We start from the raw sequence: 281632 nt of genomic DNA on the forward strand, positions 1-281632 counted from the left end.
ATGCAAAGCAGGGGGCGGGGCTCGAGCCGCGCGGCGCCAGCGGAGGGCGGGGCCTGCCCATCAGAGGAGGAGCTCGGCATGCAGATGAGGGGGCGGGGCCGCCGCGTTATGTAGATGAGGGGGCGGGGCCGCGCCGGGCGTGTGTCGGCGCCTGCCGCCAGCTGCAGCCAGCGGTGCCGAGCGGCGCCAGCCCCGGCCCCAGCTGCAGCGCCCGGGCCGGGCCGGACCCGGCCGAGCCGGACCCGGCCGAGCCGAGCCGGCCTCCCGCAGCCCCCGGCCCGCCGCCCGCAGCCCTCAGCCCGTTCCCAGCATGGCCGAGCCGCCGGCGGCGCCGGGCCCCGAGGGCGAGGAGGGCCCGGTGCGCTTCGCCCGCAAGGGCGCCCTGCGGCAGAAGAACGTGCACGAGGTGAAGAACCACAAGTTCACGGCGCGGTTCTTCAAGCAGCCCACCTTCTGCAGCCACTGCACCGACTTCATCTGGTGAGCGCCCGCACCGCGCCCCCCTCCCCGCCTCCATCCCCCTGGTCCCCCCCCGGGACCCTTCGACCGCCCCGGGCCGCTCCCGTCCCCCCGGTGCGCCCCCTCCCCAGCCGGGACCGGGACGCCCCCTCGCAGCCCCCCGAGCCCTGCTCGCGCCCCGTCCCCGCGCCGCTTCCCTCGGCCGGCCCCGGACACCCCCTGCCGGCGCCGTTCCCCTCCCGTCCTCCCCGGGGTCCCCTCGGCCCGGCCGCCCGAGGGGTGGTCGCGGTGCGGAGCCGGTGCCGGGGGTGTTCACCCGCCTCTCTCCCCGCAGGGGCTTCGGGAAGCAGGGCTTCCAGTGTCAAGGTGAGTGTCGCGCACCGGCGGGGACGCGGGGCAGGGGCCGGGGTATCGCTGGGGGGGCTGCCGGGGGCGCCGGGCAGGGCCGTGCGGGCAGCGCCGTGCCCGGGGTGCGGAAGCAGCTTCGTCATTTTCTTACCCCCCCCGAGCGAGCGCTTGCTGCTCTAACGCTGCTTGCCGGTCAGGTTTTGTTACCGGAGACAAGTGCCCAAGGCTTCAGAGGAGCTCACCCCAAAAAAAGGCGGAGGGAAGTTTGTTGTTCTTAATGCACCTAACGTGAAAATGTGTTATAGTGGCAAGCGGGCTGCGTGCCGGCTCGGTGGCAGTCCGCTGCCGTAGCTACGCAGTCGGGAAGAACTTGAATGGCTTAGTTGTGTTGCTGGGGAAAAAAATGAGGCTTTATAACGAAATATGTTGCAATGGCTTCTAGGTTACTACAACCAGAGTTCTTTGTTCTGACAGCGCCGGGATTCTGGAAGGGCTCTTTAGGGGTTTATGGTGAGCCCTCGTGAAATTAAGATGAATTAACCTGGTTTTATTGGTTTGGTTGCTTGGTGCTCCTCTAGCTAGCCTGGCTGGGGGCATCATGCATGCTCGCAGACAGTGTAGTGAATCCTGGCTGTGATGGTGCCAGTCACACTTGTGTGAGGTTAAAGTCAGGGCTTGTGATTCAATCAGGGTTGATGCTTGCAGTTGCTGGCACTGAAATTTTGCTCTAGTGAGTATTTAGAGCAAAGCTTTATTTTGCCGGGTGGCTGAATCCCAAGATAAGGTATTTTGCATGAGAATATAACCACTGTACAACTCAAGCTGTTATTGTGGCACTGTCTTGGCATACTTCACTTGTATCTGGACCAGAAAACAGCACCCCTGATGATGATGTGGCACAGGATTGAAACTCAGGGTGTGAGGTGCCACAGGGGATCCAAGCCTCGGATGCTAACTCTGTCTGTACTGCACCTGGGAGTTGGGGTGGCTGCAGGTGGCAAGGTTTTGTCTTGGGTGCTCTGGGGAGCACCTCTGCAGATGATCTTACAAGCTCTAGGCCAAACTAAATGGTGCTGCTGCTCATCCACAGCACCTGCTTAAGGGTGTAACCTTAAAGTACCAAGTGTCCCCCTGCCACCTGTCTCAAGCCCCCTCCAAATGCCTGGGCTGGTGCTGACAAGCAGAGGAAATCAGGTGTGGAGGCTAAAACATGTCCTGGTGGTGATCTTCACGGTCATGCTTTCCACTGGTACCTGAGGTTTCATACATGGGCAGTTGTGTTACTCGGAGGAGTTTAGTGTAGCCTGTACCTCATTGTGGGGCTTCTGAGGCTTACCCAGCCATTAATTCTCTGACTCTCCTTGTGGTGCATGCGGCACCACGGCAGGCGTATTGGTACAAACACAGCATCTCTGAAATTTGAAGTTCCGTAGAGAAGGCTGGAGGGGGGGTCATCTACTGGTGGGGCAGGAGTTTTTCTTTCTTCCTCTGTAATTTCTAGTGCTTTGCTCGGTTCTACCTATAGTATTCAATATCAGATAATTTGAGCCTTTTCAAGTCTCTCTTCCAGCCATTGAGAACTATTGTCCAAACCTGTAATTGTGCACTTGCTCCAAGGTTTAACCTTAAATGTTTTAACTAATATTAAATCAGTCTCCAGTGTGAGGTCGGTAAATGGGACCCATAACGGTAGTCTCAGATGTGCTAATGCACAGCAATTGGCCAGGAATTGACCCTGCCCCCCAGATATTAAACAGAGCAATCCTCCCTGTGGTTTCTTGAAGCAGGAGGCTTTACAAGCTGCAGTAACACCAGTAGGATTCCCATTAGTGTGCTGTGCTCAATGACATTTCCAAAGGTGTGTGACTGGTCTATAACATATCTTTCTGCCTTAAGAAACCACTTTCCAGGTTATTCTGGTGTTACAGACATGAAAACTACATTTCTGTATTACACTAAATTTTGCAGGCTGTGGCATGTAAAACAGACCAATTCTTTATTTCAAACACCTTCCAAAAATCAATGCTCTCTCAACTTCCATGTCTGCCCCCTCTGCGGGGTTCTGAGATCCTGTGGCACAAGTGCTGTGATCAGTGCAAGCTGTAGCTCAGCCTGTGGGTGTGATCCTCATTACAGCGAAAGCATCTTGCAGCTGGTGCCGTGCGACGGAGGCACGCGGTGTCCCCGAGTACAGCGCTTCCAGGTCGGGAAGGCGAGCTCGAACCCTGTGCTGCTGTCACGCACCATCTGCATGGGCACTGTGGCTGCCCTAGGGGGGAGATGGCTGCTCACAGCGGCAGGGCGCCAGGCCCAGCACGGGGCCTCGCTCCATCCCCTGAAGTCACCGGGCTGCTCACTGGGGATCCATTGCGGCGGCTGCTCAGGCTGTGTGTGACTCCCCCTTCAGTGGGCTGCTGGGGTTGTGCCCTGTCGGTGTCCTGCAGCCGTTGCTGAATTTGGTAGATGAATCAAATCTGCACAGAAGAAAAACCTCAGGACCAGCTTTTGCTTAAGGGTTCTCTTTCTTCAGCTGCATGAGGCTTACCGTAAGCTTTGATTCTAGGTTTTTAGCTCTCTTATAGAATACAGCTTTGATTCAACTCAAACAACTTCCCCAACTATTTTATCCTATTGCTCAGTGATTATGGGTGGAAATGTAGCTAGAGCACATGGCTGTCTTGTTTCTGGGCTGTTTCCTATTGCCATGCTTGCTTAAGTAGGTTTTCACCTGTGCCCTGATTTCTTTCTAGGGCATTTGCAATAATTAGATTAATTAGCTCATTACTTGTGACTTTTGGCAGGAAGTTTGCAGAAACTGACTCTTTGTAGCTTGAAATACTAATGGATACCACAAATGCCACTTAATTGCTTGCTAATCTCCTTATCCTTGCGTGCAATCTCCTTCTTATCCTTGCATACATCTTAAAACTCCTGGGGCTAATGTCTTTCCTCAGCCCAGCAGCAGGTCTGTGTGCCGGCTGCCTGGAGGTGTGGGGCTGCTCCCTGTGGTCAGGGCTCGGTGCCAGGGCACTGGCAGTGCTGGAAGGCACGGGTCTCAGTGCTGTGCTGTGGATGTGCCTGGGGCTGCCTGTAACAGCCTCTTGCTGGGGGGAAAGCTCGGTGTGCTGGCCTCGTGTCAGCAGGAGATGCAGATGGGGCTTCTAGCTATGCCATAAGGATCTGTCAGAGCTGCAAGGTACGCCGGCTTTCGTGTGACCTCGGCAATGACAAAGAGAAAAGGGTGCGTGTTCTCCCCTCCACCTCCTTCCTGGATTATGAAATCCATCTGTCCGATACCATTACCAGGAAACGTATGAAGAGGGCAGAGAAGCGTCTTATCTGCAGGCTGTCTGGGTGAAAGAATGGTGTGTGGCTAAGTTACGACTGATGACTTTGCTGTCTCTGTTCCCCTAACTTTAGAAGGGTTTTGAGGATGCCAAAGGAAAGGGAACTCATTTGAAAGCTGTAGAAAATGCTGTTCTTGGTCTTGTTCTCAGAATGTGCTGATTTAGTGAACTGCAAGCTTTCTCTTCATCTTTTTTGCTAATGTTCCCTATTTGCCATCCTTGGGGTATATTTCTCTGTTGTCCAAACAGCTCTTGGTCTCTCTGTGGATCAGGGTGCTGGCTGTGTTGGAGGCACTGTGAGGAGGGCACCTGCCCTGGTAACTGCATTTGTTCAACCTGCAGTCACCATCACAGCTGTTGGGCTGTGCTTTCACCTTGGGAACTTGGGAAGAAGTGTTTGTGTAGAGGTGAAGAGCCATGTAATGTGATTCTCACTTACAAGCAAAAAATAACCTGCATCTGTTACTGCTTTCATGTGTACAGAGTAAGTAGAAAAGATCTTGGAAAGAAGAATCTTGGTTCCTTAAGAGGAGAAAGGGGGAAAAAAAAAAGGCAGCATCGTTTGGTAATGGATGCTTGGATCTCATGCAGAAACTTTTCTGGGTAAAATGTTTACTTCTTATCCCTAGCTATGGCTCGGTAAGCAAAGATACTCTTCAAATTTGTTCTCTTTCCAAACTTAATGCCAAATATACTTCCACATACGTTTTCAATTCAACACTTGATGCAAAAACAAAGTAGCTGGAGAAAGTCAGTGCTTACCTTTTAAGCGAGTATTTCTCTCTTGCTATCTGCCTTCAAAACCCACCCTTCCTTCCCCCACCTCTGTGCTGCCCTCCAGACGGAAGTGAAACCCATCAGCTCTAGCCTCTTGAGCTGCAGCTCGTGGTGGTGGTTGTCGCCATTAGCTCCATGCAGGCATTCAGTGTGCACTTTTATTGACTGTATTAAGCAAGTGAGAAACAAAAGCAAAACAAACTCCAATCATTCAGAGTTGCCTCAAAACCAGTAATTTCGTGTCAACATATTATGCACAGTGGAGAAATGTTAGTGTTCAAATAGACTAATTAAAAATGTTACTGCAATTACTTTTGCAACACAAATGATGCTAATTATATAATGCTGCAGAAATTGGAAACATAATTTTGGAGGATTTTCGTGTGCCTTGCAGTGGTAATACAATTCTCAGTGCTGTAGCAATGAAGTCTATGGGCACAGGGAGCCCCGCTCTTGGGCTGCTGGGGCAGTGCATTGGAGCAGGTAGAAATAGAAAGGGGAAGTCAGTCTGGTCCCCTGCTCGCTGCGCCAGATGGTCTGTGGTTCTGCAGAATTGTGAATAAAAACAGAGCCGACAGGGAAAATGGGAAGATGTGCCCCTGGACATTTTGGCTGAATGGTCAGGTCTCCCTTAAAGATGAGCGTTAAAGCCTGTGGCCTGATCTGGTTTCCCTACTCCTGCTCTTTCCTGGACTAGGTGCTTGCAATTCTGAAGAGCACCTGAGGAAGGAGATATGTTTTGGAAGGAAATCTGGACTTGCAGAAGTCTCTTGCAGTGTCGGGTCCATGGCTATCAGGTTCAGCAGGGATCACTTGATATGTTAAGCCCTGTCAGTGTCTCCTTACAGTGCAGAAGGTTCGTTTTAGTTTCTCAGTGGAAGTGGTTTCTCTTTGCCCTCCCCCTTCGTAATTAGCATGGTAGATTTTTTTCTTATCTCCTGAGATAACTGTCATCCTAAAATGATCTTCAAACTTTGATAACGAAGCGGGCTGTTTCCTTCCTAGGGTATCTGCCACTGACCAGTGTCAGAAACAGGCTGGGCTGGGGGGGTCTCAGCTGGCTCCTGGGCTGCTGTGGGTTTGCAGTGAGCTGCTTTGTCACTTGGGGCTCCAGCGCAGAGGTTAAGCCGCCCTGGTACATGAGCCTCCATGATGATGATTCTCCGGCCGTTGAGCCTTCCAGGGGAGTTTAATGCCTGGGCGGTCCCTAAGGAGACTTTTCAGCAGATGGCACAGGCTTTTCCGTATATCTGCTAGCTCGTTTGCATGCGATCCTACCAATTCCCTGGGCTCCTGGGGTGTGTGTAGGGCATCCCCACACAGCAGTGAGGGTGCTCTGCCCTCCCTGGTTCCCTGCTCCAGGCTCTGCTGCTGGCCTGGGATGCCCGGTGGGGTGTGCAGTGTATCTGGCTCCTGCTCGCCTCTGCAGACTGACCTGCGGGTGGGAGGCACTGGGGCCACAAACCGGCAAGACCGCCCATGTTTAATTTCTGGTGTGGGATGGGATGGGTTGAATCTCCTTCCAAAGTTCGGTATAGATTCTGTTAATGCAGGGGTTTATCCAGACACTCGAGCTAGAAGAGCTCCGCTAGCCCTTCTGCTGTGTTACTGCTCTCCCAGCCAGCAAGCACAGCTCCTCAGCCCTCTGAATGCATTTGAGAAGACCAAAATCTAAGAAATCTTGATACACTCATCAATGCTATCCAGTCCCCCTTTGGATTTATCAGCAAATAAGTCGCATGATCACCGTGACTAAGAAATTAACTTCTAACTGTGCCCGTTATTTAGTTCAGGGCAGAAATGCTTGGAATACATAATTAAGAAGTGCACAATCAGAAGGGAAATGTTAAAGTGCTGTCTCCTGTTCTGCCTCGAACGTGTGTGGTAATGAGGAGGGATGCTTGTAATGGTGGGTGGGATGGGATTTTGCCCAAGAGAAATGTTTGGGTGGATTATTCCTGCAGAAACCAGCTGTGCAGAGGATTAGTGCTGTACATTAACATAAACAGAGCGCTGGACCTGCCAGAGTCCAGCTGTGGGTTGCCTTCTTATGCATGTGGTGCAAGGCTCCAAGATGAAGGACAACACGGAACAGCAGTGGAGGGTGTTTGCAGTGCTGTGCGATTAATTCCTCTAGAATGGCTTCATGAATCATTATTCCAGAAGTCCAGAAATTAGAGCCATTTAGAAAAGGTGAGTAACAAGCTCCCTGTAGGAGAGGAGTAACCGTAGGTTTTCTGGGCAGCGTGCTCCTTGTTTTCGTCAAGGCTTGCCATGTAAGGCAGATTGCTAAGAACAAACCTTCTGGAAAAGGCACAGAAACACAACTGTATAAGCAGGGCTCCTTGCACAGCGATCCTGGGCGCAACCTTGGGTATGCTGTCTGACAGGCATCAGCATGTCATCTGCGATGGCCAGGCAGAGGAAGGAGGGAGGCGAGAGCATGGACAGACGACCCCCCTAGCTTTCTAAGCTTTGCTGTAGAAAGCAAAGCGAGGCAGGTGACTTGTTCATCCAGGACCCCCCCCCGAGGCAAAGCAAACGAGAGGTGAGATTACTAGTAGAGAGGTAAAATGGATGGGCAAATGCTCTAGTCCTCTGGACAAAAGTCTCCCCGAAGCATTTCAGTCCCATCAGACCTTACATGAAGGGCTGCTCCCTGGTACAGGACTGCTGCTGATGAGCTCACCAGGAGCGACCTGGCCCTGCTCAGTGCTGGCTGCCCCAGCCTGCCAGGGAAGCCAACTTTTCCACAAAAGCTGCAGGAGAAGTGGGGGAGATGAGAGGAAAGCTCCAGCCGTGTGGCGCTCAGTAGCAGCCAAGCGCTTTGCATTAGGCAGCAGTGGTTCCTGCAAGTCGCGGCTCTGGCTGTGACTTCCCAGCGAGGCAGTGTTCCTGGCCGCCGAGCTGTTTGGTGAGCCTCACACCGGTGCTGTGCGAGGGCAGAGGCAGCCCAGCACCGGGTGGGCTCTGCCAGGGCCAGAGGGATGATTCCTGTGGGCATGGTGCTGTGCTGACCGCACGGAGCTGGGCTGGGGGCGAGCTCCCTGCGCTGAGCCGAGCACTCCTCCCACGTGTCTGCCTGTGCTCAGGGACCAGGACTCGCTCTGACCAGCCGGAGGGAGGACCCTGTGCAAGCAGCTCCCCTGGTTAGGGGTCACTTGTTTGGCTTCTCCGTCCGACCCATCCTGGTGGCGGTCACAGTGCTGCTGCACAGCCGCGAGCTGCTGTCGCACAACAGCTGCTGCCCTGTGAGAGATGCTTCTGCAGGTTTGCAGCCTGCAGAGCCGAGGAGGAGGGAGAGCAGAAGCCTTCCCTCTCCATGAGCAGCAGGTGGTGGGCACGCAGCCCGGGGTGTGCGGGGCTCTCCATGGCTTGTGGCCGCTTGGTGTTAGCGCTGCCATGCCCTCTTCTGATTACCTCGACGCAGGCTGTGAGTGATTTATCGCTCCTGTTCTTAGATCAGCCTGTGTTGGAGAAGTAAAATAAACTCAAACATTCTCTGCATGAGGGGGCTACCTGAATCCTGTATAACCAAACAAACCAACAACTTGCAAGCAGCTGTCCTTTTTTTTTTTTCCTTTGGAGTATTACTTCACTGTTTATTGATACAAGAGAAAGCAAGACCAGCACATACGGGATCACACTTCATACAGTAGCTCAGCTCTCACCATTGCTTCCGATAGCTGATTCTGTTTCCCTCTAAAGGGAAATGCATTTCATGAAATCGTGACAGATGTATTCCTGCAGGTTCAGCTGAACGCTGCCAGCGTGCTTCAGCTCAGTATTTGCTGGCAGCGGTGGGCACTGTCTGCTGGCCACGTGCTGATCTGCAGTGCATAAATCGCCTTGGGACTGTTCCCCTGCAGCCGCCTCATCCACAATGCAATGTTCATTGTGAACTGCAATAGGACTGGTCCTCCTCTTCCTGGGAAGAGGTTCCTGGAAGCCCGTTAATTCCTCTTCTTGCTTACCAAGTGCCTCTTTTTCTGGAAGTCACCCAAGGCTGGACAGATGCAGGGACAGCACTAGCTACTCTCCTGTCAGGTGCTGATAAATGCTGTTAATGAAGACTTGAGTCTTCCCCTTGCTGCTGCTCGGGCATGCTTGAGCTGCCCACGTGGTGTATCTATCTGCTGGCATGTGCCAGCTGAGGGAAGGATGCGTGCCTGGCGTGTGCCCTCAGAAGCCCGGTGCTGTCTGGGCAGTGCTTCGTGGCATGTAGCTAACCTGAGGCAGAGCTGTGTGCTTTTGAGAGGTTTGGGCTGACTTCCTCAGCTGGTCATAGCTGTCCTGCTCTTCCCATCGTGTGGGGGAAAAATAGTTCTAGCATGGTACTTGAGTCAGCAAGTGTTTGGTGAACTGCTGTAGCCTTGTTAGCCTCCTGCGTTCCGAGTTTAACTTCGGTAGCACAGGAGGACGAGTGCCACCGTGGCCAAGTCTTCCTGCTGCAGCTGAGGCGTGGTGCCTGCTGTACATCTAGTGCACTCCAGTTGCATCTCCTCCATTAATTCACTTCCATATTTGGTCTTGCTTTTGTGCCAGGTTTATACATCTTGTTTAGATGTGCCAAGCAGAATATGCTCGCAGCTGATCCTAGCTGTGCAGGCAATGCTTGCCAAAAGACCCAGTAGTAGTACTAGGTTACAGTATCTGCAAGCTCCTGGGCTCGCTGACCTGAGGTGCGTTGCAGTACAACCCATTAAATTGGCTCTCTTGCATCCAGCTGAATCTGGTCTTCCGGAGAATCAGTCTACTTGCAAACTTTCCTCTTTGTGTAGAAGTGCTAACTCCTCTGAGCAAGAAAATCTTTCTTGTTCCAAGCAGGTGATTCTGGGGGGCTGGTTGGGGAAATAGAGGCAAAATTAGTGGCTCTGCAAGAGTTCTCTTTGAGCAGCTGGGCTTGAGCAGGGCTCGTGGTCGCTGGTGCAAGTTCATGGCCGATGTGTGCAGAGGGCAGGTGGGTTAGGCAAGCACGTGTGCTCTCCTTAGAGCAATGGAAACTGCCGGCTGCTCGGGATGGCTCTGCCTCACTCTGTTGGGTGGGAATCGCATTTCAGAGCTTCAGTCATCCTTAGCTCTGATCTGGTCTTCCTACATTTGATATTTAGTCAGCAACAGTGAAGCTAAAAAAGACTGTAATGCCTCAATCGCAGCCTTCAGGCGCTCCTTGTCTCCTGCTTGGTGACGCCGGCCGGTTCCTCCCGTCACCTGTTGCCACGTGGAGTGATGCGCCAGTAACAGCTTCACCTTTAGAGAGAACAGCTAAATACCTCCGTTCTGACGGTCTGAACAGCAAGCACATTTAATAGTTGACACTCCTAGTGCATGAACAAATGCATTTTCATGATTTCCAATTATAGCAGAAGAATGAGAAAGTGCGGTTGTGAAGAGGAGGGAAAGTCATCCTGGCTCTTGTGAATGGCTTAATGCAACTCTGCTCAGTGACATCGCTGTGAAGTCAGGAGTCAGTACGAAGGCTGTTCTATAATATCAGTGAGAAGCTGGAGTGAGGGGGAAGTGGCCCACGAATTTAATTTGCATCACTGAGTGGATTAGCTCCTGACGCAGTGCAAAGTCATTATTTACCACCAGATCTGCTGCCTTTATCAGTGCAATGATTTGGGGAGAGGCTGATTCAGAGATCATTACATTTTGGTGTTTCACTTGGCGGGGACTGTTAACACTTGCCTTGTAAGCAAAATGATGGCGCTTGTCAAGATTGTTAATATTGTGCCTACCCAAAGAGGCTGAGTAATTTGTTTTTAGGTTTTCTTTCTTTCCATTTTTTACAGTCCATGCTTTGCCTTAGTTCAGGAATACTTGGAAGTACTCCATAGCTTGCCAGTACCCTAGGGTAGCCAAGAAGAGAAGGCTGAAGGTTGCCTAGGTGGTAGGAGCGGTGCAGCCCCTGTCCCCGCTCCAGTGGGTGCCTCTCCCACCAAGCAGCACGCACTGGGGTCGCGGTGGTGCCGGCGAGCTTTGGGAGCGTGGCGTGGTCTCAGCTGCTCTCGTCTCCACCATGATGCTGGAGCTCAGGCGCCTTCAGGCACAGTCGGCACGTTGTCACCTCCCTGTACTGATGGAAGATTCATGCGCAGCTTGAAATAACTCTCCGGGCTGTTATTTATAGGCTGGTGTCGGGCTCTGGAATCTGCTTTTGCTGTGGAGCGACCTCTGCTATGTTGTCATGTGGAGGTTACATCTGCTGGAGGCTTGGTGTTTGCTTCAGCCTTTGTGTGGGCCTCTTCAGGAGAGCAGTCATTAAAGTAGGGGTTATCAACTTCTCCAGGCTCATTTAGTATCTGGAGAGTTCATGGAATAACTGGCTTTTGGGGGCTGGTTGGAGATCAGGGCCCTCTCATGCAGCAGCTGGAATTGCAAGTGGAGAGAGCTGCTGAGAGCCCAGCACTGCCCAGAGGGGACGTCTGTGCACAGGGGGAGTTGGGGCTGGAGCAGGAGACCTCTGCTCCCTATTTCCCTCATCTGCCATGGGAGATTGCTGCTTTTCTGTTTGCAGCCCTAGGAATGGTTGTAAAACCAAACTAATTCACATTTGTGTGATCATGCAGCTAAGGACTGTCTCAAATAGCTCAGTCCATTAACTTCCAAATTTATCTTACTCATTCGTCTTTGATGGAGAGGTGCCTCAGGGCCAAAGTCTTCTGGAAATGAGGCTTGTAGGTCTGTAGCAGTAGCGAGTTATTCTCCAGAGTGAAACGAAGTGACCTTCATGGCAGCTGAGAAGCTGATTTCAGAGATTGCTTCTGGGGCTTTCCCTGCCTCAGACATCAGCATCTGCACTCCCATGGCCTGGCAGCTCGTCCTGCAAGCCGTCCCCTTCAGAGCCTGGCACATGTTTGTCCCAGAAGCCTTCTACTGTGGTGTCACCTCCTTGATGCCATCTCCTCCCAGTGGGAGGGAGGCAGCCCTGTCCCTCACCACAGCTGTGGTGTTCTGCGGGGTGGCTGTGTGGTGGAAGCAGAACTTTTGTGCAGAAGCAGAGGAGGTCTTACTTCACCCTCAAGTTTTCTCTCTCATCCTTGGACCTCTTCAGGCACCTGGACCCTCTCTGTGCCACTGTGCATGGGGTGGGCTGAAGGATGCTCCTTGCCCCGGGGAGCATATGTCTTGAGGGCCGACCCCAGTGGCTGCAGCTGTGGGGCCAGCAGGGGAAGGGGAAGCAGGAAGGGCTCCCGGCATGGCTTCCTCTGCCCGTGGAGGAAGGAAGGGGCTCCCCGGCCACATGGCACACAGGCAGCCCGCAGGCGTGCGGCGGGTGGCTGGGCTAGGCTGGGCACTGAAGCCCCTGGCTGGGGAGGGAGCAGGGGTTTGGGCAGGGTGGGCTCTGGGGAGGCCATTCCCAAGGGCACCCTGCAGGGCTCACAGTTGAGATGTGCATTCGCTGCTGGGACATGTGGCAAGGTGTGAGCCCTGCTGGCAGTGGGATGTGAGCTCTGCTCCAGGGTGGGGTGTCCCCTCTGTCCTCAGCATCCATGGGGGGGCTGCAGAAGGCGGGAGGCTAGTGAGAGAGGTGTCCTTGAATCTGCCCCTGTGCCACGTAGCCAAGGGCAGGGTGAGATGTGCCAGGACATCGGCCCGTGTTACTCCTTGGCGGGCAGGGTGTGGGCAGATGCGCAGATGTGGCAGTGGTCAGAGCAGAGCTGACCTGGTGTCTCCTGGGGCTTCCGAGGTGGAAAAAGTCTCACTTATTGGGTCACTTAGAGACTCTGGATCTGTGCTTTTGGCAGGAGGAAAGGCTTTAATTAGCTGCTGCTCAGTAGGGCTGCTATTAGATCTTCTGAGCAAGATGCTGCTGGACTGGAAAAATGTAACAATAGCTCATTTGCTTAGGAAACCATTATGGTGATTTGCATTTCTGTTGAGTACTAAACCCTTGTAGAGAATTTCTTCTAAAGTAACTTCAAACTGTACAGCTTAAGTTTCTTCCTTCCCCAAAACTCTATGAATACCTATTTTAATGCCAACCAATTTAGAGTTTGAATTCATTTGTTTTGGTGTTCTTATCCTGATGTAAGAGAAGAAAATACTTGTCTGGGCTGTGGACAAATGCTGTCATCAAAAGCTGCATGAAGAATGGCTTGCTTGTCTCAACCTTGGAGCAGAATTAAATTCTCCTTCATCGTATACGTAAAACCATTTTTTTCTTTAACAGCAGTCCCTCTGTTGACCCAAATACTCAGGAGATGCGTACAGGCATAGGAAGCTTTGCAGCATGTTTTCTGAATCTCATCTCTGCTGCCGATTGAAAATAAAGTGCTTTGAAATGCATTCTGTGAACTTTGTGTTTCTGCCTGTGTCGTCAGCTAGCCCAAGGTGACGCTGAGCGTCGCCAGCACAAGAAAACGAGCTCGTGGCCTCGAGCTGGCAGTGAGAGGCTCCAGGCTCCCCGCACCCATCTGGCCAGTGGGCAAGGGCAGACAGCTGCCTGTGGTGGGTCAGGGCATGGGAGGTGACAGCCCTGTCCTGAGGGTTTGCAGGGGGCAGAGGTGGCCCTGTCCCAGGAGCAGGGGGCTCGTGGGCTGTCCTGGGCCACTCTGCTCTGCTGGGCTCTGGAGAGCACAGGGCTGGCTTTCCTCAGTGGCACCTCCTCAGCTTGCTCTGGAGCCTTTCTGCATGGGTCTTTCTAATTGATAACATTGCTTTTTTATCCTTTAAAAAAATAAAATAAAAATTGTTTTGCTGAGGCTTTTCTGCAAGTGGTTGCTGTTCCTGTCCTAAATACATGTTAGAAATCTCCAGCTGTTTTGGCCTCAGCATGGCTCACTTCAGAAGAGAAAAGTCCTTTGCCCTCAGTTGGGCTAGAGTTTGGCCCAAACAACAAGTGACTGGGCAAGGGGCTCGTCTTGTTGATCTGGTTTAGCCATTTCCTCAGGCAGGTGTGAGAGCTGCTTCCTGTGTGGGCAGGAAAAATGGGATAATAGCGCTGTGCCAATGTGCTGACGCTACCTCCCTGACACTGGCGGGGAAGGCGTCTGGCACGGGGGGGGGGCAGCGGGATGTTCCCCCTGCCTGCCTGCAGGAGCTGCACGCAGCATCCCTGGGCAGCGCTGCTGACAGCTCAGCAACGTGGCAGAGCCTCCTGCAGAACCCGCTCCTCTCTTCTAGGCATTGGAAATCTTGAAGAAACTTAATTTCTCTAGTGTTACTATTATCTGAATCCAAGAGGATGAAAATAAATGACTGTTGCGAAGGGTAGACTGACTCACTTTCTAGTTCTCCTGTAAATTTCCATTTAAGTTTCAGTTTAAGCTCAGGTATGAGGGGAGTGAAAGCTAGTAATTTGTGACAAAAACTTCTATTTTAGATCACTGTAGAAGAACTCCCTTTCTAATTGCAGAAATTATAAGGCTGTGATTCTTGTAAAGGAATACTGAATCCAGTAGTTACCTCTGAATTGCCTTTCAGATGCTTCTCTGTAAAGCCAGCAAAACAAGCCTTATGCACAGTAACTTGTGCTTTGGTACCTTGGTGCTGCTTGTGCCGGGGCTGTGCAGGGCAGCCCTGGTAAGTGGCACAAGCCAGGAGCGCTGCCCACTGCCCCATCACCGCCTGTTTGCTTTGGGACCTGCTGTTGCTGTCTGTGTGATGGCCTCGAGCTCTTGTTCTGGAAACCACTCGGTCCCTGCCCACCTCTCTTGTGCTGGCTGTGATTTGTGGGCTTTGTCTTGCCTCATTTGTACCCCCTTCAGGTTGCGGGGTTCCAGCCTGCTTCATAATTCCCCATGTTAGTGATTTGGTAATTCCAATCACTTTTCCCTTTTCCTGGCCCCTGGCCATGGGAGTTCAAAGGGTGTACCCTCTTCCCAAGGGGGTGGAAGTGCATCCCTCCATCCCCCCGTATCTGTGGGTGCAGCCCCATGTGGGGGCTGTCTGGCAGCAGCATCCTAGCTGCAGGCACACTGCTTTATCTTATTCCTGAATCTGCTGCCTCGGCTGCTGTGCGCTCCAGCCTGCAGCTCTGCTGCAAGTTCCTCCCTTATCGCAGGCTGCTTGGCTATAATTTCTATTCCACCATGTCAGAGTGAAACAAAAATACTTCTTTAAAAAGCAAGAGGAAAATCATGTGAGTACCCAGTGTTATGTCAGTATTTAGAGAGGGTTCAAAATGACATGGCCGATCTGGTAACTTCCCAAGGGGGAAGCAGAGGCTGCAGGCACAAGGGTGTTCTGCCTTCCTCCCTGTGTGTGGGGATGCTTGGACGAGTGCTGCGGGGCGCTGGCTGTGGCTAGCCCTTGCTCAGAGCAGGACTGCAGGTGTAAGCCTGCGCTGGGCCTCCCCGCGGCTGTGAGAGCTGTGGCTGTCCCCAAACACTGCTCCTCTGCCCTGCACCTGCATGCACAAATGGGAAAGCTGCTCGGAGCTTTGGGGATGCAGCATGCTTGGAGGTTTTGGCATGCCCAGCACTGCCTGTCCCTATTCAGCCAGCCTCTGCACCTGCTTCCGCTGTAGACAAGTACTTGTGTGGTGCCAGTGCCCTTTCTCTTGCGCTTCTCCCTCTTGGCATGGGCGATGCCTGTAACCAGCTGCAGCGTGCTTCAGACCAAGAAGTGCCTTCTCCCTCCGTCGCTGAAGGCAGGCTCCCCGGGATGCTCCATTCCACGCTCCTCAGCAGCACGAAGAAGTATTTCTCACCCTTCTTTAAAACAACTAATTCCCCAGATATATTTTGGGGATATATGCTCTTAGGCAGCATTTTTCTTTCCATCCTCCCGCAGTCACTTGCATGCAGTAGCTGCAGCCCTGTGGAGCTGGCTGGGAAGTGCTCTGTTGTTCGGTGGGGCTGTGGGATGGAAGCACAACCATCCCCTCCGTGTCCTTCTGTGCCCTAAATTAGAGCTGCAAGATGCTGCAGTGGGTCCATATGGAGACTTCTAAAATAATAGCTGTCAGCTCTCCGCTGAGTTGTATGGGGTGCTAAAGCTTTTGGCTTTAGGAATGACAGCAAATGAAAAATGCCGATCGGCTCTAGCCAGACCCACTGCCCATGTGTCTTTATCCCACGGAACATGTGTGTACTTTGAGATGATTGCTCTCGGGATCACGGTCTCCTAGCTGTTATCCTATGACTTCTGAGGAGCTGCTGTTACCCATCCATTTATTACAAGGCCTAAGCTGGCCTTTCAGAAGAGCTTTCAGAAGAGCTAGGGTCAAATGGTTTCTTTTAACGCTGATTGTTCACAAAACTTCCAGGGCAAGTAAATGGCCCTGCAAAGCAGAGTTCATGAGTGTGTGCCTGAGTGCTGGGGCAGTTGCTGCATAATTGCCTGGGTTTTGTAGTTAAGGAGGTGTCGGGAACCCTGCTGCTTGTATTTAAATTCATCTTCCTTGCCTGTTGGTTTTGATGCGCTTTTCCCCTAACAAGCGGGGGCCGATGGATGCCTCATAAAGAGCTCATCTTTCCATCGCTGCGGAGACCATTGGGCTCCTAATTACTCTGCAGTGGCCTTCTAGAGGTTGCTGCCTGTCAGGACAGCTGTTCCCATTTGATTGGGTTATTGCGCATTCAGGTCTTGTCCTGTTTAGGTTTTATTTGCTGTCCAGGCCCTTCTGTACGGGAACTGCCAAGCCATTACATGGAAGTGAGTGGTTTAATTGAGGAGGCTCATGGCTCGGCATTTCTGATGCCGTTGGTGGGAGCAGGAGCTGCGGGTGTCCTCCAGCAGAGCCAGCGGGGAGCAGCGCTGGTACCACGCGTGCTGCTAAACCAGGGAGAGATGCCTGTGCCCAACCAGGGGTTGTAATAAACTCATGCTGAAATAGCAGGGGAAGTGATGGTCTGCGAGCACTGCTTTCCCCTTGCCTGTTAATGGAGCTGGTATTCTTCACTTGGGGTGCAGCCGGTGGCCCCCTCTCCACAGCGGTGTGGAGAAGCAGCTTGCAGCAAGAGCTGCTGGGGCTGCACGTCATGGGGATGGCTGTGTCAGGCAGCAGCAGTGGGCTGCTGAAATCCACGTGTTTGCTTTGAATTCAGTTCTGCTGGGGCTTGACTGGAACCTTTGGCTTCTGTGGAGCAGAATCGGGGCTTTGCTGCCACTGCTGCTTGGTGCCATGCACCTACAGCGCTGCTCCCCTGACACCCCTCTTCCAAGGTGCAGATCTCAGCTGTGCTGTCAAATAACATCCCATAATTGCCTTATTGCTGGCTTTGGAGGGAGCAAGAAGGACGTGTTAATTACCCTGCTTTGTGTGGAAGAGCTGAGGGAGAAGTGCGGGATGCCGCTTGTTTCTCCTGTGACATCTCTGGCTCCTGCGCTGCGATAATGCACGCCTGTCCTGGTGCTGCTGTGGGCACATGGGCCCCACTTGTCACCAGTGTTCCTCTGCCTTTGGGTGGGATGGGGGGCTTTCTGTCTTCACCCTGGCAGCACCGATGTTCAGCATGTTCCCCTCGCACCAGCTAATGGGGTTGCTCTTTGAAGTGTCCCCTGGCCACAGTGGCTGGGGCTCGGCCGTGTCGCTGTTGTACCCCACAGTATTGCTGTGTTCTGAGTCCGATCCAGAACCTGAGTTTTCACTTTCGCTCTGTGCCCTTTAGGCTGTAGAGCAGACTTCAAAACAAGCCAGAAGCTTAAATGAGGATCTAACCACACACACTGCAGATGTTTGTGTGTAGGGTGTAGTCACAAACTTTTTTTTAAACTTGTTGGCATGTATGTGACTGGTGCAGGGGTACACCCTGGGTGGCCAGCTGGGGCATGGAGCGCCTCTCCTGCCTTTCAAGGGGAGCTGGTGCTCAGCCTGGGGGTGTCACCGTACCTGGATGAAACCTTTCCATGTAGTTCAGCTTATTTCCTTGGACTATGGTGTTGTGCTGCAGGGCTGTGTGTTCGTCAGCCTGCTCCAAAGCAGTGTAATAGCATACCTGCTGCATGCGGTGCTCTGTTGGTCCTTCACAACCCAGGAGCATACATGTTACTTCAGGCTCAGAGCTGACCTCTGTTTTTGTAAAAGCTCAAAGACTGGTGTAGCTGTGCGTGGCCTCCTGGCTGAAGTAACACAGCACGCAGATTGCAAAACCCGAGGTAACGGCACCCAGCGTGTGGGATCACAAAGCTGGTCTGTCTTCTTGACATCCTGATGAGAGCAACGAAACCCATCCACGTGAAACACAGCGCTCCTTCAAGGCAGCTCAACGCGAGTGGGTGCCTGGCACAGCCCACGTGGGCAGGAGTCCCTGGCCAGGGCTGTGCTGAGCTCCGCTTGCCTGCGTTAGTTGGCTGGAAAAAGTCAACGGAAGGCACCGACAGCCTGGCTTCAAGGCTTCCAGCTCCTCGCTTCTTCACAGATTCTCCTGAGGGCAGCCGAATTCATCAGCCGCCAGGCGTTGGTGCGAGTGCTGCCTGCTCCTTCCTGGCTGCCGGCTTCTCAAATGGGGCTGGGGCAAATGCATCTTGCGTGAAGTCTCTGGCTGGCTACAGCCACGTTTGTTTTGCAGCTTTTCCTATCACTTCTGTTGTTACTGCAGTCAATATCCATCTATCTCTGTGCTTCTGGCCTGCTGTGTAGTGATTTCTCTTTCTGTGAAGACTTGTGAGTGAGCTGGATTGAGGAAGGGGTGGATCCCTTGCAGAATCTGCACTGCTTCAGCTGCAAGAAGAAATATTTTGAGGTTTGACACAACTTTAGCAGCTTCTCTGCAGGGAAAGCCGGGGTGATAGAAGTGGTAGCAGGTCAGGTTGTCTATTTTTAGAAGTCCCGTTTAATTGTCTGATGTTATTCTTGCAGCACTTGTAGCTGGATGGTTAGTTATTTACAGCCAAAGTTTATTAGTGTGACCCAGCTCCTATTGCATGCTTGTATTTATTAAACAACAGATCTCACATAGAGTCCTGGATCTTCGTGCTGTATCTTGGTTGGGAGAGAGATGAATGTTGTGAGAAAGCACCCCCACATCTGTGAATTTTAATGGCAAAGAAACGTTACAGTTCTTGTAAGTCAGTCGTCTGCTCCTCTTCCCCCATTACCGTGTGCGGGTGAGTTCAGCGAGCATCTCCGGCCTGGGGAGGCTGTGCTGAAGGCTTCTTGCAGACGGTGTCTGCTGGCAAGCTCTGCCACCGTCCCTGAGCTGCTGCAGCTCCATTGCACTTGCTGGATTTGGTTTCATGCTCTCATATTTCATCTCAGTTGCGTAAAGGAAGCGTTCTCTGCAGTAGAGAGGTCTTTAACTAAATACTTCTTATTCACGTAAGTTAGTGATAAAAAACTGTCGCTTTTGCCTGTTCCCGTGCTCCATAACGGGTATATTTGGTGTGTAAGGAGCCTTGATTTGAGTCACCAGACAGCTGCCTGTGTGGACAGAAGGTGCCATCTGCACGCAGCCTGTGATGTTTGGGGTGTGGGGGTCTCCCAAGGCTTTGGGGTTGTGCCTCTGCGGGGAGAGGACTTGAGGCAGCCTCGTTCCCATGAGCATCTACAGCAGCATGCTCTGCTCCTACCAGCTCCTGAGATCTGATCCTCTGGGCACCACTTTGCAAGCAGACGTCCCAGCATTTAATGGCACAGCACTTCCCTGCACCCCAGCAGCACTGTGTGGTGGCAGAGGAGCATTCAGGTCCTCCCCAGTCCCCAGGAGTTGCAGCAGGCCTGGGGAAGGCGTTGCTGCTGGGCTTTGGGAATGCTGTAGCTCAGTTCCCTGTTCTGCCGCAATCTGCCTGTGTAACCTTGGGGTCCCTTAGCCTCAGTGAGCAAATTATACTCCGGCCTCTTAAAAAGAGAGTGGGAGGATAAATACAGTAAAGGTAGCAAGGTGTTTGCCTGACCTACTCCACCGTGTTCATCGTGCACAGACCGGGGATGGAAGTACAGCTTATTTGTGCTGTGGCTCTGGCTTGCTGCATCGAAGTCACCGGCTTGTTCAGTCTCATACAAATGCTGCTCTTTGCCCTCTGCTCCTTCAGGTGTTGGTAATGGCTTCAAGTGTTCCCACAACTGAAGCACGACTTCTGCAGTCACCGAGGATGAAGTAAAACTCTCAAAAGTCAACACCTGATGTCTGTTGAGGAGCGCGGTGCCCTGACACCGAAGCCCTGGCTGTTGTGTTGCCGTGTGGCTGGTTCTTAGAACAAGCTGCTGCAGAAGACAGGAGCCAGCGTACCGGCGTTACTTGCTGCGTCCCGCTGATGCAATTGGCTTTGTTTAGGGTCTGGAATATTTTGGAGCATGCTGGTTTGAGTGAATAGTTTTAATTAGTTACATTCTTAGGCTGTGGTTTACTGTGCTGACTCACTTCCAGCTCTCTGATAACTTGAACACATGACTTCATATCAAGGCAGAAGAACAGAAAATAAAATGAGGGAAGATGGCAGCGCACAGCCTGGGTGCAGTGTATTCCTGTAGCCTCTGGGTTCAGCTTTGCAGTAATGGCTTTAGGGAAGCCAGAGCCAGGCTGGGCCTGGGGCAGCGGGTAGGTGGGACCGGACTGGAAGCAAAGGGAACTCAAGGACAGCAGGCTTCTGCTCCCAGGTTTGCAAAATGGTAGAGAAAAAGGCTCCAGTGTCCATCTAGTGCAGAACTGTGGTGTCCATTTGCTGTTTTCCCCATTTCCTCAGGCAAACACAGCTCAGTGGCTCGGCCACACCAGCACTTTGGAAGCTTAGCTCTCCTCTGAGCATGTACGTGTGCTGCTCGGGCAGCTCAGCTCGGCGCCGTCCTCCCCGCTCATGGGAGAGCAGGAAGCTGCAGTGCGGTGCCAGCCGTGAAGTCCCCTTGTGAGCTCTGAGGTTTGATCTGTGGTATTGCTTCCCCAAAGCTATTTCTGGAGCCCGGAGGTTCTTGTTAACAACTGTGAACTTCAGTCGTGCTTGGTGCCTGGCACAGCGTGAGCATCGATGCTGGGTGTGACTGCGCATCCTTCTCAGGGTCCTGCTTGTCCCTGTGCTGAGGAGGTTTTGGGGTAGGGGCTGTGATGGAGGCTGCAGGAGAGGTGTTGAGCTGCTGCAGACAGGCAGCGTGCGAGAGCCTGGACACCCTGGGCTCCCTGCTCCTGGAAATTCTGCAGTAAAAGGGAAGTCTGGCATATGCTTAGTCTTTGGTGGTTTTGTCGAAGGCTTTGTCCCTAGTTTTTCCCTTGCAAAGCAGCCCGGATTCTTCTCTTGGCAGAGGACCTGGTGTCATGCTCAGCCTCTCCTTGCTGCCACGTGGGGATTCTGGCTCTAGTTGCATTTTCAGTGCTGGAGCATCGCTCTTCTGGGCTCCACCTGGCTGGCAGCATAGGTTTGGCCTCCCTTCCATCCTGCACTGGGACGTCAGGGCCGAAGCAGACGTACCCTGTTGCAATAAAGCTCGCTACAAGAGCGGCTCAGGATTTGTAAGCCGGCTGCTGCTTGGGCAGCGCGGGGCTCCCTGTGTTCCCTGGGCAGCATTCCCCTCCTGCTGCCTCCTCGCCCGCCGTCCGGCACGTTGCATGCGCTCTGTGGAAGCAAGACTCTGCTTGCAGCACTGGCCCCCAGTTTGCAGCCAGGGCTGGCGAGCTGGTGGCTCTGCATTGTGTCTCCATCGGCAGCATCGGGTTGCCAGTCGTGTGTCCCTGGCCACCGGCGGGGCCAGCAGCCCCCTGCAGCCCTGGCCAGGGGCTGCGGGGTGGCTGCGAGCGGCTGCTGGCGCGGAGGAAGGTGCTCGTGAGTGGGAAGGCTGGAGGGGGAGAAGCTCGCTGCTGTTCCTCCTAATTGCTCTCCCACTTCTGTACCCGCGCTCGCGACGAGCTGTCTTGAGTTGTGTCCCTGGGGACGCTGCCTGCCTGTCAGTACCCGGGACGCTCCCCTAATCGGGCAACTTCAATCCCATCCTTCGCTCTGCTTCGACTCGGTCCGTCTTCCCTTTGACGTGAGTGATCCATCCTCCTCTTGCCACAGCACAGGGCGCACCCCTGGGCCAGCGTGGGGGAGCTGCGGGGACTGTTCCCCCCAGCACGGATACCAGTGAAGGAGCAGGATGCTGCTCCCTGGGCATCAGGGCCCGCCGCCTGCTGGGAGCCGTTTCTATAAGCTGACCGTAGTCCTGAGCTTGCTCTCTGTCCCTTCCTTAGCCACGGCCAGGTTTGCTGAACTGCTCCATTCAAGGCCTCAGTCCTGCTTGTCCTGTTGGTGCTGAGCAAACGCTGCAGATGCAGCCTTGAGGTGCTGAGGAACTGGTGCCCCTGACCACAGCCTGCACACAGAGGGAGGCTGGAGCTCCCATCTGCTGTCCGAGCCAGTTTTGATCTTTGCTGCCTTCCGTTTTCTTCACTTGTGCCCTTTTTTCTCATCTGCCCTGAGTTCGTTGCTGCTCCCCCAAGGTTGCACCATTCAAATGACAATCTGACGCAGCAGTGAAGCCTCAAATGCTGGGGATGAATTGTAGCTGTCTGCACCCGGTGGGAGAGGTTAGATTTCTGGAGCTTCTGTGCATCAGCTGAGCAACGGTTCCTGATGAACCTTTTTTAGGCAAGGAAGGTCAAAATGCTGTCATTGAGGGGAAGTTTCTGCTGCAGCCTGCAGAAAGATGGCAGCTTTCACTCCTGCTTGCTCTTTCAAGTATTTTTTTTTCTCGCTTAAAGAAATCCTTGCTCCAGACTTGCTACTAGAAACTGGTAATAAAACTTGCAGAAGGTTTTTCTTGTAGATGTGGTGAGGGTGTGCAGGAAGAGCTTCCTTGATCTGTGTGGGTGGTTTTACTTGGTCTGGGGTTGTATAAAGCCTCTTGGGCTGTAGTCCTGCAGGCTTTGAGATGGAAACCCTGATTTCACCGAGACGATGGTGTGAGGCTGCCATGTAACACAGCTGAGTAGTAGCAGCCAAACCAGGCTGCACTTTGCGCGTACTGAGGTGTTGGTGGGCCTCAGGTGGGTGTGATGCAGTGAGGCTTTCCGTGGGGCACATCTCCTGAAACATGCGAGGGCTCCCGCAGGATGAGCATTTCTGTTGAGGGAGACAAAGGCTCTGCCAATGCTAATGTGACGCAGTTATATGCAGAAGCTGGGTCAGTCCTTCCAAAATCAGCATTTACTGACCAGTTTGTAGCCCCTAAAACCCGTCACATTCCCTGCGCAGCATGCTGGGCTGCTTGGAGCTCCCTTGCTGGTGTGAACCAGGAATCCCGACATGCTGGAGCTGATCCTCCAAGCGGGGTTTTGGTGGTTTTTCTGGCAGCTGCAGCTGGATGGTGAGGGGTTGTCTCCAGAGATGTCCTGTCTTCGCTGTGGCTGCACCTGCCCCTGGTAGCACCGCAGGACCACGCGCTCGTCTTCTTGCCAGCACATGTGCCAAAAAAGAGACTTCTGTGGCAGACTTCTGAGTTTTATCCAATAAACTTGGTCTAAGCTTGTGCAGAAAGCCTCCAGAGAACACGGGTGCTGTGGGAGGCAAAGCTTCCGAGTCCTTTGAGATCAGTTCATCCGTGACGTGTGACTCTTTCCGCGTGGGTGCTGGGTCCCGCAGATTCCCGTGGGGTGCGTGGCACATCAGTGTGGGCGCCGGCTCGATGCGGCCGAGGGGCAGCGTGGGCCCTGTTGAAAGAGCAAGTGGGACAGCATATTTGTTGTTCCCAGGCTTGTTCTGTGCTAATGCCGGGTCACTCTCAGGGTTGAGCCAGCTGAAAAACAAATATCCAAGTCTAACAGGAGTGAAACCAAAGGGCTGCATTGCATTATCATGCATAGCATTATCATGATTACTTTGGGATAAAAAGGAGCTTTCCTCTCTGTAGTGACCCAGCTGTAGTCACCCAGCAGTTTTGACCTGAGGGTTGACTTCAGGCTGATCCTGCAGAAGGTTAAGGTTGTGTTTTTCCTGGTCTTTATATCAGTAGAAATACTGATGCCTGAATACTGCATCACTGGCTGGTCAGGAATTCACAGGAGGGCTGCTGATGATTCCCAAGGGAAACGTTCACGCACTGGTAACTTTTGCTTCTCGTATGCCCATCTGAAAGCTTTTTCCCTAGAGAAAATTACCAGATCAGTGGTGTTTAAACACTTGCTCTTTGCAGATGGCACTGGTCCCTCTGTTTATTCCCTGCTATCAGAACAAAGCTTCAAAAACCAGTTTGTTTCTGCAGCGGCACCCCTGGAGCTCCTGCCAGATCAGACTGCTTTCTCTTGGAAACTTCCCTTAATTCCTGGCCTCCCCGGGGCGCGGTGCCGGCTCCCCTCGCAGCCTGGCTGTGCGCTCCTCCAGCGTGCAAGGTGTGGGGCAGTCTGCCCGTGCTTCTCCTTGTCGTGTCCTCCAGGTGATGGATATCAGCAGAAGTCTGTATGCGAAATACCTCTACACCCATGGCATCTGAGAGCCATCCTCAAACTCTGCCGTTGCTACGGGAACGGGTTTTCTCGTGTTTGAATGTGGATTTAATTCTTTCTTCTCCTCCCTGCTCCCTACTAGTTAAGACACTCAGATGGATTTTAAGTTGCAAATATAATAGTCTTTCAGATTGTGCAGGGAGTTCAAGAATATCTTTTGCTAATGAAAGAGCTGCCTGAACTCTCAAGGGATTGAATGAGATTTTTTTTCTCAATACCTACTATGAAAAGCCAAGTTTACCAGCGCTGTGTGCCTCAGGGCTGCTCCCTGTGCCACCTGCATGGATAATTAAGACCTTTCAGGTTGCCATAGAGAGTGGTTTTGCTTCCAATATTGTATGAATTGATGTTTGGGATGTTTTTCTTTAAAACCACAGGAGCTGGGAATGTTGTCTTTATAGCACGCACAGGTGGCAGATACAGAAGTGGAGGATTTTCTGAGCGCTGTGCTTTCACAAGCCCTGTAATTTGCAGGAGGGCTCACCTTAGCTGTATGGGCTGGCACACGAGTGGCTGAAGGCCCGGGGGGGCAGTGGCAGCGGTGCCCCCCCTGCGGCCCTGCGATGGGGTGCATGCTGCGGTGCCCCCAGTGCTGGGGGTGCGTCAGGCACGGCAAGACACAGCATCTCCTAAAAAAGTGAAATGATTCACTGTTAGGTCTAAGGCTGAATGAAAATGGAGATGATGATCAAAACTGTAGCTATTGCTTTTCATTTAGGGTTTTAACAAAAATTGTCCAGAATGTTCCTTTCCCCCAAGAGTGTCTGTCAGCAGCCTGTTCGAGGTGTAATGGGATTTTATGTATGCCAAATCCGGATCTTATAATGGAGCAAGCAGCTTCAGAGGAATTGTTCCTCAGTCATGTCAGCCAAACTGAGAATAATTTGGCTTCTTCTTGAACTTAGCACACTTGAGTGGGTATTACAACTTCAGAAGAATAATATTGAAAGAGGAAATCATCTTCAGTGCTGAGAACTTGTTCTGCTCCTGGGAGTTTGCTCTCTCTTGCTTTCTAAAACGTGGTGTTGATGGTGGTGGCTTGTTCAGGTGGCGATGAAACCCACACATGCGTTCGAATTGGAGCCCTCCACGGAGCCATGCTTCACCTGGTGGCCAGGCCTCTTGCCCTGGCAGGGTTGGGAGCTCAGCAGCACTGGAAAGACAAGCAGCACGAAGCTTTTCTGTTGAGTTATAACTTCAGAGAAAAGAGCTTCTCTGAAGTGTCAGGCCCTGTGTGCTGAGGTTTTTCTGGTGGCATTTCTCAGGGTACAGACTGGGCCAACAGCAACTGCAGCACGATGTTGTGGAAGCCAAGGGGCTGGCTGTGCCCGTGCAAACACTGACCTTGGGGAAGAGAGGAGGCTCCAGTGGCATTGGGACATTGCTTTCATCATCTCCTCCTTCCTTTTGGGTACGAGCAGGTGGCTGTGTAAGCCTGTAGCTCCCCAAAGCTGTAGCCTGTCTGATGGGGGATCAGCAGCAACGAAACGTTTACCAGGTCACTTCAGGCTCCTTTCCATGAGTTGGTGCAGGTGGAGGAGCCCTCCAGCAGGGATGCCATGTGGGCCGTGCCAGCAGGGTTGCCACGTGGGCCATGCCAGCAGCACTGCCTGCAGGGTCTGGGGTCTGCACGGGAGCGTCCTGCCCCGCAGGAGCTCACTGCAGAGCGTGCTGGGCTCCTGGGGTGCATTTTGGGGAGAAGTGCAGAGCTGGGAGCAAGCCAGTGCTCGTGGGAATAGAGCGCTGGTGGCTCAGTGAGGATGTCTCCAAAGCCTGTGGCTTCTCCTCGCCCACAGTTCGTGAAGGTGGAGATCCCACAGGGTAAAGCAGGAGGGGGCTCAGGCACCCGAGGAGCCCTTGGTTCTCCCACCCGCCTGCCCGTGTGCTCCCAGAGCTCTGGAGATGCAGAGGGAGAAATAATCCCATTAGTAATGAATATGCTGTGTTCAGCCTTTGTCATCCAAAATAATGTTGTAATGAAATAGAATTATAATGTAATTATTATTAATGTCGCCAAAGTTGGAATCGGGCTGACGCAGGCAGGGAAGTGTCATGTTGGGCTGCTGCTGAGCAGCACTGCCCCGGTGGTGATGCAAGAGGAGGAAGATCCTGGAACATCTGAAGAGGAATGGTGATGTAACGCAGAAAAATATGCAATGAAGAAGGGGATTTAGCAATCTAAGTATACTCTGCTAGAGAACTGCATTTATAGTGAATTAGAATCCTGGCAGGGTGTAGAACAGACGCATTTTTTGGGAAACACCTTTTAGTGGGTGTGTGTTTCATGCTCCTGGAGTCTGAAGGGCAGAGAAGTGCTTCCCTGGGGGCGGCTGGCAAATGAGTTTGCTGTCCTAGTCTGAACCTGTTTCCTTTTCTGTAGCTTCAGTCTGCATCAGTTCCAAGATAAATAGCCTGTGTGGTGTGCAGCATTTCACTGAGGGACCGCGTTTATTCTAGCTTGGAAAGCTGTGTGCGGGGGTCTCAGTTACGGATCGGGCAGGATCTGCAGTGTTCGGAGCTGGGAGCAGCCGGGATGCCGGGAGATGCAGGAGGGGGACGGGTGCAGCCTCGGGGAGGAGAGGCTGCAGTATCCCATGTTGAAGGGCAGCCACGATGAGCTCCCCCTCACTGTGCTGAGCCTGGGCTGCACAGGTGAAGGGAGCTGAGCTCTCGTGCTGTGCTCTGGCCAAGCTTTGGGGGGCTTCATTTTAATAGCTGGCAGATCTGGAGAGAGGAACCAGGAGCCTTCACAGCCTGGGATGAATGAGTGTCGCATCTGGCAGCCCTGGCAGCCCCCTCTGGGTGCTGGGATGTCAGGCACGTGGGTGGGGGCTGTGGCAGGGTTGGGGCAGGCTCCCAGGGAGCTCCGCAGCAAGGAGCGGGCTCTTCAGCTGAGCCTCTGCAATGTGTTGTTACTGTTTATACAAAAATAACAAATCTTTCCAAATATTTATTACTATATCATGTGCTGAGGAACGGGTGCTGTGCATTCTGAAATGGAAAGCCGCCCCCAGGCAGCTGCCAATCTCCGCTGAGGCTAAGCCCGAGATGCGGGAGCAGGGCAGGAGCCAGCAGTTGGGGCAGCCGTGTGCGGTGCTGGGGGTGGCGGGGGGGCACGGGGCTCCCCCTGCCCAGCAGGCGGCGTGCAGGGCTGAGGACCCTCAGGAAGGCCCAGCACAGCTCGGCGCTGTGAGGGGCGGCTGGGGGGGTCTGCATGGAGGTGGGATGGCTTTGGGTCCGCCTGCTGCAGCTCCTGCTCTGGTGAGCTGACCTGGCTTTGTGGTGTGGAAGCATGTCAGAGATGAGGGTGAGCAGCTCTTCAGCTGAAGGCCAGGTTTTCGCTCATAAAGCAAGCCTGAGGGTCACGCTGGGTGCTGTGAGCTCCTGTGGGGTGCTGGCAGGTGCTGCTAGGTGTCCCCCAAGCCCAGCCAACAGCTTCCCGTGGCTCAGCACAGAAGTTTTTCTTTACCCTGCATAGCAAAGGGAAAATGGGAAGAGACCTGTGTGAAAGAGGGAGACCTGCCGTGGGTGTAAAAACAAAGTGAAGCTTGGTATTTCTGAAATCTGCCCTATTTCATTTATATGAAGTACCATGTAGCAGCTGGAAGAAATTTCAGGCAAGTTTAAATATTTTTATGGTTCCCTTTAGGTTCTTATGTATGGCTTTCTTTTTCCTTTCATTGCTTTATTTTAATAAAATAAAGTGAATGCAAAACCACCTTTGGGCTAGCTGGGGATGGCCCGCATTTCCTGTGCTGAGGATGGTGCAGGTGCTACGGCAGTGCAAACATTTATATAAATCTGCTTCCCTTGGTGACAGCAGCTGCCCCGTAAATCACCTGGGCTTGTAGCAGGCCAGCCGTGGCCGTCTGCGTGGTGGTGCTGCCCCAGCGCAGGCTTTGTGCGGGGGTTAGAGTGGCCGCTGTGCTGAGGGATAGGCTAAATGGCTTATCCAAATTCCATTAAAAATGCAAATGGATTCTTTCACTGGGACAGAGTTGCATTAAAAAGTAGGCCATATCGTAAACATTAATAAAGTCATATTGGCCAGCAGGGACGTGGATGTGGAAAGTGAGCCAAAAAGGCTCTTTGCAGAGCTCCGTGTAAATAAAATGACTCTTCTCTTTTCTCTTCTCTTCCCCTCCGAATGCTGGCAGCCTAGATAACGTTCTAATTGAACACAGTGACATGAGTGCCATGTAATCATACAGGACTGTTGCCCAAGAAGAGCGAATCCAATTCATAGTTTGATGGTTTTGTTTGTGAAGCAGAAGCTGAACATACTGGTCATTTGGAGCTAAAGCAAAATTCAACTAAACAGTAGTTTAATTTAAACAAAACAAAGCCCTAAGGTCTGGCTTCCCTCCCCCATCCCAATGTGTTTTGAGATGTGTCCCTTAGCGGGATACTGCAGGCAAGGTCTGATTCCTGCTGCTCCCCTGACCTTGGTCAGGTGTTCATGTGCCTCTGCGCTGCCGGCTTTCCCCAGCCCTTGGGTCTAGCAGGGTTCTGCCTGGATTTTACCCAGAGCTGAGTTCTGGAGCTCCCCCATGCAGGAGGGAGCTGCCCCAGCAGCAAGGTGACCCCCCCCGCCCCGCTCTGCGCTGCGCACCGCCTGTCTTGCAGCATCAATAAAAACCTTGTTCTGAGCGGCTTTCGCTGGAGGGACAGCAGCGAGCAGACGCAGTAAACCTACATGTTGGAAATGTTATTTTAATATCTTAGTTGTGTAGCATCAAAAGGAGTGCCAAGTACACTAGAGATCTTGCCAGCTGCAGCCCTTTGAATGTCTTAAAGGCAGTAATGTTGCTGTATAATAACATATAGTGCTCCAAACTGTCATGAGATAATGGCCTGTTTTCAAGGGAAGAAAAACAACAAAAAACTGTAATCTACATCCTTTCCTGCAGCAGTGTCGTTGTGGCGTGGGGGCTGGAGTGTGGTAGCACTCATCTCATGAGGGTCAGCTCTGAGGGATTTTGCTGCTTGCAAGCCTCCCTCCTGCCAAGTGAACATTCACATCCCGGCTGCAGCCGAGCCGGGGGCAGCGGGGCGAGAGCAAGCCGGGCTGCTGGGTGCCTGCCCTGGCCTGGGCGCAGCGCTGGGTGCCCCGGTGGGAGCCACAGGGCGAGCACAGGGGGACACGGAGGGACCAGGAGGAGCCCGTGGCCTTGGTGGTGTGGATGGGTCGGGCTGAGCATACCTAGGGCGAGAGACATTGGTCCTGGCCACAGCACAGAGCTGCTGTGCTGCCCTGCTCGGTTCACCAAAGCTGCCTTTTTTTCCATTTATTTTTTTCCTGCAGAGGAAGTGGCTGGATTTCTTATCAGCACGTCCCCATCTGCAGTGCTCTCAGCAGGAAACCTGCGAGACCTCCCGAAATTCCCCTGTGGAGTTTGGGACTGAGCAGACACAGAACAAGGCAGAGCAGCTATGGATGCTCCAGGCATCGCTGCTGGGCGCTGCAGGGCTCCCCTGTGGGCCTCGCTGCAGGTGCTGGGGCAGAGTTGAGGCTTGGCAGGAGCGAGCATGCGCTGGCTGTTGACGCAAAATTGGGATTTTGCGGCACTGTGCCCAGATCTATGCCAGAGCTGGGCAAGTCATTGTGCTCTGTGGTGGTCTCTGAACTGCCATCGGGTCCTTGTAAGCCTCAGACTTGCCTGGGGGAGGCTGCCTGGTGCTGGGGGAGCCCAGCCTGTGCCCATGGGCTACCCAGGGTCCCACTGCTCTGAGTTCAGGGTCACCATGTGGGGGGCGTCTTTCTGCTGCTGGGCCTGTCCAGGCTGTCCTTGACCCCCAGCATGGGAGGCCAATGTTTGATAAATGGCTTTTTGCCAGGATTGGAAAATTTGCAAATCATTAAGGTTTTTTTTGCCTGCCCTCCTCACCATCTTTCCTCTTGCTGCCTGGTGGGAGGAAAGGGTTTAATGTCAGCAGCGTGCTGTGAGAATTTCCAAGGAAATCAGCTGTCCAAGTACAAAACGTGTGGGAGTTTCTTCATTTAACAATGTGAAATTGGGCTAGAATGGTGCGAGGAGAAGGGCAGCAGGCCCCAGGGATGGGGAGAGCCATGCGGAGAGGCTGGGACTTCAGGAGGGTTTGGGATTGTCTCATTCTCATTTTTATGAGTGAATTAGGGAAATGTGGTTTGGGCAAGTGCTTCTGGTGGGATTTGCTGTGATGAAGGGGGGGGTGGGTGGGGGACTGGAAGCTCACCTAGCGGAGAGGCCTCGGGGAGGCTGCTCATGGCTTGGAGCCCTCCCCTTGCTCCTTGGCCCTGGCAGCGTGGCGCGTGCCCAGGCACTGGGCCCTTTGCACTGGGATTAACAGACATCTCACGTGGGCAATGGGTTTCCGAAGCAGCAAATTGCCTCTGCAGACAGCCTGAATGCAGCTCCACGTGCTGGGGCCGCAGCCCTGCCCCACGGCTCCTGCCGTTTGGTGTGGGTGTTCTGGTGCTGCCGTGGAGCCTGGGAGCCTTCAGCACCCCATGCCCTGGGCGGCTTCATGTGAGCATCCAGCTTGTGTTAGGTGAAACTGGAGGCACTCAAGGGATGGGGTGTGCCGGTCCCTGGGGCACTGGTACCTGGAGAAACGTGGGCAGCAGCTCCTGGCCTGCCAGCCCCAAGCCCCCCGTGGCAGGCAGGGCTGTTTTCTGTGCCCCCCTGCTGGGGCATGAGGGAGGGATTGAAAACTGCCTTGGAGACTTCAGCTCATCACATTAGCAGTGTCTGCTGGGGAACACAAGTGATGTGTGAAGGCAAGCGGCGGTGAACTGAAGCTGTAGAGCCTGGCTTTCTCTTCCCTTTGGTGTCCCCTTACAGCACGCTGTGTGGCTTTGCTTGCTGCTGCAGGTGCCCTCAGCAGGGCGAGGGCTGGCTGGCCGGTGACTGCGGCCACCCCTGCTGCGCTGCGCTGCTCCGCGCCCTCCTTCGCAGCCAGAAACCTTGGTGCTGGCACGTTGCAGAGGCACGCCTCGGCTGGGTTCTGGGTGGCAGTGTGCACTCTTGCAGCAGCCTGGTGCATCTGCAGAGAAATGCTTCGAGCGGGCCCCCCGCTGTTAGCACAGGGAGAACCACGTTAATGCTGAGCCCCCTCCTGAGAGGCACAGCCGGGAGCGAGCACTGGGGCAGGCAAACAGCCGGCTGCTGCTGTCCCCATGGAGCAAACGGCTCCTGGGGTTGCTGGCTCTTGTGGATGGGCATTTGTTCTTGTGGCTGCGTGCCATAGTTATAGGAATTGCTTCTCTAACGGTTTTGGAAAGCCGCTTGGTGGGAGCTGCTGGCAGAGCTGTGCCCTGCCGCACGAGGATGCCCTGTGCCTGCCTGCAGCTTGTTGGGGCATTTGGCGCTGCAGATGCACAGGGAAGTGGTGACCTTTTTAAAGCAGGGAGATGGTGTGGTGAGAAACCAGTAATGCTTCACTTTTCCCTTTATAAAAGGACTTTTTGGCGAACTTTTTGTCAGCCAGCAACAGACTTGCCATGGCTGCTGATCCCCATGCAGCCCCTGTGAGCCCACTCCCTGCTTGCCCAGGGGGCTTGTGGTGGAGTGGGGAGGTGCCGAGCATGGTGGGAGGACTGTGGAGCGCGGGGGGAAGCACAAGTCAGCAGCAGCCCCTGCAGATGGGAGCTGCTGCTTCCATATTGCGGCTGGCAGCTCTGTGGGACTGTCCTGGCCCTGCCGCCCTCCTGGCCACCAGCAGCGGAGGTTTGGGGCCCCGCTCCCTGGTGGGAGAGCACGCTGTTATCGGGGCAGGGGAGTCACAAACTAGAGGAAGCACCTGCTCTGCTTCAGAGCTGCTGAAGATGAACCTGCTTTCTGCCGGAGCATTGCGGGAGGAAGTGGTTGAAATAACAAGATAAAGTCCAGCGTGCCGCTCCGCGGGGCTGGGGAGGGGGCAGCAGCATGGTCCCGCACCCTCCTGGGGGCTGCAGGAGCAGGCACAGGCGGCCAGGCCGGGCAGCATCGTCCTGCCACAGGCCGGCTGCGGCCAGCACCACGTGCAGGGGTGATGGTAGAGGCTTTTGCCATCCTACCTCGTGGGAACAGGCATGCAGCAGGTGGAGCTTCATCTCCTGCCATCTGGCGAGCCCTGCGCTGTCTCCTGGGCTTGGAAGCTCCAAAATGTGCTGGCAATGGGGGTCGTTAGTCTGGCTGAGGTGGTGGGGAGAGATGCATGCAGGGTAGGTAGGAGTGGAAGTGCTGGAGGCAGCATTTGGGTTCAGCACACGCAGCAATCGTCTTCCGACCTCCTCATGCCCTGGTCTGGCCCCCTCTGGCTGCAGGCACGTGAAGGGTGCCCAGCGGTGTGCTGCTGGCCTGCAGGGCTGGGCAGGCACTTGTGGCATGGGTCTACAGGAGGGAGAGGGCAGAGATTAAGTGAAAAGTGTCTTGAAACTGTCTTGAATGCTCCCGTTAGCTTCTTGATAGGCTGCAAGCATGGGAGGTATGTTAATGTCGGGAGTCATTTGTGCCTGCATTTAATGGTGCTGTCAGGGCAAATTAGTGCCTTGGGTTCTTGTCTTCTGAGCCAGGCGGATGCTGGTGAGCGTTGGGTTATTTGGAGAAACGCTTTGCTGGTGGTGAACCAGCAGGGAGCTGAGGTCAGAGCTGAGAAACGCACAGAGTTTTGTTGTAGGAAGCCTAGGACTGTGGCGCAATCACACGACACGATTGCAGCATAAATCCTACGTAGGAAGCTTCATGTTAAGAGGACCCTGGCTAACTGCTGCGTTCAGTTGTACTTAAAGCGAGCTGTTACCATATCTGGGTGTTTAAGAAACCATTCAAACATCACTTTGTATGTAGAGAACAAAAACTCCCAAGATGCCGCGTGCTCAAAATAAGCCAGAGGCAGCAGCAGGGAAGTCGTTAGTCTTTATATCGGCCGAAAAAATATTTTACTGTTGTATTCAGGATGTTTTTTTCCCTGCACTTCCTGAAAAGCAAAGGGACTATGCAGCAACTCTGACACTTCAGAGCAAGTCACAGGGGTCATGCTGGTGCCTCACCAGGTTATCAAAGCTGCTCAGGAGAGCCTGGAAAGCTTCTCTAGGAAGGACTTCTCAGGCCTGCAGGAGATGCAGCGTCTGGAGGACACGGCACGATTGCCTTGAGAGATGCCCGGGGAAAACTTGTCCTAACGGGTCAAGGTTGGGCTTTGCCTGGGCTCTGGCAGTTGAAGCAGGAACTCGCTGGCACGGCAGTACCGTTACGTTGTGATCGTAGTATGTTAAGGGCTGTGCAGATGTAAAACAGAGCCCGTGCAGTGCAACTTGCTCCTGCAACGCAGCGTGGGACAGCAGGGCCGGGGTCTGACCGAGGCACAGCTGCATGGGGGGTGGCTCTGACCGCTGGAGCTAAAAGTGCTGCCTACCGTGTAAACACGTGGGGTCTAGGTGCTACATGGTGTGTGTTGTTAAATAGAGAAACTATGCTAAAGTGAGGTGAGAAATAACACACACCTGTGCTGTTCTATTGGTTTAGGTAAGTTTACTTTAGTTTCCACACATTTGGATTAGTCTGAATTATAAAAATATATATATATATTTATATATAGTCTGAGAACAAGATTAGACCTCTCTGTCTTTTGAGCAGTCTATAAACACCTTCCAAGCTTTGCTGTACAGTAGCTCTGTGTTTATGATCCAGTGTTGGTTGAAGACCTTAAATCCTTTACATTTGTAGGGCCAATTGTAAACTCCAGCCCTTGGACCCCCTGGTTGCAAGTTACTGGAGGTAACCCAAGAGTTCCTCGAGGGTAACCAGGAGTAAAGCAAGGATGCTTCTGGCCAGGGGTGCTTGGGAAACTTCTCGTCCATGTATGAGCTTAGCTCTGTACCCTAAATAGAATATCTAAAGGAAATGACTGCTTTATCTTGCAACATGTGTTCAGCATAAATGCCTCTTGCTTTAGTGTTCAGAAACAAAAAGTAGCTCAGCCTCTCTTGATCTCCAGTGCCATGGAAAATGAATTTTAGTATTGGAACTGTGAAGCCTGTTGACCAGCATCTATGGGCATGATGAAATTTTCTCTCTACTTGGCTTCCATCTGTAGGTTTCAAATGTACTCCAGGTTCAGGAAAGATGCAATCTGTGTGGAACCTGCCTGCACCCCAAGATGCCGTGGTGCTTTGTAGTCAGTGCGATGGGGACATGCTGGGAGGGGATGGTTACAGGTCAGCTACTTAAATTTCTTCAGTGTAGGCACGTGGCTGACCCCTGATCCCATCATCCTGAGATACACAAAGTACGCACAATCCACAATTTGTATAGGAAACTGATTTAATGTTGGTCATTTGTAGAAAAGGCTCCTTAATCCACTCGCTTTGGTTAGATGTCCTTGTTACAAGCTGGAGTCACCCGCATGGTTGTTCTGTGGGTTCTGGTGCACCACTGAGGCTTACACGACACCAACTGTCTAGGCTGATAAGCCCATAATATTCCCGAAACAGATCTGCGCAGATACGTGCACAGATACGTCTGTGCCTCCGTGGGACTTTGAGTAGCAGCTGCCCCTGCAGATCCTCCTCAGGTTCATGAAGGGAGCTTGCAGAAACCAGCCCACATCTCTCTCCCGGAGCTGTGGGAGTCTCTTCATCCTCTATTTACAGTCTGACACCCTGTTACTCGTAACAGGCTAATCCTGGGTCTGCAGAGTTTGAAAGACATCTTTTTGAGAAACTGTCATTAATTTTAAATCCCATCTGTGAAAGCATCACTGGAGGTTACCCTGGTTATGTCAGGCAAGCCTGACGAATCTGCTGCTGGAGTGAGCGTTTTGAAACGCTGGCAGGGCTGGGAGACAAAATCACGTTGCGGTCAGATGCGGGGATTTTAAACAGCCACCAAATTAACCTGGAGCAGCTGGATGGTGCAAACACAGTAAAGCTTGCAGCGGGTATGGGGGTTAGCGTGGCTTTTCCTTGTAGCTGCAGAGGCAGGGGCAGCACTGGCTGCTGGCAAGATGAGCGCTCCCAGGGCCCAGCGCCTGGCAGAGGGGAGCCACGTGTGGGGGTGCCTGGCACAGGAGAACCAAACATGGGGGTGCCTGGCTGGAAGCTGAGCTGCCCCTGGCCAGGATGGAGCGGGCAGCTGGGGCTGCTCCCACCTCTGGTCCTCGAACCACCAAGAAGTCCAGAACCAGCCCGGTGCCTCTGAAGCCTCCCTGCCTGCCTGAAGGTGAAGGCAGTGTTATCTGGGTGTTGCTCCTTAGTAATAGCCCTGATCTCCAGCTTTGGATGCGAGACAATGTTCAGAGTATCTGATTTTAACGGGGGGGATGAGAGGAAGAAAAAGGGGAGTGAAGTTCCCCTCTCTGCTTTGGCGATAAGTGACAAAATTCAGCTTTAACTGAGTTACATTATTAGCACTTTGGGGACTGGGTTTTTATCTTCCTTGAACAGCATTAATATGCTCTTACGGGAAAAAAAAAGTCTTCAAAGCAAGCTAGCAGCCATCTTCCAGGGCTCTGAGATGCAAATACAATAATTGGGATGATGGTGGGTTACCTGCGTCTGGGTTTGCCCTCTTAATGTCTGACTTGCTCTCTGGGTAGGATTGATCCTGCAGGGATACCTTTCCATATTTCTACCTCCTCTCAAGAGGCTGACCCGGAGTTTCAATTACAATATTAAATTACCAGGTCACCAGAGTTAAAGTAGGCTGCCAAGTTTTTAACGATCTTCTCTTGTCGTGTGCGTTTTTTTCCAAGCCTCCTTTCCATCTATGCACTTTTAATTGAGACCATCTGTAATTTAACACATCACAGCAGCGAGCCCAAGAAGCGAGTGAGCGGCAAGTTGTGTAACTGGTGCACTTGAGTCAGGATTTTAAGAGGACTCGGTGTTAATTCTCTGGGGACTGCTGCAGCTTTCCACTGCCTTCCAGCGCCTTTGTAAGAAATCCAGAACTAATTTCTAAGACTGTTTAATCTGGTCCCTCAGGGCCTTGATTAATCATACAGTACTTATTTTTCATCTCTCGCTGGTGGAGATGCTGAAGGTGCAGCTGGGGGCTGGGACAGGTCCTGGAGCTGTGGCACGGGTGTTTGTGGGCAGAGCTGGCCTCGTGGCCCCCTGGAATGCCCAGGGGACCTTGACCTGGTTCCCTGGCAAAGGGACCTGGCTCTGAGTGGGGCTGCGGTGTGTTGCTGGATGTCTCCTCGATGTTCCCTGGTGCTGGATTAAGGAAAATAGCCATTGTCTGTCAGTTCCTCATGGAGAAGCCTCTCATCTGCTAAACTCTATCCAGCCCCTGGGTGCTTTTCTGCTGCCTGTGACCCAGACCTCAGGCAGCAGCGGAGCCATTCCTGTCCCTGATGGCTCTGCAGCCCTGCCCCGTGCTCGTGGGCCGAGGCTGTGCCCGACCCCTGCATGCCCTGCCAGGAGGCTCGCAGTCTGGGCTCCAAAGAATCAGGTTGGGGGATGTTAACACCGAAAGAAACAAATTCGAGCTTGAAAAATTACCTGTTAGTGTTGCTGCAACATGTCACCTGGCTATAATTAAAGATTAGAGAATAGCACGTTTCCCTCTGGTTCATTCAGGGCAGCTGTCAGGGCCTGCGTGTGGGCAGCTCCGCTGCGGGTTTGGTTCCCCTTGTTCTGTGCGTGGGTCTCTGAAACAGCACCTGGCACGGTGAGCGGAGAGGGGGAGAGCAGTGCCTGCGAGACGTGCCAGGAAACGTACGGGCAGCATCGTCCTCGCTGCTCCGAACTCCTCGCCTGGCTCTGGGACAGGGGTGCACGGCCCCACCACGCCGTACCCGTGGGCACTGCGCTGTGCGAGGAGCCCACCCCAGCTGGAGCTGGCTGCCAAGCAGCCCCCCCACCCCTCCCTGGCAGCCAGAGCCTGGCTTGGGGTGTTTCTGTCGAATTTGGTGGGAGAAGGAAGATCTCTCCCCGATCTGAGCTCTACTGCAGTCATCGTCCCCTTCCCCGCCCACACCTATTATATTGCCGTGGATGATTGATGCTCCTCATCCCGCCTGGCTTCATTACATTCATTGTCATGCAGAGTGTGTTGTCAATTCATTACTGGTATTTCATATAAAAGCTGCAGACTTTTTTTGAATGTTTTGTTCGTACGTACTCAAATCCTTCTAATAGTGCATGGCTGGGCTCAAAATATTTAACCCCTTTAAAAAAAGATGAATATTAAAGATGCCTATTTTGGAAAGGAGCAGTGCAATGGCCTTCCTCCGCCTGCTCTGCAGCACGGCTGCTGTGGGTGCTTGTGCACGCTGAGCCCTACGGGTGCTGGACTCGCTCTGTTTTGCTGATGAGCCATTACCCCTGGGAGCAAGAAGTGCCCCCTGTACCCCCAGCTGCAGCACCTGAATGCTGCTGCTCGCTGCTGGGCACTGACTTTTTCACCTGGGGGGGGTCCATGCTCTCCTGCACTCCCTTGAGGGCTCCTCGGGTTCTGCTGTGGCTGTCACAGGAATGTGCATGGCTGGGGGCTTGGGGCTGAGGTCAGAGGCTTCATGTCCTTCGGGGAAGGGCGCGCTCTGAACACTGCCTCCCCTGTGGCGCCTCTCCTCCTGGTGCCCTCCTGAGGGCCTTGGGTGGGTGCCGCCAGTTCGGCTCGTGGCCCAACTTGTGTTGGGAAGTGCCGCGTTCGGCCAGCCCTCGTGTGTCAGAAACACCTGAAGAAACTGGAGGAGCCCAAAGAGTGAGCGAATTCACAGCCAGCTCCCAAGGGAAGATGAAGCAATGAACGCCTGCACAGCGGAGGGCTGGGGGCAGCTGCTCCGTGGAGCCCGGGGCGAGCCAGGGGCTCGTGGCCAGCCCCTGCGCTGCCAGCAGCTGCTGTGCGTGCCGTGCTGGCCAGGCGCTCGTACAGGCTAAATTATTCAGTCTGCAAGTGAATCTCTGTTACAGCTTGGTACGTGAGAAATGCTGATGAAGTATTTAAATTCTGAGCCATTTTTCTCTGAGTTGGGCCGAGGCTCTCTGATGTAAAATTAATGTCGTTGTGTCTCTGGAAGTGTCTCTCAGCCCTGGCCTTGTGGTGCTGCTGGCTGGCCTGAGGGAGGTGGGTGCTGGGGCTGGGCTCTTCCTGAAGCTCCTGGACCCTCCCCGGCCCAGCCTGGCCCAAGCGAGTGCTGCCCACCTTCCCCTGCCAAGCAGCAAGTGGCAGAAGTGATGTGGTCCCTGCTCCCCTACCTGCCGGAGCAAAACAAAGCTGTGCCAATTGCTTTTATAATGGCTGGAAGATTGTGTGGCTTAAAAAAAATAAAATAAAGTATCATATTGCTTTTACTTCAGAAATACCAGGAAATGCAGTTTTATCTTCCTGGCACTGAATGACAGGTTTCACAGCACTAATTTGAAAGGCTGGGCCTCTTCAAATCTGTAGTGAAGGTTTCTTTGTGCCATTAGTGCAGAATTAACTGGTCTGAATAAGAATTGCTTTCTTGGACTGAAAATTATTGTAGCTGTTCAGGCAATCACAGTCTTCCAGGGAAATAAAGCCGGTGAGACCTCTCAGAAGAGAAGCCTGCTGTCTTGCTCTTTTCTTCACCTATTCCTTAAGAAAAAAACAACCCCTTCTTTTCTGTAAGAAACTGAAACCACACAAATGCCTTTTGCCACTCCTAATCTCCTTCACCCCCTTCATCTTTTGCTTGCAGTTGGCGGCATCTCCTCCCTTCTCCCCCTGCCTTCTGCCCACCCATCAGCTCCCCCCTTCATGCCAAATGGCACAAATGAGCAACAGCCCTCGTGTCTGTCAGGGGACTGGAGTTGTTCATCGTGCCTTGGGACTGCTTTGCCATGGTGAAGGCAGACATAAGCCTAGTGAGTGAGGGCCCTCTTCTCTTTGCACTGAATTCACTGCAATTCATGGCCCTTCCTTCCAGGGGCAGGGTGGGAGCGTACTGCAGGGAGGGTTTGACTTGTGAAGTGCCTCCTGCAAACCAGGGGAGTATTGGAGCAAAGAAACAAAAATGCACCATGGGTTTAGCTGCAAAACCAAGTAATTGGAAAGTGACAGTAATTGCTCAAAATACGAAACGCTCGGGCACAGCCACCAGCTTGGCATCCTTGCCCTGCAGCTTGCATGGATTTCACCGTGGGCCTGAGGGGTGGCTGCAAACCAGCACGATGTGAGCGAAGGAACGAGCAGCTGGGGCAGCCTCCCCCCGGCCGGGCATGGCTCTGACCCCGGGCGGTGTCCCCAGTCCCAGGGAGCTGCTCCGGCAGCGCCTGCTCCGACCCCTCGGAGCCCAAACCGGCCACTGCGGTGCTGCTCCAGCGGGCGCCCCAGAGCCCAGCCTCTCGCAGTCGTGTCCTGGCAGTGCTTTGTAGAAAGGAGCCGTACTCCAAAAACCCCAGGGCACGTCCGTTTTTACTGGGTAAAACGGAAAAACTGCTGAAGTCTGATGGGGAATTAAAGATATTTGTTGCATTGTAAGGACTCCGGGAAGCTTTAACCAAAGCTGGGGATTAAATCCAAATAGCACAAATTTTAGCTCAGCTTCTCTTTATGTGCTGTAAGTGATTAAAAGCTGTAAAGCGCTGTCAGAAATTTAGGACTTCCCCTCCTGGAAACCTTCTTTCCCTCTATTTTACAATTATCATGCTTCGCTGACTGTTTGATATACCAAGTCTTAGTTTTTAACGTGGCAACGGCAAATGGAGGGCTGCTGCTGGCTACGGTGCGTTTCCATGCATCATGGAGGCAAAGCCGGGCTAATGCGTCTGACCTCGTGGTTTGCCCAGCGTAGGTGGATAAAGGCAAAGCTCCTTTAAAAATATCTTTTTTGTTATTTTGTTTTCTCCAGTTCGGATGATCAGAATTCCAGCCCATTTCCTGGATCTCCTGTTATTTATTTTAATGGAAACATTATCCAAATGAGAGTTTCCATGGGGTTGCAGGGGAGCAGCTACGCACTGAGATACGCTCAAAATAATCTTTGAGTTTCATGATATTAGAACCATCTGCTAAATTATGGATGTCAGCTCTCTGGGGAGGTTTTTAACTCCTCACTGAGCTTGATTTTTAGATGAATCTTGGTTGATCTTTATTCTCTCTCTGTTAACTCTCCATCTGTCTGCCTTATTTGACATACTGTATCTGATATGGTTCTTGATGCCTTCAGAACTTTCCTCTGCCCAACAGAGGATGACAAAGGGCTTTTCTTTGGTGGGAATGTATATTCTGGGGAAAATGTACTCGGAGGGGAGCAAACATTGGAGGTGACTTCCCTGAATTATGCATTTCGTGAAGGGCTTGGGGAAAATTGATTAGCCCCTTCTCCACAACGTCAGAACAAGGAGTTCATACAATGAAATTAGAGCATCAAATGGAGATCAAATAAAAGGCAGTGGTGCTTTATGTGGCATCCAGTTGCTAGGCAGGGTTCATTCTTGCAGGAAGTCATTTGTCACAGTGTCTGGGTTTTTGAGGAGGGCTGGATACCTTCCTGCCAGCTAACTGCATTTTGTATGGGAGATGAGGCTAATCAAATCTCATGTGGCAGGCTCCAAGCTGATAGCGTGCAGGGGTCAGGAAATGATTTATCATCGCGAGCCAGCCACGCTTGGCGTGCCAGGTGCGCCGCAGGTTTGTGTGCTCTCCTGGCATGCAGCAGCCCTCGGCTGCGGGCTGGTGCCAAGACCCCTTGCAGACGGCCGGGGGCCTGCGGCGGAGCTGCAGCTGCCGGGAGGCAGCTCTGGGGCTCTCCTGGCTTTCCTGAGCCGAGCGGAGATGGGACGCGCCTCCGCTGCTGCCCCTCCAGCCACGGTCACCCAGCTCCTGCAGCATGCCCGGGGGTGGTGCAGGGCAGCCTTCCCACGGAGCGCACTTCCAGCACCCCAAAAAGCTGATCCAGAGCCCGGCCAGAGAAGGCTGGAGAAACAGGGCCCCGAAGTAGCTCTCCAAAGGTTGTAAAGGGGCTGAGGATGGAAGCCTGAAGTCTCTTGGATATGCCAATACCTTCAGAAACAGAAGCACTTTGCCAGAAACTGAAAAAAAGCTCCTCATCGTGGTCCTGTCAGCATCCCTCCCCAGGGACAGCTCTCTCGCTGTGACAGCCGTGGTGGTGGGCAGGCGGTTCCAGCACTTGGACATGTCCCAGACCCGCTGCCGCTGCCTCGGACCCACACCTGGGCTGGGAGCAGCACAGTGTTGGGGACCCAGCTCCGGAGCCTGGGCCTGCTGCTGCCGTGCTGCCTGCTTGGACGGGCTCAGCCAGCTCCAGCACTGGGAGTTGCAACTAAAACACGAACCCGGAGACTGCTCCAGGCTTTGGTATTCCTGGGAACACGCATCCGGGCTGGCTCCCCTCGGTAGCCTGAGTGCCAGTATAAGGAGCTTAGTGCTCTGATGAAGGGCTTGTCCTGGGCAGGAGGCGTTGGACTGGGAAGGGTTTTGTATTCTAAGAGCAAATCTTTCAGCATTGTTGTGTCTTTGGGCAAGCTGCCCAACTGTCTGCTTTTGGAAACTCATGTGAGTGGAGACGGAGCATGTGAGGTGAGGTATCTTGCATATGGTGGGGAAATTCTTTGCATTTGTTTACATTTGGTAAACAGAAGAAAATACTCTGAATGAGAAAGAAGGTGTGCGTGCAGGCGACGCAGGGCAAACAAGCCCTCTGTTCGCTGTAAATAAATCTGGCAAGCCAGAGGCGGGGATACCTGCCTTGCTCGTTAAAGGGGTGGAATTAGCAGTTGCCAGGGCTGCGTCTGGTCTGCCCTGGCTGCGGGGGCCGTGGTGGTGATGGTGACCGCGGGTGGGCTCTGGCCTCGTGCGCTGGGGCTGCTCCCCACACCGGGGGACCAGCGGGGACCTCAGCAAGGAAATGCTGCGTGGTGGCTCCATGCCTGGTTCCTCGCTAACATGGGGGGTGCCTGTGAGTGATTTCATGTGCCAGAGTGTTCCCCGCGTGCCTCCTGTTGGGGCTGGTTTTTCCCCGCAGCTCTCCCACACGTCAAGGTTACTGTACCTTAACGCAGGACTGTCTGCTCCTGGAGCTGCTGCGAGGCTGTGGAAGCATCAGCTCTCCTCTAATTGTGCTTCATTTAGTGTCAAGGTCTGTCAGCTCTTTTTTTTTTTTTTTTTTAATTTTTTTTTCACTTTCACTGGAGGTTTCCTTTTTAGCTCTGTCCCGCCGACCACTGCTGCAATCCAGGTGCAGAGGTGAGACCTGGCAGTACAGCAGAGGCAGTGCTGAAGTCAGCTCCAAGATTAGCGTTCATTTTGTAGCTCAGCTTGGTCACCAGCCTTGTGTCTGTGATACTGAAAGTCCTCAGCAATTAGGGGGCTTCCACCCGGCAGCTCGTGGCAATATTTCTGCATAGTGCAATCAAATGCTGGGTTTGTCCCTCCTGCTATCGCTGAGGACTTACCAGGGGGCTTCTGTCTGCTGCAATAATTTGCAGCATTGTTGCAAAACACGCAAACCTACAACTGCTCCCAACCGCACGCTGTTGTATAAAGCTTTAATTTGCTGGCCTGTCTCCCTGTGTTCAGCCTCCCGGTTTGGCTGGCTGTCAGCATCCTGGAGCTGATGGATGTTCTGCCTCCTGCCGAGCTGTGCTAGCAGCCCTCTCTTCCCCCAGGAGGTCCCTTCCCATGCTGGAAGTGGAGCTGGACATGTGCTGTGCAATGCTCGTGCTCTTGGAACGCTTCTTAATTCGTTTTTGCTGGCTCTCGGTTTCTGCGATCAGTTTAGGAAACAGCTTTATAGTTTTCTTGGGGATTTTTGAGCAGTGGTTTAGGCAAAGAAGCTTATAAGTATCTTTGTTTTGGTTTTGTTCTTTTCGGTGCCCACCCTCCCTCAACACCATTAGTATTTTCTCTCTTTCCGTCCTTCAAAATAAGGCTCTTTCCAAGGGTCTGGAAATATCCTAATGATTTTGTGAGTTCTTAGCTCTGGAAACCAACCTTCTTGGAAACCTTTCTTCTTCAGCCAAATGCACGGCTCGGCTGCGAGCTGCCTTGTCCTGCAGCTGTCTGCTGGTGCTCCTGAGCCCCGGCGCGCAGCTCTGGTGGAGCTGCAGCCAGCTTGCTCGGGCTCCTGCAGCCCCTGCCTGAGCGGTGCCGCAGGTTTCTGCTTGCTAGCGCCAGAGCTGCTTCAGGTAGAAATTCTTTTCCCAAGCCGTATCCAGGATCACAAGGAAAGGAGAAATTTGATCTTGCTGTGATGCGTTGGTGCAAGTTGCCCCAGATCTGAGAAACTGTGCTGCAGCTGCCGTTAAAAGTGTGCGTTCCAGCAGGTCCTGTAAGCCTGCGGAGAGTATCAGAGCTGGAGGACTCTGCCTCTCGTCGTTTGTAGGGTTTCTAGTTCTTCACTTCCCCCACGACAGTGATGTTTCGCCAGTTGCCTGTAATAGAGATAGCACTGAAGAAGAATTTAGGGCCAGTAAGCAGTCTTGCATTATGCAACAACAAATGGTAAAGGTTAATGTTTCATTTTGTTGGATATAAATGACTCAGGACGTTTGTAGCTCACCAGTGGGATTTGATAACTTTATTATCATATAATAAGATTTACAAATTAACTGTCTAATTAGCAACCTGGGAAAGCTGCTGCTCGTACTGTAGTTTCTACGCTGACAAAGATGCAAAAACTCTGATGTGATGAAACCAAGCACGGCGTGGGAGTGCCCGCCCCAGCGGTGCTCCGTGGGGCTGCCGGTCCTGCTGCCGCGCTTGTGGAGCCTCCGCTCGCAGGGGGGGAAGCTCCCGCTCTCTTTATGCTATCACGCACGAGTCACGGGAGGAAAGATCTATCAAATCTTCTTGTGTCTGCCAGGTGGGATGCATGCTCATGAGTTGAGGCAGGATTACCTGCATAAGCTCCTGTACCTGATTAATTCTCTTGGATGGTTTTCTGCAGAGACTTATATTCACCTAAGCATGCATAAAATGTTTGTGTGGATTTTTTCAAGGCTTGCAGAGCTTCGTTTGAGGCGTTGGGTGCGAAGCCCACACCACTGCAGTCAGCAGAGAGCCACTTGCTTTGGATGCGTAGGCAAGCGTTGCACTTCATCATCTTCAAATGGATTTTCCTTGCGATCTATATTAATATTGATTGCTGAAGAGCCTGCTACTCTTGCTAAATATTCGGTCGCCACAAAGGTGGCCTGCAGTGACTTTGAATATCATTTACTTAATTGAACTGTAGTATGGAATGTTTTGAGGAGGCTGCAATCATTTTTCCACTTGGAGAGAAAATACTGCATTTTTAATACATTCTTTAGGTCCCTGCTCAAAGGGCAGGAGGTGTTAACTGGGTGTGTATATTTAATGCCTTCTTTAATAATTAAACTCTTCAATAAAACCTTGAAAAAATAAGGGGAGGTTGTAATAAGAATCTGGCATGCTTTTGAGCTTCTCAGGTGTTGGCTTTCTAGTCTCTTACCGCTAGAAATGGGTATTTCCCCTCTTCTGCTCACGCACGTGGAAAGGTGAAATGAGCGTGTTCTGTTTTCACGGTTTCTGTCAAGGCAGAAGTGAATAGCTAGCGCAGGGCTTGTGTGTGCTTCACTCTCACTTCAGCCATCCTCTAGGCTGTCTGTAAGGATCAATCACTCACCGCGTTCTCCTTTCCCTTACTTCTTCGGTATTCCCTCCTTGTTTCCCCTTATCGCCTAACTTCTGCCTGACAAACGAAACATGTAATGAGCAGAGCGTGAGAAGCCACTGCAGATTCTTCATGCACAGCAGTACTTAAGGCTTGAATTTTTTAATGCTTTGTTTTTAAACCAACTGCAATCAAACCCCACAGTTCCACTGATGTGCTGTATCTCCTGACTGTGCGATGCAGGCTCCAGGGACTGATACATCTCTGTTAAGGTGCTGGCGTAGCAGGGCCCTGGTCTTGTCTGCCTGACGCAGGGGATCCGGGAGCGTTGCTTCGAAACCAAAGCACCACGGGTTTCTGCCAGAGCAAAAATAGAAAGGTCAGATTTCTGACTTTCCATAAACTGAAGTCAAAGTGACAGCCTGCCCTCTCCCTATTCAGGGGAGGTGTGTGTGAAAAGTAAAACAGAATATACACAGAAATAACTAATTTGGTGAAGCTCTCCTCTAGCCCACTCTTACAAGGGGCAGGAGCAAACCTTGCTTTAGTCCCCGTGTACCTCGTGTGCTCAGCGCTGCTGGTGGCAGCGTCTGGGGAGGGCACTTTCTTCAGCATGGTACTGAATTGCAGGAAATTTGTCACCGCGTGCAGCGCTGGTTTAGGTGGGGTGAGCTTTGTGCTCGGGGTGGTGCTCCTGTTATTCAGGAGGGCTTTCCACAGAGCTGCCGTGGGGTTAGCTCAGCAAACTGACCGTGCACCGCGTTACGTGGGGCAGTTGAGAAAAGGAAGGAGTGGTTAGCCGATGGAAGGAGTGTGGCAAGAAAACCTGTTGCAATGCCCAGCAGCTTGCTGTGGTGGAAGAGGCGCGAGGTTGCTTCTCCCGGGGGCCCTGGGGGCAGAGCGGGGCTGGCTGCGGGCAGGGCGCAGAGCACAGGGCAGGGCAGTGCTGCTGAGAGCCCCGAAGGCAGGGCCAGCACGCACACAACTGCTTCTTTCCTCTTCCAGCCACGGCCACCCCAAAAGGCAGGCAGGTTGTTTTCCCGAGGCAGGAACAAACATTGCTGTCCCTGAAGTGCAAAAGCTGCTTAGGTGCTGGGGAAGGTGGAGCTCCAAAGGACTTGCTTTTCTTTTTTTTACCTACTCTTGAGGGTCAGGTTTGCATTCACCAGCCTATTTTATATGGCACTGAGGAATGGCATTCGGCAGGCCAGCCTGGTAAGCTTGCTTCTTCAGCCCAACCAAATTACCCCATTTCTGCTGGGAACCTCCTGCAGCATCAGTGTGCAACTCCCGACAGTGCCCGCGCTCCGGCGTGTCGGGGAGGCTTATTGAGTTTATACACACACTTCAGGACAAATCTTTGCTAATAGAGTTCTAATTTCTTCCTTCCTGCTTCCCAGATGCTTCTGTCTGCGTATACAAATGACAGAAATGGTGAACAATGTTTTCAAGAAATGTTTATTTGTTAGACTCAGAAAAGCAAGTGAGAGGTCCTGTGAGGAAAGAGTTCCTGGCAGCTGCTGTGCCTCTCCAACCTTCTGTGTTTGTTCTTTTCATAATGAAAAATGTGAAAAGGAAAATGAATTTAAAACTGTATGTAGCAGGACACGATAAGGGGATTGTGAGTTTAATGGGAAACGTCACTTGGTTTCTCGTTCCTTAAGAACAATCCTATGCGGATGCAATTGAGACCTGTTTCGTTTAGGTGCGCCTCAATTTGCTTTTCGTGCTCAGTTTCTCAGAACCCCCTCAGCCAGCGCAGCTCGTCTGTTGTTGCTCTTGCTTTTGGCATAACTACAGCCCTTGGGAAAAGGATGTAGCAGCAAGAGAGCTCTAAGACACAGCTGAGCTCAGTGCCCAGGTTTCACTCACACAAAGCACAGACCGACACGGCTCGGCTCTGCTAGGAAAACCAGCAGTCCCCAGGGCTGGGACCGGCTCCTGCGAGCGGCGCTGCCCGCAGCGGTGGCTGGTGCGGGTGGCCTCTGGGTGCCTGTCGCTGCAAGTAAGGTGTGCACGTGGCGTGGGGAAAAATTAGCCTTTAAGTACAGAGCGTTGGCTGCACAGACTGCAAAACACTGCTGGCGGCTTCAGATTAGTGTGTGCTGTCAGGGTTTGCTGGTTTAAGGGATGTGGATTTAGCTCCGGATACTCATGCTTGAAAGTCTGGGTGATGGCACGTTGGGATTAATTTACTGCGCCGCACCCAGAAGATTGACTTTGTCATCTACGTGCGTGTGTGAGGAGGGAGAAGAGGGAGAAGTACGTGTCTTCTGGTCTGGCAAATGGAGGCTGTGGAGTTACTAAAGAAAAGCAGGGCTGTGGGAGGAAAATTGCCCACCTGTTCTCGTCGGTACAGGCTTCCATTTTTGGACACATGAACTTTTCAGCTCAGATATCCACGTATGCCAGTTACTCCCTCTTCTCATACATGGGGGTGACCTCAGCGTGCTTTCAGCAAGTGACAATGAGCTCAAAGTGAATGTAAGGGTTCCCAGCCCTTCTCTGATGTTTCTTCAACATTTTGCTTTTGCTTAGTTTTACTGAAATGCCTGGTCCAGTTGACAGTAGTCGATAAAGAAATCTGTAGCAGAATTTTAAATCTTAAAAAAAAAAAACAACTGCCTAGAGTCCTAGATGCCTCTTCTCGTAAATCAACCTAATTGCTTTTTATTTTTTCAGTTCTGGATTCATGTGGTGCAAAATCTCAACGCGCCTCTGATGCTGTCCCTGTCTTCTCTCTGCAGTTTGCTGCTTCGTCGTGCACAAGCGGTGCCATGAGTTCGTTACCTTCTCGTGCCCCGGCGCTGATAAGGGCCCTGCCTCTGATGTAAGTAACCAGCCCAGTGCCACGACTGGTGTTTGGGTTGCTTTGTTTCACAGCACTTTGCAGAAGGCATTCCTCCAGCTTTCGTGGCTGACGACACTTCTGTGACGCTATTTCACGTGCACCTCTAATTCATTGTTATCATGGCTGTGTGGGCTCCTGTATATTTCGAGACACTCAAAATATTTTCAGATCCCCCAATAACTTGCTCTCAGCAGCTCAGGGAGAATGTGCAGGAATCCAGAGACGTTTCAGTCTGGGACAACAGCCGATAGCCTTACCTCATCTCCCCTGAGTCACAGCCTCAGCTTTCCCATCGAGGGGCTGCCACGTGAACCATGTTTTATGTTTCGGGTTAATTAACATGCACAAAGCACTGACCACTAAAAAGATGTATTAATCTTCCCGTGGATGACTTTAGCCAATGTGCCCTGAGCTGAAGAATGCTCTCTCTTCTGGCAAGGTTTGGCTCAATGTGTTGATCAATTCCTTTTGTCATAAATGGTATACCTGGAAGAATTAGCTGTCATTTAAAAGGTGCTTACTGTGTTGGAGTTAAAAGATGCTTACTAGACTGGAGTTAGCCTCAGGATATATGCCTGTCCTTGTTCCTCCTCAGCTCATTACTTTTTTTGAAGGCATCACTGCCCCGCATCATTGTTTAGGTGTCGGTTCTGCACTGCCCTGTGTTTGCTCAGCATTACCGGTTCCCACGGCTCTCAGCTGCTCGCGTGCAGGTTCCCTGGTGCCAACCTGGGGCCCTTATCAGGAAGAGCAGACGTTGCTTTTTCAAGACTCTGTTTCGTATCATCTTGCAGGTTTAATTAAGCCGGTACATATGTTTGTTGGTCTGCTCAGGAAAAAACCTGAAGACACATGTCGTGCTTGCTTGTGATTTGCATGGTGGGTGTTGCCTCCTAGGCTCTGACTCCCTCAGACAGAAAACACAAAACTCACAAGGCAGCATCATCAAGGACAAAAAAAATAAATTACTGGATAATACCAGTTTAGATGTGACTTTCAGAAAGCAATAGTGATGTTCCTTTAAACAAAATACATAAAGCAAACACGACCGAAAATGCAGAACACTCCCCCTCGCCCCCTCCCAAGCCAGCTGACTTTATGTCCCCATCCTTATTTTCACAAGGGTGTAATTTTCTGGTGGATCCCAGTGCTTTTGGGGGCGAGTGACAGAGCTGGAGTAGCAAAGCAGAGCTCACTCAAACCTCTCTGCACGGCTCTGCCAGAGCGTTTCAGGTCTGTCTGGCAGTTTGTGTGTTTTACCGTGGAAACTGGCTAATTTGGGGAACTGCTAGGAGAAAAGAGATTGAATTGGGGAAACTACAGTGCACCAGAACTCTCACCCTTAAAAATAGAACCAGTGGGAGCAGGAAGTGCAGCACACAGCTGAAGGTGGGGGCTACACACACGTTGTCAGTCGCCTTGCCCGGAATGGGGCTGGTGCTGGGATCTGGGGATGTGCCACTCGCCCGGCTGGCGGAGAGGGGCAGACCTGGGCAGGGCGCAGGGCAAGTGCTGTGTGTCTGAGGGTGTTTGAAGCTGGGACATGTCCTGCCCGGCCCTGGACTTGAGGCTCCTCCCTGGCCCACAGGAGATGTCTGCAGGGGAGACAGAGACTGTTCGTGCTGGTGGGATAGAGTCTGGGGGGGCACGGAGAAGGCTGAGCGTCAGTCAAGGTGGTCTGGGATCCTTTACCAAAACTGCTTTACTTTTCCAGCCAAACCAGAACCCAGGCTTACTGTCTCCCCCTTCTGCCTGACTTCTCCTTCTGTATGAGTTTACTGGGTTTGGAGCAATCCTGGCTGGGCTTTGGTCCCGAAGAACCAGCAGGGTAGCTCCATCACGGAGCTGGCATCAGGGACCCTGGCAGCAGCGATGGGTGGGCTGGTGCCTGACGCCCCCAGGCCCCAGCACTGCTCTGGAAGCTGCTCGCTCTGCCTCCAGCAGAACAGTGACTTTATCTCAATGCCCAGCCTGGTCCACATGTACAGTCTTTCGGGTCAGGCTGCATTTTTGCATCACCACATGGGGGTCAGGAGCTGGACTGGAAGCACACCTCTGAATGCTTCGCAAGGGCTCACGTGTGTGTGCAGCTGGCTCCGTGGCAGCACAGAGCATGCAGCCAGCTGACAGTAAGGGAGTGTGTGCTTTCTTGCAATGCATCTTGCTTTAATCCCTCTTAAGGCTCATAGTCGAGTCCCAGCTTGAATTTCACAGATTTCTTGGGGCGTGTTTGCTCACAGCTCCTCAGCCTCAGGCTGCACAGCACAGTGCCCTCCAGTGTGCTGAAGCCTTCCTGACAGTGCTCCTCGCTTCCAGGGAGGATGCTTGGCAGAGCGGTGGTGTCAATGTGCTGTCAAAGGAGGAAGAGGCAAATGAAGCTCCTGGGTGTTCCCAGGGCTGAGGGCAGGGAAGCTGCTCTGCTTGGTGCCTCCCAGTTCTCCGGGCTGGAAGCTGGGTGCTGGGAGCACTGCTCTGAGGCTTCTTGGTTAAGGGCAGTCAGGAGCATGCTTCAAAGCATGCAGGGCATTAAGCCCGTGTGTAGCAAGCCCTTCTCTTACAACATCTCTTGGAGCGGCCGTTAGCTCGGCTCTCCTCATGCAGAAACTCTGCCAGAGGCTGCGCTGTCCTGCTGGGACGTGGTGCTCGCTGCTCTCCCGGGCTGCACGGTGGGACTCGTGCGCACTTCGATAAGCCCACTTTTATTTTCACTTCCCACCAGACAATTAGACAAGGTACTCTGTGTTGTTTTTTAAATCCCCCCCCCCCGGCACTTTGCATATGGCTATTGCTTTTCTCACGGAAGGCTTTCAGCTCCGCAGGGACTGCTGCTAATTGCAGCATATTGGTAGCTATTGAACCTTACAAATCAGTTAGTGGAGGGGAAAAGGAGATGCGGTAGAGATGCTAACCTAAGGGAGACTAGCGCGTCCCCAAATGCTCTGATCCTGAGGACTGCTGGTCCGTGGCACTTCTGTATGAGGAGGAGGGTCCGGAGTGGCTGCTGTGCCCCGTCTGACCATGTTGAGCTCGGGGCATGCCGCAGCATTATTCCTGGCCCCGGTGGCAGACGTGCCCCTGGCCCGAGCCGTGGCAGTGCTGTGATGGGCTTTGCAGCGTGCAATTTCTCTGCAGCACGCTGCAATTAAGCCCGTGGTGACGAAGAGGGGGCGAGGTCTTCCTTCCTTGCACAGGGAGGTCTCTGCTCACCCACCGGGCTTCCTGTGCTGCCGGGAGGCTGCCGAGGAGGCTGGGGGGGCGTGAGTGCAGCTGGCCCTGGGGGCTCTGAGTCACCCCTGGAGGCACCCGCTGCCTCTGGAGCCTGGGCTCTGATGCTTGTCATTGAAATAGCACTGAATTTATGTGGCTAAAAACCAGTGCAAATGGTCCCCCTCTGCTTCGCCTGCCCCAGGGTCTTGGTGTCGGGGCCAAGGGGCACTGGGAAGCTTTTCTGCTTGCTCCGACTGTGTGGGGTGGCCCAGCCCAGGGGTTCCCCAGGCACCTACCTGTCCTGGTGCTCTGTGCTCGGGTAGGGGGGCAGGAACATCCCCCGGCTGCTGGGAGAAGCATAGCCCAGCCGTCTGCCCTTGACACCCTGCTCCTTTTTACATTGTGGTCTTTATACTTTACCTTCTTAGAAGTCTGTTAATAAATGAGGGAAAACCTTTTCATCCTAGCACAGGAATGTGCTCTTCTGTATGCACACTCCTGTGCTAGAATTCAGCACGCAGGTCAGGCAGCAGAGCTGCTGCCACCAGTGGTCCCCCTGCTGCCGCCCTGTGCTTGCAGAGAAGAGCAGGGTGCCCAGGGCCGCTCGTGAGCAGCCAGCACAGTGGAGGCTTTGCAGTGCCCTTCACTGCTAAGTAGTGTCACGCTGTGAGATTCCTTGCAGCTGCCGGCTGAGCTCTAACGCGGGCACTTTCTCTCCTTTACTCTGTCATCTACAACTCATGAAGAAAATGGCAGCAAGACCCACTTGTACCCTGCAGACCTGGCTCAGGCTATGAGATGTATGTCATGTATCTAAAAATATATACATTTAGGTATATATTTAGATATTTGTGTGTGCAGAGATGAAATTTGAGGCTGCTGTAGCTGGAGGAGGAGATGCTGCTTGAGCAGAGCCTGGAGGCTCCCGCCCCGTCTGCCTGCAGCGGCAGGTGCTGGCTGCTCTGGGCAAGGAGTGGGGGGCTGCTGAGGCTGGGTGCTGAGCACGACGTGGGGTTGGCCGGGTGTCAGGACAGGACCCCAGCACCAGCTCTTTGTTCCCGCTGGCCTGGACATGCCTGGAGCACCAATGCAGAGCATGGTCCCGTGTTCTGGCTGGTGCCAGAGGGGGCCTGCTTGCTTTTCTCCTGCTAAGCATAAAGCTAAAGCCCATCTGGCTCTGGGTGCTGACTTGAGGTCTGTTTGCTTGAGTTCTGGGAGCTGCAAATAAGCGCCAGGCAGCACGAACGAGTGGCTGGGGTTGCTGGGGAGCCGCACGCTGCCCCCCAGGTGCTGGCCCCTTGCCCCTGCTGCAGCCCCGGCCCCGGGGCGCTGCGCAGGGCTCACAGGCGGCAGAGCTGAAAACTTCCTGATGTGGTGTGAAAGTGGCAGAAAGGTGCCAGCAAACGTGACTGCAGCAGAGGGAGACGGAACGAAGGATCCTGAAATGCTGAAACCACTTAACCTTGTTCAAGGAAAATGGGGTTTGGCAGTGGGAGAGCTGCGAGCCAGATGCCACCTCCTGAGCCGTGCACGGGAGCTGGGCAGCCTGCCCACCCAGGCACCGCTTCCTCGTCCTCGCTCATCATCTGGACAGCAGCTCACAGCAGGCAGCAAAGGCAGCAGGTGCCAGGGAGATGTTTTGCCCATTTCTGTGCGGTTTTGGCTGGGGGTTGATGTCATGCTTTCTCCCCACCAGCCCTGCCCAAGCTGGAGGGAACAAGCAGAAACGAGAAGCATCTGACAGCCTGGTCCCGGTCCCAGTGTGCAGCCCCCTTGGCCGGTTGATTACCAGCAGTTTGCCTCCACGTCCAACTGTGGGTTAACCGTGGGTAGCCTCTGCCTGGAAAGGGAAAGATCTAACTTAAATCTAAACTGTCACATTTTTAGAGGTGCCACTTGGCACCAGGACGTGCCTAAAGGCCCCGGATCAAATTATCTATAGCTTGCCGTTATTGCTTGGTAAGTGTTGCCACTGTGGCTCCTCAAGCGGACATGTAAAGGCTGCCCAGCTGGTGTTAGTTCATTTTAATACATTATTTCCAAAAATGGAGAGAGGAATGCAGATGCTCGAGGCTTAAAATAGGGAGCAAAAATGGCCCTTTTGTACCTGGATGTTATTTTGTGAAACTCTGGGAGATCTTCTGTTTTGTACGCCTGGATGGCTGTCAGGTGGGATTTAACGGGGGGATGCATGCAGGGCAAACTTTATTCCTTCTGCACTGGCAATCAGGCTTCTTGCAGCAATTTAATCCTTAAGAAGCTTTGAATCAGGAGACAGAAAACTGCTTTGGCAAATAACAATGCCTTGTCTACATTGGGAATCAACTGGGGACAGGGCTTCCTTCCGAACTAATGCGAAGCTTGAGTTTTCCTCTGCTCTGTTGTCGCTAATAACCATGGCATGAGTCTAGAGCGACCTGTAATTATGTCAAACACTGATAGAATCTAGGTTGTAACAATTTTAGCTATGTTTTTTTTGGTCTGTGGAGCAATCTGGTAACTGTCATTCCTTTCACAAATACTAATATCCAATTAAATCTTGCAGAAAGAATGAGTTTAATTTATCGCATTTGTTTAAACTTTACAGTATGTTCTTCATTACAATGGGCCACGTGTTTTTGCTGAGCTGGCAAGGGAAGAGATCATCTCCCTGAGATGGCATCCCAGTGCTCAGCATCCGCAGGGTCGGTGCGGAGCAGCAGCTGACACGGGCGGTGCTGTCGGGAGCTGCAGACATGGGATGCAGCAGTTTCAGCCAGGTCCCGGGCTGGTCTGGGGCTTGTAAGCCCAGCTGGCTGCTGGTTCTCATCCCCAGAGCTGCTGTATTCTGGTATGCTGGCCACAGAGCCAATGGAAAAATATATTTTAAAAATTTCTAGTTTTTCTGCTTGATCTCTGTATCTTTTAGTACTTCATAGTTACTTCAGGATCAATGAAAAAAAAAAAAACAACATTTTGCATCCTGTGAAGTACTTGTGGTACATGTGGATGCTTAATTCTAAGCAGCTGGGTGATATTAGTTACTTAAAACTATTGTCTGTTCAAAGCTAAGTATATGCTGAAGTGTTTTATGGGACGGTGGTTTGTGCATGTCTCAGGCATATGGCCCTGGGAGGAGGCTGACATTTTCCACTTTTCAGAGTGTAACAAGACTGCAGAGCGGTGAAATGTCAAAGTCTTTCTGTTATCGTTGACTACTTCTGCTTTGGAGCAGTTTTCTGTTTGATCTGGTTGTGTTTGAACCTCCTGGAGGAACGTGCATGTGTTTAACCTTGCAAAGCCTACAGAGTATGAGTCTTCCACCCAGGAGAGGAGGACTAATTATACAGAGATGATAGGGCTTTTAAGTTAAAAAAAAAAAAAAAAAAAAAGCTTCTCACAATGGAGACTGAAGCTCTAGATACAAATGCTGGTACTGAAGCTGCTGGGGCTGTTTTCATGCTAGATTGGTCCTAAGTCACGGCAGGATTTTTTTGCTTTTGATGTCTGGAGATGTTCCAGTGGGTCTGTGTTTGGCCATCAACATTGCTGAGGACAGTACGTTTGTTATGCAGCTGACTAGCTGAAGACAGTGGTGTTTTTGCCATTTACTTCACTAATTCAGTCCAAATGTGCCCTGTGTTGGGCTTTGGGGTGCTGCTGCTTACAGCCACACACGGTGCCCATGCTGCACTGTGCTCAAACTGCTGCCTGCCTTGCATTCCTGCCGAAGGTTTTAGCTTTGCCATAGTCTTCATGTTAATGTGGTTGAAACCCTTATTAACACAAACGTATTAAGCTGTGCTGTTCTTTATTACAAGCTCTGACACTCCTGTGTTCTCCTGTTTGCAGGAGGCAGAGTTAGCATGCCCATTCAAGCTGAAGTTTTCTGAAATATGGCAAGGTCTTCAGGAGCTGAAATCAGGCATGTATAATGTAATGCAGTTGGCAAACCTAATTATAGTCAGAGCTATTAGTAGAATGCATAATTATTTAAATTGTAGACAAAATAATCATGAAAATGACCTCCTTTGCATTATCCTGTTAAAGGTCATCTAATCAAGATGCATTAATAAATATCCGAGTTGCTCCAGGAAGATAACAGGCCACTGTAGCTTCGTTTTGATTTTGCTTTTAATTTTTTCCAGCACTTGCAGCTTTAGGATAGGATATCTGCGGTGCTGTTGGTGCGGTACCCATGCCCTGTCCACACTCTCTGCTTGCTGGAGGCAGAACCATTTCATCTTTGCCTTGGACTCCTCCTTTCGTGAAAAGATCCAGAATTGTGTGTGTGTGCTGAAAAACATATTGTCATTTACTTTTAGAAGAGAGAAGCTTCATGGGGAATGCTAGAGCTGTAGCCCTACTGGTGCTTCTAGAATCAGTGTCAGTGGGTGCTCCTTGTCCTGCATATGCCCATCCCTTTGTGCTTCCCATCACCAGCTGCCGCACCAACACTTGCAGCAGGGGCTGGGGATGTTCCTCAACTTGTCAAAGCTTGCGTTATTCTCTGGAGCATCTGGGTAAACGTGTGATGGCAACAATTAGCAGCGAGCTCTCAGCGGCAGCAGAAGCAGACGCCGCCTGTGCTGCCCAAGAACCAGCAGCTCCTTCAGGTTTCTGCTCTCCGGGCTGCGTCCAGGGGCGGGGGCTGCAGCCAGCCCCTCCGTGCAGGACGGCGGCGCCTCGCCGCAACTTGCTGCTCGCTTTCGTCGTGCTAATTAACTTCTCCAGCTCTCGGCGGGTGCCATCTGCCCCTCGTGCAAGGGCACATGCTGGCTCCTCCTGCAGGCGCTGCAGGCGCAGACGGCCGGTGACAGTTCCTGTGGGATGAAGATGTATCGGCGCTGCTCCCTCCCAGCACCTTCTGGTGCTTCCCTGGCTCCGCCAGAGCCGAGTTCGTTCGCCTGCCAGTTTGCACTTGTCTTCAGCCCTGCAATTTGAAAAGCTCTTCTCTTGTTTCCTCGGGGAGCTGTGTGTGTCTAGTTACGTCTGTTAAGATTGCAGCCTCCCGTTAAATGACTGGGTGGGAGACTGAGGTTGGGTCTGCGCCCAGCCTGCATCCCCAGAGACCTCCTGGCTTGGTGTGTGCAGAGCAAAACGATCTGGGGGGCAGAAGCGGGTGGTGCCACACGTGCCCACCTGAGCAGTATTGGTGAGGGGCATCCAGCAACAGCGTGTCCGGCGGGCTGGGGCAGTTTGGAGGCCTCCCAGTGCCCTCGGGCAGCCTCCAGGCTGCAGCCTGTGCAGACAGGGCTGGGGGAGCCTGCTCCATGCAGCTAGCTTAAACAGGAACAGTGGCTCTCACACCATGTGAACGATTAATAAACATTTTTAAATAATGTTGAGATGCTCGTGCTGCTTGGGGAAAAAAAGCAGAGTTTGTCTTTTTGCTGCTCAGTAAGCGGAGTGTATTTTATTCAGTGTTGGCAGCAGCAAGAGAAGAATAACTGTCATCTGTGTCCCTTTGTGGTTGTCTGACTAGCAGATGAGATCTTTTGTCAATAAAAATGTATTAAGTTGCTGGAAGCTGCCAAGGAAAGCTGCCAAAGGCAGGTTTTACCTGCGGCCGTGTGTTTGACACTGAAGCAGCGCCAGCTGCGATGCTCATGGCCGTGCCTGCACAGCCGAGCCCCCGGGCCCTCCAGTGCCGAGGCCTTGTCCGGCTGCGGTGCTGCGAAGGGTAGAAAAGCAAGAGACCTGGAGGCTGGGGCTGAGCGGCTGCAGGGCTGGGACACGGAGCCTGGGTGCAGGCAGGCGCAGAGCTGCGCTGTGCACAGCCCGTCCTCGCCAGAAGCGCCGGTCCCCATCGGGGTGGACGCAGTTGTCTTCAGTTTGTTGCCCCCCAGCTGTATCTGGGTTTCGCCAGCAAGAACGCGTGCAGGAGGAGGATGCTTCTGGAGCTTTCTCGTTAGTGTTCCCGATGCCTCACAGTTATACTCCCTGGAGGGAGTGCAGGCTTTGCATTCCAGTGTCACCTTCAGAGTCACTGTTAGGTCGCTCCTGTGCCTCTGCTGTGAGTTGCTCGTTATGTACCACGGGGGACTTTCCCTGGGGGAAATGTGGGAGCAAAGTGCAAGGTTTTTGATTTAATGTCCACGGGTTGGGATTCATTAGGTGCAGACAGCAAGCTGTCACCGTGTTGTATGAGCTCTGCTATTAAGCTGCCTAAATTGCTATGAAATTCACTTGAAAATAGTCTCTTCACATGAGCTGCGTTAATTCTTCAGAAGAGATAATTTACGGCTTTCTCTGCAATAAGATATGGAAAGCAGGGGCACATAATTTTGGAGCAAACCTCAGTGGCTGTTCTGTAGAGTCCAGCAAATTTTGTCAGTGCAAAGGATTAAAATAGCATCACCATCCTCAGCCTGGATGCCTGCATCCCAGAGGAGAGGAGATGGCTGCGCGCTGCTGAAGGACAAATGGTGTCGTGGTGTGGGAGAAAGCCACAGGAGCTGGGGCCTGGGATTTTTATTATTTATCTTTTTTATCATCATGAGGAAAGCAAAGAAACTGAAGTGCCCTTCATGTGTGACTTATTTTAAAGATGAACCCGAGTGAGCTGGGTATGTTTTTAAAATATTTTATGGCTCAGGCTTCTGGGCCTAAGGAAGGCTCTGGTCCCCCCCACCTCTCACCTTCCCCGTGTTGAAGGCAAAGGCATTTCCTGAGCTACGTCTCCTCTTAGCCAGGCAAAGCTGAATTTACTGCAGAAGTAAATAAAAGCCCAAACAGCACCCAGTGCACTGTTTGCAGTTCTGGGTATGACAACGGTGCTCTGCTCGCACCCTGTTCATGCCCTGGTGCTGGGCCTCTGCTGCGATGCTGTCCTGACAGAAAGAGCCACCGGTACCTGCCTGCCAGGAGCTGCGGGTGAATTGTCAACCTGGTCGCTGCTCCCAGCTGCCGGCTGCACGCCAGTGGAGAGCACCGGCTCCTGCAGCAGCCCCCGCGGGAAGGCACGTCTCGCACCGAGGCAGTCATCCAGCGGGCTCGGTGGTGGGTATGACCCTGATGAAAGGCAGAGGTGACGACTGAGATCTCTGCAAGTCAGAGATGCAGTTCTGCAGTAGCTCGTTGCACACCAGAAGCCTGCTGTCGAGCCGAGAAGCAGGAGCCTCTCTGATGGGTAGGGACCTGCCGGTACCGCTCAGAGCCAGCAGCTGCTCCTCTTGTTCCCTGGCGCACGTGCTGACCTGCTCATTTCAGCTCCCATCCTCGGGACATGCAGGCATCTCTCCACGCGGAGGATGACAGATCTGTGGCAGTGCTGATGAGAAAGGTCAGAGCTTCTCAGTGCAGTAAAACACTCTTAATGGCATTTTCTAATTCCGCTCCAAAGAAAGCTTTTTCTGTCCTGTTCTTTGGGGACCGTGCTGCTCTGGTAGGAGTGAAGGAGGAGCAGATTTTCTTTTCTTGGCAAACTTCGTTTTAACTGTTCTTGTTTTAAGTCTCTCAGCATCTGCATACGCAGTGATCTCGTCATCTCTGTCTCTGCGGTACAAAAATAGGCTCTTTGTGTAAAGACTTCAGCCTTGTTCGAAAATGATACCCAGAATTTCCAGGTTCTGGCACGTTCCAACGCACCACTGAGGGTGAGGCAGGTCCCTCCTGCTCCCTTGTGCTCAGGGAGCAGCTGTACCTTCCCCGAGCCCATTCCTCCGTCATCCTCGTGCCCTGCTGGGCTCCAGCCCTCGGCTGCCTCCAGCTGCCGGGTCTCTGCAAACCAGCCCCTCGGGGGTGGGCAGCAACGGGTAAAGCCCCAAACGCCCTAGTGATGGATCTGGCATCCTCCGAGCGGAGGATCTCTGCCCCGCAGCCTCGGGACGCTGGGGGCTGTTTGGAGATGCTGCGGCTGTTCCACAGCAGCACATCTTGCCGCTGAAGCACTGCTCGCTGCGTGCCTGGATTGTCTCTCTCTGACTTCTTTGAAACTCCCAGTTCCAGGGGGAATTTAAAATCGTTTGCATGAGGTGGAAACTGTCTCGCTTTGCATTAAGCTTGTGTTTTTTATGAATGACTAAAGCTTTCATTTGCCTAAACAGGAATATCTCTATAAAGAAGGGAGCACAGAAATTGGAGCGCTCGGGGGCGATTCCTCCCCGTGCCACGCGCTGGGGTTTGGCGGGCCCGTGGCTCGTGCTCGAGGTGCCCGGGTCCTGCTGGCATCGCCCCGGTGCCATGAGGGCAAGGGGGTGGTCGGCCAATGCCCCCCAGCTGGGGCTGCTTGGACCCAGGGGTAGCCCTAACATCAAGACTTAGGTTATCTGTGCTCACTTGCATCTCTGGGGAATGTAAAAGGCTCTTGAAGGTACACTGTTACTTACCAAACTGTCTTTTTGGTAGCTGGAGGTTGTCAGGAGACGGGTGAATTGTGAACCCTCTTCCTAGGCCTCCTGTCACACAGCTGACAGGTGAGCTGCTGGGAGGAGGCGTCTTGCATTCGGTATCAACAAGAGGTTTGCTTCAGGTAAAACGTGAGAGATTTCCAGCTTCAAGTGACATAAATTTGCTGCAGCTTGTACCTAATCCCTTGCACTTAACAGGTTGAATTAAATGAGGCTCAATTACTTGTCCGTCTTTCTGGTATCGCTCAAGTTATCTGTGACACTGAGAAAGAATAGAGAACATTAGTGGTTAATGCAGCTGAAAGCTTCAGTGCAAGAGTGGTAGGAAAATTAATTTAAGGGGAAGGTACTGTACTGGCAGCTATGTCATGCTAGGCTCTGACTCTGCTCTTTATTTATTTACTTAGCCTATAGTGTCCCGAAGAGGTGACTTTCCTTATGCCTGGGCACCTTTCCAGGCCATTAGAAAGCCAGTCAGCTCAAATGACTGAGCCAGGAGCTGTGCCTCATCCCTAACCTCTAAACAATTAACCTGAGATGAAATTAAGCCAGCCGGCACTTGCCGTGGTCTTGTCCTTGCTTCAGCTCTGCTCGCGGCATCTGAGGACAGAGGTTTTTGAACGTGACCCCCCTCAGGTTAGGGGGGTCTTGCTGAGAGCCTCTTGGCTGCCGGGCCCCCCTGCTGGCAGAGCAGCAGGAGGCCGGGGGGGCCTTGGGGCCGGACCCCCGCCAAGGCACCAGGGTCACCGCGGGAGCTGGTGCTGGCAGGGCGAGGACGTGCTGCTCGCAGAGCCCAGAAAAGGGCATCCTGGTGCTGAGGGCTTCCTGAAAGCAGGGCCCTGCTTGCAAGGCTGCACAAGACTGCAAAGTGACTGCAATAAACCAGGCGCTCCTGGCTTGGCATGCAGCGCTGCAGGAGCATCGGCAGTTGGCTTTAAGAAAGCTCCAGACATTAGAAGTGTTCCTTATGCTGCTCGATTCCCTCAAAGCGTGCTGGGGAGGGGTGGGTACCAGGGCACAAAGGAGTTTACTGGCTAGTCTTAGTATTGGTGGACATCACGGGTGTTTTTTCTTGCTTTACCCCGCTGGGTTGACATGCATCTTGAGCGGTGTCCAGGCCTTCTCTTGGTTCTCTACATACCAATTTCACCTGGTGTTTGCTGTGCTAAGACCAAGTTATTTAAAAACAATAAATCCCTAAACAAGCCAATGCCTTGCTTTTTCATTGTTATAGCAACACAGAGAGAGAGTAATAACGCTGGATCTTGGTGGCTGTTGGAAAAGGTCCACATCAATCGGTGGCTGCTGACTGAAGTCCATTAACGGCACCTCTGAAGCCAGCTGGCATGCAGAACACAGTGAACGGAGGTTCCCTGCCAGTATTTGATGCAAGTTTATAATCTTTTTCTTCTGTTTTCCTTCTAGGATCCCCGGAGCAAACACAAGTTTAAAATCCACACGTATTCCAGCCCCACCTTCTGTGACCACTGCGGGTCGTTGCTGTATGGGCTCATTCACCAGGGGATGAAATGTGACAGTAAGTGGTGTAACTGGCAGCTGTAGTTGCAGCAGAGGAGGCAGAGCCAGCAGCGGGGACCTCACCTGGCGGCGGGGTCTGGGGGTGCCGCTGGCACCCGGAGAGCAGGGGCAGGGGCACCCAGCCCGCTCCAGCACTCGGGTCTGCAGAAGCCTGACCTCAGGCACAGGAACAGCTGGGGAGTTACACGGAGAGAAGATGGGGGATGGAGGAAGAGGGGGGATAGGGAGAGAGATTAGTTACTTTCCAAGTCAATCTTGTACATTCCTATTTAAAATGACTGTGAATATACAGCGTCTGCTTACATGCTTACGCCGTCTGCAGGGAACGGCATACTCTGGTGCTCACCATGTGCTGGTTTTCTCATAAATATAGAAGCTTGCTGACTGTTATGGGAACAGTGTATTCATTATCACCTTAAAATGTTACCAAGTAGAACTGAGTTAGTTTAACATATATATATATATATACAGGTAAAGGCATGGGGGTATTTGATGCCTTTTATCAAGTCCTGGTGAATCCAGCTGAATTCCCAGCATTGCACCATGGGTGGCACGGAAGAGAAGTCTGATAAATCAGTAAAATTCTTGAGTAATTAGAGCAAGGGCTAAAAGCCCTGCAGTCTGTAGGCGAGATCCAGGGATGCTGGTGGGGCCCCATCTCTGTGCAGTGCTCTGCTGGAGTCCCAGGTCCCCGGCTGGGTTTGGAGGTCCATTTGCTGCGTGTTTGTCCCCGAGTCCCTCGCAAACATCCTCACTTAAAGGGAGAGGGGTTCTTCCCCCCAGCCCACCCCCAACTCCCCTGTGAGCTGTGGCAGGACAGCAGGAGGTGCTGAGCAAACCTTTCCTTCTCTCTGCAGCCTGCATGATGAACGTGCACAAGCGCTGCGTGATGAACGTCCCGAGCTTGTGTGGGACGGACCACACCGAGCGCCGGGGCCGGATATACATCAGGGCCGACATCGAGAAGGATGTTCTAACCGTTGTAGGTGGGTGTGTGGCACGGGGACGAGCCCTGCCCACGGGCTTTTCAGGTCCCGGGAGGGAGGGCTGGGAGCTCCTCCATTCCGCTCTGCCCCGTGGAAAAGCGCGGTGTTTGTTTTGTGCTGCCCGTGTGAGAGCCAACGTCCATTTCCGATTATCTGTCCATGCCTTTAACGGTCTCTGGGCCTCTCGGTGGGGATTTGGGATGGTGCTTTTGCCTGGCTAAAGCCCTGCAGCATGCGCTCAGGGCTCTGGAAGCCGCAGCATGCCCCCCATGCCCGAGGTGCTTGCTGTCCTCCTGGCTGCTGCTGGGCCAGAGGCTGCCCCGCGCCGTGCTCCTGGGGGACACAGCGGCCACACCCTCGCCGGTACCCGCTGCCATCACCCCGGCTGTGCCCAGTGAGCAGCTCGAGTGCCGCTGCTCTCTTGCAGGCTCTGCCCTCGGATGTGTGAGGCTGAAGCCACAGGCAGGTGACTGGGGACTGCAGGCAGGAGCGGGGTGCGCAGCAGTTCCCTTGGAGGTGCCTGAGAATGACTAGGCAGGGGCACAAGCAACCTCAGCCTTGCATAAGAAAATTATTTTTTCGCTTAAAGGAGAGCTTCACTGAAACGTGGGACTTTCTTTTACACCAATACTGCTCTCTAGGCACCTTGCTCCAGGGGACAAGGCAGGACTTGTACCCAGCCTCTCATGCGCCCAGGCTGAGTGGATGGGCATACAGAGCTGCCAGTCCCACGAGCACAGAAGGCTCCCAGACACCGAGGTGGTGTTCCCGTGGCTCGGGAGGCAGGGCAGAAACTCCCTCAGCCCTTTCTGTGCAGCTGGAATTTCTTTTCTTCAGCTGGGTTTGAAAGACTGTTTTATTTCTGGCCCTTTATGGAGGTGTTGGTGAAAACATGTCATCTGTTGGCTTTTCCAGAAAGGCAAGGAAAATGTACTGTGCTCCCCAGCTCTGCTGCATAGCTAATGAAGGAGTGGGAGCACTTTGAGAGTGGAGAGACTTTGTGCACTCACTGCAGAGTTTCCTCCTACCTGACCAGGCAGGTGAGGGCCTTGGGCTTTTCATTGCAGAATTCGGAGGGAGGTGGAAATGTCCACCCAGACCCAAGCAAACGTGGCACTGGCATTTGGGAGCCACGTGTGTGCAGACCGCAGCTGGGCACCACAGTTTGTGCTGCTGGCGCCTGCTTTGGCTCACATCCAGTAGGGCGACAGATTTCCGTTCCCCCAGTGGCTGTTTGCTTCAAGGAGGCAGAGCCTGCAGATAATTTCTGGGTTTGTGGCGGTGTGTTTTTGGCAGGGAGAGGCCAGAACCTGTAAAACTGGGGCATGGTTGCAGCACAGCTCCTCTGGTGATGCAGCCCAGCACGGGGCGCTGGGGAGATGGGGCTGAGCCAGCCGGGGGCTTTGCTGGAGCTGATTCCTGGTGGGCGATGCCCTTTACACATTTCCTGCAGAAATCCTGGTTCGGGGCAGGCAGGGAGCGACAGCACGGCACCACCAGCTGCGGTCCCGTGGCAGTGGCTGCTGGGGATGAAGTCTCGTCCCCGGGGCACCTCTGTCCCCCTGGGCCCCACACGGGCACATCCGCAGCTCACCAGCACCCGGCTGGCCGAGCCCGGAGGGCTGAACCCCGAACCAGACATGAGCAGCATCCTCTTTGAAGACAGTGCTTTACCGAAACAATAAAACTAAAGCCCCCCCTGCTGCCAGCCTCACAAATTTGTCTGCATTTCCAAACCCTGCACGCGGTCTCCCTGCTGCCAGCTCCTCTCTTCTCCTGGGCAATTTCTTTCTGCTGCTTCACGAGGCAGTGCTGGACGCCGTAACGTGCTGAGCTGTTGGGGTAGTGCAGGGCCGGGGTCTGTTTTTGAGGGGCTTTTGATGATGCCTAAGCACCAGTGTACCTGGCTGCATGGCAAAATGCAGATTCTGGTGCTGGGGCAAGATCTTTTCTCCATCCTGTCGGGTTTGCAGGGCCCTTGTCCAGAAATCTGTTAAGCTCTCCCATGGCCCAGAGCATCGCAACTGGTGTGAAAGGTCCCTCAGTGCTTGGCTGTGGTGGCAGCGAGCAGGCAGCGTGAGCTTAGCAGGAGCAAGTGCCTGCAGGTGGCAGCATGGGCATGGCATTGGAGCTGAGGAAGTAAATGCTTTTATTTTTTCATTGGTTTGAATTTGACAGGATTTGCGAAATGCTTTTTGGTAGCTTGTTTTTCTTTTCTCCCTCTTTCTCTGACTCTTTTTCTTCTAATGATAACCTTTTCCTCTCGATGGAAAATGCAGCTTTTTGGTTAAACAAAATGTGGTGTTTGATCTGAAATGACTTGTTTGGTCAGCTAGCAATATGCAGAACTGCATCTGCTCATACCCCCTTTTTGAAGACCATGGTTTGCCCCAGGCAGTGTTTCTCCCTCCCTCTGAGACCTCCTCTGCACGCTGGCAGCAGACAGGACGCTGCTGCTCTTATCAGCACAGTGGGTGCTCGTGATCCTAATCTCACAAAATGAAAATCAATAAGAAAGGAAACATGTTGAAACATAACGCGAACATGCTCTGTGAAACTCGCTGCCGCAAGGTGCAATTGTAACCACAAACCTCAACATGACATGGGAAAGGAGTGGATGTTTTGCAGGGACGCAAGTTCCAGGCTTGTACGTAGGCTGTGGTTTCGTCGAGCTGTGCTCTCATTTTGCTGCTTTATAGCACTCGACATGGTACAGTCCTGTCTACAGCATGGTCTGTAGATACTAAAATTGTAAAAAAAAAAAAAAATGCTAATACAAGAAAAATCCAAGCTCCAATATTCTTAGCTCTAAAGAACTGGGATGAACCTCAAAGCTATGGGGTGGATGACTGGAGAGAGCGGCTGTGTTGGTTCCCATGAGGCTTGGGTAGTGGCTGTTGGGCGAGACAGGAGATCAGAATGCAGCAGCTGAAACTGCACATTGCTCCAGGTCCACGAAACGTGCACAGAATGGTCCTGGCTGGTTCTCGATGGAGTTGACTTGTGCCAGCTGCAGTGATGTGATCAGGAGCAGCGCTGGCCCCGGCTGATGCCTGCTCTGAGGGCACGGGTGAGAGGCTGGTGGCAGGGACCCAGCCCCATGCTCCCAGGAACGGGTGCTGGGCTGGGGCTGCTTGGCTGGGCCCGGAGCTGCCCCTCCTTGGAACTCCAGGTTGTGGTGTTAATCGCTCCTTGGTGTTTGGGGAGCGGCCCCCTTACGGCTCCGGTCACACTGTGCATTGAGTGCAACTGTATAATGGTGCACCCAAGAGTGCAGCTTTGCTCACTGCAATCAAAGCCCTGTGAGTGCAATTGTCTGCTGCTGCAAGGGTGTTTCTGAAGCACCGGGATTTATTGGTGTTCCCAGTGTGTAAAAATGCATGGTGTTGTCTAATAACAAGGTACCTGGACAAATAAATGGCACCTTCCTAAGGCTGTGGCTCTGCGCCGTTGCCACAGGCTTGGTGCGTGTCTGCCCAGCTGGTGCTGGGACAGGTGTCTGGGGGCCTTGTTATTAGGGCACAAACCAACCTGCATCCCATCCAGCTACGCAGTTCTGTACATGCTCTTAGAGAGTGCTGTCTTCTCTCCTGAAGCACTGGGGGCTGTGGGAGCACCATCCACGTCCACAGGCGGTGACTGCAAGCCCAGGGGCATGCGTGGGGCCAAGAAGGAGCAGAGTGGGCCAGTGCCAACCCAGCTGGGTCACGCTGAGCATTGCTTTGGGCTGCGCACGGTGCAGGGGGTGCCAGGCCCAGCTGGCTCAGCTCGCTCGTTTGGCATGGTTGGTGCTCGGCACAGAGCAGCGTCAGTTGTGCAAGGCGTCCTACGTGGTGCCTTAGCAGGAGGCAGGCTTTGGCTCCAGGCCTAATTAGACAAGACGGATTTGAGCAGAAGGAGAAATGTGTTTGGACGTCCAGCACTCCTGTGCAGTTAGACGGGCTGGAGCTGAAACTTACCTTCAGCGCTGGCAGAACAGGACGCAGGGAGTGGATACATGAGGCTGGGACACCACAAGCAAGTGGCTAGAAATGGCTAATTGTGCTAGCAGGTCTGCTTGCTGGATGCATGATTTTTAGTGGCGACAAAGCCTCCTTGCAGCCAGTGCCCTGCCATGCAGCTGCAGGACTGGGCCCTGCTGAGCCGAGCACCCTCTGAAGCACCCAACCCGTGCCAGCCGCCGCGCGCACAGCCCTGTGCAGAGCTATAGTGGTGAGCTGCCGGAGATAAACCTCAGCACCTTGGCTTCCTGACATCAGCACCGCTGATTTGGTAATAGCCTTTGGAGGCTCTCGCCCTTTCAGAAGGGCAGTCACATGTTGGGTGGGATTTTCCAGCTGGAAGCTTGGGAGCGCGCAGGAGCAGACCGGTGGCTGCTGAGGAGCAGAGGGGGCCGGGAGGTGGCGAGGATGGCAGCAGCCGCCCTGCTGCACCCAGCCCCAGGAGGGCTCTGTTCGGTTGCTTCTCCTTTAATGGCAAAAAGATCTCTGTTTCTCTCACCCGCCACGTAAACCACAGCAAACTCACACTTATGGCTTTGTCATACTAAGTAGGTAGTGTGGGCCGGGTTATTTAGCTTGAGCTGCCTGATGAAATAAAAGTGATTTTTTGGGCCTGGTAAACAAAGTGTTTGGGTACCTAGAAGTCCTCCGAGACTTGTGAGACTGCCAAAACAAATTAAGTCCCTTCAAAAGCCACCTAAAAATGCTTCATTGACTTGGGCAGATTTTACCTCAGCCACTTCAGGACTCTGGTCTGTTATGCTCAGCAAGCCTACAAACACTTGCACTCAGGGGTTGCTGGGACTCCTTGTTTCACCTGGAATGCAAAGAGGATCCCCTGGGGCTGGTCACGGCTGCTCTGTGCCCACAGGTGGGGGCTGGCCAGCTCGGAGGGCAGCAGTGCAGCCGGGTTACGCCATTCTCTGACCCCACATGTGGCATGAACTCACAGCCAGGTCTGCAGGCAATGAGACTCGCGAGTGCAGCGCTGATCCCAGTGCACGGGATGCCGTGCGCACCCGCGGGCATGCGCGATCTGCTGCGATGCGGCGGCAGGACGCTGCCGGGTAGGAGCGATGTGCTGTGTGTCTGTGTCGTGCCTAATGTGGAAGGCAGAGTGATGGAGTGTGACAGGGCATAATTTGGCTAATGTTGGACAACAGCAAATGTATATTCACAGTCTGTGTTCTGTTCTGGGCTTTGATCAAGTATCTTATTAGCAGGAAAAGACTGCTGGATAAAGTGGGAAATTGTAGCAAATTAAAATGTCATCAAGGCGTTGCACATTTTTGCTTCCATAATAGAAAAGCTTCCCAATGCAGATGATTTTGAGTCTGTCGTATTAAGAGACATGAATATTTGAGTTTGGGAAACAGAGAAGCGAGAGCATATGAAGCTAAGTCATTGCTGGGCTCAGAGTCCATTAAATCTGGCGCTTCTCAGCTCAGACTTCTCAGAGGCGGTAAGGCAGTAAGGTGCACAGAGCTTTGTCATGGAAATTGTTTGATATTAGCAGCAGGAAGGACTCTGCTTGTACATCGCTCCTGCCGTGCCTGTCTCCAGTGGGAGATGGGGATTGTTCAGTGCTCTCTAACTGCGGCCGGGGTGCGTGCTAAGGCAGAGCACGTGCTGTCCTAGTGCAAGGGTTGGTGGTTGTGTGCCCTGCATGTGGGGCTGGGAGCACCACGTCCCCTTGCTATGGTTCATGGCCCCTGCCCCAGGAGGCCTCCTTTTCCTGCCCTTACTGGGGCTCCCAAGCTGCCCTAAGTTTTGCCAGTGCCCGCAAGGTTGGCGCAGGCTGCTTGGACTGAGCCTTGCTATTTACTGAGCTGATGAAGTAAAACACTTACCAAAACTGAAACCAATTATGCCATGATTAGATAAAAGAGCTGCAAATGCATTAATTAATAATCACCAGCCCAGGAAGATTCGGCCATAATGAGTCCTGTGCCTTTTCTATTGTATAAGCATGTGCAAATATATTCCTCTGCGGAGCATTAATTAAATGTTTTAATGCACGAGGGTGCTAATCTGAGCGCCAGGTGTGCACTGCAGTGTGGCTGCTCCCAGACGGGGATGGTGCCTGCTGCTGGAGGGAGGAAGGTGCAGTGCTGTAGGAAGTCTGCCCGAGAGCCTTCCCCTTCCCCAAAATCCTGTCCAGGAGGTGTGAGATGGGGACACCGCTGGCAGTTCTGTGCACGTTGCTGGCTGAGGCCACGGTGAGGTGGTGGGGCGGCCAAACTCTGACCTCCCCTTGCAACGAGAGGGCTTTCAGAAGTTTTTTTCCCTTGTGTGCGGTGGGAAGCAGAATGATCTGCACTAAAAGTGTTCCAATGGCCCTGCTTACTCACAGATGAAGGTAAAGGATTTGGCAGCCAGTATAAGTTGTCTTTAAGAGCTGGGTAGGAGTGGGTTTTGTTGTAGGCCTTTTTTTTTTTTTTTTTTCTCCTTCCACGTAGAAGTGAACCCCCATATGGCACTGCATATTTAGCAAAGAACTTTCTGGTCTTTCTTTACCCGGCATATTAATTTTGCCTTCCCATGGAAACCTGGTGCTATCGGCGGGCAGGCAGGTGGCTGGGCCAGCTGCAGCCCTTTGCTGCCCGCGGCTGGGGTGCCCCTGCCCGGTGATGCAAGCCCAGAGCCACCCTCCTGCACCTGCCACAACTCCAGCCAGCAGCTGAGCCCAGCACGAGGCGATGCGAGGACATCTCATCCCAGGGCAGCCGAGTGCTCCCCTGCCAGGACTTCCCCGTGCTGTGGTGCCCACCATGCAGGAGAGGCCACCCTCCGAGCAGCCTCGTGCGATGTGCACGGGGAATCGGTGAAAAATCAGGCTTGTCTGCCCATGCTGCACCCGTGCCGTTGGAGGCACAGCGATGTGTCACTGCGGGGCGAGCAGCGTGCGCACGGCGTCAGCGGGGCCGCAGCCCAGGCACACCCCCGCCGTCCCTGTCCCTGCGTGCCTGCACAGATGTGTGCGGAGGTGGCCGTGGGCGCCGCTGATGCTGCCGTGGGCAGGTGGGGGCACCATGGGCTGCCCCTGCACGCCCCTTCCCTTCCGCAGCCCGCGGTGCTTTCCCCAGGCAGGCGGTGCCTGCGCCCACATCCCCCCCAACGCTGGCGAGGCCCCGCGTGGGGCCGTGCACCTCCCGCGATGTTCGCCCGAGGCCGCGGCAGCTTCCTCTCAGCAGGTTTGGTACCCAGAGTGGTTTAAGAGCACCTGCTCGAAATGAGACCATAATTTTCTTACTCCTTGCTATTAATAATGATGTTACTACTTTTCAACGGTGCACAAAACTGTCAGAACGTAAGAGATGTCAAACTATTTTACATCAAATTTAACTGCCAGAGAAATGCCATAAACTGAGAGAAGCATATTTACTCTAACACAAGGTATCACTACAAGGCTTTTTAAACTATTTTTCTTTCACTTAATTGTTTTCTGCGTGAAAACAAACAAACAAACAAAAATCAGAAAGTTACTTAAGGTCAAGCAGAAGCATTATTTTTTTTAATGAAAAGATATTATTATTCCCATTAATGAAATTTCTAGGTCTGCATGCTGAGATAATAACATGAGGTAATCAAATCTCATGCTTCAGGGCATAAACTGATTGACTCTGAGGGTCAGGAATTATTTTTCCTGTTCTATAAAGAACTGAACAATGGCCTGATAAATTACACAGACTTATTCATTTGTCTCTAGAGTACGTTACCCTGGCCGTTTGGACGGTGAAAAATGAGTCGAAGTCAGAGCCTTTGCATGACTCAGTGTGGCACGGCGGCACGTCCCCGCGGCCGGGCGCTGGGTCCCGCAGGCAGCCGAGGTCCCAGCCCTGCGGCCGTTCCCCCGGCCAGCGAGGGCAGGGCACCGAGCGCTGCGAGCTGCAGGAGCTGCTCCTGTGCTTGTGTAGGAACGCTCGGGGGCTGCTTCCTGTACGGCCTCGTTGCTACTCGGGTAGTGGTTTGTCAGGCCCCGCTGTGGGACTTCTCTCCAATACATTTTCGCGTTTTATGATTCAAGAACAGGGCTGTAAAGATTGTTTGTTTGTTTGTTTCGTATCTAAAAGACACAGATAAAAGCTTATAATGGTGATGAGAAACTGTGTTCTTCTTCTCCGATAAGGGGTGAGGGAGAGGAAGGCACTCCGGCTGGATCAGTGCAGAGCACTGGCAGGGTCCTTGGAAATTAAACTCATTACTTAGAGATTTCACACAGCAGATTGCGAGCCTTTCTGCTTGGACGGTACAAAGCTTTCCACAGAAGATTTTGACTGAGAGTCCAAATTAAGCTGCAGAATAACTACTGTGTATCCTCTGAAGTGCAGAGCTGGTATTTATGTCCAAACTTTATAAAAAATGATTCATTTATCAAATGGCACATGAAAATAATTGTCAAGACATTACAGAAATGAAGTCATGCTGCTTGTGTCACAGCAAGGAGCTATAAATGGAGGGAGGCACGACTGCTCAGGCTGCTCTCACAGCCCCGTCTGCTGTGCGGGTGAGGCTGGGAAGAGCTGTTCCACCCGCGGTCGCCAGCCCGGCACTGCTGCGGGTTTCCATCTGTGCAGGGGCAGCCCGGGGCTTCTGCAAAGCTACCCATCGCCTGGGCTCCACAGAGCACCACAGCAGTACCTGGAGAGCCCCAGAGTGGTGGAGGTGGGAAGGGGCCTCCAGAGATCACCCAGTGCAGCCCCTGCCCAGCAGGGTCACCCAGAGCACGGAGCGCAGGATGGCATCCAGGGGGGGTACCGAGCGTCTCCTGAGAAGGAGACCGCACAGCCTCCCTGACAGCCTGTGCCAGAGCTGTCAGCCTCACAGTAAAGAAGTGTTTTCTCACGTTTGGCTGGAACTTCGTGTGCTTCAGTCTGTGCCCACCGCCTCCTGGCCTGTCTCTGGGCACCACTGAAGCTTGAAAAAGCTTGAGAAGATTGAAAGCCGTGCGGGTCCTATGTTCTGCTGCCCCAGGGATGCCCGGTATCTGCGTCTTGGTGCTCTCCAGGGCAGGAAGGGTGCATCCTCCTCTCTGGGCATCTCCAAACGGGCACTTCGAGGTTGTCCTGGTGCCCTCAATTCCTCAGGAAGACCCCTCAGCATCTGCCCTGTGGGTGACTTCTGATTTTGGAGCAGAGCCGAGTGCAGGTCTGTGGGTGCTGGCGGCACCGTGGGCGTTGGGTCCTCCTGGGGGAGCTGTGGCTGGGCACAGGAACCTCGTGTGGCACCGAGCTGGTGCCCCCATCCCTGACCTGACCGACTGCTGGCGAGCCTTAATCTCGCCCTGAGGGCATGGGGCCTGTCCTGGGCATGACAGCGTCCTCTGCGAGGTCTCTGGATGTTGTGTGTCAGGGTTTCCGAGGCTGCCAGTAATGCAGTCATTCCCTCCCCTTCTCTCGCAGGTGGTGGGGAGGCACTGGTTCCCGCACTGGTCACTGTGGGAGAAATATGCGGGGCTGGAGAATCGGTAGGGCTGTCCAGGCACCTTAATTGGGCTGCCCAGGCACCTTAATTGGGCAGCAGGCAATTCCCGGCAGGCTTGCCTCTCTCTGTCTTGCGAGCTGCTGTCAGGCTGTCTTGTTTGATAAATGAGCTAGTTTATACATGCAGATTTGATTTTTGGCTACAAGTTTTATTCCATGGAGCTGGAAATTGGGCATTGCTTCAGGAGGACAGCAGGAGATTGCAGATTTTGGAGCATTAATTCCTTTTTTAAAACTATCTGGCTCCCAACCTTGCATCAGAAACTCCTTGCTGGTGATTTGGGAGTGGAGCAATTGTTTCTACTCTCACTGACTCTCTGAAAGCATCTTCTAGTTCCTGCAGCACCTCACAGCAAGCTGAGTCCTCTCCTCTGGAATAGGGCACGGGGCAAATCCGTGCCCCGGTGGGACTTGCTGCATTGCTGCTGGGGGCAGCCGGGGGGGTTCAGGCATTTGGGCAGCTGGGCCTGCCTGCAAGCACCCAAAGGAGCTGTGCCTCCCTGCAGCGCAGGGTCAGGGAACTTCTGCTTCAGTTATTTCCAAGCAGCCTTTCCCCTTCCTAGGGCTGTGCTCCACCGTGTCCTAGAGGGCGTTTCAGCTCTGGTATCTCTGGCGGTATCTCTGGTCAGGCTGAGGGGGAGATAAGCTCCTTCTCCCAGAAGACAGGCCCTTTTTGATTCAGTCCACGGCAAGACACTTAGATCATCCCCGTCGTATTTCACTTGTCAGAGCCACAATCCAATTACAAGCCTCCTCAGTAGCCCGCAGATTTGCCTTCGCCCTCCTGTGCTCGCTGCCCTTTGGTCCCTCCTCATCGAGAGCGGCTGCAGGCAGCCCCGCTCCGTGCTCGGAGGAGCGGCCGTCACCTCCCTCGCTGCAGCCAGCGGCAGCCTGGGTGTGCGGGTCCTGCAGCGGGGGCCGAGCAAGGACCCTCCCTGGGGAGCCCACTTTGAAGACAAATTTCCCAACACAAGCGGCCTGGCTGTGTCCGCCTGGCGACTCCTCTCTCCCCCTTCCTGCTGCCGAGTCCCCGCTGCTGGCCGTGTGGCTGCTCTCCGCTCGCCTCCAAACACGGGCACCCCTTGCTGTGGCCTCGCTGCCTCTGCTCTTAGGAGGTCAGCGGAGAGCAGAGCCCACGCTCAGCTCAGCCTCTCCCCGAGCTCTTGTGCTCAGCTGGCACTGGGAGCACAGCAGGAGCCGTCCCGCTGCCCAGCCCTTCACCCGCACCCCCAGCCCCTTGCACTGGCTTTGGGGAAAGGCGGGTGATGCAGGCTGCTGGAGCGCAAGGAGGTGCCCGAGATGAGGACCTGCTGTGTGCACCAAGCCCTGCGAAGCCCCTGCGGGTGCTGGCTGGGCTTTGGGAAGGGGCTTTTTGGAAAGGCTGAGCCCTGGGGCGAGCTGGAGCTGCGAGGGCAGCAGCCGCATGCTGCCACTCCTGAGAGCGCAGGTTGGTGCTGCTCTGCTAGAGGAAAAGCAGCAGCTTTAAACTGCTGCAGGGAAAAGAAAGCAAACAACAAATCATCCTGTCAGAAAATGAAAACAGCCTGTTGAGTCGATCCTTCAGCCTCCGTTGTCCGTTCGAGCTCTATGCTTGGTGTTGCTAACTCTGCCGCTTCTTATGTAATGCCCGTGTCTGCTCACATTCAGCTTTCATTCTGTTTTTAATCGCTATTTTCATACTCGTCGTTGGCACACGGGGATGTTGTCTAGGTTTCTGGATATTTTTTACAGTTTGAGTATTGAATTTAATCCTTTTTCTCCTCCTCAGTAAGAGATGCTAAAAACCTAGTTCCTATGGATCCTAATGGCTTGTCAGATCCCTACGTGAAGCTTAAATTAATCCCTGACCCCAAAAATGAAAGCAAACAGAAGACCAAAACTATAAAGTGCTCCCTGAATCCTGAGTGGAATGAGACATTTAAATTGTAAGTACAAGAAAAATGTTTGAACTTTTAAACTAATTTTTCTCACCCCCTAAGAATTAATGTCATTGTATTTCCTCTGATTTAATTATTCAGAGAGGTTAAGCTGATTCAACTGAGAAATGATTCTTTTCAGTCCCGTAAACGTGGCTCAGAAATGCTCAAATTTCTGCTCTGTCTCCTGACCAAAGCCGAGTGTTTTGGGAAGGAGCTTCACGTTCTCCATTTGAAACAGATGCTGTCAGGAAATCAGTGTTAAAGAGCTGCCTTGTTGCTGAAGACCATCCCTTCATGTTGCACCCACATGCTGATGGCATGTGAAGGCCGTGGTGGCATAGCAGTGGCTTCCAAAAATCAAACATCCGTTTTCTTTCCTCTCTTCCAGCCAACTGAAAGAGGCAGACAAAGACAGAAGGTTGTCTGTGGAGATTTGGGACTGGGATCTGACCAGCAGAAATGATTTCATGGGCTCCTTGTCCTTCGGGATTTCCGAGCTGCAGAAGTCTGGTGTTGATGGATGGTAAGAATGCAATTGGTTTAAAAGCGCAGAGCTGTGGGCAAAATGGTCTTTTTGTACCCGATGGGAGAAGACACGGCAGCCCCTTGTTCTCTTGGCAGCCTCCTTCCCTTCAGGGACCTTCTTTTGTGGCTTCTTGTTGCCACAGGCACACTGGGATCGCTTCAGGGACGTGTCTGGTCAGCACACTGTTTGTGGCCACGAGGGCCGGCGCTCCCTCTGAGGTCTCAGTACAGAGGCTTCAGAAGGAGAATGTATCGGCTGCCAGGAGAACGAGCATTTTCCAGCAGCTTCGGGTTGGATTCCTGTAACTTCTGTCCTGGGCTGGCAGCACGGCCTCACCAGCCTGAGCCTCTGGAGGCGAGTAGGGCTAGGGCTAGGGCCAGGTCTTCGCGGTACCTGCCTGGCACAGCCGTCCCTGCAGCTCGGAGCAGCAGGAGCGATGAGGGGGGCGCTTCAATAAAAGGAGGAGCGCTGCCCAAAGTGTGTAATTACTGTCGCTCGTTACCATACGAAAGATGAACACTGTGGGTCTGCAAAATCACACTGAATGGGTCTGTTCATTTCTATTTTATCTTCCCCAGCAGGATACATGCCTTATTCCCTTGCTTTTTTTTCCCCCAGCCACTGATGCCTGAGAGCTTGTGTTACTTTTCCACGCTTACCATGTGAAGTGTAGTAATTGAAAATAGATATTGTATGTCTTTTGGAAACCAAAATCGGTGTGGCATTAATTTGCGTTAGGTGAGGCGAGAAGACACCCCGGAGGGTGTGCTGCCTCCTCCCGCGGGAGCGCGGGGCTGGGGCCCTGCTCAGGGGGAGCTGCGGACCTCAGACCCTCATGCCCCGCTTAGTGTAGAACAGACCATGATTGAGGCATAAATTCTCTTCTGGGGGAAAAAATTGTCACTTCCTCCTAAATTTGCAATCATCTGTGAAGCTGCGTGTGCCTCAGCTGGGGTTGGTGCACCGCCTGTTTCTAATGCAGTGCAAAGTGTGATGGTTTTCCCAGCCTTTTAAAAATCATGTAAGTGGAGATCTAAGTAATTTTCCTTGTCACAGTATTTGGCTGGAATAAACTCTAGAAGGAGCTCTGATGTATATTTCATATCTAAACTACTGCAGTTAATGGAGGAAACGAGCTCAGAGGGAAGAGTCTGTCCCTATATTATGCAAATAGCGCTTTGTTCATTCAGTGCAGACGCAGGCTCTATAGATAACACCCAGCTGATAACTGCTCCTCTCTGGCTGCCGGGAGAGGATGCGCTGATGGAGCCAAAGCTTTGCCTGCGGCTGTGTAAAACGCCTCAGATCTGAATGACATTTCCATGATTTCTGATAATTGCTGGTTAAACTCTTCCCCTTCCTGTGAGAGCCCCGGCTGTGCGCTCAGGGCTGTCGGTGCCCGCCTGGCTCCCGGTGGGGTGCGGGTTGTCTCCAGGGAGCCGGAGCTGAGCTCTGCCCTGGCCAGGGCAGTGGTAGGGGGGAGGAACCCATGCCCTGCCTTGCCTGCGGGTTTGGGGCAGGATGGTGCGTCCGAGGAGGCAGCGGTGCTCCGTGCTGCACGGCAGGGGTGTGCTGGCCGACCCCCAGCCCCCTGGGGGTCCCAACAACAGCCCTGTGCCCGGGTGCACATCTGGAAGCGTGCTGGATGGGAGGTCTGGGAGTGCGAGGTTTGGGGTCCTCCTCACCTCGGGGGTCACCTGGACACGGGCACAGGCGGGGAGAGCCGGTGCCCTGCCCTGACCGTCTCGCTGTCTCCCTCCAGGTTTAAGCTGCTGAGCCAGGAGGAGGGAGAGTACTTCAACGTGCCCGTGCCTCCCGAGGGAGAAGAAGGAAACGAGGAACTGAGGCAGAAATTTGAGGTGAATTGGCTTTTCTTGGGAACTCATTGGGGCCGCAGGGCAGGGTAGGGCTCAGCACCCCCCTCCTGCTTTGTGCTGGTGCCCGCGGCCAGTGCAGCACAGCCGTCTGCTCCGCACCGGGCCTGGGTGCTGTCCCCAGAAGGCACACTGTTGGTTACGTTAGCTAAAAAAAGTCCCTGAAGAGTTGAAGCTTTCCAGCAATGGCTTGGCTCCGTGAGGTAACAAACAGGGACCTTGCTGCTCCATTCGGGAATGGCAAAGTCCCGGTGCAGCCGCAGTGGTGCCTTTTGAACAGCAGGTCACAGGTCTCAGCTCACAGCTCCCAGTGTTCAGGTGGGTGAGACGTAAGTGGCTGACCGCCAACAGGACGTGTTAGCGGGTCAGGAGCTGTGCTGTGCTCTGGGCATGTGTGCCCCATGTGCGCTGAGCCCTGGCGAGTGCTTAGCTCTGCAGCACTCAAGCGTGTGGTAGCCGTGCATGTTTATATTTCTTTCCATCTGCACAGAGATGCCTGCAGCTGGTTTGGATCTCAACGAGGGGTTAACAACACTTGGTGTAATGGTCACGTTTTAATTCAGGTCTGAAGGCAGCCACCTGAAGACAGGGTGAGGGCAAGCTGGGAGAGATGAGCCAAAGGTGGTCATCTCTTAAAAATTGCTGAACAGCACATTAAAGCACAAGGGTTCAGACGAACCAGGGGCTGCAATGAAGTGTTCATTCACACACGACTTTCTGCTGGGATTGACAGGATGTTTTTTAATTGTAGCACGTTGATCAAGCCATCCTTCAGGAGTACTTCATTCTAATTTGAAAATGCAGTGACCTCCCTGTGCATGTCTCTGGCTTTGCGTGTGGTGGCAGCAGACAGTGGCTTAGCTGGGAAAGGGAACAGTTGTTTCTGGTGGATGAGGATATGAGAGATGAAAATAATTCTTTGGCACTTATGTCAGGCTGAAAATACAACAGAGAATATTGCACAATGCACAGTTTTGTGTAATGTTTGCTTTGTGCCTTGTGCACTGCTAAGACTGCTTGATCCCATGTCTGCTGTGTGCAGGTAGAAGTCTCAAATCCCACAATTTTTAAGAAGTCATTTCTTCGTACTGCGAGGAAAGCAGCACAACCAACATCGCCCTTTCATTTGCATTGTTTCAGACGATTACTTTCTATTAGGATTACAGAACTCACTGTTTGTGTTTGCCAAAATGAGTACAGCAGCTAGAAGAGGAGACACTTCGGTTAATGTATTGCCAACACTATTTTCCAATTAAAGAGGGATGAAGACCCTGGGTATGCCGGGGTGGCCTGATGTCACTGTGCTCCCGGTGTCAGCATGTGCAAACGTTGATACAGCAGCTGTGCCCTGGCTCTGAGGTGCAATAAAATAGCATTTTTTGGTCTGTTTTTTTTTTCTGTCGTGCTGCTGGTTATGAATTATTACCCCTAAGATAAATTAAGATACTGATATAATTGGATTTGCAGGTAATCTCAGAAAGAAACCCTTTCTTGCCCTGTTGTACATTCTGGTGTGGCAGCCTCTGTGCCCTGCCTGGTGTGCCGAGGCTGCGCAGGGTTTCTGAGAGCCAATGGCTCTGTCGGCTGGACACGGCAGCCGTGATCCCAGACAGGCTCTTTGCACCAAGCTGCTACCTGTCAGAACTGCTGATGGGGTTAGTGGAGGTGTAAGCCAGGAACAAGAAGCCAGTGATTTAGTTTTTGATAACGCAGGTAACCATCCTTCCCCTGGCGTGTAGCACTGCTCTCGCAGCCCAAATAACTCCCCAAAGATGCTTCAGGGAGTCTATTCACTACTCAGTAAGCCATAGAAGATTTTGCTGCAATGATTGATCCAGACAGCACTGAATTAATAGATTTTTGCCATTTTTTCAGTACAGCTAAAATCTTCCCAGAACCCTGAGGATGAATGTAGCACATCTGGAGCCTTGCCTGAAATGAGCCATACACAAAATAAAATATTTGCCCTTACTGATGTCGGTATGAACTCCCTAACTCTAGCATGGGACTGGAGAGTCGGTTCCTTTCTCTCAATGCCCTTTCTTTTTTTAAATCTCACTTACATATCTCATTTATATATAACTTGCCTGAATATCCAAGAAAATAAGACAGTTCTAATGCAACAGTTGACATACAACCATATGCCATGGTTGTCAGCTCGGCAGAGAATTAGCTACCCGCTTTTCTTACATTTCTTGATGTTCCAGTGGTGTTAAAACGGTATGTATGGTGGAAGTCACAGATGGCGAGCTGACTGCATATCAGAAAATGTACCGTCCAGAAGTGTCCCTTCGTGCTGCCAGGCTCTGTCTGTATCCCCACCCTACTGCATCTTCCCCTGCTTGCACCCTCCACTGTGACCAAGTCAGCGCTGGAGAGAAAGAAATCCCTGAGTAGCTTGGCCATGGCTCGTGCCAGCTGCCCCGAGAGGTGAGAAGAATGCAGTGGGGGCCTGCTTGTAGAGCAGCAGCCAGGGGCCGGCATGCCGTTCCAGAGGATAAGGGCTAAAAGGAATCCTTCGATCGATCTGTGTTAGCGCTGCTTGATCCTGTCTGTTCCTGGGCAGCACAAATCAATAGGACCAAGCTGAGGTGTGCGTGACAGGTTTATATTTTGAGTGGACTTGGCATTGCAGAATTGCCGGCCGAAAGGACGGAGGTGTCAGCCTGCACGGTGCCGCGGGCGTGCTGCCTGCCTGCCGAGCTGCCTCTGCGGGAGCAGTGCCCCGCTCTGGCAGCCTGCAGCGTGGCTCCTGGCCGAAGTCCTGCCTGTGCTCTTCCTGCAGCCTCGTGTCTGCAGCGGGCACGTCCTGGGCTCCAGCAGAAAGCCTCCTGAGACAGCAGCCCCGCGTGAAGCCTGGCAGCACACCCGCTGCCAATTCTGCTCGGTCTTTATCAGCCGGTTGCTGGGACAGCTTGATAGATGTGAACATCAGCTGCTATTGCATAAATTCAGATGTAGGGAATTAACTGTGACAAATGGAGTTGGATAACGAAGGTCAAGTGCTTTTTTAATTATTATTTTTTTGTGAGCAGTATTCGACATGCTTCAGTTGTAAACCTTAAAGAGGTCTCAAAATTGTGTCAGCATTAGGAGTGCATTAAAGAACAGGTTAAGGGACTTTTTTTACTCACTTAGAGGTGGACATTAAAGACACTCCATAGCAAAAACCAGACACCACTTCAGGGTGCTGATCTTGACCTCTCCCTGACTGTTATCTTGAGCTCTGTACTTGAAAGACCTTTTTCACTCCTGGCCTAGCTGCATGCTGAGCCTGTTTGATCAAGAAAGCCGTGTTGTATCTGTATCCTCACCTCCTGTGAACATACTACGATGTCGCAATTCAGGTCAAGCACAGGACTGAGTACGACTGCAGCAGCAGCTCTTCAGCCGCGGACTTGGTGGCAGCAGAGACCTGGAGTCGCTTCCACGCTCGGGTGCTCACCTGGGCACCCGCTGGTGCTGCTGGCAGTGCTGGGGCTACAGCTGGCGAATTTGCTGGAGTGAAGCAAATTAAAATCTTCCTCCTTACCCCCTCTTCATGCTCACCTTTCCCGCTTGGCTCGGGAGCAACAGCATCATCCTCCTTGGGTCCAGCTTCATTCAGATTCCCGTGACCAGTGCCGGTGCTGCGGTGTTGGAGCTGCAGGCATGCAGGAGATAAGTGTTTGTGTGAAACGCAGAGGTGTGCTTTTGGGTGTAATTTAATGGAAACACGATGATTGCCCTTGAATCTTGTTCAAGCTTGTTTTCGCAGAGGTTAATTTAGTGTCAAATTTGATCTGACAAGATTGTTTTTTAACTGTGATAGAGTAGTTAGGGAAGCTTTCACAGAACATGACTGTTTTGCCTGCTGATAAGTACACGTTTCTTTTACAGATAGCTTTGGAATACAATAGGGTAAGGATTGCTGAAGGCAAAGTCACACAACATGAGCTGGCTCTGCGACGACGCAAAGGCTGGTCTTGTTTAGTCGCACACATCTGAATCTATCTTCAGCCAAATTAAATGAGCAGCTTTCAGCCAGTGCCATGGCTGTACACTTAGAGGTTTCTCCTTCAAAAGCAGAGATGGATAAGGTGGGGAGTGTCCAAAGCTTTCTGCTCTTCTGATCAGAACTGTGATTATTGTTTTACTTGGGCAAGATTTCAGAGATCGCTGTGCCAAACGTCAGGTACAGCCATTTCTCCCTTGGCATGGCGCATGCCAGGAGCTCCAGGTGGTGGGGTGGGCAGCAGGACCCCCAGGGCAGTGCCGTGGGGCACACGAACTGACCTTGACTGAAATGCTCTAGCAGATAGCCCCTTGTGCTGGGGAGGTTGCAACAGCCTAAAGATTGCAGCTAGGGAGAAACTTTGTACTTTTAGAGGGTGGCATCCCTGCCCATGGCAGGGGCGTTGGAACTAGATGATCCTTAAGGTCCCTTCCAACCCCAGACATCCTATGATACATTCAGAGAGGTGACTTTGTTTCCTTTTCTATGTACAAACTCTTTTGTTGTTGTTGTCATTGTTGTTTTCCATCTGAAAGCAAGCATCCTGTGTGTGTTGCTTCGTTTGCAGCAGTAGCAGGTATCAGGCTGTTGAATGATTTCAGCCTCTTCCCTGGGGCACTTGTTCAGAGCTGCATTAGCAATTATGATGTTTGCAAATCCTTGAAACTGTACCTTTAGTTTTCAGTGCAGCAGTTTTTCAGATGTTTGTAGGTGCTGCAGGTGACCTTGAATGGGGAATTTTACAGCAAGGAGAACCTTGCAATAACCAATTAGCAGCTGCAAAGGCTTGGAGATTACTTGTGAGGCTCCTATCTGGAGGAGCTGCGAGCAGCAGTCAAATTGAACTGCTGGAATCGGGTTAATGGAATTTCATGCTAGACTGAGCTCAATGCAAGCCCTACACTGTGGCATATTTCTAAAAATTAAAACCGAATAAATTGTGAGATAGTTTTTACAAATTGTGGTTCAGCAAATTAGATAGCCCCTGGACCAATGAGGTGCCAAGCAACTGATGAGATTTTGTGTTCAAAAAATGTGGGGTTTTGTGAGGGCTTCTTAATAAGCAATTGTGATTGAACCAGCTTGTGTGATTGCTTGGGGATGCAGAAGTGCTTTCTATTCTGCTTTTTTTTCAAAATGAATTTGTAGCTTCCTACGTTCAGCCTGAACTGGCACAGGAGTGCAATTCTCTTTGATATCAGATAGTAACAAAGTTGGAGCTTGATAACAATTCCTGTATTTCACAACAATATATTTATATTTACCTGTCATTTTCTCATAAGGTGAGAGACAGAAGTCAGCTTTGTGAAGGCAAAGCTCATTTAAGGCTCTGTTTTATACTTGGATGGCCTTGAGCACGTTATGGGTTGGCATTTCTGAGGCAGTGCTCAAGGTTTAAGACACTGAACGCTCCTGGCTGCGGTGCAGTTTTCCCATCTGATGGCAGCGGTCTGTAAGGGTGCCCTCCAGAGCCGCCGCTTGCCAGCGTTCCAGGAGGTCGATGCTACCTGCACCTCGGGTGTGGTCCTGGGACCCCCGCTCTAGCTCTGCACCCACCCGCGGGTGTTGTGGAGGTCCCGTGGGTGGCCGTTCAACGTGGGAGAAGCTCCCCTGGCTGTGAGCAGAGGACGGACGGACGCATCCTGTAAGCTGCAGGAGGAGCTGGCAGCTGGAGTGCCTGGGGATGTGGCTCCTGGATTCTCACGGAGCTGAGCTGGGGATGAGCTGGGCTGAGCCACGTGCTGTGTCTGACCCGCACCCAGGGCGCTTAGGGAGGCTTCCATAGTTTGGTGTAGCTTTGAGCTAGCAAAGAGCTGATTAACGTGGGATTTCAGGAGCATTCTCTGTTTTCATCAAGACATTTCAGCACGTTGTTTTCAGTAATTTTTCTCTTTTCTCCATCTCTGTCCCTGCAGAGAGCCAAGATTGGCACAGGGTCCAAGGCTGCAGATGAGAAGACGACAAATGCCATTTCTAAGTTCGATAACAACGGGAGCAGAGATCGGATGAAACTTTCAGATTTCAATTTCCTGATGGTGCTGGGAAAAGGAAGCTTTGGAAAGGTGTGGTAGGACATATGCATTTGCACGTTCTGTATTTAAAATGTTTGTAACATTTCTGAGCAGTGGCCGTGTGGCTGCTCTAGCCCAGGAGTCCGGAGCCCTGCTCTGCCCTTGCTCTGCCTCGTGTCTGGTAATTGGGGTCCGGTTGTTGGCTGCCTTTGGGGCTCTGGTCCTGCTGCGTCACAGTGACAAAGACTTGAGGTGTCGGGTTAGACCAGCACCACAATGAGACGCTCCCTTTGGGAAGCAGGGTGTGTACTGTGTCTTTAAAGCTCTTTTATTTGGGCTTTTTTTTTTTCCCCTTTAATAATTACAAATATACATGAACATTTTAATTAACTTTCCAGGCTGGTTATGAGTGGTAACAGAATTTCATTCTTCTAGTAATTATGTGACTCGGAGCCTTCATTTTTCTTGGGGTGTTGCCAACTTTGTCATGATTTCCATTAGAAATTCCAGTCCCCGGACTGCTGCTGTGACTTCAAAGCCCAGGCCAGGAGAAAGGTGGCTGGCTGCGTGCACCAGCGCTGCGTTTACGGCTGTGACAGATGGCCTGACGCTGCTCTGATTAGCGAACTGCCTTAATTGCAGGGAACATTGCTCTGCCTCCAGGCAGATCTCTGGGGTGGAGGCAGGACAGAAACAAGAGGGGAGCGCTGCCGACACACCCGCAGCGTGCACAGGGGCAATCCTGCCTGTCCCGGCTGGCACCCCGTCCCTCCCAGCCTCCTGCCGCTGACACCTGAGCTCTGGGAGCTCCCAGCCTCTGCCCGGAGCTTGCTGCCTCCCTGGAGGGGCCCGTGGAGAGCTCAGAGAGGCACTGGCACAGCTTTAGCAGAAGGACGGGGGCAGCTCATGGTGGTGCCCAGCATTCAGAGCACCCCCGTTGCCCCTGCGGGCGATGCTGCTGTCGCCCTGTTTTACACGTCTGCTGCACGCTGGCGACGTGGGTGAGCAAGCAAGCACAGTGCTAGTGCCCATGCTGCTCCAGCCTTGTTCAGCGGTGCAGGTGATGGCGCTGGACCAGCTCAGTTGCTTGCAGGTCACAGCAGGCGCAGCACACAGCTCAGCTCTCCTCCCGCAGCTGCCGGGTGCTGGAGGCAGCCACGGAGGTACGCGGAGTGCGGGGGTGCCTGCCTCATCCCAGCGGAGCCAAAATCCCAGCTCTGAACACCACTTACTGCTTTTAGCCTGCCTCCCTCTCTCCCTCCCTCCCAACAAATAATCTCTTTTAAAGTCTGCTGCTTGGCATCTGGAAGCTGTAGTTGTTTTTTCCCCCTCTTCCTTCTTTTAATTTGAGAAACATTAGCAAACTCTTCAGTCGGCATCATGGCTTATATAAGGGAATGTGTGACAGAAACTGTTCCCTGGAACAGAATGTTATAAATATGCTAATTAGCGCTTATTAAAACAGCACATTGGTTTGTACGGGGAGATGCAGCCTCACCCTCACGTGTGCCTGCGCCTCGCCAGGAGCCTTGCCCCGCGTTTCCGCTCCCGCGGCCAGAGCGGGCACTGCAGCGTGCTCCGGCACCGCGATCTGCTGCGCTCTGCTGCCACCCAGCCTCTGCTGCGTGGGTCCCCACAGCCCCTGAGAGCTCCCCGAGTGTGACCAGCGGGGTGTCAGTGAGCCCGTCGCAGGCATCAGCTCGTTAACCTGGTGGCACCAGCAGCCCGGATTTGCTGCCGCGTTTTCCTTCCTCCTCTGCTGTGGCTGTGCAGGATGAGGAGTACCCATGTGTTGGCCTTGCTTTCTCTGCGTTCAGCATCAGAGTATCTCCAGTTATTATGCTGGAGCATTCCCAAACAAATACTGTATATTACAGGAATAAATCAAGTTAAATATTAGCTTTTTGTGCACCAAAAAGAAAAAAAAAAAAAAAAAAAAAAAAAAGCAGTTTAATTTCCAGAGAGTGAGCTGGCAGATGAAAGTCCCCACTGAGCCAAGCAGCAGGGTCTGGGGGATGGAGGTTCAGCTCTGGTTTTGCACTCTGGAAGACCAGAAAATCACGGGATTGAACACCTCACACGGGCATGCATAGTTACCATAGGGGTGCTCAGCAGCAGGATGCGGGGCAGCCCTTGGTGTCCCTGCCCCGGCTGCTCTGGGGCTGCCCCCAGCTGCCCCCTGCCCGGGCTGGGCTGGCTCTGCAGGCACCCCCGGAGCTGCAGGCGGTGGCAGTCCCCCCCCCGGCTTGGCAAGGGGACGGGAGATGTTCCCGACGGAGGAACACAGCGCTTGGCACAGCCCGCCCCGGGTTTGCTTTGCTGTAATATAAATAGAGAGAAGTTAAATTCTGGGGCTTGCTCATATTTTTGTAGCTAATCAATCTGTTATGTTATCAAACTGTCAGTCGTTTTGGGGGGGTTTAAGGTGTTTTTCTGAGTAGGGCTGATACTTTTGCCTCTGCTGTTATGGATTAGAGTGCAATGGGAGACAATTTGACATTTTTGTGTCCCATGAAAATCTTCATGCTGTAAAGTGCTCTCCTGCCCCATCCTGATGTAGAATGTGTCAGAGGACTGGTACCTGGTGCACACAGGCAGAGCAGCGGCCAGGGCCCAGTCTCTGGCTCGCAGAGAGGTGCTCCAGTCCTGGGCACCTGCTGCATGGTGCTTGCATGCCGCCTCCTCGCAAACACACGTGTCCTGCGCAGCATGGTTCAAGGCGTTAGCAAACTGCTCTGGGCGAATTCACTTGTCCTAATCTTTTTGTGTTTACAAAGCAAAGGGTACAAATCTTCCTCGCTGTCATTAGCAGACGTTGCTGAAGCCGGCTCATCGCTGGCTGTCCTTCCCCTGAGAATTCAGCTGTATCCATGCTGCAGTCACCATAGGAACCGCGATGCCAGCGAGCTGGAGCCAGCCCTGCCGGCGCACCGAGAGCCCAGAGCTCGGCGCGGAGCTCAGCCTTGTGCACCAGGACAGGCTGTGGGTGCCGAACCTGCACCGTGCCGGCACCATGCTGCGGAGCAGCTGCAGGCAGGGCCTGGGGTGCTTGCCCCAGCCCCGCAGGCTGCGAGCTGCCCCGCCTGCTGCTCGGGGAGCAGGCTGAGTCTGCTAAGGCTCACAGACTTCACGCTTGTCGGGCAGGGTGCAGGAGGTATTTTTGTGACGGGCTGTAAAGCAGAGCCTGCAATCCCATCTGCATATGCAAATTCAGAGTGATTACAACATCCTGAACAGCATTAGTCTCGATTTACACTTCTGTAGCTGCTCGCTCTGCCAGCCCAGACGTGAAAGAGCGATACAGTAACGCGGATTTCTGCATCCCCCTTGCACACACTCAGACGTGCACTCGCCCTTGCCCACCGAATGCCCCTCCGCGATGTGTGCAGTACTGCTGATTTGTAGGCAGCTGCAGAGAAGCCCTTTTGCATTTTACATGTCAGTAATGCAGGGCTGGTTGGCTCAGCTGTGGCTCAGGACTGCTATGTCATTGGAAAGCTACTGCATGAAACATTTACAGTCCGTGTAAGCCCTGGAGCAGTTTTTTGCATTAATTCAGTGCACCAGCAAACCTCTGCCTCTCACCCCGCTGCAGAGACCGAGCGCTCTGGGCACTGTCCCCTGGTCGGTGGGGACGACTCGGTGTCACCCCCCGCTCTGCCTGGGATTTTCTCCCCTACAGGCCTCCAGTCAGCAGAGTTCAGTCCCCACAGCACTATTTACTGCTACCAAACCCCATTCTTCAGCAGCCGATTTTATCTTTACATTTCATCTTTTTGTAGCTCCAGGGAAATTTCCTGGTGTGTTCATCTCCAAACACACTCCGTTACCAACAACAACGCTCTCTCCCCTGAGAGTCCCCAAGCAAAATATCTTGAAAAGCACCAGGATGCTTTCCAAGCTCTGCTCCACGCTGTGATTTCTCTGCTTCCCAAGTGGACTCCTCCTGCTGTTCCCCCCGGAGCAGTCCGTCCCTGGCAGTAACAGATGCTAGGTTCAGAGATTCCCTGTTTTATTTGCTTTTTCTCTGAAAGGGTTATGGGTAGCAAGGTACGTCCGCACACTGGTGACACTGCATGTGATCCACTGACTTCCACACAAGTCTTCATTTTCTCTTAACCTGTCCTTGGAGTGGCTGCTTCTCTTTTCCACCAACTTTGAACTGCCAGGGCCCAGGTGGGCTCTCCCAGCCTTTAAAAAATCAGCCCCGTATTTTAGCACCTGTGCACAGCAGCATTGCTCTAGTGCTTGTGCCCCGTGCTGCAGAATCTCAACTTTCTTTAAACATCAGCAAGTAAATAAATCCGTTACTGAAGTCGCTGCTCTGCTGTCAGTCTGCTTTTTAACACTGCCGATGGATGAGGACGGTGTGTGTTCGCTGCAATCCTGTGCCCCGCTGATGAAAATGTAAATGTCAGTGGCTTTTCCAAAGCACTTGGCGCTCAGAAGCCCTGATGCCTTCCTCGGCTAATCCTGACAAGCAGAGTGTCAAGGACAGCCAGCCTGTCACAGAGCCAGAGCGAAGCGCATGAAATGAGCCAAAGAGCCACATGCTTTTAAAAAGTACTCCCTAAATGTGACTGTTATTTTTGCTCTAACAAGTGGGCGGGCAGCAGAGACCTCAGCCTGGCAGCTTGTTGCTGCGGCCCCTGCCTTGCTGCCTGGCGGTGGCAGCCGCCGTCCTGTCCCCACGCCTGCTCTGCCCCAACAGGACCAGGGGGCCGGGGTGGCCACTGGCCCTGCCGCGGGGCAGCTCCGTGCCCGGCTCCTGCTGCCCTGTGGGGACAGCCAGGGGCCGTGGTAGGGGCAGCACAGTGCGGGTCGTCTCTCCTTAGCCCTGCCTGGGACCTGCCGGCGCTATCGCTGCAAACCCGCTCCAGAGAGGAATGCCTTTCAGTTCCTTGCAGTTCCACCCTTTTGATGTCGAGTTCTCGTAATTTATTTTCAAAACATCCTGACTGCTGTTCCTGATGTGACTGGAGGATTTCAACAGACTCTTCCAAATGTAGAGCAATTCATTTCCACTGAGCTCTCAAATCAAACGTGATGCGAGACTGAGGGAGAGGAGCTGGGATGCAGCGCGCTCCCGAGCCCCCTTTGCTTTGCTGGCAGCAGGAGGAGCAGCTTACGCTGACGGAGCGTGGTGGAACGGCTGGGGGGATCCTCGCTGGGGCGGGTGTGATTAATGAGAGAAATTTGCACCAGCAGAAGCAGTGCATCCCATTTATTGCAGTAAATAAATCTGCAAATGGGTGAAAATGGTTTAAAAAGTGAGGTTGAATGGTTTCTTCTGATGAGAGGAGGGGGATTTGGCTGGGCGATGGGCTGGCACGTAACAAGGTTTTGGGCTGGCATGTAATGAGGTTTTGCTTACTGTGCGCTTTGTGGAGGGTGTTTGCGAGGCAGAGAAAATCTTGCTGGTTTTTGTGTACTATTAGCTATGTACTAACTTTTCCACTGCAAGTATTTACCATTAAAAAAATGGTAAAATGGTGAATGGTCTGGAACTGCATCATGGGCAAAGCACCTCGGGCTGGGTTCACCAAGGGGACTGGGCCATAAGGATGTAAATGTGTTACCTGTTACAGCAAGAGCTCCCAAATACTTTTGAAAACATCACTGGTAGCTTTCAGTACCATTTGGCACCTGAATCTCTTCTGAAGGTTGTAATGAGAACTGCACAATACTAAGCGGACTATAGATGTGGCAGATGTGTGTTCACCGACATCCCACGTGTTCTCTCCCCGGCGCAGGTCATGCTGGCAGAGAGGAAGGGCACCGACGAGCTCTATGCCGTTAAGATCCTGAAGAAGGATGTTGTTATCCAGGACGATGATGTAGAGTGCACCATGGTCGAGAAAAGAGTGCTGGCTCTCTCCGGGAAGCCTCCGTTCCTGACCCAGCTTCACTCTTGCTTTCAGACGATGGTGAGTGCCGGCACCCTGCCCGGGGAACCTCAGCCGTGCTGCTCTGCGTGCCCAGGGCAGGTGGGGAACCCCTGCACCGGACACGTTGGGAGCCTGGCACTTTGCAAACCAGGTGTTGTTCTCTTGGCTTCGCTTATGAGCCAGTGGGCAGAACCCCTCTTCGAGACTCCCAGCATTGCCAGTGTCCCAGGGCTGATGCTTTCCTGGGCTACTGCTTGTTTATGCATTTTAGCTTTTCTAAAATGTGCCATTGCTTTCAGCAAACTTATAATTTGCTCGATTTGCTTGCAGAAATGCCTTTGTGAACAAAGTATTTGTGTGTGCACGTTAGGCTGGAGGCTGTAATGGAGAAGATCTGCGCCCTCGAGATTTTTTCATTAGGCAACTTTTGATTGCGTTGATGTGGTTTTGCAGCCCTTCAGAAGGCCCCCTGCCTGTGATTGGAGTTATGATTCAATAGCGAAGTGCTGTGCTTTATCTCTGAATTCATTCTTGTGATCAAAAATCAGAGTAGGCAGTGAAAACTAATACAAAACGCAGGAAATTCAGTTTGAAATGGGTGTGCTATTGAGTTTGTACAAATCAGAAAAGGGGATGGGGAGTGGGGAAGGGGGACTTTTAAAGCAATCTGTGGGCAGCCGTTGGGCAACCTGTAAATGAAAATGTCCAGGTATGTGTCAGCAGGAGCGAGGAGAGGTAATCAGTGCAGCCCTTTGGAATGACGACAATGCTATCCAGGAGGATTACATTTTAATATTATCCCAGAAATTCCATTTACCAAACACATTCAGTGTATTTAAAGAGCGTGGACCAGCTTTGCAGCACAGTAATCAAACTGTGGCAGGAGAACCTATTTCACACAGCATCTCTTTGGCATCTGAAGTGAGTCAGTGCGGGATTATTCCTGGCAGACCTATAGTAGCTTAATAGTAATCGTATTTGTAATGTAATCAAAATGTATAGCAGGGTGTATTATCAAATGCTGGCACAAAGCACTTTGATTTCTGGGAGCACAGTCCAGAGCGTCCTTCTCAGCCTGGGCTGTTAGCTCAGCTGACAGCTGGGGGAGAGAAAAGCCTGAAATCTGCGTTTTAAAGAAGTGAAGATAAGCGATGAGAGAACTGCGTGGGCCCGGAAGGAGAGGGAAGCTGTAGCCCCCTGGAGACCAGACTGGGGGGCCCTGGGGCTGTGCCCAAAAAGGTGCAGGGTCTGCACGTGGGCTGCTGGGAGGTGCTGATGTAGCTGGGTGTACCCGGCCCTCCCTTCCCTTCCCTTCCCTTCCCTTCCCTTCCCTTCCCTTCCCTTCCCTTCCCTTCCCTTCCCTTCCCTTCCCTTCCCTTCCCTTCCCTTCCCTTCCCTTCCCTTCCCTTCCCTTCCCTTCCCTTCCCTTCCCTTCCCTTCCCTTCCCTTCCCTTCCCTTCCCTTCCCTTCCCTTCCCTTCCCTTCCCTTCCCTTCCCTTCCCTTCCCCCTGGGGCTCAGCCCCAGCAGTGGCACTGGGAACAATAAATTCCGGCTGGACGGGGACTTGGTGGTTGTCCCGGCACCGACTCCTGTTCACAGTGCGGAGTCAGGCGGGAGGTGGACAAACCAAATGGTTGATCAGAAGGCGGCGTTGGAAAGAGCCCCCGGAGTCTTGTGCTGGCTGCTCCAGAAAGGGGCCCCGTGCCGCCAGCTCCGTGCAGGCGGTGTCTCAGTATCTGCACCTTGCTGCTGCTCGGTGAGCTCGGGAGCTCCAGACTTGGAGAGACCCTGTCCTTCCTCCCACGGCAGGAGCAGGACAGATCCGTCTGCGTCCCCCTGTTCCAGCCTGTGGGCTGGCCAGCCATCTGGCTGCTTTATTCGTGATTTTTTTTTTTTCCCCTGAGGCAGCATCATTCTCTTCTCCACCCAAATGAGGAAAGCTCGAATCCTGCTTTTAGAGCTCAGCTGGCTGTTTCAAGAGACCGTCTTTTTAATATTCTTCCTCCCTGAAGTTGATCGATATATTTAGGAAGCAGCTGCAAACAAGCACAGTGTCGCTTGGCCTTCCAGTTCCCGTCAGCAGACAGTGGTGTGACAGTGGCTGCTGAAGGTGACCTTTCCCCCATGCGTGGCTGCTGCGCCGCGAGGCTTGGCAGAGGCGGGCAGGTGCAGAGGGGTACGTGTGGCATTCCTGGTCCGCTGATGAGCTGAAACCCCTCTTCTTTCCCATCAGTGCCTCTGTGTCTCTGCTTTGTCTCTTTCAACCTCTGTGTCTCTTCTTTGGGGTGTCTGCAAGGAGGGCTCGGGGCCGGGGCAAGCCTCGCTGCCTAGGGCTGTCTGTGGGCTCCTGCACACTGGGGCCCCGTGGGCAGGTTTGTGAAGGTTGTAGGGAGCTGGTTGTTGTAGGAAGGGTGACTCAGGCCTGATGTGACAGCGCTTCGCTGTTCCCATCCGCAGCTGACGTGCGCCTGTGCTGGAGCACAGATGCCTGCTGGTAGTAGGGAAGATCCATTTGGGCGGCCGTCTGTGCCCCACTTCTGCAGGCACTCAGGCGGTCCGAAGACGTCGCTTTTCCCTCCCCCAGAAAAGCTCTGTGCTTGTGGCAGGGGGAAGCTGACATGTTTAGGTTGGTGGTTTTGGCGGTCCTGCATGATTTTCTTCGGAGACATTTCCCATTTGAAAAAAAGAGCTGTGAAACATCAGAGGGAAGTGGCATTTCAAGGGCATGGCTCCTCCAGGGTAGAAGTGTCCCTGGCATTGAGCTCCCGCCTGCCCAAGGCTCCCGTGCCTCCTGGGACTGGCAGGGCTCATGCTAGAGCTCTGCTCGGGATGCTGCATGGCCGGACACAGCTGCTTTTGGTTTATTAACCCACGGTTCTGAGCTTTGTGGGAATACTCGGGTCTTGTTTCTCATCTTGCTGATCTCCTTGGGCTTGGGGCAGGGCACAGTGCGAGCCCAGAGTGCCCCGGCACACGGGCTTGGCTTCCACTGGCACAGCATGCTGCAGAGAAAACCACGACTTTTAAGAGCTTACCTGGAACTTTCTCAGGTCTGTGCTTCTGTGGCTGCCCCAGTGTGGAAGCAGGGGAATGCTTTAATACCAGCTAGGTGCTGGCTCATCAAATGCCCTGCAAAATGGGCTCAATGAAGAATGAAAACTAATTCGTTAATGGCAATGAAAAACCTCTGTTGTGGGAATTCTTCCACTTGCTATCAGATCTATCTGCAGAAGTGTATGAGGTTCAAGTCCAGAGCACTGGAAAGGAATTACCACATCTGTCTCACGGGCTCTGTATGAACACAAACTCCACCTGCACCCCTTGGGGAGGGCAGTAATGGTAATTGTATTGCCATGAAAAATACAGACCGGAACTGTCAATTGCTTTGGCCATTATTTGTGACCTCTGCAAATTCCCTGCTCTAATAATTCTGCTGCTAATTGTTTTCTTTTTTTCTTTAGGATCGCTTGTATTTTGTGATGGAATACGTGAATGGTGGGGACTTAATGTACCAGATCCAGCAGGTTGGGAGGTTTAAAGAGCCACATGCTGTGTAAGTTCAACAGACCTAGTCTGATACCTTCAGGGTAGGTATTTGATGTATTTGTGTCAGTCTCTGGAAAAACAATCCAAGGCACAGGCTTTTGTGGTGCAAGTCCTGAGCAAAAAGAGAGGGGAAAGGAAGGACAGCAGGAGTGGGAAGATGCAAGACAATTCTTTGGTGCTAAGGATGCCAGTGCCTCCGGCTCCTCTTTGGGGTACATTGCACTTGTCAGTGGGTAGATAACTGGCCTCCATGCACGTACCAGACAGGGAGGTTTGGGGGAGGCGCAGGTGTAGGAGGCAGCTGAGGGCTCCTGCCCACAGCGCTGCCCCCACACCTCGGTTCTGCCCGCGCACGCCCCTGGGATGTACGAGGGACATTTGGGATTTGGCTGCTCTGCAGGGGTTGCCAACCAGGGTGCTCACTGGTGGCTTTTGTCTCCTGCTCCCTGTGATCTGGACAGAGCGGAATGTGTTTGTGAAACCCTTCATATGCTTAATTAACTTAAATAGTGAACGGAGCCCGGATGGGTTTGAACCAGCATCAGGCACACAGGGCACTCTGTAGCTCTGGCACAGCCCTCCGAGACCCAGAATATTCTTCAAAGAAAACAGTGGCAGTGCATGTTATCCCCTCTGCCTCACCAAGATGACAAATAACTTCTCAAGCTGCATTGCCAGCACACAGTAACAAACAGCCATAGATCCCAGCTCTCTCTTATAGAGAATTTGTGTAACGAGAAGTGACAGCCCCCTGCTAGCCCACAGCAACCTGATCACGTCTCTGCCCGATACGGAGCGGAGGGTAGGTTGTGTCCTTCTCGTGTGATGCTTGTCTGGTATTTTTATGTTGTGGCTGTCTTTATCCTTTGGTCATGTATGCCCAGTGTGTTTCTTCTAGGGCAATTGGATCTGAAAGGTTTTCATTTTGATTTATCTCCTTTAATTATCAGTCCTTCTTTTAAATCTTTCATTTCAGATTCTACGCTGCAGAAATAGCCATTGGCCTCTTCTTCCTGCAAAGCAAAGGCATCATTTATCGGTAGGTGAGCAAGTTCCTCCACCCTCTCTTCCCCAGAGAACTGCAGCCGGAGCAGGTTACAAGGACAGCAATGCAGGGGCTGGCCAAGCTGCTCCAGGGCCCTCTTGTGTGCCACTGCCACAGGCGGAGGTTGACGGCTGTGCACTGGGCGTGCATGCCCAAAACAGGGCTGGGAGCCTCGTGGTGACACTGTTTTTTCAGTGTGCTTGTCTTTGTCCTGGTTTTATAGGAAAGAGAGCTCATAAAAGCAGCTTTGATTCTTCTTTTGCCTCTGCTCCATGCGTTTCTCTCCATACAACGCATGCCACTGGCAGCAGGGACTGACTCTGAGCCACGTGTTTTGCTGCAGGGCACTGTTTTCCTATCATTAAATTAAAGTAAGTGCTTATGGAGGGGTTATTCTAAGAGCTCAGTGCAAGTCTGTCACTTATAGTCAGATACTAAAACTTCTTTTCCATTCGCAATATGATTTACAGCATCCAAGGTTAGCTGGATGACTGCTGAGTGCGGGGCCATGCTCCGAGGCTGCTGGTTAAGCACTGAAACTCGTGAGCCGCTGCCCTTCCCAGCTTGGGAGTATTCCCAGCGCCCAGGGTAGAGCAGAGCATCCTAATGAGTGTCAGACAGCATTAAGTGCTTGCAAAAAGGAAACGCCAGCTGCACTACTGAGTTGTGAGTTGCTGGAGTTCTGAAGATGAAAGAAGCGGAGCAAGCCTGATGTGAGGGATGATTTTTGCCATCAGCTGCTGCAGAGAGAGATTCTGGGTCTGCCAGTCCCCAGTGCCCCTTTCTTCCTCCAAGTCTGAACACAGACTCGTGTTCACTTGTCTTTGGCCGATCAGGGCTGGAAGCACTGACTAGAAAAAAACTATCTTAGAAAACAGCAAGAAGTTGTAAATTTTGCTGTTCCTTCTATTATGCTCTTACCTAACCAAGCAAAGTTGAAGCATGCCAAGCAGAAGTATTTAAAGTGTATTTTTGCCTGTCGAATGTTTTTGACTCCAAGAGCAGCCCGATATACTTTGTGTGCGAAGCACGTTACGACAGTGACACTGTTGTGCTGTAGCTTTGGTCCCAGCCCTCCATATGCTTTGGTCCGTGTTCACAAATTGTGCCCCAAATGCCGAGTGTTTGCCACAAAGCTGTCCTTCAGCTCTGAGGACCCATCCTGGTGAGGGCAGGCAGCGCTGGGAACTGGTCGGGGATCGTCTCGGCTGGAGGCACCTCCGGGTTGTGCTGGGGAGCAAAGCTCTGGTGGGAACGGCCACGGCCATCACAAACATGCTGTGGGCGAGGATCAGAGAGAAACAAGGCTGATTTGTATTTTCATGGGGGAGAAAAGCACAGGTGATACAGGGACTTTTGCTGAGTAGGTACCTTCTTATTTGTTGCTGGTGAGCTTTAAACACACTTTGATTTTCATAGGTGCGAAAGAAAGAGCCATTAAATCTGTCTCCCTGCCACACTGAGAGTATTTTCTGTCATACACTTAAAAGCGATTTGCCCAGCGTGGTGTTCCTGCGGGTTAAAAGTAAAATAAACACTTCATCCTGACATCGCCGACTTGTTTGTACACATTTCCCCACATGTTATCCTACAAAGAACCTATGTGAGACGAGGCCGCAGCTCGCTCCCAGGGGTCAGGAGGTTTGTTACTGCTGCATGGCCTCGCTCGTGGTCATCTGTGTAATTGCTTTACTTTGACTTTGTAGGGACCTGAAGCTGGACAACGTGATGCTGGACAGCGAAGGGCACATCAAGATCGCCGACTTCGGCATGTGCAAGGAGAACATTTGGGACGGGGTCACTACCAAGACCTTCTGCGGCACCCCTGACTACATCGCGCCCGAGGTAGGAGACCTGCAAGGCAGGAGGTGTTTGGGGACGGCGCTTCCAGGGGGGAGAACCTCCCTCCGAGGGAGAACCCGCTCAGCAGGAGCCACCGTGCTCCCGTGGGGTCCCAGCGGGGGCCGTGGGGAAGGTGCCGTGCCGGGGAGCCCACGTCCCTGCCGGCCCCGGGCTGGGAGAAAGGAATTACCTGTGGGTAACGGTTCCCTGGGAAGTGGAGATTTTTGGATCCCTCCAGCTTGCTGCCTGCAGGAAGGGCTGCGTGCCTGGGGAGGAAAAGTGCCCTGCCCATGCCTCGGGATCACTCCAATTGCTGTGTGTTTGGTTATCGCTGGCAAGATGAAGTCGCACACGGCACTTACGTGAAGTGCTGTATGGGTGCAATTTAATGTCAGATTTGTGAAATTCAGGTAGGTAATTATTCGCAGACGTCTGTTCCCTTGAAATAAAAATATCCCTCTGAAATCTCACTTTGCTGAATTTTCAATGATGAGATTAATATTTATTCATTTAAATATTTTAGTGAGATTCTCTTTGCTAGGACAGTTAGGTGCACTTGTATGCTAAGCTATGCTGTGTTTTGCTGCAGCCAGAGAGGCTTTTAATTACTAGTTCAAATGTGTATTGCGTATCCTCGTCCCACCAAGATTAATATTGGTGTCCTATTGCTACGCAGCTCTCTTGCTCTGTGTGATTAATACTCTTTCAAAGCAGGACAAATGACCGGTTCTCTTGGTATTTGGCTGAGCATTATCATTTACACTCTTATTTTCTTCTGCTTGCTCTTTTTTTTTTTTTCCAAAAGAAAAACAGGAAATGGGAAATCAGGATAAAAATCACTGGAGTGTCCAGGGATCCCATTAAAGCCTGCTACCAGTAGGTCTCAGAAGAGAAAACATACACGTCCCCTCCTTCACAACTCAAAGTGGGGCACTGAATTCCATCGTGGCCTGCTGCAGGGTGGCCAAGGCAGTGGCAGGGCCCGGCCCCATGTCCTGCAGGGCAGCGTGTCCTCCCCATGGGACCCCCGTTTTGACCTTTCCTGGCACGCGGCTGGCGAGGTCAAATTGCAGACAGGTTTTCTCGGAGGATTTCTTCCAGGCACTGCTGTCTTTTCGGGCCTTTCTGGTCTGCGCAGCTCATACCTATGTTTCCCCGAGCGCTCATAACCCATCCAACACTCACGTGGGAGGGACTCAAGGTGCTCTCGGTGGAGGGATGTCGGAGCTGATGCTCGAGGTCTGATCTCAGCAGGATGTGTGCGAGGCCGAGGCCGGCCTCCAGGCTGGGTGAGGTGCCCGGAGGCTGGGGAGGCTGCACGCGGAACCCCGAGGCTGCGGGGCTGGAGGACGGCCGTGCAGGGCTGGCAGACCTCTCACACGGGCGGCACACGATCGGCATTCGTGCCTGAGCGCGTGAGTCTTTGCAGAATAGAGTTCAGTAATTGAGAGGAATAAATTGGGTAATTGTTTTGCATTAAGTAGCAGATGGCGAAGCCCAAGGCCTGTCCAACCCCGAGCGCTGAAATGCCGCCCGTCAGCTGCACCGAGCAAACGAGCCAGAGCCTGGGATGGGAGCCCCTGGGCTCCGCACGCAGCCTGGGCCGAGCCCGCCCTGCTTGGGGGCAATCCCCGTGCCCTCCTGCAGGGCTGTTCCGTTACGGAAGTCACGGGATTTCAGATTTTACAAAGTAAATCATGGAAAACATAGGAATATTCATGTTTTCGTGCCTTATCCGAAATACATTTTGATATTAGAAATTAAAAACAAAACCTGAAATTACGTCAGCGTTGACTTCAACTGCAAAACAACCGCATTGCTCAGCTAAGGGTGGTGCTGTTAGGTTCTGTTAGTTTTTGCTGTTTGTTTGTGTGTGTGTGTGAGGGAGGTTCTGTAATAAATAAGAGAAAGCAAACTGGCAACCTGGAAGGCAGAGCGTTTTGACTACCCATATTCTGTAAGCATGTTTTGAAGGGCCTCAGACTGTACACAGAGGGCCAAACTCTGGGTTATTTCAAACCAACTGCACTGAAGTCAGCAGAAAAAAAAATATTGCATCAAGGTAACCACAAAGAGCTCCTGCTCCTGCCCCTGTTGAAGCGACATGCCTTGCTGTGAGTGCTCTGAAAGGGCACAGTACATGTGCTGGAGTTTTGCCTGAATCAGAAGGAATCTGTCCAAAATCAGAGTGAATATTCTGGTGTGGGTTTTTTTTTCCCAATATTTAGTGCACATCTGTAGAGTGATTTCTTTTAAACTTACTGGATCCTTGGCCTATTGTGTGTTCTGTTTATAATTGCAATTTCACACTATTTTGGAGAATCGAGTCTCAGTAAATAACCTTGTCCTTTTGACCCGGACTACAGCTTGAAATTAGTTTGCATTGTGCCAACAGGTGAGAAACGGACGTGTAATCCTGCTGTTTGTGTTGTTTTCAGATAATTGCTTATCAGCCCTATGGGAAGTCGGTGGACTGGTGGGCATTTGGAGTCCTGCTCTATGAAATGTTAGCTGGCCAGGTAATTGAATTTTAATTGATTCCTATGGGTTGGTGCTAAATTCCGTTGTGAGCATATGCCGACATGCAATTTGTTCTGGTGCTGGCAAGCAACGGGGGCCTCAGTTCCATGCAGGAGATGGAGCTGGGACTGGAGCCGTGGCGTGGTGGTGAGGGGCTGCGCTGCTGCCCCCAGGGGCAGACAGAGAGACACCGCTGAGCCTCTGCTTGCTTTGCTCTAGGCTCCCTTTGAGGGAGAAGACGAAGACGAGCTCTTCCAGTCCATCATGGAGCACAACGTGGCCTACCCCAAGTCCATGTCCAAGGAGGCGGTGGCGATCTGCAAAGGGGTAAGGGCTGGCCGCTGGTGGCCGCGAGCAGCGGGTGTGCTCCCGTCAGGCTGCGGGCTCCCGGAGCAAGTTCATTTGGGTTGTGGTGGATAAAGGCTGGCTAGGTCCTGATGTTGCGTTCGTGGTTGTTGCTTGGGGCTGAGCCTCATCTCAGCCAGACAGTGTTAAGCAGGGCTATAAATATGTTTTTGTGTAGGAATTTTAAAATGTTAGCTTTTAATAGTTAATATTTAAAACTTCTGAACATTCTATATCTCAAAATAGTGTTTCTATCTACAAATGACACATCTTGCATTTAATGCTCCCACTGCTGTCCCTTTCCAGTTTTGGATTCCGAGTTGGTGTTACAAACAGGATGTTTGCTTCTCTAATGGGGCAATGCTGCTGAAGGAGTTCCACGCTCAGACTGGGTCCCAGGGAAGCAAGGCTTCCCCGGCCACTTGGCAGTCACCTTCAGCAGAACACAGTAAAATTGACACCTCGATTTAGAAACCACACTAGTGACTAAAGGGGGAATTTCCACAAAATTTCCTCACCTTCCTTCATTCTCTTGTCGGTGTTTTGATTGTGGCATGAGGGGAAAGCCTGCTGGTTTTGTGGCTGTGCAGGAGGATGGGAAGATGCTGTGTAATGCTGAACGCCCTTATCCTTGCCGTGCCTGAGGGAATGATGCTTCTGAGCGAGCAGAGGCTGGAGCAGGGATAGATCTTTCTGCCTGCTTTGTTTTCTGTTGCATCAATCAAAATCTGAATGCTGTAAATAGATAAGAAAAGACCGTGATTGAAACGTCTGCTGGGTGTAGCTCTAATGGCTTTTCTCACTTCTGGAAATGTGAGGCTGAATAGGAAGAAATTTAGCCATGCGTAGAAAAGCTTGGTTCTTTATAAATACTTGTCCTTTGGCAATGCAGTGGTTCCCTCTGCACAAGTGCTGTTGCAGGGAAGTGTGCAAACACTCGTGATGTTCTTTGCCATCACCAAGCTGCTACACCAGAATTTTTTCTTAAAAATATGTGCAGTATTTAGGAACCATCAATAAGCTGGAAACAAAGTTTTTATGTTTTCCCCTCAAATACAGGGAAATACATTGGGGTTCCCCACAGAGCCATCGAGGCTGTGCTGTTTGGGTTGCTGTGTGGCAGGTATTCTGGGAGGGCACAAAACCAGCCTTGTGTCAGTCCGGAGGAAAGCAGTGGAGAAGCCCCCACGTTTGAATGTGAGGGACTTGGTACTTTACTGCCATCCTCTCCCAAAAGGATTGTAGAGGAATTTTGTTGCTCCTACACAGTTTCACTCTGGCATGTGGGTGCCAGTCATCACTTGCTGTGGATTCGGATATTGCGTTGTACAGCTCGGAGATGAAAAGCATTTGACGCTGAAAGCCTTGCATCGGCATGAGCCAAGTAACAAGTGTTCATCAGGGCGAGTTGGCTGGGAAGCAGGATGGAGAGTTAACCAGAACACAGCTCCTTGACACTACAGTCAGTGCCAATTAGTAGATCAAATGGAGCACTTTCCTTCTCTGCTGTCAGCTCAGATTTTGTTCTGAAGGCTGATGCAGGAGCTGTTGTTTCCGTGGTGCGGGTACTTAGTATTGCCGTCTGAACCCTGGCTTGGTTATGAGGACCCAGCTCCCCCATCACCCAGGCTCCTGTTTTGAGCTCGTGGAGCAACGAGCTTGTGCATGCACAAGAGTATTGGCACAAATAACCAGCCCTTTTCCTTCCCATATGGAGGGCTTTGACTGTGCCTGAGGAAAGCAGCCCTTTCCAGGTGAACAGATTGCCTGTGAGCATAAGCTCCCTCCTTAATCTCTGCCTAGTAGCAAAGGCATAAAATGGTATGTTTGCCTCCCCAAAGTTTACAGGTATTTAGAGCAGTGTTTCTGCTGGTGGGGCTGCCCCAGAAAGGCAGATAGTACCTGCTGAGCGCCCTGCTTCACCGCAGTGGCCTGCGGGTACAAAGAGGGTGGCTGAGAGGCTGCGGGCGCTCTGGGGCAGCCACTGTGCGTGCTGCGTTGGGATCAGCCGGAATGCCAGGAGCTGCTGGGGTGCTCTGCCGGGACGGGGTGCTGGCACCGGTCTGGCAGCAGCAGGGCTGTGACACCCCCCTTACTCTGCCCCTCGGTGCGAGGCGTGCACTGCCGAATGAAGCCCATGAACACGTAGCATCTACTGGCCTTCAAGAGACAAAAAATAAAGCTGCAGTGAGGGAAAGTGCTTGAGTCCAGGCTTGGACGTGCCTGTATTTAAGCCACCAACATCAGATATCAGATATAACATCACATTGCAGGTGATTTGCATCTTTCAGCATCCTTCCTCATTTACAGAAGTTTGAAGGGTTTTGGTGCATTAGTGTGGGGATTAAATCAACTTGTTCCTGTTTAATACAAACAAAGCTAAATGCTTATCCTATGTAAGCCAGGAGAATCAATCTGCATGTTTATGGGGTCCTATATATCAATAACAGATGGTGCCTTCATGCTCACATGAATAAAGGCACAATAGGAAAACAAGAAAATTTAATTTTTTGATGCATATATTGAAAATACTGAATACGTGTGTTGTAGTACAGCTCTGTTCAGCTTTACAGGCAGGTACATGAAGTAGAAAATCCTTTATGATTCATTAATCAGGCTGAGCTGTTCTGACTGTGGTGTGCATTGGTGTTGCAATGAGGAAACCGGGTTTAACACCAACACTTCAATTTAAGCACGGGGGGTGTGCGTGCAAAACAACTCCCAGCACAAAGCAGCAGGTAAGAAACAAGGTTCTGGCTGGGAGAAGCTAATTAGTAAATGAGCAGAGGCCGTGTTTACTGGTGCGTGAGGGCAGTGTCTGTAGAACAGAGGGGCGCTGAGGGGCACGGCGGCTGGCAGACGTGTTTCCTGGCGCAGGCAGGGGCCTGCTCTCCCCCTGGGTCACATCGGTCCGGCACCGGGGCCCGGCGGGTTTGGGTCCCCTCCGGGGACGGGAGCAGCCAGCGGGGAAAGGGCTGGTGCCCCCCAGCCTCCGGAGCATTTGCAGCGTCCCTGCGGTGCGTGCTGTGCAGATAGGTGACCTTACATCCCGGCACCTCGCCCTGGGTGAGGCTTTCACAGCTGAATCTTATGCATGGGCATCTGCGAGCTTTAATGTCTGCCGAGACGCAGATCCTGCAGACACAGACCTGCTTTCCCTCATTGCCTCAGATGATCTCCGGCAGTAGAAGTTAAAGAGGTGTGTGCATGTGTTCAGGATCGGCACGTAATAAGCAAGACCCAAGAACAGATTTCTTTCCATGTTTGCTGAATGCAAACTAAGCAATTTGCAGCGACAGCCAAATCACTAAATCAGTTTATTAGCACATTTCAGGCTCTTGAATTGTTGTCAGAGACTTGCTTTAGAAAAACCTTATTGAGACACAGGATGCTTTTTATTTTCCTGCTCTAGTACAGCTAAGCGGGATCTGATTGAATTGTCAGGATGCTGTCCAGAGCCTGGCAAGGGGATGAAAAGATCCTCTTGTTTCGCTGAGCCTGCGTCAGCCTGAAGTGGGTGTAGCGGGAGGCAGCGCTCCTGCCCTGCCGGGTCTCCTGCCCTGTGCCCCGTTCCCCTCTGCTGGCAGCGGCGGTGCCACCAGACCCAGCCCGACCTGACCCACCAGTCCGTGCTGCTCCGTCAGCAGCTTCTTTCACCTTGCCAGGCATCTTATGCTCAGGCATACTTTCTTAAAAGAGGCTGCATGCTGCAGTGTCAGAGGAGACCTCATTATCTACCTCCCAGAATAAAACACAAGTTTGAGAAGAATCCCACCGCTGTTTCTGCTGCTGTCCTGCAGCCCCCAGCCCCTCCACCCGTCCCCCTGTGCCCCCCATACCCGTCCCTGCAGCGGCTCCTTGCTGGGGCCCGGCCCTCCCGGCTGCTGCTGGTGCCAGACACATCCTTGCCCGAGCAGAGGCAGGGCTCGCCAGCTGGAGAACCACTTGTGCAGCTTGCGAAGCCTGGTGGCCCCTTGCTGGTTGCAGGTGGGCTTCTGGGGGTTGCTGGCTGGCTGGAGAAGGTCTCGCTCTGTCAGTATTTGAGCTGCAGGTTGCTGTGGCAGCTGGTTCGCCGTGGATGGAGCCCTATTTGCCAGCACAGTGTTTATCAGCCCTGCTCTCACTTGTCATTTGTTAGGGTTTTTTTTTTTTGCCTTTTTTTTTTTTTTTTTGCTTTTTAAGTTTCTGGGTGGTTTGGAGGGTTTTGTCTGTTTGTCTTGCAGGCTGCTCCTTGCTTTCAGGTCCCTGTGGAGCAGTGCTTTTAAAGACCAGCTTCCCTGGACTAGTTCATTTCGTGCAGCCATGAGTGCGGTGGCAGACTCGTGTCGAAGGGCGCGCAGCTCCCCGTGGCCATGGGCACGCCGGGCAGAGGCTGCTCGCTGCGGGGGCAGCTCCGTGCCCTGCCTGGCCCCACGCCGCCTGCGGCCCCTGCTGCTCAGGCTGCCGTGCTGGTTGGTGTCAGGGGACGTCTGGGTATAAAAACCTTTCCTGCTACTCGTCTGTGGGGTGCGGTGCCGGGCCAGCCTGGCTTCAGCCTCTGCACGGCCCAGGGTCATTGCAGACAGCCCTGCGTTTAATAAAGCAGTCCTTGTGTCGCAGGTGCACGGCTCATGTTCTCCGTGCTCATCAACTGTTCTAAATCTCTGGAATCTCCATCTTATCTCCAAACACAATGCCCCCCGGATATTAATGTTTGTACAGCCGCCCTTGATTCCCATGGCCCATTTCACTTCTCTTATTGAGTCAGTGAAGAGGAGAAGTTCAGATGATAAACAGCATTAATGGGTTGTGTGTGCTTTTTTCTGCGAGTTGACTCCTTCGTTAGAAATACGTCTCTTGTCTGTGTGGCTGCAGATCCAGAGAAGTGGGGGTACTGCTTCTAGGGCTAATGAAGCCTTTTGAGGGCAGATTGTTCATCTTAAATGGGCAGTGGCCTTTAAAATTAATTATGCAGCTGCTGAGAAGTTTGCCACCAAGCAAGCTGAGTGCTAAGCAGCTTGTTCGCACCCCACTGCCCCTGTTAGAGCCTGCTGGCAAGGCTGCAGTGGTGCTGGCAGGGCTTCTGGCAGCCAGGCGCTTCTGGTGAGCGGTTTCCTTCCACGAGGAAGAGGAACTGTGCTGCTCCCACCCTGCTCCTGTACCTGCGCTCTGCTGCGGCCTGCTGCCTTCAGCAGCTGCCAGCCAGCCCCGTCCCTGGAGCTGCTCCTGCTTCTCCCTCCATCCTCTGCCTCCAGCACCAAGCCCGCAGAGCATCTCGGGGCTCCCCGGGCAGGCTTTGCGCATCGCGGGCTGCCCTGTGCCTGCGCGCTGGGCATCACAGCGTCACGGGGACAGTGCCCTCTCCTGCTCCAGGCCCTGGAGATGCTTAGTGGAGCCGCGTGGCACTCCATGAATGACCGCTGGTGCTTTTTCTCTCCCGCAGCTGATGACCAAGCACCCTGCCAAGCGGCTGGGCTGTGGCCCAGAAGGGGAGCGGGACATCAAGGAGCACGCCTTCTTCCGCTACATCGACTGGGACAAGTTGGAGCGCAAAGAGATTCAGCCTCCCTTCAAGCCAAAGGCTGTAAGTGTGACTGTGTTAAGTGTGCTCCGCCTCTCCCCCTCTCCTGCACGCTCTTTCTCTCCTGCAGTCTCCCACTCACGCTGGTGGGTGCACATGCACACAAGCATATGTGCAGGCGCTGCTCATCTTACCCGCAGTGTGGAGGTATCACTTATTTATCCGTTCAGAAGATCACATATCTGTAGATTTGGCACATGGCAAACAACTGTTGTGAAAGAATCACTTGCTGTACCACCTGGATGCTTTGTCTCGCTCTGACTTACAGGGACAGCAACACCACACATTTCGCTCGCAGATTTAATCGCGTTGCAATGCTGTCACTTTGTTATCTCAGGGGTCAGTCTTTCTGTCTTCTTTTCTCCCTTTTTCTTAAGCTTTTCTTCCTTTTTCCCTTTCCTTTTCCCTTTTTCTTAAGAACAGGTTTTGCTCTCTCTCTTTTAAATCTAAACTTTATTTTAACATCTAGCTCAGCAGCATCGTCTGCCCCAGTTGGTAACGAAGCTGTGTTTCACTCAACACTTTCTCTCCAAGGTAAACTCGCGGAAGGCTGGAGCCTGACTTGGGTGTGAGCGCTAATGCGGAAATGCAGAGGAGTTCTGCAAGGAGAACGTGGCTGCTCCGTGTCGTGCCTGCCTCTCTCTAAGATGGGTTTCACTAGCGAGGGACGTGCTGTACGCGCTAGGGACTCGGGAGCTCTGACTCTCTCAAGCCCTGCAGCAGCATGGCACCACATATTTAAATGTCAGACAGATATTTTTGCAAACTTAACTCCTGCATAGTGATGCCTTTGCACAGACCTGGGGGGCTGCTGTCCTCAGAGGCTTTCACTGCAATGCCCACAGCATTAGTAAAGAGAAACACGCTCCTTCCTGCGTCAGGAACATGGGGATCCAGGCTGCAGGGCAGCTTGTGCTGGGTGCGGGCAGGAGTCTGAACCGCAGCCGGTTCTGCTTTCCAACAGGAGCGGCGTCTTCGAGCCACTAGCCTGTGTAGGGTAGGCATTACTGGGAAAGCATTGACTTTGATATCAAAGTGCAGTAGTACAGAAGTCTTTGAGGGCCATTTGCACACGCCCTGGTTTGTTTGCTTTGGATGGGATCTAGCCTTTTTTGCTGACGGTGCTCAGAGACCAGAGCAGAGTGGGTCTGAGCTCAGGTGGGGCAGCAGAGCGCTCCAGGGTGCAGGATCCCAGGCTCCCGAGGCTTTTCCTTACCCTGTAAGAGTCTGTTTCTCCTGAAGTCTGCGGCTGCTGTTGTTTCTCACCTCTGTGCTCGTTTGCTGATGGAACCGGCGCTGTGTCCCTCCCCTGCTGTCTGCCCTTTCCTCCTGCGCAGCGCACTGTTGCGCTGTTTGCCGTGTGTTGTGACATGGCGTTACCTCTCGTCTGTCTTGTTACAGCTGAAAACAATTCTGTCACAAATGCCTTCTCACTGTTCTTATGTTTTAAAATATGCAAATTTTATCTTGTTTTAAACGTCTCATTTCTTTAAAAATCCTTTTGATCACGGACTGTGGAACAGGCACCGGTAAGCTGTTGCCTGTCGCCTCTCACCTAACGGCTGCTGTTGGGGAAAATTCCGTGTTTGATAGGGCAGGAAGATTAGTAGAAAGGTAGGCACAGTTGATTTAGGATTTAGGTAGGATTAAGACAACTCAGGTACCTGCTGATAGCTGATATTTCAACAGCAATGCATCTGTGCAGAAAAAGCTGCTGCTTTCATGCCATCTGTGAGCACAGATCAGAGCAGCACAGCAATGAAAATCTGGGTTTGGGCAACTTCAGAATGTATTAGGGTGGGAAAGGCGTTGCTTGCTGCATCTGACCTTTAGCTATTTGTGCAGGGGCCTGAGCACCTGCTAGAGGGGGCGCTTTGTGCTTTTTACCTCTGCCTGAGTCCTTTTCCTTTTAAATCAGCTTTTATAAAGATAAGGTTACAGAGATTGCTGGCAAACCAAAGTTGGAAGATGCTGAATAACACGCAAATGCTGTGGGCTCAGTACCTGCCCACGAGCTGCAGGAAGCCCCCCGAGTGGCTCAAGGCGTGGACACCACCCCAGTTTCGCAGAGGTCACACAGAGATGTGCTAAGCACCATGCCAACAAATTTTGCTTAGCAAAAGGTATCGCAGCTTGGTGCTTGCTCATCGCTCAAGTAATAAAAGCCCCCCTTGCACACACGGCTCTGTGCTGCCCCTGCATCGCTCCCCAGGGGACAGCCCCGGGCTGCAGGCAGCTCGCCGCACAGCCCTCCCTGCTCAGCAGCACGTCGGCATCTTCTTTTATGCCATGTTTCTCTGTTTTTTTAGCAGTTCTGCGGGCAGTGAGCATGGGTGCAGGTGAGGGCTTGCCTCACCTCCCCAGTGCCCAGTCGCCAGGGAGGGTTTCACCGCACCTCTCGCAAAGCTGCAGCCAAGAGAAAAGCGGCCGCTCAGCCCTCCGCCTGACTTGGGCGTTGCGTACCCTGAGCTGAAAATAAATTCCCAAGAGCTCGTGCGTTGCTTTGTGCTTTGTGCTTGATTAACCTTTATCACAGAGACGGTAACGAGACAGATCAGGGTCTGGGTTGTCTTTGGCGTGCAGAAAGTCAGCGGTTTTGACATGGGGCTGTGCTTGGCTGCTCCTGGGTTTGGTTTGTGCATAACAATTCCTTTCAAGGATCTGCATTTACCCTGGGAAGTGTATTTACACTTGCCTGCTCTCTCCATCTCTTATTGAGATAATTATTGTTTTTGGTATCTAATTACTCCTTTACTTTACATAAAGCCTAGTGATTTGAAAAGTCTCCTCGTTTTGAAAGCATTGAAATCACATGGCAGAGCACAGGATTGCTCACAACAGGACAGTGGTTTAAAAATTCGCTTTTAATCTAATAATTTTTAATAGCATAAATGAATATTCCTCTAATTACTTTGAATTAAATGATAGTGAAATGCCATTTATAGACCAGGATTTGAAAACACTCCAGTTCTCCTGCCTGTGCATCTTAGTGGCTGCAGTTTCAGTCCCGGGGGAGGAGACCCACGGACACGGGCAGACGTGCTCGCCAGGTCATCTCCCCAGGGGCTGTGGCTGCAACCATGGTCTGGGCCAAAAAACTGGGAAAACGAGGGCGTGTTCAGCCTGCTGGGAATGCAGACTTCATCACAGCCCAAAAACAGCCATCCTTGGCTTTCTGTGATCTTTGATCGCGTCTCAGGGATCAATGGAAAATATTTTATGATGCCTTTTGTCTCTATTTGAAATCAAGCTAGAAGCTGATAAAATAAAAAGGCTATCTTCTAAACTGACAGTTTTATTTCTGCTGCTAGAAAAAAAGTCATTTTCTGGTGGCTATAAATATTAGGCAGGACACATTGGGGATTTATGTAAGATAAATTCCCACCCTCCCCCTTTCTCCATTCAGGATGGAGTGATGCCTGCACATTAATAAAGTACTAAAGGCAATTTTTCACAGCGTGGCTTTAGATAAATGTAAAAATTCATACAGCATGTCTCCCGTCCTTTAAAGAGGAACTTAATTTTAGAAGCTGTAAGGGATGGAGCTCCTGCGGGCGTCGGCCGCATGCAGCCCGGAGCAGTAGGACCCTTCTCCCTGCCCCTGCGCGCGGGCAGCCCTCGCCTCCGTACCAGGCGGCTGGCAGGGTGCTGCCACGGAGCTGCCTGGGGCGAGCAGGGTTTGTGTTCCACCAGGCACCTGGTGGCCTTGGTATGAGTGTGCTGAGCGGCACCTCTCCAAGCTAGTTTCAGCTGCTGTCACCGTAACAGGACAGCACAGATGCATGGTAACAGCCTTTAAAAGCTGTGTTTGGGGTTGGATGGAGCTTCTGTAAACCCGAAGACAATTTCCAACCTTAAAGTATTTATTTTATCCATGAGAAAGCACACCCTCCTCTTTGGGAGCTATTTGTTTTGTTGGCCAGGCAGTGTTATACATCAGAACAGAAGGTCTGCAGGAATAAAAACAATCTTCACAAATCTGGACACAAAACATTATGGATAGGTGCAAGTTCTAAAATTTTCCATCCACATATTCTTGCCTTATTGCATTATGGTGAGAATTATCATTTGCCAATATGCATATTAAAAGTATATTTGTACCTTCTATCCCAATAACTGGCAGCACTTTACAAGGATTAGTTTTTAAATCTTTCTGATGGAGTTGCTTTTGTTGATTTTTTTTAAGACAGGACATTTCTCCTTAGCGAAAAGAAGGCTAGTGCTGTCAGACATTTCACATGAGCTGCCTCGCATGTCTCCACCAAGATCTCGTGAAGCTAATAGGCAATGACAGCTATATTTTCAAAGCACTGTAAAGCTTTCAGTGTATATTGGATGTTGATAGAATCTGCAGGTGAGCTGCTTATTACCAGGTAAACCCTGCTATGTCGCGTGTTACCGCACTGATAACCTTAAGCACTGCAGACTTTCTCAGTAATCTCGCTCATAGTGTATTTTGTCTCAGTGCTGAGGGGGAAGACTGGTGACAATGTGGCCTTGCAAAGCCCATGTCTCTTTGTTTCATGATGTTAGCTTCCAGCCTTTGTGGAACTGGCAACTTCAATTTTGGGAATTTATTTTCTATTTTGATGTTAATATGATGGCTTTCAGGAAGGCGTTGGGCTGATGCTGACTTGTCAAACATCTAAAACATGCTTTTGCAAGAATCTAAAGCAGTGCTTGATTGCGTGGTCTGCAGTCTACCAGCTCTTCCCAAAGAAACTGGAGCTGTGATGGGCATTGCTCCAGTTCCTTACGGTGGGAATTACCAGCTTCTCAGCAGCCCACCCTGTGTTAGTTTCTGGATATCTGTGAACTTCGCTGCTGCCCTGCATTAGAGAGGGGTTGCTTTCGGCATTTGAACCACCCAGAAATGAGGTGCACTGCCTCAGCAATGCCCGGGAATGCTCCTGCAGACGAGGCTCTCGGGGCTGTCAGTGCGGCCACGCGCCTGCGTTACGGGGAGCTGCGACGTGGCCCTCGGACTGCCCCCAGCCTCGGCAGAGACAGGGGCTGGGATCGGACACGGGCTGCAGATGGGGACACTGGTATCGCTGGGAGGATAACCAGAGGTCAGTGCTGCCGCTTCACGGGCACATCCCTGTTAGTTTGTGTCCACCTGTTCCTCCTGGGGAGGAAATTCAGAGAGAACATGGGGAGAATTGCCTGGGGTAGGGTCTGTGCACCTAGTAGGGCTCGGTAAGGTAGGACAAGAGCAGCTAACCAGCCGGGCCTGCCAGTCCGCTCGCTTTGCTTGTGTCTTGTGACTTCATTATCCATCCCCTTACTGGCTTTCTGCTGTTGGTTTTTGTCCCGGGCTCTGTGTTTTCTGGTGCGTGGACTCTTACCCTGTCTTTGGAGAGGCCGTTTTCCACCAGGGTCTTTGTGCTTTCAATGAGGAGCTTCCACAAGGTGGCTCCTGGAGGGCATCATGTGGGCAGCATCGTCCTGCGTAACCGCAGCGCTCCGATGAAAGGCCTCTTCAGAGGCTGCATGAAAAGGCTGCTCAGGCTCCTTTGGGAAGCACTCGTTTTACTACTGTTCCAGTAAACTGGCTTGCACTGTGTTTGCCTGTTCAGTTATGGGCGTTTTGTTCGGATTTTTGGGTTTCTTTTTTGCCTAACTCCTCCCCTGGGTAACACCGACTCATTTTTGTATCAAAATACTTGAAAAAGAAGCTGTGTTTACCCTGAGTGCTGCAGTTACATGGCCACAACAGCACGGGAGCGGGGTAGGAGGGGGAAGGTGCTTTCAAGGTCTCCGAGTGCTGAGTTAGAAACCGTGTCCAGCTCAGGGCCATGGCAGGAGATGCGCTGGGGAACAGCAGCTTGACAAAGGCAGGCCAGAAGTGGGCTGTGGACATGGACATGCAAAATAGAAGGATACAGAGCTGTGGAGGAATGGGCTCAGAGGCCGGACGTGCAGGTGTTCAGCACAGCTGTAGCTGGAGTTAAATTGACTCAAACATTACCTGTTGAACTTTTTTTGGAGACTAGGGAATAATAAGTGTCGCACTTGTTGCGATAAGAATGTGGCAATAAAAACTGCCAAAAGAACACAGCAGTGGAGGCTGATGGATGTTCCTCTTGTCTTCCCTGAAACCTCCTCTCTGGCAGAGTAAGGCACTGGGAGATGTTGAAGTTTACATGTATTTGCTTTAATATTTTATTACATTTAGTCTGATGTTTATTAAAAATGTAAATCTGTTTCCTCAGCAAATGAAAGTTAAATACCAGGAGGAATTGTCCCAGCACTTTAGGCATGTGTTCTCCGTAGAGAAATGGATGGGGAGAAGTGACGGGCTGAGCGGTGCTGGCCTCTGCATCTCTCCTGGGGAGGCAGGGCCAGGAGAGCACCGTTTGTGTGACAGCTCCGATAAGAGGGGGAGTTCACCAACCCTTAAAGCGGAGTCATTAGCTGCAGTTCATACGGGATGTGACATGCATGTGATAGGTGGTAATTGAGCGCAATTTGTGGCTGCTGCAGTAACCCAGCATCCACCTGTTTTTAGCTATTGCTATTATTATTATATTAAATAATCACTTGCAGCACAGGAAGTTACAGGACCCTTGTTTTGATTGCTAAGAAAATTAAATAAAGCGTCTGGCACGTCGCCCTGCTCCCAACCTCCCCGGTCCACTGCAGACGGAGGTGCAGCCAGCCAGGTCCTCGGCTGCTGCCTGGGCACCGGCTCCAAGGCAGCCAAGGGTGATGCTGCCTGGCTCCAGGGAGCTCTGGCTCTCTCAGGTGGTTTTTCTGCCCCGCAGCACTGTGCCAGCTGGGCCGTGCCACCCAGGCTCCACTGCTTTTGGGCTCTTCTGTCACCCGGCAATGCTGGGAGGGAGCTCGCCAGCCCCCCTGGCTTCCCTCCCCGCCTCAAGCAGTGTTAATAGCTGCCTTCAAGGGCAGGAGAGAAATGGCTGCAAGAAGGGTGTTTAAAGACAGCCAGCCTTGTGCAGGTGCTGTAGAGAGCTCTCGGGATGCTCTGTACAGAGAACTACACGGCTGCCACGTGCACAAAGCTGCCGGCTTGAGCACCCCAGTGCCCCAGCTCCTGCTGCAGCGGCTGGGCTCTGCCTGCCCCTGCCCAGCCCTGGCCAGCCCTCCGTGCCTGGCAGCAGCCTGGGAGCAGCGGGGATGGGGCCTCGGTTGTGGACGAGCGTCCAGCAGACACATCGGGAAGGGACAGAGCAGGCCTGGAAATTTCCAGCAGCACAGCTGCCTGCACCGAGCCTCCAGCCAGCAGTGGTTTATCCAGGAAGAGCTCTGCAGAAGGTGAGAGGCCCTCTCCTTGAGCAGCAACAGGGAGAATCATCTAAGCAGCCCAGGCATGATGAAAACTTGCAGTTCCCAGGACAGGAGGAGTGATCTTGCAGTTCCCAGGCCAGGAGGAGTGATCAAGCTCAGGCACATATCTGGCTACAACCTAAAACTGCAGGGGTCTTTCAGAAGAGAAACTGCGTGTGCATGGCAGTGTGGGACAAGGTAGGGGACTGCATGCAGACAGGGGAAAGTCAGCAAGTAATTGCATTCCCATCTCATTCCTCTCTTGCAATTACTTACCATGGCGCACCCAGCAGATTTGTGTCGGTCTCTGGCTATTCCATGAGATACCATCACCTGACGACTAACAAAACCCATGAGTGTTTTGCACCTTTTTCTTTTCTGCCATTTGCTGCGTTGAAATAACCCGCTCTGTGAGGTGTGACTGGGAGGGGTTGCTGCAGACCGCATCCCGTTTGCGTTTGCTTTGTTTCTCCACCCACCATACGTTCTTTTCTTCCCCTCTCATAGTGTGGACGCAATGCTGAAAACTTCGACCGGTTTTTCACTCGCCATCCACCCGTGTTAACACCTCCTGACCAGGAAGTCATCAGGAACATTGACCAGTCAGAATTCGAAGGATTTTCCTTTGTTAACTCTGAGTTTTTTAAACCTGAAGCCAAGAGCTAAGTAGCTGTGCAGATCTCATTCCTGCATCTTTATCATCCAGTCCCAACTGCTGTTGTGGTGACATTTTCCATTGCAAAAGCTGCGTTCATGGTTTTTCTTTAGTAATACTACTAGAGTGACCATATTTCAAAGCCAGAAGTGTCTTCACATGATTTGGGGCATGCCTGAAGGGTAGGTGATGTGCAGTAAGTAAACACAATGTTTTTATGAAATTTTATTTGTAAAAAATGAAAATAGTGTATTGGCTAACAGGTTAAATGGACAGATGTCAGCCATGACGATTAGGAGGAATCTCTTAACCATGTGCTTTGATTCCCTCTCCTCCCCTTTTTAATTCTTTTAATATAATCATGAAATTTTAATCTGTTGCTTTCTTAGCCTTAGTGGCAAGTAAGTGGTTTTTTACTAAGCCTTTCCCCTGGTGCAGGCACACATCCTGCGGTGCAGGTGCTGCCAGCTAAGCCTGTAAGCGCCTCGTAAGAGTGGAGAGTTGGTCAGGAGAGCTGAGATGCTGCAGATCCTTGCTTCTCTGGTAGTTCTACCACGTGTTGGCTTAACCCACCACGGAACCTCCTGCCTCCCCCGTAGACTTCTACGCACGTGTGTGGGCAGGCACCGCTCTCCTCGTTGGGTCTTCAGTAGCAGTGATAAATTATTAGGGAAGCCAGGTCTGCTGTTTACACAGATTTCTCCTGATTGTGCAGTTTCTAAGTAGCATTTTTATGATCAAAAGAAACATATCCAGTTGTAAACAGGAAATATGAAAGAGCTGCTGTAGATGCTTTAAAATCCGTGGTCACCCTAGTAATTATCACACAACATTGGTTCTCATACCAAAACATTTTCTTTTTTTTTCTTTCAAATGCCAAAGCAATTGATTGAGTTTGTTACCTGCGCTTTAAATGTGTCAAAAATGGTATTAACACAAATGAGATGCTATTTAACATTGAACAGTATTGTGAATTCTGATATGAAGCTTGTAAAGAAATTTGTTTCAACTAATATTCCTACTTTAAAAAAAATGCCACTAGATATTTAAATTGCCTAAGTTTTGTTTCTGGCATCAAAGAAAAGTTTCAGGACGGATGCATTTCTCTAGGAACAGTACCAAGCGTACAGCTTCCTTTTATACTGTTCTGCAGATGTTCGTGGGCTATCACTTTGTATCGGTCTGCTTTCAGTTGTAACGTGCCAATTTTTTCTTCCCAGTACTGATGATAAAATAAAAAAATGCGAAATAATGTGAAAGAAACCTGCATTTGTTTGGAAGTAATGAACTTCTACAGGCCTGGGCTCAGGGATGCCGGGAGCGCCACGCTGCAGGCTGCCAGCTGCTGAGCTGGGACCGTGCCGGCTCCGCGGTGTCCGGTGAGCAGAGCAGGCAGGAGCACCTGGCACAACGCTGCCCTGCACCTCCCTGCTCCGTCTGCCCAACGTGCAACGCCCTGGGAGCATCTTCCAAGCATGGAGGAAGCGCGGAGGCTGTGCATCAGCAGCAGCAGCCAGCATCGGCCAGCGGTGAGCCTGCTGAGCGGCCTCGCGTGCACGAGGAGAGGCGTTTTTTCTCTCCGCTGTCCCTCGGAGGAAGGACGACTCGGGCATCGGACGGCCCTCCTGTGGGTGCTGCCGTTTGGGTATCTCTTTAAATGTCTTGAATGGAGACAATCGCAGTGTGCGCTTAGGATTTCTGGAAGCTGCAGTCGCAACTATCTCGGTGAGGCAGCATGCCGTGTGTCGGTGACTCATCGCCCTGCCTGCTCGCTCTCAAAGGAGCAGTTGTTAAAAGCAATTGGCAGTTTCAGCTAAAGAGGGATTACAGGTTCCTGCTAGCCTCCCTTCTCCTGAACACATGCAGAATTTCCTTTCTGTCTTTGGAAACCCACTTCTGCTGAATTACCGCAGTTGTGAGCTCTGCAGGATTTTTCTGAGCAGCACCGGATGGCAGCAGTGCTCACGCCAGCAGGAGCCAACCCCAGCTGTGCCCGGCGTGCAGGAAGGGGCTCGGAGGCTGCGGGGTGAGAGGCTCGGGATGGGGACAGGCACTGTCCCACCAGCCCCATCCAGGCTGCACGGGGCCAGGCGTGCCCTGCAGGAGCCCGGGTGCTGCTGCCACGCCGTGCCCCCATGCTGCTGTGCCCTGCTCCGCTCTGTCCTGCCCCGCACCTCCTGGAGCCCGTGAGCCCTTCACTGGAGGCGTTTTCAGCCTTGAATTTCCCCATCCTTCTCCTCTCTCTGTTTACCAGATCTGTGTAGCCATTCCCTACCTGCTTACAAGCTATTCGTCATCTTTGACAGAGGCCAAATTGCCAGCAATTTCAGACAAAACTCAAGGTAAGAAATCAGCAGAACCTGCTTTGCTGCACTCACAGCTGAGCTCTCCTGTTTATGCGTTTTCCTGCCAAGGCCCTGGAGGAGCGAGAGGCAGAAGCTGCGGGAGGAGGCTGTGCAGGGGGAGCCGGCAGCCCCGAGCCCCTTCCCAGCACAGCGCTGCCAGTTCGGAGCTCTCTGCAGCCGACAAGACACAGGTTTCGCTCACCCCGAGGGCTCCCAGGCTGAGCACTTGCTGCAGAGAAGCAGCCCCCGGCACCACCAGCACAGACTGCTCCGAAGGGCTGGGGACCACCATGGCAAGTTGCACAGGTGCCAGATGTGCCCGTTTTGTTCCCCTTCACAGCGTTCCTGCTCAGGGAAGCTCCTGGCTTGGTAGGACAGCATTGTCTGGGTGCTTGTTCGTTCGGGTTGATGTGGCCCTCAGGAACCATTTGACAGCTCAGCATCCCGAGAGCGTGGCAGGAGCCTGGTGCCGGCACCACCTCCTTCCTTTTGCACGTGCTGGGGTCTGCCCTACACTTACATTTCTGCTGCTTCCTCCTTTGTCTGGCAGAGCTCTGCATCTGAAGTCTCCCCTTCCCCACTCCTGCTCTGTGCCCCCAGATCCTCCCCTTCTTCCTTCTTGGCGTTTGGGAGGCGAGTGCAGGGCTGTGCCAGCTCCAAGCTGTCTTGTCCGAAGGGAAAGCTGCAGCCCCAGCTCCCGCGGGGTGAGCAGGCTGGGACCGCTGGAGCCAGCAGGGCAGGCAGGGTTCAAGGCTTTGCTCACTTGGCTGTGCATCCACCTCCTGGCTTTTCTCCAGCTCCTTCCTTGCTCCTTGAGCTCCGTCCCTGTTTTTCTTCTGGCTTTGTCTCCTCTTGGCCATCCTTGGCTCTGTCTGCCCTCTTGTCTTCCTCACAAGGCTGGAGCTGCCTCAAAGCAATACTTCCCATGGGGAGCAGCATCCCCACGAGGATGTGGTGGTCCTGGGCCACCACTTGAGTTGGAGCTCGTCTCCAGAGGGTCGATGCAGCTGTGGTGGAGAACATGTTTGTGATGCGATGCTCCTGTGCAGCGCCGTCAGGAGCCAGGGCTGGGCGGAGGGCAGTGGGCCGGGCTGTTTGCTGTATTCTGGCCATGCTCCAGCTCGGGACTCAGAGGTGTTGACATCTCTGCCCCACCACCAGCAGGCACCTGCAGCCCACGGCGTGGTTCTGGGCAAGCGGAGCTGCAGTTAAAGGGCAGCATATTGCCCGCTGGATGCTTCATGAGTAAAGAGCCGGTGGATGGGTGGGGAGGGCAGGCCAGGCTCCCCTGGCACTGCAGAGGCCCTGGTTCAAAGGCAGAGGATGAAAAATGACCATTTTGCAGGTTCCTACGAGGCACCGAATTTGTAACCTGCAGGGCCACTTGTCCAGCCCAGCAGCTGCTGGCACAGGGGGCGCTGGCTGTGGGGCTCCGGAAGCATCCCAGCCCTGGGGCTCCTGCTCCTCTCTGCATCAGCCTGGCCTTTGCCATAGCCCAGCCTTCAGCCAAAAGGGAGCCACCATCGTAGTGCAGGAGTGTCCATGGGGCCAGCACAGGTGGCCGGGGAAGGCTGGGCACTGCAGCGAGTCGCAGGGATCTGCTGGTAATTAGGAACACTGGGAGAGGATTGTGAATGACTGAGTTTCCTCCCCATTTAAGCTCCTATGTAGAGGCACTGCTGGAAAGCCCTTTGTCCCTACTTGCTTTAACAGCAGCACGGAGCAGCGGCGGTTTCACAGCCCCGCATTACGCTGCCGGCCGCTGCTGCTCTGCAAGGAGCATCCTCCCTCCGTGTGCTGCCCTTACGGATGAAGGATCCTGGGTGCTTATGTGGGATCTTCAGCGCCTTGGTTTCCCTTTCAGCCCAGGCTCGGTAACGTCCTGCAGCCAGAACGCACCTTCACTAGGCAGAGGGACTGAGTGACGTGCTAATAGTAGGTTATTGGTGCTGACTGAGACAATGACTTCTTTTTTTTTCTTTTTTTTTTTTTTCTTGGATGTAGTTGCAAAGTTGTTCCTTTTATGAAATTAAAATGATAAAAGGTTGCATATGTGGAATTTTCATTCTTTGAGATTTTGAACTACTGTGTATTTTATATCTACAACCCTGGAGCAAATCACATCCTCACCTTAAATTAAATCAGTAAAACACTGCGTCGATCAGTACCATATCATGACGTAATCTAAAAAAATCAAACTTAAAGTGAAAGGAGCTCTTACAGCTGATCATTTTGTGCAAATTTTGAAATCGTATTGAACGTTTACTTCCATCTCGAGGCGTGTTGCTTCCTCCAGGCTCCTCCTTGCGGGTGTGAGTGCAGTGCTGGGTTTGCATGCCGGGAGCTGCCGCTGTTCTCTCTCAGAGCCAGGTGCAGGGGTGCTCCCTCCTGTCCTCCACTCTCCGGTTGTGTGTCAGAAGCGAGCCAGACAGACGTCGCGCTGCCCTTGCCCATGGTGCCGGTTGTTTTGTTGCGCAGGGGCTGCGGCCGCGTGCAGGGGACCCGGAGCGCTGCTCCCAGTCGCGCAACGGAGCCCAGCGCTGCCCCGCTCCTGCGCCCCGCGTTACCTGGTTTAACTCTGTGCTTTCCGTTTGACAGAAAGACAAACGAGACACTTCCAACTTCGACAAAGAGTTCACCAGGCAGCCTGTGGAGCTGACGCCCACCGACAAACTCTTCATCATGAACTTGGACCAGAACGAGTTTGCTGGATTCTCCTACACTAACCCGGAATTTGTCATTAACGTGTAGTCGCGGTGCAGACGCTGCCCTCCCTGCTCCCGCAGCCAGAAACTTCAGCTCGCCTTGTAAATACCGACACTAGTCTTCCGGGATCAGCAGTGCATACATACATACCCTCATCAAAACACGACGACCGCTTGTTTTAGGAGGCCTCTGTATGTGTGTGACACTTGCTAGCTTGGGTTCCCTAGCTGGAAATGTGCGGGGTTTTGAGTTAACAAGCAGTAATACTTCTAGGAACTGTAGTTGGTGGTGACTAATAGAGTTTTTAAACAGAAATATACCAAATTGCTACAGTCTTTGTAATTTTTGAAATCAGATGCTGAAATTCTGGTGAACTTAGGTATTCACAAATTGTTTCCGTTGAATGCTAAGCATGGTTGATATTTTAAACCGTTGTGCTGAAGCTTGCAATGACTGTGAACGTGTCTTAGAAGAGCCTTTTGTTCGAGACATGGATACATTTGATCAGTGTGGAAAAGTCTGCTTGTAGACATACTTATATTTTTAAATGCCTTGTACATACAGTCACACCGGCTCCCTGAAGCTGTCTTCCTCCTTAGCCTGCTGTAAGCGTGTGCGTTTCACCACATCCCTTCCTATTACTCAGGCATTAAGACCACAAAATGAATTTCATTCCGGTTCTTGTAAATCAGAGCAAATCTTTTTCTAAGTGAAAGGTGGGATTTTTTTTTTTAACATCTGGAACAGTTTGCAGTTTTGATATACTATGTCAGCACTCCCATAAATCTTTCTCCTGTTTTTTCACAGACACTGTCGAAATTTAACAGCTCTGTAAAGGATATTAATATTCTACCAAAACAAAACACATTTATATTCTCGGTTTACAATTTACCAACTGAAAATATGCCCGCTACAGAAGGGCTGTACTGAGGGCTATTTATAAAGGTAACTTTTATACTTTATACCCTCTGCTGTTATCTTAAAGGCTCAAAATCATGGATTTTACAGGCATCTTGGTTTACCTGATTTCAGCCAAAATTCCTGGTGATTTTATTCAGTAATCCAGGACCTTCTGCATTGTTTCAGAACCCCTGACTCCCAAGGGGAAACCGCAGCCGACGCTTTGGCAGCGAAGCTCGCCGTGCATGGGGCAGCGGGGCTGGATGGTGGCTGCTGCCCGCAGCAGGACGAGGGCTGAGCGTGTGCTCCCGTGACACTGCTGCCATTCCTCCCCTGGCACACACGAGTTCGGTTGGTTTGCAAAGAAAGCACGTACGTTTTTTGAAATACGACCGATTCTAATGTAAATACACATTACTTCGTGAGTACGGGGAAAAAATGAGGGTGGAATTTTCTGAATCATGAGGAATCTTACCAAGGAAATTCTGGTTTGTAGATCTTTTATAAACATCAGACTCTACCTTTTGCAATTCTTTTTTTAATGCCTCATTAAGTGAAAGGACTGCTGGAAGCTAATGCTGGTGCCGCAGCTGCTGGCTCAGTGCCGCGAGCAGGTCTCCTCATCCCGTGACCAAACTGAAGGCCGGCCCTGCCTTGTGCGTGTCGGGGTGTGTGAGCTGTGGCTGTGGTCTCAGGTACTGAGCTGGGCTTGAGGAAACAAAACAAAACACAGAAAAACTGCAAATTGTGCCAGATGGACACGGGGGCTTGTGGGCAACTTTGCATCAGACTAAGACCGGGAAAGTCGGAGTTAGTTTCTGGTGAGAGTTCCCATAACCCCAGCACACGTCTCAGAAGACGTCTCGCCATCTTCTGCAGACCACAGTTGATGTTCAGAGCATGTATGTTACTGTAACTTTCAAATCTGTTGCTGCAGAATTAGTATTACTTAAATGGTGAATGTTTTTAATTTGTGTACCTCCAGACCCGAAGACGCTCCCGCGGTCCGGTCGCCCGTGGGTTACTGTGGTACTGGAGTACTGCGATGCTCCTGGGGCCAGGAGGGTACCCGCGGCTGTACGGGATCGATCCACGGGCACTGCTGTAGAGGGAGTTGCGTCTTTTCTGTCTGGGACTCGTGTGTGTGTTGGAGTGACACTTCTGCATGGAGCAGGCTTTGCTTAGGTGCGGGGCTGTGCTGGGAAGGCGTCCTGCCCATGGGTGGCCCAGCTCCACCGCGGGGCGGCCGCGGTGGCACGCGTTGGGTCTGTGTGCATCTTCGGGATCCTCACAGTACAGTCTGTGCTCCAGGGAGAGCTTAGCAAAGGCAAGGTCTGAAGCCCAGGGAAATCTGCAGGATGGGAGCATTTCTGATGTTGCCCATTCTGCTACTTTCAGTGCTCTTGGTTTGAGGTTTATTTCCAGATTACCTGTTTCTTCTGTGCAGAAATGTAAAATGGAATGTGCCTGGCCCTGCACAGATGCTGGGATTTATACAAACTCCTCCAAGGAAGGGCAGAGTGACAGTGGTTGACTCACTGTTTGCCGTAATTTGATGATTTAATCTTCACTGTTGGATGAGGAAAGCAGTGCTTCAGGAAGATGCTCAGATGTGAGCGGCTCAGGAGGCTCTGTTAGTCACTGGGGGCTCTGACACGTGGCTGAAGCCCAGTAAGACAATACTGGGCAGTGCTGGCAGGCAGCTGCAGTGCACCCCAGCTGTGTGACAGTGCTGCAGCAGCAGGGGGACAAGGGGACAGTGTGCTTGTGCCACTGGTGGGGCAGGAGGAGGGTGCTCACAGGGACAGAGGAGGCATCTCAGCCTGCAGCTACAGGCAAGAGAGAAAGCCTGGGGCTGTGGTACCCCATGGTCCTGCCTGCATGGCACAGGGCATTAGGGGCAAGCCCCACGTCCCCACAGGGCTGTGGTGGGACTGGCAGGGGTCTGGCGGTGGGACCCTGAGCTCCGCACCTCCGGGCCCCAGGTGCAGGAGGAGGAGACCGGAGGAGACATGAGGCACTTGTGGCCACCCCCTGCCAGCCGGGGACAAGGACAGCAGGTCCCGACCTCCACCAGGGCTGGTCGCACCTGGACACCGCAGGTAAGTGGGGTGCAGGTGCCTCGGGAGGTCTCAGCATGGTGCGGGGATGAATCCGTCCCCAGGGCTGTTTTTTCCAGCACTGATGAGGAATAGGCCAGGACTCCTTGGGGCAGGGGCAGATTCCCACTCCTGCCCGCTGGGATGTGCGGGCTGCTCAGTGCCTGCACCTCCCCGGCGTGCCCTGACCTTCCTCCTGGGAGTGTTACCTAAGGAAAGGCGAGAGGGCTGTGGCTTTGGTCCTGTCCTGCTGCAGCTCGAGGTGGGAGCAGGGGGAGGCTGCTGGGTGCTCGCATGGCCCTCGGGGACAGTGGAAGTGACGGGAACGGAGCAGGGCAGCAGGGATGGGGGAAGAGTGGGGCTGGGTCTCGGCCAGAAAGCGCCTGGTCCTGGCGGTCTCTGCAGCGGGCTCTGGGGGGCTGGGAGACCGCAGGCAGACCAGGGTCAGCTGCCAATCCTGATCTGCTCTGAGGGCTGCCGGGCAGCTGCATGGGGCTGGAGGCAGGCACTGCACAGCCTGGGTGAGCTCAGTGCGTGTCTGGGCCAGGACTGGCAGCACAGCAGCACAGCCCCAGTGCAGCGGCTCCCCGGCCATCCCCTGCTCAGCGACTGTGCCGCTGGGATGCTGCTTACACGGGGCATGGGGGCCCTGCTGCCACCGCTGTGGTCCCCTCTGGCCAGACGTCAGAACAGTCGTCTTCTCTAGATAAGAGAGCCATCACCAAATGAGTTACTGACCCTTTCAATCCAAGTAAGAAATGAATGCAAGTTTGCGTGGTGGCAGACCCCCATGGGTGGTCTCAGAGATGGGATGGTGAGAGCAGGTTCTAGGCAGCAGATATGCTCTGGTCATTTAGTCCCAGGATCTCTAATAGAAATTGTGCTTTCTGGCGGAGAGTGCGAGGATATAGCTGTTCAACTGGTAGGGCTTACATCTGGAGTGTGGAGCTCACCCACACAAGTGCTGCAGCTTGTCTGCTTTCGCAGTCGCAGGTGAGCCATTGAGCCTGCAACAGCAAAAGAAGCAACAAGCATCTTGCTCCATGCATGGAAGTGTCATCCAAGCTGTTTATTTCTGATCACGTTCAAACTGGCAATTAAAACAAGGAAAAAAGAAAAAAAAATGTTTATTGTTGAACAGTTTGTGTTTGTGAATTTGATTTCACCTGCAAGTATTTGATGACTTTTCTACATCCTAGACTACCTGCTCTGTGTTTGTCAAAGGATTCTCATAAAGACCTCCTTTTAGATGGGCATATACTCTTTATTCTATTTGCTGCATGTATGAAAAAAATAAAATATATAATTTTAAAGAAACTGTGAGAGCTTGGCTTCCTTTGCCTGCAGGACTCTGGTGGGTGTGGGGAGGGCCAGCAGGGACACCACAGGACCCTGCGGATGGGCAGCTGCCTCTGGGGCAGCCACCCCGAGGGGCCCCGCTGAGCAAATGCTGAAATGTTCAGCTTCTCTGTGAAGAAGGTGCGTATCCTTGTGGCTGGAGTGCATCACCAGATATACAGGAGTGCGATCCAGGCCTGGAAACCTTCAGCTGCGGGTACCTAAAGACACGCTTAGACCAAGGGGAAGGGAAGGTGCTGGTTGTTTGGCTCTTTGGTCACTTGCTAAATAAGGTGGGTTACGGCAGATGCTCTGCCAACCAGCCCATGAACGCTTGTTCCCAGTCCCCACGCACCATGCAGCGGGCTCGGGGAGGCAGGCAGGATGTGCCCTGGCAGACCCTCTGCAGGCACTTTGCCGCTTGGTCCGGGCTGCAGAGGTGCTGGGGAGGGAGCGTACCTAAACAGGGGCACAATGGAGCTGATATGGAAGCCAGCAGTTCCCCCCTGTTCCAGATAACCAGGAGTCTTGCTGACACGCGGGGCCAGCAGAGCTCTCCCAAATGGCCCCTGTTTTGCTGGGGTTGTATCGGGAGCTGGTGCCCGCAGAGGAATCAGCATCCCGCTGCTCTGTGCTGGCCCCAGGCTGTCCTTGTGCCCCCGGGCCCATCTCCCCTTGGACCTGTGAGTCCCTCTCTGCTGCTGGCTCCAAGCACAGCTCCTGCTTCCAGCTCCACCATCACCATCACCCCGTCCCCTGGCTGTGGGGCTGGCGCAGCGGCCAGGCAGGGCAGGGCGGTCAGCAGGGCTGCGATGGTCTCCAGCAGCCCCAGTGCGTGGTCTTGGTGGGTCCAGTCGAGCCCCCCTCTGGTTCAGTGGTCAGCACTGACGTGCCCATTCCCAGCATTTCGGAAATGCTTCTGAGCTTCAGTTGTTCTGGCTTCTGCAAGTGAAACATTTGGTTTTGTGACACTTTCCTTAATTACGGGAGCTAATGACAAAACCATTGTGACAAATGACTCAGCTTTTGATAGTGAAGTTAATTAATTCTGAAGTTAGAGTCTCCATCAGAGTATCTGGAAAAACCCGATTAAGAAGTCTGCTTACCCGCTGTAATATGGGCAGCAAAAACCTCAGTCCCTACAACTTGCCAGGTAAAATTCTCCCCACCGCGGCAAGGGGGTGATCTGCTTGGAGCAGGGATAATAATGGCTAGACATTAGCACAGCAAATGCCTCCTGAGCCATCTCTCCATCCATCAAAGGCATCAGGAGGAACACAGCCTCATTAATGTTTGAATGAGTGACCAGAAGCAGCTTTGCGTTAGACTCTGACCTTCAAGAGCCGTCTCCCTGAAGCCATCTTTCATCTCTTTCATTTGCATTACAATCCTGTTTGCCTCATTATTCGTTATCCTCTTCTTCTTCAAAGAATTTAAATCAAATCAATTAAATTGTGGTGGGCTGGAGCAGCAGCAAACCTTTTATGGGGGCTCAGCACGGCCCAGCTGGACTCAGACTACAAAATATCTCTTAATCTACTGCTATTTGTTCTTTTATTACTTCTGTCATACAGTTGCCTTACAGAATCCCTTCGATAATCTTCCTCCTTTCCACCCATCCAGTTGCATTCACGCTTCGTGCAGAGGCTGGTCTTCCTGTGACCTTGGGAATGGGATTCCCTCGGCTTCCCTCCCGCGGGATGGGATCAGGCTGTCCCTGGCGGGGCTGCTGCGATGGGAAGATGTGGAACTGCGCACCGTGCTTGTACGCTCAGAGCCAGCACGGAGCAGCTGGGGAACCCTGGGGCCCTGGCATGATGTTTGCTGTCCCGTGTCATCCCCTTTCCTGTCCTGGACTTGTTTTGTGTACCCAAGGTATGAGAACAGGAGGAAAAAGCAGACGCAGTTGTGGTGTATGCCAGCGTGCGCAGGCAGTGCATGCACAAGCAGAAGTGTGGGCAAAGTAACGTGGGCTTTAGCATGCAGCAGCTGCCAGCACATTCACCCAGCTCTCCGGAGAGTCTGGATGCTGTTTGTTTCCCCATGCATGGCCACTCCTGCGTAGCCTTTGCATGTTCCCATGATAAGGAGGCTTAACAAGAGTGGATTTCTGTTTCTGTTCCCTGCTATTTTTATTGCTACTAAACCGTAGGAAGCCCAGCAGGGAGCTGCAGAGCTGGTAGGCAGCCGCATAGGCTCGCACTGAGTGAGCCAGCTCGGGTGCGGGCAGCGGGCTCGGGCTTGCCATGGGTGCCTGTGCAGCGGGTGGCAGCCCCCTGCCCCCAGCCCTGCCCCCGTCTCACGGGGTGAGATGTGGGTGCTGTGTGGCCACCTGCCTGCAGCACCTCGGTTCTTTGTGGGGAGCTGCTGCCTGCTGCAGCACCACGGACACGACTGCTGTGAGTCTCAGGGCAGGCCAGGCACAGGGCATTGCTCACTGGGGTCACAGCCGGGAGAAACGCCCCGAACGCAGCTGCACGTCATGTAAGGACACGCCAGCCTCACCGCTGGATTCCTTCTAGAGCAAGTAGATAGCAACCAGCATTTCCAAAGCACGTGCGGATATAAATAATCCAGTCGTAGGAGTGGGGAAGGATGAACTCATGTGCCAAAGGCTCCGGAGTCCTTATCCCCTTGCAGCCCCCAGGAGCAGGGAGATGAAGTGAAGACCAGATGAGGCTGGAGCTCAGCATCTTGCTGCATTGCTAATGACCTAAACTCGCCTTGTATCAGCATCTCTCTTCCTTCAAGGAAAAAAAAAACTAATCCAGCTAGGGATTATTTCTGACTACCTACTTTCTGTCACTTTGCCAATGTAAAAGCGCCAGAGCTTTCATCACTGGATTTGGAAGGACAAAGCCTAACAGATCTTGGTTTAGGACATTTCTGTCTGCAAGGACAGCTTGGTTTTTTTGTTGTTGTTTTTGCACAAGTTGTCAAGTTTTTGCAGCAGGGTCTGATTTCCGTTATGTGTTTCTACTTTGCCCAGCTCAGAAGGGTGCAGCTCCATGAGCAGGTATCTGGTGACGGACACGTCATTGACCAGCAAGGGGTGACAGGAGCTGGAGCCAGACGAGGCCAGGCTGCTCAGGGCAGGGCACCGGGCTGTGCTGCAGGAGCACACAGAGCTGGAGCTGCAGGTCGGGGTGGCAAGGTCCCCAAATTCTTGTTGAATGCACAGCTCAGTGAACCCCTTGCTTGTCCCCTTGTCCCCACATGTGGCTGCTCCGGGCAGAGCTCCAAGATCACTCCTGGAACTGGCTTCTCCATGCAATGAGCGGTAGGAGGCGTGCAGGGGTGTCCCCGCCACCAACCCGTCCAGGGGCCACCAAGATCCGAGGTGTGGACTTTAGTTCTGTTTGAGCTTGCTTTGTTAAAAGCCTAGGAAACGGTACATGTGCACTCTGCACACACCTACACACACGATGTTAAAATAACACAATTAAGGCTGCAAAATCCCCCACTCAGAATGCAATTTGCAGCCCCTTCGCTGTAGGTGTGAGATATCTTTGCTGCCTCCTCCCTGGGACGCCTGCCTCTGCGCAGGACGGGGGCCCGGGAGGCTGCTGCTGCCAGGCTCTGACCCACGCACCGCAGGGCTGGGGGTGGGCGGTGGGACCGGGGTGGGGAGGGGAGCTATGTGTGGCTGGGGCAGCATCCTGGAGCCACGCTGTCTGTCCCTGCACCTTGCCCCAAGCCACCTGCGTGGCACCCCTCAGAGCCCTCAAAACAAGCCTCCAGGTGCCGTCAGGCACGGGGCTCATCTCGGTGTCACCAAGGTGTGGCCTGTGACCATCACGTGCTGCTGCCAGTGCCAGTCGCAGATCTGGGCAACTACTATAACCCCTCCTCAAAAAAAAATAAAATAAAAAAAAAGCACCACGGGAGAAAATTCTGTGATTCAGCTTGGGTGGATGCTTCTGGCCATGATCCCTAACTGCCTGTCCTCCTCCTCCTTCTCCTCTTCAGAGATCGATGTCCATCCTCCCATCCTGCTGAGGACTGCTGCTCTCCAGACGGAAACGCTGGAAGAGCACTAGCTGCTGGAGCGATGGCCTTCAGAGTCAGCAAAGGCAGCGAGCAGGGCAGAGGGCTCATGGCGGAGTAGGAGAATGAAGCCGGGCAGTCAGCACAGCCCGTGCGCTACATGCGCTGGGGAGAAATAGTGTGGCGTTGTAATTAAAATGCCCTACCTAATGAGTACGCACAAAGGAGGTAATTTAAGGTTGAGAAGGGTACTTAATTTCCACACTACTTAATTTCTCAGTACCTCATTTTTTGGTAACCTTCATAATTTTCTGTTTGCGTTTTGAGAGTAAATAACTAGTATTTACAAGTAAGTGCATACAAATGAGAGCTGTAGGAGTGCACACTATCAGGTAAATCATACGCTTTCCTGTCTCACCCGCAGCCCTTAAAAGAGTTTTAATTCAAGAGGTGGATATGTTATAGGGCTTATTTGAAAGGTCGCATGAGTCATAAGCTCATCCAACTGCCTGCAAAATCGTTTGAGAGCGACGCGGAGCTAGCGGCGAGCCAGAGGGTTTAACAGAAGCGGTGTGGGGCCCCCCGGGATGTGGCTGCTCACGGTCCCCGCTCCGGGCCGCCTCCGCCACGGCCCGGCCCGGCGCTGGGAACCGGCCTCGGGCCGGGGCACCCCGGGGCGCCCGCGGCGGGGCCCCCGACGGGTGCGGGCGCAGCGGGGCTGTGCGGCCCCCAGCCCCTGCAGCCTCCCCCGGAGCTCCCAGCGCGGAGGGGAGAAGCGGGGGGCGGCGGGGACCGGGGAGCCGGGCTGCCCCGGCCGGGGGTGGCGGCGGCGGGGTGACACCGGGGGGTGGCACCGGGGGGTGTAGAGGGGTGGAGGGGGGGGGGCGGGGGCTGCCCCGCCCGGTGCCGGCCCCCCTCCCGCCCGCCCCGGGGCAGTCCCCGCCCGGTCCCCGCCCGGTGCCGGCCCCCCCGGGCGGCGGTTTCCCGGCGGCGCGGCCCCCCCGCGGCCCGCCCTCCCTCCGCTGCCCCCCGCCCCCGCCGCCCCCCGCGGATGCCTTGGCCGGGCGGCGCGGGGGAGGCGCCGGGAGAGGCGCCGCGCTGCCGGCCGCGGGCGCACGGCGGAGCCGCTCCGCTCCGCGCCCCGCTCCGCGCCCCGCTCCGCTCGGGCCATGCCGGCCGGGCGCCCGGGGGCTCGGCGGCCCCGAGCAGCGCCGCCGCGGGGCCCCGGCTCGCCGCGGGCCGCGGGGGCATGAGGCGCCGAGCGCGGAGCGCGGCGGCGGGCGGCGGCGCCGGCCCTTCCCCTGCGAGCCGCCGCCGTAGGATGAAGCAGCATGAGGATGTGTGACAGAGGCGTCCAGATGCTCATCACCACGGTGGGAGCCTTCGCAGCCTTCAGCCTGATGACCATCGCCGTGGGCACCGACTACTGGCTCTACTCGCGCGGCGTGTGCAGGACTAAGTCCACCGGCGACAACGACACGAGCCGCAAGAACGAGGAGGTGATGACCCACTCGGGGCTCTGGAGGACGTGCTGCCTGGAAGGTACCGACCGCCCGCCGGCCGCCCCGCCGCCCCCGGCCGCTCGCCGGGGCCCTGCCCAGCCCAGAAGTTCGGGGGAGGGCGGGGGCGCCCCGGGACCCCCAGCGCCGGGCCCCGCGCCCCGCGCCCCCCGGCGGAGCTCCCCCGGCCGCCGGCCCCGGCCCACGCAGGAGGGGCACGGGGGGCCCGGCGCGGCCGGGGGGAAACTTTCTCGCTGGCTCCCGCACACGCAGGACGCGGGGTGCCGGGGGCGGCGGGGAGCGGGGCTGGCTGCGGGCAGCCGCGGTGCCTGCCCCGAGCGGCGCGGTGCGGGTGCGGGTGCGGGTGCCCGCTGTCAGCGCGGCGCGCCTCGGGCTGAGCGGCCACAGGTCCCGCTCCGGGCCCCGGGGCTCGCCTTGACGCGGGTCGGTCGGCGAGCACGTCCCCGCAGCCGCTCCCCAGCGAGGGCTCTGCAGGCACCGGGTGCAGCCAGCAGTCCTGCAGCCCAGCCCCAGCGGCGTGCCAGCCCTTCCCCTCGGAGCAGCAGAGCGGGGCAAGGTGTCGTGCTGCTGCCCCACCGCTGCTTCTCCCTCCGTCCCTCGGGGACTGCGCCCCACGCCCCACCTGGGCTGCCCCACGGCCGGGCTTCCACCTGCCCGCCCTCGCAGCTTCGCCCCGCTGCCTTGCCCCTCCTGCAGCAGCACCCCGCTGGAGAGGCTGCTGCGGTGGTCCTGCAGCACAGACCCCTGCTCGGGGGGCGGTTGCAGCCCAAAGTTCCTGGCTGAGATTTACACGAGCAACAGCAGGCAGGGCTTAACCGTGAGCCTGAGTGGAGCCTGGGTGCTGGTACCTGTGCAGCAAAAAATGGCCGATGGAATCACCCTGGGCACTAAGTTTTAACATCAACGGCAGTAGTTGGTGGCCTGCAAGCTAACGGGGAGCTGTGGCCCTGGTGGTGTCAGGCTCCCCCGCCCCGGAGCAGCGCCTGACGGCGGGGGCCAGCGAGCCGTGGCAGCTGAGCTGCGCCTGCCACATCGGAAAGTTCTCGGTGAGTCATGGCCCCAGATGCAGAAATCTCCTGCATGTTCCTGGTGCTCAATCCTAGACCCGGTGAAGTCAATCGGGGCTTTCTTATTGATTCAAGGAGGTTTTGGATCATGCTCTAATTCCATAATAAATAATTGGAGATAATCTGTCTCCCTTCTCAGGCTGAGGGAACACAGGAGGCAGCAGACAGGGCTGTGAGAGATGGGATCACTGGAGGCATGAGTAATTTCCAAAATTCGTATTTTTGCTGGCTGTGGGTTTTTTTCAGTGGACGCTTTATGCTTCTCTCACTGCCATAAATCACTGTTTTGGAAGAAGCTGGTGCAACCCTGGTCTCTTGGGCACAGCATGCTCAGGAAAGGGCTTAACGGTGCCGTGCCGGAGCTTGGAGCTGAATCACAGGTCAGTGCCCCAAGCCCGGGCACAGGGCAGGGAGCAGCGGGGATGCACTCACTGCGGGGCTCATCCCTGCCCGCTGCTGGCTGTCCCTCGTGGGCCGGGCAGGAGCGGGCGCAGAGCTCTGCACAGGGCCCTGCTGGTGCTGCGCATGGGCACAGGCTCTGGCATCCCTTGCGTGTGGCTGCAGAGTGCGGGCGGGCAGTGGGGGCACCCAGTCGAGATCTGGGCAGAGGGGTCCCACCCGGAACCACCCCACCACCACCCCACACCACCCCGTGCTCAGCGGAGCGTGTGAGGCCACCTACCCTGGTGTTGGGGCCACGCAGTGCCACTCACCACCGCCCAGGTGTTGCTGGAAAGTGGCCGCATGCCTCGGGCTGTGAGCTGAGGCAGTGCTGGGGCAGCCTCCCTCCCCGCAGGGCTGGGCTCCCCCAGCAAGGGCTGTTCCTGCAGCCGCTCGCCCTGCCATGGGGAGCGGGATCTGCGTGGGGCACACGCCGGGGGTCCTGAGGGCAGCAGGTCGTGGGCCTGCTGCTGGCTGGGCCCCGGATTGCTGCGTGCTCCTTGTATCTGGCTGGAGAACCAGGAGCGTTGCACTCCATCATCCCGAGCTTGGAGTGACTCTGGTCGGTGGAGAGGGCCCATTCTCCCAGCGTGCAGGCTGCTTTGAGCGCTGAGCAGAGCCTCTGCTCTTTGGGAAGCGCCTGGGCCTTGAGATTTCCACCCCCAACAAGGGTTTAACGTGTGCTGCGACGAAGGAATTAGATGGAGAGCTCCGTTCCCTCGTCTGGCTGAGTGTTGAGAGCAGATTATTAAAATGACCAAAGCGAGCATTGGGTGCTTGCTACGTGGCAGCTGCTCTTTAAATACATGTCAGTCACACACGCAGTGCCTGCGTGGGAGCGCCTCGCATCACGTGGCCCTACAAAGCCCATGGGCAAAAGCGGATATGAATGAAGCCGCAGCAGACCTCTGTAGAGACACCCACGCTGGAAAACACAAATTAGTGACTGACTTGGTACCTGGAGTCAAGGCAGGTGTTCACAGACGGCTGTGCTAGAACAGCCTTTGTTTTAAATTGCAGTGTTTGGATTGTAACGATCACTTTTCTGATAGGCAAATACTTCGCAGCTACCTTATTGTACTTCCCACCCAAATGGGACAGGGGCAGGTTGCTGGTGCCTTGTGGCTCTGTCACACACCGTTTTCTTTGGCTTCCTTTTTGTCACAGAAGGCAGGGAGCTATGCCAAACTTTGGGGATGCTGAAGTTGAGAAATTGCTGTTTAGGCTTGTGTTGTTTTAGGCAAATAAAAGAACTTTGGTTTTCATCAAACTTAATTAAATTCAGCATCATTAAACACTGGGAGCCTCCTTGGGCTCCCTGCTGCACGGTGCAGCTTGGGACTGGCTCCACGGCACCATGTGGGCATGGAACAGGCAGAGGCAGCGGGAGGATCCGGCCGGGGCTGTGTGAAATGCGGGGTTTTGAAGATGATGTGGTGCTTTCTCTTTCCTCCTCCGTCAGAACTGGCAGGAATAAAGTGCTCTGTCATTTCTGGAGAACCACGAGCGCTGCTCAGCTGCCTCCCGGTGGATACTCCGGCGTCCTTCTGTCCTGTCTGTCCTCCTGTCCTGCCAGCCCATCCGTGCTTCGGCCCCCTTGCTGGGGGCTTGGAGCAGTTTTAGAAGACGTGGCTGCAGGGCCATTCCTGAGCCGCGCTGTGCCTCGGGCCTGGACCATCCCCAGTCCCCGCAGCAGCAGGAGCACGGCGTGTGCCAGCAGTTCATTCCCTCTGCTGACCTCAGAGAACTTTTCCTGTTTTTTTTTTGTTTTTTGTTTTTTTGTGGAACCTGTCTAGGTTTTAAATATTATTGCAGGTACTGTGAGTGGACGACAGAGGCAGGGCTGGGACCTGCATGCCCCAGAGCCGTTCCCAGAGCGCCGTCACCTCGAGCGAGTCCCCCCCCTGCTCCTGCGTCCCAGCCTCTCGGCAGCTGCAGCACCGGCACGGTGCTGGGAACAAACGGGCTTCGCTCCTGCTCCCCTCTGGCAAGGCTCACAGCTTCCTGCTCTGCCTTCTCCTCTGTGTAACTCCTACTAATTTTCCTAACTTTCTTTGAACATAAAGATTGATCTGTGATATTTAAGCCTCGCTTAGCCACACAAGCCATTTATCCTTATTTCTGCCTGTTCTTAATAGTTGTACACCGGTGGGTACATCTTCATCCCTTTTAGCTCCAGGTGGTTATCCAACACCACCCCAAGTCCTTTCCATGCTGCTGCCTGTCAGGATGTCATCTCCGACCCTGGAACTACAACTTGTTCTCCTAAATGGAAAGCCTTGGACTTGGCTGTATAAAAACAGCCCTTGCTAAATGAGCCCACCGTACAGAGCTGCCAGATTGCCCCATGGCACCTGACCCACCTCCATCATTCATTGGTACTCCAGTTGGACTGTCCTGTGCCATTTGCACCTTTTATCCACAATTAATTCATGTTATCATTAATAAAGACATTGTTATAGCTCAACACTCTTCTAGTAACAGATCCCACGTACAAATATCCCACTGGAAAACAATTTATGATCTCTGCAATCTGCTTGCCAGTCCCTTTAGTAAAGTGATGTTGATTCTGCATAATGCTATTCTTTTACTTTTTCAGGAGAGCTAAATCAAATAGCTTGTGGAGCACTAAATGTATTATGATAATTGCTTCCTTTATCAACTAAATTGGTAACTGTAACAAGAAAAATGTATGATGTTTGATGGATCTATTTTCCATGAGGCTGTTAGCCATTTATCACATTCCCTGGCTCCTCCCTGCTGCTGCCTCCATGCACTAACCCAGAGCTGACACTGAGTAATACACTTCCTACCATTGCCATCGCTTGTGATGACCAGCACAGTCTAATTAAACATTTACCAGCTTTTCCCGTCTTCCAGAAATTCACCAAAATGCCAAGATTTATTAAAATCCGTTTTAGATCTATTGTTTCAGACCTTAGGCTGTTCTGCTAATGCTCTTGGGACGAAGTTCTTTGGTCCTACCGATTTCATGTTTACACTTACTAGTCTGTTTAGCATCCTCCCTAATCCCTGATGGGATACGGGAGCCTATTTGTCTCCAGGTACAGGACGGAAGTATGCGATGAATAAATAATTGTGTCACTTCTGCTTCGTGACTGACAGTTGTACCGGCCTCATCTAGTAGTGAATTTACACCAGTTGTGAGGCTCCTTTCTTCTAACACATCTAAAGAGTCCTCCTTTTTTTGCTTAAAGCTTTTGGTTGCAGATTTATTTTAACTGATCCCAGTGGCTTCTACCAATATCAGAAGTCCTGATTTTTGATTGTTTAATTGCAATGTTGAGTTCCTCTCCTCGGCAGGTCTGACAGAAGCTTGGGGTGTCAGGGCGGCATCCTGCCATAGCTCCCAAGCCACAGGCGTGGCTCTGTGTTGACATTTTTCCCCCAGTCAGTTGTGCCCATGTTTGCTTTTGGCTCTGCTGAGCAGAGCTGGTTTGCCGCGAAGGCGTTAAATTGGGCTGCAAGCAGCTGCGCCTGGACGGCCACCAGCTCTTTGCCTGCTTCCAGCTCCTCTCAGTCCCTCTGAATGAGGCCAAGCAGAGAATTTCCCCAAGGTGACAGCAATATTGTTTCTGTTAGGAAGTTGTTATCTTTAATTTTTAAAAGCGCCAAGCAAATGTCCCTGAGATTGCAATCATCCATGATAGAGCGCTTTTTCTCGCTACTCATTATAGGTGGGTATTTAAGGAGCTGCTCATCCTGTTCCTCTGTCTGGTTGGTGTCTGTAATAGATTCTCATCAACAACCCATCCTGCAATCTAACACTTCTCCGTGGCGCTCGTGGTCCGGCTCCGCTGCGCTGCCAGCAGCGCTGGTGCTGGTGTCTCCGGTGCAGCTCCAAGCGCTTTTTGCTCAGCCATGCCGGCATCCTCGGCACGTGGCGGCTCCGTGTCACCGCAGGGGCAGCCCCAGTGAGCGTGTGTCCTCTCTGCTCCACCCTGTGCAGGCAATGCACGGGGAGACGGGAAAGCCAGCAGTGCGAGGAGGGACTGCGCGGGTTGGGGAGCATCGGCATGGGCTGGAGGTGATGGATGGGGAGACGGGACAATGTAAGGGCATGGGAGGGCTGGGGAGGATGGGTGGAGTGACAGTGTCCTCTTCCCCACAGTACGAGGATGAGGAAGCATCAAATTAAACTGTGTTATAGAAATTAAATAACAGAGGCACCTAAGATTACAGCGATGGGTGAAGGTGAGGAGGGCACAGTTACCCATCTGAGATGACCTGAGGAAATTGCCATGCCACAGGCTTAACCACCGTTCCCTCCTGCCCCAGAAAGCCTCTCCACACAGAACAGCGCTGAGCACGGGCAGGACACACACCCAGCGCTGGGGTCAGTTGTGGCACTGGGGTCAAAACAGGACAGGACAAATGCATGGAGCATGGGGTCAGCAATCTGCGTGTGATGCCCCAGGTGTCACCTCTGACTTGGGGAATCCCTAAACTTTGGCTTGGTGGAGAATGTGTTGAATAGGCATTAATTACTGTCATCTAATGGAGATGGAAGTCAGGCTGCACCTCTGGCCTGCTCCAGCCCCATGTGCCTGTGGCATGTGGCCAAATGCCAAGAGCCATAAAAAATCCTCCTGGATGGAGCTGGGCCCACGCTGCCTGCCAGCCAGCGCTGCGCTTTCAGGCAGCTGTGCAGCCACATCTCACTGATGGTTTGAAGGTACCCAGTTCTGTGCCTCGGCTCGCTCCCACCAGCTCTGCTTTGAGGAATTGGCGCATGGGACAGCGGGTGCAGAATTTACCCTTGCGGGATGCTGCGGCATTTGTCAGGACAAAAATCCCGTCGTCCGGGGTGGTGTAGGGAGCTAGCTCCCACATTGCCTGTGAGCAGCACGTGATGAGTAAAATGTATGCTGCAAACAGCTCAGAAGCAGGCATTTTACTGCTGCATAGGCGTGGTGCAGAGTCTGTCATCTCAAGAGCTGTTACTGTTTAATAGAGGTGGAAGTCTGAATCTGAATGAGGCTCAAGTGTTGTTTTTTTCCACACAAGGTCACTATCTCCATTATGGCTGTAAATAATTAGGGGTGGCTAATGAAGGCTGAAAGCCGGAGCGCTGGGGCTGGTGGCTGGGGAGCGCGGCCGTGGCAGGGAGAGGCCGCCCTGTTGGCCGGATCCTGCCCGCTGCCCGGGGTGGCATCGCTGGCACTGTGTGCACGGGGACCGGGGAGAGCAGCGGCGATGCTTGGCTCCACCGCCCGGAGTTACACGGCTCTGGCAAATCACTTCTCTTTGCGGGAGCTTTTTGCCTTTCATAGTGTGCAGGTAGGCACGGTCTGGGTGGATTCATTGGTGCTGGTCTCACACAGCTCCCAGGAGGCGCACAGCACCCTCACCGCTGGTCCCGGGGGTGCAGACCCCTCGCCGGTCACTTGCACAGCCCGGCCACGCTGCGCTCCCTGGCACCGCCGGCACCTCTCAGCGGTGCAGGGTGAGGGGCCAGGCACAGAGATCTGTGAGCCCCCGCGATTGCCCGTGCTGTTTGGGATGGGATGGGAGGAACCAGCCATGGTGTTAAACTTGCTCAGTGCTTCTTGCATCTCGGTGGTTAGTTTTCACATGGATCTCACCATGGATTTTTAATGAACACGAGGTACACTTCATAAATAGACATCAACCTCCTTTTCCAGGAAGATCAAAATTGCTCTTATCATTCTACAGATGGATTAACCCATAAATACGGGGTGGCACGCGGCAGGCCGGGCTGCATCCCTGGCTCACCTTGCCGACGAGGTCTGTGCCTGATGGAGGCGCACTGGCAGGGTGCAGGTGTGGCGTATCCGCTGCTAGGAATGCACACCCGCACCTGAGGGTGCCTCAGAGATGCCCAAGGGGAGGCGCCCGCCCCACTCACGGAGCCATTGGGACACACCACAGGCAGCCAGCGGGGCCGTGCCACAGGGTGCGAGCAGCGGGTGCGCGCTTCGTGAGGGGTTCCCCGCACCCATGGGTGCTCGGAGGAACCGGGGGGCTCTGCCCGCCTGCTCCCCTGCTCTGACCTTAGTAAGGGCTGGAACTGTGCTACGGCATCTGAAAGTCACTTTAACTGTTTACATGACCCTTGGAAGAGGATTGCAGTTGGTGCTTGGCTGCACTTTGGCGTGAGACTTGGTGTTGAGATGGAGGCTCCCGCATCCCATTCTAGGGGCTCGCTGGGGGCTCCACTCTGGCTTGCACTTGAGCTTAGCACCACGAGGTTTTGTTGCTTTTTTTCTGGAGGATAAGCACCCTGGGGAGCACAGCCGTGTTGCCATTCATTTCATGCAGTCCTCCAGCACGGTCTGTAATGAGCCACAGCTCGCTCTGGGGGAACGCAGCAGCAGGCGTCTCGAGATATTTCTTTGATTAAGAAGACACCTGCTGTGGTAAAGAAAGACAGTGCCTGGGTGACAACTGGTATCTTCTCTTGGCTCATGTGCATCGGCGGGGCTCTGTGCAGCTCTGCAGAGAGGAGAGGTTTCAGAACGGTGCTGAGGAGCGAGCACGAGCACGCTGCCTCACCGCGCCAGGGATCTGTTATACAACCGCGAGTGCAAACACTGCTCGTGTCACGGGCTGCCAGGCTCGGCCCTGGTGACTCAGGGGCGCTTCATACATTTTTCTTATCTGGCATTTGTGTTACCTTTTAACCATCTGCTTTCAGCAGATATTTAACAGTATTTTTCAAAATAGGAAGTTCAGGCCAGGTATGCCCCATGCTTTGAGCTGTCTGACGTCCTTTGGACTGGTCATATCGGACACAGTCTGCAGAACATCAACTTCTCTTGGACGTTTTCTGAATCAGAGGCACATCGTGTGACCAGCGGTGCACCAGTGCTTGGGCACAGGATTTCCTAGCCAAAATTATTGAGCACTGGCTGCCCTTGCCAGCTCTGGGCCCTCGTCTGTCCAAGGTAGGAGGGGATGCAAGGCAGCAGCTGCTTGAGGAGCGCTCCCGTGAGTGAATGCCTGCTCGTTCATCACCACAGCAGCACGGTGACAAAGTGTTCTTATGGTAACTCGGTATTCTGCATTTGCCTACGTGCCACTGGCCGCCAGGCTCGCAGAGGCTTGTGCACGCTGCAGTCAAGGTGCACGCGTGGCTGTGGCTGCCAGGAATACTAATTCTGGAACTGCCGCGGTCCCTCCTCCACCCCTGCTGCTCTGGCCATGCTTTGGGGCTGCCCCCCTGTGCTGGGGCCGTGCCGTGCCACGCTCAGCCCGCCGAACAGAGCCCGGGTGGAGCAGTCCCATTGCAACAGGGCTTTGCTGCTGTTTGAAATGTGTGGTGTGACAGCTGAGATGTGTTTGTCTTCCTAACACTTGCAAAATTCGCTTGCACACTGGATGACTGCATTTGTCAGGCTTGAAAATATCCTTTTTTTTCATAGTCATCATGGAGAGAGGAAGGAGAAATTATTATGGCTGCTGAACAGGTAATATCGCATGATGATGTTCTCAGATATTGCCTGTTTCTTATCTCCTGACACCACAATCTATAGACAAACCTGGCACTGTCGGGCTGCAGAGGATGCTCAGCTGTCACCACATCGGGTTACTGGGAGCCGCGTTGCTTGATCATACAGAGAACAGGGCCACACTGCGATGGCAAGGCAGGCAGGGAAAGGCAGAGAGCAGGCAAGGAAAGCGGCCATGAGCCGCAGGAGCAGGAGCAGCACCACACCAGTGGTCCTGCTGCCTCGCAGCGGGCTCTGGGTGTTGCTTTGTGCCACAAGGTTTGTGTTCCAAGGGCAGGGTTGGGCTGGGAGCAGGAGCCACGGCCCCCGGGGCAGGAGGGGGCAGCAGGCAGATCCCTGAGCTCCGGGAAGGTGAATGAGCAGCACAAGACATGACTCAGCCTGCGGAAAGCACTAACAAAAGGCAGCATTTGAGGGTGACATTTGGGCTCGTGCCTTGCAAATGCTCACTCTTCCAGTTTATTTGGTGATTTGGTAATTGTCCCATAATTGTACCTTTACTCTCAATTCGTGCCTGGAACTGTAAATGGAGGGGAAAGCAACTCCCAAAGAGGTTACCAACAAGTGACTACCCTTTTAAAGCGTTCCTGATTTTAACTTCTTAAAATCAGCATTGCCTTATGCTGCTGGGACCTTGGTCGTGCCGCTCGTGTCCTCCACACCCACCCCACAGGCCCCAGGCTGCCCGCTCCTTCCATCCCCACAGGGCTGCTCCTTGGTCAGGAGGGAGCCCGGAGCAGACCCCCCATGCCAGGCTGGCCGGTGTTCGCCCAGGTTTTGGCAGCTGTCAGTGCTCCCGTGCAGCAGCAGCAGCACATCACACCACGCCATCACACGAGCGATCGCAAGGGGCTGCGCAAGCAGCCGGGCAAGGTGGCTGCCCCTTCCTCACACAGAAGCCATTTCCCTGTCATCTTTGCGTGCTGTCCTCAGCCTGCAACAGCTCCAGCGTTGCCTTCGCAGCCAGTCGAGGCAGTGACTGCCACCAGGCTGTGCAGCATCCTTGCCAAGCCCTCCATTTGCCGGCAGCAGCACGCCGCTCGCTCGGCCTTATCGCAGCATGGCAGCCGTGCAGAGCTGGGAAAACGTGGATGGGGGCAGTACCCCGGGGCGTCCCCAGCAGCAGGACTCGCCTCTCGCCCCCACCAGCCTCAGGTGCTGCCGCGAGTCAGTGGGCTGAGGACAGGCTGGCCACCTCATGCAGCCTCCTTCAATCCACTCCTGGGGAGTTTCTTCTCATTCCTCAGCATGCTCCAGCCAAGGAAGAAAGTGTTTTATCTGCATTAGTCTTTGGCCTTCCCTCCAACAGGAAAAGCTGAAGAGTAATCCTGCCTTTAATAGGATAGGAAAATGGCAGTCCGAGGTGTGAGATCCCTTCGCCTGGGGGAGAGACAGGACGCGTATCTTCTGCCTCTGTCACCAAACAACTGAAGCACGCTCCAGTGAGGGCGTGGGGATGGCAATGAGACCTTAAGGGAGGTGGTGTGCATGCTCATCGCATTCATTTTCAATAATATCCACTCTGCACATCGCCCAGCCTGCCCCGATCCCCGTTGCTGCTGTGCTAAGCGCGTGCCCCGCAGCTCGGCCAGGAGGATGCGGTGGGAAGGTCCCCGCAGGGGCTGCCGCGAGAGGGGCTCTCCTGACTGAGCCCCAGCACCCGTGTAGACGCATGCCGTGTGGCTTCTGTGTTTGTCCCAGCTCTCTAACGGCTGAAGTGACAGACAGACGTGTCAGCGCCTCCGCCGGGAGCCGCGTTCTCGCAGCCGCAGCCTGTCGGCACCGAGCGGGAGCTCTGCTCCCCGGGGAGCGAACGGCGCGCTGGGGTGTGCAGCGGGTGGCACTCTGCCTGCTGAAACGTGCGGTGCCCACATCTGTCACCTGCTCTTGGTACGTCCGAGCTGGTGTCCGTCACCCTGCAGTTTGGTGCCAGTTCGGTGCTGGTAAAGCTGCAGCAGCCCGGCGCTCACATTGCGTGCTGCGTGCTGCACCGCGAGGGTCTCGGGAGCGGTCCTGTCTCTTAAGCAAGGGGGTTTCAGGATACATGAGAGCAGACACTCACTTAGAAATCATTTGCATTGTCAGTTTGGACAGATCTCATCCCCAGAATGAGCAACAAAACAGGAAAAGCAGAATGTCCCATTGGCATCTGGGAGCTTTGTGCCACGTTCTGGGTTTCATCTTAGCTAGCTCCTCTTGGGCTGTAGCAGCGCCTGGCTGTGTGTCGTTTCAGCTCCTCTCATGCAGAACTTATTTCCAGGGCCGTGGTGAGGGCCCTGACACCCCAGCACAGACGCTGGGGCTGGCCCCAAGCTGCACAGACTGCCCCAGCCCTGCAGCCCTGCCCTCGGGTGCAGCCCGGTGGCCTCCTCCAGCCCCAACCACCGCAGGTGCATCAGCAGGAGCGAGGGCAGGTGTGTGCCACGAGCATAAAGCAACACCCAAGCTGCTGAGCTGCAGCTGTGACAGACCCATTAAAAGTGCTGCCACAGGGTACTGCTCTCCCTGGAGGACGTGTGCCATGAGCTGAGTGAGGCTGGGGGCAAAGCCGTGCTCCCTGTGCGAGCCTGAGCCCAGGGCAGGGGAAGGGACCTGCGGGAGCAGCACAGGTGGGGGTGGCTGCATCGGTGGGGGGCACAGCCCTGCTGCGCTCGGAGCCAAAGGCAAAACATCTCCTAGCTTCAACAGCGGTAGGGTGGGCTCTGGTGCGTGAATTAAGGCAAAGTGGGAAGGAAATGGAAAGCACTGGCACCAGCTGTGGAGCTGTCTGCTTGCTTGTGCTTCTCAGGGTCTTTTACATTTTTTTCTTCTTCCCCCCCTCCTCAAATTTATATCGGGTTACTGCCTCTGAAAAGGGAAGAGCCGTGCGGGAGCTGGAATTGTTTCAAAGCCCTGCAGTTTCTCTAGCAAAATGCACTGTGCTTTGAGGTGGCTTTGAGGCGCTGGGGGAAGCTGAGGCCCGTTTGCAGTCGAGGTGAGTGCAGGAGCTGGGGGGGGCTCTGACTGCAGCGCTGGCCTGCATGTGGGTGGGCAGAGCAGGAGGCTGAGGCAGCAAAATCCTATGTGCAGGCAGGAGAGGGAGGTGATCACCCAGGGTGGCTCAGGAAAGGTGCTCGTGGTGCCCTGGTGCCCCTCGTGTAACAGGCAGAGCACCCCCTGCTCCTGCAGCCCTCCCTGTCCCCGCTCCCCGGGCACCAAGCATGCCGCTGCTTGCACAGCTCAGAGGAGCATTCCCAGTGGCAAAATATTCCAGAATGTGGTGGGCTGGAACAAGTGCTATTCAATGGAAAGTGCTCTGAATTTCGGGGAACTTGGTCGTGCACAGGAAGGTGCCTCTGTGGTTGTTTTTCCTTTCCCTGGCCCTGGGCGAAGGGACCAGCAGAGCCTCTGCTGCACTTCACGAGCATTCCTGTGCCAGCAGCTGAGCAGTGCAATGCCCCCTGAGCTCCCTGAAACAAATAGGTTTTGATGGATGCAGTCCCTTTTAGTGCATCAGCTGAAAACTTCAAATATTTATATTGTTAGGGAGATGTGACAAGAAGTATATTTAAAAAAAAGCAGGTGTTTGAGTGGCAATCCCATATTTGAAGTTCAAGTACTTAGCTTCAAATCAGCACTATAAGAGAAAGAAAAAAAGAAATTTAATATCATTTTTGCAAGGAAAACAACCTGCCAAGCCTCCTCCCAGGCTAAATGTGCTTTAAAGATTGACTGTGTGGCTGTAAAAACTATTGATGAACTGTAAACATGAAAAGATCGCCCTGCTCGTGGCCTGTCAAAAGCATTAGGTTGGAAATGCTCTGTGCTCCGCTCCAGCATGACTCACCGAGTCCTGAGCAAATGTGTTTATTTGTAAAGATCCTTATTTCAGAAATAGTGACCTTTTTAATGCCTCGTGCAGTGAGCTCAAAAATTCTAAATTGCCTTTTGGCATCTTCCTAGTCTCGCTGAAGCTCTGACAGCGCTTTCCATGGCGATTTACATATTTTTAGCCTTGATAGTCTGTACTGTGTGACTGCTTTGAAAACCGACTTACTTTTCACAGCCCTCAAAATGCAGTTGGGCATCAGTGGCATGGGGCTGGGACCAGAGCGTGCAGGAAGGCAGGTGGGGAGCCGCGGTCCTGCCTGCACTGGGAAGCACCAAAGCCTGGGGCCATGATCCCTGGCGAGCTGACTGCTTGCTCTCACCCTGAAAATTGCCTGTCTCTGGGCCCACCTTCCCCTCTTAAATCTTGTTGCGGTTTTGCTGCTGGGCAGAGACCTCTCTTGGACGGGGTGGGCTGTGCTGTGGGAACTGGGCTCTTTACGGTGCTCTGTCCCAGCTTTGTCCCAGCCTTCTGCCTCTCAGAAACCTCGCTGTTTAACGTCCGCCTCGAGCACACAGTGCTGTTAGCCACGTGTCCGAGCAGTCACTTCACCTTGAAATAGGGAAGAACCTTTTGGTGCTGTCACTCCATGCTGTGGCGGGTGGAAACACCAGCTCAGCTCTCCCACCTTCACCGGGCTGTCTCAGCTCTGGCTCCCTGCTCGCCTGTGTGTCCCCGGCGTCCCCCTTTGGTGGCACCAAGGCAAGTGGTTACCAGCGGCCTCGCTCACCCCATGCCTCGGCCCCGTGTTTGTGGTCCTTGTTTTGGGTGTCCTGTCATTGCTCACCATGTGTGATGACGGGAACAACATCCCATCCAGCGGAGGTCTGACTGCAGCGACCTCCAGGTACTGGGCTGGGGACCCCCAGGGGCTGGGGCAGGACCCCTGGCAGAGCTGATCCCCCCCCAGCACTGTGCAAGCCTCAGTGCTAATTGCTCGCTCGGCTCTTTTGGCGTCTCTGAGCGCTGGGATGTGACTGCTGCATATGAAATGTCGCACTTGTTATAACAGTTATTTAACGTTTCTCCGTCCTGTGACTAACGCTTCTGCCGTTTTTGTCTAGGAACAGGAGATAGCATTGCTCCTTTTTGTTGTTGTTGTTCATCCTAATGTATCAGGGAAAGATGTTTTGATGGTTTTTCTACTGTTTGTTTGTGTCCTTTATCAGCGCTCTACAATTCTGAGTTACTGATTTAAATTCAGAGTTATGAATATCTCCTTTCTTCTTTTTGTTGGGCATGTTTTTATTTTTACGGCTGTTTACATATTAACCAGGCAGCTTTTAAACTGGTGCAAACCCACATCTCCGTTATGAATTTGGGGGTAAAACGCTCATTCTCTATTCACAGCTGTGCTTTTATGTTTAAATCTATTCTCTGAACTGATTTGGCTTATAATTGTTTTCTGCTCTGTGAATTGGCCTTTAAAGCGCTGAGAATATATGTTAGTGCCTTGAACTTCACTCTGTTTGCCCATAAGAAGTGTAATCAAGCCACGATTCCTTGGACCTGAGCAGCAACTAGTTTTTAATTTTTTGATCCATTCCCCTTCAGCTGTCAACACAGTCTAAAATAGCGCTCCCTGTGTGAGATGCCATGCTTCAGAGCTATGAAATTGTCATTTATAGGTTTTTAGAAATTTAGAGGACATTTTAATACTGGCGAAGTGAAACCTCCAGCTTCCCATCATAATGCAGCTTTCTCTGCTACTTATTATAAATAGGTACTTAAGCAGCCTCTGGTATAATCTGTCCTCTGGTACAGCTCAGGGGGCTGAAGCAGACACCAGAGCACCACAGCTTGTTCCTTCTCTATATATTAATTCTGGTTAAACAAGTGGCCATTAATTCAGACAGGATCCTTTTTAGTTCTTTTTTTGATCCTTGTTTTTCCCACCTTGTCCTTTCTGAGTGGGTTTTTTCATTGATTTTTAGCATTCTGGTTGCACAGATCTCTCCATAGGGTTCAGAAATGCTACATGGGCCAACTGTACTCCAATAAATGAGCCAGTCCTGTCCCTTTGGTTTGTTATCCCAGCTTGCAGCCGTGATGTGCAGGCAATTAAAGGTCTGCCCTTTGCTTTCCCGACAAATTTTGCTCTCGCCACCTCGGTTTCATGCTGGAGGAGGATTTGTTTGTGCCCTGGTTCCTCCCTCCTGTTTTGCTGCTGGCTTCATGCCCTCTGCGGGGCTGGTCCTGGCTGGAGGGCGGGCGTGCAAATGCGAGCTGCTGTGTTCCACGCAGGCCCCAGGAGGATCCCCCTGAGACGTGGCACAGAGATGGAAGGTGCCCCCTGAAGGGCTGCTTTCTGAGGAGCTGGGCAGCAGTCCGACCAGGGGCAGGGTCTGGGCATAGTCCTGAGTCCTGCATGCAGCTCTGTAAGGGCCGTGATGGGGAGAAATGGCTGTGAACGTGGTGGAGCTGGGTTAGAGACGTGCAGCAATGAAGACCAAAAAGCATCGCAGTGAAAGACCAAGGGAGAGAAAACAGCATGATTTGGTGCGTGGAATTTGTGTCCAAATAAGAGCAGGAAAGGGCGTGAGTTTCCATAAGTTAAATGAGAGTCCATTAAGGCAGCATAAATGATTGTGAGGAGCGGGACGGGGCGTGGGGAAGCAGAGCCCAGCATTAAGAGGAGCTGCAGGGCTGTCTGGGAGCAGTGGATGGGTGCTGAGCCCAACCTTCTCGCTGGGCGGAGAGGCAGAAGCTCGATGAAGCATTGCAGTAACGGTGCCTGGTCCCATCTGCGGGGCTGATGGGGCTGCATGGCTTTTGGAGGTGGAAGCTGGGCCTCAAACCCTTGGCAGAGGCCAGAGGAGCGTGGGGCAGGCGGCAGAGCCGTGCTGGGCACCTTGGCTGCCAACAGCAACCCCCCAGCCTGGGGTTGGATGCGGCCAGACAAGAGGATGGCATGGTTAAAGGATGAGGATGGGGCCTGGGGTATGTGGCTGGCTCTGGTGGGGGGTCAGATGGGGCAGTTCCCTGCAGCGGCTGGGAAGGGGAAGGTGGGGGTAAGGGGGCTGAGATGAGCCCTCCTCCCCCGGGTCAGTGCAGAGATTCCCCCACTGCCGGGTGGAAATACCTTCCCCAGTCCTGTTTGTAGAAAGCATCATCCAGGAGTCTCCCGGGGCTGAGCTGCCCACCCCAGCTACCGACAGCCAAAGACCAGGCTGAAAGCTCATCGGTTAACCCGCCTGAACCTGATGTTTGTGAAGCAAATGAGGGCTGGATCCTGTCCTGATGGTCCGTGCCTGAGCCTCGGGCAGACCTAGCTCTGACTCCTGCCTGTCTCTTGCCATCAGTATCTCTGAGCTGGCAAACAAAAGATTATTTTTAAAAAAATCCTAGAGTTGTATTAATTTAAAAGGATAAACTCAATCAGCAAAGCTCATTACTTTCTAGCACATGGCTTATTTACACTGATTCTGGTTGCACCAGCCCTTACTTTGCTATCGTAGGAATGTCAATTACATTTCAAAATAAAAATCAATGTTTATTTGCTGTTAAAGACGAAACAAGAAATGGCTTCCTCAGGAGTGCTGGGAGCTCCCCCAGCCTGCTCTTGGTGCTGGTGCCCTGTGCCCCAGGGGCTGCCCCAGCTGCCACAGGGGTTTCATGCCCCTGGTCCCTATCTCGCCCCTGCCCTGCTGCGCTGACCTCTGCGGGAAAGCCCCCAGCCCCCAGCAGCTGCTTTCATCGCTGGGCATCTGCGGTCCTTGGCGAGCTTGGCTGATGGGAAGGAAGCCCAGGGGAGTGTGGGGGTGACCTGAAAGGCAGCTCCAGTGCGTTACCTGATTACTTTTATAATGAGAAAACCAAAGCTCAACCCTCGAAGAGTGCTAGAAATTACCCATCCTTTTCAAACTTTTTTTCCTCTATTATTCAGAATTGTTTTGCTTTTCTGAAGTGCCTTGTGTAGGTTGTAGCAACCCCACAGATTCCAGAATGGGAGATGATGAGTCACTGTCAAAATGTAGATTTTTTTTTTTCCCTTTTAGCAATGCTGAGGGAGTAAAGTCTGTGACATGCTGAGCGCTGGAGCATCCCTGGCTAAAACTGGCAGAAGTTCCCAGTCCACCCGTTGGAGCGAGAGCCTGGCCGTGCCCACAGCTGCCCCCGCGGGGATGCCTGGGCCCCCCCAGCTCCACCACAGAGCTCTGGGCTCACCCCTCAGCGGGGTCTGTGCCGGGAGAGCAGCGTCTCCAGCTGGCAGGGGTCTGGCAGGGGGCTCATGCAGTTTGTCCTCGGGGCGTTCCCTGAAGGGAGGGGGCTGCAGAGTCCTGCTACGGGTGGCCCAGAGGGGGCTGCAGCATGTGGCAGAGCAGTTCTGTGTACCCCCAGCCCCTGGGTGCCAGTGTGTGCCTCGCTGAGCTTCCCATGGCAGCGGGCACCAGGCCGGAGCATCCTACGGTCAGCCTTGGCCGGGGGGCGTGAGCCTGGGCACTGCTCCCTGCCCCTCGAGCCGTGGGTCGCCGCTGCCCAGGGATGGGTCCTGCTGCACTTCTGCTGCACATGTTCCAGCTCCTGTCTGAAGCGGCGTCAGCGCCCGGCCGACGCTGTAACCGCAAAGCCCGCCTCTGCCGCCTCCTTGCTGTTGCACTTGTTTAATTTGACTTGGGGTTTTTCCACTGTTTTTTTACCAGGAAAAAAAGTCCTTCAGAAAATGCATATCTGTGTAGGTGACTCTGCTGAGACACCAACCACCACCACAGAGAGGGGGAGAGGGTGTGAAAGAGACGGAGCCAGGTTCTGCGCCACCGCCCCGGTGGGGATCTGGCGCGGGGCCACCGCGGGGAGGTGCTGGGGGGGAAGCTGGTCCTGGGGGGAGCGGGTGTCCTGCTGCTGGGGCAGCAATCGGGGAACCCATCCCAACCCGCAAGGATCAGAGGGAGTTTTCCAACCATCACATGTGCTTCGTCTTAGTTTAACTTCTCGCCAGTGAAGTTTGTGCAAGCAGATGCGTTGTAAGGAGGTGACAGCCCGTGATCCGAGGGACCACGAAGCTGATCTCGTGGTGGGGGCAGGTTGCTCACCTGAGTCCCCAAGGCTACCGTGGCTCTGAGAGCAGAGCAAGCTCCAGCTGAGCAAACGCCTTCCCGAGGCAGCTGCATTCAGCAGCATCCTCGGATCAAGCAGCTCTTCCAGCTGGGTTGCCCTCACCCCTGGTTTGAGGAGCCCGTAACAGCCCCACTGCCTTCCCTTCCCCAAGCTGCTTGTGTTGCGTTTGAAACCCGTCTGTGCTGAAGAGGTACCGGTGAGGAGGTGAGCGCTGTGCTGGGCTTTGTTTCAGAGGAGCTGGGGGCGGCAGGCTGCCTGCAGGCACCGTTGCTCACATCCAGCTCTCGGGGAGAGGGGAGCAGCCCAGGGGTGCCCCCAGCCTTGGGGTGACTGGCACTGGAGCGAGGGCTGGGCAGAGCTCTGCTGTGCTGGGGCATTACCCTACGTGAGGGAGCAGCGGCCCTAACCTTGGTCTGTCCCCACCGCTTAAATCGGGAGCACTGGGCGGTTTGCAGGGAGCTGCTTTCGGGCAGATGGTGAGGGCTCAGCCTGGTCTGGCAGCAGCATGGTGCATTTGGGGGTTGAGAGCCCCTTGCCAGGACAGGAGCGGTGCCCTGCAGTAGCTGCTCGGTGCCACCGACCCGTGCCGTGGCAGCTTGTCCCTGCGGTGGTGGCCGGGTCCCACGCAGCCCTGAGCGCCTGAGGTTTGCAGCTCCACAGCAGGGACCTTGTGCAAACAGCCTCGGGATCCCTTGCAGAGCGTGAAGCTGGGGAAGGATAAAGATGAATTTCCTTCCAGCTCTCCAGGCATCTGGGAGGTGGGTGGAAGGTAAAAAAAGATGAGCCTTGAAGTTTTAATTCCTTAGAGATATTTAGGTACCTTGCTCTTATTACTCGAGGGAGCTGAGTGCCTGAGCTCATAACCCAGCACTTTGTAGCCGAGCTTTCACCTCTGTTTCTCCAGCGGATGTTAAATTTCAGAGAACTTTGGGCACAGTGGCCACACCACTTGCTCCATGCAGATTAGGCCTGATAAGTTGTCGTTGGGACAGCCGTTCCTGTAGACCATGACTCATGAGACAGCTTGCCTGAGCTTACCAGGACGTGCCAAGAGCCGAGATCTGAAATTTGACCTTGCAGGAGGGCTGAACTCTCAGATCGGGATGTCAGGAATTCTGCTGTCATTTAGGAAAGGTGTTAGCTCATCTCCTCAGGTCTTAGTTCCCACACTGAGGGAGCAGCAACAGCCAGAATAGTGCCTGAAAAGTGTTTCACTGGATGAGAAGTAATGAGATTTTTAGAACCAAAACTAGAGCCTTTTAGTCTTTTGGCTTTCCAGGTTGCGATCAATATTCTTGGCTGTATTTCCACCATCAGCATCGTGAAAATCATAGTTCTGTCGCAAACCCCTCCTTCCCCCTCCAATAACCCTCCCTGGGGGAAAGTGCTTTGAGGGGAAAAAGACCTGAGATAAAATCAATTAATTGCCTTTGCATTCTCTGATAAATGTAGTGCAGAGAGTAATACAAATGAACTAAAGCAGCAGCAACAAAAGCCTGCTGAAAGGAAACATTACCCCATAAGAGCAGCCTGCTCTGGGTGCCAGGCAGGTGTTGGTGGTGTGCAGGGGCAGCTCGGGGTGCTCCGACCTGATGGGGTGAGAGGGATGGAGGAATCCTGCAGAGGGTGAAAAGGAGCCCGGCAGGGGGGAAGGGGATGGATGCCTTTTCAAAGTGAGTGAATGCAAAATACGTTATTTGAGTTCATCTCCTCCAAATTAAACATTACCTAAAAGGCAGGGCTGTAGTGAGGCTGGAGTAAACAGGCAGATACACTCTGTGCAGCTGGTGATCCAGTTCTCATGTGAAGTGTCCTGCAAGGTTCCTCAACAGGAGAGGGCTTCCCTGCCCTGCCTGGGGACACGGGGGGCACCCTTGCAGCTGCCCACCCAAGGGTGCCCCTGGATTAAAGCAGTACCATTAAATCAAGACCGTGAACCGAAGCTCACTGGTGGTGCAGAACATGGACAAATGCTTCTTGCGGACTTCCAAGGGCTTTCTGTGAGGCTGAGCAGAGAGGGGAGGAGCAGACAACTTGAGGCAGGTGGCACTCGGTCAGCAGCAAGGCTGGGGATGCTCATGCTGCCCCAAGCCCCCAGAGGGTGCCCAAAGTGATGCATCCTCCCGGGCCCAGAGGAGCAGGAGGGCAGGACCTGCTCAGGTGTCCCCCACCCCGGCTGCTCCCCCAACTCCTGCAGCTGCCGCCCGCCCTGCACCACTCGTCCATCACTTCCACGGCTGGCTGGGCTCCTCCAGCACCACAGAGGGCAGGGAGCTGCTTTGTGCCCTCTTACACAGCAGAGGCTTCAAAACAGCCTGCACGGGAGTGCGGAGCTGAGCTGCTGAAGGACACGCTCCTGGGGCTGGCCTGGCCCAGCGCCATGGTGAACTCATCCGCAGAGGGCATGATTCATCCAGAGCTCGCCCTACTCAGTACATCTTGGACACTCAGTGCCAGCGTATTTTACTGCTGTTGGCTGCTGTTAGGCTTCCATGTGCCCAGCCCTGGGGGATGCTCCTTGCTGCCGCGGGGCTGTGCAGCCGGCGTCTGGCTGCTGCGGGGCTGTGCGCGGGTGGGGTGCAGGGGAGCAGCGAGCTGTGCGGCTGTGACTCCCTCCTGCCGGAGGGACTGAAGGAGAGCAAAGCAAGCCGGCAGCAGGGAGGGCAATTGTAATACCACAAAGGATTAGCTTGCTGGCTTTCACGGCTGGCTCTCCTCCAGCTGGCCTCAAACCTTTTTTCCCCAGGCTCCTCACCACTGCTGTTGGCTGGGCACTGTCCACATCTGTTGCACATCTGGGGGGCACAGAGCATGCACTCGCATGGGGAGAGTTGGGCTTGCTCACAGTCCTGTGTGATGGTTGTGCACCGTGGGGTTAGTGAGAAGGCAATGAGGATCTGGTTATTCGGAACGGAAAAATACAATGGGAGAAGCTGGCCAGTGCCAGAGCAGGCAAGCAGAGGCTCTGGAGCAGGGCCTGTGCAAGTCACAGTGAGAGGAGCCAGCTGCCAACAGCCCAGGCCCTGGGCAGGGAAGCGCAGCGATAAGGTAAGGTTGGCTAATCGGGATTCACACTGACAGGGAGAGGAAATTACCCAGATCCACCCACAGAGGCGGCTAAGCGGGAAGGGATAACCACAGCAGTGTTCTGCCTTCGCTCCAGTCTCTCCCAGCCAGCAGATGAATTAAAGCCCAGGTGGTGTGACTCACGCATGCGGAGCAGGGGTCACTTTGCCAGCACGGGCATCAAGCTGTGGAAAATGCCAGGCCAGCGGGCTGGGCTGAGCCCAGCACCCCAGAGCAGCCCTGCCCAGCAGCAGCTCGCCCGTTCCTCCTGCAGCGAGAGAGGAGCCCAGCCTCAGGGAACGTGGGTGGTGTCGGGGAGGCAGCTGTACCCGAGCAGCCCCTCGGGCAGCATCGCTGCGCTGGGTGCCATGCGCGGGGCCGGGGCTGAGCCTGACAGCAAGCCAGGAGAGCGTCCCGGTGAGTCCCAGGCTGTCCTGCCCCGGTGGCTCTGGCAGGGGCTGGAGGTGTCTGGGGTGGGTGCCCCAGCACTGCCCCCGACTGCAGCCCTGCCGAAGGAAAAGTGGGCAGGGGGCTCCGGAGGTCCGACAAAACCCAACCCTCTTCCTTTACCACCCGCGGTGCTCTCGTTAGTAGGGCTCCAGCTGTAAAACCGGGAGAAAGCCCCGAATTTTGAGTTGTCTCCAGGTGGGCTCAGGGCGCGTGGGAGCCCCGCGGTGCGAGCAGCCCCCTCCGGTCCCCCTACCCGGAGCCCCTCCTGCAGCCCCCGGCCGGGAGAGCGCTGGGGCTGCGGGGGCTCGCTGCGGTGGAAGCCCCGGCGGGTGTGCGTGTGCGGTGTGGGTGTGTTCTGTGTGCGTGTGCGGTGTGGGTGTGTGGTGTGCTTGGAGCCCGGGCATTTGTTTGGAGCTTGGGCGTTCTCTCCGCGCCAGGTGAGCGCGCGGTCGCCGTGGTAACGAGCATCGGTAACGAGCATCGGGAGCAAAGGACCCGAAATAAATGTCGGGGCGTGAAAGGGATGCGGCGGGGCCGGCCCGGGCTCCCTGCGGCCCTCGCTGCGTGCGAGCCCCGAGGCAGCGCCCGGGGGTGCGGGGGGAGCTGCCCTGACCCTCCTGGGAGGGGGGGCTCCCTTGGCCCGGGGGTGGGGCAGATTTTGGCAAACCTGCTGCGGGGCGAGGGGCTGGCTGGTGAGAGCATCGCGAGCCCCATGAGCACTGCCCCTAAACAAGCCTCTAGACGTGCAGGTTGCAGGCAGGAGCTGCTGTTCAGTCCTGCAGCTGAGCAAAGGCTCTGTTCCTCAGCTGGGAAAGTCATTTCTCAAAAAATATATTTTTATCTCTGTGGCAATCAAAGTGTTTCGGTGGGACAGGCAGCGCTGAAGCAGAGGCTGCACATCCCAGCTGGGAGCAGCAGACGTAGCTCCCCTGCACGTACTTTGCATCCCAGGCTGAGCAGCGTGACCCCTGCCATGGCATCCTGCAGCTGGGGGGCTGCATCCGAGACTTGGTCTCCAAACTCCTTTCCCACGTGTCATCAAGGGAAAGTTTTCTCTTGTTAATCAGATAATGAGTGCTGGCCACATGACCCTGCCAAGAAGGTTATTTCAGAGGGAAATGTCCCTGTCTTGCGAGCCAGTGCACTTGGAAGAGATCCTGTACCATCCTGCACGGGGCTTCCCTTGCTAAAGGGAGCTTTGCAACCACTGCAGGTCAGGGACAGCAAACTGGCACAGCACAGTGCAGGCGGTGGGCTTGGCTGGTGCCGAGACAGAGCAAGGACCTGCCCCAGCTGGGTGACAGCTGGGGAAGAAAGGGAGAGATCTGGGGGTAGCTTGGGGTGCCTGGGGCAGAGCCTGGCTGGCGGGTACGGGGAGAGGGTTGGAGAAGGTGAGTGGAAAGCCAGGAGCAGGGGAGGAGGAGGAGGAAGGCTGTGCCGAGGCTGCTGTCCTCACCGTGCCCGATGCCTCCCACCCGTTCGTGCCGCCCGTTCTCAGCCTCCCCAGCGCCTGCAGTTCCCAAAGCAACGGGAGCAGGCGCTTCTCCCTCCGAAGCCGTGTCTCTGCTTGGATGACAGCTTGCCACCTCCGGAGCTTCATCTCCAGGCTTTAATTGATGCCTGTCACGATGTTCAGCTCCCCCGAGCTGGTGCTGGAGAGCAGACTGACGGTGTGCTGCTGGGGGTGCCGTGCGGGATGGCTTCTCTCGCCCAGCGCCCTGTCCCCCAGCAGCACATCCCACGAGAGAGGGGACACAGGCAGCGTGGCCTGACTGCGTGGCCCGGCGCTGCTGTCGCATACAGCTGCTCCCATCAAGCCGCTGTGGGCTGGAAAAGCCATCACCAAAGGTGGACACAGCCCTTCTGAGAGGGATGGGGCACGGGAGAGGAGCAACGCATCATGCAATGGCTTGTGGCAAGTCAAAAGTAGGTGGCACACCAATACAAGCGGGGGACAAGTCCCCAGGACCTGCACCACTGCAGTGCGCGGGTGTGAGATGTTTGCTGGCAGGGCCACTGCTGCCATCTGTCCCGCACCAAGCTCTGTGTGAGTGTTGGCAGCTTTGTGGAAGAGCCATAACCCGAATGGGATGGCAAGAGGGATCCCTCCCACCTCAGCCTGCCCTGACACCTCGGGGAAGTCATGCTCTGTGCCTCTGTTTACCCATTTATAATGTCAAGGACAACATTTGTCAATGCTGCAGAGAAAGCACCATGCATACCCTTGCACTTGTTTGCTGCTTGCTCTGGAGAAGGCAGCTCTGAGAGTCCTGCAGACAGGAACCACCGCAGCTGCCCGGACCCTGGAGGCGCTGCGGTCCCACCCAGCCCCGTGTGCACCGAGCCCTGAGCTGTCCCCAGCAGCGCTCGGTGCCTTGGCGGGCTGCCACGGGGAGCAGGATCTCAGCATCCACAGGCGGGGAAGGGCTGCATCCATCAAAACAAATCCATAAGCGCAACTGGGCATAGCCAGATTTTTTTTTTGTTTTAATGCCTTTAATTTCCCTCTGACTGCACATCGGTAGCACACGGACTAGGCTGCTGGATGGATAAGCAGAAACAGTAAAGGAGAGCGACCATTCACAGCCGGTCTCTTCTCCAGGCTGCCCCACCAACACGTGTGACCTGTCAGGATCTGCCCTCTGTGGACACCCCTGTGCTGTCCCCATTCTCTTCCTGCAGCGTGACCAAGTCCCCAGTGCATCACCTGGCTGAGCCAGGCTCGTCCTTGGCTTTCTCCTTTCATGGCACAACTGCACCACTTTGGCACAGGAGAGAGCCGAGCCCTAAAGCACAGCGAAGAGAAAGCCAAAGCAAACAGGCATTCAAAGGCAAAATGCTTTTGTTTTGCTTCAGAGCCAGGAGGGGGGAAAATCAGGAAAAAAAAAAAAAGCCTTTTTTTCCCAAATGCTAAGTGGGAGGCCATCAGATGCCAGAGCATCTGTCTCCTTCCCCAGGGCTTCCAGGCAGCGCTGCCGGTGCCCACCACGGCGGGGCTGCGCTCGGCCCCCGCTCTGGGTTTCGGGTGCGGGAGGAGGGGGGCAGCAGGCGTGGGGTGTGGGGCCGTGCCGTGGGGCGGGTGGCTCAGCCTTGGCACTCGCCTGTGATGCTGGTGCTTACCCATGGCGTGCGTGTGTGTACAGGCGTGTGCCTGCAGTGCAGGGGCTGCGTGAAGCGGGCTGGAACTAGGTAAGGCCAGGTCTCCTCGGTGACTCTGCCTTCTCCAGCATCTGCTGTGGTTGCCAGCATCCCAGGCACAAAGCAGAGCTGAGAAGCAGCAAGGAATAGAAAACAGGCGAGAAACCTGTTGTAGTAATTAGATGAAGTTGTCCATGCCTCCAAAATCACATCTCCAGAGTCAATCTGTGCCCCAGTGTTGCTGGGCACAGAGGGGCAGGCAGCCGGTGCTGGTGGGTGCTGCTGGTGAGGGGTCGTGCTGCCCTTCGCTGCAGGCTGCTCCTGCACACCACCTGCCAGCAGCACTGGCTCTGCAGGGAGGATTGCAGCAGGAGGGCAACACCGAGGCTCACGGGTACCCCCAGGGAGGGGGGGCTGTGGCTGGGGTCACTGGGCAGCCCCGTGCAGCGCTGCCCCCAGCACAGAAGGATCTGAAGGCTTCCTGGCTTGTGTCTCCTCAGGAACCTTCCGAGGAGTGTGCAAGAAAATCGACCACTTCCCCGAGGACGGGATACGAGCAGGACACGGCCGAGTATCTCCTCCGTGAGTCCACTTCTGCGCGCTGCCCCCGAGCCCCGTCCCCAGCAGCCCCCCAGCAGCCCCCAGCTGGCAGGAGGCCGAGGGCTGGCAGCCCCGGCTCCCCCCACGGCGGCACCCACCCGAGCACACACAAAGGGACACGGGCACTGCCCAGCCTGCCAGCAAACACGGTGACAGGCTGAAAGGTCTGCACGGCAGAAGGGCGCCTTTAACACCTACGTTTCCAAGGAAGTAGGAATGAGGCAGGGTGCAGGCAGCAGCCTCGGAGGCACTGACGTCTCCGGGCTGCCTCAGCTGCTGACACCCGGGGGAAGGGACCCCGGCACCCCCTGCCCCTCGTGCCGGGGCTGCTGCTGGTCCAGGTGCTGCGCTGAGCTCCCCGTCTTGTAGTGCTCTGCGGGGAGCCATCGGCTCTGCTCACCTGGCTAGGAGGGGAATGTGCCGAATTGGTTTGCAATTTTAGGAGCTGAGCATTTAAGATCTCCTCCCACCCCCTCCCACAGTTAAAACAAAAAGTCTATTTTAAAGCCCCCAGAATGGCATTTTAATGGGGCTTCTGTATCTCTGTGCTTTTAATAAGGGCCCTAAGAGGGGATGAGCCCAAACCAAGGCACGGTGTATTTTAGGTGCCTTTTCTTTAGCAGCAGGTAGTGATTTGCTGTATTAATTATTCGTTGCAGTCAGTTTGGAAGCTGAACTTCTGATAGGGCAAGTAGGAAAGACCCTTCCCTGCATAGCTCTGGTAAGTGACCCCGAGCGTGCAGACAGGCCCTGCCCGAGCTAATCCTGCTGATTTAGGGATGGAGCCTGGCCTGGGGCTACAGCACCAGCCCTGCTGGGCTTTGGGTCTTGGGCTTTTTGTTCATTTAGATAATGTTCCTCCCCTACGTCAAACAATTTTAATAAGTAAGTAAATGCAGCTGCGGTGGTTTGGGGACCCAGGTGACAGGTTCCTGACCCCTGCGGCTGGCAGTACAGTGCCTGTGGCTTCATTGGCAGCCCCTTGAGATCTGGGAGGTTTTCTGACATCCTGAGGATCCAGTCTTATCCACAGCCAAAACCCAGAGGTGCCGTGCTTTGTAATGAGGAGGGAAATTGCTAGTGCTAGCTGCATGACAAGGCTCAAGAGGTAATTCCTTGAAATAGTGTAGGAGAAAAAAAAGAAAGAAAGAAAAAAAAAATCATTGTTTTAAAGGTTTTGTGCCTGGAGGCCTGAATCACAGGTCTTGCGTGGTTATGCAGGACTCCAGAGCAGCTCAGGAGAAAGGAGCAGAGGACACCCAAGGGGAGCGGTGCTGGGCTGCTCCCAGAATCGCATCTGTGAGGCCTGCGAGGGCTGGCTCGTCGGGCTGGGACCCGGCCTGTGGCTGCCAGCCCCCCGCGGGGCAAGCTGGGCTGTGTGCCGCAGAGCCCGGGGGTCCCTCCCCAGCAGGGTCCCCAAATCCAACCCGGCCCAGGACTGCCATTGGGCTGGGGGTGCCAGCCCCTGACCGTGCCCCCATCCTCACCCCGCAGGTGCGGTGAGAGCCTCCAGCATCTTCCCCATCCTCAGCGTGGGTCTGCTCTTCTTCGGCGGCCTGTGCGTGGCGGCCAGCGAGTTCTACAAGAGCAAACACAACGTCATCCTCAGCGCCGGCATCTTCTTTGTCTCAGCAGGTAGGAGCTGCCCCGCGGGGCAGGAGCGGGGGCTCTCCGGGTGTGCTGCAGGTGTGCACGTGGGGACCTGGGGGGGGACAAGGGGAGCTGGTGGCAGGCTGGGGGTCCTCCCAGGCACAGGGGGACTCAGCCTTGTGAGCGGTCCCATCCTGGGTGAAAAGTCCTCAGGGACAGTGAGGAAAACCCACAGCGGTCCTTGGCCAAGGGGCCACCGTGCCAGAAAGTCCTTTAAATCCCACAGGGTGTCACTGGGAGACCCCAGCATGGGTCAGGTTTTGGGGGGATCTGCCCTCAGCCACCACGGAGCACCCGGCCCTGGGCAGCAGGTGGAGGGGCTGCCGCAGTCCTACAGGAAAAACAACTCTGCCTTGAGAGGCTGTCCCTTCAGGACTGCTCATTTCTCTGTGCACTGTTCCCCAACGCTTCCACTGATAATTTTATGACAATGTCTTTGTCTCAAGGAACTGCTCTATTTTGTGTTTTTCTTCTCCCACAAAGAGACAAATTACTCTCCCTCCTTCGGCTGGCAGGAGCCGCTGATGCAGATGAGAAAACAACAGAAAGACATAATCGATTCATTAAGTAAATACAGGAATGCATCAGCCGCTCCTCAGCCTTACGACACAGCCCCACGGCTCTGCTGGCAGTGCAAAAATTGCCCAAATCCCAAACAAAGTCTCCAGGCTCTGCCAGAACTTAAGAGACGGAGCCGCTTTGCTTCCTGGAGCTCTCAGCTCTGACAAAATGGGGCTGGCACCCCTTGGGGCACGGGGACACTCCCGTCCCCCCCATCCCCTCCTGCTGCTGGAGCAAGCGCCTCTCCCTCTCCTCCCCAAAGGTCTCAGTAACATCATCGGGATCATCGTCTACATCTCGGCAAACGCTGGGGACCCAGGGCAGAGCGACTCCAAGAAGAGCTACTCCTACGGCTGGTCCTTCTACTTCGGCGCGCTGTCCTTCATCATCGCCGAGATGGTGGGGGTGATCGCCGTGCACATGTACATCGAGAAGCACCGCCAGATCCGTGCCAAGTCGCACTCGGAGCTGCTGAAGAGGTCGGCCTTCACCCGCCTCCCCACCTACCGGTACCGCTTCCGCCGGCGGTCCAGCTCGCTCCACCGAGCCGCGGTCCCGGGACATGTCGCCCGTCAGCAAGGGCTTCGGCACCATCCCCTCCACCGACATCTCCATGTTCACCCTCTCCAGGGATCCCTCCAAGGTCACCATGGGGACGCTGCTCAACTCCGAGCGGGACCACGGTTTTTTACAGGTCCATAACTCCATCCCCAAAGAGTTCAAGGAGTCTTTGCACAACAACCCGGCCAACAGACGAACCACGCCGGTCTGAGCGGGGCCCCGCCGCCGGGCAGCGTGCAGAGGCGCTTTGTCAGGCTGCATGACATGATCCTCGTGACGGTGTAACCCGTGAAACCCCGTTTTTAAGGACAACCCCAGCAGGCTCCCCGTGCCCCTGCCCCGGAGGGGATGGGTTTCTCTCTCGAGGCCACCCGCCCGGCTGCCCCGCGGCCAGGCTGGGACTGCCGCCCGCCCCCGGCACCGAGGGCACCGCGCTGCACCGCGTCCCCGGCCATGGCGCCCCTGAAGACTGGCTGGGGGCTTCCCAAAGTCACCATCGTTAATGTTGATAATAACCGCAGTGTTACCTTAGCTGTATGTCCCCATGGAAATGCTGGCGACAGCACTGTCTGTGAGAATCCCCATCCGGTAGTTACATTTAAGCGAAACTGCCTGGAAGTCCGGAGTGTGAAGCACTCAGTGGGTAACGTAACGATGCTCGTGTTCCTGAAACCATGTCCCCTGTTGTGATGGATGGAGTGCTCGAGCTGGGTTTCTTTATGGCGTTTCGTGCATGCATTAAATAGCTTGGAATTCAATTTTGTCATGTCGGGTTGGAAAAAACATCCTTTGCAATTTTCTGTGGTCTTGAAAGGGCTTCTTTCTTTCCTTCCTTCCGTCTTTCTTTCTTTCTTTCTTCTTTCTTTCTTTCTTTCCTCCCTCCTTTTGGTGCATTCTGACCATGAAAGGACTCAGGAGCAGAATTCCTCCAATGACTGGTAGCAATTAGCCAGCATTTAATTAATCTCTAATGTTGCAAGAAAATGAAATAATTCCCTAAAATTAATACACGCGCAGCCACAGAATACCCTCTGGGCGAATCAAGAGGCAACGCTTGACCCGGTGGTACTTCGGGAGAAGCTGAGTTTGTGGCTGGGCCTCCGGCTATGGTTTGTATGCTGTTGGTGTATGATTCTATAATGAACATGACCAGAAGATTAACGAGAAAAATAACAATAAAATTGTCCAAGTTTGGCAAGCAAGTTACTTGACTGAATAGGCCACGTGTGCTGCCCCTGCTGTGAGCACCAGGAAAACCGTGCACCGTGCCTCGTGGGCGTTTCTTCCCATGGCTGCGTGGAGGGGCTGAGATGGGGAGGGGGAGATGCTCGGTGTCCCTCCATACCGGACGTTTTGGGCACAAGCAGCGGCGGGGAGAGCACCTCTCCCACCCCACCGGGGCTGTGGCGTGGCCCCGCGGGGAGCCACCAGCACGGGCAGGGGGAGGGCACAGGGCTGGCACCGTGCGTGTGGCCGCGGGTCTGTCCAGAGCAGAGCTCAGCTGCAGGAAGCAGTGCCTGAGTGGCAGATCTTAGCATGACGTGTCACTTAATTGAGGTCTTATTTAGCTGTCTGACAAAACCGACGGACTTCTGGGGGGTTCGTTAGGTGACCGCAGGTGCTGGGGGCCAGATGAGCCCCGTTTGCTCTGCGAAATGGAAGCACCGGGCGCCGCTCCGCGCTCCTGGCAGCCAGCAGCCCTGTGGCGTGGCCACACGTGGCTTGGGGCTGCATGAGGGTGCCTTGGCTTCGTCAGGGCTTATTTGCTACTATTGCAAGGGGGTGGTGGCAAGGAGCCCTATTCAGATGCTAATTAGGCCTCTTAATTGCCACAGTCGCTGATTGCATGTATTAAAAACAGCCGAGGAAGTGTAGCATTCTGATCCTAGGGAAATATTTAAAAAAAGTAGTGAAAGGGCTCGCTGCATAAAACGCAGAAGCAGCAGCATTTTAATTTACCTGGCAAGCAATCGTCAGCCTTGCGAGGGCTCTCTGCAGCTCCCAGCATGCAGCCTCTTTCATCAGGTGGTTGCCCTGTAAGAAGGCCACCTGAGCACGTGCAGGGGTTGTTTCAGGGAGCTATCCTGGTGCCCCGGACCTCTGACAGTGGCTCTGACAGTGCTCACCCAGCAGCCTTATCCCCTCAGACCCCCTAGCAAACGGCCCAACCTGCCCCATCTGACAGATGTGGTCAGCATAATGCCAGGATCAGTGCGTGCTGAGGACTGCCTTTCAGCGGACCTTTAGGGACTCTGCTAACAGAAACCCCGGTGCTGTGCGGGCTGAACGCCACAGCGAGACCCCACTGAGCCCACGCCGGATCTGGCCGCAGTGGGCACAGAGGTGCTGACCCCACGCGGTGTTACCAGTGCAGGGGCAGGAGCCTGCCCTGAAGCGTCCCTGCCTGCTCACGGGGGCACCTCTGGGCTGTGTGCACGCACGTGCACGCTTTGTGGCTTAAAGGAACATATTTTTTAGACTTAAATCTTCAGAAAACATTCTCCAGCTGAGTCACCAAATACTGCGGGTAAGAAACCCTGGTTGTCCTTGTCAGGAACAGCGAGGCGTGTGAACAGGGTACATTTTTCATTAAAACAAGCCCCACGCCAGCGGAGGGTCGGCTCGGCAGTGGGGCTTGCCCACGAGCGGCAGAGCAGCGCGCTGGGAGCCCGCGCAGGACGAGCAGGTCCAGGGCTGGTTCGGCACGGCAGGAGGCATTGATGGCCAGGAAAACGCATGGCCAGCTGCAGATGGATTAGCTCCCGTGTCGTGGCAATTGTTAATAATACAACCCAAGAATATAACCCAATAATTGTTAATAATATAACCAGCAGCCGTGCTGTTATAATTATCAATACTGTCGTCACTGCGTTATTTACTGCCATTTTGGTTGCCACCAGGAGCAGCCATTTGTCAGGGGCAGGAACGCTGCGTGCCACCTCCTGGGCAAGCGCAGGACTCTTGGTGCCTCAGGTGTCATTAAAGCCACGTTCAAGGCAATTTGTGCTGCTGTTGTTTGTCTTGAGGGCCAGTGAGCCAGGAGATGGGTCGGCAAAGGATTGTGCTTTGTTTCAGAGAGAGGATCGATTTTCCAAAGTTAATTAAGTTATCCCCTAAGTCACGGAACAGAAGCAGGAGGTGCCCCCAGTACATGGTCCAGTACAGTGGGGTGGCCAAGAGGCAGGTGGTGCAGGAGCAGCCAGACAGCACAGGTTTGCCTTCCTTGAGGCTAAATTTGTGAGCTGAAACATTTGTTTGTTTCTGAGGCACCCTAACTCCAGCTGTTGTTCTTTCTGATGTCATTGTCCTTCTTTTGTTTCACCCAATGCAGCCGGCTCACCTCGCCCCGGTCAGCACAAAGCGCCGCTGGTGCTGGCTGGAAACTCGTACAGCCGCTGTGTCTGGTGCTGTGCCGGGAGGTGTTAAAGGCAAAGAGGGATAGGACGGGGAGCTGGCTGCAGAGCAGCACATCCAAGCCCTGCTGTGCTGCTGTCCTTGCTTGGAAATGAGACCCTGCTGCTGGAGGCTGCTGTGCAGGGGAGGTTTGGTTACCGCTGCGGGAACCCATCCGCCCCACCTGGGGCAGCAGCAAAACATCCCCTGTGGGGACCCTCGAGCAGCCCATGCCAGAGCAGCCCACGGTGCTCCCCGTGCCGGCACCAGCAGGAGCCTGCCCCCATCACAGAGCAGACACCGGGGTCCCGGGCTGGCAGCCCCTCTGCCCCGCCGACGGGCGCTGCCGTGCCGCTGCCTCCACACCGCAGGGGCTGAGCCGAGCCGCAGCCTCCCCTGCGAGACCAAGCCGCTTGTTTATGGAGGGAGGCCGGGCAGGCGGTGATTGAAGGTGTTTACTGCCACGTGTAATATCTTTCCTTCGTGCCGATGTCTTTCCCCTGAAAGAGAAAATCAATACCCAGGCTAAATCTGGAGGCTTCAATATTTTTCACAGAAGTGCAAATCAATATGGATTTCTTAACAAGTTTAATTTCAATACCTGAAAGTGCACATTCTGCCTATTTCCTGACCTTTCCAATCCTTTGGGGAGGAAGATTAAAAAGATTTGTTCAAATTCAAGAAATTGAATCAGCAATTGCCCTATTACCGTTCTTCCTGCCAGACCTTGATAAACAGCGTGATAGCCCGTCATAGCCAAGTGGCCCGCGGCACCTCACCCGGTGCCACTGCTGACACAGCCGTGCCGTCCCGCCCTGACCCACGAGGCGCACGTCTGTACCCTGACACCCAGAGCTGCGGCCTCCGCAGGACCAGCAGCCCCGGTGGCAATGAAGGGACAGGAGCCAGCCGCGGGCAGATGACCCCACTGCCCCTTCTCACGTCACACAAACCAACCCAAGCCTACACTCGCTTTTGAGCAGCTTGATTTAAGGGTGCTGCAGTGCTCTGGAACAGCTCTATATTTATCGTGCAAAGCCTTTGTGCAGTTTTAGATCATCGTGTGATCACTGCAAATACTGCAAAATGAGCGCAAGCTGTAGGCTCGTCTCACCTGGGCTAAAGACTTCAGGTAACTTTGTGATTGCCCTTGGAGTGATCCCGCTGAAAAGGTAAAGACCATGCAGTTACGTTACTGAAGCAAATGTGTCTGCGAAGGTCAGTGCCTGCTATTTCAATGTCACACCCAGCAGTGGCTGTTGCCATGGGTTACTCGCCTCTCATCCTGCACAGCAGGGAGCTGCACGGGGGGTGCGCAGCGCAGCCCTGGGGAGCCCGGGGCCGGCCCGGGGCAGCAGGGCAACGGGATGGGGACGCTGCAGCCCTTGCAGTGGTCGCTGTGGGCTTATGTTCTTGCTTGCTCAACTCGAAAACTCAAGTGAGTTTTTTAATTGCTGCATTTGTGTCGTGGTAGACAGAAGACCCAGCTACAAGTTGCCTGCTGCCGGCCGGTAGAAGTTGCCACCAATACAAACGTGGAGGGAAGACGTCACCTGTGGTGGCTGCAGCAGAGCTCTTCTTCCGACCCTTTTTTCCAAGTCCAGATCTGCAGGTACCTCCGATAAACGTGCAGCTTCCCCATGGTTTGCTGTAGGGAAAGCTCCTTAACTCAGTTCCTCCAGAGCCTCTTTGGACCTCTTGGTTGTTCCTTTCTCAACATTGTCCTTTGCCCTCTCTTGCTGTGATTTGTTTGTGTGTTTTATTTTTTACTGTTAGAAATAGCTCATGAAAGCCTAGGTAAGTCCTAGCAATTTATATCATGTGTTCGTTATTTACTTGATGGACAGTAATGGCTTCTGTGGTGCCATTACTATCTGTCATCTAAATCCAAATGCTGAGGTGCTTTAAAGGGCAGCCTTTCATTCCAGGGCTGCAGTAGCTGCTCCAGCATCGTTATCTTCTGCTGCGAGAGCCTGCACGCCATAAATCTTTGGCTGGCCATGGCCACTAACTCCAGCTCTTAAAAGTTCCCCAGAAAATTGTCAATGAACGAGACTTTCACCTGCTTTTAGAGTGAAGTCTCATTGCTAATAAACTTGTCACTCTCCCATGAACTCCCTTCAGTCACTAGAGAAGAAAAACCTCCTTGACGCAACCGCACTTGCATTAGAGGGGGGTGTCAGGAACAGGGGTGCTGGGGGGGAAAGCAGGCTGTGGGGGGGGCCTGGCCCAGCCCGCCCGATGGGTGCTATAGCCCTGGGAAGCAATGATGCAGGTAAGTGCAATTATAAATTAATTAGCGTTGGGTTTCATTGCCTACTCCTGCCAGTGGCTGCAGCCTTGCATTGATGGTAGCTGAGGTGGTGTTTTAAAATCAAGCATTCCTCCCTTTTCCTTGATAAACTGATTTCTATCAGCAGTCCAAAGGAGCTTGCCAAGGATATGAATTATTCCAGGCCTGCTCTCACCCTGCCCAGTGCAGGACAAGTCTGACAGTGAATAGTGCCGGGATTGCACAAGCCGTCCTCCCTTTCTGTATCTTCTAGGCTTTGTCACCACAGTTTTTGGGCTGTCTGGTTCAGTCGGGCAGCCTCCTTCCACCAGTCAGCATCATCCCGTGGCATCAGCCTAGAACAATTGCAGACTGAGCTGTAGGTGCAAGGCAGGGCAATAATTTGTGCTGTTAGTCTAGGTTATCTGATGTGCAAAGTTAGTGTCTCAATTAATGGAGGGTCAAATTTAGCAGTAACTGAAGGGAACGGAGGTACCTTGTCCTCACTTGCACACCTCCTCCTAGGGCCAACCGGCTGCATATTTTTGTTCTGTTTTTGTCCATTTACAGCATTTTTTTAGCCTCTTATTAAGCAACTTTCTCTCCATCCTCTTTGGTTTCCTTAGTTACTCGTTCCTTGCAGCACCGTCAGTGCTCACAGTGCTGCCACAACACCGGCGTCTCCTGTGCCGCTGGGAGCCGCGGAGCCGGAGCCAGCCAGGGGCTGCCCGGTGCTGGCACTGCGGGGCCGGCCGCGGGCACACGGCCACATCTGCCTTGTGGCAAAACTCTCCGAGAGATGCAGCACTGGGAAGTGCTCACAAACACACGCGGAGGGCTGTAGCCAGCCTGCTGGGGTATTCCAGGAGTGCTGCACCGGCGCCTGCTGTGCCAGCACCGTGGCTGCTTGCTTCTAACCACAGCGGTGGCCCTGTCCTGTGAAGATGGCATCGTCCCGGGGGGTTCAGAGCCAGCAGGGATGCTGGTGCCTCCCTCTGGGGCCGTGCGCCACAGCCGTGCCTGGCCCAGCCCCGTGGCACCCCGCACGGCACTGCCGGCTGTGCCTTCCTGATGGCGCAGGCTCTCCTTGGAGAACCCAAGTTTCTGCTTTCTTTAATAACCCCTAGGTCCACTGGAAAACTGCAATGAGTAGCGTTAAGAAGCAACTTGGTAAGTTTATTTTGATGAAATACAATAATTATCATTAGCAGCTGTTGCTATTTAAAATAAGAAAAAACGGGGCTTGCATTGAAAATGTTTTGTAAACCATGTGCACCAACAATCTGTTCCAATGAAACCAGCCATTATGGAAACCGTATAATAGCAGGAGCTCATTATGGAAAGTTAAATTGCAAATCATATTTTGTTTCAAATGAGCTAGATGAATGCATAATTTGCCTCAAAGAAATAGTTTTGCAGTTCTCATCCTCCTGCCAAGAGCTGAAGCTCTCGGGCTGCAGCTGCTGGAGCGGCCTGATTGTCCATTTCAGACTACAGGAAGTTTTGGTTTCAAAGGAAGATTTGAAGTGAGAAGGGGAGGAACAAAAGCAAAGGAAAAAAAGGCAGAACGCCACCACCGCTTTCATAGCAGAGCAGTTGCAAGTGCTCAGCAAGTTTCCTACAGAGACCCCAGCACCTGAGGGGCTGCGCTGGTTGGATTTGAGGGCAAACGAGCCAGGGAGAGGACCCACGTGGCTGGGGCCGTCCTGCTGTGACCCACGGGCAGGAGCCACCGCGCCTGGCACAGCGGGGTCTGGGTACTGGCTCGGGGGGGGGTCACCGCAGGGTGACCGAGGGGTCCTGGCCCTTCCCACTCCAGAGCTCACAGCACCAACTTCCAGCCTGAAAATATTCTCCTTCCCTAGCAAGGGCATCATTCATGAACATGGAAGTGGTTATTATCCTTTAATCACTGGCTCTGTCCCAGTGACTCCTCGCAGTCCCCGTGCTGGTAGGAGGCGCACAATAAACGTCGTCAGAGCTCTGTATTTAGGCTCATCCATTTTCATCAATTAAAAGCAGTAGTAAATACTCCAGTGAGACTCTAAAGGCTCGCCTGCTCCTCCCCGAGGCCCAGGGGCTGGTGAGCACCCGCGGCTGATTGTTCGCTATGGGAGCAGAGCACTTCGGCGGCTCTGGGGACGCAGGTGCTGCGTGTCCCCAGCCTGCTGGCCCCAGCTGCCCGGCCTGGCCACCAGCACCGAGGGGCAGACAGCGGCTGAGAGCCTCCCTGGGAGCCCTGCTCGGTGTGCTGGGGACGTCAGCCCCTGCCTGTCGATGTAAACTATGACCGCTGTGCTTTACTGCCAGCCTTAAAAGAGAGCATGTGTAGTAATGAAACTTGGCGGGGGATCCTGACATGCCCCTATAAATCCTGCAGCTGATGGGGAGTGGAGCAGCGAGCCCGCAGTCCCTGGGAGCCTTCACCCTCCTGCGACGAGGCAGTGGCCAGGACATGGGGGCGAGCTGGGGGGTGGCCATCACCCACGGGACGGGGGCTGCAGGGCTGCGTTTGCCCCACTCCACGCTGCCAGTGTGGCCATGGGCTGCAGGACGGGGGCGTTTGCCCCCCAGCAAAGGCCAGGCTAAGGGGGGAACCCCTGGGTGCAGTGTTCAAGCAGCCAAAGCATGACAGCAGCCTGTCCTAAAGTCACCACCCGGGCACCCCCATCCCCATTCCCGCCCCCTGATGCTGCAAGGGCTCTCCGAGGAGTGTGGAGGTGCAGCGCGAGAGGGCTAATTGGGGCAGCACTGACTGCACCTGCACCAGGGGCTGGGGCAGCTGGGGAAGGACCAAGGCAATTTAGCCAGGGCTGCAGGACCTGCACCCAGCCCCGGACTGAGGCTGAACTGAGCTCGCTGCATCCCCTGGGTGCCCATGTGCTGGAGGAGTGGGGAGGGCTGCGGTGCCAGGTAAGCTTCTCATCCGCTCATCTCTATTATCAGCCCTGCCAGCGCTGTCGGTGTCAGGGATGTGGCTGAGCAGAGGGTGCTGGTTTAAGTCATTCAGGCTTGCAGCAAATGAAAAAGCAAGAAATTGGCAGCAGGTAAATTGTTGCTATTTGAACCTATAAAATAATGGAGAAAGAGCAAGCACAATGAGCAGTACCATCACGAGCCAGGATGAATAAGGAGCGCAGTCTCCCCACTCCCCGCGGAAGGCAGGCAAGCTTTGCAGAGTCCTTAAACGTGCTGTATATCTTCACAGAGAATTTCAAGCCAGTTAACCTAGCAGCAAACCAGCAAAAATAATTGAAAAGGCTAACGAGTGTTCTGTAACCTTCAAGTAAATAACAAATATTTAAAACTTCAGGCTCTCTCTCTTTTTTTTTTTTTTTTTAAATCATGGGCCCTTTTTGCTTGTGCAGCCTGGAGCTCAAAGAAGATAGGTGATTTCCTTTTGCTTCACAGTCTAAATTAGCCTCTATTTCCTGCCCCTTGTCAGCAATATGCAGCAAGCTAATTACTTCTTGCTGCTGACAGGTGTCCTCCCTGCCTGGCTGGTACTTAGAGCAGCCCCTTCCTCCTGCCCTTTGCCTTCGTGGCTTTAGCCCTGGTGATGTCCCCGTTCTTGTCACCAGAGCAGCCACATGTCCAGCTCCAGCTGCAAGGCTCATCTCCCTGTCCCAGCACCCTGTGGTCCCAGGGTTTCGTGCAAGGTCTGGTGGCACCCAACACGTGCAATGCTCAGGGCTGGGCTTGCGAGGAGTGCTGAGGGTGCCCAGCGCAGACTGCCTGAGCTCTAGGAGCAAGACATGGCATTAACCCCACACATCTGCATCCCTCACCCTTTGGGTGCACAGGGTTTGGGCTCAGAGGGGCTGGGTGCCCATGGGATGCAGATCAGGGCACAGATCCCCCTGCTGCAGCCTGGGCAGCCCATTCTCTGTACGGCCCGGGGGCGATGGGGCTCCACGGTGCTGGGGTGGGGACAGCCCGTGCCCTGTCCTGCCGTGCCACAGCCCAGCCCTGAAACACCAACTCCCAGCCCCGCAGGCAGAGCGGACTTGCAGCAGCACCGAGCCCATCCCAGAGACAATTTCATTAAACATTAAAACAACAGCTGCTCACAGTATTAGGGAACGCTTAAAGACAGCAGAAGCACTTTGCAATTAAATGTGTTTATCTTAGGAAAGAAATCCCAGGAACTTGTAATTAAATGTTTATACAAAGGGCAATATTTCAGAGCCTGCATCTTTACAAACTTCCTTTCTGGAAGCAGCAGGAGCTCGGGTTAGGCTGTCCCTGGGTAGACACCGGCCTCAGCTCTCTGCCAGGGCTGGTGACGGCACGATGGGGCACCATGTCCTGGGGCATCGGAGCAGCTCGCAGGAGGCTGGAGCAACCAGAGCAGCCCCAGTACTCCAGCTGTGGAAGCCCTCACCCATCTGTCATGTCCGAGAAGGTGCAACTTGGCATTAGCCGAGGCAGCTCCTCCCAAGGTCCAGGTGCTGCCAGGCACAGCCTGGAAGGCCGGGACACCTCCTTGCTATACAGGTGCTGCACAGGCAGAAATAACCCATCCCGGAGTGATCTGGGATGTGCCCGGGCTCAGACCTTCACTTCCACCACTGTGGGGCTGGAGGTTTCTCCAAAAGCTCTTGCAGAGCTGGCAGGCTGCTGGAGCTGGCTCCAAGGGCAGCCAGCGTGCCTCAGCAGCTCGGCCTTGGGCGGTGGGCTCCGTGCCGGGGGCGCTGACCTGCCCCACACATCAGGGGCTCTCTGGGCACTCAGGGCAGGTTCTCACGTGAGCAGCAGTAAATATGCGGTGGGAGGCCTCCGTGGCTCCTCTGATGAGGTACAGCACTCCCTCGGGTTCCCAGGGGAGACAGGACTGGGCTGAAGGCCAGCGATGTGAACTTGGCCAGTTCAAAGTGCTTCGAGTGCTGTTTGATTTGTACACGCTCTGCTCCTCTGCACATTCACTGCAGTGCTTCTCCCCTGTGCAAGCAATTCGTCTGGCTGCTCTTACAGGATTTTTCTCTTTGTTGCCTTTTTTTTTTTTTTTTTTTTTTTTTTTTTTTTCCCAGTTCTCCTTTTGCTGCCATTGGGGTTTTGCTGGTGGTTCTCCCACCCTGCCAGGCACACGGGACTGCAGGGCTGGGGTGAGACCAAAAGGACCCGGGGCTGCAGAGCCCAGCCCTGGGTGAGTTTTGGGGTGCTGGGACCGCAGTGTGGGGCTGGCACTGACTGGGAGGCAGCACCCAGCAGCCTCCCCCTGCCCACACGGCCGCCATTGCCCCTCTCTGTGCCTTGTCCCCTACCGGGGGTCTGCGCCCCCACGTGTTGCGGTGCCACCCCAGGAGCAGAAGCGGCAGCAGAGCCACCAGCCTTGCCAGGCTTGGAAAAGGAAAATCCCATTGGGCTGATTTCCTTCCCTCTGCCCCACCACCAGTCTTCGTGGTGTGTTTTGGTGTGTTCCCAAGCTTTTTGTGCCTCCAGTTATGGCAGGTAGGAACCGCTGTTACAGAGCAGATGATATGAAAATGTTATCTGGAGAGCTGTAAATTGGTGGGCCCTTACAGCCCACACATGCTTTGAGGCTTGCCCTGAGGCAGGAAGGTCTGCAGCAAGCGTGCAGCCCCTGCTAGGACCTGGATTTTAAAGCCTTTTCATATTTATTCCACAGTGATAACAGAAAATAGAAATAAAAAATAAAACCAGAACAATGGAAGCAAGCTGGTTCTGGGCTGCTGCAGAAGCCATAACTCACTTTCAGAATGCATCCCAGAGGCTCTCACCTCGGGGTTCAAGTGCCTTTTAACCTCTCAGATCACTGAAACCCGGCAGGAACTCTTTGTCTTGCTATTGTGAGGTTTGTAAGCATCTGATAGTCCCAAACAAGCTGCAAACCCTAAACGCAGGCTGCCTGGGGATACGCGATCACCTTTGGAGATGGTTAAACATCCTAACAGAAGGGATGAAAAGTGTTCTATAAAGCGTGATCTTTTCAGACAGTATGGAAATCACAGGTCCCAGTTCTCTTACAGACAGCACATGGCCTTTGAACAGCGAGTCGGAGCTGCAGCCTGCGTCCCTGGGCACAGGAAGAGGTGTCCAAGCCACTTCTCTCAGCCAATGAAGGAAAGACGGGGAAAGACGTGGGTCGTGGCAAACCTTCGGGTGTGGGGCCAGGCCCCACAGAGCATCGCTGCAGGCACCCAGAGGCTGCGGCGGGCTCGGAGCGGGCAGGAGGCACCCCGTGGACAGGAGGCACCCCATGGACAGGAGGGATCCCATCACCTGCCCCCATCACCTCCTTTTTCCCCAGAGCATGCCAGGGGGCCTGGCAGCTGCACAGGGGCTGCCCCCGGCCCGGGGTGAGCTGAGCCCCTCGGACCCAGGCCGGCCACGATGTGCCACGACGGTGCCAGCAGCACACGTGGGCACCGAGCCGGCCGCATTGGGCAGGGAGCACCTGGAGCAGGCAGGGGTCTGGCTTTGCCTGCAGTGGCAGGGGCAGAAATTTTGCAAATCCCATCATGTCTGTACCTTGCTCTCTCACAGAGCATGAGATTGATTTCCCACACTGGGTGTATTTAGGCTGTTTGTTCTGTGAGAAGGCAAATTTGGGAAGACTTACTATTGTGCCGGGCCTGATGAGAAAACCTTGCCAGACGCGGCAGAGCTTCCCTCGGCTCATGCCCTGACGGCCGATAATTGGGCATTCAGCGCAGCGCCGGCTGCAGATCTGCTCTGCACTCAGCCTGCACAGCCCAGCTCTCTCTGACTCGAGTCACAGCTTAATCCGAGGCTGCATCTGGAGCGCGTGACAGCGGCTTCCCGGAGCACGCAAGGGAACGCGCTGGGGGATTTGGCTGAGATGCTCGCCTTCAAAGCAATTAAAAGCTGCCGCACTGGAAGCCTGTATTGATTGTGGTTGCAACTTCTGCAACCAGAGCAATTTGCCTTTGCACGTTGTGGCAAACCTGGCAGACAACGAGAGGCTGCACGCAACTGGCTGGGCCCTCAGAGGAGCGGTGGACAGAGCCTGCAAGTCCTGTAAGTCCTTCCCCAGTGCCACAGCTGGCTCAGGCCACCCCTTTTGGGTGCTCTTACACTGCAGTAGCCCCCATGGGCCACCCCAGGGGCGCTCTCCTTCTGCAGGAGGGCTCCAGCAGTGAGCAGCCAAGGAGTAAGGCTCCGACCACCCCTGCCTGCTGCCAGGCAGCCGCAGCGAGTGGTCGGGGAGCGTGGGGTAGCCCGGGACACCCACGAGCAGTGGTGGAGACACCCTCACGTCCGTGCTGTACTGCTCCTGGGGGAGCTGCAGTCCCCTCTGCAGGACGTCCCGGCTCGGCGCTGGGGTGTCCTCGAAGCTCACCACCTCTGTGCCTCCTGGAGCCGGCGGCGTGGCCGAGAGGGGCTCAGGGGTCAGGAAGCTGGGGCAGCACTGAGGAGCCTGGAGCAGCCCTGGCCAGGGGCAGCCTCAGCCCGGCTCGGCTCGGCTCAGCCCAGCCTCCCCATTCCCACCACCAGCAGCACCCACCCGCAGGTGCCCCTTCGGCTGCTCTGGCAACAGGTACCCACTCCAGAGCTCTTGTGGACAACGATGAGCCCTGTCATTATGGCCAGCAATTAACATTTGTGGTCTGAGGCAGGGTTCCTCTAACCGCTGTTTTGCAGCCTGCACATTTCCCATGGTTTTATTCCAGTCACCCCGTCAGAGCTCTTTCACAGGGCATTGGCAAACATCCGTCCGGCACGTTGCTGCCTGTGATTCCCTGAACTCTCCTACAAAGAACAGTTTCCCAGGGAAACAAGACAAGAAACAGACCAAAGGAACACGAGAGTCCCGCTTCCTTCCACCACCAGAATTACAGATCAGCAGTTTATTCTGTTCCTTCCCTCTCAAAGCACCAAGTCACCTGCTAATTGGCATCAGACCTCAAAGCAGCGACCATTTGCTCCTTTTCTTTTTTTCCCATCAGTTCTTAAACCACGTTTGGTCCCACGGAGAGGAGAAATAGTGTACGGGGAACCTGTGCTCTTGTCTGGCAGCTAGAGTAGTCCTGCAGAAACAAGCAGCCTGTTTTGCTCAAAGCCGTAGTGGCTGCTTCCTCCAGCATCACTTTTGCAGCCTGGGCCAAGGCTCAGAGGTACAATTGGCCTCACAGCCCAGCACGGGGCAAACGCCCAGGGCTGCACACACGTGAGGGCAGGAGGACGCTTCGAGCGGCCTCGGGAGAAGCAGGAGCATGACCAAGGCACAGCATCACCACGTCTCTGCGCGTTTCCAGCTCACCTCGATGTCCATAATGGTAACACGTTTTCGTCCTTGCTGGCAACAAACCGAGAGCCTCTGAAGGTGTCACTACAGCCCAGGAAAGACAGAACTCAGACAGGTGATGGGAAAGCTCAGTGGGAGCTGCTGCTCAGTCTCAGGCAGAGATCTGGGGCTGTTTCTCACATCCCAGTGCCCTGGGCCATGGGTCAGTAGCACCTGGCTCTGCTCCAGGGCTTTGTGCAAGTCTGCCCTGAAGCAGAAAGTGTGAGATGGGGCATGGAGACAGGCAGAGGGCAGGGCCAGGGCCAAGGATGGGGAGAGCCCCGGGGTCTCAGGTCTGCACCCTGCCCCATGGGGAGTGCTGTGGCCCCACTGTTTTTTGCCCTCCCCTGGGCCCCAGCACAGAGGCTCCTGGAGCTGTGCGAGGGCACGAGGCAGCGCGGGAGCCGCTCGCCCCAGCAGCGCGGCACGTTCCAGCTGGCAGGGGAAGCGGCGATGTGTCTGTGAACTTGGCACGTGTCGGCGGAGACATACCCGGGAGAGCAGTGCCCCAGTGGAGAGCCTTCTCCTGCACTGCTGAAGTGCACTTGAATCCTGAAGAGCCCCGGCACTCGGTCTGGGTGCCACAGCCAGCCTTTCTCTGAGCCTCTTTGACTTTCTATAACACATTTGCATCTCTCTTGCATGTTTTTATTTCCCCACAGCCACTAGCTCATCAGTCAATGGTGTCTGGCTCCCTGGCTCTCCTCTGACATCGCTGTCTCAGTTGCATTGAGGGGGATGGAGCACCCTGCTGAAGGCAGCCTTGACTGTGCAGCCGAGCTGGAGGTACGGCTGCTGCCCTCCTCCCCAAAGCCACAGGAGGGGACCCCAAGGGAGAACCGGCCTCCTGCCCTGCCATGGGGGTGGGTGGTGGGGACCGAGCTGGTACAGGATCCCCCCAAACCATTCACAGGAGAGAAATGGGGTGACCGTGCCTGGACAGGCGACGTGAGTGGAGGTGGCTGGTCCTGCGTACACCTCGCCGGTACTCAGCACGGTGCCCAGCACCAGGTCCAGACCTGCAGGGGCAGGAGTGCTTCGGTAACAGAAATTCTGAGTGCTGAGCGAGAGCCAAAGTCTCTCTGTGAAATCTACATGACAAATACAGGACTTGCTGCAGCTGCTGTTCATCGCCTGTGTCCTACTCCTAGGTCTGATCATTATTTTAATGAGCTGCAGCATCTCGTAAAATGCAGCACAGAGAAAATTATATTAAACAACTGTGAAAAGAAACCATTCATTTCCATAATGTCTATGTTTTGGATTGAAGGGGGAAAAAAAGACTCCAGCAGTATGACTTTTCCTGCCGAGCCACAAAGTGGCAGGTTGCTCATTAGCTTAGATCATTGCTGCTCAAAATGTAATCATCTTTAAAAATGATTAAAAATGTAAACCTCTCCAATAAAAAGCATGGATGCCAAAGCAGCAAAGGGCTTTGCACTTCCAGAGCCCTGGGGGTTTCACCGTGATCTCTGCTCTGTCCAGCCTGCAAACCGCGGTAGTGTTCGGGGTAACAGCTTGCAGCCTCGGATCCTAAGATGTGCCGGAGTCCCCAGACCTTGGCCAAATCTTTCCATCTGCTCTGTCCTGAGCTCTCCAGAAATGCAGCCCCGAGGAGGGGCAGCAGCGTGCCCCCAGCTCTGTGGGGCCCCCATCCTCGTCCCCTCCTCCTGCTGCTTCCAGTGCTGTGGCTGCAGCACCCGGAGCCCCTGCAGGGAGTGAAACTGCCCTCCGGACAGCCGAGAAGTGAAACTGGGGTAGGCAGAGCGAGCAGGATGGCTCCTTCATGGTAACACAGCTGACAAGCGCAGACTCCACTTAGATGCGGAAAAAGAAGCAGCATCCATGTCTTTGCAGGTTTTTCAGAAAAAAGGAAAAAAAAAAGCCAGGATTTTTGGAGAAGAACATGGCTGTGTGTCATGGTTATGGTTTTAAGCCAGGTGCTGGAGCCTTCCAGTCTGAATTACTGTGTGGTCCTGTGCTGCATCCCACACGTGCATCCTACCAAACCAGGGCCGGACAGAGATAGGAGGTCGGATGGGACCTGGGATGGCCGCAAATCTGCAGGAGCAGAGCAGAGCATGCAGCTCAGCTCCCTCCCAGGACTCATTAGTGGAGCCCATTAAAGCTTATGCTACACAACCAATGCGTGAACCAAGACGGGAAATGAGCATGAAATCTGATTGCAAGGTTCGTCAGAGTTGATGGACCTGGGCAGCCGGAACAGCTGTACCTGGAAGGAAGCTGGGGCGCGAGTCATCAGGCTCTTCCAAGCATTGTTAAATAATCATCTATAGGCGATGATTATTCATGAGCACAATGAAGATTATCATTTAGAATCCTTAACAATTCAGCACAGCTCCTGTTTGATGTGGCGAGGCTCTAGCAGTGCATTTGCATTAGAGAAAGTATTACTACTTTTGATGGAGGAGAAGGATTACAGGAGAAATCTGCATAAATTTATTGGTAAATGTCATTTAGCATATGTCCAAATGTAATTTGTCACTGTTTTGTAGTGCAGACTGTCTGATTCACACAGGGCTTTTTTTTTTTTTTTCAATAAATAACCCCTGAGACAGAATTACCTCACTGGAAGGAAGGGGATATTAAATCACCATCGCTGCAGGTGACCAGTGGCTGCCCGGGGCAGGCCCCGATGCGCTGCCACCGAGCCAAGGGGGCAGAAGTGCCCTTGGTGCTGGGGGCTCTCCTCCTGCCCCAGCCTTGGCGCTGGCAGCCCCCCAAGGCCGCTGCCCCTGGGGACACGGGCACACGCTACGGGTTCCCCAGGGTCATCACCCAGGCCCGGCAGCGAGCTGCAGCCCCGTGTCCTCCCCCATACTGCCACCTCCGCCTCGGCCCCGAGGTCCTGGCAGCCCCGGTCCGTCCCCTCGGGAAGGATTTCCTGGCAAATCCAACAATTTTCCATTCCCATGGGCCCTTTCAAGACTTCTGTTTGGGCTCATTCTGTTCTTGATTAACTCTCTGGAGGCATGTTCTTATCCACAGAGGCTTTTCCAGCTGCCTTGGCTCTGATGTTTGGTTTCCCCTGATCTGCTTGGTGTTCCCCGTGGGACACGAGGTGGTCTGACACACTGGCTGTGACGGGGTGAGGGCTTTCTGAGGAGTGGGAGCAGCTTCTGGGGCAAGCTAGGAGCCAGTCCCACAAAGCATGCTTTCTGCAAGTGCACCAAGGGGCACGCAACGCCCTGAGGCAGGAGGGCCCCTGCACTGTCAGCAGAACCAGCCCGTGGCTGCGTATAACGGGACCTTGCAGCCCCTTCCCTGAGGAAGTCAAGCCTGAGAACCACAAATTTCCACCTGCTTGGAGTTGCGGCCCAGGAAGGCTGAGGGTTGACGCAGACCCCATGCTGGGGCAGGCGATGTCCCATGCTGTCAGACGTCCACTCCCGCAGCGATCGCCACGTCTGACCACCGCCACCCCGCTTCCACACCTCTCCCAAGCAGGCAAAGACAGGCTCCATCATGACTGCCTGATACGCCTTATCATCTTGTTAGCAATTAATATTAGCATGGTAGAAATCACTAATATGTGATATACAATCATTAGAATTCAATTTAATTGCCAAGTAGCTCTTTAACTCCGCATACAAATGTAGCCCCGCCTCCCTGGGTGAGAGAGCGATGCATGGGGACGAGGCCATCCCAGGAGCTGGGTGAGGTCAATGCAGCCCAGCTGAGCCCAGTGCAGGGCAGGATCTGGCCTCCCTCCAGCCTCCTGGGGCTGGCTGCGCACCGCAGCTGGGCTGGATTTGGCTCTTGGTTCTCTGATGTGCCTTGCTGCAGGAGCACGCGGCCTCTTCTCCTCTGGGTCTTGGATGAGGTAGGAGGGAAATGCTTCTCCCAGAAACAGCAGAGTGCTTCATGTGTAGCTGCAGGTGGCCTGCAGATGAAAAAGGAAACAGAAGGCTTTGCAGGGGCTGCCCCACCTGCACTGGTGCTGGATGCAAGACAGGGGCTGTTCTGTGGGCGTGCAGGGGGCTGAGGGCACGTGGCTGGCAGAGCGGTGGGGTTTTGCTGACCCTGGGGTGGGATCGTGGCCTGGGAAGGGGTGGCTCTGCAGAAGGCTTTGGGGTCATGGCAGGTGATTAGTGGCACCAGCGTGGTGCTGCAGCTAATGGGATTCCGGAGTACCAGTACTTGGGAAATGCCTGAGTAGTATCCACAGAGAGGATGTTATCTCCATACAGCACCAGTGGGACCAGCGCAGTGTCGTGTCCCGTGCTGGCGTCCGTGCTCCCAGCGAGATGTTAAGAAGCTGGAGAGTTCTGGCAGGAGCTACAAGAGCTATTCAAGGTCTGAAAAGCTGGCATGGAGTGAGAGATTAAAGAGATCAGCCTATGCCTCTTGTCACAGAGGAGGTTAAAAGCTCACTTGACTGTGGTCTCCAAGTACCTCTGTGTGGAAATCTGTGAGAATGGATGGCAGAAAAGGTGTTTGTCTGAGAATGATTTAAGCTGGACATAAAGCGCACATTTTAACGAAGGGTGAAATTAATCTAGGGACAATTGACCCAAAGATGCCCAGCAGGCTTTGAAATGGAGGTTGCAAATAACACCTGATTTTGGATTGCTGGTACTGAGGGCAGTGCAGCAATCGCAAGCGAAGCTCATGGGTCAGCATGGTCCCAGAGGCCTGGCAGAGGCAGCCCGTGCGGATGGCTGTTTGTCTGCGGGGTTGGTGTCACCTTATCAGCGAGGGCAGGAGCCCGGGGCCCGCCGAGAGCCCTGCCCAGGGAGGAGCCGGCTCCACGAGGCGATGTCCAGCGAGCCAGCAGCGAGCCCAGGACAGCTCCGGCCAGGAGCTCACCTTGCGCAGTATTTCTTCCTTTTTCTGAAGTGTAAGCACGGAGGCAAAAGTACCTGCGTAGCAGGGGCTGGATGCGGACGTTATCTCTGAGGGATTAACGGCTGCTGGTGACTCAGAACTGAGATGACTCAAAGCAAGGCAGCATCCAAGGGATAAAGCCAACCACCCCATCGTCAGCCAATTCCACAGACTCAGCACCGTCTCCTGAGCGATTAGTGCAACTGCACAGGGAGTTTGCAGAGCAGCAGTGCTCCGTTTTGGCACTCCGTCTCCTGAAAGTCGGTGTCTGTATCCTGTGATAGCAGCCGCACAGCCAGCCAGGCCCGGTCAGGGCTGGGAAAGGAGGGCTCTAGAGGCCGTAAAGAAGGTGCCTTTGATCCCCGTAATTAACTTTGATTTAAAATGTATTGTGAAACTAAGAATTAGGAGGAAAGCTGGGGTTGCTTTGATGTGTGTGTGGGGATGCAGCCAAATTTGTCCAAGTTCAGGCACACCATGTGCCAACAGGAAGCCCTGGGCTCCCTGTGCCCAGGAGAAGATCCAGCCTCTGCAGAGACCATCCAGGCTGGCAAAGTGCCACCAAGGTGTCCGAGTCTGTCCCCACCACAGGTCTCTTGCAACCAAGCAGGGAGAGCCCACGAGCTCCTGCAGCCAGGGCAGCATGAGAAGCTGAAAAGTCCTTGACTTAGTGTGTAAGCACTGCCCTGCAACAACTGAAACATCAGTGTGTTATCAGCATTATTCTCATCCTAAATCTAAAACACGGCACCATACTAGCCACTGTGAAGGAAATTAAAACTCCATCCAAGCCAAAACCAGGACATCCCTGAAGCAGGTGCGGATTTCCAGTGCCAGATGCAGGTGCTGGAGCTGCGAGGCTGGCTGAGCACAGTGCAGTGGGCAGGCAGGATCCTGTTGTTCTCTGCCCTTTTCCAAAATCCCACAGGGATGAAATATTCCTTAAATGAGATCTAAATCCTCCCGGGTTCCAAGTGAGCAAAAGCACACACTTTAGGAGCCCCACTTTGCAGGCTGAGGAGGATCCTGGAACCCTCTGAAGCTGCCTGGTTGTGTGGTTACAGCTGCACTTCTCTCAGCAGCTCTGCAGTCACAGACTTTCCTGCCCACTAGTGCACTTCAAGGCTTAATTAATGTTTGAGAAGCAATTTACAGATGAAAATTGCAGACATACAACAATCCCAAAAGACAGGTTGGTCAGGAAGAGGCCTGACCCACAACGATGCTTTGCTAAATGTTTTCTGGTGACACTGACTCATTAGAAAACAAATTTCTGTTGCAGGGGTTCTTGAGCAGGGACGGAGCCCTGACAAACCCAGCTGGATGGAGCTGCTGCTGCCCAGTTCCTGTGTGCCTCTGAAAAAGGACAAAAGCCGCATGAAATTTTCTTCCCCGTTGCCCAGGTTGCCAGGTTTCCACAGAGGCATTGCACTTTTGGTCACAGGCAACTTTGCAAAGGAACTGTAGGGACAAGCGATTCCAAAACCTCTGAGCATTTCTGGTGATTTAGAGCACTGTGAGAACAGCATTAAACCTGTGGGGGGAGTTAAATCCCTCATTAATCTCAGGAAATGTATGTGACATTGCCAAAAAAACTGTAGGTGGTCCTGTGAAATCAAACTGTTCCTCCGTGTCTTAGGCTCCCTAGGTCCCTTTCCTTTGACTGTTCATTATTTCTCCTTCCTTTCACTTTGTAAACTGCAGCACAGTCCCTCACGGATATCTGTAATATTTATTAGCACTTAAAATATTAAATAACACCTCACTTGGGCCCCTGGGCCCATTTTTCCCGGCCAGTGCCACCCCAGCAGCCATACATCAGCAGAGCAATGGAAGCACGGTAGTGTGCAATGCTGCTGGACAGATGGCTGGTTGCGCGGCCCTGACCATGGTGAACAGGTCAGACAGACCCTAATCTTTAAGGAATCATCCCAGAACTGTAATGGATTTTTTCATGAAAAAGTAACTGGACAGTTTACAGGAGAGCATGCAGACACTAATGGGTAAGAAGGCTCCCAGGAGCTTTAACAAAGCCAACTTCCACCTCTGGCTTTTGAATAGAGACGAGCAGATAACGGCTGAGCTGGGAAAACCACAGGGCAGCCATGGGATGCTGGAACTCTGGGCAGTAAAACAAACTTGCGGTATTTCTCCAGTTCTCAGGTACAGGTACAAATGTCACAGCTAAGCTTCTCCTTAACTATTCCAGCAGAAGGGTCAGTGATTCAGTTAGGGATGTTGGCAGGGCACAAAATAAAAGAATTCTGCTTCTTCATCCCATAGTTATTCTGTATTGTTCTGGGAATAATTGGAGGATTCACAGCTCCCCAGCTGGACTATCAATCCAGCACATTTCACATGCATTCATCAGGCAGTGCCCAAATCACCATTTTTCAGTCTTGCACTCAGAACAATGGGATGGGATATTTATTAAAAACAAGAGGATGTGTTCTGATTAGCTTTGGTCTGTTTCTGACAAAGCTCCTTCTATTTACAGTGGCAAAGATAAGGAAAAGTCGGTATTTCTTTCTCAGCTGATACTATTGTCTTAGGAGAGAAAGCTGGAGGGGCAGAGAGCCGAGGATTGCTGACACCAGGCGTGCACCTCCCCTCCTTCATGCTGCACTGGCGTTTGGGATTCTCCATCTGGCCTTGCAAAGGCATTCTCATCTTGGAAAGCTTTCAGAATCATGAAACCAGAAATCTGAAAGCTTCAGTGACAATTCCTGGAAAATATCCCAGGGATTAAAAAATGCCCATTGGGAACCCCAGCCTCTTTTCTAACCCAGAAATGTGCCCAAGTGAAGTGCAGGTGGGTGATCAGAGCTCTGCAGCACTCAGAGCAAGTGGGGTCTTCAGTCCCTTTGCAAGCAGATTATCATTCCTCCTGTTTTTGTTGGCAGAATGTGGCTCAGCATTAACAGCCTGTTGCCTTATATTTGACCAAATCCCCTTCTTCTTCTCTCCTCAGAAAACAGTTTTATAAAGCTCCGTACAAAGACAGGGAGCTCCAACTCTGTCAGCTTTTACGCTTAGCGGCTGGAAAGGTGTGCTGCACAGACAGCTGCGGACTGCCACCGCATAAGGAATATCCTGCCTGCACAAGGCTGGCTTCGATCCAGGATGATCAGAGTTTTAAGCTTGTGGCTAAGGGGGAAAATCAATAGAATTGTACAGAAATCAGATCCCACAGGTGCAATGTGGAACTGGAACCAGCAAAGGGTCGATACGGCTCAAGTGAGGACCTCCCCGCAGAAAACCGCAGTGCCATTTCCACCTGTGAGCTTTGGTTTCAGGAGGAAAAAGCAAGAAAACCTTCTGGAGACTTTGAAGTATCCTCAGAGCTGGAGAATATGATCAAGATCACCCGCGGTTCATCCACTGCTCTGGGTTTTAATGCAGCGTGCAGAGGGTTATACTAAATGATGACACTTTTCTCCTTACCCTTAAAGTTTGTGAGCATTTGAGTGAAGAGAGCAGCTGCGGATGTGTCACACTTGGGAAGTATGCTGGTTTCTGGCACTGACCATAAGTGGTTTGTGGATATGAAGGTTAAGATGGGAGCTTGGTGAATGTGGTGTGCTGCCACCTCTAACGTGGTTCCTGGCTGGGTACAGATGTGGCCGTGCTGGTTCAACACCTGCTTTCTCCCTTTGGTCGGCAAGGTGGAAGTGCAGACATCTGCATGATGCTCTTGGATGTCCAGATGCCTTCATTTACCACCCCATGGGTTCCAAGTTTTGATCACTGTGATCAAAATGTATTAAGTTACCAATGGTAACAAGTTGGTGTGATGTAGTTGTGAGTCACGGTTTGGTGTGTGTGTGGTGTACGCACACAAGCTGTACACAGAGGAGCTGAACAGAAGGGAGCAGGAGAAGAAAAGAACCAGAGGTTGGTTTGTTGTTTCTTGTTCACGCTTTTTTTTTTTTCTTAGTGTACTAATGGTATTGTCATCCGTAACTAAAGCTTAGCTTTAACTGGTGCCTGCTCACAGCATGTTACCTCAGAAGCAGCACTGATGACACCGAGCTGTGGAACTGTGACATTACAGAGCCATGTGGATATTCCAGCAAAACTGGCCGTGTGGGCCGTCAGCTCTGCAGGTGCTGGTTTGGGCTCTCAGATTGCTGGAGAGCCCCAAATGCTTATGGCAATGCAAGCTCCACTTTTCTTGTGTAGAGTTCACACCTAAAGTTAAATAAATAAATAAATAAATTTTTTTTTTTAAAAAAAGGAGGGGGAGTCTTTGCTCCCAACAAAACAAACTGAAGAAAGAAATGCAAACACAGACCATCCCACTATGCCAACCTGCTTATTTACATGTCTTTTTCCGACAGACTTACTACTGTGGCTCTGAAGTTATTCAAAATATTTTGCCCTTTCAGGTTTCAAGAGCTTTTTTTGCTTGTTTGCTTTTATACAGTTCAGCTGTACAGCAGGTACTTCCCAGACATTCAGGAACATTTTTGTCGCAGGCAGCGCTCAGTCCAAATGCTCGGGTATCTCAGAATGAAGCAGCACGGACAGCTCGGCAAAAGCGTGCTCGGTGCAGCATGGCAGAAATGTGCAGAGGAATAAGCTGCTTCCAAATCAATAAAGTAGTAAATGAGAGGAAGTTTCCTACACAGCTCCTAATAATCTGTAATGGAAAAACTATGAAACTACGTTTTAACCAAAATACCTTCTTTATTGCTCTTTTTTAAACTAATCTGTGAGTCTGACCTAAAACAGTAACAGCAAACCTTGGGTAACTTATGCTTTAGGTTGTTTTGCGGAACGTGGAGGACAATTCACTGCTGAATGTATCTGAAAGGAAAAGGGTTAAAAGTTGCAGAAGTAACTTAGAGCTACAAAAATAGCCGTGATGCCAGCAGGTGTACAGAGAACACCAAGCCCCAATGCTGCTTTCATGTTTGCCTAGACTTTCAGAACGTAAACCAGCTCTCTCTGAAAGTCACACAAGTGTTTTCTCCTCTTCCTATGAGGTTCCTTATGTACTTTTTAAAGTTATAAATGAATAATTCTTCATCTGCTGCAACAACAAACCGATATGACACGAACATTTCTGCTGAGCGTGGTTAAACATCATTTAATAGGCATGTCAAACCCTTTGTGTAAGATGAATTTGTCTCAGTAACAGCACGGCAGCATCAGCACGTGAGGACCTGGTCTCGGAGCCGCTCCCGGGTGTAGCCAGAGGCACAGAGCCATCGGCTGTGGGGATACATCACCTTCTGCTGCATGAGCAGGCCCTACGGCAGGGCTTCATCAGGCATTGCATTCCTTTTGGGACACCTCACAGCAGCTGAGAAGGGCTGGGACTATGTGGTGCAACGTGCCGACCTGGCGCACACTCTGCTGATTCAAATTTGTTCCAGAGCTTGTGGAAGAGGTGAGTTTGGCCCAGCAGACCTTACCCAGGCCAGGCACCATCTGCCTTCAGCGGGCAGCAAAAACCCAAAGGGTAGCATAAACGCAGTGTCATGTGTGCTGTCTGATTCAACGTGAGTGGGACTATGCCTACAGCTGGTTCTCAATGTGTTTATATGAGAGGTGAGCCAGGGTACACAGGTCTGGTGCTTATGTGGAAGCTAGTTTAAAAAACCAGTAGTACGGATGTGCTGACATTCTTTCACGGAATTATTAAAACCTCAAACAATCGAGTGGAGACAGACTGTTTTATGCACAGCCTGCATAGGCTGCAGACCCCACATACTTCACAGCCCAGTCCCCTCGCACGCAGGTCCTTTTTCCCTGGAGTGCACGAAACTCCCGAATGTAATCTGTGGGGTTTAGATACCAAAAGATTCCTAGCCTAGCAGTTTAGATGAGAAATGTTTGTTTGTTTGCCTTTCCCAAGCCTGTTAGTCTTCCCTATTTTTACTTCAGAAATGTACCTGTTTTTAGGTTGGTTTGTTTCAGATGGCACTGCACCACCTGATACTCTAAAGTATCAGGTTTAAAGTATCAGGTATAAAGTTTATCTGCACAGACTTGGGTCCAGACGATTAGGAACAAACGCTTGTACAGTGAAGGATTGCACTTCGAAAGTTTGTCGCTGTTTAGTGATAAATGGGTTGGCTATTGAGCAGCACAGAACTATAAACAAATGGGTTTAATCATGACGTTAATAAAAATACGACATCCACAGGAAGGTGATTAATATCAATTGTGTAGTTTGATGTAATTTATTAGCAGGCAAATACCAGGGAAAGGAAAAAGGCGGGCGGGGGGCGCGAGGGACACGGCGCTCTGGGGGCTGGAGGGAGGTGACACGGGAGGGGGGGACACGGGGGGTGACACCGGGGGGTGGCTCCGTGAGGTGACACGGGGGGTGACACCGCGAGGCGGCTCCGTGAGGTGACACGGGAGCTGACGCCATCGCACACCGCACCCCCCCGGCCGCCAACGGCCGCTCCGCTGGGGGGCGCGCGCAGCCCTTCGGGGAGGGCGTGGCGGCGCCGCCCACGTGACGCGGACCGCGCGGCCGCTTTGTCATACTGCGCTGCGTCACGTGGGGTGGGCGCGGCGTGCCGTTGCGCACGCGCAGTGCGGCGCCCGCGGCGGCCCGTGCGGTTGGCGGCCGGGAAACCCCTCGGAGGAGCGCCGAGGCGGGGGCGCCGCAGCCGCCATAGCGACCGGGCCGGGCCGGGCCGGGCAGGGCCGGGGGGCGCCGCCGCGAGGGGCCGGGAGCGGAGCGGAGCGGGACCGGGCCGAGCCGAGCGGCCGGGAGGAGCCGGGGGCGCGTCGCCGCCGCCGCCGCGGCCCAGCTCGATCGCGAGGGCCGGAGTCGTCGCGGGGCGGGGGCGGGGGCCGGGGCCTGGCGGCGCCGCCGCCGCCATGGAGCGCTGAGGCCTCCGCCCGCCCAGCCCGGCCCAGGCCGCGCGGCCTGCCCATGGCGGAGCGGCGCGGCCCCTGAGCGCCGCCCGAGCCCAGCCTCCGCCGGCCGCCGCCGGCCCGCGCTGCCCGGCGCTGCGCTGCCCTGCCCCGCCTGGCCGCGGGGCCGCACCCGGTGCCGAGGCCGTGCCGCCGCCGGCCCGCAGCGGGCGCCGCCCGGCCCCAGCCATGTCGTGCGTGCACTACAAGTTCTCGTCCAAGCTCAACTATGACACGGTCACCTTCGACGGCCTCCACATCTCCCTGTGCGACCTCAAGCGCCAGATCATGGCCCGCGAGAAGCTGAAGGCGGCCGACTGCGACCTGCAGATCACCAACGCCCAGACCAAAGAAGGTGCGTGGGGCGCCGCGGCTCGGCCCGGCCCGGGGCTCGGCACGGAGCTCGGCACGGGGCTCGGCCCGGGGCCCGGCTGGCTCCTCGCGGCGCCGGGCGGGGGCCGGGGGGCGAGCGGAGCGCGGCGGGGCCCAGCTCGGCAGCCGCGGCCTGGATGGAGGCCGCAGCCCCGACGGCTCCGTGCTGGGCGAGGCGCGGGGGGACGCGCGGCTGGGGCGCCCGCGTAGCGCCCAAACAAGTTTTGGGGGCTTGGGGTCCTTCGAACTCTTCCAGCTCAAACGGTAAGGGAACGCGGGAGGGCAACTGCTCGTGGCAAATTTGCCAGATTTATTTGAAAATTGATGGAGAAAGCTGAAAGCGATAGGAATAGGACAGATGGGTAATGTATTTGAAGAAAAAAAAGTGGGTTTGGTGACTTCCGTATACTCCACCATATTGGAAAATCAGCTTTGTGGCTGTTGTGGAAACGGCTCGCTCCCAGTGTCTTCTGTTAAGAGTGTATCTGTGACCATCAGCTTCACAGACCCTTTAAAACCACTTCACCCACAAGCGTTCTCAGTATGTAAACTATACTTTGGAATTTCCTGTTAACGCAACCTGTTTTTTCACCAAAGACATTGTCATTCAAGTGCTATTGAGCATGGTGTCATCATTCGCTTGTAACTTTTTTTTTCCTGGTTCCACGTACTAACCATGTTAGGACGCTGGTGAAGGGTGATGGCACAGCACTTACAGAGAGCATAATAAGAAATTCTTGGAAATGTCATAAATTCTAATATGGTGCTCAATTGTCAGTGATGATAAAGCTTTTATATTGCCTAGTATGATACTTTAGTTTATAGTGGTGATCTGCCATCTTGATAAGTTTGGATGCGATTAAAGACTTTGGGATGTCACTTTTCAGAAATAAAAAGAATTCTGAAGTGTTTTCATTTCTCATACAGTAAACTCTTTTTTTCCTGTTCACCTTGTGGTTCTGTGACATTTTTACAGCAATCTTTTTTTTAAAATGTGTACTAGTTTTTTTCCTTCTCCTGTTTCACAGAGTAAAATTCAAATTGGGTAATATGTATGTACACTGCAGTAACTGTAACTTCAACCCTAGCCTTTAAAATGATTGGACTTAAAGCTCGCTGATTGTCTACAAATATTAAAAAATATATGTTTTCAGGAGGATGTCTGTAAAGGAACTTAACAGCACAATGTTCAGGGGCTCCTGATGGATTTTGTTGTGTTGCATGACACATAGGTAGATACATTTCAGAAGTCTTGATTTTTTTTTTTTTTTTATAGTAGTATTGAATAAAATTGTCAGAACCTTTTGAAAAATGTTTAATTTGTTTTAAGGGCTTTGCTACAGGAGGGTCTCTAAACTTTGTCCGCAGTCACTAATGTATTGTAAGTTTCACAAATACTAGCGGGCTGATTGGCCAGCTGTCTGAAGTCACAGTTGTAATAGCTGTAATAAACAGCCTTAAAACCAGAAAGTTGGATGGTAACACTGTGATGGAGCCCAATTACTACTGGGGGGGGGGGGTGCGAAGCCTGTTTAAAAAAAGTTTGTTTTCAAAGCCTTGTTCTCATGCATGCCAGAATCTGGGGAAGAAAAAGTATCTGCCTCAGTAGGTTACAATGTTAAGTGCAGTGTTGCCTAAAGATGGAGTTAAAGCATATCTCTTAAAGAGCATCACTCATTTCAAGGCAGTAAGATCCTCTTCTAGGTACCTTGTGTTGCTCTTAGACCGTTGTGATTTATTTTTTTTTAAATAAATTCTAAACTTGGTGTATTAGCAGCACAGATACTTACTGAAGTTCTTGTAAGGGTGATTTCCACTTTAAAAAAAAGAAAAAGGAAGTTGAAAATTTCATTTCTTACTAATTGGATGTAGATATTTAAACGCGTTGTTCAAAGATAAAGGAAAAATTAAATTGGACTTCTGCCTAAATGACATGTCTGGAATTCTTAAATATGGGTGTAAAGCACTGGTTTCTTACAACTTCTGTCTGTGTAGGAGTTCTGAGATGTTAAAATGATATTGGAGAGAACAAAGTGAAGCTTACGAATGGTCTACTTGTTCAGGTGTTTCAGAATACACTGACCTTTCAAAATGCAGTAACTGTCACTTCTCATAAGGGAATTCTAGTAATCAAAGGAATGCTAGTATAAGCTGAAAGTAAATAGGAACTTAAATATCAGTGGAAAAAATATGACCTGATGAACTCTTTCAGAGGCTGGGAAGGCAAAAGGGATGGTGGGGACCCATTTCAAAAAAAAAGGCCTGTTCTCAAGAATGAGTATTTAAACGTGACTCCTCTTCATTTGATCTGAATTTGATTACCGTCTTTCACAATAGATATTCTCACAACATCTGCATTTTTTGTGGAAAAACTGCAAACTTTAGAACTCTTGTTTCTTGAACAGGCTTTTTCTGCCCTAAAGCATTCTGACTCAAAAACACTTGGAGAAGGTATAAGGAAAGCATTCCTATCTGGCAGAATAAATTTAAAAAATGATTAACTCTGAACTGGTCATGGTGAGATGAATAGTTTTAAGGAAGAAGAGTGTTTTTAAAAGACTCTCTTGAACCGGGGACTTTCTTGAGTTCATTGTTGCAGCCTGCACTTGACAGCTTTAGTAATGCCCGATGTGATGTCTTAAAACTCATGCTAACTCCAAAATCACTTGGTCTCGCTGCTGAGGTGTCTACTGAAAGGTCAACAATATGCAAATTTAGCACATTAGATAAGACATTTAAGCAATTTTTAAACCTCGTCCTTCACCGTACAAGTTTACATTGCAGTGCTAGTATCAGGGGTTGCTTTGGTTACACCTCAGTGCAATTAATTCTTGGGCTGCCACGCAGTGTTATTATGCAGAGCCTTCAGAAAAGATGTGGAGTTCCCGGTTTCCCTGCTGAAGCTGAGTGTAAGTCATGTACCTGTTCAAAAGCTGTTGTGGAGCTCGGGTGCAGTGCCGGTCTGGGAGTCAGCTGCTTGAACTCTGTCACCAGCAGGTTTGGGATCCATCCTCCTTGGGAGTGTGGAGTCAGCTAGATTATTGTCCCTTTGCCAAGCGCTTAAGGCAGGCTCAGTTTGGTCGATCTTCACCTTGTCTCCGGCGTTGCTTCCGCTTCCACCAGTCACAGGCTGAAGTGGCACGTGATGCCACTAAGGCATTAAGGCTTCAGACAGTCAGTGTGGTCAGATTAATGACTCAAAGTTTGTTAGATTTTTGTCAGCTCTTCCTTTCAAGACCATAATGACACAAACGAAAGATCTGTGAGCCATTTGGGCAACTGAACTAGCTAATTCAGGAAACGATGGTGTGCCAGTGGTAGCTGAGATCGTGGATACCTATGTTGGTGGAAGCTAAAAACCTAGAAATAGTAGTCCGCCCCATCAGTAAGGGTGTTCTGAGGCAGTGCTTTCAGTGCCAGCTGCAGAGCTCATTTTGCTTGCTGCAAAGTGTGCAAATGAGCGTTGATAAGAACAGAGTTAAAAAAATGAGGTGAGGGAACATATTTTAAGTGCTAGGGAGAAAAGGCATTCTTGGGAGTTGCACTGTTTTCTGGTAGAGACGATCTTGAATGTTGCTGGTGGTCATCATCTTTTACTCTTCAAATCCTTCCACCGATAGTATATTGTCTCACTATTAAGCAAAGCTTAGATGCCTAGCAAAGGTGGTTTCACCTATAGGGTTGCTTTCTAATGATGTTTTTGAAGAGCACGTGTACTTTATCCAGGTGAAAATACTTCTCTACGTAGTGCTCAAAAGATGCTCTCTGCAGTCCTGCCAGACTCAACATGGTGGATTAAAACAGGCCATAAAACCCAGAACGAACTTTTTAGAGTAACTCGTTCGTAGTATACATTTGATGCAAATTAGTAAAATCATCAGATTTTCAGGTTTTTATACTATTTTTGCAGGAAGGTCGCAGACATGCAGGTTTTGAATTGAGATTTCTACATAGGTATGAGGCAGCAAATCAGTTATATTTTTTTTAACTTGTTTGCCTCCATTCCTTGAAACTTTTCTTTCCCTTGTCTCTTTCAAGTATACTGTCTTCTTATAAAAGATACAGCAGTTTTTACACTGTTACGCCTGTTCTGCTTAATGTAACATCCATTTTTTCCTTCGTTTTTGCAAGCTTTCTGTACTAATCGAATCCATATTTTTAATCACAGGTCAGGCTGACGAAAGCCCAGTAGCCAGTTACTGGCTGGCACCATCAGTAGAACAAGTTTTGTACCGTGAGGGAATAGCAATCAACAGAACGGTCACCTCCTGCTTTGCTGAACGCTTCTGCTCGAGCTCTGCTTGGACAAGTGTGAAAAGTGGCCTTGTTGAGTGTGATCTCACCGCTCGTTTTGCAGATGTCCCGTCACGTGGGGCGGCAGGGTCTGCAGAGTGACACTATTTTGCAGATCCTGGGAGTTGCCAAGTCCCTGCTAGGGGATATTGCTGCCCATGGGGAACAAGCTTCTGCTGGGAGATGCCAGTTTAGTCTTAGAGCTGTTAGACTAAGCTGGCCTCTGTTAAATTCAAATTAGGCAAACAAGTTTCCAGAGACTTTGAGAATAGCTCTTCAGCTTTAGCCCTCGTCCGATTTTAAAAGAAATTAAGTTTTTACTTTGCATTGTTTTACTTCACTTTTATTAAAATTTCATCACCAAAACGCATTCAAATAGTTAAGACAAAGGAAAAATAAAGGTACTGAAGCCAACTGGAATGGGGTCCTCTCACAGAAGTAACTCAGCTACTCACTCTCCTGGATGTGATCACTCTTCCACAAATTCTCTGTCACAAGCAAATTGGATAATTTTAATTACTAAATACCAATAAGTGTCCTATACAAATAAAGTCTTTCCTTCATGAGGAATTATTGCTCTTCTGTTGATCAGTTTAAATATGTAATAAAAGCACAGATGAACATTTAAAGTAAATTCATTCTTACATCATTTTGTTCCTGGCTGGCTGGAGCTTTCTTCAATGCGCACTTAACATACAGACTGAAAGCAAGGAAATTTATGTATGCACACGAGGATAGCTTATTCAGAAGGCAAATGTTAATGCATCTCTTCTAAGGGTCAATAGATTTTCACAAAATACTAAAAGAGGACTTCTTCATCTGTACCATAGATGTTTTATGCTTGTTTGAATTGGCCTGTCTGCAAGCTTGTTTAATTTGTGGATAAATCCCTTGGCTATAGGAGACAATAGTTTACAGTCAGAGCAGACTTATAGTGGGAACAGAAACGAAGCATATTTTCACTGTTAAGGAAGAACAGACATTTTAAAAAATGCACAAGTTTTCTAATAAAAGCATAAGTTCTCAAAGGAGAAATGTGTCTTTTTGGAATAGTTATGGCTGTCATAATCTGGTATGAAAGTGCAAAAATTTTACTGTTTTTTACTTGTGAGCCTGAGAATGGTGGATAAAAACTTCAAAAACAGCTCCTCATAATATTCCTTGTCTATAGATGTGTCATGCACAAACAGAACAGTATCTTTCCTGTTTCTTTCAGCTGATGTCCAGGCAGATGCAGCTGGGCTAGTCAGCTGTTCTCATGTTTACAGTGTAGGAGAGGTGCCAGTTGTAACCTTCTGCAGAACTTCCAAATTCTGCATGTGGCACAGGCGTAGCAAACCCTGATGTTCTTGTGGAGCCGCTGTTGCTTATCCCAGAGCTCTGACGTCTCCATCCAGGGGCTTGTTTTCTAGACCAGCAACAATGCAGTACGTGACGTCATTCAGCGGGTAGAAACAGCTACTTTGGGAACTGCAGCTCACCAGATCTCTCAGTTGCTTATCTAGGTCTCAGTATTCCTTGAACGTCTCCAAAAAGTCCTATTTCAGGCCTTTCTTGACTGCTAGCTTTGTAATGGTTAGATTTTCCTTTTGAGAAGAGCTCTAGGAGTTGTTTCAGGATATATGACTTCTATAAAAGCTCCTGTTTGCATGGATTTCATTAGGAACTGTTTGCTCACACAGTTCTAAACTGCTGTGAAGTTCAGAGGAAGTCTGCTCTTTGGTTCCCTTGGGGAAGATCAGGAATTAGTTTCAGCTAAAAGATTTCTCAGTTTTCTGTAGAAGCATTTTGTCATCTGGAAATAGAAGTAACATTTTGATTTCAGTGTTGAAATGATTCTCTGGTAGGTGTGTTTCAGTCTAAAGGAGACTTGTCTCTAGGAAAAACATTCTGAAAAATGGAGCATAAATTATGAAATATTCTTATTTTATGTTTGATCACTGGGAAAATCACCCTGACAGTGCGTGACTAGATACATGGTGTCTTTGATTTTCACACCAAGGTTCTGATTCGGTCTGCAAAGGTAAGGGCTTTTAGTATTTAAAATTGTAGGTAGGTTATAGGGATTGGCTGCTGATAGTGCTTCAAAAGGGGTATATCTGACTTGTGTAAGTACAATAGAAGAGCCATTCTAATAGAGAGATCTGCGTGTTTCAAGCTCACTCGGTGTCTCGGGTAGTTGGGGGGCCATCCTATGTAAAAGGTCAAAAGGTTTTCTCCTTTTCAAAAGAGCAATATGATGTGAACCAAGGTAAAGCATGGATAGCTTCAGGCACGCTGTTTTCTAAAAGCTTTTTGAAATCTGCCTTTGTAAGCAATTTTGAGTTATTTTGCTCTGCAAAAAGTGACTGGAAAGATTTCGCCCCTTTGTAGTTAATTCTAGCCAGGTAATTAGCTTAAGAGGAGACGTACTACTTTCATTTGAGCCAATTCTGGCCTGTTTGTGAAAGCAAGCGAAAAAAAAACCACGAAGATAGTGTGAGAAAGTTTCTAGCAATGCCAGTTTAGTTTCCACTTAAATTTAAAGCCCCGAGTAGCTGAAAAGCCTGGTGGCTGTTGATTAATTAAGCTCCAAGAAATGGACAGAGTTGGCAGGTTCTCTTCTCCTGTGTTCTGTCTCAACCACTAGCAGCAGAAGTGAATTGGGTTTAGTTATCAACTATGAAAGCAATGGCTGAAAGTTTTCAAGCTTTAGTTAAGTCCCTGTGCCGTTACAGGGCAAGCTAATTGGGCTTAAGAATTTGGTTTATGATTGTGCTGTGGTTTCTTTTTCTCCAAAACTCTGCTGGTGTTACAGCCTAATAGAAGTAAAAGCAATTTAATCAAGAACAGGAAAGAACCTCATGCAGTAGCAGGGACTCCCCTTAAGAGACCTTTGAGACCATTTTCCTGTTGGCATTCAGACTAGTTTAAAAACAAACAAACAAACAAAAAAAAAAAGCACAAAACCCATGATCTTGCTGCTTATATTTGATTATAAATGTAAAGACATTTTTAGAAGCAGACTGTTACTTCAAGACAATGAAAGTACATTGTTACATGTAAAATTCCACTTTTATATCTGTAAAAGGGTGCTCAGAAGTGCTGTCTAATTACATATTAATATGCATTCTTATTGCTAATCTTTTTCTGTGTTTGTGGTGTGTTTTTTTTTTTAGAATACACAGACGATAATGCCCTGATTCCTAAGAACTCGTCAGTAATTGTTAGAAGAATCCCTATTGGAGGAGTTAAAGCTACCAGCAAAACATACGTTATGTAAGTATCCATAAAGCATTGCATTCTTTGTGAGGGTTTTCTTAACTTACTTTTTGATTGATCTTAGTTTGTGAGAGGCATTCAGATTGTATATTTCTTGTAAAAGGTGCTGTTAGTTTTTGTTGTAATGGAGTAGATTTTCATATATCTGTCCCAAAATAGGCTAATATTTTTAGACCTACTAGGGCATTGGGTTTGAACTCCAGCAGTGGTAACTTTCAACACCCATTCTATTGGCTTTTTAGGGGGGAGGTCATTTTCTGAGACCTGAGATCTGAATGGGTTTACATCCCGTTTCCTCTACAACAGGAGATCCCTTATTATATATATTGCTCTTCTTTATTTTACAGTTGACACAAATATGCATGGTGCTGTAAATTTATAACTTGTTCCCATCTCAGTAGAGTCTGCTTCTCAGTGTGTGACTTTCTTGCATTTTTGTTTTTGGGATGTGGCAGGTATTCTTATGGCCCAAACCTGCTATTTTTGCATACTAGCAATAGAGGAAGGAGCAAGGGTTGCCATTTGGTGAGCCATGCAAACAAGAAGTCTCATACATAAGTGAATTTTGTTAGCTTCCTAAAGACAATGGTTGTTTAAGGCAAGGGAAAAAAAAAGAACAATGTCCTTAAGTTTATTGCCTTTTGTGTCTGTACTGTGAAGGCATAGCTAAAGCTTGCCTTACTTGAAACTCAGTAAGTGGTTCAGCATGCTACCGTTACTAGTTATCTTTCTGTTTCACCCTAAGCTGGTATCTGTGCTCCAGGTTTTCACCTGTATTCCTAGCATTCATGAAGAACAGAGAATCACATGTATTGATTAAAATTAGGCGTTCAAACGCATTCCTGACTACAGGGTTAGTGCTGTCGTTCATTTATTTGTACAATCCAGTTCTGCATCAGCCACATTAGTATTGTTCGAATGGCTGTCTTTTCCAACCTCCTTAAAGATATGCCCCTCCACCGCAACTGGTAAATGTTATTGGTTTGTGGTTTTGCTATGCCTTTTTAATGTTGGTTCTCAGTAAGTAAGGTGTACTGATGAGTGACGGTATGTCTCTAACAAACAGTCCAGCAGCATCCTGGTACCCATGAAGCATTTGCATGCAAAAAAGTTGAATTTGTATGGCTCTGCACATGAACTTAAGCACATTGCTGCTGTAAGTAGCTGTAGTGCTTTCAGGTTCTACCTAGCAATTCTAGACCCCATATTTTTGTACTTATAAGCATTGCCTTATCTTAGGGCGTAATTTAAGTACGTATGCTTAGTGCTGTCTTGTCAGTGCATCCTTCATCTCTGGTTGGATGGCACCCTCTCCTGGTATTGTAATGCAGTTGTAAAATTAGAGGATAGATGCTGCTAGCATCAAAGATCAATTAAATACCTGTATGTGGGGATAAAGAATTGCACTGCTGTTCTAATGTTGAAAATTAACCAGGCAGATGAGCTTTGTCCCTAGCTGGAAATATTACAGAAACAAGTGATGGAGTAGTTAATGTTTAGGAATTATGAGTGTATGCTGCAACGGTGGAGAGGCCTCCAAAAATGTGTTAACTCCTCTTGTAGTATGTTCCTCAAGGTAAACATATGAAGAAACCATTGTGTGGTAATCTAAATATTTCCTTATACTTCCTCATCTTCAGGGAGTATGTGGCTCTAACTGTGAGCCTAGTGGTTTTCTAGCAGTGGCAGGAAACACGAGCCTTTCAATTTGTACATAAATTCCACAGCAGCCTTTAATTGCCTCTGCTCATGGGACACTTTGGATGATGTATGAATTGTTTGTTAACTATATTAGTGGTTGCATGCCTGATTCATAAGTAGCATGCAGATACAGATCAATCAGTATGTGGAATCTCGGCAAGTTTTCAAATGTACTAAAGAAATAGTTCCTAAAATATTGTAGCATTTTCAAGATTATTTTAAAGCAAATTATGGCAATTAAGACCTTTTTTTTTGTCACAGGACTCCTAAATCGCACAAAATCCTAGAAACTGCTTTCAGGTGACATTTCTACTACTATTTTTAGTCAATGTAGCATATGTAACACGTTTAATATTTTGGCACTTTCATGGCTAAATATAGTAGATATCTGAACACAGTGCTTGGGCTTCCACAAAGAAACACAGCTCTAAAGACTATGCTGCTGTCATTTTTATTTTATTCCTTCCTTTATCAGATGACTGTTTTTTTGTTTTGTTTTGTTATCCAACTTGAATAAACTTGTACTTCAGAGTGTCTAGACTATCACTGTTCTTTCTTAGAAATTAAAGTATTGTATCTGGTGCCTAATTGTAATGCTAAGGATATACAGATTGGCTAAAGCTAGCTTCATGCTTAGAACATTGATTAAGAACACAAAACTGTAGTACAGACTTCGTATTTTTGCTCCTGATACAGCAGAGACAAAATACCTGAGGACTTGTGCTTGCACTGTTGTGTTCTGTATCTGTAAATCTTAAAATAATATTTAACAAAGTAGAAATGAGATTGTTTTTAGTTGCACTGAATGTACCGAGGGAGAACAGTTTATGTATGTGAATAAATTTCTACATTCATTAGACTACCAGAACATAATGTTTCGATGCTCAGGTTTTATAACCTGTTTTCACTGCTATATGTTGGATACAAGTGCTTTCTATTAAATTCTGATCACCTTTATTTCTTCTTTTAGAAGTCGAACTGAACCAGTGAGTGGAACATCAAAAGCAGTATGTAAAAACACAATCTCACACTTTTTTCTACACACTGCACTTAATTATAAACAATGTAGCCTTGCATTAATTTTCCAAGTATTAACTTAATATATTTTCAGCAAAACATAGTATATGTTGTAAATACAATGTATTTGATTCAGCACAGTAAAAACTGAGTAATGCCATCATTTGCACAGTTCTAATGTGAATTTTGGTATTTGTGCCTAGTAATGCATTGTATTTCATATTGAATATGCTAGAATATTTCCTGTATGACTTTGTGTTGTACAGATACTGTATGATCATTTTTAGATCATGTAGGTTTGAGGTTTGCACAATTGAACATGGTGCCATGTTCTACATCTGTCTGTCTATAGCTAGTAATATGTATGTTTGTATAGGTTGTTGTGTGCTTTTTGTTTCTTGCAATAAAAATGTTTGGAGTGTATTTTTTGCCATTTTCACATTGTATCACTTAGCTTTTGTTTTTAAATACTTTTTTGCCTAATGGTTTTTGAAAATGTTATCAAAAACCACTGAGAAACCATTATTGTTAAACTCGGTATTGTTTCTTATTTCTGACTTGGGGGTTCAAACAAATACCAAAACCAGCATGTCCCATACAATTTCTGAGGACATTTCTGTGCAGCTAAATAATTCCTTTTTGTGTCCTTAAATACTCAAGTATTTACTCCTAAAACTGAAATTGAAGTGATATTGTTTGGGCCCCTCAGAGTACATAAATGTCTTGAAAAGATGTGAAGACATGAATTTGAATATCATTGCTACACAAAGTGGTATTCTAAAGTTCTGTGTTTGGTCTTTTTGCTTTATCTAATGAAACAGTTTAGTTTAATAGTTTGACTGCAAGCGGAAATATCTAAAACCTGGTATAAAAATTTGGCACAAGGTTAGAGCCTGGTGCATTTGTGGATAAAGTCCATGTCATCTTTCTTAACTTTCATCTGCAGTATATTTTTGGATCTGGGTGGCTTCAGGGTTGGATGCTGCTTTAATTTCCCAAAGGTTAAGCCTCCCTTTAGTATACCACCATTTTGAATTTCCATTTGGAAAAGGGGGCAGCATTTTTCTTCAGGCTTGAAAACACGCTGTTACTCTGCTGCTAAAATATAGATAAGTACATGAGGAAATACTTGATTGGTAATGGTCTTAGATACTGATTTGTCACTTGGGTCAAATATTATGTATAACTACGGATTTCAAAATAGTTCTTACAGTATAAAAATTACTACTCGGTGTTTTTTATTTTTCATCTTTATTTTAAGTATAACTGCTTTTTCTTCACTAGAATGGTGTGAGGCATTACACTAACCCTGGATCATTGGATCTGATCACTCATTAAGCTGTTAGGATAACTTAATCTAGAAATTCATGAACTCTGTGTCTGCGTTCTGTGAAGAATGCAGCCTCTGGTTCCCATGGAGTGGTGTGCAATCAACCTCAGATGAAAACCTTTTTAAATGTAGGTCTGAAAAGACTTAAATCTGAATCTGACATCCGTAATTCTATCACCGATTGGTTCGAATTCCTTTTTCGACATGAATGCCTCCCATTGTGAGTTCAAGTTAGTTTAACTGGCCCAGTGACCCTAGTAGTTAATGTAATGCATTTGTGTAAACCACGTTTATAGTATTTGATCTAATTCAGATGGGTTTTTATTTCTTGAAAACAGTTATTTTCCTTTTTGTTTACTAGCATGTGTATAAACACAAATCACATGTTCATAAATAAAGTTAACATTCTTTTAGCCTTGTGTGTTCCCTGGCATGTCTGTATTACATTTTTAAGTAGCATCTGACCATAAGCTAACATAGACGTCTCAAAAAATAAAAAAGAAAGAAAGAAAAAAATGGGAAAGAAGTATCTGGAGTGGTGGGGGGAAGACTTAGTGTTAGTTAGAACAGGTTAAAGTAAATGAAAGAGAAAGGAAAAATATTCCCCTCTTGTTTGCTCTGACTACCTGATTTGGGCTGTGGGTAGGCATAGGGAGGGTGGAAGCGTCCTTGGAACTCTCTCTTTACAAGTCTTACATATGTATGGAGATGGATGGGTACTTAGATACGAAAATTAAAGATTACTGTAAAAACACTGCAGTGTCAGGCACTTCTAGTGTTGGAAGCACAGTGAGATTTGCTTTTAAAGCCAGCTCAGATCTTGGCCTAAAGTTTTTGTTTGTTTTTAAATATATGTATTTCTGTATGTATTTCAAAGTAGAGACAGAATCTTAGTGTGGTAGGAATAAATTACTGGAAAGCTCACCAATTACTGTTAAACAGTAAAGCATAAGCAGCAAAGTTAAAGTGAGTAAGAAAAACAAAAAGGATGCACAAAAGCTTATGGCTTGAACATTTTTTCACTGTGTTGCTGTTTTATGTTAGCTGTTATTTTATGCTTCCAAATTTGTAGTGGTGTCATGCTGTTATTACAGCCAATCAAGGAAGTGGATCCTTTTTGTTTTAGCATTAGTATTTCAACAACTGCAAGCATCTCTGTTTATCCTTAGAGTCTGCATAAACACACAGTTGTGTCCCTTGTTTCAGTGCCATTGAATGCAACTGCGATCCTTTCTGGCAGGATTTTCAGTTTAGCTAAGATCTCGGGTTTTAGGAAACCACTATAATTTGGATATACCACACTAGCAGCAAAACTAGCCTTTTCCCTATTTTCTGTCCCAGTTTCTGCTTGCTGTTTTTTAGCTTCTGTTTAGTCTTCTGTATGAAATGAGAGTTAATACATTTGGCTCTCAGTTCTGTTTTCTTTCTCTGATTCTTCTGCAGTATTATCTTAGGGCTGTGTACTAGATTCATGGAGATTTTGTTTCTGCTTCACTAATTTGAGGGACTGGCAGGAACTACTTCAATGGAAATGTAAAGATTAAAAAAAAAAAAAGAATGAAAAGAATGCAGGATTGTTGGAAGATGGCCATTGGGCACACTTACTCAATAGTGCATTGTCTGTCTGCTGCTTTTGGTACCAGTTTGGTAGAAATGAGTGCCATCATCTCCTTTAAGAAATTAGACTGTTGCCTGCAGGCTGAACAATACTGTTTCCTAATAAAATATAAACACTAATTAACATTTTATTAATCGTTTTGTTTCAGTAACTGGTCAATACTAGACTGTTTAATATCTCATTAGATTGCTAGGCTCCAATAGATAACTTCCCTAATATTTTAGTTGCCTCTGAAAACACACAAAATGGTAGCAGTTGTGCCTCCCTCGAGAGACCTCTTTTTTCCACATGTAAAGGAGTGACGTATGGGGTGTAAAGCTTCAGAATACTTAATCAGACATCCTTTTAAACATAACTAAGTACAAAATCTTCTGAAAAGAACGGAAGTTGAATCTTCTGGTAACAGTTGCAGTGGAAAAAAGGTCTCTAATTCCAGATCTAGGTCTTTTCAAAGGGACAATTTAAAAATATGTTCAGTTAGTAATATAGTAATGTTCATGTGTTTTCCCAAACATATAGGGAAGGAATGATTAACTAAAACCAGTGCTTTACTGGAGTAAGGAAACATCTTCTGCGGGTCGATATTTTTTCCCCTACAGTCTGCTAAAGCTATTGCCTTGAGTTCTTCCACCATGTTAGGTAGTAGAGGACAAGAGTGTTGGGTTTTTGTTTTTTCAGGGAAGGGTTTTTAATCTTTTCTGATCAATTTTGTGATCTCTTGAGGAGAGCTGTTCAATTTACATTCTGAAATTTTATTCTACTTTTTTTGAACAACTTATAATAAGCAGAATTTGGAGTGTCTTTCTGATAGCGTTAACTGGTGTAAGCTTACTGCTGCCTGTGACATAATTCAATAATTCATAATACTGGAAAAGGAAAGGGAGTTACTGTTTTCAGTTGTGGAAAAACTACACTTCGGTGTTGGTTCTCAATAACCACAGCAGTCCATTGCTAACTAGTGGCCTTAAGAGCTCATTCCTGCAAGCTGTTCCTGTAGGTAGCTGAGAGTGAGGAGAGTGGTTGCAATAGAAAAAAAATGACAGGATTATGTTCTGAATCCATCTTTCATTATCAATAATATGCTTTATGTTTCTTGCTCTTGTGCATTTAGTACTAGGCTGCTATTTGAAAACTATTTTTGGTCTGATAGCAAGGAGAATACTGAATACTCACACTTTCCAAACTAATTCATAGTATGTGGTCTAATAATAAATAATGCTAGAAATTAGTTTTCTCATTTTTTATAGACTACTTTATCATGGTAAACACCTTAATTTCAATGATTTAAGGAGGTTTGGGTTTTTATCTAGGCAAAGTGATGGGTTGTTTTTATGACTGATGTTTTGGATTGGTATTTTTATTAGGGTTTTGTGGGGTGTGGTGAGTTTGGCATTTTTAAACGAGGGGCAGAGTTCATGGTTCAGAGCTAATATGCCAGTGCTTTATTTTCACAGGCAGCTACTGTGTTCACAAAAACATAACCCTGTGCATTTAAAAATGATGAAACGTTACGCAATTGATTTACAAATTACACTGAAAATAAGTTTCCTGTAGTGATGCTTCCTTCTCAAATATTTTTTTTGAAAAAATCTTTTTAGCAGAAAATTGACAGTTTCCTTACCCCTTTGACTTTTATGCAGCTGTGAGCATTTGACAAAATTCCCTCTGAGATACTCTTGAGCAATAAGTTGATCTCAGTTGGTTTGGTTGTTTTAGTTTCTTCTCGTTAACCGTATAGACACTCTTAAACTCTTGTAAGTCTGGACTTTGTTTTGAACAAATACAAATTACACTAGGTTAGAAATGCCTCTTCCAGAGAGACACAGATGATATAGTGCAGACTTTCAGACTACAGTAGAGGTTAACTGTTGCTATGTTTTGATTGTAGAACTTGAATATGTGTTTAATTTTTTGTGAACAGATTGATGACTCTTCTGCATCTATTTCTCTGGCCCAGCTTACTAAGGTATATATATATATTCTTGTCAAATATTTAAAAAAAAAAGTGTTTGCTTCCTATTTTAAATCTTATATTGTGATCTATAGCTGGCTTACTGTTGTAATTTGAAAAAAAAAAACCACAACACTTTAATTTTTAATAAGTTAAAGTATTTATTTTAACTTTAAAATGTGTGTAAAATTTGATACTATCCTGTAAAGAGTAGTACCCAGTTTGGGAAGATTGAAGGGGAGTACCTTATCAGCCTCAACATAATGTTGCAGTATTATTCATCTTCAAGACACAAAGAAGAAGCACTTCAGAAGCTGTTTACCGTTTTTCATACGTTTCGTTAATTTTTCGTTGGAAACTAACACAATTTTTACAGAAGAATTTAATTGGCTGTAAGTTATGGACATTTCAGGGGGGTTTGCAACAGCCAAAATACAAACATTTCTGTAACATGGACAATTGCATGTTTTTTTTTGAATTTCTAGTCTTCATAGATATAGATCCATTCTTGAATGTTGCACAGTTTCATAAGTTGTAGAATATATAGTGGGCAACACGATCTAATTTGTTTGAACACAGACTGTAAATTGTGTAAATGTACCTAATTGTTTATAGGAATATACCAATGTGTATGTGTGGCATATTAGCACGTGACCTTCTGAAATTGTTGTAATGCCATGTTTTGATATGAAACTGCTTGCATTTTTTGCTCAATAATGTGTAACTTTGTCTGGGAAAGCACTAGTGATTGCACTTTGGAAAAGGCTTAGTTCTAGCCAATTAAACTACCAGTCTTTAAATTACAAAGATTAGAGAAGGCAGGGTCTAATGCAGAGTAGCTAGAGTTTGTTCTTCTGAAAAGAAAAGCTGGAGTTCATGTCCAAGAAAGAGAAGTCTTCCCACTGGTAAATTTTTCCCCTACCCACTGCAGAAATTAAATTGTATACATCTGGCCAAAAAAAAAAAAAAAAAGGGAATGTAGCCACCTAAAGAAATTGGTCTCCATTAGTGCTGTCCCTAAACATGTCCTTGGTTCTGTGAACTCATGTCAAGTTTTATTCTAAACTGTGAGAAACTGTCCAAGCGGTGTGCACATTTAAGTTTTCAACAAAATCTGAACATTTTAGAAAAACACAGGAACATAACGAAGCAGCTCAAAACTGTTACGTACCCTAACCTCTTCAGTGCAGACTGGCTTAGCCTGGAGGCAATGTGTTAACAGTTTCCTGTTTTATTACTACTATGTATTAAATGCCATATTTGAATTTTGGTCTATTCCTAATAATGTTTTGTGGGTTTTGGATGTGTTTTGTAAACCGTTTGGGTTCAAACAAATTAGTCAAGTATTTGTAAAAGTTTTCTGTAAATGTTCATGGAAACGGTTTCATAGATGTCGATCTGGATTATGTTAATGTTGAGAAAAACTGTGTATATGAAACAACCATTTAATAAAATGTTGAAACTAGTTGGTTGCTTTTGTGAATGAATGCATATAAAACCAAGAACATGAGTGGTTGATCTGAATGATAGGTGCTTGAAGGTTCAAATAATTTACAGTCACTCCCTTAGACCCTGCTTGTATCTGGACTAGTGTGTAAAAACATTTTAACAAATACTGCTTAAAAATCAGCTAGCTTCAATGATTAGAAAATACAGCTCTAGATAAGGTTTATATTACAATTTGTGTGTTAAAAGGACACAATCAACTTGAAAAAAAAAACCTTCATTATTGCTTGTAGTTCAAGCACTTAGTATGAAGAATTGTGTTGGGAGGAACATGCAGCTTGGACTCTACAGTACGTTATGGTCAAATTTCTACTGAAAAGTCTTTTTTCTTGCTGGGGGTTTATAAAAAGCTTGATTCCTTTTAATGCTTATGTGTTAGAAGCTGAATTTCAGCAAGCAGAAACAGCTTCGCAACAGCAAGTTGTGTGTCCTTGTAATGCTGCAAAATGTAAATAATAGTACTTGGCATCCGTGTTTCTGAATTGAATGTACAGTGGATATCTTCTCCTTCAAATAGTCTGGAGCATAAAATTGGTTGAAAAATACTAGATATTGGTGGGGTTTTTTGTTGTTTTGGGGTTTTTGTTTGTTTGTTCTTACACATAGCTTCAGTCCACTTTGTATTGAAGAAAATTGGATTGGTTACACAAGTCTTTATGTAAGGTACAAACAGAGCCTAAGGTTTTGAGTGCCCAAGAATGCTCTCTTCAAGTAGGTTAACAGGCACATAAACATCATGTAATGGCATAAGGACTCCCCAGAACATCTTCAGGACAAATATATTTTGTATAAGCAGCTGTTTCATGCAACCTCAGCTAGAGTTGTGCTGCTCTTTACAGGATTGGATGAGTGGTGTTGTCTTTGGCTGTGTGGACTTAAATGTGTTTCTAATGTGTGTGTCAAATAATTACCTGTTAAACAGACTGCCAATCTGGCTGAAGCCAATGCTTCCGAAGAAGATAAAATAAAAGCTATGATGTCACAGTCTGGCCATGAATATGATCCAATCAAGTAAGTGTTGCTGAAGTCAAATCTGTTCTTTGAAGATTGTGAAAAAATTGTAGAGTTGTTTGCTCTAAGGGGAGATACACATGTGTACCTTTTTATTTTTTTGTTTTTTCCAAACTTTTTTAGTTACATGAAGAAACCCTTGGGTCCACCTCCACCATCATATACTTGCTTTCGTTGTGGAAAACCTGGCCACTATATCAAGAACTGCCCAACAAATGGGGTAAGATTACAGTGGACTGCTGGTGTTACTTAGTTTTGTTTGTTTTGTTTTGTTTTTATTGTTTTTTAATTTAGTTACTTAAGTTACTTTAGTTACTTAAATACATCAACATTCATATTAAGAATCATTTTTCCTGAGGTGAGATACAGAGGTTGTAAGACAATATTACAAAGCCCTTGAAACGTAAATAGAAAGCTGGAATTACAAACATAAAACTGCCTAATTTTCCTAGGTCATAGGCATTAAATATGTCCATAGATTTTTTTCTGTGTACTTTCATTCATATATTGATACTTTTCAGTTTAATTGGAATTTTTTCTTTAACTTTTAAATGACCATTAACATTTGTTAATACTTCGTATTACAAGAGGAGAGGATATTTCTCTTGACCCAATCTTTTGAAGATTTACATGTTTTAATTACACTATCTCTGGTTAAGTATTCATGACAGTTAGCATTAGTCACTAAAGATAGGCATGAGGTATGAATTGAACCTTCATACATAGAGGTGAATTTAAGTTTCTTCAGTGACTGATTCAAAGCACTGAAATAAGCTTGCAGTCTGACTTGTACTATGAATGTTTCTGTCCTGATGGAATAGTAAGTTAGGGGATGTTTAACCCCTAAGGAGCCAGAAGTTAAGCCACATGAATATCTATTCAGTTCAAAATGATGCTAAGCCTTTGAAACATCCTGGCTGTATTCGTTTATGAAAATAAATATTTTAACCATGCAGTCCTCATGTTAGAGAAAAGGAGAGGATTAAAAGATTTTGCTGCTTAGAGTAGTCATTGAAATGTCATTTAAGTGCGACTTTTAGGATGAAATATGTCTGAATTTCTTTTCTTAACAGGACAAAAATTTTGAGTCTGTTCCCAGGATTAAAAAGAGCACAGGAATTCCCAGAAGTTTCATGATGGAAGTGAAAGATCCTAACACAAAGGGTGCTATGCTAACAAACACTGGAAAATATGCAATACCAACAATTGATGCGTAAGTATGGAATTTATCAGGTGGACCAAAATGTTTCCTCCCCCTTTGACTGTCAGGTCTCACATGTGAAACAGCGTTTTTCCTGTTGGTATAAGCTAAGGACATCCTACTGTGCTGAGGACAGCAGTTGCTTCTATTCCAGTTTTAGAAGAGTTTGGTAGTACTTCTGTTTTCTGTTGTTTTCTGAATCTCCTTTTGTAGAAGCTGCAAGGTCGATGACTTTAATTTAGAAAAGTGTCATTTCTTGGAGATTAAATTTATCCTGACCCTACAACTTAGATTTTACCCTCTGGCACAGAAGGGATTCATTTCACAGAATTTCCAGCTGTCAGTTGTTTTTCTGGTCTAGGCTAATTTCTCATCTCAGTTGAGCTAATGCATGGGAGAATTCTCCAGAAAGGATAGATAGACACTCCCTCTTCTAGTGTTGTGACTGTAGAAAAGTATTTTGAATTAAACGCCTATGTTTTTAAAAGGCTGATTGTAAAATTCTTTGATAAAGTCCAAAGCTTGGAAAAGTTGTCTTCAAATTCTTCAAATTTCTTCGATTTCTTCAAAATTTCTTCATCTTCAAATTATTTTATTTTTCCTCTCCCCCCAGGGAAGCTTATGCTATAGGAAAGAAAGAGAAGCCTCCTTTCTTGCCAGAGGATCCATCCTCCTCCTCTGAAGAAGATGATCCTATTCCAGATGAGTTGTTGTGTCTGATTTGTAAAGATATAATGACAGATGCGGTTGTTATTCCCTGCTGTGGAAACAGTTACTGTGATGAATGTAAGTATTACTCCCACGTTTGTTAATTCAGATCATCAAACCTGAAAGCAAAAATAGGAGCTAACGAGATTAGTTTGTTACTAGCTCTATTTAATGCTTTAGAATAGCCCGAATAAGAAAGGACTTCTCTGGTATAAAAGGAAAAAAAAAAAAAAAAAAAAAAAAAAGCAGGCTTTTTTCCTCTTTTTAAGTATCTAGTTAAATCCTTTCTACATGCAGAAAGAGGAGTATGAGAAGTGTACAAAATTGTGCAGGTGATTAGGGTGTTAGATAGTGAATGCATTTACTTTGTCTCCAGACTTTTCTCTCATTAAATAAAATGTTACTATTATATAGCCAACTCTGACTACTGTGGACTTCAACTCAGTTTTACCGTGGATTGCAACAAGTGGGTAGTTAGATATTTAACCTTCTAGGGAGAGTTCGTTAAAACCTTTAGAACCTAAACTTTTTTTAGAAATGTTTTATTTGTTAACCTTATGGTTGGTTGACTGGTAGTGGGAAAAAGGACTAGTCAAAATGGCAAGAAGCAGTCTACTCTGCAGCTTCAAATGTTATAGTAATGAAATATCAAAACTGTATAGTTATTTGCTGCATATACTATTGAACATTTACAGCTTTATGATCTCAATTCAAGACCATATTCACTCATTAATCACGCACGTGGTTTTATAATTGATTAGAGCCCACAAAATTTTCTTAGTTTGTCTAAAAAATTATGTTGATGATTGTAATGATTCACAGGTATCAGAACAGCATTACTGGAATCTGAGGAACATACATGCCCAACATGTCATCAAACAGATGTGTCTCCTGATGCTTTAATTGCCAACAAGTTCTTACGCCAGGTAACATGATCACTTTTACGTACATTATTCATAAGAAAAGTCTATTTGTAAGAAAGAAAAGAAAAAGAAGAAGGGAAAGAAAATGCTAATTTAACTCTAAATTGAGTAAGGCTAAATTTACTTTTCAGATATATTATCCATTAACACAGAAGCTTACAGCTCCTTAGAGGCAGTCACGTAAATTCAGGTCAATATGTTATTTAACATGCTTGCCTCACTTTTGGATTCAGTGTTAACACTGAAGTTAAGTATTTTAAATAAAAATACATTTACAAGAGTACACAAGTAATTTTACTCCTTGGAAAGTTTTTTTCATACATTTGCTGAATTTTTGTACGACTTCTGTAAATGTTTTTCCACGTATAGGCTGTGAACAACTTCAAAAATGAAACTGGCTACACCAAAAGACTCCGTAAGATTCAGCAGCAACAACAGCAGCAGCCACCACCACCACCACCTCCACCACCACTGATGAGACAAACAATAACACGCAACCTGCAGCCTCTAATGAGGCCAACAATTTCCAGACAGCAAGATCCACTAATGATTCCATTAGCTTCTCTGTCTTCTCATTCTGCTGCTTTGGCCCCTGGTCAGCCCGTGGCAGCTGCGCTGCCAGTAAATCCGTCTTCTGTCATTGTCTCTGATCTCCCTCCAGCAGTGTCCCTGTCTCTCCGCGCTGAAAAGCCAGATGGACCTTTTCAGTAAGTAAATCTGTAGATCAACGCAAATGTAAAAGACGTCAAGATGCTGAAGTTAGATTCTTCCTCTCGAACTTCTCAGTGATTTATGGATCATTAATGACAGTTCCAAATAGTTGTGGAAGTTCTGCTTTTTGTTTTTAGTTTGAATGAGGACACTTTGATAAGTTGGAAGTGTACTTTATTTAAGGACTTTCTCAGAATTGTTTCTTGTTTGATACCCTATCAGTCATTCAGTACAGGTTTACCTTGTAAGAGGAACATTTGTTTCCCTAGCAGCCCTTTATTTAAATGACAATCAGTTCCTAAAGTATTCATCTAGTTATCACGTCAAACCTTCTGGTTGAGTGTATTAATTTTCCTTTACTACTGGGGAGATGGTGTTTTCATGAAAAGTATACAAGTTCAGTTACAGGTAGAACTAACCGGGTGTTTTGACATTACTTTTTTCTAAAGTAGTTCTGTAATCATTTTTATGATAAGTCAGAATCATTATCAGTAATACAGATAACGTAGTCAGTGACACATGCAGATTTGGATAATAGCTCTTTAAAATGTTGTAAATTTAAAGTATTTACAAACATAAAAGTCTAAGTTTGCAACCCAAAGAAGTTCAATGAAAATATACTGAAAATATTAACTACTATTTAGGGTTTATATCCTTTCAACTTTATGCCTTGAATATAAATAATTGCTCTGTCGAGAAGACTGTCAGGCTTAGCTGCACAGGAGGACAGCTTGAGGACAAAGAATCACAATTTAAAAGAACCTCGAAGGCAGCCTCTGAACTAGCACATAAACATATTTCCTAATAGAATTTTTGTTCTTGTATCTTCCAAAATGAGTTTCAGTGTGGGGGTTATACATACTCTAAGCCTTTCCTTTGCAACTAGCATAATAAAATAGTTTGCCGTTGAACTTCCTCTTTAAATACCAGTAGTCCAAACTGACTTTAGTACTTCATTTGGAATTGACCAACTTTATATTTGTAAATCTGATGAAGATTATTTTTTAGTTCATTTTTCAATTTACAGTAGTCAGCCTTTTCTTACCTTTGACTTTATATTTCAAGTAGCATTTCAAAACGGTGTATTTGGTTTGTTGGTTTTTTTTCTGTAGTGACGCAGATGCTGTTATACCTCCTGCTCTGATGACCGCCGCTGAACTTTCTAAATCTTCCCCTCTGTCAATCAGCAGTTTGTTGGAAGAAAAGGTAAATTTTATTTCAACAAATACAGTGATTCTTGTATTTTGTTAGAGCCTATTTCTAACAGTTTGCATTTATTCACAAGGGTTATCAGGTTCCTGTACTAAGACAACCAGCATTACAAAGTCTTCTGGGCCCACAAGGACAATCAATACCCACAACTGGTAAATATCTGCAGCTTTAGAATTTCTTTTTAAAAAAAAATCTTCGGATAAACTGAATGGGATTTTTTTCCTATCCAATCCAAAAGGTCATCCCATGAGAGCCGGTACAATTCGCTCGGCAGGCGGCAGGCCAGGTTGGGAACTGTAAGTATATTCTACAGAAATTAATACATTATCACTTGTAACCTGTTCAATTAGGCAGTGTCACATAACTTATACAACAGCTGATTAATAATGAAATAAGTATGTACAGATAGTTGTGGAGAATGTAAGTGATAATTAATTTGTAAATGATTTTATTTGAATTAGCTCTAACAAGAGGGGGATCTGTGCTTCCAGTAAGACTATTTAAAAGAAAACTCCAGTGCATAATTGAAGAGGACTCTGAAAAATTAATACTTTTTCAGGAGACTGTAACTATATGAACAAGTTAAATATAATTAAAGGATCAGATGAAAAGCCACCCTTTTGATTACTGGCTGAATATGGCTGACAAAATTGATTTCGCAATAGAATTTGGCCTCCAACATTATTTTTTAACAACTTAGTTGATAGTGACTGAGCAAATTGTTGGAAAAGTCAATGCTCTGATTTTATGACAATCTGGAGTTTCTTCAGTTTAGGCCTCTCAAACAGGCAAGCTGCTTTCTCTTACTTGGAGAGAGAGGAGTCCGTTTTATTTATTAATCGTAGTGTCAAGTTTGTCCTTCATTCTGGTATACATTTGTTATAGATAGATTGTAAGTGTGCGTTACCTTTATAAAATCTTAAAACAAAAATGAGGATCCATCTCACAGATTATCTAAAATCTCAAATTCAGTAAGCAAGAAAATAACAACAATTCAGGGACAAGAACAGGCCAAATGCATCATCATGAGGCAACAACGTAGAAAGCCTATGTGGAAGATGTTAAAAAGAAGTTCAAGAGAAGATTAGTTAATATTTGTGCAGTACTTTGAAGATCAGAAGTTTGAAGTATTAAGTATATCAAGGAGTGGCAGAGGAGCGGTGGGCACTTGGCACTTGTGAAATAGGAGTCTTCTTTAAGCATAGGCAGCCTCCATCCACAGTTGCAAAGCTGAGTATAAGCAGAGAAGACTGGGGGAACTGTTGGGGGTGAGAATATGGAAAGCAAGTATGAGGATCAAGAAATGTGTGTAGACCCAAATGAACAGAAAGCAGGGAGAAAAACACTTAAGTTCAAGAAGTACTCCCCACTGTTCTCCTGCTTCCATTCGCTTTCCTCTTTAAAATCAGGGCAGAGTGTAACAAACAGTGACACATGTTTTTGGGTTTCTTTAGAAGTTCAAATCGAGGACGCCCGCATAGTGAACGTACACAAAGGACTCAGGCCCCAACACTGCCAGCATCAGCACCAGTCTTTGTGCCTGTGCCTCCACCTCCCTTGTATCCTCCACCTCCCCATGCACTTCCTCTTCCACCGGGGGTACCACCACCACAGTTTCCTCCTCAGTTTCCACCTGGTCAGCCTCCATCAGCTGGGTACACTGTCCCCCCTCCAGGATATCCCCCAGCTCCTGCAAACATGTCATCAGCTTGGGTACCAACAGCAGTACCAACGGCTCATTCAAATACCATCCCAACGACACAAGCACCTCCTTTATCTAGGGAGGAGTTTTACAGAGAACAACGGAGACTTAAAGAGGAGTAAGTATTTGGCTCAATGAAGTTGTGTTGTTTTTCATTTTTGTATTTCAATAGCATATCGGGCTGCAGTTACACTAAAGTGCGTCTGACATAAGCAAAAGTTACATATAGAACATTTTTTTCCAATATACATTTTCATTGTGGATGGTAAACATGCAAAACTAAAGACAAATGTAACTCTAAAACTTTCCCTAAAACTCGTAGGAATTCTAAACTGTTTTTGCATAAATAGGATGTTCACCTTTTGCATTTGCATGCAGTATACATTTTCTCATATTGGCCATGTTTTGTTTCTTGATGTCTTTTTGTAATAAAGGTCAAACTATAATTGTAATAAAGGTCAAACTTATTTTAACAGGGAAAAGAAAAAGTCCAAACTTGATGAGTTTACAAATGATTTTGCTAAGGAATTGATGGAATATAAAAAGATTCAAAAGGAGCGTAGGCGTTCGTTTTCCAGGTAACTGCTTTACATGTCCGTAATGGAGAAGCAGATTGTCTAGAAGAATCAGGAGGAGTTCCACTCCACCTCACTATCTTTAGATGGATTGGATAATTCAAGGGATTAGCAGTGACAGGAGTTTCCTACGTAGCTCAGATATAGCAGAGCTTGCAGTTGACTGATAGTTATCATTTGGCAGCAGTTATTAAGAAGCAGGTGTCTCTTACTAAAGCATCTCTATAACCATCCTTCACCTCCTGACAACCTTGAGGAGGCCAAAAAGTGAATTAAGTGTAGTTGCTAGATGTTCTCTGTCTCCCTATTCTGATTGTAACCATTACTTCAGTGCACTTTGGAGGAGATAGGTGAGAGAAATTGTCTTCATTTCCTCTTTTGTCTATCTTATATGGATACACGGAGAGATTTTAACCTGGACTGCAAACTGGTGGCTTGCGCTAGTATCTTGTTTACATTGTTAAATTTTTCTTAGGACTTAAAAGATCAGATGTGTTTATAATGAATTCTTAAATTGTTGAAGGACTTTCAGAGGAAGAATGATGCTAATGAGTATGTGCAGATTAACGTGAAATAGTTCTTTAAAAATTAACGAAAGAAAAACTTGTAAAGGAAAATACTCAGGATAGTTTACATTTTCTATCCCAAAAATTCACTTGGGCAGCAGCCTGAATAACTATTAGTAATGTTTGTTACTAATAGTCTGAATGTCTATTAGTAATGTTGTCAATATCTTTATTAAGAGTAATGGCATTGATTCATAATATTACTAGAAGCTGTTTAAAAGCTTTTACATATCGTTTTACTTGAAATGAGGTCACTTGCCTTGGCTAGAACTAGAAATATGTGCAAAATTTTGCTAGGACATCTGGCTAGAAGTTTATTAAATTTTACGGCATGTAATGTTGCAATACAAAGTATTATGTATCCTGTACAGATTGCCAAATAAGCAGTGAAGTTAAATTGTTTAAGCTGGCATTTTAGAATTGAGCTTTACTGTCTTCAGACAAACTCATATTTTCTTGATACTTGGTACTGCACTGTAGCCATTAAGACTTGCGTTTTTTTTGCATCTTACTGCAACATAAATGATTTGCATTGCATTGTAGTTGCTGAGTAGTAAAAAAAATGTACATTTGTGTACCAGCAGAGGCCAGTATACACCACCTTAAATCAATCAATAGCTGTGGTAGTCAATATAATAGAAGTGAGTGGATATAGACTTTACTCTTCCTGTATGTTTTTACACTAACAAAGCAGCAACTGTTCCGTCTTGTAAGCAAAAACTTTTACATGTTTTCAAGTTCTTCAGTTTGCAGTAGCATTATGTCAGCAGCTGAAAGAAGCTTTGACATAAGCATGTGGAGAGGAAAAAAAAGAATTGAGAGAAAAAAAAATGGGGAGAGCGACTGTTTTGAATTAACTTCTTCTTTGTTTTTTGTGTTGTGTTTTTTTTAAGGTCCAAGTCTCCCTATAGTGCTTCATCTTACTCTAGAAGTTCATATACCTACTCCAAGTCAAGATCAGGTTCTTCCCGCTCCCGCTCCTACTCTCGATCATTTAGTCGTTCCCATTCTCGTTCCTACTCGCGATCTCCTCCGTATCCAAGAAGAGGCAAAGGGAAGAGTCGTAACTATCGTTCTAGGTCAAGGTCACATGGTTATCACCGTTCAAGGTCAAGGTCACCTCCATACAGAAGATACCATTCTCGATCAAGGTCTCCAGTATTTAGAGGCCAGTCTCCCACTAAACGGACTATACCACAAGGGGAAGGAGAAAGGGAGTATTTTAACAGATACAGAGAAGTTCCACCATATGATATAAAAGCTTACTATGGCAGATCTGTTGACTTTAGAGATCCTTTTGAAAAGGAAAGATACAGAGAATGGGAAAGGAACTATAGAGAATGGTATGAAAAGTTCTACAAGGGCTATGCTGTTGGTGCTCAACCTCGACCTCCAGTAAATAGAGAGAACTTTTCTCCGGATAGGTTTGGTCCACCTGGAACCAGACGAGAGAATTCGCCATATGCTCGGGGACGTAGGGAGGATTATGCTGGTGGGCAGAGCCATAGAAATCGTAATATAGCTGGAAATTACCCTGAAAAACTTTCTGGAAGAGAGAGCCATGGTATAAAAGATCCTACAAAATCAAAAGAAAAGGAGGTTGAAAATCCATTGGGAGACGGCAAAGGAAATAAACATAAAAAACACAGGAAGAGGAGAAAAGGGGATGAGAATGAAGGTTTTCCCACTGCTGAGTTGTTAGACAGTGCAAGAAAACCAAGAGAACCAGGTACTGCAGAAGATGTTAAAACAGACTCTCTGTTCATGCTCCCAAGTAGAGATGATGCCACACCTGTGAGAGATGAACCTATGGAAGCAGATTCTATTGCTTTCAAACCAGTGTCTGAAAAGGAGAAAAAAGAGAAGGATAAGCCAAAAGCAAAAATAGACAAGGCAAAACGGAAAGCAGAAGTGGCTGCTCCTCCTAAAAAAGACAATATAATAAAACCAGCTAAAGCTTCCCAAGAGAAGGTGGACACCGATCGTGAAAAATCGCCTCGAATAGAACCTCCTGTGAAAAAAGTGAAGGAAGAGTTGCCAAAGGCAGACAGTGTTAAAACGTCTTCCTCTCAAAAGGATGAGAAGGCTACTGGTACACCACGGAAAGTTCATCCAAAAGTGACAAAGGATCACCCGGAAACCAGACCAGCCAAGGAAGAAAAGACAAAGAAGGACCATACAAAAGAAGTCAAGTCAGAGAAACCCTCCAACAAAGAGGACAAGTCAAAAAAAACTGTTGAAAAAGGCAAACCTTCTGATGCAAAAGCTGAAAAAAGAAAAAGAAAAGCAGATGAAAAGGTTGATAAAGAACACGAAGCAACTTCGATAAAGGCCTCTAAACCAGAAAGTGCTGAATCAAAAACATCACCAAAGGGAAAAACTGAACCTGATGGTGAAAAAGGAGAGAGAACTCCAGAAAAGGATAAATCTGCTTTTCTTACCACTCCTGCAAAAAAGATTAAACTTAACCGAGAAACTGGCAAAAAGATTGTGAGTGGAGAAAATGTGCCACCCGTGAAAGAACCTGTTGAGAAAGCTGAGCCAAGCAGCAGCAAAGTTAAACAAGAAAAAGTGAAAGGAAAAGCGAGAAGAAAAGTAACAGCAGCTGATGGATCTGGTTCAACTCTTGTAGATTATACCAGGTACCTAATCGTTTCTTTTCCTATGCTTTCTCCCTTCTTCCCCTCTAAAATGTAATGTCTTTCTTATAACTAATGAAAGGAAAAACAAAATCCATGCTCAGTGAGTGAGTGAGTCATCGTTGAGCTTTTCAGTTAAACTGTACTTGGGTCCAAATCAAATTTGGTGGGAGCAAACAAGCAGTCTGTAGTGAACGGAAAGGTTATGAGCTTAATTCATGGGTGATATGGTTGACCCTTACTTCTGGGTCTTTTTTTCCCTCTTAATCATTACCCTTTTGAATACTGCTACACATTGCCTCTTCGTGGTGTCCTTTCTGTCTTGTCTTCAGCTTAATGCTAAAGGCAAGGATAACAGATATGTCTGTACAGTGCAGTGTTTTGTATTTTAAAAATTGCAAGGTACTGTAGCTGTCTTCTTCTGTTAGAGTGACATGAAATTATAACTTGCAGAAGTAGCATCTTGGTTGCCAATACACTGTACTGCTTTGAGCCCCTAATTGCTCCTTAATTGCTTGCTTACTTGTCGAAACAAGGATATATATCTAATTTATCTACTATTGATAGAAATAGGACATCAAGGAATTACCAGATCAGACAGTTCCCAATCTGATAATCTCATGTCTTTGTTAATTAAATGCATAGTAGGAAGATACTAAATTAATTGATTGCTCATAATCTTAGCCAGTGGACTCATCCTTTTTCATCTGTTCCTTTGTTGAGTATCTTTTGAAAAAAATATTGAAGATTTACAAGTGAAACAAAGGCCATTTTATAAAATACTATAAAAGACAGCTGTGCTTGCACCTCTACCCCCTTATTAATGTATGGGTTTTTTTCTTCTTAGTACAAGTTCTACTGGAGGAAGCCCTGTTAGAAAGTCTGAAGAGAAGCCAGATACAAAACGAACTGTCATCAAGACAATGGAGGAGTATAATAATGATATAACTGCTCCTGCTGAAGATGTCATTATTATGATCCAGGTTCCTCAGTCAAAGTGGGATAAGGATGACTTCGAGTCTGAAGAGGAAGACATTAAATCTACCCAGCCTCCTTCAAACATAGGAAAACCTGCTAGTGTTGTAAAAAATGTGAGTAGTAAGCCTTCAAATCCTGTAAAACACAACGAAAAAGAGACTGAGCCTTTGGAGAAAACACAGAAAACTACAAAAGAGTTGAGTTATGAAAGCTCCCAGCATGATGCAAAAAGTTCAAAAAGTTCGATGTCAAATGAAAAAGGGAAAACCAAAGAGCGAGATCATTCTCTGTCAGACAAGGATGCTTCTGAGAAGAGAAAGAGCAGTGTTCAGCCAGAAAAAGACCACTCAGAACGTGCAACTGAACAAGGAAATGGAAAAAATATTTCTCAATCTTCCAAAGACGGTAGATCTTCAGACAAACATGATTCTGGCCGTGGATCCACTGCTAAAGACTTTACTCCTAACCGAGACAAAAAATCTGACCATGATAGCAACAGAGAGCATTCTAGTTCCAAGCGTAGAGATGAAAAAAGTGAATTAGCAAGGAGAAAAGACTCCCCTTCTCGAAACAGAGAATCTACATCAGGACAAAAAAGTAAACCAAGAGATGAACGAGCAGAGTGCTCCAAAAAGGGCACTGGAGATTCCAAAAGGAGCAGCTACAGTCCTCTACGTGACCGAAAGCAGTCAGATCACAAAACTACTCATGATTCCAAGCGTTCATTAGAGGAGCACAAACCTCTAGATAAAAATTCAGGGAAGGAAAAGGAGAAGGAGAAGGAAAAGGAGAAGGAGAAAGAAAAGGAGAAGGAGAAGGAAAAGGAAAAGGAGAAGGAAAAGGAGAAGGAGAAAGAAAAGGAAAAGGAGAAGGAGAAGGAGAAAGAAAAGGAAAAGGAGAGGGAGAAGGAGAAAGAAAAGGAAAAGGAGAGGGAGAAGGAGAAAGAAAAGGAAAAGGAGAGGGAGAAGGAGAAAGAAAAGGAAAAGGAGAGGGAGAAGGAGAAAGAAAAGGAAAAGGAGATGGAGAAGGAGAAAGAAAAGGAAAAGGAGAGGGAGAAGGAGAAAGAAAAGGAAAAGGAGAGGGAGAAGGAGAAAGAAAAGGAAAAGGAGAGGGAGAAGGAGAAAGAAAAGGAAAAGGAGAGGGAGAAAGAAAAGGAAAAGGAAAAGGAGAGGGAGAAAGAAAAGGAGAAGGAGAGGGAGAAAGAAAAGGAGAAGGAAAAGGAGAGGGAGAAAGAAAAGGAGAAGGAGAGGGAGAAAGAAAAGGAGAAGGAGAGGAGAAAGAAAAGGAGAAGGAGAGGGAGAAAGAAAAGGAGAAGGAGAGGGAGAAGGAGGAGAAAGAAAAGGAGAAGGACAAGCACGTGTCTGAAATTAAGAGCAATAAAGAAAAAGAGTTGGGTTGCAATAAGCCACCTTTGAGACAAGAATCACCAGATGCAAAAAATGAGAAAGAAAACATGACTGGACAAAACGATAAAACTGGTGTCAAGCCTAAGCCTCAGGTAAGCAACCCCTCACGGCTGTCTTCTGATCCAACTCGAGAAACTGATGAGGCTGCATTTGTACCAGACTACAATGAAAGTGACAGTGAAAGTAATGTATCTGCAAAAGATGAGGAAACTGTAGGAAAAAATTCTAAAGAATTGAAAGAAAAAGCTGTTGATAAGGTTAAAGAGGATACAGCAGCACCTGCCACAGTTGACCAGCCTGAAGCAGGCAGAAGTCAAAGTCAAAGCAGCCCCAGTGTTAGCCGCAGTCGTAGTCAAAGCCCTTCTGAGAGTCAAACTCGAAGCCACAGCAGCAGTGCCAGCTCAGGAGAGAGTCAAGACAGCAAGAAAAAGAAAAAGAAGAAAGAGAAGAAGAAGCACAAGAAACACAAAAAACATAAGAAGCATAAGAAACACACTGGAAATGAATCAGAATTGGAGAAAAGCCAAAAACACAAACACAAGAAGAAAAAATCAAAGAAGAGCAAAGATAAAGAGAAAGATGACCAAAAAGTTAAATCTGTCACTATATAGAATGACAGATAAGAAAAAATTGACTTAATTCCTAAGTCATCTGTATTAAATTTTGTTAAAATGTAAACGAATTCAAGCGTTGTAAATAATGACATGAAAGACCCTGTGCTGCACTTAAAATATTGCTGCTTGATTATTTGATTTTTACATCAGAGCTTTATAAAAGTGAACATTTTGTACAGAATTGTGAGTTGTGACCATGTAACATGAAAGGTTTTGCTGGGGCATCTTATTTTTAACCACCGTTAATTAGTTTGGGTGGAGTTTACTGTACTGTGAAAATTTTCACATTTGAATTTTTTTTTAATTGCCTGGCGGAAGAAGCTGGTATCAGTTATGAAATATCTGCAGAATGATTTGCAGAATACATTACAGCCCTGTTATGTCACTTTTTGATTACAATAAAAAGTTTTCAGTAAACTTTATTCCATGTGATGAGATTTCCAGTGATAGCTGAACGTAAGCAGAGAAAGGAGTGTCAGAAAAAAAATTACTGGTAGCTTGCTGATAACTAATGTATGAAATATAATGTATCGGGGGGTTAATTTTGAAAAGACTGCTTGAACTTGAAATCTTTTGAACTGGTACAATGTGGGGAGGTATTTGCCAAGAGGTGCCCTTTTCCATGTGCCCCATCGAATTTGTTTTTATATTTCAAAAAGTATATGGCCCCAGAAATATAGCCAGTGTTAACATCTGGTACTGACTATTTTAGAACAATGTTATATGGGAAGTTGTCATATTTCAACACTCTTCCAGTTTGTTTAGAAAGCTGTTGCCATTTGTTGGCAAACATTTACACATACATTTTAACATGTCCTGTAATCTGTATTTCCTCTCACAACCAAAAATGAATTTGGAAAAAGAAGAAAAAATATTAGAAAGGCAGATTTCTGCTTTAGACTGGTTTGAACAATGGCAGAAAATCTAGAAAATACAAATTTAATTAGCTTGGTAGTTTCAAGAAGGAAGTCATTTCTTCTTTCTTTTCACAGGTGGCAGTGGTGGGTGTTGCTAAACTGTCGGAAAACCAGCATGGTGATAAATACATCTCATAGTGCATGAAGGGCATAACATCCCAGTAACAACTGGACTTCATAGTGAAAGCTCTCCACTGTTTCTCTGTGGGATTTGCCCCAAATGAATTATAAGTACTAGATATTAAAGCAGCATTTCAGGGCTTCCTGCTTGCAGAAATTATTTTGTTCAAATATCGGCATTGTTTGTAGGAACTGTCACTGGGATATTTAGCAGTACAGAGATAACAAAGTAATTCTTCGTTTTGCTTTTCAGTCGGTTGACTCACATTTTAAATATCAGGTTAGAGGTAGAGCATCTTTTCCTTCTTCTGATGGCTAAAAACAATAGCAGAACTAGTACTGGATTTGCTTCCAGTACTTTGCCAAGGCATTCTTGGTAAATTTCAGATGTTTTCTGCACAGGCTTTCTTTCCAGAAGAAAAGAAGTGGCTAATAGACATTGTGTGTTCATCTAGCATTTCCTGCGTGTGGTCCAACAAATGTGTCTGACCAAAGTAAACACCAGATGTATTGGAATTTTAGGCAGCTTCAGACTGACCATTTTTATATAGTCTGGGCTCATGATGATGAGGCCACTGAAAACAGAAAATGTATTTAGCACTCTTCACTGTCTGTGAGTATACTTTGGCCTAATGAAATACAGAAAAATTTAGCTCTAAGTGAAATGGGATTCTTACTTGAGTCAGAATGTGTTAATGTGCTTTCTTATTAAGGGTCAGAGTAATTGGTAAGCTTATGTAGAAGTTTCTTTGTGAAATAGCTCCATAAAAACAGGCAAAATGCTGTATTTTTATATAACGTGCTGAGAAAGCCGTAGTCAATGCCTGTCTTAATACTCTGTTAAACTCTCCATATTTTTTTTCAGAGCTCTGTAACTGTTACTGATTTTTCAGTCTCCTGTGAATTTAATTGACCGCACATAGAATTTATGATTACTTTTTTTCTAAGATTTTTGAGCTGAAGGTACCTAAAATGTACCTGTGCTCGGGCTTGAATGGGTAATTTTTACTACAGTCAGGTTTAGAAGTCTTTGGACTGAATTTCTGAAGCTTTTATGCGTTGCCTACAGTAATGCAAAGGGGTGTATCCAAACTCTGTTCTCTAGGTGTGAGAGTAAATATGCCTGGAATGCATTTGATTTCACATGGTGAAATACTTTTAAGATGGTTTTAATCACAGAGAAGGAAAACATACTTACAGAGAAAAATAAGTTTTGACTGTCTTCTTCAGACATAAGAAACAGTTGTTGACTCAGTGGATTTAATATACTCCTAAAGCAATACTGCTTTGTCATGTACTAACGGTAAGTGTGGTCTGGTCCTCTAAAATGGTCACAATTCCTTATGCCAATGTCTTCAGAGAATTGTTGGACTCATCTCATCTTCTTTCTTCAATTTATTCTCAATAGGTTAGAATGCTGTTTGAACATACTGGTAGGTAGCAACTCAAGCTGGAAAAGCCCAGGAAAGAAAGTAGTTTGAAAAATGTAAATGGCCAAGCAGAAAACTGCCCCAAACCAGGCAACAAACTAGGTTATCATCCAGGCCTTTGAGATAAAGGAAATGTGTGAAAAAGACAAGGGCTTAAGGTGCAGGATAAAGTAATGTCATGCATTGGTAGAGGTAAAATTAAGAAGCCTAGGACTCAAAATGAGTTTTAGTTAGAACCCCTAATAACTGTTGTGCATGTTAAAAGTAAAGGCCGAGAAGTGGAAGCTATATTCATTATTTAATGAGAGTGAATAATGGGTGAAACAGCAATGGTTGACTAAACAGTGTATGAGTTTAGTAAAATATGAGGATCACGGGTTAAAGAATAGAGCACGTTAAACAACGTTCAGATGGTGCTTGAATGCGAAGGCTACTAGTCAAGGTGCTTTCTGTGCACTCTGAGGGAGGGTGTTATGTCTTGGATGACTGAAGAGCAAGCCTTGTCCCTAGCTTCACAGGAGAAAAGAATTGGAATGTGTTTAAATATTTATTGTAATACCAATCCGGATTTGGCTGAACATTTGGTAGTGTGTTAACACACAGGAGGTAACAGGGTAAAGAATAGTCATTAGCAAACCGAAGAAGAATCAAACCCGGTCCCTTCTCCTTAAAGTCTGTTTGAGAGCAAGGTTTGGAAACTCAAGCTCTTGTGCAGATCTAGAAAAACTTCCAGCCTGGGCTCTGTGCCGCACTTCTGTGCTCGTATGTTATTATGTGTGAGGACTCGAGCACATCTAAATGCACACAGGCTCCTTGAAAAATGGAATTGCAGCTGCTTTATATTGGAACACGTCTGTGGGAAACGAAGGTGGTGCTTGGCCCCTTGATTTATATAATGCCTTGTAATTGTTGGACTTGCCCAGCCAGTTGGAGGTGCAGAGTTCATAACCCTCAGCCTGAGGCTTTCACGCCTGTATCGTTCCTTACACCTCCAAAAATGAGGAGACTCGCAGACCTAAGGGAGCACCAGCGGGACTGCATCGCTGTAGCCAAGAGGCTGTGGGACATGTGTGAGGGTAGGGATGAGTTCTGGCTTCTGACATAGCATTATGCATAAGGTGCAGGAAGGAGAATTTAGGCTTGACTTTAATACGGATGTTCAGTACAAATAGCAAGGGGCTGGATGCTGCCATAGCCTGCAGGATCTCTGTCCTGAGAGTAGGGCAGGCTGCCATCAGCAGGGCCAGGTGCTGACCTTGGCACTGGGATCGCTGTGGTAGCTGAGTTCTTGACAGCTTCTACCAACCGTATTTTCCTGATTCAAAATGCTTTCTTAGGTGTGATTACGAAGAGAGTGGTGGGTGTTTTGTCGGTTGTTTGCATTGGTTGTATTGTCTGACGGGAAACAGCCGTAGAAGTGTATGAGCCGAGATGCTGTTAGAAGCGTACGGGTTCTTTCCTTAGAAGTGATGGAGTGGTTAGACAAACATGTTGGGCATATCCAGTCTGCCCCAGAGCAAAGAATGGAATAGGTAATTTGAGTCTACAAATGATAGGATCACTGAAAAAGCAATGCTAATGTGCAAAATCCCAAACTACCACAATTAGCAATGAGAACTAGCGTATAGGCTTCATAGATCTTGTAATGCAGTTTGAATCATTGAAACGCTGGGAAGCTGCGAGAAACTGCGAAGAAAATGCTGTCAGTTCTCAGTACCAGGCAAGCTGCAAAGGCAAACCCTGACAGAAAATAAATTACAGAGAAGGGTCTGAGTCCTCAAAATAAATCTTGAAATTTACTCTGGGTAAGAGGCATCTGGTAGTCAGGGATTTGAGGTGCTTCACAGCCCTCTGTGCTGTCACCACGCAGGTATCTCACTGTCGGCAGGGGCACTGCCATGTTTTAGTATCCGATAGGTTTTCTTAAATAGCAGAAGCAACACGTACCCTTCCTGTCTGTGTAATGATCTTCACCCTAACGGGGATGAGGCATGCAACTAATCCTGCTCATCATCTTAGACCAAATACTGGTATTTGTGGAAGGGGAGAAATAGTTATTAATTTCTGTATGCAACCTGATACCTTCCCAGACTGCAGTGTTTGTTGCTGAACCTTTTTTAGCTCCCAACAGCTTACAAGTAAATGCCAAGCAGGAAGCACAGCACTTAAATGGTTGCCAAATTGCTTCTTGTGTTCTTGCCTAGCAAGCTGATGGGGGTCATTTAAATTAGATTGGGTTTTATATTGAAATGGGATCAACTGAGATTTACTGTTTGCATCGTTGCCCTGAATTTTAATATAGAACCATCACATTGTGAGCCTAGCTGTCCACTCAGCGCAGGGCCTGCGAGCACAGCGCCCCTCTGTGAACCCCCCCGAACAGGGGCAGGGCCAGGGCTGCTCCTGGGGGAATCAGCCCCGCTGGCCGCCCCCCGCACCGGGCCCAGGGGGCATCAAGGGCAGGTCGCAGCGCGCTGGCCTCCCACGGTTTGTTCCTGCGCCTCGCTGCGCGCTGCTGGTGGCCAGGCTGCAGGTGGACTCCAGTGCACAGAGAATCCGCGGGTTTTCCTTCTCCCTCCGCTTACTCCCTGGTTGCAGTGGATGACCTGAGGCGCTGGCTGAAGCCGGCAGCCGGCGGTGCCACAGCTTTGGTGCTTGAACCTGGCGTCTTGCTGCTCTCCGAATGTCTCCCAAATGTCTTTGGGTGGAGCTCTGGGGATGATGCTCTCGTACCAGCGTCTGTGGACTTGGTGGCTGGACGGTGAGGGCCCCCAGCAGGGGATGCCACCAGGTCCCTGCCTCAGCCCCACTGCAGGGAGAGGGGGTGCCCGGGTCTGGCAGTGCTGGGCTCGCGCCGTGCGGGCCGTGGGGATGGAGCGGGGACTGCTGGGGTCTGCTCAACAGGGCAGGAAAGAAAGCAAAGACAGCCCAAGGTTGAAGGAGGCAACACCTCTGAATGAAGACTAATTAAAAGGAAGAGCTAATCAAGGCCTTGAGCTCTCTTGAGTCCTGCTGGCAGGGATGCTGGGTGAGCTGGTGATGGAGCATGCCTTTTGGGGGAAGGAGGCTTCCTAATTAAATAGGGGCTGCTGAGCTGGGGGGGGGGGGGAAGCTCTGGGGCCAGCATGCGGTGCTCTGCCAGCCAGGTGGGCAGAGGGCTCATTTCAGCCGTGACCCTCAGCAGCACAGTGGCACGTGCTCGTCTGGGAAGTGCCCAGGAGAAGCAGCGAGCAGGCAGGGGCAGCGAGCGAGGCAGGAGGCTGTTAGCAACGGTCAGAGCTCCGCTGCGGCCTTAGTGGGCGGATGAGTAATTAACTTATTTGACAAACATGCAGGAAAGATCATGACCAGTTGGGGAACAGACCCAACTGCTCCCCAAGTCCGAGATGATTAATCCAGGGCTTGTCCTGGGAAGGTGTCTGGGGTCTGCCAGGGGTGCCGGCTGCCCACGGGGCATTTTACGGGGCGAGCACCAGCTCCCAGGGACCCAGCTGCCTGCAAGGGGTCTGGCTGCGCTGGCAGCAAGGGACGGAGCTGGCCCATGCAGAGGCACAGAGAAGCAGGTCCTGGGGCAAAGCTCTTGTCCCAGCCCCACGGGAGGGCTGCTGGGGACGTGGCAGCCCTGGCCACAGCTCTGCCACCCGCCTGCTCTGCAGAGCTGCGCACGTTTCGGTGCCGTTTCCATCCAGGTCTGGGTGCCTCAGCCCCGTCCTGCCCTGCACCCACATCCCACGAGAGGCAGGAAGACCTCAGCCAGCGGGAAGGGGCTTTGTCCATCAGGGCAGCTACGGGTGCCCTGGGGGCATGGGGTTTGTGGTGCCTAGAGTGAGACCAGTGCCCATGGGCGCTGGGGGGGCCCGGACCTGAGCGCCTCCACCCCCAGCACAGGCAGCTCCTGCACGGAGCAGAGCCTGAGCAGAAGATGTCCCACAAATGCACGGCCCACAGATGCACCGGGGCGGGTTTTGCAGACTCAGACTGTGAATTTCAGAGATCCAGCGCGGCACCTGGATGCCTCCCCCAGCCGGAGGACGACGGGCAGACCTCTCCTGCTTTGCAGGTACCAGCGCGTTCCCCGTCCCTGCGCTCACAAATAAAATGTCCCGAAGAAAGGAGTTGCAGACGGTCTGCAGCTGAGAAAATCCCCCAGAACGAGTGGTTTTGAAGTTAAGAATCACACACAGCTGTGGGTTTGGGTCACCCGAGGGCCATTTCCATTCACAGCTCCTTTTCCCTGAGTTCTCCAGCCCACCCTGTGTCCAGCCGTGTAACTGCGGCGGGTGAGCAGTTTGTGTGCTTGTAGAACCCCTCTGTGGACATAACAACAGGAACCCGTACAGCCGTGTGAACTCTGGTCTAACCCGCTGAGCAGAGGCAGCCCTATAAAATGCTTATGCCTATAAAACGTGTGTGTAAGATCCTTATTTTTTTTTCCAAGTCTTACTTTGCAAATGATTAAGTTAGGAATTTTGTTGCAATTTACATTTCAGTTGGAATCTGAGCCAGTACTTTAAATTGTTTTTGTGGACCTGGGCAAAATACTGCTGAGCTGTGGTTTTAATTCTTTTGTACTAGAATTTTCAGCAATGATATTGATTAAATCTTTTCTAATGAAATAATGTCAGAGAATCAAATACATAAAAACAGGAGACACAGCTCTGACTTCCCCATTTCCACACTACCCTGAGAAGGACAGGTATTTAATGCTTGTGAGCCTGGAACTTCAGAAAGGATGCGGTCTGTGCTTCCAATTCTGAATTTCAAATAGTATTTTCTATTTCATAGATCTATTTCTATTGTCCAGACCATCCTCCCCCACAGCCCCATCAGTATGCTCAAATTATTTGTAAATATAATTTGATAGGAAATATTTTATGAAGACTACATCAGTTTCTTATCACTGCTCATACTGTATCGCATCTGTGGTCTTTGCAGACTGGCTGCAATCTGCAACGTTCTGCCACACCTGAAATGTGCATTTATCTTTATCTGCTCCTCTCTGTCTGAAAAATGTATTACACGTGAGGGCGAAATACAATAATAAAGCAGTCATTGTCTCTTCCGAAATACATTTAATGGTTTAAATGTCTGCAGATGGGTTTCTCTCTTTCTGGATACTAAACAGAGAAGCCGTGGGCTTCTTGTTATCTGTCACTTTTAAGTTTTTGACACAGCTCGAGATGAATACATTAATTACAGTTATTTAAAGCACTGGGAGGTTTCTGCTTTAAACATTCAAACCTCTATGCTTTTTGCTGAACTAAAGCTGTTCATTACGTTTTTTTTTCTGTTCCTGTCTAGCTATCTGCCTGCAGCACGCGCACACAGCCTATTGCAGAGATCCAAATAAAAGTCTGGGGTTCGTGTGTCAAGATGACACGCTGGTATTTTCTTAAAGACAGCAGGAAAGGTAGTTTGCTTGGATATAATGTCTTTCATTTAGCTTCCCTAATGTATAATCTTGGAGTCAATTTCAATTAAAAGTGAAATGTTTTGATGATTCCCATCCTTATTTTAATTCCCCTCTGTGTAGAATATGCTGTAAATTGATAAAGCAAGAAATTTGGCACTGCCAAAGCCAGCATAGTCACTTTGCACTTCCTTTGTCCGTGTGTGCACCAGTTTATAAAATAACAGGCTTGCTTTTGTCTAAAATTTAACTTGTTGGGCTTTTATGCTAAATATTTGACTATAGCCCATGGCAACCCAAGCGTTTACTGCACAGCTCATTCCTGTGCATTTTGCCGCTCCTCTCCAGCAATGTTTAATCACATTGACTGTTGTCTCTTCTCTATTACAAGAGGAAAAAAGAAAACAGACAAAAAAGTGAATATCATAATGAAACCAACCCAAACCCCTGCTTCAAATTAAATAGCAGCATCACCTTTTCATCAGCCGAGGTTCAGACTGGGGCACCTGGATGGGCAGACGAGCTGTGTGGTGCTGAGAGCAGCTCCAAGCCACCCGGGCTGGTCCTGTTTGGCTGCACCCCAAACGCCCTCCCCGCGTCCCCAGCAGCCTCCCCGCGTTCCCTGCGTCCCCAGTGCCCTCCCTGTCTGTTTAGGGGCTGACAGCGGCGTGTGGGGTCAGGCTGGTTTGTGCTTATTTCAAGTGGATTTTCCCGAAGCGCTGCTCGGTGGCATCCTCTTTGTTCCCGCTCAGCACGGTGGTTTGCAGGAAGCCCATTTCGGCACTCCCAGGCTGACTTCTCATTCTGCCCTCACCCGGCTGCCCTGGCCCCGTGGACCCCCTCCTGCTGGCGGTCCCGTCGGGCACAATGCCAGGGCACGGGGTGTCGGGCGCTGCCACCCCTCCGCATGGGCACAGGCACCCGTTCAGGTCAGCACTTTGCACCTGTGCTCATGCAGATTTTCCCTCCCTGGCTCGGTGTGCGATGGCCCGGTGCCTGCCAGGGGGATGTGGCACGACGCGGCGTGCCAGCAGATCCAACGGCATGGGAACGGGATGGTGGCATCCCGGCCCCATCACCACAGCACCCGGCTTCTGTCTAAAAAAGAGAAGCCTTGCTGTGCTGCGCCAGGCGCAGGAGTGCTGACGAGAGGACAGGGGGTCCCCGGGGAGGAGGAGGAGGCTGTCACAGCACAGGGTGCCCTGCGGGACCCTGGCTGGTCCCTGGCCCTGGCGTGGCGTGGCTGACATCCGCACCAGGCACAAAGGGCCCAGCTCCTTGTCCTCTCAGGGAAATGCCTCCGCAAACACCGTCAGTGCCTGCTCGTTTGAGAGGTAAATGAGAGGTGAATAATTAGCCATGATGCATTCGGTGGCAAAATTCCTCAGCTTTAATTTACCTCAGCTAGCACGTAGCGAGGCCGTGGAGGCTGCTTGGGCACCGGCCCCCCCCAGAGCCCCCTTTGGGGCAGCGGGGCCGGGCAGGATTAGTCTTTTGCAGTCATTTTTTTTTCCATCCAAATTTTGTGTGTGTGCCTGGGCTTTTGTCGCCCTTTTGTGAGCGAAATGGTTGTTTGGTAGCAACGAGCAAGGGCTCCTTGCCAAGCCTGCCTAATTAAGATTAAGCATATGCAGATTTGCCTTGTTTTCAGCTAATGACAGCTGCAAACAATTATTTGTCATGCTTGCTGATTGTTGATTGGTAAAGGCGAGGCCATGCAAGAACCGTACACGGTGGTCTTTGTGCGGCGGCGCTGCCGCTTGCTCCCATGGCCGTGGACACCCGCGAGCAGCGCCCTCCTCCCCGCAGCCTGGGGCTCGCTCGCGGCTCACCGGTGCCCACGGCGCCTGGAGCAGTGATGCCGGGTCGGGGCGGCCACGGCGTTGGCCTGCTCAGGCAGCCTCCATGCAGCTCGTTGGGTTGGGGTCGGCTGGATGGGGGATTTCTTTGTTTTTTTATGTCGCCGTTGGCATAAGCATGTTGTGATATTTTTTGCAAGAAAATAAATAAAGATGTCTGAAAACGTATCTGACGTTTGTAGTTTTCAAGCCAGCAGCCTTCTTCAATTTTCTGCAAGCTGAGAACCAAAGCAGAGACCAAATTAGTCGGGAGGCTTTCTTCCTGGAGTCCTGCGCTGAGAGCTTTCAGCTTCGCACAGAGCCTGAGTGCATCTCAGGAAGCACCTTGGCATCTCTCCAAAGTGCCTGGGCTTTTTAAGGACATTCTCAGAAAGAGCTTGATTTTTTTGTTGTTGTTTTATTATTATGCTGATGAAAGGAGAGAGCCTCTTAGACAAAAGAGTGCCTGAGAAAATGAAATTCTCCGTGTTGCAGATGAAAACACTCTGCATTGTTTTAAGGATGGCAGGGAAATGAGGACACATTGAAAAAATAGTCGTCACAGAGAGATAATTATATCCTATTCGACATACACGCTGCTCCTCAATGCTCGCCTCACGGACGTGTGCTCGCTCGCAGCCTCCCTGCCTTTGTCTGCGGTGCCGGAGTCTGGTGGCGCCGGAGGTGCCCCGGTCCCTTCAGACGCTCTCAGAATTTCTCCCTGGGTGTCTCGGCTGATTTCTGTAAATCTCTCTCAGCTGTTTTCAATCCAGATGCAATTTAAAATAGAGTTGAGGAAAACGGAAATGTTCTGGGAGGAAAAATTAGAAAATGTGTCTTCTCAATAGCTGCTTGGCTGCAGCCCACGGTTCCCAGGGCCCCACGGCGGCTGGCAGAGCGCATCCGAGGCTCGCTGCCGGTCGGGGAGTGTCTGCACGGGGCCGAGCCCGCGGCCGTGGGCACGGGGGGTGGCTGGCGGCTCCCCCGCGCTGCGGCATGGCTTTGGTGCGGCCGTGCAGGAGGGAAGGGCACGGCCCCGCTCTCCTGATAGCGTGTCCTCTGCAGGGTGCCGGGCTGCAGTGCGTGCTTCGTGGTTTTCCAAAGGCACTGGGACGCCCGCAGCCAGCAGGTGTCTGTGCCATTGCCTGTCCCCCCTGTGCCACCGGCAAATCTGTTCCAGCTTGCACCCACGCAGAGGCAGGGTGGCCACGGAGCTGTCCTCCCAGCCCCGGGGTGTGAGGAAGGCAAGGGCCTGGTTTGGGTGTTGAGCAGAGTGGGACTGATTGCAAGCTGGGGTCTCGGTGGCTTCTCCATCAGCTGGAAGATGGGCACTGGTGGCTGTGGTCAGCTTCCTTCGTGCAGCGGGGCCGGGAGGTGGCCCCCTGAATGTGCAGTGAGAAAACCACCTCTGCGTCGCCCCTGGGCAGGAGGCAGCTGCAGCCTGCTCCGGAGATCGGCCACGGCGCTCGAACACCCACATGTCCCTGAGAACATTTTGGAGAGATCCTGATTTTAATTGGGTTTACTTAATTATTATTTACTTTGACTGAAGAAACTGTTGTATTTAAATAACACTGCTTTTTGCCAAAACGCTGTCACGGAGAAGCTGCTTTCCCTTCAGGAGCCCTCAAACATGGGCTCCCTTCCAAGCCCTTGGGCTCCGTGGCTGTGTGGAGCATCCGCCGCCGCGCTGCTGCCCCGGGCCTGGCAGGGGAGCCCCGGCCTCACACGGCTGCGGGCAGCGCCTGCCCCGGCCCGAGCAGCTGGGCAGGTGGCAGGAAGGGTGAACCAGGAGATTTGCACTGCTTCCAGCCAGCCGCTGGTATTTGTCACCGGAGCCCAGCAGGGCTGAAGGTCTCAGCTGTGAGTGTCCTGCAGGCTGGGCCAGCCTAGTGTGCCTTCCACAAGCTTGTGACTCTAAGGGAAAACAGATCCAAGGAGCAGCTACTCGCTGGAAGGATAAACGACCGAATGCAGAAGAATGGTGGGAAGAAAACTGAACTTCAAGGGATGAAAAGCAGAGCGTAATTACAGACAGCAACAATACCCAGCAGTTGTACTGAATTATAAGCAGACGCGTTCTCGTTTCAAATCGTAGTGTGGGGTTGCTTTCCAGTCCCTTTTCCCTCCCTTCTCTTGTGTTTTTAGTCTGGGTTCAGCAGCCCCCAGGCTCTCCCCAGAGCTGGAAGTCCCCGCGCTGGGCAGCCGATGCTTCCCCATCGCGGCGGGCAGCGCTCGGGGACCGGGGGCACCCGCCTGGGGGCTGCCTCCACTCCTGGCTCCGTCTGCAGCTCTGCTGCGCTCAGCGGGGGCCGGGGCCACCTCTGGGCCTGTCTGCGGCTACCAGTCCCTCCTCCTACCTCGGCTGAAGCCCAAGAAAGGCCGCTGTGCCCCGGGAGGTGTGCGCGGTGCGGCACAGGCCGGCAGGCAGGGGCTGGGGGCTCCACACAGCACACCCGGCAGGGTGGTAGTCCTGAGGGCTATGTCCGCACCTTGGCATGTTTTCACTTGTAATTGTTCCTAAATCCCCACAAAAAAAAAAAAAAAAAAAAAAAAAAAAAAAAAAAAGTGATTATTTTATTGCCAGCCTTGAGAGACCTCCACACCTTCTGCTTTTTTTTTTTTTTTCTTTTGGTGGGGGGGCTGTGATTTGTGAGTTCCCAGGTAAGATGCCCGCCCTGCCCTGCCCAGGAGCCCGAGCAGCAGAGCTGCCTGGTCCTGAAGTGTGCACACGCGGCTGAACCCGGAGCACGGCCTTCGCCGGAGCCTCAGCGCTCACGAGACCTCTCATGGGATGCTGCAGGTGCCTCGGGGTTGCCAGAAGAAAGCCCGAGCTCAGCTGCGGGGACCCTGGAGGGCACCAGACCCCGGGACATGGGCAGCTCGGGGGGGGGGAGCTGGTGGAAGGTGCAGGGCCTCTCAGGGGAGCCCTACATTAGGTTATCCAAGCAGCCGTTCTTTGAAAAGCTACAAAAAAATTAGAGCCTGGGACAAGTGTTTGTTTGCAGCTAGCAGTGCTCTCCTCCCCAGTCAGGACTGCCCGTGTGGGACGTGTTGGCGCTCTGATGTCTGTTCTGATGTTGTCTAATGAGCGCCTAGCATGCCTCTCTGCTGCTGCTGCCTGACGTATTGGAAGGAGATCTGTACCTATTACACAGAGGATACAGGAAAACCAGCAATTTGTACGTGACTATTTTCTGATTCAAGCTGCTGAATATTCAACAAAAATCATTTGTGACCTATATTCAGTGTAATTGCTATTATTGCAGGGTGGGTAACAGAAATGTCAGCGCAGGCACCGCAGACCTCCGTTCTCATCTCCGCGCCACTTTGTTCAGGAGGTAGCTGGGAAGGGAAGGGACTGGAGGCAGCGCCCGGCTCCAGCCGCCCCTCTCCCGGCTTTGCCCTCAGGGAGCGAACGCTTCCCCAAATCTTGATCTGTCGCCTTTGCAGTTGTAAAGGAAACACAAAGCAAACCAAAGAGGCAGCAAGCGCCGCTCCCGCTGGGAGCACCAGGTGCTCTGGGGGCTCGGGGCTCCCCCGGGGGCACGTTTAGGGGGTGCCTTGGAGCCGGGACCTCCCTGCCGCCCCTCGGGCCGCTTCTCTCCTCCTCGCTGAGCTGCCCAGGGGCAGGAGGCAGCGACCTGGCCCCGGTCTGGCAGCGGGCTCCCGCAGCAGGGTTGGGCAGCGCGGGGGCTTCGGCAGCGCCTCCCCGGTCCCGCAGGGTTGGGCTCACCCCGGATCTCTCTGAGATGCACCCAGAGAAAACCTCCGCTTCCAGCACGTGTGGTTGGGTTCTGTGCTCAGTAACACCACTTTTCTATCATTTGGTCTCCTTATTTGGTATTTCTTTAATAATTAGCGGCAGATTTTGTACTTATGTTTGCAATTATCTAAATGCCTTTGGGACATGTTCTGCCAGATAATTGAATCTCCTTGGTATGTGACTGCAAAGATATTGTTACTGGACGCACGCTGGAGCCGGAGAATGTTTTGCTGGCTTTTGGTGTCCTGTTCGGATAAATCAGACTTTTTTCCTTTTAAAAAACTAACAGAAACAAAGTGTTTTGCTTTGCTGTCCTCAGCAAAAGCTTTGCTAGCAGCCTATATTGGAGAGGGAAATGCATTATTAACAGCAATTAATGGGATGTACATTTTAATTATAGGCAGCGTCTCTTTCCTGGGTTTCAGCAAATCCTCCGTGTGCCCCATCCGCAGCTGTACAAGGACCGAAGCACAAAATGCAGGTGGGGCCGGAGGAGGTGGTGGAGCGGGGGAAGCTCTGCGGGACCCTCGCCGCTGGGCTTGGCACTGCCCGGGGCAGCTCCCGAGAGGTGGGTGCCAGGCCGGGCTGCAGGATGCAGCTGTGGGGCAGTGCCCTTGGTGCGGGCAGGCAATGCCCCGCGGCACCGGGTCCCCTCCTCGCGCTCGCAGCACAGAGCTTTCTGTCTCAGTGGCATTGGGATCTCAGCGCCAAGCCAGGGACAGGAAACTTCCTGCCTTAACTGCCACTCTTGAGAGTAAGGGCTAAACTACTTGGCTTCTAAACACCCTAATTTAGGGAGATTCCCTGACATTCCTTCCATCGGCATCATTACTTCTCGTAGGACACAGATAGGCAGAAGACAGGGAGGCTTGGCGGGGTGTGCTGCTCCCAGGGGGCTCTGTGGGCAGGATGCCCTCTGCTCCCTGCTCCAAGCAGAGGCCTGAATTTGTAAGAAAGAAAAAAAAAAAAAGGATAAATAGATACAAATCAAGCCATAAAGATGAATGAATAAGTTAGAGGGATAACTGGGTCTGTCTCAAAGATAACCTAACGCTGCAGCTGTTAGAACAGCCTGCTCTGAGCAATGACTCCTCTGGAGCTTTAAGTAGCTTTAGGGTTGCCGTTCCTATTACTTATTTTACATTACTTTTTTTTTTTCCCCCAAATATTGAATTTTCTCCCTTTTAAAAATACAGCTGCAATTTGCCTCCACTGCACCAGCGAGGTGAGCGGGGAGCGAGGGCCGGCCGGCAGGAGCCTGAGCACACCAGCTGCTGGAAGCATCCCTGCCTGGCTCCTTGGGACCCTCGCGTGTGGTTCTTGTGCTGTCCGTGCGATGCCGCCACGGCTCCCCCGACCCGACCCTCGCCCTGGCGTTTGGGCTCTGCTCTTGCAGACGCCCTCCAGGTGCTGGTGTGGGCTGGGGGCTGGGGGCTGGGGGCTGTGCCTCTGGTCCCTGTTTGATGCCCTCATTGCAGGCAGCCTGAGTGGGCTTTTCTCTGGAGCTTTTTCTAACGCGAAAGCAGGGAGGGTGCAGTAACTAAAAATCTCGTACTGAAGGTACATCACGAAGCAGCAAAGCACAGAGATCTGTAACGAGCAGCTCTGACAAGGGGGCCTAGGCAGCTGCAGGCAGCTCTGGGGGCTGCTGGGGAGCCCGGACCGGGGCCCTGGCTTTGGGCTCCAGCCGCAGCCTCCAGCCACAACCCAGTACCTGCCCTGAGGCTGCAAAGGGCCCCTCCAGCACAAAGCCTTTGAAAGGTGAACAGAGGGCAGCTGCCAGGTGGGGCATTATGGTACTGGAAGACTTTTCTTCCTAAACATCTTGTGGGAGGATGGGAGAGGGGTGTCCATGCACATCTGCTCTGCATCATGGGGTGCTCCCTGGCCTGGCTGCAGCATGCCCAGTACTAGTGGGGGTCCCAGAGGGGGCCAGGGAAGTGAGAAGCCCGATTGGCACTGCTCCTTCCCCCGGGACAAGCACCGTTGCTCCGTCTGTACTGAACGGCTGTGCTTCTCCTTGGGGTTCGGGGCTTGTTTTGCTTTTCTCCATGGCTGGGGGTGCTGATGTGGCTCCATGCTCTAGAGCAATCTGTGGCTGTTCCCATCGGTGGCCGGCAGCCCTGGTGTTTGTGACACCTCCTTGTCATTGGCACCACATGCGGGACCTCTGCCCCTCGATGGCGGGGAGCAGCAGCAGTGGGCACATGGTACCCGGGCCTGTGGCTCTGGGACACCCCTTGGGGACAATGCCCTGCCTGCCCCTGTGCTCCTGCTCTCATCTGGGCAGGTTGGGGCTGCTTAACCCCCGCAACAGCACACGCTGCACTGGGATAACCTCTGCGAGGTGCGGTGTCCCACCTGCCCGCTGCCCCTGGCCCTTTCCAAGGGGATGCCCAGCCTGGGGTTAACGCCTGCCGGCCCCGCTGGCTGCAGCCCAGCCGTGCCCCCACACACCCCCTGCTCCTGCGCTTCGCCCCAGCCACAAAGCAGTTAATATTTGTTGATCACGGCGGCGTGCTCGGCTCTCTGTGCAGCTCTCGGAGGCAGCGCGATACTCCCTGGTCTCCAGGGATCTCGTGGCATTTTGCCCAGATGGCATCGGTCTGTGTCTCAAGGACATAACACAGCGCCTACGGATCCTTGCAGCAGCGCTGTAGTGACAGATGAAGCCAGGGCGCTCCTTCGTCTCCACCGAGAGGGAAGAAAAGCTCCACAAAATGCCCGGTCTCCAGCCGGCCGCTCCCTTTCGCCTCCACGAATGAGCCAGTGCCCGGCGGCTGCCCGGGTTGCTTCGCGCAGGGGCAGAGCTGGCTGAGCACGGGGGGGGTCCCCTCCCCGCGGAGGAGAGGGCGCTCGGCTCCGTCCCCTTCTGCCAGCACCGCAGGTAGGTGGAGACGTCCCCGCTGTGCCCGTGCCACCGGTGCCCGCCGTGCCCTGCTCTGCTGCCCACTGCCCCGGCTGAGGCCGATGCTCACCCTTCTGCAGAGATGCCGCTGGTGGCCTGGCCTCGGCACGCAGGCTGGCATGGGTCAGCATTGATGCTGCCCGGGGGGGGGGTGGCCCCCATCCTCTCGGCTGCGTTTTGCAGCAGGCAAAGTGCCGGGCCCAGCAGCCACGGGGGAGGCTGTGAGCAGCACCGCACCAGCCCCCGGGGCCACAGCATCTGCCCCAGCACCGTGCAGTGCGGGAGGGCTGGTGAGGGGCTCGATGGCACCATCCTGCACCCAAACGGTGAGGGTGCCCACGGCTACCTGCGTGCTCGGCGCCATCCTGCCTGTGCTTCGTGGAGCTGTGGCCACTGCTGCGGGTGTTGATGCCTGTGGGGTTGCGGTGGTCTCGGCAGACAACGGCTGCGGCGGTTTTGGGCAGCGCACGGTGTGGGGAGCTCGCCGTGCCCAGCTGGAGCACCCACGTCCCCGCACAGTGAGCACGGCAGGGCTGGACCCGTCCTGAGGCCGTGCCCAGAAACGCGCTGCCCTCCTGCCTGCCCCACGGCCACGCACCCCGCTCTGCAAGGCCTGCCTGCCCCGTTCCCTCTCACCCCCACCCTGGCAGTGCCAGTCTGTTAAGGCCTGTGCTCCAGGGCCTTCGAGCCTCAGGGAGGTGCTTGTGTGGTCTCAGGGGCTGACAGAGTGTGGGGCAGTTTGGTATCCTGAGGGACCTGTGAAACGCTCGCAGCGCCCGTACAGTGGCCGTGGTGCAGTGCATGGGTGGAGAGAGGGGGATGCGCGTCCTCGGCACCCTGCAGCCGTGCCAGCGGCATGGGCACAAGAGCAGTGGTGCCCTTCATCGGCTGAGTTTTACTGACACATTTTGGTTCCCTGCGTGCCGGAGGTGGTGAACACGTCGTGGCGATGGGGCTCGGGCTGGCTGCCGGCGCGCCGTGGCGGGTGAGGACATGAGGACGATCAGCTCTCGATGGGAGCTGAGGCCATGGTCCCTCCTTGTGCCGTGAGCCCCTCGGGAAGGAGAAAGGCATCTCCGGGAGGGGCCCGCCATCGGGCGATGGGTGGCAGCCTCCTGTGCTGCCACAGGGTGTGGGGCCGGTGGCACCCCTGCCCTGGGGGTGTCTGCCAGATGTGGGGTTCCAGGGTTGGCCCAGCGGGACAGGGTGTGTGACGCCTCCCTGGCAGCATGAGGAGCGTGTCCTTCTGAAGGAAGCAAGGCATCGCCTCAGCCCCTGTGCCCCCTCGCTCTGCCCGCACCAGGCAGCCCAACCCCCCCACACCAGAGGTGCGAGGGTGCCGGGGGGGAGCTGCAAACAGCCCCGCACCCATGGGCGGGAACCCCACGTTTCCCTGCGATATGTGCGGCTGATTTAATACGAAATGAAAATTGGATTTGTTTTCTCTTTTTTTCCCCTTTTCTCCTGCATGTGGCCAATCGAGTGTTTCCTTGCCGCGTTTCATTACAGCCTGCACAGGCTCAGACACGGCTTCCAGTGGCTGCCCATGTGCCGGGAATGCAAATGAGCCTGCCTGCACGGCTGCACCGTGCAGCAACTGCAAAGTGTATTTGTCCTGAATGCAGAATAATTAATGGTTTGGGAGAATCAAGTGAATTACATCGGAGCTGTTGCCCAATTAGTTAAACTAATTGAGAAGTAGGGGCGGCTATCAGAGCCCTCGTGTCCCGGCTGCCCTGCAGCAGCCGCTGTGGTCCCCGCCGGCAGTCAGTCCCAGCCCTGCTGTGGAAATGGGGCCGTTCGGCAGCCTCCCTGCAGAGCCCAGGTTTCATTTTTTTGATGTTCTGCTCCATTTTCATAGGGACAGCCTGCTTTATTTCTGGATGTGATCTGTAGGTCTGCGGGCATGCAAAACTAAATTTTTAATTTCAGCACCTTGATGCCGAGCAGGGACCAGTCCTCTTACCAGTAACGCCCCCCAGTAGCAGGTCCGGCCCCAGGCCTGGCGGTGCCTGCGCCCTGCCCCTGAGCTGGGGAGGCCGAGGGGCACTGCTGCTGCTCGCAGCTCGAGCAGCTCCCTCTGGTCTCGCAGGCATCCAGGGGGTGGTTGTGTCAGGCGGCGTAATGTTTGTTGGGGGCTGAGGAGATGTTTATTTGTGGAGTTGCAGAAATGGTCATACCTTGTTACTTCCTGCTTGAAATTAAGAAATTTCAAATAACGCAAAATCCTGCACTTAAAATGGCTGGAACGAACCCCAGCTTCCTGCTGCTAATTATGGTTGGAAAAAATATATATATATACATATAAAAAAATGTTAATTTTTATTTATTGATATATATGTGTGTGTGTGTACAGGGTGTCTATATTGGTGTAAGGGCAGGGGAGCACCCTCCGCACCGCGGCGCAGCCTGGCTGCGGGACCAGCCCCGCGCTTTGTAGGTGCTGCACGCCGCGGCCGGGTGAGCGCTCATTGAGTTATGCTTCCCCCCGTATTCGCTGTGACAGATTACAGCTTGATAGAGCTGCAAACACCGAATAGCAACAGAGGCGTCAATTTAGTTATTAACAAAGGATGGTATTCAAATGGCGCTGGCATGGCTCCAAGTCACAGGAGCTTATGAGGAGCGCGGCGGGTGTATTAAATATTCATTGAAATCTTGGCATTTCGTTCCCATCTCCTTCTCTCCCGCCCCCTCCCCCCGAAATTATTTGGTTCTAAAGGTTAGAAGCCTACTTCAAAAATTAATTATTTCATTAACCCATTATAAATTAGATTTTTACAACTAAGTTTTTTAGGGTCGAGGCGAAATGGGTCTTAGTGGCACTTCATCAGGTTTGCTCGTCACGTGAGCCCTGACCCCAGCCACGTGATGGTGCAGACCGATGCTAACGGCAGCATGTGACCCTAAATGCTACGTGAGCTCAAAAAAAAAAAAAAAAATTAAATACAAAAATATAAGCAGGTCTGTCTCCTTCCTTCACCTGCCCTTTTGTAGTTGAGCCGTACCTGCCGCCCGGAGACCCCCGGGCGCGGGGAGCTCCGTGCCGCCGCCACGCTGCAAAACCCTGCCCTCTAATTTGGCACCACGGCTCCCCATTTGGTAAGTTAACAGTTACTTCGAGCAATTAATTGGCGCAGCTCTCCCGGCGCCGCTCATTAGCATGCAGCACGCGCGCGGGCGCTCCGCCGCGTGCAGCCTCGCCTCCGCGGGCAGCACGGCCCTGACGGATGGAGCGGGGTGCTGCCGCCCGTGGGGGCCGTGGGGCCACGCACCGGGGTCTGCGTGTGCTCGGCGTGCATGTGTGCCTCTCCGTCCTCCCGCCCTGCACGCAGCTCCCCGCCGCGGTCCCACCGGCTGCGTCCGCGCAGGCATGGCGATGCTCCACAAAGGGCTCCTTGCAGGTGGGAGCCGGGGTGCCCCGTGTCCGCTGCCCGTTAGTGCTTTGACGCTGGGATTAAAAAAAAAAAAAATCAAGCAGATGTATCCCGAGTGCGGCGGTTTTGGGGGGCTTTTCCCTTTCCTTCCGCATCCGAGGGGCGTTTGGTGGCGAGCACTCAGAGCGATGGTGGTCCATGCTGCTGCCGGTGCGTTCAGCCCCGCTGGTCCCTGCGCGGCGGCTCTCAGACAAAGCGAGCTCTGTTTCGGTGCTGAGGGTCCCGGCAGCACCCGAACGAGAGCGTGGCTCGGCCGGTGCCTCGGCGCTCCCCCGCCACGTCCCTGCCAGGGTGGGGCCGCTCGTCCCCCAGCAGCGTGTGCAGAACAAGGAGCCGCCACGCCGCGCTGCCCGGGGCGGACGGGGGCTGAATCCTAATGCTGGGGGTGCCGGCCCCCACCCAGCCCAGCCGGGAAGGGGCCGCAGGGGCCCGGCTGCCGGGCGGTGGGCGCGGGCGAAGCGGCCGCCCGTCATTAGGATGCAGGTCCATCGCCATCTCCCTGGAGACCATGGGAAAGGAGGGCTCGGTGAATCGTTGTCTGGTACGACTGGCAGCCGTGCTGGGAAGAGGGCAGCTGCGTGCAGGCTCTGAAGGGCGCTGATGAATTACTGCCCCTGTTCAGGCACAAGCCTTTGTTCCCCGCACATTGTCAGCAGAGAAATTGGAGAGAAAAGTAAAATTAATCAGGCGCAGCTAGTGATACGGGGAAGATAATGGGCTGAGCTCATAGTCGGAGATAGGACTGCGCAGCAGCATCCGCCTTAGTTTTAAGCATTAGTAGCAATTTTTTTTTGTTCTTGAACTAATTATCCACAAAAGCTCTTTTGAGCTGACACCGAATATGAATTGCCGTTCTGGTGTGGCATTGTGACTGTAGTGATCCCATATTTAATACTTGGGGCATTCCTGGGCAATCATTAGCCCCTTTGTGTCGCTGAAGGAAGCCATATGTTTCAGAGACATCTTTAAAGATGCTTGCAAAAACAACAAAAAAAGGGATTTCTGTGTGTTGCTGAATGCGGCTGCCAATCACCCGGCATCCCGCTCGGGCTCCCTTGTGCTCGCCTGGAATGCGAGGCGGCGGCAGCGGCTTCAGTAAATACGGGCTCGTGTTTGTAGTCGGGATTTGCCGTCTGGGGGAATGAGCTCTGCAAGCTTTTTAATTGGCACGAATGTCCGCCCTGCCCCTTTCGCATATTTGCTGGCTCTCCCCAGCATAACTCTTTAATTCAATCGCGAGGAAGCGACTTCCACAGCTTCGCTGCTTGAGAATAATTTTTCTCTGCTGCCTGTACAGGTTTTCTTTGACTCTCAGCCAGCTGTCGCTGTGAGCGAGCGGTTAAACAAACAAACAACTGACCCGGGCCATGCCTCGCCTGCTGCGTCGCCATCCCCCGGTACCAGCTCCCTTCTCGAGCTCTCCCTGTAGCACTTTACTCAGACCCTGTGTTTTATTCGGTTTAATTGGTTCCGTAATAGTTTTGTGGGAAGCAATTCTGCTCCCATCAAAACCTTCTCATGTGAATGTTCCCCTGTGGTATGGAGAAGATAAGTAATGAGGAAAATTGATCCCCGTCAGCTGCAGGGGCTCTGTGGCGGTGTCACAGCACAGGTGTGCGTGGGGTGGCCGGGGCTGGCTGTGCCCCCGCGCTGCTGAGATGGGCACTTCTGGGGAAGTAACCCAGGCCGAGCTCACTCGAGGATCAGGAGATGCTGCCACCAGCCCCACAAAGAGAGAGGATGCGTTTGTCTGTTGTTTAGTATACGAGGGCTTTTTGAAGCTTGAATTCGGTTGTGGATTATGTAGGGAGGGAGGTGCAGGGATGTACTTGCAGCACGGAAGGTGTTAATGGGACTTTTTTTGGCCTGCCACAGCCCTCTGGCTTGTCTCTGGCTTCATTTCTGAGCCCAGCAGCAACCGTGGCAGCTCTTTGAAGCAGGTCCACAGACCTCCACTGAGCGAGGAGCTCACCCGGCGCTCGCAGAGGCTCGGCAGCGAGCGGCTCAGCTCGGGGCCCCCGGCAGGGCCTGGGGACAGGGGTGCGCCTGGGCGCCAGCTCCATGCCACCAGCAGCCTGCAGCCATGGCTGAGCTGAGCTCCGGGGCTGCTGGCTCTGCTCCGGGCACCACCGGGGCTCACAGGAGACCAGAGAAACCTCAGGAATTCAGGAATTGTGGCATTAAGCCGCACAGCAGCGGAGCCCACCCCAGGAGCTGCTCGTGGAGCGAGGACACCCCCGGCGCTTCCTGCAGGGCCGCCCGCAGCGCGCGGCAGAAGGCAGCAGCTCCGAGTGGGGGTGGCTGCACTGAGCCTCGCTGTCGGCCGGGGCAGTGGCCACCGAGAGCCCGGTGCTGAGTGCAGCCAAACCACGGCCGGTGCCCCCCAGGCAGGACAACCGGGGCAGGCGGGAGGGCTCACCTGGGGTGCCTGCTCCGGCCCCCAGCCCCAATTTCAGGCCCAACTTCTGAAGGTCAGCTTGGGCATGCTGCGTAGGATCTTCTCGGTGGGCTTTTTGCTCGGTTTTTGCTCATATGGATTTATGTCCAGCCTTCTCTCATACCCTGGGACCCGTCTCTTTCCAGAGCACCCCATTATGTAGGAATGGACTTAAACCCACATGGGCAAAGCCTCTCCTGTCCCTGTCCCTGTCCCCTCGGCGCTGAGCTCTGCTGTGGTGCCTGGGGGTACAAGTGTGGCTGCCGCTCCCCTTGCTTTGCCCCCACCCCACCCAGTGCCTCCCGTCCTGCTCTCGGCAGCCGCCTGCCCTCCCCTGCCTCTCCCACAGCCGCAGCCCAGACCCCGTGCCCTTGGCCACCCCGGTCTCCTTCGTGCCGGGGGCTGGCGTTTGTCCTTGCCCCTGCCCACGCTGACAGCCCCCTATCTCCAGAGCTGCCCGTCCGCCTCCTTTGGTCCCTGCACTCCCCATCAAACACCTGGCACACAAAGCACAGCTCTCCATCTTGATTTAATAAGTGTCTGGAAATGTCATAAAAGACATGATAATAAAATATCAGATGCGGGAAAATGACTAGCCAAAAGGCATTTAAAAAAGTGAAGAGTGTAAATGTAGTAGATTAAGACACTAATTCCTACCTCTTGTATGTTCTCCATCTTTCCTGTGTCTTGACAGACAGAAATAAATGCCCCCTCCCTCCGCAGAGCGCTATCTGCCTCTCCTTGCTCTACTGTAACCACGGGGTGCCCACCACTGTAACAGCCCATTTATTCTCAAGATTTGATGCTTTATCACTTTCAAAGGAGAGGCTCAGCTAGTTCATCACACATTCCCACTGCAAGCACTTATACTTAAAGAGCAGATAGAGATTCTGATGGTAATAGCTAAATTTGATTTTTGATGCTCTGAAGTTTCTCCAAATTAAAGACCTGTAATTTGTGCCTTTGTTTAGACCATGTGAAAAGGCAGCAAAAACAAAGACAAAAAGGTAAATGATGAAAATGATGAAATAGTTTAAATGAGTTTGGTGGAGGCAGAGGATCCCTCTGTAACTCAGTATCTGTGAAAGTGATAGCTGGTGGGTTTTTTTGTGGTTTTTTTTTTTTTTTCCTTGTAAATGTAGCTTTAAACCAAATAAAATGCTAGTAAATTCCCAGGCCCAACACACAGTGCAATAAAGACAGGAGCCAGATCAGCAGCTAAGTGATGGATGTGTTAATGTTTTAATAGGCTGATCACCTCATAAATAATTTGCTCAGTTCTAGAGTAATTGACCTGGTCACAGAGGTAATAAAGGGCTTTCCCCTGGGTTCTTGTTCAAAGGTTCAGCAAACCCTTTCAGAGGGCGCCTTAAGTGGCTTTTAACAATATATATTTTATATTGTTACAGTCTAGTACCCTGCTAATTCAGCAGTCAGTGCAAACACCATCAGTTCAGGTCCATGGATATTGCAATTAAAAAAAAAAAAAAAGGAATGGTGACTGAGAGCGACTTTTGCCGGCTGAGCTGTGTCAGCGCCGCGGTGAGCGGGCCGTGCCGGCACCGCCGTTCTGCGGCACCTGTGGGCACCGCGCGGCCCCGCTTTGGGGCCCCGCTGGGCTGCGTGGCCCCATCCCTCCACGTCCCCAGCACCAGGCATCGGCCACGTCCGCAGGTGCAGACGGGGCCCCAAGGTTCGGCCCTCAGTATCCCCTCAGTGCTGCTGGCATCTCCACGCAGAGCGCCACCCTGCTTGCTGCTCACCTGCATCTCGTTTTCTCTAACGCGCCAGGGTCTGTGCCCCACACGGCGCTGCTGCTGCCTCTCCGTGGTGTCTGCCGGGCCGGGCGTCCTCGTGTGCTCTGGGTGTGCCTGTGTATGCTGGGGATTACTGTCATACACCTGGTGTTCTTATTTACTGGGCATTCCTCCTATGTGCTGCGTTTTCCTCTTCTGTGCTGGGAGTGCCTGTATACACTGCCTATTCCTGTTGCATTTGGGATATTCTTCCCGTGTCCTGGGCACTTCCATTGCACCCTGTGCTGCTTTCCGCTGCTGGCTTTGGAGCTGCAGCACCTGATGGCAGCCAGGGCAAGGCTGCTTCTTTATTCTTAGACTTTTTTACCTTTGCCTTTGTGGGGGTAAAATGGTTTATGGCATCTGCAGCTCTTCCCCATAGGCTGAGTGTGTTTCTTCTTAATTTTTTTACAGTGTTAGCTTGAGCTTAACAAAATGCAGCTCGGTGCCAGCAGGCTGATGTTGTTCTGACCGCATGCTGCTCCAGGATTTGTCCTCCCAAGTGCTTTGATGTGCTGTGGGGTAGGCCAGCATGGTCATCTTTCTGTAGCTGCAGATAAGGAACACACCGAACACCAGAGTAATTTGTCAAATAAAATCAATTGCAAACATCTCCAGTATTGCACCTCCAGTACAGGGACGTAATTAAATTTGACACGACAAGGAAACATTCCCCTGTTTTGGGGGACAGATAAGCAGGGAGCTGCAGCTGCACGGACAGATCCATTCCCTGGCTCCAGCAGCGCAGGGCTCATGGAAGTGGCTGATGTGGAAATGCCATCACCGCTCGCGGCTCCCTCTGCTCGATGAGGATGAGGACGGCTCAGCCACGGGACGGGGCGGCCACCCGGCTTCCTCAGCTCTCAACAGCCACAGCCCTGAGCCCCTGCCCAGCACGTGCCTGATCTTGGGGGACTTTTTAATACCACATAAAACACTGGCCGGCTTCAGCCCCCGCCTTTTACCTGTGCGGGATGGGTGCAGCGGACACGCGGAGGGAGGTGAGGGTGTGCTGGGCACACACAGCCCCGCGCACAGCAGCAGAGACAACCGTGCCTCAGCGGGGCTCACGTTGCAGTGTGGGCACAGTGACTGACCTGCACCATGCCACCTGAAACACAGCGCCGTGGTCAGACCTCCCGCTGCTCCCGCAGCCCTCGCCGGGCAAAGGCGGCAGTTTTGGGGTGCCCGCGGTGCGCGTAGTGTTCAGCCGGGAAGGGTGCTGGTGCCGGTTCTGCCACGGGCACCACGGGTGGCAGGGGGCAGGGTGCTCGTGTGAGGGTCTGACTGCGCCCGAGCAGCGCTGCCTCTGCAGGCAGTGTCCTTGTGTGGTGCCAGGGGTGGAGGTGGGCACCTGAACTGTGCCGGCAGCGTGGGCGGGCCCACGGCTACATGCCCATGGTGACACTGGCGAGGGACAGGTTTGTGCACAGGACTCAGTGTGCGGGGGAAATGAGATCCCCTAAGGGTGCTGTTGGAGGGAGTGCCACCAGTCCAGCTGTGCCTGCCCCGGGAAGGGGACCAGTGGCAAAAAGGGGGAGGACAGAGAAGGGCATTCAGTGTGCCTGTGGCTCCCCGGGCCCTGGCCAGCACCGCGCTGGCTGCGGAGCCTCCCTCCTCCTCCCGCCCTGCCCGCTGGCACGCGTGGCTTCATCCAAACCATCAGATGCAAATGTGGCTGTAATGAAAAGTAAATTTAATATCCTTGCCCCTAGTTTTGTAAATTAGTATAACCGTCAGCTACAGAATAAATGACACCTAATTACTGTTCGGGGAAGTTCATGCAGAAGTGCTTAGCTGTGAGGTGATCATAGGGAAGCACTATCAATGACGGAAAATGAACAAGATGCCGGCTGTAGGAAACTGTAATTACAGAGGACTGACATACTGTGAGCTGTTTATGATAATGAAGTGGTGCATCAAATCAAATTAACCTTAGTTATTTAACACAGAACGCACCGAGGACTTCTCTCAGTTGATGCTAAATCCAAAACCAGAGCAGTCGCCCTTTGGATCGCTGAAGTCAGGAAAGCGACTGAACTGAAGGCAGGGACAGTTGCTTTTATTTAGGACGTGTTTTTGGTGCGGCTGCTGCTGCGTGCTGGGGTGTCGGGGCTGGGCGATGGCGGTGCCGGGCAGGCAGCAGTGCCCTGCACCCCGTGGGTGTCCCCGTGCCCTGCTGTGCCAGCGTCCCTGTGCACTCCGTGCCACAGGATCAGGGCTGGGGAAGGTCAGCCTCCCAGCCCCGGGGTCGGCAGGAGGCAGGGGTGTTCTCCCCCGGTCCCAGCAGCGTCTGTCTGCCCCCTCTTGCCTGCACACGGGGCTCACTGCCTGACTCCTCCACTTGTAGGGCAAAGGATGCAAGTGCTGTTTTTTTAAGAGGGTTTTGTTTGCCCATCCCGACTCCCCATGAAGGCTCCTGCGCTCACCGGAGGAACATTTACCTTGGGATCTCTTCACACTGATGGGTGAGTAACCTTTCAAATTAACCCGAATGCTCTGTTAAAGATTAATGAGCTTTAAGCAGGGGTCTGTACCATGCTGGGGGCTGCAGCAGCACTGCATGGTGCCGGCTGCAGGCAGAGGCTGCTGCCACAGCCGGCTCTTGGCTGGTCTGGGGACCCTGGAGAGCACCATGGCAAGGGGGGCACGGGAAACACGTGCTGTGGCAGCATTCCTGCAAATAATGCCGGAAGGCTGTTTGTATCAGCAGCGTTTCTTTCATTAAAGGGGAGAGTAGGCGAGTCCAGCTCATGGGGTGCCTGTGGCTCCTGCCCCATCCTGGGCCGCTCAGCACCAGCAGAGCAGCGCCAGGGCCGGCGGGGCAGCGGGGGGGGAGCGGAGCGCGGGCAGGGCGCAGCTCCCCATGCACATGCTGCCGGGATGGATGTGAAGGGAGGGAAGAGGACAGCACCCGACCAAAGTGCCTCTTGCCCTGGTTCGCAGTGTCCGCGTCCTGGCAGTGCCTGCTGGCTTTCCAAGTACTTGGTTTGCTTCTGAACATTTTGTTACGTGCTACTTTGGATTGTTTTGCGTTAGAAAATATTTGCTCAGTGCCCTGCCTGCCTGCATGGGCCTCTGAGGGAAGCTAAGCCCCTCCTTCAGGAAAGGGATTCCTCAGCAAAACTTCCTGTTAGTTGGAAAAACATGAATTGCATCTTCAGTGAAAGGCATTCCTCTGTGGAATTCAAAGCAGTTGATGGATTTTGAAAACCTGCAGCTAGATTCATCCTAACTTTTTTTTTGCATAGCTTTCTATCTGATTTTTTTAGTTTACTTTCATTTCTAGCTTCCATCAATAGTGAGTTTTGATCCATCATGCACATGCACGTACATCCCACAGAAGTGTCCTCAAACAAGCAGCAAACTAAACTAAAGGGTTGAGCAGGCAGTTTGGGGAAGTGCACGATCTTGTGATGTGCGTGCTGCAGGACAGCAGGGCACTTGCACAACCCTTGCTCCCGGGCGTGAGTCCCCGTCAGGAGCATTGCGGCCAGGTGGGCGCCAGCTGCCGGGCAGCAAATGTCCTGGTGGGACATCGGCAACTTCAGGCTGCCAGGGGCTGCTCCCAGCTCTGCCGGCTACAAGAACCCGTCCCTGGGAGAAGCAGCACGGTCCTGAGCCTGCAGAGCTGCTCCCTCTGTCCTCCCTGCAGCAGAGCAGCCCGCTTCCTGCTGAGGCAACGTCCCCAGCCAGAGGACGAGGCCTTGCCCAGAGCCCCTTACAGTCGCGCTGAACTGGAGCAGCGCTTCCCCGAGCCCTCTCACCCTCAGCCCTCTGCCCTGTGCACAAAGTGTCACCCGGGTGTCAGCCCCGTGGCTCCTGCTGCTGGCTCCGAGTGCTTGGCAGAGAGCGCTGGGCTTTGTGGCTCTGGGTTCGTTTTGCTTCTTTCCATCACTATGAAAATGCCTCGCGAATCCTGATAGTTAATCACTATTGTACAGGAATAAAGAGAGGAGATTTTCTCTAATCCCTTTTAAATGGCCTCCAAATGAGGGCTCAAGCAAAGATGACTAATGACAGACATGATTAAACTAATTTGGTAGGTGAAGCTTTGATGGGAGCCCTCCCAAGCCCAGGTATAGCCTTAGGGGACTGTGCACTGCCTACCCAGGCTGCAGATGCAGACCTCCTTGCTGTGATATTTAGGTAAGCAAACTGTTTTGTTTTGTTTTGTTTTGTTTTGAACAGATTTCCTTTTTTATTGAAAATAATTTTGTCTATTTCTGAAAACCTTTTACTTAGCACTGCCAAATATAATCTCACTAATAGGATACTAAATCCAGATTCGCTTAATAGCCAGATATATGCCTCATACTTCATCCGATACCTCTCATCAAAGGGTTCCCTCTGAACATGTATTTGCCTTTCAAGAACTGATAACAGTAATGAAATATAAAGTCAATGAAATGTGTCTGAGGACCTCTCCAAAGAAGATGCATTCAGCTTGGGAAACTTGTTGCAGTAAGTTGTGGAGCCAGACACAGCACAGCTGAAGTCTGGTTCCTTCTGGAAAGAAGCAGACCCGCAGCGACCTGCCGTGCAGGCACAGTGCAGCGGCAGCAGGCTGCAGGTGCCAGCCCGGCGCAGTTTGGGGTCTTTTCTGCTGTGCTTACCTCTGCAGTGCAGCTCCAGGTTGCAAACTGCCCCCCTCGGGTAATTTCCTGGCAGAGCAAAAGTCCTGCGGGGCAGATGTGGAGTCAGGGAAGGTGCATGTGAAAGACTGCAGTGGTGATGTGGTTTGAATTCAGGATCCTCTTGAACTCCTCTTGAGACCACCTTCTCTGGCCTTGGGAAGCTGCTGAGCTTTCCCAGGCATCGGTCTATGCAGCTCTGCTGCTTGTTTCACTGGGTCTAGAGAACATAAGTTAACTGAAATTTATGAGACACTTGTAAAAAGTAGAATCTAACTCTTCAAGACCTTTATATTATTAACACATGCTATTTTCAGAACAGCGCTGCTCTGTCAGGGCACGAGGATTCCCAGAAGCATTTCCCTGCATAAAGGCGCCTGTACACACTGGCTGCTGTGTTGCTGTTGAACCGAAGCCATCAGTGAAAGTCAGCGCTACACAGTAAAACAGATTGGCCCGACCAGCTCAGCCCCAGTGACTTGGCAGGGAGGCTCGTCAGCCCGTGCATTAGCCTGGCACAAAACCTTGTTTCCAGCCAGCGAAGCCGGAGCCAGCTCAGCCCGGCTCGGCCGCCAGCAGGGGTGGCACAGCCAGGTGGGCCTTGGCTTGGTGCTCACCTCTGGGGTCCACGCGCAGGCACAGCACCTGAGCTGGCCCTGCTGGCCAGGAGCATGGCCGTGGGCTGGGGCTTCCTGGCTGGCTGGCAGCAGGAGGGGACACAAGGGCAGCGCAGGCACTCTGGGGACTCTGGGCGAGCAGGGACGCTGTGCTGGAGGGGATATTTTGCTCCCTTCTCCTGGGGGTTCCTGTGCGGTGCCAGCCCTGCAGCTGGGGTGGCCCCCTGGGCAAGAGGGTGCTGCTGGGGGTGATTTCGGAGCCACCCCCTGCGTGATGGAGCCGTGCATTTTGCTTCACTCTGAGCGTGTTTCCCTGGAAGAAATGTCCCCACGTGCTGAGCCCGGTGGGGCCGGGGCCAGGGCATGGAGCAGCCCCGCAGCCCGGTCCCGGGGAGCTTTGAGAAAACCTTCAGGGCTGCTGCTCCGCGTCACGGCTCTGCAGTGTGCTCTTGTTCACTAAACTGTCAATTAGTCTTGTACATAATTAACCGCCATATATCCCCTCCTAGGCCTATTAAAATACCAAAGCCTTCGCAGAGAAAAGTGCAGGACTATGCAGGACAAACTCAGAATGTCCCGTTCCTTCCTCAACAATGGGAGTGATTAATGTGACACTACTGCTGTCCATCTTGCTTTTGTTTAATTATCATTTTTGTATTGTTCTTGTCTCTGGAGGCTCGATCTGGCGGGAATGGCTTGATGGATTATGTATGAAATCCAGGTCAACACGTCCAAGTATTACTGCCTCATAATTTGCTGCGCCACAGAGGCCAATATAGATGCCTTGTGTTATTAATTATACCAATATATTTTCATGAGTAATGTGATTAATTAGGCTGTATATATTACAGTTCCAGGCCTGTTCTGTTGTGTGTTTGTTCTTGGATGGAGGTGGCTGGCTCAGAGAGCAAGAAGCAAAATCTGTAACTTGGACTCGGTCTCCTTTCTTCTCTCCCGGAGGATTCAAGGGAAAAATAAGACTCCGTCACTGCTACTCTCATGCCAGGCAGGCGCGAGGTGCTGGGTGAGGGCAATGGGGTCTCAGCCTGCAGAGAAGCTCGGTCAGGCTGGGGAAGGAGCGCAGAGCTGCTGGGGAGCCTCCGGGCTGCTCTTACTGGGCTGTGTCCCGGGGGGGCTCAGCACCACACAGCCCCTGGCACCGGGGCTGCCCCTGCCCCCCGCGGGGCTCTGCAGCACCCGGGCATCGCAGCGTACCAGAGCCCTGTGCTGGGCCGGCCTCACTGGGAGCGCTGCAAGGGTGAAATGGCTCACAGAGGCTTGCCTGCCCTTGCTGAGCTGCTTAAAGTGTGCCAGTGAAGTTGTTCCCGTAACTCATTTTTATTTTCTTCTTACAAGCTCACAACACGGGCTCTAAAACGTGCCGAGTGTGTTCCCTGGTGCCGCTGGCTTATGACATCTGTGGGGCTCAGGTTCACAAAGTGCTTTTATTATGTCACAGGCAGTATCTTGACTAGCTGTTGTCAGTTTTCAGGGTACAAAGACGGGACAGTGTTTGCAGCTTTGCTGCAGCATGAAAATGTTCCCAGAAAAGCATCTTTGGGCACAGCTGCCCCAGGCCGAGCGGCCGCCTGGCCACCCACGCTGCACATGGCCAGCACCAGCCATGCCGCAGGAGGCAGTGGCACTTGTCCTCCCCTGTTCCCCCTGTCACTGCTGCTCTGGGACCCGGGCAGCAGCAGCCCCACACAGGAGCTGCACCTTGGCTGCATCAGCCTCAGGGCTCTGCTCCCTGCGGCAGCTGAGCTGAAACCTCTCCTGTCTTTTGTTTCCGTGAAGGTCAGAGAAGAGTCACCGCCCTTTAAGTGCCAAGAAGAGGCCTTCCACCCTCTGGTGCAAGAAGACTTTGAACAGTAAGGCAGCTGCTTTTCCTTTCTGAATTGTTGCCGCTTGATTGCATGCACATTGATTTTACTCTGGTCATTTTTTTCCTTCTTGTCATGAGTTTGATTGCAAGGGTTTGTTTCTTTGCTTTTTCACGTAATTCAGCTCTGGCAGTCACACAAACAGCCATGTCTTTGATAGGGTATTGTCCTTCTGCTCTCACTGAAGTCCTTCCAGTGATACTTCCCGACCTCCAGTTGCAATTTTCATGAAGCCTGGGGCAGGCAGTTCTCGGGTGCTGCCTCCCCACCGGCTAGCCTGGGGCCAGCAGGGAGACGTTGTGCACAGTGCCAGGCAGAGGAGAGCAGCACCAGCACACCACGGGGCAGCTGTGGCTGTTTGGCTGTGCAGGACCTTGATTTAATTATGCCAGTGGCTGCAGCTGGCACCCAGCCGGAGCCGCACAGTCCCTGCCAGGTTGCTGTGACGGATCTCCAGAAGCGCGCTCTGCCTGCAGCGCCCTGCAGCCCCTGCTCTGACTGTCTGCAGGGTGAGCTCCGCCACCATGCCATGGCCAGCAAAGCCCCTGGTGTGCCAAACCCTTGTGTTAGCCAGGATGGTTTCTCCCACAGGGAGACTGGAGTGGCCACAGCCAGTACTATTGGCACTGGCACAGTTGCGCACCAGGCCAGGTTTGCTATCCCGTGTATTTCTGGCTTGCAGAAATGCACCACAGCGTGGCTGGCATGAAATGGCAGGAAAGGCACAGCAAGCACAGGATGATGGGATGGGCTGGCACCGCTGAAAGCCACTCAGCCACCGCAGCGGTCACCCGGTCACCACACAGCGGGGAGGTGGCGTGGGGAGCGGGGGCACCTGGTGGCACCGGCAGCTGCCCGGGCAGAAACGCGCCCGCCCGCTGGAAGTGGCGGGGAAATGGAGCGGAGTCAGCCATAAATTAGGCATGATGAGGGCAAGTTGGGACACAGGAGCCCAGGCTCATTACTGATGAGCTCTCTCCCCAGGTCCTGCTGTGTATTTATTTATTTGTCCTGAAGCTACTCAGAGTGTGAATTCCCCCTCTCAGGCAGGCAGCAGTGAGCAAGGCGCTCCCAATAGTGCAGCCCTGCCCAGGGGGAGCTCGGCTCAACCGGTGTGGTCCAGCATGGCTCCTTCTCCTTGTCGATGAGACCTCTTCCCTGGCACCAGGGAGCACTGAGAAGGAAATAGCACAGCAGGTAACCCTGCCATGGCTGGGGAGCATGCTGAGTTTGGGCAGATGAGTGCACCCTGCCCTGTGTCAGAGCACCGTGCATGGGTCAGGGTGAGTGTGGTCTTCCCCATCCACGTCCCCAGCTCTGCCTGGAGCTCTGCCTGAAATGAAACCTTGTCGAGATCAACCCCAAGTGGCCCTGCCCTGGGCTTTGGTCGTGAGGTGGGGAGGAGCCTCCTTTATTCTACATTTAGCTCTTGGGATTCACCCCCTCCCCCAGGACAAGCCCATTGCTGAAAATGCCTTTTAGAAGCTCCGGTCACAGTCAAAATTAAATCAGAAAATGAACTATTACTCAAAGTGACTTGGAGTTGCTCAAGATTTATATGCTTTGGGCAGCTTGAACTCCATTTGCTGGGGTACCTAGGGAAGCCTCAGCCACTAGCGCACCGTGACCGTTTGCAATTTCACACCACTTTAAACTCGCTCTCATTGAGATTGGGGAGATGAAAAATGTCTTTATTAAAAGAAGTCACAGGTCCCTGATTGGCTGCTAAATGTGTTTTAATGTGTGGTGTGAGCGGGGAGGCCAGGAAGGGGTGCGGGGCACGTTGGTGGCTGAGCTCACGTGGCAGCCTGGCAGGGCAGGGGGACTCTGAACAAAGGATTTACCTTCAGTTTTCCTGCTGCTTGGACCATCTCGAGATGGTTAGCGATGGTTCTGCACCACCCTGGGGACAACCTCAGGCTGGCTGGGCTGCTGTGCTCCAGCTGGGCTTCCTTAGTGTGATCCTGGCAGTACCTCCTAATGAGGCACTGTCTGCAGACACCCATGTGTACACATGTTAAACATGCTTTAATAATTGAGACAGTTAAACTCGCCATTGTTTGTGTTCCAACAAGTGAGAGTGTCTTGGTGACCATCCTCCCCCGTCATCACGCGTATCTCGAGCAACTCCCATGTGCAGAGTGGATGGGGAGCTGCGGAGAGGTGTTTATGCTTCCTGCTGCTCTTGTTTCTCCAGCAGACCTCTGTGGGTATTCACTCCATAATGATCTTTTATTCTTGCATTTGTATCTTTACTCCAGGAATCATGCACTAAACCTGGAGTGAAGTCAAGCACAGGCCCTCCTCCCCGCTCATCCAGCAATGCAGTTTACAAAAGGCTCTGTTATTATCCCCGCATCCACACTCTCTAACCCTGTAATTAGATGCTTAGGCTATGATTGCCCCATTGTCCGCTGGATGGATTTAATCATTCTTTTCTCCTACAGTGGCAATTTTGTTCCAATTAATTATTTCAGTTTGAACAGCAATAACTGGTTGAGTTTAGAGAGAAATTAAAAGGGTAGAGCAGGATAATGAAGAGTGAGCTAACAAGGGAGAGACTGCGAACAGGGCTGCTGCGTATCCCTGCTTCTCTTCCAAGCTCTCCTTTGCTCCCCAGGGAGCTTTCTGGGGCTTGAAAGTGTTCTCCCTGGAAACAAGGGTCCTGCACAGTGCAGAAGTGCTGCCTGGCTTCGTCCATGCCTGGAAGCTCTGTTACTGAGTCTGGTGGAAGCAACAGGGTATGCTCGTGGGCTTGTCCGCCTGGGAAGGAAGGTGTTTCTCATTCAGGCTTTAATTGATGTATCCTAGGCTCTGGTACAGGCAAGGCAAGGTTTTGTCTGGTTGTGCTATCTACCTAATGTTTTCCTCACCAGTGAACACACGTCCCACTTCTGTCCCAGCTAATCAGGGTTTGTAGTCGCTTCCCACGAGACTCCCTGGGGAAGCGAGTTCTCAGTGCTGGGATGCACCAGGAGGGACGTGCGGCAGCAAAACAAGGTGCAAAAGAAAACAAGCTGCCTGGCCCAGCGTTCGCATGTCAGCACCTCCTCAGAACGAGGAAAGTTCTCTGCGGTCCTGCTTCTCGTCAGGTCCTGGCTGGTTTTCAGCGCAGCATCACTGTCTCCATGAGCGTGGATGCAGCTTGCTGCTGGAGGAGACGCAGACTAAGCCTCGCTGCTGGCGGGAGCCCGGCGCTCGCCCCAGCCCCCCCTGCCCACCTGTCCCAGGCAAGAAGCTGCTGCCAGCAGCACCCTGTGCTGCCAGCCACGCTGTGCCTTCACAGCCATCTGCGGAGCAGCATCTGGCAGTGCTCTGTCCCTCCCGAAACAGCTGGCTGCTTGGCTAGCTAGCACACCCAGGCTGCCATCTGAGGGCCAGGTGCACGCAGCATGTCCCACGCTGCCGTGCCTCCGAAGGTGAGACCGGCAGGAGGGCAGTGCCTGGGAGGCTCTGCTGCTGCGGTGTCCCAGAGCATCTCCTTGCCCACGTGTGTGACAGCGGGTCCGGGCCCTGTGCTCACCCCCTGGTCCAGCAGAAGGTGCTGCTGCAGCCAGGGTAGGCGGCAGTGGGCTGGGGCAGGTGCTGGGTGGGCACGGCAGAAAAGGCAGCACCATGATTTGGGGTCAGTCTAAGGCTATCAGTGCGTGTGAAGAACCTGCCAGAGCCACAGCAGTGCTGTGAATCCATCTTTAGAAGTTTCTGGCCCCATTTACTTTTAGATCTGTGTTGGTATGAACAGAAACTAACGCACAGCCAGCCCTGGGGCTAGTTTATGCAGCTCTGGCTCTGGGCTCCCCAGACGGGAGGAGTTTTGCTGTGGCAGTCGCTGAGGGCCTCCTGCAGTCTGGGCTCTGCTCGCTGGCCTCACCACCCTGCGCTCAGCCTCCTGCACGGCCGCCGTGCCCAGAGCTTTGTGACCAAGCACAGCCAAAGGCAGAGGGGTCGGGGCTCCTGCCCGCCGTGTCGTGGCAAAGCCGGGGAAAGTCACCAATGCAGCTCCTCCCGCACCGTGAGGATGCTCACTGGGAGCAGGAGAGGCTCTCCTCCCGCCGCGTCTCACACCAGGGTGGCCTGGGGACGAGCCCCATGCTCGGTGGCCTCGGGTGACAGTGTGGGCAGGGGGACATGGGGCTGGAGGGGCTGCTGCACTGCGAGGCTGCGCTCACCGGTGCCAGGGGGCATGTTGAGCCAAAGCCAATGGCAAACTGTGGTCTCTAAATCACTCATTTATTCAGGGAATTATCACCTGGCATGGGTGCCATTCTCAAGGTGATTCAGGATGCAACTGATTTGGGTTAAATAAATAAATAAAAAAAAAATTTAAGGTTATACAAGGTTTTGAAGAGAGAGGGGGAAAAAAAATTGATGCCTTTCAGGAGTTACAAAAATGCTGCCTGTGCAATTCATGTATAATTCAATGAATTCCAGAGTAGTTTGAATATTTAAATTATGCATGATCAAAGCAATAAAGAAATCTGCATTTCCTCACTCCAAGCCCCCCAGACATAATGCTCCCAAGCGTCCCCTCCCCGAAAGGCAGCTCCTCGCTTCCACACTCCCAGATCTATTGAGCCTCGTCGCTCCAAAGAAATTGAGTTCGACTGGAAAAATACGGCCGTCGAGTGCAGCCGCTGCTCCTTAGCAAGCGCGCCATGCATCGCAAGGCGAGCCCGCGCCGTTGCCAGGGCGATGGGCAGCCCAGGGGGGCAGTGGGCACAGGAGCAGCCCCCGGGCACGGGCAGCCCCCCAGCAGCCCCAAGCCATGCGGGGGCTGCAGCCCTGCACCACGGCATCCCTTGGGGTCTGCAGAGGGGCAGCTCCGGCTTCGCTGCGCCCCCGCCTGCGTTGCTGCTGGTGTGTGTGTGCTGGTGGGCTCAGCACCCCGCCGAGCCCCTGCCCATCCGCCCCCCTGCTGCAGCTTCCCTCCTGCTACGTCCATGGTGAGCTGGGCAGGGGAAAGAAGCAAAAAGGGGAGGGGAAAAAAAAAAAAAAAAAGAACAAAATGCAGTTTCTGCCCCTCCCCCCTGCTCTTGTCCAGATGCTGTAAATTTTCATTAGTATTCTGTAATTTAATGATCAATTCCCAAGAGAAAATTAGTCTTCAATTTACAAAAAAATCCCTGTTAATTTAAGCATAATAGCAGGAGAGTGGTGCGGGTGCCGGGGCCCAGTCCTGCACCTCCCACTCTTCCCTCTCCACAGCCTTGCAAAGGGCAATCACCAGGGGGAATTTTAATAATACTCCGAAGTCCATTCGAAATCTCCCAAGGAAGACTGCAGAGAGGTTCCTAGGGGCAAGAAAAGCAATTTCCTCCCGAAACAAGAGCTTATTCTGAGCCTGGCGCGCACGGCTTCAGCCGCAGGTTGACGCTGACAGACCCGGTGAGGTGGGAGCAGAGCGGGGCCAGCGCCGGCCCCTGGGCACCGCGGTGCCATGGCCCTGGTGGCACTGGGGACATCAGCGCTGCCCAGCACTGGCAGCACTCGTCCCCACGTGCCGAGGGCAGCGGGTAAATCCCGAGCGATGCAGACGGAAGCCATCCCCTCCAGATGTTGAGATAGATGGTGGTGGCTTTGCTCATTAGAAGTTGTGGCAAAGGGTAGGTGCTGGGAGTCTGCATTCCGGGGAAGAGCTGCAAGGGGAGCTCATTAACTTGAAAAATTGGGTCCAGAGGGCTCATTTGTCTGATATCAGCTCACTGTTTTTTCTAGTAATGTAGGAAGTGAGAGAGGGAGATGTGAGCCTCTCCTCAGTGACCGACTCTTTGATTTACCCCTTTCTGATTCATGTCCTCTCTTTCAAATTGCCTGCAGTACTGTTTATTTTCCTTAGGTCTCAAGCTGATCCGTGTGGAACATGGCCCTTTGCTCCCCTCATGCAGCACCTGTGGGGCAGGTCAGGCACTGCTAAGCATCTTCTTACCCTAGCGCCACAAGGCTGCTCTGTCGGGACACAGCCGCATCCTTTGTTCAGGCCAAGGTGCTCACGGAGCAAAGTGGCTCTGGGCTCTTCACCTGAGCTCTGCTGGTCCAGGCAACCGAAGCTGCTGTCCATGCACCGGAGCCATGGGTTCCACCCTACACAGAGGCCACGGAATTCCCAAAGCCGGCAGGGCCGGGAAGCTCCTCGTAGCCCCTGCACCCAGGATGGATCTGCTGAGCTCTCTGCTTTGCTGTGTGCTTGTGTCTGTCCGTGACCAACCAGCTCCTTGCCGGGGCTTAAGCTTCCTGCCCCCACTATGCCTCTGGTCTCCCCACCCTTGGGAGGTGCCGCAGCTCACCGTGCTCCCCCCGGGACCCCCAGCAGCTGCTCCCTGCCTTGCTGCCCAAGCACATCTCATGCCTCTCCCCCTTCCTTCCCCATCTCTTGGGTGGTGGCTGCCGCGGGCAGAGGCTGCCTTGAGGTGCTGGGCACAGCTGGTGCTGCCCCAGAGCCCTGGTGCAGGGGGTGCCAGACCCTCTCCTGGCAGTAGAGGCTGTAACAGCAGCTGGACACTTACCTGGAGACCCCCAGGGTTTTCTGAGTGAATTTTCAGCAGGGACAGCTGAAGGATCCCCCCAGAGCAGGGCGGCTGCCCCTGAGCTGTGCGGGTGCAGAATTCCCTGTGGGCAGAAAGCCGCCTCCTGGAGCTTGCTGGATTTAGCAGTCCGGCTGCCTGCACCCCATCCCCTTACCACCTGCATGTCTCCTGGTGCACCCCCCTGCAGCCAGACCTGGCTGAACGCACGTGCAGGTCACGCTCAGCTCCCTGCCTGCCCCAGGCGCAGGAGCCAGCAGCCGCTGGTCCCCCGGGACCACACGGGAGGTTCATGGGCCATGGGACACGAGCACCCCGTCCTAGGAGGCTGGCGGGGCTGCCTGCCGTGTCTCCACCCCGCCTGCAAGCAGGCAGGCAGCAAAAGTGACAATTAATAAAGTGTTAGCAGCAATCATGTTAATTGCATCAAGCTATTAATAAAGGCAGATCTGTCAAAGCACAGTAAATACTAGAGAGGAAGTCAAGGAGCCGTCCCTGCCAAATGCAGTCCCCTAGCCCCACACATGGCGGGCGATGAGGAGGAGCAGCAGCAGCACGGTTCTGTCAGGGTCCTGTGCAGGAGAAGGCCACGCAGGCTCGGGGCTGCATGCCCAGGTCAGCATTTCTGGCTCCTATCAAAAGGCAGTTTAGAGTCTCGGGTAACTGACACAGATGTAAGTAATGTTCTCTTTACAGCCAGCCTTTCCCCGAGATGTTGTTAAATTAGAAGGGAAATCTATTTCCTGTTTAAAACAAAAAAAAAAAGGCGAGTGAACTCAGTGTTAAATATAGATATATGATATGTAAATGAATCTGACAACTGAGTGAATAAAAAATGAAGGTTTAAATTATTGAAGGGTAGGAGGAGATGGCGCATGCAAATAGCATTAATGTGGAAAGAGGCAGCTCTCTGAACGGGGAAAGGAGGTTCTGAAACATAATTATTTCTTTTAAGAAAAGGGCTACATATTAAATAAAAGCCAACAGAACCAGCACATGTTTATTTCAAAGGCCTTTCTTTCTATCATGTCACTTTATTCGCCTGGCTTTTTTTTTTTTTCTTTTTTTTTTTTTCCTGCAAAGCCATGAGAGAAATCGAAGGCTACTGAATATTTTAGCTTTAATTAAAATAAGGTAAATTAAGTTTTGATTGCTACATGAGAACAAATGGGTCCCAGAGATGGCCGATCACAGACTGCTATTGAGGCAGCTGTGAGAAGGTGTTTCCTAATGGATTTGGTGGGGATGGAGCTCATCCAGCCTTCAGCCCCATTGCACTCACACTGTGGTTCATCACCATCGCCGGGAAACTACGACGGCTTCCCGAACATTTGCAAGGATAGCATGGACTTAAATGGAAAAATACCTGCCTGGAGATGTTAGCCCACCAGAAGGAGTTAATTGCCCTAAAAGTGTGAAGATAATCTGTTTGGTTTTGCTCTTGTTTCATCGCATATGTAGTGAAGACCACAGGGTCTGGACACAGGGAGTGAAACAGCCTGGGCTGAGCTGGCTCCAGGGCGCTGCTGCTGTGGGGCTGGGGTTGCAGGGAGCACTGGTGGCTCACTGTTGGAAATAGAGAACCAGCTGGTTATTTTTATCAGCAGTAAAACTGACAAGGTAGTCTCACAGAATGGGTACTCTGCAAGCGCAGTAAATGTCTTCACTACCTTTCCATAGCTATATTTATGCCTCTCTGACCCTCTTCAGGACTGACAGGGCAGGTTACAGGTTTCCTTTTCCTAATTCAGTACATGATGGCTTGGGACAAGTTGTTAAAGCTATAGATCAAAATGTCATTTATTAGAAAAGTGCCTCCCCGGGGATTCTTATCCTTCGTTTATTATTTGTTGTGTGCTGACAGTGTGCTTTGCTCTGTCTAATCTGTCTTTCTGGCTATTTATATAGCCCTCATCACGGTAGCACCTGGGTGTCTCCCTTTGCTTAAAAAACGATGTTCTGTCTCTCTCCTCTTTCCCTGCTCTGGGAAGCGGGGTGCGGGCTGCCGCCCCGGGGGTGTTCTGCTGTTGGTGTGAAAAGTGCGTGATTGATTTCCCCATGCGCTTCCTGCTGCGAGCTCCCCGTGCTGCACGGCTGTCCCCAGTCCTGGCGGGGCACAGGGGGACGTGCACGAGCCCTGCCGAGCTCCCGGCTCACCGGGGACAGGCGAAACACAGGAACTGATGGGCTCAGAGCAGCAGCTTTTGCATCTGCCCGGCAGGAAGCAGTGGCCACTTTCGCCCCCTTCCCTGGCCTCGCAGGGACGGGTGGCAGCATCAGCGGGCGGCGTTAGTGGAGGGGCCGTGGGGCTGCGGCCGCCGGGTGGTCCCGGCCCCCACCCACATCACACCACGCTTGGCTGGATCTGGCCCGTGCCCCGTGCAGTTCCTGTGCTTTACATGGTAGATTACCTGCACGGCTATCAGACGCACAAATTGTGTTGTTCATGGCCACAAACCCTCAAAGAGCAGCCCACCAGCCAAAAGTTGTTGAAATAATTCTGAATAGAGACTGCTAAACCTTTATGCAAATAATTCAGGAGCTGAGAAGGAGATGGATTTGCTGAATTAGTTGTTCAGTATGTAGCACTGCCCAGGACAGACTAGCAAACCAACTAAAGCAATTCCTCCCACAGATAACTTCTGCATTGATGAAATGAGTGGGGACGATAATTCCTTCTTGGATGCCCCCTCATTTTCACCGCCTGCTCGAAGGATGCAATTCATTGTACTTGCCTTCCCCTTAGACTAGCAAATAATGTCAGCAGCTAAGCTGTAGGTGCACACATATCTGTGTGCAATCTATACATGAGATTGCAGTCTATATACTAGATTGCACTGACTCTCTAATTTGCTTAGGCAAACACAGAGCTTTCCTTAGCAGATGAATATGGCACTGACAGCACACCAGCAAATCCTGCTGTGTGTGAGAGATGTAAGTTTACCATTGAGAGTTATTTGCGGGTCTGTAGCCAAGAAAGCGGGTCCAGGAATCCTCCAGGCAATGTCCACCACACACCTGTGCTGTAGCAACAATTTACTTCCCACGTAACTGAGACCTGCCCAGCAGGGTCTTTGGTGAATTCCATGAAGTTTTCTGAAAACCATCCTCCTTGACTCTAGGAAGTCCTCCGTAGGACATCAGTCTTACCTTCAAACACACTCTGCTATTCAAACCTTTACCCTTGGAAACTCACCCTCCATCACTCTGTAAGGATGCCTTTTCACTTCTCCACACAATATCTGCCAGGCCAGAGTGCATTTTATACAGCTGGGGACAGCTGGGGAAAGTTAATAATCACCTACCCATAAGCACAATACAGACTAAAAGCTGAATTTTTAATGATCTGAATGTACAAAGCCAGGTTTTGTCACAGTCCCCAGGGGGCTCGGGGCTCACCTCCGTTTCCCACAGCTTTCCACCCACTGTCTGACACTTTGCTAGAGACCGAGGTTCCCATCAGGATGGGGATGGTGCCTCTGCTGCCTGCCCGCTCCATCCCTGCCCGCTCCATCCCTGCCCGCCCCCTGCCCAACCAGTGCCCCAGGGGCCCTGCCCCGTGGTCTCCATCCCAATGCCCCCGCTGCACACCGCCAAGCGCCGCACCCGTGTCCGCAGCCTTTGTGCGTGCTGCGCGCTGGCAGGCAGCCAGGCCGTCCTTCCCAAGCCGCCTTTGTTCTGCGGGAGCTGAGCGATGCAGACACGCGGCCTCGCTGCTCGCTCCAAAACGTGGGGCAGGCTTGTGGCTGCTGCCTGCCCCAGGCAGAGCCCTGCAGAGGGCCCTGGGCCTGCAGCGGCTGCGGGGTGCCCGATGGCGGGGGCAGGCAGGGTGGAGACGTTCTCTTTCTCTCTCCCGCTGCCTGGGTGTGTCTGTGATTTCCTTGCGCGGTCAGACGTGCCGTTCCCAGAGCAGCCCTGACCACGAGGCTCAGATGCAGCTGGATTTGCTGCACCGCAAAACCCAGTAGCTGAGATCCCATCGCTGGGTGGCAGAAAAGCTGCTGGGGTCAAAGAGGAGCCCCCGGGTGGGACCCTGGGACCCTGCCCAGCCACGGAGCCAAACCTGCCCAGCCTGGTGCGCCCATCCTGCCCCTGCCCTGGCGGTGCTGCCCCAGCGGTGAGGTCCTGCACGTGGCCACGCTGCACCGGGCAGCAGGCGGGACAGGAGCCTCCGGTCTCGGCCCACATCCGCAGCCCCGCTGCTGCTGTGCTGTGCTGCAGCTGGAAGTGGGCACGAAGCTGCTGGCCTCAAAGGTCTGGCAGCAAAGACCTTTCATCTTGCTAAACCTCAGACAGTCTCCTAAGTAATTTACTGCATCACTGTGGTGAGATGGAAACCACTCTAGCGCTGCAGTTCCCATGACACATTTCACAGGAGTCACAGTGTCAGCCTAGATGTGTTTCCTACATCCCAGTTTAGGAAATTGCTTATGAACAACTGTTGGGAATGCCGAGTTCCCCTCCTCTCCTATCCCGTCCCAGCGCCTCTCTGCTGTGCAGAGGGTATTCAGAGCAGGCTGGGCCCCCGGCAGCGTCAGGGAGAGGGGGAGAAGCCCGGCACGTGCAGTCCAGTGCCGAGGCAGTCCCAGTGACCGGCAGAGGTGGGGGCACGTGTGCGGAGCAGGGCTGGTTGGACTGAGCAGGGCTGGTTGTCTCCCACCCACAGCTCGCCAGGGCTGCCCAGCTGTAGCGGCCACACAGAGGACCCTGTCCTGCACGGGGGGAGCCGTGCTGTGCCAGCCAGCTGCTCTGCCGGAGCTGATGGGGAGAAGAAGCCAGGCAGGGCGAGGCAGCGGCGAGCCACCAGCAGACACAGACAGGCACGGCCATTCCTGACCTGCCAGGTCCTCTGGGGTCTGAAGCTCTAGTTTAAAGAGAAGACCGAGAAAAAAATCCTAATTCTTAAACAAAAAAAAATGTTATATGAGCGAGAGTCCCCAGGTACATACTTATGTCACAAAGTGAGAGAAAAGCATAGCAATGTAGCTGCCCCTCAGTAGGGCCACAGTTATGCATGCATCTGTCTGAGGCAGGAAGCCATTTTACACAGCCAGCATTAAACCAGGTCTAGTATATAAATAATTGTACAGCCACGTGTCTCCCTGTACTTCTGGGTGCACTTGTTTGTCATTCCAGAGAGTGTAAGTGACTTTATTCATACACTGTGGCCTGCTGTACAGCGCATCCTCCCACAACCCAAGTATTCTCTGCTGTTGTCAGAGAGAAGTGCATCAGAGGTGAAATCTTCCGTCGGACCGTGCTGTGCTGAGAAGAGTGCCTGTTGGGCTGGACAGCCAGCAAGCACTGGTGATGAGGAGCTGTGCCCCGGCTGCAGGAGGCGGCAGGCAGCGCACACAAACCACGGTGCAGCCAGCAGCCGGCCCTGGGAGCATCCCTTCGCGGTGGTGGCTGTCCCCACAGCATGGCTGCGCCGCTCCTGGTGCTCCCTGTGGCGCTGGTCGGGGCAGCCGCTGCCTGTGCCGAGCTCCTGGTGAGCCGCTGGGGCTGCAGGGCAAGGAGGAGGGAGCAGAGCACTTTTCCCTGCATGCTTCATCCCCATGTTCCTGCCAGGTGGTGGAGGACACCGTTTTGTTGTTCCGCGCCTCTCCAAATAGTGCCACGCTACTTTCTGGATTTTTATTTATATTTAGCAAAAACCCTACAAATAAACTAGAAAGAGCCATGGCAGTAAAGCAGCCGCCCACCCACAGTGACCCAGCCAGCTCCGGCACGGGCACAGCCTGGGGACCCGTGCCAGTGCCCAGCCGTGCCGCGGGTGGGGGCCCCCCTGTGTGCCTTCGGGGGGGTAAAGATGGGGACGGGACAAAGAGGGAAGGGCGCGATGGAACCCTGAGTCAATTTTCTTCCCAAGTGCTATGCAGCCCTGGTAAATAAAGATTGGAAACGTCTCTTGCACTGCGCCACTTAAGAGACCAGGGGATGTGAGGACGGCGTAATTGGCTGGATGCAGAATGAAATTCAGGCTCAGCGATTCCATTTTACAGTTGGCAGCCTTCCCAAGCACAGATCAGGGGAAGCAAGTTGGACTAGCTTTAAAACACAGGGAAATTCTTTATCTTTTATAATTTTTTGCTGATTTAAAGGGTAGGATTAAATTCTCATTTAATAACCCCAAGTGCCTGCTCTCCCCCGCTCTGATCACTCTGTGTAATGGTGATAATGCTGGAAAGGCACTGGAAGCCTGGAGGCAAGGCAGCAAATTTTCTTTTCCTGAGCACGGATCTAATGATTGTTTGCTACTGCAGCCTGTGAAACAGGCACTGACTGCTTAATCATGAGCCTTCGCCTAAGATTTCGGGAGCTGTTTTCCAGGTCTGTTTGGAAGGCAAGCTGAACACTTTCTGTTAGCACCTTCCAACTTTGTCATTTGCGTTTCTTCCTCCTAATTAAGGATCCTACAGAGACCCAGATGTCTAACATAAATAGTCCAGTTGTCTTGACTGAGCTGCTCCTGGGCGGGCAATGTGTTTATGAGCAAGAACTGCTTCTTCAGTGCTTTTATATTACCACCTCTTACCATCGGCTATGCTATTTTTAAATCATTCTAAAAATGCATCCTGTAAATAAAACCTCTACAATGAACAAGAAGAGGATCCTCCTAGCAGAGTAACACACAGAGCCTCTCTGTGAACAAGAAGACTGTTTTCCCTTGTCTGTCAGATCAGCTCATTTAGATTATTTAAGTCAAGTGCAATTTTGAAAACAATCTGTTTTGCTCATGACAGCTTCTTCATTCTGTATAATGATGCTGAATGTAACAAGCGGCAAAGGGTTATTGACGGCAAATTCTCCACATTCCCAGGCCTGCGCTTCTCATGTCGACTTATAAAAGGAGCCCCTTGCTTTATTTTCCCCAGACATTAAGCAGAAAGTATTTTCTAACGTGTCGGCTTTAGAATGCTGCGCTGAAGCTTCATTTTGCATGAAGCCTTGACAGCAAATGCAGATAAAGGGGAAGGGTGGAGGGAAGGGGAAACTCTGAAATGGCGCCAGCTCGTTTTTAACTGTTTTTAGTCAGTACATTTCTCTCTCTCTTGCAGTTTACTCTCTTGCTCTGATTATGTAAAAATCCTAATTAAAAAGTTAATGGGGAACTTGAAGACTGGAGAATCCAGATGCGTGCCAGGCTGGCAGGGGGCAGATGGTAGCTGCTGTTGTTGGGAAAAGATATTTGGGGATCAGTGACCAGAAGGCCATGTTTACCGACTGGTGAAAATGTAACTGTAAAGATCCATCGCTGGCAGCTGCCTGGAAGCAGAGCCCTCGAGTATTTGTTTCCATTATTTCTAATTTCACATATGACTGTAGTGCTTTAGGGACGTTCAAATACATACCAGGAAAGCAGTCGCCAGTCTAACCTCAGCGCTACGAGGACACAACACAATGTTTCCCAAATCCCCAACCTCTCGTCTTGCCGGGGGCAGGCGGGTGCTGCAGGAGGGCTCTCCCCACCAAGCAGCCATCGCCCTCATCCCTTGCCAGCATCAAGGCGAGCAGCGGGGCCGTCCTCCGCAGGCTGCTCTGCTCCCTGCGCTCCCTACAACTGCTGCTCCGCCACCAGGAGAGGGAGAGGTGGGGAGCCACAGGCACTGCTCCCAAGCACTGCTCATCTCTGCAGGGATGGGGAAGAGGACGGACGGATGTCTCCAGCAGGCCCAGCTGGCAAACACCTGACCAAACAACCTTACACACCACATCAAAGTGCTTTGGACATTAGCCTGGGTGGACGTTAGGCGCTGCCTGTAAACGTGCTGGAATGCCTCTGCCGTTCTGAGCACACCAGTGGCAGGGTGTGGAGGAAAGCTCACTGGCAGCACTGGCTGGATTCCTCCCTGCATGCAGTACCTGAAGTACTCCTTCACCCACTTGTGAAGACAGTGGCTTCCTAGAGACAGTGAGCCCATAAGGAAGCGACATTTCATAATTATGACATTTCATAACGGATGTTAAAGACTTTTCTACACTTCAGCTGCTCCCAACCCAGATGGTTACACACATCTTTGTAAGTGCAGAGGTGTTACTTTACTGTCCTTTTGCTGGCCAAAACAAGAAGCCTGGAGGTTCAAGCTCTAATGAACACAAGAGAAAAAGAAGAAAGAATGAAACAAAAAAAATGTAGCAAGCAGGACAGAAAGTGACCCAGATCTTCTCTTCCAAATAACCTTATGCTCAACAAAACTTCGAAGCTAAGGCCAAGGCTAACACTGGTGACAATTCTGGAGGTGGCAAAACTGGATTGCTTTGCTCTTATGAGCACTGTGGCAATCAGAGGGGGCAACAGGAGCTCAGAAAAAGTAACTACAGCACAAGTCCCAGCACAGTTCTCCTACAGCATGTCATCACCATCCTGGATTGTTTCTGTTGGCAAATGGGGAGAACCAGCGTAGTTAAAGGGTGTCCCATGTTACACTGTCATGCATATTCCAAACAGCCGCTGCATGGCTAATGAGTTGACTGGTGAAGTCTGAATTCAGAACAGAAGGCCTCTCAATATGCAGTTCTGCATCTCTTGCAGGATTTAAAACAAGGAGAGGCTATCTAGCACCACTTCCACCCAATTGCTGTGGCCTGTTAAGTATGGCTACTTGACTAACAGTCCTTTTGCTGCTTCTTGAAGAAAATATTCTTTTTATTTGAGGGTTGTTGACCTGCCATATTTTCACCAGTGTATCCAGCAATGAAGCAGCCAGTTTTATAGCTGTAAGAACATAGCTGAAATAAAGTGTTAGTTGTGAGGGTGAAAGATGTAGGATCGCAATGTTGGTGTGAGATGTTGGCATAGGAAGTAGGGGGGTAGTTAATGAAGCAGATTTGCTGATAATGTACAACAAATTGTAATATTTACAATACAGAACGGAAGCAATTGCTACAGCAGTCTAACTGCTGGAAGCATGTGCATAAATAAATTAGAGAACAATCTAAAATAAGAAAACTACCGACCTTGACTATGAATGTTATTGACAGAGGCATAACACAGTTAACAAAATGTTATAATAAGAGTAATGCATTTATTAGCCTTCCTATCTGAGGACAGACTTCACAACAGTCCTCGTACATTGAGTGCAGTCCCTTTAAAAACAGATGAAACAGGACTGCAGTGAATGAAACAGTCACAGAAAGCTGAATCCAGATGCCAGGAAATAACAGCTTTCATTTACACGCTATTACATCACAATCCAAACTTTTTCATATGAAGAAAAATAAACCTCAAGACCAAATTTAACTTCCAAGTTATTAATAGAAGCAGAAAAACTAATTTCAAACTGTCAGTGCCCTTTTAAGTACATGAAAAATAATACCATCACTTTATGCATGTGCATGTTCAGCTCACAGCAATGCAAGCTATATCATTAAGCCTCTAGGAAGAGGACAAAAATAACCTTACTGGCTAGGCTGCATTGTCATAAATGCTCATCTTTAATAATGTAGGATCTTCTTCAGCTGAAAAATACTCCATTCATGCTGGCAGAAAGGCAGGCGATATTGCAGCAAACTTACAGAGACAATTGCTCATTTGTCCAGGGCTTCAATTTATTTTACAGGTGAATGAAATGGCATTCATTTTTTTCACTAACACTAATAAGAATGGTAAAAGCCAATTGAAACTGAGCTGGTAAATGTTTGTAATAATGCTGCAATCTGGATGCAAGAAGAGAGCAGACTTCCCTATGCCAACAAAACCACTTTTCTCAGCAGCTCTTATAATACAGCAGACAGGATGATGCTTATTTCCATTTGAACAGTAGAAGGGAGTTTAGAAGAAAATTAAATTCCTGAACATTACTGTAGGCACATACAATATCAATTATTCCCTTGAACAGTAGCTGTTCAGACTGCTAGGGTATTTTTAACTAGTGCTTTAGAACTAAATGAGGAATGCCAGCTAGCAGCCATCTGAATGACAGTTTTGCTGTGCACCAAAACAACCTAGCCTGGGACCAGACAGAATATATTGAAAACTAATATATCTTGTTATATTTCTGAGATTGGTTTGCAGAGATGTAGCTACAAGTATGGTATCAGTATACTTGCTATGGCACTGATACCTTTCCAGTTCAACTTGTCTAAAAAGAAGCCTCTAATCTGTATTTACTCTTTTCTTACAGAGTCTGCTAACAGTGGTGCATCTGTGTCTTTCAAAGAATTTTATCCTCTAGGCATTGGAACTTGGGGAGAGAAATCAACCATAATGTTTCCAAATGCAGGCATGTTAAGCTGACTCATGAGTTTAAAACTATTGCAAACAATCTTCTTATATATGCTTATTATTCATGCCAGTAACAACACTTTAAATTGCTCTAACTTAAAATATAAAAACATACTTCCTTGCCATTATTTATTCTGTAGACTTGGATGGTGAAAATTGAATCTTTTCACTTTCATTTTTGAGGAACTTTCCAATTCTTGCGTTTGCAGTATTTGGGCTACAAAGACCTAACTACAATGCTATCTCTACCTTTCCTACAGAAAAGTGCTTGTAAGGACGCACTTCTGTTTACGGTGATTTTTTGTCTGATCTCGTCTTCATTCTGTCTCAGCATTACTGTTCTTAATTCTTTTCCATTATTCCCTGTCAGTTCTTTGAGTGATTTAATTTCTCCAAATTAATTTCTGGGATATTTTTACCGAAATCAAGTGCAGTAAAACAGCGTGTGGCTTATATATTCTTCTCTCTTTATTGCATGTGTATGAAGTTACTTTAATCTAAAACGTAAACAGAGATATTTTATGTGTTCAGATAAATGAATTTCTAGCTAGGTTTGTGAACACTAGATGCTTTTCAGTGTCCTCTCTCAACCTAAGGAAGCCTGTGGAAGGATAAAAGAAAGGACTACCTCACTTCATGGTGTTTATTTAGACATTGACACCTCTTTTCCATCAGAGTCAGCTGCCCCAAAATTCAGAACAGAACCAAGCATAGCAGTAGCGCCTGGGAACAGAAACAGCCGTACCACATAGGGAAAAAGTACTGGTGGGAACGTGTGTTATTTGCCTATTTGTGTGTCATCCTGCATTCATCAGGGAAATGACCGCTCTTTTCTATGGATTGTTGCAATAAGGTAATGCTTGGGATTCTGTGTGCGTTTTCAGGATAAGTAACAAACATGGTGATAAACTACATCCTCAGACAATCTGCCGGACGGAGCGCTGCAAAGGCCAGCCCACCCACGCCGGCTGCCACAGCCGCACTCGGTGGGTCAGGGCTCTGCGCCCGCACCTCGGCGGGCCGCTGGAGGCCGGGGGCACGCACAGAAGCCCCCGAACTCGGGGTGAGCTCCCTCTGGGGTGCCCTGCTGCGGCTGGGGCAGGCCGCACACGGGACGTTCGGGCCCCTGGAGACCAGGCCCGGCGCCCGGCGCCTCCCGCCCCACCGGCCCGCTGAGGGGGCTCGGGCCGGCAAGGACGAGGCCTACTCCCGGGCCGGGCCTCGGCGTCAGGCGGCGGCGCCTCGCGGCCCCCTCCCCGTTGCCAGGGCGGTTGCCGGCGCGCCATGTTGGGGAGCGCGGCGACCCGGAAGCGGTGCCGGGAGCGGGGTTTCTCTTCCTGCGCGGCGGGGCCGGGCCGGCCGGGTTAGGAGGCAGGAAATGGCGGCGGTGCTGCAGCAGCAGCTGCAGGGCCCTCCCGCTCCGCAGTGCCGGGCCCAGGCCGCCTAGAGCCGCCGCGACAGCGCCGGGCCCGGGCCGCAGCCACGCCGGGCCGGACTCCGAGCACTTTACATACATGAGGTAGCGGGCGGGGGGAGAGGAGGGGAGGGGAGGGGAGGGGCAGGGCGGCGGCGGGGCCCGGGAGCCGCGGGCGGGGGAGGGGCCGGGGCTGGGACCGGGGGGCGGGGTGGAGCGGGGCCGGGGCCGGGGCCGGCACCGGGAGCGGGACCGGACCCGGCGGGGACAGGGGCGGGGGCAGGGGGCTGCATCCCCGCGGGCTCCCCGCCGCAGGACCGCCGGGCGGGAGCGGGGCTGGGCGGCGGGAGGCGGCGGAGCCCCCCGGCAGCGCCCCGCGGAGCCCCCGCTCCCGCTCCGCCGCCCGTGCCCTGCAGCCGCCCGGCCGCGGGGAGGTGGCGGCGAGCGCCGTTAGGCGGCCCCGGCGCGAGGTGATGCAGCAGAACGGAGCGGCCGGCCCCGGGGCGGCCGCGCAGGGTGAGCGCGGGCTGCGGGGGGGGGGCGAGGGCGGCTTCGGCTGGGCCCCGGCGGGGCTGGGGACGCGCAGCCGGCCGGTACCGGCAGCCTGGGCTCTGCCCGCTGCCTCCCGGCGAACCCCGCTATGGAGCTCGCTGCGTGTCCTAACCCCGCCGCGGCTTTATTTTTTGCTTTCTGCTGCATTTGTGTTGACATGGAAACCAACACCGCTTTCTGTTCCAGAGAATTGGAAGCTAAAGCTACCAAAGAAGTCGAAAGAAAACTAAGCAGGTGAGATGCCCGTTTGAATTCACTCCCGCACTTTGGAAAGCGTCAACCTAAGGCTAAAAACTGGTGTGTTTGGTTTTTTTTTCCTGGGCCTTTAATTTCATGTTAATTATAAGGATTAAAAAAAAAAAGAACTCGAAAATGTGCTTGTCTGTTGCATAGGGGAGTCTGCAATTTAGGTAGTTCTGTAGTCTAAACACCTTTTTAATATAGTTTCTTTTACATAATAACAGTACCTGAATCTCTAATAGAATTTGTTTACTATGGTCTTTTGCCAGGGGACTTTTACTAGGGCCATTTGAAATAATATGTTTAAACCCTGAATTAAACTGATTGCTAGTTTTTACATAGCTTGCTTTTTTCTTACTTATGGCAGTTAATCAGTCCCAAACTTTCAGATTGATTTACGATTACACTGTGAAAATTGATCGGCTTTCTCCCATTGTCAGTGTGTCTACCTTTTTTTGATGATATGCCTAAGCAGGTTTTTTTTTTTTTCCATTTTATTGTTGGCATCTGAACAATATATACAGAATCATCAAGATGTATTTAAAAATGATAAGCTGAATATAATGTCAGGGTAATTGTTAAATGGACTTTACTTGAACAGAATATTTTCAAATTAACTCTTTACTTTTAACTCTTTAATCTGTCCACCAAAAATTCCAAAGCAGTCTAAAAAATTAAATCATTAGCATTCTGTGGATAGTACTCAGTATATACTTGATACCAGAAGCAATTTCAGAACCGTGTTTTTAGATAGAGTGCTGAGATACGTATTTATAATGGCACAAGTCTTAGAGTCATAAAAATGTGAAGATCTACTGAATTGCTAGTGAGGTCTGTCCTGTCACCCTGGCAGTATAGATGGTGAAAAGAGGTGAAAGTAAACTGTACAACTGCCTGAAGAAAGCGTTTTGTGGGGAGTGAGAACAGATCAAGGTTCACTCAGTAACTTCTGGTATGGCTTGGGTGTCTGTTTTCTGACACAGGAGCTATGTGTTTTCTTCATTTAAACGATTAAGAGCCGCTTTTTCCCTTAGCGTATCAGTTGTTTTCAGAAACCTGTCATCTAACTGGTTTCTCTTTAGTGAGGGAATTTTCATCATGTGGGCACGTAGCCTGGTAAAGCTGCAGCATGCCTGCTCTGGATAGGCCTGATTGTTTTACTATTGCAGAGCTCAACAGATAGCCTTCATTCTTTCTCTGCTATCGTTGTTTGTGATCTTATTAAATTTGCAGTGACCTAGTCAAATTGTAAAAGAGTAAATATCTTTCCCTGGGAAAGGTAAATAGACCCATTGTACATTTTTTCTTAATCTAAAACTTCATAGTGTATATACAGACTTTAAACTCTGTGGGATGTTGGAATTTCTTCATGTAAGTTCTGAAATTGCCTTTGGAGTTTATGCTTAAAAATAAATAGGTAGGAAATACCCTTTTTGTAAATCTTACTTAAATATTGGTTTAGACTGTTGGTTTGCAATAGAGTAAGTATTACAGCTGTTAATACAGCTTGCTTACCCGGTTAGAGCGATGACTTTTAATCTCGGGATTAGAAATTTGGCTCATTTGGCCTCTCACAAAAGGATCTTCATTTGGTCTGCGTCCTCTTTAAAATGCACTTCTGCAGTGGACTGGGTGTATACTGCTGGTTTCAAAAATAGGCATAGTGCATGACTGGCAACAGTAATTCGAATAAATGTGTTGCACATTTTATTGCTGCATAATATTACAAGTGAAATGTAACCTGTTCAGTCTACCTCTGAGCAAGAACGTGTTACCTCCCACTATTAACTAGAGGAATGCAACTTAAATTTGGGTCAAATCAGCAGCTGTAAAAAAGGCCACATAGTTCTCTTGGTTTAAGAAATAGCTTTTTAATTCTGTTTGCTAAACAGGGCTTTTCTACCTCACTTACGTGGAACTGAGAGAAGGTAAATATCTGAAATATGTTTACAATTTTACTCCCAAGCACAGGCATTTGACTCTTACTTCGCAAGCATACAAATTATAGGGAAGATTAACAACTCTGCTTTCATTCACCCGTTTCTGCTCCATCTGCATTGGTTGCAGACTGTCTGTGTTCTGGGAAAGCAGACTTTGCCTGACAGCGCATATACCTCTAGATTTCATCCATGTATTTATTCTTCTAAGTTACTGCTGTATGTTTGTTGTTTTTTTTCTTAACTCTTCTGTGTTAGAATAACCACCATGTTTGCATGAGGCTTTCCTTATTTGCTTTAGAAAAAAAATGAGATGGTTCAATGACAGAGGCATAGATATGAGAAACAGAGTGAGAAATGTAGTGGTTTCTGCTGATACTTAAGCACTTGATTTTCTGTTGTTATTTCTGTTGTGGTTTTTTTCAGGGGTGGGAGGGGCAGGGCTTTTTTCCTACAGGATGACTTCTGCAGTCAAATGAGAAGAGCTTACTGCAAAGAGGCAGCATTCTGTTTATACCTTTATACCTGTTTATACCTTTCAAGACCTTTAGAGATGCTTAAGCAAAATGATACATTCTTTTCTCCCCTACCCAATCAGTGGGATGCCTTTTCAGATGATGTGTAATTGTCAGGTTGTCCCCATAAGGTAGCTCGCATTCACCTCTTCGTTTTCTAGTGTTACCGGAAACCCATCACGCAGCGTGCTTCTTGACTCCACATTAATAATACTGAAGCACTCTTCAGTAGTTACAGTGCTGGACTTGAGCAGCGTTCAAGTTTGTGCATATGTTACAGATATCCTGCACAACCAGTCCGCTTCTGGAGAAGCGGTTTAATGGATCTTCCTATCCCTGTTTGTTAAGTGAAGACAGGGATTGTTTATTGCCACTACTGAAGTCTTGTGTATTTAGATGACAAACTCTTTGGGAAATAGGCTTGTATGATTGCGTAGCAGTAAACATGATAAACCCTAATCTCGGGTGAAGCCTCGGGGAGAAAATGGAACCAAAATGTTATTCCAGAACTATGGCGTATTTATAGCGGTTGCAGTTTGTAACGTGGTTCTACTGAGCCAGCTTCTGCGCTAGGGAAGTGGGAAAGATGAGTGTCTCTGAAAGAATTGATAATGGTAGACACGATAGTTGAACTTCTGTCACCTCCCTTCTAGGGTGATAAAGACAGGTATTTTAAAAGCAGAAAAGAAAGTAGCTGGCACCTATTTGCTAATTAGTTATGCACTGAGGTATCAGTTTTTAGCTTGGCAGAGCCTCTTCTTTACGTTAATAGCTGGGAAGAATTAACACATGCAGAATCTGTATACAAGTGGTTTAACTTTCTTATCAGGGGCTTTCTTTGCTCCTGTGTAATGCGCCGAGTGGTTTTAGTTGTCAGAATGCTTCCGTTTAAGGCATGTTTTAGGTGTCTTTTGTTGTTAACTTTAAAGTACTGGCTTCTCTTCCATAAACTTGGAGGATGTTCTTTGTGTTGTAATACGCTATTTTGTAGGAAGTGTTAATAAAGGAATAGGAGGATCAATTTTTAACTAAAATACACATTTTTCTAGTTGGTTGTTATATAATGATGGTTTAATACAAAAGCAAGCTGTTGGATTTTAGAAACTGAGGAATAGTTTTTATTGGTAGCTGTATGTATTTGCATTATCTAAAAAAACTAAATGTTAGGGAAATTTTAGGTCAGAATACAGCAAAAACATGAATTTTAAGTCTTCGCAGTGTGTTTGGAGGTCTGTATATAATATCAGACATAGGTGAGTTATGTAGTGCATGCATACATTTGCTGCTTTTGCAGAATTATAAAAGGTCTCCGTTCCGTATGCTTATGTAACTGACTGTTCCACCTGTAGCATGTAGTTAATTTATAACTACAAGAGCAAATAGTGAAATTGTTCTTTACTTGTTGTTGTTATTGTTTTGTTTTTAATTAAAAACCTTTTTTTTCAAATAATATATTTGTCACTGGAAATTTTGAAGTGGTTTCAGAAGCCACTGTGTGTAATCGCTTCTCATTGCTACTTTTATGTTTAACACATATAGCAAAGGGGTAGAGGGCAGAAATCCAGAACTAATTAGCACAGAAGTTGATGTTTGGTGATTCAATAGCAAGCATGCTCTCAGTGTCTCCAGCATCCTGTTATCAATAAATAAGCTGAATGATGCATGCCCTTTCAAGAAGCGGACCAATAAATACCGTTTTACTTTCAGTTATTAAATGTCTTTTTAGCTTCAGATATTAGGACAGGGCCGCTAGGGGCTGGTTGTTTAACTCATCTCCTTTGTCCAGTGAAAAGAGCTGCCAGCCCGCCCGCCTCGTGTTGGTCAGGACTAGTGCCAGCCAGTGGTCGGTCACTCGTTGCGTTTAGCACACTTGGCCAGAGGAATGACACTGAAAACCCAAGTGCAGGCTTTGCGGTGTTTCAAGAGCTTCAGAGTAACCTAACGCGGGATGCCTTTGGGAGAATCCCTTCCCAGCCTCATGGCTTGAAGCGTTTGTCGGTGATAAGTGTCTTTAAAATGTACTAGCACCATCTTGTGGGGCAGCGTGACTTTAATTTGGTTTGAAAGTGAATTGAGAAGGTGGCTGTTTGGCTGGCAAACACAACGTGAGCATCTGTAATGGTGCTGACATCTCCAGCAGCCTGTGTAAATGCGTTCTGAGCGCTAGCGTTCACTTGAAGAATCTCGAAACCCAATTAATACAATTCTGTTACATAAGTAGCTTAGTTCTGATGAGTGCTAGATAACTGGCATTAGTGGTGGGATGGCGACTTGATTTATTTCAGCGCTGACATTTGCTGGGTGCAAGTACTATGTGCTTTTCGCTCTGAGATAAATACCGTGTTCATAATATTGCAGTGCAATGTCTTAGATCTTAATTTGTGTCAAAAATCTTACTGTAACCATAATTTCCTCAGTGGGGTGACTAGAATTGTAATTTTATTGTGGTGTAGCATGTTTCCCTTTTGTATGTTATAACAGCAAAGAAAGCATGCTCTACAAACGTTAATTATTGCATCCTCATTATGTCTTTCAGGAAACTATGGGTATACTTGATTCTCATATAGTGTAAGAACAGAGGTTAAATATGTCTAACTACTTTCTCTATTTCAGCCCATATATTTTTAAAATGTCAAGCTGTAGCTTTTTAAATTACATGTTAATAGAAGCTTTTGCAAGACTTAAAGTAATCAGTAAAATATGATTTGATGTAAATGTTACCTGCAATGTTTACATCGTGAATATTATAGCTTTTCCAGATTGCAAGCCAAATAACAAATCAAACAAAACGTAAAATTAAATGTTAGCACTGTCAAAGCTTGAAGAAGTAGTAGAATGACCGTAGAAGGCAGAATGTAGTTGCTTTCCACTTAATGGCACAACTGATAGTAACGAACTGAAAGACTTAATCTCAAAAGTCACCCAGAATCACGAGGCACTTTGTCTTGCAAAAGTGGTACCTGTCTTAGAAGATAACTATACTTAAAAAAAAAAAAAAAAAAAAAAAAGGCTTATATAAGTAAAGAGTTCTGGTATGTGTTTTTTTTCCTTACGCAAACAAGTTGTGCTGAGTGAGTTACTGTGACAAGACTGCCACAACTGGGGGGAAATTTCAATGTGATTGATAAGTTTTTATCTAGCAGTCAGTCTATTCACAGTTATGCAGACAGTTGCACCTTCTACGTGTATGTTCTGAGAGCTTTCAAAAAACGTAGTCTCTCCTGAGGTCGAGATCAATTTTCATTTGGTCTCACCTGAAAATAACGTATCTTTCAAGTTAAGCTGTTTAAACTGAGGGTCTTTACTCCAGTCTCAAATGTAAATTTCATACGGCATGGGTATTTTATTTGCAGTTGATCTAAATTGCAGAACAAGGTTTGCATTTTCGTTACCACCATTCAGCATTGAGCAAGCTAGTCCAATTATTTAGTAGGAAAAGGAAATGTCCTGTAGATGTAGTTGCAGTGAAAGCTGGATGGCTCATAGGGGAAATGATAGAAGCCTGCTTATATAGTTCTTATGAACCAGAATTTGCAGAGGCTGAGGGGCCAAGCATGCTGCTTCCAACATCTCTGTTTTCCAAGGCAATGGCGTACACCTACCTAGATGCAGGGAAGAGCCCAGCAAAAGAGCTTGTTGTTTTTCCATTTTCGTCTTGTTACTCTTAGCCTCTGCTGCTACAGTGCTTTTTGTTAAATGCTGCAAAGTAACATGACGCTGTTGGTAATTTGTACTGAAAGAGACACCTAAAACGTTGAGTGCAGAACAGGCATGGGTAGCTGTGGAAGTGTAAGATGATAAATGAGAAATACTACGTAACTTTTCAAGAAGTAGCATTAAAAACATAGCTTGTTATAATTGTATGTTCTAAGGGATGCTGGAATCCAGTGCATAAATAGTAGCACGTGCTGCCTGTTGATAGGGTCATGTATTAACTTGTTGGAAAGAATAAGGGAGACTTGCTCTTTTGGCTGTCGGAGATGGAAATTTAGGAGTTCTGCCTTAGACTGTGATGACTTAATCGGTAAATCTAAATTAGTTTTTTTTTAGGTCTATGCTTATGTTAGAGGGTAGTGGTAGTAGGAGTACATTCCTTGAAAGATTCACATTTTTAATGAATAGGCAATAAGGACTTTACTGTTATTTAGTTGTACAATGAGTTAATTTTGCTTTTCAGTCATTGAGATTTAACGTTATAACAGTAATCTAATGCTCTTGTTAAAACCTACCTATAGGTAGGTAGTTTTTTTCAAGGTCCTGATGCATACTAACCACAGTTTGTGTGTGTGTGCTGAGCTGGCTTTGTCATGTAAAATCTCTTCTTAAATACATGAAAATAGAATGATCAGTGTCATAATTTAGGAATTTTACTGTTCCTATGTGGTAGCCGAAAAATGATGCTGAGGTAGAATATTCCAGAGCTACTGGTGTGTTATTTGTTAGCATTTGTATTCTAAAAATAAAATGTATCATGTTGACTTAGTTGTAGCAAGATCGATGAGTCACTTTTTTTGTTGTGAAAATACTGCTTTGCATTGCCTGTGCTTTTTGCAGTGCTCTAGCTTTCTTCTAAAACCTGAATGACTTTTCAGTTAACGAAGTTTCTGCATGTGAAGCACTAACATTTGTTAAGCAAAAGGCGTTAGTGGCTTTCTTAACCCTTAGAATTCTTCTCAGGATATTAGAAATCCTTTAAGTAACCTTTTGTTCCAGTAGACAGTTCAGCGTAACACACCATCCTGCGGCGCTGATGCGCTTCCTGCATCAGAGGGGTTTAACCTGTGCCCGTAGCCCTTGTTGAGCTTGCTGGAACGATTAATTCAGGTGGCAGTCAGGAGAGTTGGACTATTTCCCTGGGGCTCCACAGCCTAGCAAGGGCAAGCTTCAGGCTGGTTGACTGCTGCTGACAGCAACAGCCTGTTCCCCAGATGTCACCTCTCGCTAAGGCCCTGCAGCTCAGCATCTCGTACGCAGGCGTGCGCACCCAGCGCTTCTAGATGCGGGGGCACGGGGCCCCGGAGGAACCGTGACCAGACTAGGGGCTGCTCCAGAACTAAGAACCTGGCTCTCCAGGGCTAAGGAGCCTCTGGGAAACAGAAAGTCACGGGATGCTGACAACGATTCCAGCTGCACAGCCGGCTTGTGTTGGTGCTTTTTCCTGGGGTGATCTTGGGACAAGGTAGGCAGAGCGCTGCTCCAGGAAATGTGTTGAACGCAGCCTTGTGCAGGTGTCAGGCCGGCCGCATGTGTGCCAAGTGCTTGTGTGCTGTGCTCCAGCAGTGAGGTTGTGAGAGGAGAAGGGCTGGGGGCATGACTTCTGCTGGCCACGGGAGGAAGGTATGCAATGCTTGGCCTTGTCAGTTGGATAATAAGACACTTAAATGAATTCTGTGTGTTATATGCTCTGTGAGTTGTGATACATAGAAACTACAGATTGATTTCAGACCTACACACTTCTTGTGTTGTTTACCAATTTAATTCACGTGTTAAAAGTTGAGTTATTCCAAATGAACTCAGTCTGAGGATTTCTTGCAGACTTTGGTTACAGATTCTCAGGATGGAAGGCAATGATGGGCAAAACTGACCTATATCACACACACACATGTGCACAGATGTCACTGCAGGTTCATCGTTACCTCTGATTTGCAGTGTGTCCAAGGGATTGCTGTAAGCTGACCTGGCCAGCGGTGATTGTTTTCTGTGGTTACGTGACTAACCTCTTAGTTGCTCATTGATACCTAATTGCAAATGCAAGATAGCTTTTTGCAGGAAGACAGTCCTCACTGAACCTTGCAGCCTGATGATAAAACTATGGTAAAATGTGGAATAACCACATTGCCTACAACTGAAATACAGAGGGATCCCAGAAAGAATAGTTAGTTACTCAGTTTGCATATCTCAACACATCAGAAGCAATGATTTATTAAAAAGAAGCGACTGTTGCTTGCTGTCTGCCATCAGAAAATTTTAAAGGACAGAGGTTGGTCTGGAGAAACTTTTTAGAGTGGTGGTGGGAGGAATACTGCTAGCATTTGGCTGTTCATTGGCAAAGCATGCTACAGTTCTACTTGTGCTGTCAGGCTGATTTGTTTAACCCATGCAAGGAAAGTTTGTTAGTACTTGTAACAGTCACCCTAGAGCTGTTAGAGGAGAAAAAGAATGCTGGCTAAACAACAAATCAGTGATATCCCACCAGAAGGGACCACTGGGAAAAGAAACAAGTGGAGGATGAAATCAGTTTTGCAGTGAGAACAAAGATCTTGGCAAACAGGAATGAAGACTGATTTCTGTTTTTATTGGTCGCTATTCAGATACATGTAGAGTATGCTCCAAAGAGTTTGTTTACAGAGAGAAGTCAGAAAAGTCAAAAATTTGTAATTAAGTAAAAATTAACAAAAACAACAACAAAAAAGACACTTGTTAATTTTGTGAATACAGAACTTCCTACTCTCCAAATACGTTTTTACTAACTCAACGAAGTATAGCTGTTGTCTGAGTGTACTGGAAGAAATAGATTTTAGTAAAATGTTTCAGTTAGCACATGTGAAAAATGATCTTACGATTGTATCTTGGGTAACATTAATAGTCTCAGAAGTTTCTGTGCCCTGTAAATATTTAAAGTAGTGCAGCCTTTTTTATTCCCCGATGTCATATGAAAGCATTACTGTATTGTATCTCTTTTTGTTTGAAAATAATAATAATAGCCAAATGGCCACAAGCTTTGTGATTTAAGTATAGGTATCATTATTATGGCATCCTCCCTGCTGGGAGGAGAACCACTTTTAACGTTTTGCTAAAGAATCTCACAATGGGGCAGAAGAACAGTCTTAAAGCTTACAGGTAGAAATCAAATGGGCAGCGATAATGTGATGCTCACCTCTTCCAAAAGGCTGGCAGTATTATGCAGAATGCTAAATATAAGAATTTTCTGGCTACCATAAAGAGAAGACCTGATGAGCTGTTGTTTAGTATTAGTTGCATTGGCACCACCTGCCGTGAGAGGCGGGTGGCATAAGAATACTGGTTTGTCTGCTTAAAAAGTGAGGAAGTTATGTGAATTTGCCACAATGGAACTTGGCAACTAGAAGTCACGTGTCAATTAAAAGAAAGAAAAGAAAATTAACTGATACCTCGACTCATTTTGAACGGGACTTGAGCTGCATCAAATGTAGAATTAACCGATTATTTATATATCTGAAGAAGTAATGAAAGATTTGATGCTGCTTACGTATCCTGTATTTTACTGTATTTAGTTGCATCACTTCTGGTTTTTATATCAATTATCATATTTTAAGCCACAGTTTTGTAGTTGTAGGTAACTTGAGGCTAAAAAGGAGCCAAGTGTTTCTAGGCAAAAGTAAACCACTTATTGACTGCTCCTTAATGACATGTTTAGTTTTTTCCCCCCAAAGTTTTGTATAAGTAAGGTTGTCTTTATTAATATGAGTAAATTTGTATCCATGTCATTGAATGAGGCTGACTTTTTAAAGGAGATTTTAATATATTCAAAGTAAGCGTGTAATAAAATACCTTCTCCTGCCTTGCTTAGTGTGTGAAATGCATGGCAAAGATAAAAGAAAAAAAAAATCACAACTGTGTTTATGTTCAAAGCTGAACTTTGGAGATAAATGCCAACAAGACCAGCTGTCACCAACCGGGGTGTAAATTCCGTAACCCTTCCCTTGGTTGTGTCTCAGCTTTCTCTTTAGCTGCAGTAAGTAACAGATGTGAGTCTGTTCACTTTTAGTGTCCAGTGATCTCCAGGGCAGCTTGGGATCTGAGCACCTCTCGCACTGCAGCTGATGGAATAGAAAGCATGTACAGATCTGGGAGCAAGCTGCTTGCTTATGAAACATTGCTTTAAAAAACAGGACTTCTGCTAATCTCTGAAGTTTATTCAGAGAGTAAATGTGGTGTCTTCTTGCTTTACTTAGTCAACATCTGTGCAGTTTATTCCCACGTCCCGTTCAAAGTGCATAGAAATTAGGATTTGTTTGAAGGACGTGATTTCCTCGGTTAGAGGGTGGGTGTGCGTTGGAGCTGCTGTTCAGATTCAGGCTATCGGAGGTGTTTGGGGTAGCACAGATATGCTTCAAGAAGAGGACTAGAAAAACATTCTCAACTTTTTCTTTCTTGTGTCCACCTGACTGTATGGTCAGGGCGTGTGGGCCAAAAGCTTCAAAGCTTTTGAACTTGTAAACATTCCTGACCCTGAAGTGGTGAAGGAGTCTTGCAAGTAGGCTTTCTAGTAAATAAAAAATATTTACTGTCTGAATCTCAACCTTTGAAGTAGCTGAGTATTTGTAGGCTCCCTCTGTCATATTTACATGCTTGTATACCTTTACTTCTTTCTGCTTTTTATACTCTCCGTGTTCTCCCTTTCGTATTTTCTTTGATAAAGTCTGTTTTTGAAAGACTGCAGCATAACCTGTGAAGTAGCATCATAGTGAAGCCTTCTGTTTTAGCATGTAAAATTTTTATATTAAGTGAATTTCATTTAATGACAAACATAAAACCTGTTACAAGTTAGTTTTCTCACTAATTTAAGGTGCTCTAAAATTGCTCTCCCGTTGAAAGCCCAGGTTTGACCATGCTCTTCAGTTTGTTCTGCTTGTTCACGCATCCTTTGTCAGCATCTGCACGCGCACCCAGCTGGCTGAATTATCTCACTGCTCTGGCAAGAAAATGCCTACACTGGATGTTTCTTGGCAGAGGGGCCAAGATCGGTGAGCTGATGCAGATTCCTGCGTTAGCTCGGTGGCTGTGTAGGAACCAGCGCTGACCCAAGCGGGTGCGTGCAGCCACGCCGTGCCCGGCCAGGACTGGCCGCGCCGGGCAGTAGGCAAACGTGGTGTGGGAGAGCTCAGAGTCGTGCTAATTCGCAGCAGCAGGTAGAGCTTAAATAGCATCTGAATTGACACTGGCTTTTGAATTGAATTAATGTCTAAGCCTTCATTACGTGTTTTATAAAAGGAAAATATTCTACGTGTCTTGGCACTGCATCTCCTCTTAAAGTTTTTTCACTCGCAATTTGCAGTGAAAATCCGCAGTCCCTATAGGAATATTATCCAATTAGAAGTAAAATTCCCCAGTTCCTTTTGGGTCACTGTGAAATAATTGTTCTAAAATGAATCTAAGTGTGTACAGATTGTATTTTGGGAGAGTTAATTACAAACTGTGTGGTTCAGGGATTTTGTGCAAGAAGAGGAAGAACAGTTGATGGAAGAAAGGAAAAAGAGAAAAGAAGACAAGAAGAAGAAGGAAGCTGCTCAAAAAAAGGTATGATGAGCATTAAAAAAGTGCTTGTGGATTACTTCTTTTCATCACTGGTGAATATTGTTATATCCGTTGTTATACAAAAGTGTTTTCTTTTTAATTTCATTTTTTATGCTTTAAATCTACTGTCAGTTATGTAGTGGTGACTGACATATAGAGCCTCTAACTTGGCTTTGTGTACAGGTTCCTTAGAGATTAAATAATCTCCTGAGATGACCGTTCTTTTTCCTGATTGCCAGTTAAGTCCACTTGAAGTTTGAAAACTTCCTCAGTATCAGTTCTCCCTGTTTGTTAGCCTAAACAAAGGTGTTCGTTGTGCACCCGTAGAAAATTCGGCATGTCTAATCTTATGACAAATCTAAGTAAAATTGTACAGAAAGGATCCTTCTGGAAAAGGTGAGGTGTTTCCTCCTATTTCAGAATGAAGTTCCGTAATCTTTTCAGCAGCTGACAGCAACGCTGCATAATAATTTTTGGACCTCGATTGTAAATTTGTAACTCATTCTCTTGGAATTCTTGTGACCAGGCACAGAGTATGGAATTTAAATGAAAATTTTTAATGAGAAAGGGGTTGGTTTACTTGTAGAATTTAAGTCTTTCAAATAAGTGGTTCTTTGGGGTTCTCTTCTCCCCAAGTTTCGTATTTTCAGGAGTTGGAAAGGCATGTGTGAGTGTATTTTTGGAAGAAGTAAAAGCATAAATATATTTTGAAAGTGAAGACACCGAACATTTACCTGAAAATGACTGTTTTGCTTTTGCTTTCTCGAGAAACTTCCATATAGCACATGATGGCCCCTTATTAAGCTACATGTCTTTGTTTTCGCTGTATTCTCCGAGTAACAGAATATCAAGTGCTTGGGCTCAATACATCAGAAATTTTAAGAGGCTCCTGTGGAAGAAGCAGTAGGTTGCCACAAGGATGCTCATGTGCATTCCTGGATAAGCCTAAAGTTGATGTAGGTTAAGAAAATATGTCTCCGAAAAACCACAGCAACAAACAACTGCCAGTTGATTTAGATGTTGTTTTTTTCTTTTTTAAAAAAAAAAAAGTCTTATTACAGATGTAGCTTGACTCTAGATTTAAATGAAAAACATGTTGAAGTAACTCACAAATGTTCTGTTTTTTTGAGGGGTGCCTGTCTATTTCATATTTGTGAGTAATTTCAGATTGATCAAACTTGACCTTTTTGCTTTGTAATCTAACTTTTTCTGCTTCATCTCTTCAGAACGTGCTATTTAGTATTATCAATCTTAGGCTTGCTAGGAAAAACTTAAGCACCTATCCATGAACCATCCAATCACACTGGAGAAGGAACAGCTAATGTTTGTTTTTGTATATACTGTGGTCTTTTAATAATTGGAACTAAAAGACAGGGATTGTAGGAGAACAGCAGCTATCTCAGAGGTGTGACGCTCAACTTAGAGAACTTACATTCTGTTGAGTGGTGCCTGCACCCTGACGTTGAGCAGCTTTCATGGGACATAAGCGATTGTATTCCGTATACCTTTTATGACTATATAAAACTGTGTTTTGAGCACTTGGTTCCAAGCCAGCTGTTGTGCATGAAATATCCTGGAATTCAAAGTGCATACAAAACCTACCAAGTCTTCAAAATAGTTTTTTAAACTAGACTTTTTAAAGCATAATGAAAAGTTGTGGCATTAGGTAGTAGCCCCAAGTGTATCAACTTGTGGAAAATAAGGATGAGGAGCAGTGATATTGGAGTCAGGGTAATAAGGGTAAGTAGGCAAGCTGAACATGAACATGATGTAGGTTTTTTGATGCCCTCATGTAAGAAGCCATTGATTTTGCTTTTGCTTTCTTAATTCCAGTGGATGATGCTTGCTGTAAGTAGAGTGGATTTTCTTCAGGAGAGATTTTGCAGATACCTCAAACTTTAGTTATTTTTTATCAATCTATAACAGCATAAATTAAAAAAAAAAAAAGGTGCATTTAGACAGTATAAGAAATTTTTGTATGTATCCTTGCCTTTGTCAGCTTAAGAAATTGAAAAAGGCTTTTTTTTCTGTTAATGTACTGTCAATTTTCCTAAGAGAAGTGAGGGTATGGTACTGAAGCATCATGAATAACATTTCAGTAGTCAGTCCTAGTAGTGATAATATCTATGTCTAGGTTGCACATCAGATCAGTGGATCAATATTTTTTTTGGTGTGCGTATGCACTCTCTTTTTCTCTCGAGGTTTTAATTATAGATAATCATAGTTTAAGTATTACTGCAAATTACTTTATTGCACCATGTGTATATATGCAATACCCTAATTCAAACAGGTTGTATACAGCTACCAAAGTGACCCTATCGGATTAAATCTCATTTTGCTTTTGCATTAGTGTATTTTAGAAGTGATAACTAAGAACACTCCCATTTCAGATGGGAAGAATTATGATTTGTGCTTCTGAGAGGTCCTTTATGAAGTCAGTTTCACTATCTGTTCTAGTTAGAACCATGCAGTTGAGATTCAACAATGAATGTTTCTATCCCCATTTTTATCTCAGGATAAAACCATATTCAAATATCTCTCATCTTGCCTGTGTCACAGGAGTAACAATTGAATTGTGGAAATGAAAGACTTAAAGCTCTTGCATTTACTTTCTTTCTTACCTCCTTTAGATTTCTATGTCCCCCCCCTTTCTTCCCCTGCCGTATTCTGCAGTAGAAGTGGTGGAGCTTCCTTGCTTCCAGGCACAGTTTTTAACTCACTTCAAACAGGTTAATTTGCAAGTTTAATTTAGTCCGTTTCATATGCTTATCTTTCAAATTAATTTTGTCTTCTGTAACGTTTTAACAGCTTTCTAGGCGTAAGGAATAATAGGCATGGGTTGGTTAGAGAGAAGTAGAAGGTTCTAATGTAGATAATTAAATAATTTAAAAAAAAATTTAAAAGAAGAAAGTCAAAAGCTAATGTCGCTTTATAAAGTGGCACGTGCACATGTGGCTTTTCCTCTTATCTGCACAAATCACTGACACTTCTTCTTTCTTGTTCTAGGCCATTGAACAAAAAATCAAAGGTAAGTTACTTTAGAGTTATTTCTGTTCTGTATATTGTTTCTGCATTTTTAAATATGTTGAATCACGTGGGTCAGCTGAAAGCTACTGAAAAATAGGATCTTTGAAACTTCACTTGCACTATTTCGCACAGTTACCACAAAAGATTAGAAGAGTAAAGGGTAACGTTTTTTTCCAGGGGTTGGAGCGTTCTGTTCGTCCTATTTTCCATTCTTAATTACTTATACAGCACTAGGATTATATGTAATACCTTCAGATCTTATCCTTGTTTGCTTTTTTCTTTTTCCCTTTTTGCTTTGTTTGAAAAGTGCACCAGCACTCTTGCACTTCTAATGTGACCACTTAGAGATCCACCTAATGGATCAGTCTGAAACCTGCTTTCCAAATATTCTCAGTGTAACAGGGGTTAGGAACACTTGATAGACAAGTGATTGATATGTCTATCACTATCACTTTTAACTACTTATAGTGTGTGGAGAGTTCATCGTGATAAGAATGATCATGATGACTATCTTAAAAGCTGTCATTTAGATGTTAGTGGCAGGCTGGGAATACTGCAGTTACTCTCGATGTTTGTGGGTTTTATAAATTCTCCGTTCCTTCTGTAAGCAGGGGAAAAATTCTTCTCACTTTTTAAGTTGGTTGGAAAGTGGATAATAATCGCGTAAGTGGTCGTGTGGAGTGCTTGCTGAATCAGTGTTTTTTGGGGAACATCAGGTTTAATTTAATAACTTGAGCAATGGTAGAAACAGGAGATTGGACACCCTGCTTAGCAGAGATGCAATTATTGTTGGAAAAATCAAAAATGTCTTTGAAGTGCTGTTCTGGCACGAAGGTAGTAAAATGGTACAGGACATACTGTGCTTGAGAAGAGTCAAAGAAGCAAATGAAAGTGTCCGTTAGGAAGGTGGTGTTTGAAGAAGCATGCTAGTTAGCGTGGGGTTGAAATGGAGGAGGCAGACTCTTCACATAAAAAATGCACTGCTTCTCCTGCTGAGTACTGCGGTACCAATTACAAGGTATTAGGAGAGGTGTTTATGTCTAGTTTCCTTAAGTGTGATGTGTACTCTGTTGGTACGTGTTTAAAAGAAAAAACAGGTTCTGTAGGGCCAATAGGTTTTCGGGGTGTGACAAGGCTCTGCGGACAGAATGAGAGCCGTCTGTGTTTTAGTAAGCCCTTTTATGTGCTCCTTCAAGGAAGCTAATGTTTTGGCTTTTGGAATATTGATGGCTTGTGGCAGAGGGAGCTGCTAGATCCCGGCGGCGGTATGTGAACGTTAGCGCACTGCTCCTGTGGCAGATGTCGTTAATGGCAGCTTAAGCTCTGCGCGTGAGGCGTCCTGGAGGTTTCGTTGGGCTGACGGCAGGACCTGGCTCTGGGCACTGAAAGCAGTTGGGCAGTCTATATTTGGCTTTAAGCACAGGACGGAATACTTGATGAAGGTGCTGGAGATTATAATAAAATAAAAAGTGAAAAGTGTTTACTGAAGTGCCCTTTTTCAAGCAGTGTACAAAATTGCATTTGAAGTGCAGGTGAAGTATTTGCTTTCTTCTCTATATGCCTGCCACAAACCTTCTAAGATAATAACCAGCTTTAAAGAGTTGTGAAAGTATTTGTTTTTATTCTGAAGTAATAAACTGTCCAAAAAAACAGTGAAGGAAAATGATACAATACTTTACTTTAAATAATAATGTACATTTTTTGAATGAACATCTGACCTACGTACTTAAGCTGTGTTGGCATCCATGTGTCACATTAAGGACAAGGCTGCAAAAAGCAAATGGCTAAAAATAGCACGAGGAAGGGAGGGTAGTAATTCTGCTCAGTAGGCTACCTGATGGTAATCTTCAAATCGAGAGAAAACGTCTTCCTTATGAAGGACAAACTAATCTTTCTTACTTTTTCATTTTCTCTTTGGAGGCCTAATGTTATTTGCTGAATGAAAGTATGAAGTTCCAACCTTAATGTTACCTTATTATTAAACGAGGTATTTCAGCAAGTTTAGCAGGAATTTAGTTGTCAAAGGAGCACAAGCTGGCTGTCCAGCTGAAGAAGTACAGGCGTCAAGGGATTCAGATATGCAACTTTCTGCAGCAGTTCCTATAGGAACAGAATGTGTTGCGGAGTTGCACATGGCTCTTTCATTGTTTCAACAGTTTTGCCTACTTGTATTCAGGATGCAAATTAATGTTTCATTAGTTTCCAAGTTTCCATCGCGTTAATGTCTTAAATAATTTATTTTGTGCGTGAGCTGAAGATAAATACAAGAGTATAGGATCTCTAAATAATTCAGAATTATGTTTTTTCTTTCTTTTAGAAAAGTAGCTGGTTAATTGGGGGGTGGGTAGAAAGGTAATTTCTTTATTTCTACCCATAACTTGGATGTTTCCAAAATGTTTTTTTAGCTAAGGTAGAAATTGTTGTTGTACCAGCTGAAGTAGCTACCAGCATGCATGTAAATTATAAGACTTCCTTCCAAGGAAGGTTAATGGTGCTGATTTCTTCATTGTGCTCAGGATGGAGAGTGAAACTAATGAAGAAAATGCCAATATAAACTTTTTTGCTAAAAGTAGCATTTTAATACTGTAGTATTGCCATTAAAAATGCATGTAGTTCATTCCTGTGGATCTCAAATATTCTAACCTGTCTAGTTTTATACATCTGGTTTTATTAGAAGAGGGAAGAAGACGTTCATAGGAATTAGAGATGAAAGCATTATTTGGGAAGGTTTCTGTATTTGTGCAGCAGCTAGCATAACAAATTCTTATACCAACAAGTGTCCTCCAAGTACTCTCATACCAGGTATTTTTAGAAAAAATATCACTTGAAAGTACTTACTTGACTATTCTACAGTGTTCTCAACAATCGTTGTTGTATTCCTTCTGGTTTCACAAAATATGTATTTTTCTTGTGTTTAATGTCAGTACTAGTAAGGACGGACAAATCAATCCATTTGCCCTGGATTCCTCCTAAAACAGGAATCTTCAAACCGTGCTGTAGCCATGAGCCAAGCACTAAACTAAATGCTATTTAAGAAGAATACTTGAGTTCTGTTTTAATACTCACTTGAGTAATCGTGATGTGCTCCTACAGAATGTGAGATTTCATTGCGAGATAAAATCTTTTTTTAGATACAGACTTTAATTATGTACATAATAACCTAGTGAAATAATTCATAAAAACTGAACGCTGGTGTTTATGCAAATGCTAGTGTTGTGGTTAGTTGTTCTGAATACTTTGTGCTGTGCAAAACAGTACAAGCTAGAACTGAAAACATCTGTCAGTCTTCAGTTCTGAATTGCCCTGCTCTGTAGAAGGCACGGGCATAAAGTACTACTTTTATTGCAGAACAGAATAAACTTTGAATCAACGCTGAAACAGAAAGTGCTTTTAAAAATAGCTGGGTGTGGAATTGAAATCTTTGACTCATGTTTCCCACCATGGAAACTTCTTATTCATTTTCTTCTCTGTGAAGCAGAATTGCCCAAGCACACTAAGTCTTCTGTTTTTGTTGGGTTCGGGGCTTTTTTTGTCTGCCTGAGAGCGCTTTACCTGATTGGAAGAACTGTTACATTAGCTTTTAGATATTGAAAGTAAATAGTAAAAATGAGCAGAATAATAAATGCTTGTTGTTAAAACTACCCGTGTAAGCGGCTTATAGTTTACCTTTGTGCGGATCTTCAGGGGTTAACGAATTGGCAAACAGTTAGATATTTTCCAGATCAGCTAGCTGAGCTTACAGCTGCGGCCATTTTTCCACAACGAAAATTCTAGCACTACATCTTACGTGTGTCAGCTTGAAAGCCAGACTTCCTCTGTTTGCCCTTCAGCATTCCAGCACTGACAACTCTTTGGGGCATGACATGCAGGCAGAGCGTATTACAATACATTTTTAAGAGGTCAGCTTCAGCAGCAGCAGCAAGAAGAAACATTTAAATGACAGCCTGATGCTGTTCTTTGTGTGGTTTAGTAGACGATTTGATCTTTGTAAGCTGATTTTGTGCGAGTGAGAAACTGTTTTCCATCTGCACTAAAGTTATTCAGACAGCTGCCATTTTTTTTATTGGAGGGGGAGTTTAAGTCACTGGGCCCCTACTCCAGGAGGAGTTGGCAGGCAGCACTCCTGTAGCAGTAAAATGACACCATGCTTCTCCTCCATTTTCTAATGAAATCTGCAGAGTGGGAAAGCAACACAAGTTGGAAGCGTCTTTCTTTGGAATCTCTCTGTAAACTGTAACTTCACCATCTCCTGCTTTGTGGGTTTTCAGCAGGTTTGTTCTTTATAAAAATCTGTCATTTTTAATACTCATTTTTGTAAAATTGCTATTATTAGTCAAGTAAATTAACTGTGATTGTCTGTTAATAATATTACCTTTCTGCTTTAATGTGGTTCAGAATAAAATACTGTTGTAAAAAATTTTTATTAAACAAGCAACTTCTTTATAAGACACAAATATTAAGATAAGGATTAAAGTGTCTTGGAATTTATTGTGGCAATATTGGAATATTAATCTATTATTTTAATCTTCTGAGAAGTTGTGGACCAGAAAATGTTGGGCAGGATAAATTGTGCAGCTTTAAACTTACTCTGTAATACTTGGGGAACCCAAGGGGAAGTAATTTTGTTGCACCTCACAGCACCTCTGATTAATTTCAGTTTGAAGTTGACATACAAATATGATCTCTGCCTATCGTAGTTAGTATAATTCTATTATCTGGTAAGATTTTCTATGTAATTTGCTGGTCATAGTACAAAGAAGACCATATTTGCCGAGGAAGCAAATACGCAGAATATGAGAGAAACATAATTTTCTTAAACCGTTCGTGAATTCTTGTTCGTGTTGTAGCTTAGGGGATGGCTTGGCAGAAAGTAGCTTATTTATTATTTGCACTCTTTTATAGTTGAAAAGTGATTCGATTATCTGAAAGTCCATTGGATTTTGTTATAATAAGCATTTGAAGTAGCATTCGTTAGGAAAACGAAGTATTAATGTTGCTGTGCTGCAGTACTGCCCTAAATACGCTGCTTCCAACTCTGCGTGTGTCACGGAATGTCGTATATAAATTATTTTGTTTTATCTGGGAGGAGTAACTGTATATGAATGAAAGTACTAGGGTAAGAAAAGTGAATCTTTCATTGGCTGTGGTTTAGGGTGTTGTATGTGGCATTAAAAATCTCTTCAAGGTATAGTGTACTTTTCACTTAAGTTGACAGTTAAAAGAAAAAAAAGTCTTAAATACAGAGTACAGAGGGCTAAAAAAAACCTGTGTCCCGAAGTGGTGCCATTTTTGTTTGACTACTTTATTGACTTGGTAATGTATGCTGGCTGCAAAAAGTGGTTGGTTTGTGTATCACTGTCAGCACACCTCAGGTGTAGGCTGAACTGTGCTTTAAACTGCAAAGACCTGTAAAGAACCACAGTAATTAGCAGGAATCAGCTGCAGCAGAAGGCATATTGGTAGATCAAAAAGCTGAGATCTGGCCAGTAGTTGCACAGATTGTGGTATGCGAAGAAAACTTTCTTAATTTCAAAGCTTGTAGTAGTACCTAGACCACGGGAATGTGATAGCTGCTTATGTATTGAGCTGTTCACAAATTCTTAGATATTTACTGAAGTGGCCAAACAACAACAGGGGAAAAAAAAAGCTGTTATTTTCAGTTCTGCTAGTTATTTTTAAACCAGGAAATGTTGTAAGTAGTAAATGGTAATATGGCTGTTTGAGACTTGTATTAAAAAAAAACAGTTTTAAACATAATTTGTTGTCACACTACATTCATCCGAGGCATTGTGCAAGGAATCGGAGTTATCATTTTTTAAATATAGGTATCAACTTAAACAGAATCAGATACGGCGCTAGCACTTCTTATCAACTCCAATTTATCTAATAGCTTTTGAATACCTTCTACTCCCCGTAGTCTGTACATAAAATTGACTTACGTCCTGGCCATTCCTCTCCTTAATTCTGTCCTTCTCCAGTCGGCTGTGAAATAGGGAGAGCCAGGGCAGTGCTGTGTGGGGGCTGTGGCGTGTGCCGGCTGCAGCCGGGCCCTGCTTCCCTCCGACACCAACTTCTGGTTGGAGTTGGGGTGTTAAGTTGAGGATGTTGTGGTTTTCTCTGTAGTTAGCATCTGTGTTTGGTGTGTTCACTCACGGTTGACTTTGGCAAATTGTTCAGCCTTCGTTGTGCCATAAAGCGGGCGTGCTGTCAAAGCTCTGAAAGACCCTTTGGAGCTGGAGGTGGGTGTTCGGTGTCTTACCAGTGTGGCCATGGAGTCACCGAGCTGTTCATGGCTGCTGCCTGCACTGGTAGAGTCCTCTGCTGGCAACACGTTTGACTGGAGGGTATTCCTGTGTTTCCCTGTGGAGATTAGGGTTGCTAAAAGAAGCAAGTCTTAACAGTGCGTTCTGGATGTCCTGTTCACCTCTTGTTCTTTTTGTGAACACTTTCAAGTTTCCCATGAGAGGAAGATTTTTTTTTAAAACTTCAATATTTTAAAGTAAGGTTTAAATTCCTAAATGATCTGACACAGTGCTGACTTGTCAGAAAAAACACTCTAGAAAGCTTGTTAGTAGTAGCACGCTTTACCTTTGTCAGAAGTAAGAGCAAGACACATGTCTACTTCCAGATCTGTGCTGTTGAAGTATTAAAGCTGTATGACTATGGGATAACATAGTTGTAACTCATTCTCATTAAAACCTCTAATCAGAAAAAAAAAAATGCCATTACAAAATGCATAAATACATCTAAGAA

At 50.7% G+C, this 281632-nt stretch overlaps 4 protein-coding genes and 1 long non-coding RNA gene across 20 annotated transcripts in view; all 5 read left to right on the top strand.

Moving 5' to 3' along the window:
• Nucleotides 1-295: 295 nt before the first annotated feature.
• PRKCB (protein kinase C beta) lies at nt 296-119503 on the top strand. Of its 2 annotated transcripts, none has more exons than XM_040574215.1 (17): nt 296-480; nt 794-825; nt 47509-47591; nt 60575-60686; nt 61546-61674; nt 72927-73083; nt 73466-73600; nt 75366-75462; nt 81388-81534; nt 87237-87410; nt 90834-90925; nt 91895-91957; nt 93670-93808; nt 96244-96324; nt 96545-96652; nt 102093-102233; nt 115116-119503. In XM_040574215.1, the coding sequence occupies exons 1-17, from the start codon at nt 311-313 to the stop codon at nt 115266-115268; spliced, it is 2013 nt and encodes a 670-aa protein (XP_040430149.1). In that variant the 5' UTR covers nt 296-310; the 3' UTR covers nt 115269-119503. The 2 variants fall into 2 exon arrangements, with proteins under 2 accessions (XP_040430149.1, XP_040430148.1); XM_040574214.1 differs by lacking the exon at nt 115116-119503 and adding an exon at nt 110025-111424.
• A 5285-nt stretch (nt 119504-124788) lies between these two features.
• CACNG3 (calcium voltage-gated channel auxiliary subunit gamma 3) lies at nt 124789-154222 on the top strand. The gene is given in 6 exon segments (XM_040574804.1): nt 124789-125089; nt 150149-150197; nt 150199-150230; nt 151743-151883; nt 152722-152992; nt 152994-154222. Coding segments are annotated over 6 exon segments (942 nt in total). The 5' UTR covers nt 124789-124878; the 3' UTR covers nt 153232-154222.
• LOC121078528 lies at nt 135402-142642 on the top strand. Of its 2 annotated transcripts, none has more exons than XR_005824625.1 (3): nt 135402-136677; nt 136924-137042; nt 141935-142642. It is a non-coding gene; the product is annotated as an uncharacterized LOC121078528 (long non-coding RNA). The 2 variants fall into 2 exon arrangements; XR_005824624.1 differs by lacking the exon at nt 141935-142642 and adding an exon at nt 138114-139276.
• A 24557-nt stretch (nt 154223-178779) lies between the features above and the next one.
• On the top strand, nt 178780-210394 carry RBBP6 (RB binding protein 6, ubiquitin ligase). Of its 5 annotated transcripts, XM_040574339.1 has the most exons (18): nt 178781-179036; nt 186505-186604; nt 188570-188608; nt 189279-189315; nt 194195-194239; nt 196653-196741; nt 196865-196961; nt 197815-197954; nt 198556-198728; nt 199473-199576; nt 199943-200280; nt 201397-201490; nt 201570-201648; nt 201735-201792; nt 202951-203316; nt 203675-203776; nt 205233-206981; nt 207826-210394. In XM_040574339.1, exons 1-18 carry the CDS (start codon nt 178871-178873, stop codon nt 209369-209371), a joined length of 5322 nt encoding a protein of 1773 aa, XP_040430273.1. In that variant the 5' UTR covers nt 178781-178870; the 3' UTR covers nt 209372-210394. The 5 variants fall into 5 exon arrangements, with proteins under 5 accessions (XP_040430277.1, XP_040430273.1, XP_040430275.1 ...); XM_040574343.1 differs by lacking the exon at nt 202951-203316 and having other exon boundaries at nt 178780-179036; XM_040574341.1 differs by lacking the exon at nt 203675-203776.
• A 15683-nt stretch (nt 210395-226077) lies between these two features.
• Nucleotides 226078-281632, top strand: part of TNRC6A (trinucleotide repeat containing adaptor 6A) — an 83884-nt gene continuing 28329 nt past the window's right edge. For 6 of the 10 annotated variants that reach the window (XM_040575160.1, XM_040575161.1, XM_040575163.1 and 3 more), the window contains exons 1-4: nt 259245-259437; nt 260071-260118; nt 271765-271855; nt 274859-274880. In XM_040575160.1, the coding sequence (XP_040431094.1) occupies nt 259433-259437; nt 260071-260118; nt 271765-271855; nt 274859-274880 (166 nt within the window). In that variant the 5' untranslated portion in view covers nt 259245-259432. Of the gene's footprint in view, nt 226345-241083; nt 241158-259244; nt 259438-260070; nt 260119-271764; nt 271856-274858; nt 274881-278301; nt 279151-281632 lie in introns of those variants that run through there. The other 4 variants (XM_040575164.1, XM_040575167.1, XM_040575169.1 and 1 more) reach the window with 4 other exon arrangements.

This window comes from Cygnus olor, chromosome 15 (genome assembly GCF_009769625.2).
Source record: "Cygnus olor isolate bCygOlo1 chromosome 15, bCygOlo1.pri.v2, whole genome shotgun sequence".
NCBI lineage: Eukaryota > Metazoa > Chordata > Aves > Anseriformes > Anatidae > Cygnus > Cygnus olor.

Bases quoted from the DNA above. Each gene is read 5' to 3' on its own strand.
- PRKCB (XM_040574214.1), top strand. From the start codon at position 311: ATGGCCGAGCCGCCGGCGGCGCCGGGCCCCGAGGGCGAGGAGGGCCCG. The intron at 47,592-60,574 runs GTAAGTAACCAG...TTTTCCTTCTAG, and splicing joins ATAAGGGCCCTGCCTCTGAT to GATCCCCGGAGCAAACACAA. The intron at 73,084-73,465 runs GTAAGTACAAGA...CCTCTCTTCCAG, and splicing joins TGGAATGAGACATTTAAATT to CCAACTGAAAGAGGCAGACA.
- RBBP6 (XM_040574339.1), top strand. From the start codon at position 178,871: ATGTCGTGCGTGCACTACAAGTTCTCGTCCAAGCTCAACTATGACACG. The intron at 196,962-197,814 runs GTAAGATTACAG...TTTTCTTAACAG, and splicing joins AGAACTGCCCAACAAATGGG to GACAAAAATTTTGAGTCTGT. The intron at 199,577-199,942 runs GTAACATGATCA...TTCCACGTATAG, and splicing joins CCAACAAGTTCTTACGCCAG to GCTGTGAACAACTTCAAAAA.